This window comes from Eptesicus fuscus, chromosome 25, assembly GCF_027574615.1.
Source record: "Eptesicus fuscus isolate TK198812 chromosome 25, DD_ASM_mEF_20220401, whole genome shotgun sequence".
In the NCBI taxonomy this organism is placed as follows: domain Eukaryota; kingdom Metazoa; phylum Chordata; class Mammalia; order Chiroptera; family Vespertilionidae; genus Eptesicus; species Eptesicus fuscus.
Genome location: NC_072497.1, coordinates 10,704,616 through 10,988,250, shown reverse-complemented (window position 1 = coordinate 10,988,250; position 283,635 = coordinate 10,704,616). Strand labels below are relative to the sequence as shown.

The window sequence follows — 283,635 nt, the reverse complement described above, 5'->3', positions numbered from 1 at the left end:
GGTGACACGGCCCTGCAGCCCGGGGCCGCGCCGGGAGGCAATGTTAGACCGCATTTTTTTTTTTTTTTCAATGAAAAAAGAGATGCGCTGGCCGGGAATCCAACCGCGACCTCCTGGTTCCTAGGGCGATGCTCAACCACGGAGCCACGCGGGCCGGGCGGTGGGCATTTTTGAAAGCGCAACAGGAGAGGGGCAGGGCGTGGCTCTGCTTCCCTCACTTAAAAAAAAAAAAAAAAGAAAAAAAAGAAAGAGGTGCCCCAGCAATGCAGCGATGCACCCCAGCTCCCATCTGAGACAGGAAGCCCGTCTCATACATGTCCTCCCTCCAGTTTTTGGGACAATGGCATGGGGCCTGAACTCGGGGACAAAGCCATGCTCAGCCCCTCAGTCCGGCTCCTTCCGGGAGTAATTGCAAGTGATGGGGTGCTCCTTGCTGTCCGAGGCTCCTCCTGTTTGTTTTGGGGGGCTCAGTGCCCATCTCTGCCCCCCCCCCCATCTCTCCTTTCCCCGCTGCTGGGTGTTCTGGGTAGAGGAGGGAGCTTAAAAGCTTTTGCAAACCCCTCATCAGACCCCCGCCCTCCGGCGGTGACAGGGTCCTGAGCTGCTATGGGTGATAGGTGGGCCCGGCCCGCCCGGCTCAGGGGTTGAGCATTGACCTAGGAACCAGGAGGTCACGGTTCGATTCCTGGTCAGGGCACATGCCTGGGTTGCGGCCTGCATCCCCCTGTAGGGGGCGTGCAGGAGGCAGCCGATCCATGATTCTCTCTCATCATGGATGTTTCTCTCGCTCTCCCTCTCCCTTCCTCTCTGAAATTAATACAAATATATATTTTTAAAAATACCTGAACGTGTGTAGAGGAAGCTGTTTGTGAATTAACTTCCGGATGGATGGAGGGGAGGAGGCAGGCAGGGCTGGGTCTCCAGGAGTCTGTTCGCTCCGAGGGGGTGGACAGCCGCTGGCCACTTGCTCACCAGGAAGGTCAGGGATGCAGGTGGCCTCCCTTCGTCCTCGGACCCCAGAGACCGGCAGCGACCTCTGCTCCCGCCTGGCCCCGCGGAGGGAGGGATGCAAGAGGCGCTTCTGCCCATTTTCCAGGTGAGTAAGCAGAGGCGTGTGGGCACCTGCCCCAGACACCACCCGCGAGGGGAGGAACCGAGGCCAGACAGACGCGTGGGGGTGGGCGGCGCAGGGCGCGGCGGAGGGGCGTCTCTTGCCTTCCTCTGCACCCCTCTTTCACCGCAGGGAGCCCCCTGTCCTGCAGCCCCAGGTCAAGGGGGCAGGGCCGAGCCCAGCGAAGGTGCCGGTACAAAAGGTTAGCAGCGTCCCTCCACGCTGCACCTTAAAAAAATAAAATAAACCCCAGGCGAACTCTCTTTATATTTTTTATTTTTTAAAGTTGCTTTTATTGATTTTAGAGAGAGAGGAAGAGAGAGGGAGAGAGAGATAGAAACCTCAATGATGAGAGAGAATCATGGATGGGCTGCCTCCTGCACGCCCCCTACTGAGGATCGAGCCCGCAACCCTGGGCATGTGCCCTGACCGGGAATCGAACCCGTGACCTCCTGGTTCCTAGGTCGATGCTCAACCCCTGAGCCCCACCGGCAGGGCCAGACTTTCCATTTTGAAGCTCCCTGAATGTAACACGCCCCCCTCCCCCTTCTCCAGACCATCACCGGACTTTCTCAGTGACGGGAGAAGGTGTTGGCAAACCTTCCAAACCTCTTCAAAATCCACGGGTCCTGGGGTTTGAGTTCAATGGACTCGGGACAAAATGCACTTCCTGGTTAGAAGGAAAGTCCTTTTCGGGGCCGAGAAAAGAGTTCCAGAAGATTCTTTTGGACACAAAGTGGCTCTCGCTAAACAGATTGTGCTGAGGGAAGCCGAAGTGAATCAGAAACATACAGATTCCATTTCCCTGGGAATCCACAAGGGTCTCGAGAACGTGTCGGCGGGGAAGGGGGCGTGGCAAGATAGCCACTGCCAAACCCCAAATATTTGAAAGCAAATTTGAGTGTGTTCGTCTGGAGAATCACTTTTGGGCCTGGCCATCCACCCCAGCCCCACAGAGACAGGACCTCCCTCTGCCTCCTAGCCGGACGCCTTGTAAAGGAGTGTCCATTATCGAATAATCTCCGTTGGACGTTTGCCCCGATTCCAAGCCTGGGGTGGACACGGGGTGGGGAGTGGAGAAGCTGTTAAGATCTGTGTTCTCCTGGGACAGCCTGGTGTGTGTGTGTGTGTGTGTGTGTGTGTGTGTGTGTGGCTTTTGTATGTCGTTGTGCCTCTGTGGGGTCAGAGTCACCCAAACAGTCCTCTTGAGAGTCCCCTGGCATCAGAAAGACTCTATACATCACACGTTTTATCATACATGGAGGCATAACAGATGGGACGCCAACTTATGTCCATTTTCATCCAGTTTTAAAAAATATATATTGTTATTGATTTCAGAGAGAAAGGGAGCGGGAGAGAGAGAAACATCCGTGACGAGAGAGAATCATGGATCGGTTGCCTCCCGCACGCCCCCTCCTGGGGATCAAGCCCGCAACCCTGGGCATGAGCCCTGACCGGGAATCGAACCGTGACCTCCTGGTTCCTAGGTCCACGCTCCACTACGGAGCCAGGCCAGCTGGGCTCATATAATTTTTTTTTTTTGATCTGGCATTATGGTGACCTTAAAACAACCACCCACCCACAAGGGAATAGATTAATTAGTTACCTATATAGCATTTTCAAATCTATAGTGCTTTTTATTTTGAGCATGCTTGGAAGCGTTGAGTTTGTAATCTATCCCATATTACTTATATATTATATTATTTATATATTATATTACTTATACATAACATAATATAATATTACATTAGTTATATATTCTATTCTTCTATTCTATTCTATTCTATTCTATTCTATTCTATTCTATTCTATTCTATTATCATCAAACATCGTTTATTAATTTAAAGGCAATGGATTGGTCAAGGTGGGCTTTTCGCCGGTAATTTTAAAGAAGCATCAATATCAGGAACACAACCCAGAATCACAGACTGTGCGTGGTCCCCACGTGCGTCTTATAAATCCCACGGACCCCTCGGATCCTCTGAATTTCAGCCCACCCTCGACCCCTTGCACCTGCTTGCAAAGCCCAGGGATCCATCCCGCTGCACTTCTCCGGTTGGCCACGAGGTGTCGCAAGACCAAATTGAGTAGGAAATGGCCTGGGAAGTTGGTTCCCAGGTGAGAAGCAGGAATTCCCCCAGGACAGTCAGAGGCGTTGCACAAGCTCCTTGGCATCAGAACCCCCCACACTCCCACTGGGTCACAGACACAGAGCCAGCGCTACCTGGTACCCGTGCCCAGGCTAGCCCGCAAAGCCCACTAGCTGCTTCTTCTTCTTCTTTTTTAATTAATATTTTGATTGGTTTCAGAGAGGAAGGGAGAGGGAGAGAGATAGAAACATCTGTGATGAGAGAGAATCATGGATCGGCTGCCTCGGGCACGTCCCCTCCTGGGGATCGAGCCCGCAACCCGGGCATGGGCCCTGACGGGGAATCGAACTTGACCTCCTGGTCTATCGGTCGACGCTCAACCACGGAGCCACGCCGGCCGGGCTGTATTTCCAGCTCGCAGGAAAGGTCTGGGCTGCTGTCCAGTCTCGGGCAATCCGTTGACTGTGTCTCCTTTGCACGGCGAGCTAAAACTCCCTAAACACGCGTCCACGCCGTCGCGATCGCGGTCTGATTCCCGTCTCCGCGGAGGCAGGACACGGCCTTAACAGGCAACAGCCGAACCCCGCATTAAATCACTTTGTAAAGTTTCATCTCGCGGGGCCGGAGCCAAGGGATTCTTGGGCTGCGTTTGCGCGTCCGCCCTTTCCTTCGATCGTTAAGAAGAAACACACGGCGGAATGCCTCGCGGCTGACCTCACCCTTGCCAGCGTCCAAGAGTGAGCTGAGCAAGCGGGCCCTTTGGGTCGCCGGGCCCTTCGGGATGGCTTCATTGTCAAAGTATTTTCCGAGTGCCCACCGTGCACAGCGGGCTGCAAAATGGGGGGGTGGGGAGAGGGGGAGAGGGGGGCGGAGGAGGTGATGGGACGGCTGCAGAGAGACAGGCCAACCCCACCCTGCAAGGTAGCAGGTGCTTCTACCCTTGTTATAAGCAACGCATTGCCTGAGACGTCACCTCGTGTCTACTTCATTTCCCCCCGCAAAACCCTTCCCCCCGCCCGGCCGGGGTGGCTCAGTGATGGAGCATCGACTGGTGGATAACCCTCACCCGAAGATATTTTTCCATTTATCTATTTGTTTATTTCTAATATATTTTTTATTGATTTCACAAGGGAAGGGAGAGGGAGAGAGAGAGAGAGAAACATCCACGATGAGAGAGAATCATGGATCGGCTGCCTCCTGCACGCCCCCTACTGGGGATGGAGCCTGCAACCCGGGCATGTGTCCCTGACCGGGAATCGAACCTGTGACCTCCTGGTTCCTAGGTCGACGCTCAGCCATGGAGCCACGCCGGCCGGGCCATTGATTTTTTTTTTTAGAGAGAGTGGAAGGGAGAGGGAGAGACAGAGAGAAACATCAAAGTGAGAGAGACACATCGATGGGTGGCCTCCTGCACGAACCTCTATCGGGGCTGGGGAGCCTGCAACCAAGGTATGTGCCCTTGACCAGAATCAAACCCAAGACCCTCCCAGTCCGCGGTCCAACGCTCTATCCACTGAGCCACACCGGCCAGGGCGGGTTTCCTCCATTTCTCACCTTGTGCTGGCTCCCCTCCTGCCCCAGGGCCCCCTCTGCCCACCTCCCCACCTCGGGGCTCCCCCGGCCCATTCTCTCCCCACATTGATTCTTCAGGACGCCAAGTAGGGCGCCAGAGATAAGGGGCGAGGTGGGGGGGGGGGGGGGCATCGGATGGGTGTGAAAGGAATTTCCTTCTGGCCTCAGCCATTTCTGGGAAACCGCTCCGCGCCCTCGGGACCGGGCGATGGTTAGGAGGGAGCGGTTGGGTAAGCGGCCCGGCGCCTTGGCAGGGAGCTTGCTTTGGGGGCCCGCTCTCTGTCCTCATCCAGGGTCCCCCGGCCCCCGGAGCCTCTTCCCGGGCTTTCAGCAGCCTGGCTTCTGCCCAGACCCAGGGGTGCCTGTGGCCTCCCCCCTGGAGATGCCCCCGCCGCCAGGGTCCCGTGTCGCAAGCCGGCCTCCTTCCTAAGATGGAAAGACAGTCTCCCCGGGCCGCGTGGCCAGTGTGGGAACAAAGCCTGGGGGAGAGCCTGCTGGGGGGGGGGGGGTTCGGGCACAGCAGCCCGGCTCTGCACAGGGTGGTGGCCGTGCTTGGGGCTGGCGGGCGGAGGGGAGGGCAGAGACAATGGCTGCATTGTGTCTCTCCCAGGAAGCGGGCTCCGGGTCGCTTTCGGGGGAAATTGACTCGCTGGTTCGCTGGTTCGGATGCAACAGCTCGATGCATGGGTGAGGCCCGGCGGGGCCTGGGGCGGCCGCCCCGCCCAGCTCGTTAGCGGCAATGCCCGCAGGGACGGCCATGCCAGGGGAGCTCCGTGCCCTCATTCCTGAGCTTAGGGAGTTGGCACAACAATGCATCTTATTATTGTTATTACTTTTATTTTAAAAAGTATTTTTATTGATTTCAGAGAGGAAGGGAGAGGAGAGAGAGATAGAAACACCAATGATGAGAGAGAATCATTGATCAGCTGCCTCCTGCACGCCCCCTGCTGGGGACCGAGCCCGCAACCCAGGCACGTGCCCTTGACTGGAATCGAACCTGGGACCCTTCAGTCCACAGGCCAACGCTCTATCCACTGAGCCAAACCAGCCAGGGCTATTATTACTTTTTTAAGTGATGGCAGAGAAGAAGGGAGAAGAGGGAGAGAGAGAGAGAGAGAAACATCCACGAGGAGAGAGAATCATGGACCGGCCGCCTCCTGCACGCCTCCGACGGGGGATCGAGCCCACAACCCGGGCCTGTGCCCTGACCGGGAATCGAACCGTGACCTCCTGGTTCCTAGGTCGACGCTCCAGCGCTGAGCCACGGCGGCCGGGCACAGCAGTGCGTCTGAGAGCAGAGGGTGTCTGTGGAGGAGCAGCGCTGGGACGGGGCGCCCTGCCCTCTGAGCGGGGCCCCTGGGCCGGGACGGACGGGGCTGCAGAAAAAGGTGTGGCATAGCCCTGGCCGGTGTGGCTCAGTGGATAGAGCGCCGGCCTGCGGACCGAAGGGTCCCGGGTTCGATTCTGGCCAAGGGCACGTACCTCGGTGGCAGACCCCCTCCCCGGCCCGGGCCCTGGTTGGGGCACGTGCAGGAGGCAGCCCATGGATGTGTCTCTCTCACATCGCTGTGTCTCTCTGTCTTTCCCTCTCTCTCCCACTCTCCCTAAAAAGCAATGGAGAAATATCCTTGGGGGAGGGTTTAAAAAAAAACAAAACAAAACAAAAACGGTGGCCTGAGCCGGGATGGCATCTGGGAGCTGGGCTTTGGGCACCGGGTCCGATGCCGGTGGATCGGGTTGAACACACGCCCACCGACGGTGGCTTTGGTTCTGCGAGGGCACAAGGGCCCAGGGCCCGGGCACCCCTCTCCTCCCCGCCGCCTCTCGTCACGCTCCCTGTTGACCTTGAATTAGGACACGGGCGTCCGCAGGCTCATTACTCACACTTCTTAACGAGGAGGCTGCGGCTCTGCGGGGACTGGGAGGGCGAGGGGGGCGCGGAGGGGCCGGGAGGGGCCGCCACGGGGCGTGCGGACAAGGGCAGGACCGGCGGAGTCGGAAGCGGGAAACCACACGGATCCTGGGGGACGGATGGGGAAGGAAAGGAAAGAGAACGGATCTTAACGGGCCTTTGTGTGCTGGCCGGCCACGCAGGCATTCCCCCCCCCCCGCCCCCCCATCCTCGGAGGTTCCGGAAAAGAAAGCAAAAGGGTCAGTCCGTGTTGACGTGCACCTTGGGAGCTGGGTCCCACCTGCAGCCAGCACCTCCCGCTCCTCTGACTCGGGCGCAAGCTCTCCCCTTCCATCCACCGGGGTGCAAGCCACAGGAGCCGCGGCACAGTGCCCAGCCCGCCATCCTGCTCCGGGAGGAGGCTCGAGGCGACCCACAGGAAGGGTGCGATCCCCCTTCTTGGCTTTCTGGGGCCCCCAAAGTGGGACGAGATGGAGGTGGGGGAATGGGAGATGCCTGCATATCCTGTGTTAGTCAGTATAGGTCTGGTTCTGCTGCAGTAACCAACACCCGAAATGTAGGCGCTTCAAACCCACAGCGATGCCCTGCGGGCGTGGCTCCGTGCTTGAGCATCGACCTGTGAACCAGGAGGTCACGGTTCGACTCCTGGTCAGGGCACATGCCCGGGTTGTGGGCTCCATCCCCAGTGGCGGGGGGCGGGGGGGTGCAGGAGGCAGCCGATCCATGATTCTCTCTCATCATCGATGTTTCTCTCTCTCTCTCTCCCTCTTCCTTCCTCTCTGAAATCAATAAAGAAATATTTTTTAAAAGGAGACTTTAGCCCTAGCTGGTTTTGCTCAGTGGATAGAGCATCAGCCTGCGGACCGAAGGGTCTCGGGTTCGATTCCCGGTCAGGGCACCTACCTGGGTTGTGGGCTGGATCCCCAGGTCGGGGTGCGCAGGAGGCAGCCGATCCATGATTCTCTCTCACTCATCATTGCTGTTTCTCTCTCTCTCTTCCTCTCGGAAATCAGTAAAGAATATAAAGTAAAACAACATGAGCAGGGGTACTATTATTTATTTCCTGCCCAGGGTTCTGCTTCCAGGCAGCTGGTGCGTTCTTTTCAGCCGTCTAAGCCGGTGTCACGAGCAGGACACACCTCGGACGCTTTATCCTGCCTCCAATCACGTTGGCTTCGTCCCTGGGTTAAAAGGATGTCCGCTCTCACGGGACGCCGAGAGGGCCGGGCACAGACGGTCACGAGGCCGCGCCCTTTGAAATCGAACCTGCGGCTCTGCGTTCCCAGCGAGCCCACGTCGGGCGGGCGGGCGGCCTCGCTTGCTCGGTTTCCAGGTCGGATCCGGTGTCACCGAGCTTGGCGGCCGGGCGACGCGGACTCCCTTCGGAGGGGGCCGGGTCCCTGGGCTTGTGGGCGGGACGTGGATGTGACAAGGACGGTGAGAGATCGGCTTCGCGATGCGCGGTCCCCGGGCCCACGGAAGGCGTGTGCTCTGCGCTGGGTGGACGGCTGGGAGGTGGGACCCCCAGACACAAACACAAGCCCCTTTCGTTTCTTGGGGTTTTGTTACTAGAACTCCTACACGAAGTCCCGATGCCTAGACCGGGTCACACAAGCCCCAACCGCCCCCCCTCGCCCCAAGAAAAATGAACCTTAGGGACCGGAACTCCACAAAATGGAGTGTTTGGCCCTGGCCGGTGTGGCTCAGTGGCTAGAGCGCCGGGCCTGCGGACCGAAGGGTCCCGGGTTCGATTCCGGTCAAGGACACGTACCTCGGTTGCCGGCTCCGACCAGGCCCGGGCCCATCGATGTGTTTCTCTCACATCCATGTCTCTCTCTGTCTCTCCCCTCTCTCTTCCACTCTCCCTAAAAATCAATAGGAAAATATCCTCGGGTGAGGATTAATAGCAACACAAACAAACAAACATTTGAGTGTTTTATATTTAATTTTATATTTATATCTCTCGGAGGAAAATATATATGACGTCTGTTATGTTTACCACGCGGTGCAGAAATCCCTTCGGCAAATATGTGATGAGGCGTTTTAAAATATAGGCCCCGTTTATTTAGGGCCCACGCCCACGCGTTGGCTTTTATTTATCCCCAAGATTGATGACTCTCCTGGTCCTTTCTTTGGTTTCCTGTTAAAATATAGAATTAGGAAGATTTTTCATGTACCGCATCGCCCTGAGGAGACGAACCAGGAGGTCACCGGTTCGATTCCTGGTCAGGCCACTTACCCAGGTTGTGGGCCCCATCCCTGGAGGGGGCATGCAGGAGGCAGCCAATGGATGAAGTTTCTTTCTCATTATTGATGTTTCTCTCTCTCTAAAAAAAGAAAAAAAATCAATAAAAAATGTATTTTTATTGACTTCAGAGAGGAAGGGAGATAGACACATCCATGATGAGAGAGGATCATGGATCAGCTGCCTCCTGCACGCCCCCTACTGGGCATGGAGCCTGCAACCCGGGCGTGTGCCCTGACTGACAGGGAATCGAACCGGTGACCTCCTGGTTCCTGGGTCGAAGCTCCACCACTGAGCCACCGCGGCCGGGCCACCCTTCCCGTGTAGATGCACGGTTCCCTCTGCACGTGGCTTCTGCCCTCTGCAAGGTCTGATGAACTTGGGTCCCAGGGAGCCAGAGCCGGGAGGACGACGCTCTGGGCGGGCGGGCCCTCCACAGGCAGGGGTGTGATTGGGTCCGGGGAGCTCCCCCCGGCCCCAACCCCCCTCTTGGATAACGTGTTCCAGGTGCTGATCCTCAAAACAAAGGCCCTTTTCTCCTCGGCCTGAGAAGGAAGAGTCCTCGGCGGCCGCACGCGGCTTTTCCGAGAGGGTCCGATTTGGTTACAGTACGATCTGCTGTTTCTCAGGGAGAGCCGGCAGAGGTGCCCGTAATTTGATTCGAGGAGTAACTGGGAAAACTCAAAGCTGGGAGGGGGGGGGAAGTGGGGGGGAGGGGGGAGGGAGGCCCAGCTCCTTCATGCAGGACTCAGCCCTCTGAGAACCGCAGACAATAGGCTGCCGGCCGCAGCCACCTCCGAGGTCAAGGTCACCAGCAAGTTTTGCTGGCGCTGCTCTAAGGATAACACCCCAGACAGTTTCCATGCCCCACATTATTCCGTCCGAGTTCCTCTTCCTAATGACTGCCAGTGTGTGCGACGCTGACGCCAGAACAAACAGGTCCGCGGGGGAACGAAGGCCATCAGGGAAGGGTGTTGGACATCAATGGCTCCGCATTTCCTGGGGAGGGCCATAGAACTGGGGATGTGGAGAACATGATTGCACCAAGTGCCGACAGGTTTTGCCTAAACATATTGTATTAATCATATCTCTCCAGCGATTTTTGAATTTATAGAACTACTGTATCAACTAAATGAACCTAGACGTTACTACCGATTAATAAGGATTTATATTACAGCACTACTATGTCAATGAAATAAATCTATGTTAATGCGCATTAATAAAGATTTATATGATAGCACTACTATATCAATGAAATAAATCTATGTTAATGCGCATTAATAAAGATTTATATGATAGCACTACTATATCAATGAAATGCATCTATAAGTTACTACACATTAATCAAGATTTATGTTATCGCACTATTATATCAACTAAATAAATCTATAAGTAACTAGGCATTAATAAAGATTTATATGATAGCACTACTATGCCAATGAAATGAATCTATGTTAATGCACATTAATAAGGATTTATATTATAGCACTACTATATCAACTCAATAAATCTATAAGTTACTACACATTAATGAAGATTTATGTTATCGCACTATTATATCAACTAAATAAATCTGTAAGTAACTAGGCATTAACAAAGATTTGTAAGAATGAAATGTATATAATTGGATACTCAGCTGACAATGGGTAGGAATGGCTGTTAATCTAATTTATCAGAAGAAGATTTATTGGAGATCAAGAGCATTAAGAAACGCATACAGCCTGGTCGGCGTGGCTCAGGGGTTGAGTGTCCATCCATGAACCAGGAGGTCACGGTTCCATTCCCGGTCAGGGCACATGCCCGGGTTGCAGGCTCCATCACCAGTAGGGGGCGTGTAGGAGCAACCGATCCATGATTCTCTCTCATCATTGATGTTTCTCTCTCTCTCCCTCTCCTTTCCTCTCTGAAATCAATAAAAATAAAAATAAAAAATATAATATATTAAAAAGAAAAAAAAAAAGAAAAAGCATGCATTTAGCCAGAGAACATCAAACATCAGATGCGGGCGCCTCTGTGAAGAGACCCCAGCGGGGTTCACCGAGGGCCCCGTTTTGGATGGGATACCACGTGTCGGTTGTGTCTACGCAGCACAGGTTCAGCGTGAGATGCCTGGGGACCCGGAGGTCATGGCCAGGGACACACCGCTCTCCGCATCACATACAAACTCCACGCTCCCACGCGTGCTGCTCAGGCGGCGCAGTCACACACGGGACACGATCGTCGTCCCCGAGTTACGTGTCTCCGAGAAGCGCGCAGGCCGCTGTGACCCCGGGAACCTGGTGAATCCGCTGAACTAGGCTTCCTCACCGCCACCCGCCTGCTGCCAGCGGTGCTGCCCAGTTTGGGGAATGGCGTCTCAGGGGGCTTTTAATTTGAAAGGGCAGCCGGGGGAGGATCAGGTTGCTCATTTCCCCAGACACACACACACACGCACACACACACACACACACACACACACACACTGGTGTCAGGACAGAACCCAGTGTTCCTTCAAAGATACGACTTGAAAGCTGTCCTGGGAACCACGTGGCTCTGGCCTCGGTGAGCTCCAGGCCCCAATGAAAGACAGAAGCAGGAGGGAGAGGCAGCGGGAGCTCCGAGTGGGGAGTGGAAGGCCCCCTTTCTCCGTGGAACTCCCTCTTGAGGTGCTCAGGTCGCCAGCAACACAGGGAGGTGCTCGGATTTCGCCCGGCCGACCCAGCGGGGCTCTGTGGTTGGGTGCTGACTAGGAACCAGGAGGTCACGGTTCGATTCCCGGTCAGGGCACAGGCCCGGGTGACGGGCTCCATCCCCGGGGCGGGGGGGGGGCGTGCAGGAGGCATGATTCTCTCTCATCATGGATGTTTCTATCCTCTCTTCCTCTCTGAAATCAATAAAGATATATTTAAAAAAAATAAAAGTAGACAGCTTTTGCCTTACAAATTGGCAACCAGTCAATGTGTGTCTGCCTCTTTCTCTCCCTTCTACATCTCTCTAAAGATCAATGGAAAAAGTATCCTGGGTTAGGGATACACACACACACACACACACACACACACACTGAGTGGCCAGATTATTATGATCTCTGATGCATAATAATCTGGCCACTCAGTGTGTGTGTGTGTGTGTGTGTGTGTGTGTATATATATATATATATATGTATATATATATATATATATATATTAGAGGCCCAGTGCATGAATTTGTGCATGGGTGGGGTCTGGCCAGCCTGGCCACAGGGAGGGGACATGGGCGGTTGGCCGGCCTGCCTGCTGGTCGAACTCCTGGTCGAGGGGACAATATGCATATTAGCCTTTTACTATATAGGCTATACACTGAGTGGCCAGGTTATTATGCATTCCGAGATCATAATAATCTGGCCACTCAGTGTGTGTGTGTGTGTGTGTGTGTGTGTGTGTATGTGTGTGTGTGTATAGCCAAGTACATCATTAGAAGAGGTAAGAGTTGGCCATTATTACAGTGAAGGCATAACCCACACACACAGAGACAAGCGCAGAGAGCAGGTGGGCGGCCTCCCTTTGCTGGGGAAGGCCGGGTGACGGCTCTGTGAATTCCTAGAATAGTCACACCCACACACATTGGGCAACCATGACTCGTCAGGGGAGGAGGGGGAGGACCCGACGGGGAATCCAGGACAGCGGGAGACGCGGTTGATGGTGCAACTGGACTTTCTTCTTCTCCGTGAATGAATTCCCTTTTTAATTTAAAAAATTAAACAAATCTAGCCCGGCTGGCGTGGCTCCATGGCCGAGCTTCAACCTATGAACCAGGAGGTCACGGTTCGATTCCCGGTCGGGGCACATGCCCGGGTTGCAGGCTCGATACCCAGTGTGGGGCGTGCAGGAGGCAGCCGATCCAGGATGCTCTCTCATCATTGATGTTTCTCTCTCTCTCTCTTCTCCCTCTCCCTTCCTCTCTGAAATCGATAAAACGATATCAAAAATAAACGAATAAATCTAGGATGAAGCCAGTCACACGCGGGCCGCTCTCCTGCGTGGCTCTGAGGAATTCCACGTGCCCACCGCGCTCCTGCCCGCGTGCCGAGGCCTGGGCCATCCGTAACGGGGGCGTGCGATGTGGGGCCGGGTCCCGTGCTGCCGAGGGACCCCAGCTCCACAGTCCCTTTCTTCCACCGTGTCCCTTCAGGGAAGCTTGCAAATGGCTCTGATCCCGGCAGACAAAGCCCTCGCTCATTCCCGGGATCTCTGAGCGTCCTACACAGGAGCGTTAAGAATTGGCGAAAATTCCCCGAGATAAAGCGGCCCCCGGAACTTCAAAGTGCCCGGTGCCCCGGCTGTGGGCGGCAGGTATGCGACAGGCCTGGCAGGCCAGATGGATGGCGGAGATAAGACGGGAAGTCACGGTCTCCTCCCGGGACTTGGCGCTGCGTTTGCTGCGAGGTTAGGGTTATCTGGGGAGGTGTGAGCGCCTTTGGTTTTTCCCTTCGAACCCAGGAAATCAAAGGCCTGGATTCCAGAGAGATCCACTGGTGTGGCCCAGTGGGTAGAGCTCCGGCCTGTGGACCAAAGGGTCCCGGGTTCGATTCCGGTCAAGGGCACGGACCTCGGTGGCAGGCTCCTCCCCGGCCCTGGCCCTGGTCGGGGCTCGTGCAGGAGGCAGCCCATCGATGTGTTTCTCTCTCATCGATGTTTCTCTCTGTCTCTGCCTCTCTCTCTAAAAATCAATGGAGCCCTGACAGGTGTGGCTCAGTGGATAGAGCGTCGGCCTGCGGACTGAAGGGTCCCAGGTTCGATTCCGGTCAAGGGCATGTACCCTGGTTGCGGGCACATCCCCGATGGGGGGTGTGCAGGAGGCAGCTGATCGATGTTTCTCTCTCATCGATGTTTCTAACTCTCTATCTCTCTCCCTTCCTCTCTGTAAAAAAATCAATAAAAAAATATATAAACATCAGTGGAAAGATATCCTCGGGTGAGAATTCACAAGAAAAAAAAAAAAAAGCCTTTAAACCCAGGGGAAGCTCAATGCCTCTTTTGAGCCCAGTTTGCTGAATTCTGGGCTTGCGCACGCCTATTTTCTACTTTTGGGCCAAATTCTTTAAAAGATATATTTTTATTGATGTCAGAGAGGAAGGGAGAGGGGGAGAGAGAGAGAGAGAAACATCCATGATGAGAGAGAATCATGGATCGGCTGCCTCCTGCACGCCCCCTACTGGGGATGGAGCCCGCCACCCGGGCCTGTGCCCTGACCGGGAATGGAACCGTGACCTCCTGGTTCCTAGGTGGACGCTCAGCCACTGAGCCACACCGGCCAGGCCCCCCCTTATCTTTTCTACATCCAGAGTCTCTCGGATGATCCTACCCTCCGAGCCGCCTCCCTGCTCTGCTCGGCGTCTCCAGGGGAGGGCGTTGCTTCTGATCGTAAAGAAACGTGACGTCGAAAACCGACGTGGCTTTGCTGGCTGTGCACCCACAACCTGTAAACCCCGAGCGCCCCCTTAGGTAATGGGGTTTGACGGCTCCCCCACACTCCCCCTCGATGACGCAATGGGGGGAGAGATGATGCAGCTCCGGAGGGATTCGCGGGGCTCCACTGCCCGCCGCCCCGGCCCTTTCCACCCTCGACCCTGCGGCGTGGTGGGTCTCCCCGCGGTTTCCCTTGGCCGGTGGCTGGCCCCGCAGCGGCCCCGCCAGCCCCTGGGTGTGCATTCTTTCCGGACACACATCATCGGTCCCGAGCACCCCGGGGAGCTCCCCGCTCCCCCCTCTCCCTCCCCCCGGTGTGCGTTGGGTTAGGTTATAAGGGGACGTGGCCAATGTGTTTTGGATTACATGCGATCACGGCAGCCACCCCAGTTCCGGGGGGCGGAGGGGTGTCCATGAAGGCCCCTAAGATGCCCCGGAGCCGGCTGCAGGGAACGGCTGGGTCCTCCCCGTCCCTCAGCCTCAAGGTCAGGATGGAGCGTCTGACCTGCTGGGTCACCCCTTGTACTTGGCCTTGGGGGGTCTCCTCTCTCTCTCTCTCTCTCTCTCTCTCTTTCTCTCCTTCCTTCCTTCCTTTTTTTCTTTCTCTCTTCCCTCCCTCCCTCCCTCCCTCCCTCCCTCCCTCCCTCTTTCTTTCTTTCTTTCTTTCTTTCTTTCTTTCTTTCTTTCTTTCTTTCTTTCTTTCTTTCCTTTCTCTCTCTCTCCCTCCCTCCCTTCGTTCTTTCCTTTTTTGTTAATCCTCACCCAAGGCTATTTTTTCCCATTGATTTTTAGAGAGAGTGGAAGAGAGAGGGAAAGACAGAGAGAAACATCGATGTGAGAGAGACACATCGATGAATTGTCTCCTGCATGCACCGTGACCAGGGCCCGGGCCTGGTAGGAGCCTGCCACCGAGGTATGTGCCCTTGACCAGAATTGAACCCGGGACCCTTTGGTCCGCAGGCCGATGCTCTATCCACTGAGCCACACTGGCCAGGGCTGTTTCTCTCTATCCACAGCTTCCTCTTAGAGCCGACACAGCTGTGTATAGATCTTAGGGCGGCTTGTTCCATTCAGGATAAGGTCCCCCATGCCTGACTTCAGTGCTATAGAGTAATTATTTATTATTATTATTATTATTATTATTATTATTATTAGTAGTAGTAGTAGTTAATCCTCACCCGAGGATATTTTTCCATTGGTTTTTATTTTATTTTATTTTATTTATTTTCTAATATATATTTTATTGATTTCAGAGGAAGAGAGAGGGAGAGAGATAGAAACATCCATGATGAGAGAGATTCATGAATCGGCTGCCTCCTGCACGCCCCACACTGGTGATGGAGCCCACAACCCGCGCCTGTGCCCTGACCGGGCATCGAACCCTGACCTCCTTCCTGGTTCATAGGTCGACGTCCAATCACGGAGCCACGTCGGTCGGGCACGTGTGTGCATTTTAAACTAATATTTGTTTCCTCATTTTCCCCGTGAGCTACAGGGCAGACACATTCACATGCATCTTCTCATTTTAGGTAAGAAAAAACCATCTTCCGTTTATGGAGAGGACAGTGAATATAAAATGGGGGGAAATTCATGTTCATGTTGGTCAACAGTTAGAACCCTTGGCGTCCCCCGACCTGCATGAAGGCTGTGGGGTCCCCACAAGGCCTGTGGCCGAGGCCCCCGTGGGAGACTGGCCGGCAGCGTCTCTGAGCAGAGGGGCCCTGAGTGTAGACGGGTGAGTGAGCCCGGGAAGCAGACCGATCGCGTTTTGTCCATCGAGTGGCGTGTCCAAGGCCTGGGTTCCAGAGAGAACCACGGGAGACAGGTCCACGCCCCAGGGGCCCTAAGGCGTGGGGGCGGCGTCTCAGGCAGAGGCCGTGAAGGGGGGCAGGGAAGCGGGTTGGGGAAGGAGAGGCCCCTTTCATTTCCTTTCCCAGGGAAAGCGCCGGTGGATAGGGTTACCACCATCACAGAGCTCCGGCTGATGTCATAGCAAGAACAGAGGGCCTGGGGGGCGCTCACCCGGCTCCTGGCCACCTTGGGACTTTGCAGCCCCCCCCCCCCCCGCCTCTGAGAGGACCGTGGCTCTGTGCGACCAGGAGCAGGGCTGCACGGTGAGCTGGTGGGCACAGGAGCCGCTGGGAGTATCAGTTCCCACACCTGTACCTGGGGCGGGGGTGGGGATAGAATAGCGCCTGCCTGGCGTGAAAATCCTATAAACACGTGCACAGTTTATGTGCATGCTAACAGTCGGTGTGCACACTAACAATCTGCATGTATGCCAACAGTCTGTGTGCATGCCAACAGTATGTGTGCATGCCAAGAGCCTGTGTGCACTCTAACAGTCTGTGTGCACTCTAACAGTCTGTGTGCATGCTAACAGCCTGTGTGCACGCTAACAGTCTGTGTGCACTCTAACAGCCTGTGTGCACGCTAACAGTCTGTGTGCATGCTAATAGCCTGTGTGCACGCTAACAGTCTGTGTGCATGCTAATAGCCTGTGTGCACGCTAACAGTCTGTGTGCATGCTAACAGTCTGTGTGCATGCTAATACCCTGTGTGCACTCTAACAGTCTGTGTGCATGCTAATAGCCTGTGTGCACGCTAACAGTCTGTGTGCATGCTAATAGCCTGTGTGCACGCTAACAGTCTGTGTGCATGCTAATAGCCTATGTGCACGCTAACAGTCTGTGTGCATGCTAATAGCCTGTGTGCATCTTAACAGTCTGTGTGTATGCTAATAGCCTGTGTGCATCTTAACAGTCTGTGTGCATGCCAACAGTCTGTGTGCATGCTAATAGCCTGTGTGCACGCTAACAGTCTGTGTGCATGCTAATAGCCTGTGTGCACGCTAACAGTCTGTGTGCATGCTAATAGCCTGTGTGCACGCTAACAGTCTGTGTGCATGCTAATAGCCTGTGTGCAACAAACACGAGACTGACTGCCTGTGCGCTCCCACCCGCTTTGCCGCGGTGGGGAGCATTCTTCGGCTGCTCGGAGCCTTTCCCCTGGAATCCGATGCTCTGAGCCTCCGCTTTGATACTGTTCCCTCTCGAATCCCATCGCTAAGCAGCCGGCACTCAGGGGTTGTCCACGTTCATGCTCCTTCCTGCCGCGTCTCGAACCCTGCACACCGCGCCCCCTGAGCTCCAATGTGCCGTCAAAGCGATCACACCTTTAAAGAGCAAGTTCATGTCTGACATCGGCTTGTGCGCCGGTTTCTAAAACGTGGATCGCCGAGACGAGGCGTTATTTATTCGCCCCGCATTCACGATTTGTGACCCAACTTCGTTCTTTCAAATGGAGGCATGGGGCTTAGGACAGGCTAGAAACATTTCCCGGAAAGTCCTACAATTCTCTTTCTCTCTCTCTCTTTTTTAAAAAAAAAAATATGTTTTTTTTAATTGATGTCAGAGAGGAAGAGAGAGAGAGAGAGAGAGAGAGAAACATCTATGCTGAGAGAGAATCCATCAGCTGCCTCCTGCACGCCCCCTACTGAAGATCGAGCCTGCAACCTGGGCATGTGCCCTGACCAGGAATCGAACCCTGACCTCCTGGTTCATAGGTCGATAGGTCGACGCTCAACTACTGAGCCACGCCGGCCGGGCACACACAGGAGTTGCCACGCATCCCCCCTGCGTGTGCCCCCTGCCAGGTGGGGTCCAGTTCTGCCAGCCCCCTCTGCTGTGGTCCTGGCCAGGATGGGAGAAGGGTTCCCACCCTGACCTGGGCCCCAGGCGGCCAGGGGGCTCGTAGTCTTGCCGCCACGGCCCGAGGGGACCCTGGGAAGACCACAGTCAGGGACCAGGGCCTCTCCCAGGGTCTGGCGGCCCGGGTTGAGCCAGGCCATCTGAGTGCACGTCCTATGTCATTACCCCGTCAAATTATCCCCATGCCGGGCCTGGGGCTGGGGCTCACTTTCCCGCTGCTGGCAGCCCCGCAGTCTCACATGGGTGATTACAAAGGGAGCTCGAGGTTGCCGAGGAGACACGCTGCCCACAAAGTGTGGGAACCACTTATCCCCCCAAAATGAAGGGGGAGGGGGGAGTGGGAATCTCAGGCATCAGTGATGGCACGTGATTGGCCCTGAACCCACTTTCTTCCCTTCTTTTTTCCTTCTTTTTGGAATTTTATCTTGATCTGAACAGGAGCACGTCCATGGGCCACGTTAGTGAGTAGGATTAAGAAGCAATGGGGCCCTGGCTGGCATGGCTCAGTGGTTGAGCATCAACCTATGAACCGGGAGGTCACGGGTCGATTCCCGGTCAGGGCACCTGTGGGAGGCGACCGACGGATGCTGCTCTCTCACATTGATGTTTCTCTCTTTCTTTCTCTCTCTCAAAAAAAAAATTCAATTATACATACATACACATATATATAAATCAATGGGAACATTTTCACCAAAATGAGGGGATTTCCCTTGCAGAGGCAAGAGGGAAAATTCCAGAACTGAAGGAGAGACTGAGGGGATGGCTAGAGATCCTTCTAGACTTTTTCGTTGTTGTTAATCCTCATCGAAAGATATTTTCCCCATTGATTTCTAGAGAGAGTGGGAGGGAGAGAGAGAGGGAGAGAGAGAGAGAGAGAGAGAGAGAGAGAGAGAGAGAGAGAGAGAGAGAAACATGGAATACCACAGGTCACCTATCTCCTTCGAGGTGGCCAGGGACCCCAGAGGGTCCCTCCCTCCCTCCCTCCCTCCCTGTTCCCTTCCCCTCTCCTCTCTCCCCCCCCCCCCCCCGTTCTCCCTCCCTCTGTCTCCAGTTGGGCCTGCTGACGTCAGTGAGAGTTGTCCTGCCTAAGTGGCCTTGGCCTCGGGCCTGGAAAGCGTCCCTGCGGGCGGGCGGCGTGGGCTGGAGGCTGAGGCCCCGATAATTGGACCGTCGGAGCCCAAACGCCCGTTTCCAAAACCAGAGGGATGGATGGCTGCGTGTCTTGAGCTGTCATCTCAGCCCCACGGCAAAGAGATGCCTCGCTCAGCACCGTGAGGGCTCCCCCGCCTCTAATCACACCCAGGGGGGCGGCCGGCAGGGAGGAAGCCGGGCCGGGAAGGAGTGTGGGCCCCACAGACTGTCCTCCTCAGTAAGGGATGTGGAACGAAGCGTTCTGCAATGACTTTTAAAAAAAAATAAATATTTTTATTGATCTCAGAGAGGAAGGGAGAGGGAGAGAGAGATGGAAACATCCATGACGGGAGAGAATCATGGATCGGCTGCCTCCTGCGCGCCCCCCACTGGGGATCGAGCCCACAACCCGGGCCTGTGCCCTTGACCAGAATCGAACCTGGAACCCTTCAGTTCACAGGCCGATGCTCTATCCACTGAGCCACACCAGCTAGGGCTGCAATGACCTTTTAAATTTGTTTTCTTTCTTTAAAAAACGTCTGGCCCATTGGTGAACATTTCGTATTATATAATGGCTTTTAGAGATTTGAAACTTGTATCTATCTATCATCTATCTACCTACCTACCTACCTACCTACCTATCACCTATCATCCATCTATTATCTATCATCTATCTATCGACCAATCATCCATCTATGTACCTACCTGTCTACCACCTGTTTCTTAGACCAGTGGTCGGCAAACTGAGGCTCGCGAGCCACATGTGGCTCTTTGGCCCCTTGAGTGTGGCTCTTCCACAAAATACCACGTGCGGGCGCGCACGTACAGTGCGATTGAAACTTCGTGGCCCATGCGCAGAAGTCGGTTTTCGGCTCTCAAAAGAAATTTCAATCGTTGTACTGTTGATATTTGGCTCTGTTGACTAATGAGTTTGCCGACCACAGTCTTAGACTTTTATGTTATAATATCTAATGACTTGAAATGTGTGTGTGTGTGTGTGTGTGTGTGTGTGTGTGTGTATATATATATATATATATATATTTAATTCTTTAATTTATATACAATAAAATTAACGCTTCTTGGCGATCAGTTCTGTGAGTTTTTACATATGCATAGATTCTATTTTTAAATATATATTTTTATTGATTTCAGAGAGGAAGGGAGGGGGGAGAGAGAGAGAGAGAGAAACATCTATGATGAGAGAGATTCCTGGATCAGCTGCCTCCTGCACGCCCCCTCCTGGGGATGGAGCCAGCAACCAGGGCCTGTGCCCTGACCAGGAATCGAACCGTGACCTCCTGGTTCCTACATGGATGCTCAACCACTGAGCCATGCTGGCCGGGTGGGGGAGGTTCTTTTTTTTACCTTCTTAGCAGGACCCAAGTGCGGGGAGTGGCACCCTCGGGCTCACAAGGCCAAGGTTGGAAGTCGCCATGGTAACGGGGCCTGGCTGAGGGGCCCGCTCCCGCCCAGCCCTGGCCTATCTCTCGGGGATCCTCTGTAGATGCCGGACATCTGGATTTTTAAGGACAATCTCTTGGTTCCTTAATTTTAAAAAATGGATTTTTAGAGAGAGAGGAAGGGAGAGGGAGAGAAACATGGATGTGAGCGTGAAACATGGATCAGCTGCCTCCTACCAGGGATGGAGCCTGCAACCACAGCATGTGCCCTGACCGGGAATCGAACTGGCCACCTTTCTGTGGACGGGACGATGTTCAACCACGGAGCCACACCGGCCGGGCAATAAACATACGTTAAAAAAAAAAAAAGATTGTCCAGTTGAACCCCCATCCAGTGCAGGACCCCCCTCTCCCATAACACTATTGTACCCCCATCCCTCCACCCACTAGGTCAGCCCCTGCTCTCCCCGCTTCCTGGGGCCGGGGGCGGGGGGCTCTCTGTTTTTTCCCAGCCCAGGAATGGAGGCCTGGCTGCCCAAGGTTGCGGGGTTCAGAAGGGGACCCCGAGCACGCTGCAGCCTGGAGAGCAGGGCGCACAGAGGCGCTGCCGGGGCCAGGTGGGCCCCCGCCCCGCAGAGCCGCGTCAGAGGCCATCGCGCAGGCCTGCGGGCTGCCGACGCCGAACATCTGGAGCTCTGGGCAGGCCCCCAGGACGCCAGGGCGCTGTGCTTCCCACCTGGACGTCTGCCCTCGTGGAAGCCCAGCGCTGACCCGGGAGACGGAGCACCTGGCGGGGTGCAGCCCACTTCCTGGAGGGGGAGAGGGGAGGCAGAGGCTATCCGGTCTGTTCCGGGTCTTTCTAAGCTTTGGGGTAACCCTGACAGCCCCGTGGCGGCTGCTGGGCACAGTGTCCGTGCCTTTCTCCTGGGTCATCAGCGACAGGGCAGCTGCTGGTGGACGTGCCTGGGGTCTGAGAGGAGAAAGCAGAGCTCCTTGCTTGTGTGCATGAAGGAGGAAACCCACTTCCCTTTTAAATTATGTATATATATATTTTAAACAAGAGCATTTGCGGGAAGTTTTATTTTATTATAATATATTTTATTGATTTTTTACAGAGAGGAAGGGAGAGGGATAGAGAGCTAGAAACATCGATGGGAGAGAAACATCCATCAGCTGCCTCCTGCTCACCCCCTACTGGGTATGTGCCCGCAACCAAGGTACATGCCCTTGACCGGAATCGAACCTGGGACCTTTCAGTCCTCAGGCCGACACTCTATCCACTGAGCCAAACCGGTGAGGGCTTAAAATTATATTTTTATTGATTTCAGAGAGGAAGGGAGAGGGAGATGGAAACATCAGTGATGAGAGGGAATCATGGATCGGCTGCCTCCTGCATGCCCCACACTGGGGATCGAGCCCGCAACCCTGGGCATGTGCCCTGACCGGGAATCGAACCCGGGACCCTTCAGTCCGCAGGCCGACACTCTAGCCGCTGAACCACACCAGCTGGGACAGAAATCCACGTCTTTCCATTCTGACTCTCTTCCCACTGACAAAAAACTGAGGGTTACTATGGAGGGTCTGACTCCCAGAGATCCGTGTGTGTGTGAGTGTGTGTGTGTGTGTGTAGTTACTGCTTTAAGCAGCAGCAAAACTATGCCAACCCCCCATTTCTTTTAGGCAACAGAGTGTAATTAATTATTAATGATTATTATTTTCTTTAGAAAGAGAAGAAGGGAGCTCGGCCGGTGTGGCTCAGTGGTTGAGCGTTGACCTCTGAACCAGGAGGTCAGGGTTCGATTCCCGGTGAGGGCACAGGCCCGGGTTGCAGGCTCGATCCCCAGTGTGGGGCGTGCAGGAGGCAGCCGATTCATGATTCTCTCTCATCATTGATGTTTCTCTCTCTCCCCCTCTCCCTCTCCCTTCCTCTCTGAAGTCCATAAAAATATATTAAAAAAGGAAATGTTTGGAGTCTCAGGGACTTCACTATAGAGCAAAACCGCCCCCCCTTCTCCGCCTTCCCTCTCAGGTGTGTGCAGACCCCCACTTCCCAGTCTGGGCGGGCCAGACACCCAGGGCAGCGCCCCCCGGGAAGCGAGTCGTTCTCCAAATGGGGTTTTTATGCGCCCCGCGCGGCCCAGCGCGCCGGGGGCTGCGGGAGAGGAAGTGGAGAGGGTTTGCTTCTCGGGGAGACCAGGCATCTCCGAGTTCGTTTTTATGGTTTCCCTCTTTTTTAATTCAATTAGCTGGGGAGCGGGGTTGGGTCGGCAGCTGCACGGTTCGTGAGTCACTTGAATTCCCAGCTCTGCGCTGCCTGACGGAGGCAAGGAATGTTGAACGTTTCAGAGCTGCATGATTATTGTTTATCATCATCATCATTATTATTAATTTTTTTAGATCTGGCCCTGGAACAGATGGCTCTGTACCATCCAGGTTTGAACAGTAGGCCCCGAGGTCTGTCAGTAAGAAGGCAGTTTGAGGTGTCCTAGACTGGGAGGATTTAAAGCAAAATGAAGGGCCCGAGGCCAGTGTGGCTCAGTGGATAGAGCGTCAGCCTGGGAACCGAAGGGTCCCGGGTTCGAGGCCTGGTCAAGGGCACGTACTTCGGTTGCAGGCTCGATCCCCGGCCCTGGTTGGGGCGTGTGCAGGAGGCCACTAATCAATGTGTCTCTCTCACATCCATGTTTCTCTCTCTGTCTCTCACCTCCCTTCCATCCCTACCACTCTCTCTAAAAATCAATGGGAGCCCTGACCGGTTTGGCTCAATGGATAGAGCGTCGGCCTGCAGACTCAAAGGTTCCAGGTTCGATTCCGGTCAAGGGCATGTACCTTGGTTGCAGGCACATCCCCAGTGGGGTGTGTGCAGGAGGCAGCTGACCGATGTTTCTCTCTCATCAGTGTTTCTACCTCTCTCTCCCTCTCCCTTCCTCTCTGTAAAAAGTCAATAAAATATATTAAAAAAAATAAAAATCCATGGGAAACTGTCTTTGCATGAGGATTCACAGAAATAAAAAATAAACCGACCTGGGCCCTCTGTTCTGGCCACAGGGACAAATATTTAAATGGAGACTGTTCTGGAGCGTTCTAAGAGCTGCCGTGAATGCGGACTGCGCTTTTCTGGGTACATACCTCCACACGGCGGATGTGAGCTGCGTATGGAGCGCCTGCCGTATGTGAGGCAGGCAGATGCGTCAGACAGGAACCGACGTGCTGGGGAACTCTATACATGATTCATAACCAGCGCTCCCAGGGGTGCAGAGGGGCGAGCCCCATGCTTTGCAGCGTTTGGCCAATGCCTGTGGTGTAAACACTCCTGCCAACTAGACATCACTGCGCTGGGAATTGGGAGGAGAGGGGCCGCGGCACGTGTTACATGGTGTTTCCACCCCATAAGCCCGGTATAGATGATACATAGACATAAATTCATACAATCATAAAATAGGGTAAATTAATCAGGAAGTGACGAGTCGGAGGAGGGGTGTTTTTAAAAAAAATATATGTTTTGATTTCAGAGAGGGGAAGGGAGAGGGAGAGGGAGAGAGAAACATCCATGATGAGAGAGGATCATGGATCGGCTGCCTCCCGCATGGCCCCTACTGGGGATGGAGCCCGCAGCCCGGGCATGTGCCCTTGACCGGGAATCGAACCGGGACCTCCTGGTTCATAGGTCGACACTCAACCATTGAGCCACACCGACTGGGCAAGTCTGATGAGTCTTTTTTATTTTAATATATTTTATTGATTTTTTTACAGAGAGGAAGGGAGAGGGATAGAGTTAGAAACATCGATGAGAGAGAAACATGGATCAGCTGCCTCCTGCACACCTCCCCACTGGGGATGTGCCCGCAGCCAAGGTACATGCCCTTGACAGGAATCGAACCTGGGACCTTTGAGTCCGCAGGCCGACGCTCTATCCACTGAGCCACACCAGCTAGGGCTTGATGACTCTTGAGTATCCACTTCCTGGTTGCCAAGTCAGCTGGCCTTGGAGCCCGTCGCTGAGCCTCAGACCAGCCTGGCTCCCTCCCGGGGGCACGCCCACCATCGCTCCACCCGGGAGGCTGGCCGTCCACGGGAGAAGGCCGGGAGGCGAGGGGCCGGCAGCAGGGGAGGCCTCCGCACCCCGGACTGGCCTCTGACGGACTGGGCGGGCCCTTCTGGCAGCCCCCGGACGGGCAGGCCGTGTGGGGGCGGCCGTGGGCCGGGCAGCTGCGGGCCCTCCCGGGAGGGCGGTGCTGTCATGGACTTGGCCGGGCGGCCCGGGCCCAGATGCTGACCTCACGCCTGCGTGCTGGACGCGTCCGGACCGAAACAACGAGCAAGACCGACGACAGGGCAGAAGAGATCAGAAAGGGGTTGGATCCCCTCGCACCCCTGCATTCCAGGCGGGGGGGTCCCCTCCTCCCTGAGCCCCCCAATTATCACAGTCCTTTTCTGGGTGTCTAAGAAAATATAAGCCAGCCCGGCCGGCGTGGCTCAGTGGTTGAGCGTCGACCTAGGACCCAGAAGGTCACGGTTCCATTCCCGGTCAGGGCACATGCCCGGGTTGTGGGCTCCATCCCCAGTGAGGGGGCGTGCAGGAGGCAGCCGATCCATGATTCTCTCTCATCATGGATGTTTCTATCCCTCCCTCTCCCTTCCTCTCTGAAATCAATAAAAATGTATATATTTTTTGTTTTTTTTTAAAGAATCTAGGCATATGTAAAAACTCACAAAGATCTCCTGACCTCCTGGCTCACGGGTCGATGCTCAACCACTGAGCCACGCCAGCCGGGCTACTGCACTTTGAAAGGGGGATTTCTCAGGTCTCCAGGGAGGGGTGGCCTGGGCCTCGGGCCCGTGCCCTGGGAGAGGGGAGGCCGGGGCCGGGGGGCCGGTCCGTCCATGTCCACTCTCACGCTCCCGGTCTGCAGGGCGGCCTGTGCGGAGCCTGAGTGGCGAGGCGCTGCCCCGTGCCCAGCCCTGTGCCTGCCTCCGAGAGCACAGGCCGCGTGGTCGGGACGTGGGGGACGTGGGGCGGGAAGGGGCCGTGCTGGTGGGCTCCCTGCCCGGGCACACGGGGCCCCAGGCCGGAGCCAGGCCGCCCGCCGTCTGCCTCCCAGATGGGGAACACCCAGACCGCGGGATCCTCTTCATTCCCGCCTCCTTCTTTTAAATCCTCACCTGAGGGCATTTTCCCGTTGACGTTTAGAGAGAGAGAGAGAAAGACAGAAACATCGATGTGAGAGAGACACATGGATGGGTCGCCTCCTGCACGGGGGCCCCCCCAGACCAGGGCTGGGGATCGAGCCTGCCACCCGGGTACACGCCCTTGACCAGAGTTGAACTTGGGGCCTCTCAGTCTGCAGGCCGATGCACTTTCCACTGAGCCACATCGGCTAGGGCCCAGCCTCCTCTTAATCTGCTAATATCACACGTCCCCCCCCTAAGTGCGCCGGGCTCCCTCTCGCCTGCTCCGGGGCTGTCTCGGGCTGTGTGTCTCTCGCTGTCTCTGTGTCTCTTTTCCTCTCTGCTTCCCTCTGTCACTGTGTCCTCCATGCTTCTCTCTCTCCCCCCTCCCTCCTTTCTCTCTCTCTCTGCCTCTCTCTCATCACCCCGCCCGGTCTCCCCGGGTCAGCTGCGAAGAGTTAGGCTCGGCCGCGGGTGTCCCCAGTGGCACGGAATGACTTGGTGTCCGTGGGAGAGCGGGCCGGGTTTCTTCCTTATTCACCCAACAGCACACGCCCGGGGGCTCCCGGGGGGGGGGGGGGCGCACCCTCCTTTCGGAGTCTCCACTCCCACCTGAGTCGGACGGTGCGTTTTTACTTTTGGGACAGCTCGGCCCCCACCTGCTCCTTCCCCTGATGGTGCTAATGGGAACCCCCGACCCATGCCGCCCCCTCCCCCCCCGGCCCCCAGATAAAGGGGCCGATTGGGAGGCTCAGAGAGGACCCTCCAGCAATGGGCAGGGCCCATGGGTTACGCCCCAGCCCCAGTGACCGCTGGCCTCTGCCCAGCCTTCCGACCGCACCTTCCCATTTATTTGTTTTGGTTTATTTAAAAAAAAATACAATTTTATTGATTTCAGAGAGGGAGGGAGAGGAGAGAGAGAGAGAGAAACATCCATGACGAGAGAGAGTCATGGATCGGCTGCCTCCTGCACGCCCCCTACTGGGGACCGAGCCCACAACCTGGGCATGTGCCCTGACCGGGAATCGATCTGTGACCTCCTGGCTCCTAGGTTGATGCTCAACCACGGAGCCACGCCCCTTTTCCTTTTAACCACCTACTGTGGTATCTCCAAAGAAAGAGCAACTTCTTTAAAAAAAAAAAAAAAATATTTTATTGATTTTTTTACAGAGAGGAAGGAAGAGGGATAGAGAGTTAGAAACATCGATGAGAGAGAAGCATCGATCAGCTGCCTCCTGCACACCCCCTACTCGGGATGTGCCCGCAACCAAGGTACATGCCCTTGACTGGAATTGAACCTGGGACCCTTCAGTCCGCGGGCCGACGCTCTATCCACTGAGCCACACCAGTTAGGCCCTAACGGTTAGGGCAAGAGCAACTTCTTAATGGAAAAAAGCTGGGAGGGAGGGGGGTGCGCTGGGAGCACCTCCAGGCTTACATAAGCCACATTCCTGCCGCGTAAACATCTTGGCAAACCAGAGACGGAGGCCCAGCCATCCCACACTGCTGGCCGGGACCAAACCCGGGATCATATATATATATATATACACACACACACACGTATATATGTATTTTTCCCCCAAAAAAATCCTGTTGATGGTAACATTTTTCTGTCCAGAAACAAGTCATTAGTTTGGACGAAGGGATCCAAATACATCTGCTCAGCTCCCCAAAGCGGTGGTGGAAAATATTACCCAGAGAAAACCGGAGGCGGACGAGTGGAGAGGCGGGATTTCTCAGGAGTGGGACGCGGGGGCATGGCACAGGCGTCTCACAAAGTGCCTCTCGGCGCAACGCTGCAAACCCCGAGCCAAAGTCATATCCCGATAAAAACCAATATTCATAGTTTCTGAACCACACACAATATTAGTATTTTTCCCCCCTTCAAGTTCCTGCAGGTCATCATCCACGAGAAACGGCCCCTTTTCTTCAAAAAGTCTGAACGGACCAATTATGAAGAAGCCATAAAGTTGTTAGAGCCCCCCAGTACCCCCAAAAGGCATGAAACCCAAATGGTTTCCTGGGGGAATGATAGCAGACCTTAAAATCAGACAATACCAGTGTTAGCGACGTAAGCTATTCTGGAACACAGAGAGAGAAAACTTCCCATTATTGATGAAGCCGAGACTTTCACCCCTTTGAAAATTTGACAAACGTTGTACAAAACATTACAACTAGAGACCCACCTCCCTCATTCATACTGATATGAAAATGTTAAAGAAAAATGCTGCCCAATGGAATCCAACAACCGATGAAAGAGAACGCGCTGTGAGCAAACAGCGTTTGTGGCCGGAATGCAGTGTGGTTCCATTCTGAAAACCCAGCAATACGATTCCGCATGTTACCAGAGCAAAGGGTAAACATCACACGATCGTTGGAGAAGTACGGCTCTCGTTTGCGCTAAAAATCCTTTTCCATCGAAACTAGAACCAAGACAAAGATGCCCACCATCACCTAAATGGTATCAAGTTGTGTCGGAAGTATGAGGCAAAGCAACCAAACAAGGAAATCATTGCAAACAGAAGAATTTTTTGGGGAAAGGAAATAGCAAAAAAAGCTACCTCTGTGTAAACAAGATGATCATATATTGGAAAAGCTCCCCAAAATTGACGTGACAAGGAACACACACCATCACAGAATTCAGTACAGTTGCAGGTTATACAAATCAACACGCAAGAGCTAGGGGCCTACAGTTCTACGAGGAAACAAGGAAAAACCTCATCCAAAGGAGGGAGAAAAAGCAAATCGTGGGTGTGAACTTAGTGAGACATAACCCAAGTCTACTCCAGGAAAAAGACGAAACTTCTGTAAAAGACACAGAGGTATACGCGAGAAAGGGAGAGATATACCATGTTCATGGATACCAAGAAATGGGTCCTGGAGCAACTGAGTATATTATTTTAGACCCTCCCCAACGAAACAGTCAGAAAAAAAGGCAAATGACTCCTTAAAATTTGGACAAAAGGCAGGAACAGACCTAAGAGACTATCGGCATGGCAATACGCACCTGAAAATACAGTTTGCACAATCAGCCTTGAGAGAAATGCGGGTGAAAGCCCCATGAAGCTGTCACTGCCCGTGTTCACAGAGTTTCAGATTCTTTGTGTCCGGAGACACAGGGAAGGAGCGCTGGTTACAATCTCCAGTGGTCAGACGGCTTTCCCGTGTGTAAGGCCGCGCTTGCCTGCTGCCCTAAGACAATCCCCCTAAAACTTGGGAGAGCTGGCGGCCTTAGGTTGTATTCCCCCAGGCAACTAACTGCAGGCTGGCGCTGGGGAAACCAACGCCCCCTTCAGGTAGGGAGGCGATCCTGCAAGCGAGGTTCCCAACCAGCAGCATCCCTGGCACCTGGGCACTTGCTAGAACTTTCCTTGTTTTGAGGCAGACCATTCAGAGACCCAATTTCCCACTTCTTCGTACGTTTTGAAGGGCTGCTCAGAAAGTGCGTGTGCCATCGATCAGAACAAGTGGTCATCTGAAGGAGGGAGGTCTGGTGAATGCGGCGGGTGGGTTAATACTTCCCAGGCAAGATCTTTTAACGTGTCTTTAACTGGTGTTGAAGTGTGTGATGGTGCGTCATCATGAAGCAAAATTACTTTGCTGTGTCTTCTGGCCCATTCTGTTCGTGCTTCAAATTGATTCTTTGTTGTCGGTAGCGATCAGTATTATCGGTTTCCCCTGGTTTTAGAAGCTCATAATTCACCACACCTTCCTGATCCCACCAAACGCAGAGCATTGTCTTCTTTCCGAAGCGATTTGGCCTTGCAGTCGATGTTGATGGTTGACCTGGATCAACCCATGATTTTGTGCGTTTGGGATTCTCAAAATAAATCCACTTTTCATCGCCAGTCACAATTCGATGCAAAAAAGACTTTCTTTTGTGCCGTTGAAGCAACATTTTACTGATGACTTTTCGGTTTTCCATTTGTCTTTCATTCAGTTGATGTGGCACCCATTTTCCTTCCTTTAAAATCTTTCCCATTGCTTGTAAACTGTTGGAAATTGTTTGCTGAGCAACGTTTAATCTTTCTGCAAGTTGTTTTTGAGTTTGACAGGCATCTTCATCCAATAATGCTTGTAACTGTTGGTCTTCAAACTTTTTCTGTTGACCTGGACGTTCTTTGTCTTTCACATCGAAATCATCACTTTTAAAGCGTTTAAACCAGCGTTCACAAGTATCTTGAGATGGAGCATGTTCACCATAAGCTTCCCGAAGTATACGATACCTTTCAGCAGCACTTTTCTTCAAAATAAAGTAATGAATTAAAACTTCCCGCAAATGCTCTTTTTTTGGACACGAAATTCGACATTTTTAAGCGTAAAAATATCTATGATGTTAACACCTTCAGAAAATTCGACATAGGAAGTTTAGAAGCTTGTTGCCAATACAACAAAATAGCATACATATCAAATCGCATATATGGCAACATATGTGTAACTCCATCTAGTGAAAAGGATCCGCATTATTAACCGGTACACCTGGTAATCCTCACCTGAGGATATTTTATTTTTTATTTTTTTTCCAATTTTTTTTATTAAGGTATTATATATGTACATTTCTTACCATTGCCCCCCGCCCCCGAGGATATTTTTTCATTGATTTTTAGAGAGAGTGGAAGGGAGAGAGACACAGAGAGAGAGAGAGAGAGAGAGACATCGATGTGAGAGAGACACATTGGTTGGTTGCCTTTGCACATGCCCAACCAGGGCTGGGAATTGAGCCTGCAACCAAGGTACATGCCCTTGACCAGAATCGAACCCCAGACAATTTGGTCTGCAGGCCAACACTCTATCCACTGAGCCACACCGGCTGGGGCAGAAATGCACATTTTTTTTTTTTTTTTTTTACCTAAACCGGCTGCATCAGAAAGGCAGGGGTGCCGCCCCACAGTCTGTGCTTGCACAAGCCCTCCATGCCTGCTGGAGTTTGAGAGCCCCTGAGGGGGACCGAGGCCGCCCCTTGTCCACAGTCCCCACCACGCCCTGATGCCTCTCCCTCATGTAAAGTCAGTGCCAATTCTGTCGGCTCTGAGGGTGACCTCCGGCCTCTCAGCTGGCGGTGGGGGAATTCCCTGGCGGTCAGAGGCCCTCAGCTGGGGCGGCCGGCTGCCAGGTGAGCGTCCCCTTCTCTGCGAGCAGCACGGGGTGGGGGGGTGGGGGGGGGTGGAGGAAGCTAGGGCCTCTGGGCCGGGCTGTAAAGCCGCGGGTGACTGAGCAGCACCAGGCCCCACGCACGCACGCACCCTGACCCGAGAGGCGGCGCAGGGAGGCGTGCGAGGAAGTGGGACGGGGGGGACCCGCAATCAGCAGCGCCTGGATCTAGTCACTTTAATCACCCCGGGCCCCTTCTCCCCGCCGTGGGCCTGGCTCCACAGCTGTGAGCGGTGATGTGTGTGTTTATGTGTTTCCGACGTGTGTCCTGATGCGTGCATTTTTGCTGTTTCAGAAGACACCACCCCTGCGCTGGCCGGTGTGGCTCAGCGCACAGAGCGTCGGCCTGCGGACCGAAGGGTCCCCATTCGATGCGGGTCGAGGGCGCGTACCTCGGTGGCAGGCTCCTCCCCAGCCCGGGGCCGTGGTCAGGGCTCGGGCAGGAGGCCACCCATCATGTGTCTCTCTCACATCGATGTTTCTCTCTGTCTCTCCCTCTCCCTGAAAGTCAATGGGAAAGATCCTTGGGCGAGGATGCACAGCAGCAGCAGAAAAAGCAGTTGCGTAGACACAGCAGCTGTGGCCACAGATGGCTTCCCGGGGCCCATCCATGACCGTCCTTGTGGGCTTGGGCCTCTGCCCAGTGGCCGTGGCCTGAGAGGAGGGGTTGGCTCTGCCTCTGAGAGCCCCCCAGCCTCCCTCCCCGCTCCCCCGCTTTCTGGGTCAGAAGCCCAGGGCCACTTGCCCGCGATCCAGCCCTCTGGGTGCCTCTGAGAGCGGAGGGGGTGGAGGTGGGGGCCCTGAGCCTCCATGTCAGTCCTGGATCCCCACGTGTAAAAGCAAATCGGAGCTGCAGACGCGGGCATGTTTCGCCGACAGAGCCTGAGGACCCCGTGTCCTGCGAGCGAGCCAAAACCCCTCCTCGGGGGAGCTCCCCAACTGCTTGGCTCGCATTCCTTTCCTTCCTCCTGCGTGGGGTTTCCGGTGGGGCCCCGGGCCGCCTGGGCCGGCGGGAGAGCTTGGGAAAGCAGATGTGGATGGGGGCTCCGGGCCCGCCGGCTTCCGGGGATGATTCTGGGAAGCTCGCCCGGATGCCCAGGGAGAGAGCGAGACCCCCAGGAACAAGGGTGGGAGGGGGGGTGTCCCAGGCTGGCGGGCCGCTGCATGGATGCCCTGCACACGAGGGGCCTCACTTTCAGAGCCTTTTAAAGGAGGCACTGGGCCCGGCCGGTGTGGCTCAGGGGTTGAGCGAGGCCCATAAACCAGGAGGTCAGGGTTCGATTCTGGTCCAGGGCACATGCCCAGGTTGTGGGCTCGATTCCCAGTAGGGGGCGTGCAGGAGGCAGCTGATTCATGATTCTCATCCCTGATGTTTCTCTCTCTCTCTCTCTCTCTCTCTCTCTCTCTCTCTCTCTCTCTCTTGCTTCCTCTCAAGAGGACCTGCTCAGATTGGCTCAGTGGCTAGAGCATCGGCCTGCGGACCAAAGGGTCCCGGGTTCGATTCCAGTCAAGGGCACGTACCTGGGTTGCAGGCTCCTCCCGGGCCCGGGCCCTGGTCGGGGCGCATGCAGGAGGCCACCCATCGATGTGTTTCTCTCTCATCGATGTTTCTCTCAGTCTCTCCCTCTCTCTTCCACTCTCCCTAAACATCAATGGGAAAATATCCCCGGGCGAGGATCAAAAAAGAAGAAGAAGGAAGAGAGAGGCTGCCTGGCCTGGAATCAGCCCCGTGTGCGTCTCCTCTCACCCACGGCGCTGCGAGGCTTCCCACATGCCATTCGCACAGCGAAACCGCCTCCACCACGTGTCGATACCCCTCCCGCCCGGATCGCCCGTGACTCAGGCGTCCTGGCATCTCTGTGTGACTGAGACGGGGGCCCCGTTCTCCCCACGGAAGGGTGAGTCACTTACATCAATGAGGGTGCCAGCGGCTCCAGGAAGCAGAGGCCGTGCGTCTCGGAGCCGGAGCCTGAGAACTGAAACGCACCCGGGCCGAAGCACATCGCGCCCCACGGCACCACACACCGTGCCACCCGCCCACCCCCACCGGCAACGTCCACAATGAACAATGAATGGGGAGGAAGGCCTCTTCCCAGCCAACCGGCGTGGCACCCTCACAGCTTCATTCATCGGAGAGTCATCCACTCATTCATTCATTCATTCACTCCCCAACCTGACCCGACTCTCCAGCTCCGCCCCTCCCCAAGCCCTCCCTCTACGTCTTTTCCTTTTAAATCTATTTTTTTATTGATTTCAGAGAGGAAGGGAGAGGGGGGAGAGAGAGAGACATCCATGATGAGAGAGAGTCAGGGATCGGCTGCCTCCTGCACGCCCCACACTGGGGATGGAGCCCGCAACCCGGGCATGGGCCCTGACTGGGAATCGAACCCTGACCTCCTGGTTCAGAGGTCGATGCTCAGCCACAGAGCCACACCATCCGGGCTCTGCATCTATCTTTTCTTTTTAAAAAAAAATATATTTTATTGAGTTTTTTACAGAGAGAAAGGGAGAGGGATAGAGAGTTAGAAACATCGATTAGCTGCCTCCTGCACACCCCCTACTGGGGATGTGCCCGCCAACCAAGGTACATGCCCTTGGCCGGAATCGAACCTGGGACCCTTCAGTCCGCAGGCCGACGCTCTATCCACTGAGCCACACCAGCCGGGCCCTGCATCCATCTTTTAAAGCTACCTTCCCAAAGATGGCGTCTACACTTCAAGGTGAACTTCCAGGGGTGTTTTCTCGAGAATTTCACAACCCGGGGACGGCAGGCCTGTGCCCGCTGGGACGGCGAGGACGGCGGTTTTGTGCCTTCCACGCAGTTTTTTTATCTTATCAGAAAAATGTGGAAGAGAAAACACTAATATTTGTCAGGCGCCTACTCAGCATTTTTTCAGCGATTAGCTTGCTTCATTCTGCCGAGTCCCTGTGCTATAGCCACAGCTAGCCATCGCCAACGTGCCGTAACTCACAGGGCTGGCAACAGCCCTTTCCGGGAACTCACCGCCTCTGTCGGCTTGACAGGACCGGGGCGGGGACTTCAGGGACCCCCCACTTCATGGGGGAGGAAACAGAGGCACAGAGATGTCAGCTGACTCCAGGGGACGCTGGACCTTGGCCTCAGGCCTCAGACTCCGAGTCCAAGCTCTCGCCACGGTGGGCCATCCTTACCAAGTCGCCAGGTGGGGATTTGAACCCAGATCCTTCCGAGGCCACAGACCCCCTTCTCGGTCCTGCCAGGAGGCTGCTCTGATCAAGAAGGAGCCTCCTTGCCCGGCCGGGGGCGCTCCGTGGCTGAGCGTCGACCTAGGAACCAGGAGGTCTCAGTTCCCTTCCAGGTCAGGGCACAGGCCCGGGTTGCAGGCTCGATCCCCAGTGTGGGGCGTGCAGGAGGCGGCCGATCCGTGATTCTCTCTCATCATGGATGTTTCTCTCTCTCTTCTTCTCCCTTCCTCTCTGAAATCAATAAGAATATATTTAATAGAAAGAAAGAAAGAAAGAAATGATCCAGGCCAGGCAGGGGCAAAGACAGCTGCCCTGCATCTTCCCAGACAGGGCATGGTGTTTTCTCGAGAATTTCACAACCCGGGCTTGCCTGCCCTCTCCTTCCCTGGCCCCCCACCCTCTGCCGTCCATGGGGGCTCTTGTCTGGGCGCCTGTCTCCCGACCAGCCGGAGACAGCCTGGGTGTACCCCGCCTCCTGGCGCAGGGCCTCCTGGCCACCCGTACGCAGTTGTTGGGAGAATGAATGAAACGAGAAGCATGTACTGGGCAGAGGCCCTTAACCCCCGGGTCGCGGTCCATCGGTCTGACCTCTGTCTTCCCGTGGCCGGATCCGTCCTTCCGAGGACACCCCGGGGCCTCGGACGCTGACTCTGCGGTTTCGCCCTGGGCCGGGATAGCGCCGGCCTGGCCGGCGGCCACGGACTCTAGACACAGGACGCCAAGCATCCTGGGCATGGCTCTCCCATCCACTGTCTCCACAGCCCTTCCCCCTGCCCTCTGCGCCCCCCCGCGCCCCCCCCCCCCCCCAGACTTCCCATTGGGCTGGTGTCTCCTCTGACCGGCTCCCTGCTTTCACGCTCATTTCTCTCTCTCTCTCTCTTTTTAAATCTTTATTGTTGAAACTATTGCATATGCCCCCCCACCATTAACCCCTCCTGCCCACCCTGCCCCCTCGCCCCAGGCCCTCACCACCCAACTGTCTGTGTCCACGGGTCTGCATAGATGCATACAAGGTCTTGGGTTGGTTAGCTCCCAGCCACACACCCACCCTCCCCGCCTTCCCTCCGAGATCCCGCACTCCGTCCCACGTTCAAGTTCGTTTCTCCATCCATTCGGGCTCCAAGATCAGATGGGGCCGCCGATGTAAGATGAGCTAGAGGCCAGGTGGCTAGACTAGCTGCTCAGAGCCTGGGCCGCTGTGGACTCCTGGTCTGCAAGGCTACACGTGCTGATGTGAGAGGAAGAGTTTAAAAATATATGTTTAGCCCTGACGGGTCTCACTCAGTGGATAGAGCGTCGGCCTGCGGACTGAAGGGTCCCAGGTTCGATTCCGGTCAAGGGCATGTACCTTGGTTGCGGGCACATCCCCAGTGGGGGGTGTGCAGGAGGAAGCTGATCAATGTTTCTCTCTCATCGAAGTTTCTAACTCTCTATCCCTCTCCCTTCCTCTCTGTAAAAAAAAAATCAATAAAATATATGTAAAAAATAAAGATACATGTTTAGCCCAGCCGGTGGGGCTCAATGGTTGAGCGTTGACCTATGAACCAAGAGGTCAGGGTTCCATTCCCAGTCAAGGGCACATGCCCATGTTGCAGGCTCGATCCCCAGTGTGGGGCGTGCAGGAGGCAGCTGATCCATGATTCCCTCTCATCATGGATGTTTCTCTCTCTCTCTCTCGCCCTTTCCCTTCCTCTTTGAGATCAATAAGCATATATTTAAAAACTTAAAAAAAATAAATGCTGACCCAGCTCCTGTCCTGGGCCTCCCATGGGGACTCGGTTTCCCCTCACCTCCTGCCTCTGGGCCCCGGCGTCTGTCCGCCTCTCGAGCTGAGCGGACAGGCCGGGGCCGAAGGCAGCAGCGGGCACCTCGGGGCCGGGCCAGCTGAGGTGAGGCCGGGGCGGCTCAGGCCAGACGCCAGCAGGTGAGGCAGGTAGCGTGTGAGGACGGCTGCCCGGGACAGCCCTGTGGCGGGTGAGTCACCCCTGGGGAATCTTCTGGGTTATAAATAGGCTTGGCTGGCAAGGGATCTGGAAGGAAGACAATGGAGGCCCATTGTCCTTCCCGATAGGTGGTTGCTAAACCTCGAATAATCCTGGTATGTTGTTGCTAAACCGTGAATAAGGCCCTCGAGAGGATTCCAGTGTCCTGACAGCTGATGCCCTCCTGGCCCGGCACCGGGTGCCCAGCAGTGTGGCCTGGCTGCACCTACAGGTTGGCATTGACTGAGTCAGACACCCACCTGCAGAAAAGGGCAGGCACCTACCCCCCTGTTATGTCCTTTTTTCTCTTTGTTCATCCTCACCCGAGGATGTGTGTCCATGGCCTTTCAGAGAGCGGAAGGGAGGGGGAGAGACACCGAGAGAGAAACATCGATGGGAGAGAGACACACCGAGGGGAAAGGTTGCTTCCCGCACGCGCCCTGACCAGGATCAGGACTCGAGTCTGCCGCTGAGGAACGTGCCCTTGGCCGGAGTCAAACCCGGGACCCTGCAGGCTGCGGGCCTGTGCTCTATCCACTGAGCCACACCAGCTAGGGCTACGTTTCCCTGATTTAGATACGAATTGACAGGCTGAGACATTCCCTACCGGGGCGAAATGGCTCTAGTTCAACGGCTGTTTCAATGAAATACCCGTGTAACGTCTGCATACCTGGGGGTTTATTTCCCATGATGCCTCACAACCCATGCAAACCCACAAGCAAGGATCCGCCCCCCCCCCCCAACCACCCCCGCTTTCTCTCCTGATAGGGAAACCCATGGCTACAATGAGGTGTGGGCACTTCATCAAAGTCTAAAGAGGCCAGCCCGGCCGGCGTGGCTCCGTGGCTGAGCGTCGACCTAGGAACCAGGAGGCCACGGTTCGATTCCTGGTCAGGGCACATGCCCGGGTGGCGGGCTCGATCCCCAGTGGGGGGCGTGCAGGAGGCAGCCGATCCATGGTTCTCTCTCATCATGGATGCTTCTCTCTCCCTCTCTCCTTCTCCCTGCCTCTCTGAAACCAATAAAAATTATATTAAAAAATAAAATAAATCTCGACTCTTGTCTTCTGAAGATTCAGCGCTCCGAGCCTGCGCAGGAGAGGAGAAAGCGCAGGGGAGGGTTGGGGGGGCAGATGAGCCGTGAGCCTGAGTCGGGGACCCTGCCACCCCGAGACTCGGGCCCTCTCCTTTGCTTCCCAAGGCCTGGCTGGCTAGACACGTCCTCAGAAACCGCCCACGGCCCCGGCAGGAGCGCGAGGTGATGACTAAGCTGAGGGATGGAGCGAGCGAGGCCCTGTGTATACACCGAAGGGGAGAGTCAGAGAGAACAAAGGGTGTGAGTGAGAAATCCAGGAAACAGCCCGGGGGCCAGGTGCTGGTCCGGGGTCACGGCGCTCTCCCACGCCCCGTCAGCAGCTGCACGGCCCGTCTCCTGTGGCTGAAACGTCTCCGTGAAGGCGCCGGACCACACACGTGTCAGCCTGTGGGCCACACACACGGAGGTGCTGGTGTCGTGGAAAAGAGAGAAAGAAAAAAAAAAAGAGTCGATGATGCTCAACCTACCTAAGGCCCCGGGAACTCGCCTACGTTTCCCCGCCTCCCTTGCTGCTAAGTCAGGCCGCATGACCTATGACCTACTCTGGCCCGTGGGCTCTGAGCCCCGACGTGTGGGACCCGGGACAACATAGAGGGAGCCTGGATCCCTGAGTCACCCGGCGGATCTGCAGAAGGCAAAGACTGGCTCCCAGCTCGCATTGGAATTTACGTGAGCAGGAAATAATCCTGTGTTTATCACAGGGGTTCGTTTATTGCCCCCACATGGCATCTAGCCTCCTCTATCCTTTTTTTAAAAAAAATAATATTTTTTATTGATTTCAGAGAGGAAGGGAGAGGGAGAGAGAGATAGAAACGTCCATGAGGAGAGAGAACCATGGATCGGCTGCCTCCTGCGCGCCCCACTCTGGGGATCAAGCCCACAACCCGGGCATGTGCCCTTGACCGGAATCGAACCAGGGACCCTTCAGTTCGCAGGCTGATGCTCTGTCCACTGGCTCGGGCTAAGAGTGTTTTTTTTGCTTTCATTGGATATTCACCTATTCCATGAACGAGGCAGTTCGGTTTGGACATTTTCAAAGGGGTCGGGTCCATAAGACCAGATTGGAAAACAAAAAAAATCAGAGAGAGATTAACAGTTTTCCTTTGTAGAAAACAAATTGGAAAATGAGATTTCTTTACCACTCCACCAAAAATAATAAACACATACACCCAGAAGAACAAACTTACCCGGAAAAAAAAAGCAGGGTCTGCTGAGAAAATCATGAACGCTATTGAGGGAAATTAGATACGATATTAACAAAATAAACCATGCTAGCCCCTGGCCGGCGTGGCTCCGTGGTTGAGCGCCGACCTAGGAACCAGGAGGTCGAGGTTCGATTCCCGGTCAGGGGCACATGCCCGGGTTGTGGGCTCGATCCCCAGTAGGGGGCGTGCAGGAGGCAGCCGATCCATGATTCTCTCTCATCACGGATGTTTCCCTCTCCCGCTCCTTTCCTTTCTGAAATCGATAAAAAATAAATTTAAAAAATGTATGTAACTGACCAGTCCCTCACACCACGCATCAGGCTGCACGTTCGAGGACACGCCGGGCAGCATTGCTGGAATTGGCGGACGTGGGAGACATTTTGACGCGGGTCAGGAAAAACAGACGATGGTGGATTCCTAGTCTGAAATATCAGGTGGCCCTTTGCAAGGCTGAGGGGGGGGCCTGATACACCGCTGGGGGAAGATCCCCAGAGAGCTCTCCTAAAACGTAAGAGAGACGGCCTCCACCCAATACCTTCCCTGTGACGCGTTTGTGCACGCACCCCCCCCCCAACATGTATTATAAACCAAAGCACGAAAACCATTGTTTTTCTAAAGAGATACGAGAAACACCCATAAATAAAACGATTTCATCACGTTGTTATGGAACCGTCTTTATTAGATTTTCAGGACGATGAAGTAATACATGCCCGTGCTAAGTGAAACAAGACGAGGATGGCAAAGAAAATGTTACCCTTGCTGGACTTACTATTATTGTTGTTATTTTTTGCGTCATTTGTTTCTGATTTATGGGATTATTTTCATGCCAAGCGTGAGAGCAGTTGTAAAGGAAGTGGTAACACCTGGCAAGGCAGACCGTGGCTTTATAAAATGTTCTGGGGCGTTCTCAGATTGTCTTCCTTTCTATGACCCGTCAAATACGTTTGGCTCAGTTCCAAGGCACATCATAGGAATTCCATGTAGAACTGCATTTTATCGTGTTTTTGTGCAATTTTGTGTTCCTACCTAGGCGCATACACTGAGTGGCCAGATGATGATGATCTCTGAGCGCATAATAATCTGGCCACTCCGTGTATATCCTATATAATAAAGGGCTGATATGCAAATTGTCCCCTCGACTAGGAGTTTGACCAGCAAGCAGGCCTGCCAACTGCCCATGTCCCCTCTCCCTGGCCAGGCTGGCCGGACCCCACCCATGCACGAATTCATGCACCGGGCCTCTAATATATATATATATATATATATATATATATACACACACACACACACACACACACACTGAGTGGCCAGATTATTATGCGTTCAGAGATCATCATAATCTGGCCACTCTGTGTATGTCTTCCTAACATGGTTTGATTTCTTTAATGATGAGAGAGAATCATGGATCAGCTGCCTCCTGCATGCCCCCTACTGGGGATCGAGCCCACAACCCGGGCATGTGCCCTGAGTGGGAATCCAACCGTGACCTCCTGGTTCCTAGGGCGGCGCTCAACCCCTGAGCCACGCCGACCAGGCTCCTCCCAATACATGTAGAGTCACCCCATGTTCTATCAGTTCTGTTTCTTTGGGGGAGATCTCTTCCCGGTGGTTTTCTCTCTTCCCTCCCAACACGGGACGGGCTGCTCTGAGCAGCCACGACTGCCTGTCAGCCTGGAATTCCATTCACATCACCCCTTGTCTCTCCGCGGCGTTTCCTGTCCTGTATTTCCCGTCTCTCATTGTCTTTCTCTTTCTTTCCCGCTTTGCTCCCCACGGTGGACGGAAGGGAGAGTCCACGTGTTGGAATCGCTTTCCAGCGATGAGAGAAACACGAGCTGTCAACTAAAAAAATGCAGGAGAGAAAGAGTTCGCGGGGAAAGGGATGGTGGCCGCCGCCGAGATAAGGAGGGAGGATGTGGGGGGAAGGTCGTGGGGCTCACACAGGGCCGAGCTGGCTTTGGAGAGAGAATCGTCTCCCCCCCACCATCGGCGGGGAGAGACGAAAGACAGACTCTGTTGCTGGGAAGCGGGCAGGCTCGATCCTTCGGGCCAATCCCGGGGAACACGATTCAAGATGTGAAATAAAGTAGAAGGAACATTTAAAAAAAAAATGTTTAAAGTCTGCCTAAAGACGAGAGTTTGACAGTCAAAAAAGGCCAACTGATAATAACCTTGTGTGTTTCAACCCAGTGGTCGGCAAACTCATTAGTCAACAGAGCCAAATATCAACAGTACAACGACTGAAATTCCTTTTGAGAGCCACATTTTTTAAACTTAAACTATATAGTGTCATGAGTGATAGTCATCGTTCTGGGAATTTCCTCTGGGACTTGGCATGTTCCCTCATAAACAGAACTACTTATCACTCTGGACGCTGTCTGGTGCCCGGAATGCGAACCCTTGTGGCCCGGCTGGCGTGGCTCCGTGGTGGAGCGTCGACCTAGGAACCAGGAGGTCACGGTTCGATTCCCGGTCAGGGCACATGCCCGGGTTGCAGGCTCGATCCCCAGTGTGGGGCGTGCAGGAGGCAGCCGATCCATGATTCTCGAGCATTATTGATGTGTGTCTATCTCTCTCTCTCTCCCTTTCCTTTCCTCCTTAAAATCAATCAAAATACTTATTAAAAAAGCCCTGGCCAGTTTGGCTCAGTGGATTGAGCGTCAGCCTGAGGACTGAAGGGTCCCGGGTTCGATTCCGGTCAAGGGCACGGACCTCGGTTGCAGGTTCCCTGGCCTTGATCAGGGCTGCATGCAGGGGGAAACCAATCGCTGTGTCTCTCTCACATCGATGTTTCTCTCTCTCTCTGCCTCTCCCTCTCCCTTCCACTCTAAAAATCGATGTAAAAATATCCTCCAGGTGAGAATTAACAACCATTAATAACCACAAGAAAATTAAAAATGTATATATTTATGAGAGAGAGGGAGAGAGAGAGAGAGAGAGAGAGAGGAGAGAGAGAGAGAGAGAGATGCCCAGTGGTCCCAAAGCAAAGCCGGGCGATTGGGTTTCACGTGTCCCCAGTGGCGTTGCCCCCCCCACCGGGACTCGGATGGAGACAGCATCCTCTCAAACCACTCCGGCCTGACCCCAGGCCCTCACACACGAACCTCGGACCGCTTCACCCACGACCTTTCAGAGCCTGACTGTCTCCGCCTGGTCGCGAGCCCTCAAGATCCGGGCTCAAGCACCCGTGGCTGGTACAGCCTGTCCCTTGTCTGTAAGTGGGCTCTGGGACGAAGTTTACACGATAGAGTTTGACGACCTCTTGGGCCTCCAGGGATGTGGGCTCAGAGGGCGGTGCAGTCTACGCCGCGGGCAGAGAGGAAGCTGTCATTCGCACGCCTCCCAGCCCCCTGGGCTCTGGTTTCCTTCCCTCCCTTTCTCCTCGGCTCGATGTTGATAATATCAGGGCGGTGTATCTCTTTATTCCACAGTCTTTCGTCGTCGTTGTAAATCCTCGTCAGGAATATACACTGAGTGGCCAGGTGATGATGATCTCTGAGCGCATAATAATCTGGCCACTCAGTGGATAGCCTATAGAATAAAAGGCTAATATGCAAATTGTCCCCTCGACCAGAAGTTCGACCAGCAGGCAGGCCGGCCAACCACCCAGGTCCCCTCCCCCTGGCCAGGCTGGCCGGACCCCACCCATGCACGAATTCATGCACCGGGCCTCTAATACACACACACACACACACACACACACACACGCACACACACTGAGTGGCCAGATTATTATGCGTTCAGAGATCATCATAATCTGGCCACTCAGTGTATAGTATTGGTTTCAGAGAGGAAGGGAGAGGGGAGAGAGAGAGAGAAACATCCATGATGCGAGAGAATCATGGATCGGCTGGCTGCCTCCTGCACGCCCCCTAGTGGGCATCGAGCCCACAACCCGGGCATGTGCCCCCACTGGGAATCGAACTGTGACCTCCTGGTTGATACCATGATGTGCAACCACTGAGCAACACCGGCCGGGCCTACCTTTCCCTTTTGAATGGCTTCCCCAAGAGTGGAAGGGGTCATGGATCTCGGGCCAGAGCTTCTGATGGGACCCCCCCCCCCCGCCCCCCGTGCTCCCAGTTTCACTCCACATGGGTCTGTGTGACTCCAGGGCCCACGTCCTCCGCATGGTCCCTCCAACCTCTCAGTGACAGATGGAGGTGGCTCTGAGGGGTCAGAGGGAGGGCCTCTGAGCAAGCCAGGTCCTGAAGACGGTTAGAAGGGCGGAGGGGAATTCCGGGTGGGGCGGGCCGGCGGGGAGGAACACACAGAACGGGTTTGCTGGACGGAGCGTGAACGCGTTGGACCAGCATCCACAGCGTTTCTCAACCGGGGCCACGGCCGGCAGCGGGACGGGACGGACGTTCAGCGTGTGGGATGGCCCTGGCCATCGGAGGGCAATCTGCGTGCCTGGCCTCTGCCCACCACATGCCAGTCGCCGCACCCGTCAAAAATGCTCCCAGGACGGAGCGGCCGGCCTGGCTCAGGGGTGGAGCATCGACCTAGGAACCAGGAGGTCCCAGTTCGATTCCCGGTCAGGGCACAGGCCCGGGTTGCAGGCTCGATCCCCAGTGTGGGGCGTGCGGGAGGCAGCCGATCCCTGATGCTCTCTCATCATGGATGTTTCTCGCTCCCTCGCCCTTCCTCTCTCAGAGAGCAATAAAATCATATATATATTTTAAATCCAGAACAGCAATGTGACAGGGAAAGGGTGCGTTGAGATCCACGGCAGTTTCACGGCCCTTGGGGGGCCCGGGAAGCTTGTGTTCCCAGAGCTGTGTGGCATGGGCCGCCCTCCAAAATCTGAGCGGCACCTCCCGGCATTTGTGAGAAAGCACCATTTGGCCGGGAGAGTGGTACCAAGGGAGGCGCCGGGTCCAGGAATTACAGGGGAGGGAACCATAATGCTAATCACGTGCCTGGAGCTGGCTTTGCAGAGGCTGTGTGTGCAGCCACTGGCCAAGAGATTCGCTCTGTTTACTTAAACAGGGGGCCCAAATCCTTCTTCCCTTCTTCTTCTTTTTAAAAAAATATATTTTTATTGATTTCAGAGAGGAAGGGAGAGAGAGAGAGAAAAAACACCAATGATGAGAGAGAATCATGGATCGGCTGCCTCCTGCACGCCCCCTACTGGGGATCGAGCCCACAACCCGGGCATGTGCCCCTGACCAGGAATCGAACCGTGACCTCCCGGTTCCTAGGTCGCCACAGAGCGCGCTGGCCCGCTGGGTCGGCATGAGGAGCAAGCTGGAAGTGTTTGTGGGTAACAGGGCTACCTTTTCCGCTTGCATCAGCATGAAGAGCCGGCACAAGCCACTTCTCCTGGAATGTGCTCTTAGAATCCTGGCGGAGATGTAACGCCTGCCTCCGTGTCCACAGCTTCCGGCAAGGGTTTGTTCTTTGGCAGCCCGAGGTCCGTCAGAAGTGTTCCAGTATGTTCCTTCCATTCCTCCCTTAAAAAAATAAAAATTATATATATATATGTGTGTGTGTGTGTGTGTGTGTGTGTGTGTGTACACTGAGTGGCCAGATTATTATGATCTCTGAACGCATAAAAATCTGGCCACTCAGTGTGTGTGTGTGTGTGTGTGTGTGTGTATTAGAGGCCTGGTGCATGAATTTGTGCATGGGTGGGGTCCGGCCAGCCTGGCCAGGGGGAGGGGACATGGATGGTTGGCCGGCCTGCCTGCTGATCGAGGGGACAATCTGCATATTAGCCTTTTATTATGTAGGATATACACTGAGTGGCCAGAATATTATGCGTTCAGAGATCATCATCATCTGGCCACTCAGTGTGTATGTTATTGATTTTGAAGAGGAAGGGAGCGGGAGGAGAGAGAGAGAGAGAGAAACACCAATGATGGAGAGAATTATTGATCGGCTGCCTCCTGCACGCCCCACACTGGGGATCGAGCCCACCTCCCAGGCATGTGCCCTGACCGGGAATTGAACCGTGACCTCCTGGTTCCTAGGTCGACGCTCACCCACGGAGCCACGCCGGCCGGGCCATTCTTCCCTTCCCATCAGCCCTTTGGTCCATCCTGCGCTTTCTCAGGAAAAGCAGAGCAGCACATTCCTGGTTGTTGGCTCCAGCAGCTCCGATCGCAAACTCCCTGCTCCGCGTTGCGTGTCTCTGAGCAACTCTTACGCATGACGACATTGCTGGGCTCCTGGCAGAACGAGCGTTGGCCCATTTAATTATCGTTATTAACTTTCTCTCCCACTCACGTTTTTTGCCGAGTGTGCGTGGCTGCGGGGAAGGGAGTCTCGCAGGGGTGGGTAAAAGACACCAGGTCCCTCTGGTGACGCTCACGCCAACTTTCCTTTTCCTCCGGAGGAGCAATGCGTTGGGCTAAGCCAATGTTCCATGTTTTAAACCAGTTTTCTTCTGGCTCCCCCAAAAGTCCCTCCCGTGGTTCCTACCTTCCTCAAGTGTCAGTCATGCCTCCATCACCTCCTACGTGGCTTATACTAGTTACCGTGGTCGGCAAACCGCGGCTCGCGAGCCACATGCGGCTCTCTGGCCCCTTGAGTGTGGCTCTTCCACAAAATACCACGGCCTGGGCGAGTCTATGTCGAAGAAGTGGCGTGAGAAGAAGTTTCAGTTTAAAAAATTTGGCTCTCCGAAGAAATTTCAATCGTTGTGCTGTTGATACTTGGCTCTGTGGACTGATGAGTTTGCCGACCACTGTCCTAGTAGATGCTTTATAGTTGTTGTTTCACGGTGAGTCTAAAGTGATGTCTTTTGGCCCGAACCCTGGCCGGTTTTTGCTCAGTGGATCGAGCATCGGCCTGCGGCCTGGGTTCGAGTCCCGGTCAGGGCACATACCCGGTTGCAGGTTCGATCCCCAGTAGGGTGTGCAGGAGGCAGCCGACCCGTGATTCTCTCTCCTCGTTGATGTTTCTCTCTCTCGCCCTCTCCCTTCCTCTCTGAAATCAATAAACATATATTTTTTTAAAAAAAGATGTCTTTTGAATCTCTAAGAAGTCAGCCAGCCAGCTAGCCAGCCAGCCAGCCAGCCAGCCAGGAGAAGGATTAAGTCCAGGCTCTGGAAAATACAAGGTTAGTCATCTGCTTTAGTCACCGGCGAAAAATTCGGAGAGAAAATCCAAATGGCTTTCCCAGGTTCCCAGCGTCTTCGTCATCCCACTGCTTCCCACCATTCAGACCCGGAATCCACGTCGCCTGCTATACCTGCCGCCCTGTCCCTGGTGCATTTATGGGGTGGGGGGCCGTGTCCAAGCCACTGGCCCAGGAGGACGAGGGGAGGGGAGCTATAGATGACCCCCCAGTGAGAGCCCAGGCCCCCTGCATTCCCACCCAGATCCAGGGCTCACATGCCCACGGGCCGAGCTGTCCACAGCGGGGTTCTCTGATGCTATTGGCTGGGGACCTGCCCCCCTGGCTTTAAAGGGCCCCCAAATTTGATTCCCCTGGCATCACTACTCCCCGACATAACATAGGGAAGGAAGTCGCCCGCTGACCAAGGACGCCCGCCTTGGATGGTCACATCGACGGGACACGAAGGTCTATTGGGGGGCCCACTTGTTACAGCAGCTGATGTTACCCTCACTCCTCCAATAGCCATCTCTGCTCCCCTTTCTCTTTTGCTCAGCATCATCCCCCACAAGTCCGTTCCCCAGGATGCAGGTAGGCGCTAGCCTGGTCCATGACCCCCAGGGGCCCACCCTCTCGCTAGCCTGGGTCCACACGTTTGCCCATCTCCCCATGCGTGGGATCTCTCTCTCTCTTTCTTTTAAAAATATTTTTATTGATTTCAGAGAGACAGGGAGAGGGAGAGAGGGAGAGAAACATCCATGAGGAGAGGCTCTGTGAGGCGCTGTTGGGGTCAGCTCCCTGGTTTCAATCTGCCCCCCGACAGCCCCGGGACCTAGCCTGTCGCTACCTCAGGTCTGGCCCCTGCAGAACGGGACAAGGACGCCTGCCCCGCGGCGTCTAGGTCATGCTTTCGAGGCGTAAGCTCCCGGAAGTGGCCGGGCCGTCGCGAGGGCTCAGGACACATCGGCGCCTTCCCGTCTCTACTTTCCGAGGAGGAAACTCAGACACAGAACCTGAGCCGTCTGGCTGAGCGTCACCTGCAGGAGCGGAGAGGGGAACCCCCCGTGAAACCCCAGGACTTGGACTCGCCCTTCCTGGTTGGCAGTGAGCAAGGCTCGCAGCATCCCAGGGAGGTGAGCGACCGGGGCAGGGGTCCACGCGGCCTGGGTCAGGGCCAGGGCCAGGGAGGCTCATCAACCTCCCAGACACACACACACACACACACACACACACACACACACACACACACGTTCCAGGTTCGATTCCGGTCAAGGACACATGCCCAGGTTGCGGCCTTGATCCCCAGTGCGGGGCGGGGCGTGCAGGAGGCGGCCGATCCATGAGTCCGTCTCATCATGGGTGTTTCTCTCTCTCTCTCTCCTTCCTCTCTGAGATCAATACAAAAATATTAGAAACACAAACTCCCACCGGTGCCAGGATTCCCTCTCGGAGGCAGGTCCGGCGCCGGTTTTCTCTCCACCAGCATGCAGTCCAGGGCTTTGCTCTGGGAACCCCGTCAGCTGTCTGGCAGGGAGGGGACACACTGGGTCTCTTCCTTGATGGCTCCAGCTCCTCCATCACCCGGGCCTTGAGCACCTGGGCAGGGCACCTGGGCAGGGCACCTCGCGACCTGAACTCTACAGCGTCCCCCCCGGAACCCAGGCACCTGCTTGTCGTCTGTCATCTTTTCTTTATTTTTTTTTTTTTTATTTTTTAAAATATATTTTATTGATTTTTTACAGAGAGGAAGAGAGAGGGAGAGAGAGTTAGAAACATCGATGAGAGAGAAACATCGATCAGCTGCCTCCTGCACACCCCCCTACTGGGGATGTGCCCGCAACCAAGGTACATGCCCTTGACCGGAATCGAACCTGGGACCTTTCAGCCCACAGGCCGACGCTCTATCCACTGAGCCAAACCGGTTTCGGCTGTCATCTTTTCTTTAAAAACAAAAAACAACCCATGTGTACCTTGAAGGTGATGGTATGTTTCCCCCCACAAAAGCCACCAAATGTATGGTGCATTCTTTTATTAAAAGAAATATTTCTATTGGTTTTTAAGAGGCAGGGAGAGAGAGGGAGATCGAAACATCAATGATGAGCCGTGGCCGGTTTGGCTCAGTGAATAGAGAGCATCAGCCCGCGGACTGAAGGGCCCCGGGTTCCGTTCGGGTCAAGGGCATATGCCCGGGTTGTGGGCTCCATCCCCATTAGGGGGCGTGCAAGGAGACAGCCGATCCATGCTACTCTCTCATCATGGATGTTTCTATCTCTCTCTCCCTCTCCCTTCCTGTCTGACATCAATAAAAATATATTAAAAAAAAAACACAGCAAACCACATCCATGATGCGAGAGAATCATGGATCGGCTGCCTCCTGCACACCCCCTACTGGGAATCGAGCCTGCAACCCGGGCCTGTGCCCTTGACCCGAATGGAACCTGGGACCCTTCAGTGCTCTGTCCACTGAGCCGCACCAGCTCGGGCCATGGTGCATCGTCCATCACGTACAACCCAGAGCCTGCAACTCCAGGATATTCAGAAAAGCCACGCCTCCAACCAATGTGCCTTCAAAAAACAAAACAAAACAAAAGAAGTAGGGCACTTGTGTCTTTTTAAAAAAAAACAACAAACTGCTGTCTCCACTGGTCTCGCTTTTTTGCAGATATGCACAAAAAACCCACTAACAAATTCCAACCCCGATTGGGTAATTCCTCTTTAAAAAAACGGAGGAGGATCCGCTGGTTACCGGAATCGGAGTCACACATTTCACACTCGAGGGAGTGCCTTTTGCACCCACACTCACAGCACAGCATCTGCAGGAGCAGAGAAGCCCACAGCCAGGCCAGGCTGGGCATCCGGCCGCGGGCTGCTAGCTGGCGTCACGTCAGGGTGTCCGCTGACACGCGCCTTAGCTTCCCAGCAGCCCTGTGAGGTGGTGGTGGTGGTGGGGGGGGTGCGTGATCAAAAACCTGATGCTGCCTTTAAAAAAAAAAAAAAAATATAATAATAATATATATTTTTTTTTTTTTTCCATTGATTTCAGAGAGGAAGGGAGAGGGGGAGAGAGACGTGAGAGAGATACATCGATGGGTTGCCGGCTGACCCGGGGGCCGGGGATGGAGCCTGCAACCCAGGTACATGCCCTTGCCCGGGAATCGAACCCGTGACCCTTCAGTCCGAGGGCCTATGCTCTATCCACTGAGCCACACTGGCCAGGGCTTCCTATGTGTTTTCAGTGATCACAGCTTTAAGACCACCAGGGCCCCCACAGAATAGAAAGTTCAGGGCACTCAGCCCCCACCCCCTCCCCCTCCCCGGGTAGCTGGGCCCTCACCCAGAACGGGGCCCCCACACACGTCCTCATGCTTTCCTCTTTATCAATAACTCCCAATGTCAGGAAAGATGGTTTTCCTGAACACACGTGCCTCTCTCTTTTTTTTAAAAAAATATATATTTTAATATAGCTTATTGTTGTTGTTTTTTTACAGAGAGGAAGGGAGAGGGCTAGAGAGTTAGAAACATCGATGAGAGAGAAACATCCATCAGCTGCCTCCTGCACACCTCCTACTGGGGATGGTGCCCGCAACCAAGGTCCATGCCCTTGTCCGGAATCGAATCTGGGACCCTTCAGTCCTCAGGCCGACGCTCCATCCACTGAGCCAAACCGGTTAGGGCCCCCCTTTTTTTTTTTTTAAATTGATTTCAGAGAGAGGAAGGGAGAGGGAAAGAGAGAGAAACATCCATGATGAGAGAGAGTCATGGATCGGCTGCCTCCTGCACGCCCCCGACTGGGGATCGAGCCCGCAACCTGGGCATGTTCCCTGACCGGGAATCGAACCGTGACCTCCTGGTTCCTAGGTTGATGCTCAACCCCTGAGCCATGCTGGTCGGACCATACCAGCCTCTTATTACCGGCAGGAAACACGTGGAAAGCGGCATGTAGCAGCGGCCACTTAGGTGAGGGGGGAACATGGAGACCCGGTGATGCTCAGAGCCCACTTTGCCACCCACGTTTCTGGGAGGTGTTTGGAGGGACACAGGGCGGGTGTGTTTACACACAGACCAGCGTGAGTCACGGAACCGAAAACCCACGGGAGGGAATTTTCAAGTGAGTCTGCTCCGCGCCAGCTCTGTGGGACCGACGGATCTGGGCCGTCTGTTTACGTTGTTATTCAGTTGTTGGCCCGAAAGACAAATATGGGATGGAGGGAGGGGGTGGGGGGGAAGGGGTGTGGGAGGCAGAAAGAAAAAACACCCATAGTGTAAAGAAAGGAGAGACAAAATCCTCCCCTCAAACCTAAACAAACAGGCCTGGCCAGGCGTCCACCCCCTCTGTCCACGGGCCTGTCCCCTCGTGGCACCTCAGCGGGGGTCAACAGACAGGTGAGGACAATGCCACGCTGGCCCGGCCAGTGTGGCTCAGTGGTTGGGCGTGGACCTGTGGACCAGGAGGTCACGGTTCGATTCCCAGTCAGGGCTCATGCCCGGGTTGTGGGCTTGATCCCCAGTAGGGGGCGTGCATGATTCTCTCTCATCATTGATGTCTCTCTCCCTCTCCCTTTCTCTCTGAAATCAATAAAAATATATGAAACACACACACACACCACACAGACACAGACACACACACAGACACACATACACACAGACATGCACACACATGCACACACACAGACACACTGACACACAGAGACACACGCACACAGACATACACACACACACACACCACACAGACTTTAAAAAAAAAAAATATATATTTTTCATTGATTTCAGAGAGGGAGAGGGAGAGACGTGAGAGAGATACATTGACACAGACACACACACACACACAGACACACACACAGACACACACATACACACACATACACATGCAAACGCACACGCACCACACACAGACACACACAGAGACACAGAGACACACACATGCACACACAGACACACACACATGCACACAGACATACACAGACACACACCCCACACACAGACACACAGACACACAGACATACATACACACACACACACACACACACAAACACACACACACAGACCAGGGCTGGCGGTGCCCGCACACGGGCCGGTTCCCGGAAGGACGTTTCCCAGCCCCGGCGAAGCGGCCAGATGTTTCCCTCATCAGGCCCTTCCCTGGGTCGCAGCGCCTCTGGCCGGTTTCACGCCGGGGAGATGGGTCGCCTTTCTGCGGGGCCTGGGAGCTGTCTGCTTCCGGTGGCTCCCCAGATGAAACATGGGAGTTCACGGCACCCTCGACGCCACCCACTTACCAGAACGTTCACCCCGAGTCCGAGGCCAGCCTGGCCGCCGCCGGGCAGACCCCCCGCTTCCAGGAAGTACCGGAGGCGGGTGAGCGGGCCAAGGGACGCCAGGAATAAACAGACAGTCACGCGTACCCCGCGCGGAAGGGCCCTTCTCCCTGGAAAGGCTTCTGGACTCTTCCATGACCTCATTCGATGGAAAAGGAACCGAAGAAGAAATGGATTCGGTGGGGTTACTGCTCTAGACCAAAAGGAACCAAAGAGACTCGCCAAAGGCAACGGGGAACCCTAGATTAGATCTCGATTAAGCGCCCTATCAAAATAGTTATAGCAGAATCCGGCCGGTGTGGCTCAGTGGTTAGCATCAAACTAGGAACCAGGAGGCCATGGTTTGATTCCCAGTCAGGGCACATGCCCGGGTTGCGGGCTCGATCCCCAGTAGGGGGCGTGCAGGAGGCAGCCGATCCATGATTCTCTCTCATCATTGATCTCTCTCTCTCTCTCTCCCTGAAATCAATCAAAAAATATTTTTTAAAAATAATAAAAATAGAGATGGTGACCCCATGAACTCTCAATCCAGGTGAATTGTCACCGGTTTGCCTGCCCCCCACTCTCTCTCCCTCTCTCCCTCCCCCCCCCCCGCCCCCCCAAGACAGACCTCCTGCTTGTTGGGAATAGAAGGACCTGGAATCGAAGGCATCCCATAGAGATTTTTTTTTCTGGAAGGATTAAAACCCCAGCATGGACACGGCACACACACAAAACGGGTGGCTGGCTGGGTGGGATGGGGTTGGAGAGCGTGCAGGGCTGGGGCTCCCTGACCCCAGGGGCCCAGCAGGGGACCACGTGGCCCAGCGTCCTGAAAGACCCTATAATTTGCAACTGATTAATGGGGGTGGTGGTGGAGGGGGAACAGAAGCCAACGTGTGAATCACCTTTCAAGTTTTTAATTTAATTAGACAAGGACAACGAGGCTTCTTTAAAATCCCTCCCGGGTATTCACGTCGGTCGCAAAGCCGCCCCCGAGTAATTGGGAGAAGTGATTACGGAGGCTGAAGCCCATTCCTCACAGCCGCTGCCCTCGGATAAAGTGAGTGTCACGGGGCCAGACCCTGGGCCAGGGCAGGGCAGACCCCGGAGCAGGGACCCCGGGCTTTTCATAAACCACCTCGGATTATAAGCCTCCGTAATAAGGGCTCCTTGGGGAGGGGTTTGGGGGGGGGGTCTGTTAAGCAACAAGCCCAGCGGAGCGAGCGCCCCACTTCTGTTGCCCCAGGACTGTGGTCGGCAAACCGCGGCTCTCGAGCCACATGCGGCTCTTGGGCCCCTGGAGGGTGGCTCTTCCACAAAATACCACGGCCTGGGCGAGTCTGTGTTGAAGAAATGGCGTTAGAAGAAGTTTAAGTTTAAAAAATTTGGCTCTCCAAAGAGATTCCCATCGTTGTCCTATTGGTATTTGGCTCTGTGGACTCATGAGTTTGCCGACCACTGCCCCAGGGGCCTGTTCGTTCCTGTAGCTTTTTAAAAAAAAAAAAAAATATATATATATATATATATATATATTTTTAGCCCTAACCGGTTTGGCTCAGTGGATAGAGCATCAGCCTTCAGACTGAAGGGTCCCAGGTTCGATTCCGGTCAAGGGCATGTACCTTGGTTGCGGGCACATCCCCAGAAGGAGGTGTGGAGCAGGCAGCTGATTGATGTTTCTCTCTCATCGATGTTTAACTCTCTATCCCTCTCCCTTCCTCTCTGTAAAAAACCAATAAAGTATATTAAAAAAAATATATATATATATACACACACACACATATATATATGTATGTGTGTGTGTGTATATGTGTGTGTATATATATATATATATATATATGTATATATTTATTTCAGAGAGGAAAGGAGAGGGAGAGAAACTATTGGACATTCCCTCTTCTTCAAGGTATCGATTTCCCCGCTCTCCAATGGGTCCAGTCTATCAAATTATACACGCTCTGTACGTGCAGTTGTTCGTGTGACAGTTATACCTAAACCAAACTGGGGCGTGCAGGAGGCCGCTGACGGACGGTTCTCTCTCATTGATGTTTCTCTCTCTCTCTCCCTCTCCCTTCTTCTGTCTTGCTTTCAACAGATTCCAAGCAGAGGTGACTCGGTGCTGCTGACAGAGTGACTCCCAGGCCAGCCACAGCGCTGGATGCAAAGCCACCCCCGTCTCCCAGCTGGTTTATCCTTTTCCTTACAGCGGGGAGCACGAGCTTCGCCCCCCGGAAGCCCAGGCTGTATCCAGGGGCTGGGAGAAGATTCGTTGGTGCTGGTTCCCTGGGAAGCTCGGGCTGCCCCCCGGCCCGATCTGGCCCGGTGTCGCCCATCGGCCGCCAGCACGTGGGGCAAACGTGGCTGGTGCCTCTTCCCGTTGTCAGGACGTGGCACGGGCCGTCTCTGTCCCCGGGCAGTGCCACGCGGCACACGTGAGCTGGAGCAGCGAGCATCCTCCTCTCCCCCGCCTCCCCAAGGGCCAGGGCGGTCACGTGAGTTTTGACAGACACACGATGGACCGGCTGTTAAATGAGGCCGAAGAATAGTAATAGCGGGACACAGGCTCCTGGCTTTGTCCCTGCCCAACTGAAAATGCGTCGATGGTGCAAAAGATAATTGGAGACAGAACAGCCCAGACGGGCGTCAGCTGGTCACGTGGCCGAGAGGTCTGCATTCTTTTTAAAAAATATATATTTTATTGATTTTTTACAGAGAGGAAGGGACAGGGATAGAGAGTTAGAAACATCAATGGAAGAGAAACATCCATCAGCTGCCTCCTGCACACCTCCCACTGGGGATGTGCCCGCAACCAAGGTACATGCCCTTGACCGGAATCGAACCTGGACCCTTAAGTCCGCAGGCCGACGCTCTATCCACTGAGCCACACCGGTCAGGGCTAGGTCTGCATTCTTGCTTCACGGAAGGCACCCAGAACTTTTCCAGGCGGGCCCCAAAGATTTGGGGACCGTTTACACATGCCTTCTGCGAATCAGTCTACCTTTTTTTCTTTTTAAAATATATATTACATATATTTATTTCAGCGAGGGAGAGAGAAACATCAATGATGAGAGAGAATCATGGACCGGCTGCCTCCTGCACGTCCCCCTATTGGGGATCAATCCCGCAACCCGGGCATGTGCCCTGACCGGGAATCGAACCGTGACCTCCTGGTTCCTAGGTCGACGCTCAACCACGGAGCCACGCGGGCCGGGCTAAAGCACTTTTTAATTTAAAAAAATCATTCCACGGAGAGGGAATGCTATCAGTTGATCTCAGGTCAGGTTTTTTTTATCACCTCCTCCCTTCCCCCAACTCCCTAATAATTTCCTCAACATCAAGCCTTTCCATGAAGCTCGCCAGCCCCCTAATTACACAGCCTTTGTGAGTAAGCGCTTCTACGGGCCTCTCAAAGGCAAGGCCGGGGCCGAGCCTAATAGAGGGGTTCCGTGTTCCCCGGAGCCCCGTGTTCCAGCCCTTTCATCTCCGTGCAGAGCGGGCCCAGAGGCGGCGGCAAAGGAGGGGGTAGGCAAGTACCTTGGGAGCCAGCCTGGCTCGGGGATGAGGCAACCTGCTGGCGGCTGCGAGTCGAGGGCGTGCTGGCCTTCGGGGCGCGCAGGGCCCACTCTGGGGGTCCTCCCAGCAGGTGAGCGGCCCCTGGGCAGGAACCCTCTGCATTTTTTTTTGTTAATTCTCCCATTGACTTTTAGGGAGGAGCCTGCAATGGAGGTATGTGCCCTTGACTGGAATCGAACCCAGGACCCTCCAGTCCTTGGGCCAACGCTCTATCCACTGAGCTACACCGGCTAGGGCTGGCCCTTCCTTTAGATTCCGTGGTCGGCAAACCGTGGCTCGCGAGCCACATGCGGCTCTTTGGCCCCTGGAGTGTGGCTCTTCCACAAAATACCACGGCCTGGGCGAGTCTGTTTTGAAGAAGTGGCGTGAGAAGAAGTTTCAGTTTAAAAAATTGGGCTCTCCAGAGAAATTTCAATCGTTGTCCTGTTGATACTTGGCTCTGTTGACTAATGAGTTTGCCGACCACTGCTTTAGATGATCTCAGAGGAAAGAGACCTTGTAATGACAGAAGAATGCTAAAGACAAATGAATTACCTTTGTTCTCGTGGGAGTCCACGTGAGCTCCGGCCTACGTGGCAATACCCGGCAGTGGCTACTTAAAATCTCTCTTGGTACTTAAGCTACTCTAAACTCTCACATCAGTATCTGTGTTGTGGACTGAAGGTGCTGGGTTCAATTCCCGGTCAGGGCACATGCCCGGGTTGCGGGCTCCATCCCCAGTGTGGGGCGTGCAGGAGGCAGCTGATCCATGATTCTCTCTCATCATGGATGTTTCTCTCTCTCCCGCTCCCTTCCTTTCTGAAATCAATAAAAATATATTTAAAAAAAAAATCTGTGTTAAGAGCACATAGCTTATTGCCCAGCTGGCGTGGCTCGGTGGTTGAGCGTCGACCTATGAACCAGTCATGGTTTGGCTCCCAGTCAGGGCACATGCCCGCGATCCCCAGTGTGGGGCGTGCAGGAGGCAGCTGATGGATGATTCTCTCTCATCATGGATGTTTCTCTCTCTCCCCCTCTCCCTTCCTCTCTGAAGAAAAAAAGACCAAAAAAAAAAAAAAAATACAGGCAGAGGATACAAATCCATTTCCTTTCGTCTCAGGAGATGTGGACATTTTTTTTTGTTTGTTTATTAATCAAGGAGATAATGTTTTACCAAGAGCGACCCAGCCCTTCATTGCAAACCGCCGTTCAGCTGCAAAAACAGCACCCCACTTACATCATCTTGGAAGAGGAACCACTGCGGGGCTCCCCAGCGACACAGCGATGTTTCACAGCTGGGCTCCCCCACGGCGCAGGAGGAAGCGGTTCGGATGGCCCAGTCCTGGCCTCCGCGCGGGCCAAGCCCTGTACAAGTCTGCAACCAGGTTCCAGTTTCAGAGCATCCAACGGCTCCATGAAGTGCTAAACCTCATCCTCCCTTCCCCCCCCCCCCGACCCCCTCCCCGGCCATCACTCATGTCAGCCCCAGGGCCCTCCGGAATGGAGCCACGCTGATGTGACCCAGAGGAAGTGAGAAAAGGGAGAGTGTTTTTTGTTATTTTTATTTTTTATTTTTTTGCTTTTGTCTCCTGCAGCTTAAGAAACGACCCCAGATGCGTTGTTCTCGCTGCATCATCGCTGTTCTGGGCTGAGAAAGGCCGGGGTCCAAACTCTGTCCTCAGTCGAGGTGTGGCAGACACGAGGCAGAGGGGGAGCCCGGCCCCCCAAAAGGCCCGGGATTGGAGCCACACATGGAAGAATGTGGTAGGCGCTGGTTGGCTGGCCTTGGCAGAGTGCAATGAAAAGATAAAATAAAAAGGGTGGTGGTAAGAACCGCCTCATCGGGGCTAAAGTGATTCTATGTTCTGTATCACATTCTTACACCATTCCCGACGGTCTGGTCTCTAGTCAGTGGGGCTCAGTGGGCTGAAGGATTGCTGGTTTGATTCCCAGTCAGGGCACATGCTCACGTTGCGGGATCGATCCCTGGGAGGGGGCGTGCAGGAGGCGGCTGATGGATGTTTCACTCTCACATGGATGTTTCTCTCTCTCCCTCTCACTAAAAGTCAATTAAAACATCTTTTTCTTTTTAAAATATATTTTTATTGATTTCAGAGAGGAAAGGAGAGGGAGAGAGAGAGAGAAACGTCAGTGATGAGAATCATGGATCGGCTGCCTCCTGCACGCCCCACACTAGGGGATCGAGCCCGCAACCCGGGCATGTGCCCTGACCTGGAATCGAACCGTGATCTCCTGGTTCATGGGTGGATGCTCAACCACGGAGCCACACTGGCTGGGCCAATTAAAAAAATCTTAAAATAATAAAAATAAGTCCTAGCTGATTTGGCTCAGTGGATAGAGCAAGGGCCTACAGACTGAAGGGTCCTTGGTTCGATTCTGGTCAAGGGCACATGCCTGAGTGGCAATACCCCATTCCCAGTGTGGGGCGTGCAGGAGGCAGCCAATCCATGATTCTCTCTCATCACTGATGTCTCTCTCTCTGAAATCAATAAAAAAATATTTAAAGAAAAAATACTGATGAAAGAAGGTTACTTTTGTTTCCTTTCACGAAAGAAAGAGCTGGGGAGTATTAAACCGTTAAGGCCGACTAGAAATAACACACAATTCCAGGAAGTGTTAAACCAGATTGAAGTTTTGTTGTTTTTTTTTTTTTAATTCAAACTGACCCAAAGCAAAACAAACTTACATTACAAAGGAAGAACAAAATACAGTATGAGAGAACACACTAGGAGTTACAGGAAAGCTAAATTTGGGGGCAGAGAGCCTCGTCCCGGTCATATTCTGGGCTACGGAGCACTTGGGCATTCTCGTCGCTTAGCTGACACGTGGCGCTCGCTCCCCCATGTGCCACGTGGACCCTGGCCACGGCCACGGCCACGGGACACTGGATTCTCTCGCGGAAACGCGTCCCGAGCATGACTGATAATAGGACTCAGAGAACAAAAGGGTCACGTCGTCCCGACGCGCAAGCGAGGATTATTTCTGTAGTCAATAGTTTAGAAAGATGGGCATTAAATAATCTAAAAAAAAACCAAAACAAAAATAACCACACACTCTCGCTCTGCTGTACATTTATGAACACAAATATTTACACGGGGAGGGGAGGGGAGGGGAGGGGGGGGAAGTCGGTTTCAAAAACAGAAGAGGTTTGCAGTTCATGGGTGATCACAATCTTTCAGGAGCTGGTTTCTTTGGTGTGCTTGCCAGATACATTTTTATATAAAGGCTTGCTCCGAGGCGTCAGTCATCCATCTCAAAATAAACAGGAAGGATCCGTGACAAATTTAATACTGCTCTGAACACCTCAGTCAAGATTCTGGGAAAAGCAATCGGTTGATTTTTTTTTTTTTTTCTTTCTTTCTGAAAACACTCCTTTCTCTCTACTCATCGTGGGACCCCGGGATGCTTCTAGAACAATCCGATTCAAACGCGGACCTGCGCATTTATCCCCCCGTCCCACGGATGACCGACCGCCGGGCGTTTTAAGTTACTGTGAAAGAACGCTGATGTGACTGGGAGTCTGTTACCAAAAAAATAAAAATAAAATAAAATAAAAATAAAACTTTCTTTTTAAGCGTCTGGAGAAATCAAACCTCGAAACAATAAATAATGGGACTTAGACGCACGTCTTCATTCAGTGGAAATTTCAATCCCACAGGGAGCTCTCATAATTGTCTTCTGAAGCCGAAGCAGCAACACAGGACGAAGAATTCACCTTGGTCTTTATACCGGGGACTGCCTGACTCGAACTCAGGGGCCGGTTTGGGGGAAAGCTTGGGACGGCTGGGGAAAGAATCATGTGAGACTGGACTGATTGAAGTCACACACATGTAGGCGGAGAGAGGGCCCGGGTGCCTCCCCCGTGCTTGCCTCCTGGGGCCTGATTTTCTAGGGAGAAGGTAGGTTCCATTCATTCCTGGCTGTGCCACGTCCCGGATGCGGGTGGCCCTTAGCTCTGGCCTCGGTGTTAAAGGATCACCACGCGGCTCGGGCCCCCGATGGCCCGAGGGAAGTGAGCTTTCCGGGGCTATTTTTACGGGGAAAGGGACAGATCGCCTCGTCCTAGCAGTTACAGGCTCGGGATGGTGACAAAACGGGCCACATGCTCCCGGCTCCCCCGTCGGCGACCCCCCCAGCCACTGCCGACCCCCCAGTTCGCTGTGGGACCTGCTTCCCACTTGGGGCCGCAGAGGCAGCCGCTCAGACGAGGGCAGCCCTTCCCCGAGCCAACTTCTCTGAGAAACGCGTCACGGGTGCGTGGCTGCTTGTGCGCTCCCCGAAGCGCTGGGCACCACCCTGGGAAGTTGGAAAAGGCTTTTCGGAAACGAAACGACCAGTCGGGCACGCCACCCACTGCCAAGGGCCTCGGCCCAGATCCCTGCGGCTTCTGGACGCTTCTGATCACGCCCGTGTTTTCACGCTGCCGGCCCTACCGACCCAGAAAACAAGATCCCCGGGGATGACCCTCTGGCGGGCGGGAAAGGTCTCATGAGCGCATCAGGGGTTTCACCAGATTTACCAACGCGCATCCATTGGGAATGTCACCTTTCCGAGATCTGGCTTAACCGGGGAGCAAAAAACAACCAAAAACCCCCCACACATCACAAACAACACCATGGCACCGCCTGGAAGGAGTTCACCGTCACAGCCGCAGGGTTTCATGCCATTTGGGGCTATTCTGAGGGCGCGCTCTCCCACCCGGATAGGACGTTGTCGGCTCCATCCGAGTGGAGGCGAGGACGAAACGAAGCTCTGAAACAAAACCGCACGGGAACTGCGACCCGGCGGGCCCCGGGGCTGCGATTCACCCGAAACCGGCGGTGCCTGCGCCCACGGGCCCGGCGTGGCCCGGCGGCCGTGGCACGAGGAACGTCGAAAGCGAGATTATGGCTAGAAGACACCCCGAGGAAGTATTGCACTGGAGGCGCTTCCGAAAAACAGGAGACGGTGGCCTTAGAAAGCGATGCTCTCTCTCGTTAGTTTTTTTTTTTTTTTTTAAAGCACTATTCCCACAGGGACCCGCGGAGGCCCCGTCTCCGGGCAGTGCCCTGCGGTGGTTAAAACACAAATAAGTTAAAAACGAGAGCGCGCCCACCGGGGAAAGAGAGGTACTGGGGTTCTCCCCACCCCGGCCCCCCACCCAAAGCAACAGGAAGTAGGAAAGGAACCGTTTCAAACAGCCGATCTGTATTCATTAAAAAAAAACAACGAGAGGACAGGAGTACTTACAAAATTTCATGGGGGAGGGGAAGGGGTGCATTTTCCAGTAGAACCCAGAACCCCCCTCTTGGGTGGGCCGGGGACTCCCACCGTTAACATGTGCCCTGCTGGTTCGTCACACGCACAAAAGCCCGTGAACCCATAACATCGGCAAAGGGGCGGACTCTCCGCACCAAACCGGCCCGCGTCGTTTCGGGAAAACAAGAGCGACGCCGCGCGTTTCTGTGAACGCGGCATCGGAGAGAAGGCTTGGACCTCTCCAACCTGGACCAGGAAACCAAATTAAGACCTTCAAGCATGTGGTGTGTTTATAGATAGATATATATATATATATATAAAAACCAACAACCCCTCCCGTACAACGAAAACCAACCGAACAAACGAACGGAAAAAGAAAACAAACGAACAAACAAACAAAAAAAAACATCTAAAAGTGTACACCTGCTTTCTGACTTCTCGGCGGATCAGAAATTGCATAGGATATACTTTGTGCAAGGCCCACGGCCTCAGGAGAATCCGGAACAGAGCGCCCGACCCCGCGCCCGGGCCCGCGTCTGTCAGATGCCATCGAATTTGTGTTTTAAGTAGTCTTTTATGACCTTGGCAATGGGCAGGTCGTCAAGTAGCTTTAGGTTCTGAAGGCCTATACACTGCCGGATTTTGATTCGGCACAGGTCCTGCAAGTTGCGGGGCTGCCCTGGAAAGACAGAGAAAAAGAAAACACGGTTACACAGCGGAACATGTGAGGCAGGCTTTCCGGTTCTGAAAATCAGTGTGTGTGTGTGTGTGTGCGTGCGCGCGCGTGCACATGTTTTGGTTTGTTGTTTTTTAAAAAAATGTTTTTATTTACTTTTGTTTTTTAAAATATATTTTATTGATTTTTTACAGAGAGGAAGGGAGAGGGATAGAGAGTTAGAAACATCGATGAGAGAGAGACATCGATCAACAGCCACCTGCACACTCCCTACTGGGGATGTGCCCGCAACCAAGGTACATGCCCTTGACCGGAATCAAACCTGGGACCCTTCAGTCTGCAGGCAGATGCTCTATCCACTGAGCCATCGGTTAGGGCTTTTATTTTATTTTTAAAAAAGATATTTTTATTGATTTCGGAGAAGAAGGGTGAGGGGGAGAGAGAGAGAGAGACAGACAAACATCAATGAGAGAATTATGGATCGGCTGCCGCCTGCACGCCCCACACTGGGGATGGAGCCTGCAACCCGGGCATGTGCCCTTGACCGGAATCGAACCCTGGGACCTTTCAGTCCGCAGGCCGGCGCTCTATCCACTGAGCCACACCCGCTAGGACTTTTTACATTCTAGATAAACATCTTTCGTATTGGAAATATGTCCTCTTCACCTGCTTTCATAGTCGATGGTAACGCCGATGAGAGCGAGCACACGTAGAATGCTTACTCCGAGCCGTGGATTCCTACAAACCCGACATACAGGAACTCCTTTAATCCTTTTACGAGGGAAGGACTTTGATCGTCAGCCCATTTCGCAGACTCGGCGTGTCTGAGGGGTTGAGTAACACGCTCCGAGTCTCGCCGGAAGCCCTGGTTCAGCGGTTCCCAAACCTCTCGGTCTCAAAGCCGCTTCCTACTTTCCAAGGGGATCAAGTTCCCAAAGGAACTTCTGTTCTTAGGTTAGGGCTGTATCGGCCGATGAACTCCCCTATCTGAAGCCGAGAGAGAGCTTAGCTTAGAAATACTTCTTCATTCCATTTAGAAGCAACAGCAAGAAGCCCCATGACGTGCGGACATCAACAACTCTGCTGTGAGATGAACAGAGTGAGGCGAGGAGAATGGCACGCGTTCGCGTCTTATCCACACTCGGGAGCGCCTGGCTGGCTCCTCGCCGACGCTGCTGCATCCGATCCGCGGGGATGCAGTCACGTCATCTGGTCTGGAAACGTCCCCGCACACGCAGGAGAGAAGGAATGCGAACCAGGCAGCGCACGCCTCGTGAGATGATGAGAATCATCACTCTGACCTCAGATACCCTGAGAGGGTCTCGGGGAAGCGCAGCGGCCCTGGGGCCACATGGGGGAGAGGATGGGGGGACCATCGCGCTGCTTAGCACCTGAACTTGTGCTCTGTCTGTCTAGCTCAGCGGTCGGCAAACTCATTAGCCAGCAGAGCCAAATATCAACAGTACAACGATGGAAAGTTCTTTGGAGAGGCAAATTTTTTAAACTTAAACTTCTTCTAACGCCACTTCTTCAAAGTAGACTCGCCCAGGCCGTGGTATTCTGTGGAAGAGCCACACTCAAGGGGCCAAAGAGCCGCATGTGGCTCGCGAGCCACAGTTTGCCGACTACTGGTCTAGAGGGATCACCACTGTTTGAAAGTAATTCTTTGTGAGGACAAAAGGCTCCTTAAAATTCAGACCTCTGTTCTGGAAGGCCTATGGAAACACGTGTTTTTCCAAGAGTTACTGAATACATACATGTAAGGGCTCTTAAAAGAATCACAGCAGCCCGGCCGGCGTGGCTCCGTGGTCGAGCGTCCACCCATGAACCAGGATGTCACTGTTCGATTCCCGGTCAGGGCACATGCCTGGGTTGCGGGCTCGATCCCCAAGTGGGGGGAGTGCAGGAGGCAGCCGATCCATGATTCTCTCTCATTATTGCTGTTTCTAGCTCTCTCTCCCCCTCTCCCTTCCCCTCTCTGAAATCAATAAAAACACATTAAAAAAACACACAAATCACAGCAGAAGTTACGGATTCCCTAGAAAGATTTATAAACTAGGAGCAGCTACAGAGGTTTGCACTCAATCTGCGTGCCTGCGAGACACACACACACACACACACACACACACACGCACACGTCTCCCAGCAAGATTCCGCCTTCCCGCCTCCCATCCTTAGGGGTGAGGAGTGAGGTTCCCAGCAGACGCGCTCAGAGCTCTGCTGGCGCTTAACAAGGTTGTCAACGACCCACACCCCATGCTCCACGCGGGCAGGACAGCTCTGGCTGCCCACGCCAGCCCCGCGCCTGACACCACACTCCACACATGCCGGCGGAGTGAGTGCATACTCCGCAGGCGTGTCCCTAAAGGAGAAACCGGCCAGCTCATGGCAAGACACGCCCATGTCAAGAGCACACAGTTTCCTAAGCGGTGCTGGATGGCTAGGCATCGCCACGCACAGGCTGCCGCCAGGAAGAGGATCCACGATCGCTGTCATTTTTCAGTACATGCTTACAACACGTGACCCATGTGTGTAAACCAGCATAGGAATCTTCCTTTAAAAAAAAAATTCATTGACTTCAGAGAGGAAGGGAGAGGGGGAGAGACAGAAACATCAATGATGAGAGAGAATCATGGATCGGCTGCCTCCTGCACGCCCCGCACTGGGGATCGAGCCCGAAATCCTACTGGGCATGTGCCCTGACGGGGAATCTCACTGTGACCTCCTGGTTCATAGGTCAAAGCTCAACCATGGAGCCACGCCGGCCGGGCTAGCTAGCCACTTTCCATCAGGGGACACAGCTACGGAAGCACGGCCACCCTCGGAGGTCAGCTCCGCACGCGCCTTCCCAAGGGGCAAACCACCTCTCTGTGCGTAGCCGTGGGAGAGTTCTACTCCGCTTGTTCCTGACTTTTCTTCTCCATAAGCAGTGTGTTGTGGCGACCTTTTAATATTTTGGGCAATGGGACTTTTTTAAAAAATATATTTTTTCATTGACTTTTTAGAGAGGAAAGGAGAGAGAGAGAGAGAGAGAGAGAGAGAGAGAGAGAGAGAGAGAGAGAAAGAGAGAGAGAAACAGGGATGTGAGAGCAGAGCAGCCATCGGCTGCCCCCTGCACGCCCCCTACTGGGGGATCGAGCCGGATCGCCCTGACCTGGAATCAAACCACCAACCGTTGGGTGCAGGGACGATGACGCCCAACTGCATCACGCTGGCCAGGGGCAGGATGGGAGTTTTTAAAGCCTTCCCGACCCCGTGGGGTCCCGTGCCCGCAGGACGGCCATTCAGGACACGGGCACACACCCCATCGCGCCAAAGCATCAGGTCTCGAGCCAGACTCCCCGGGCCTGACTGCCCGGCTCACCGCTTACAACCCGTGGGTCTCGGGCCAGCCCCCCCCCCCCGCGTCCTCACCTGGCCACGGAGGGCACCGCCCCCCGCGTCCTCACCTGGCCACTGAGGGCACCGCCCCCCGCGTCCTCACCTGGCCACTGAGGGCACCGCCCCCCCGCGTCCTCACCTGGCCACTGAGGGCACCGCCCCCCGCGTCCTCACCTGGCCACTGAGGGCACCGCCCCCCCGCGTCCTCACCTGGCCACTGAGGGCACCGCCCCCCGCGTCCTCACCTGGCCACTGAGGGCACCACCCCCCGCGTCCTCACCTGGCCACTGAGGGCACCGCCCCCCGCGTCCTCACCTGGCCACTGAGGGCACAACCACCTGCACCACAGCCGTGACAGGCCTGAAACGAGTTAACCTGGGCCAAGGGCTGAGAATAGAACCGGGCACACAGGCCGAGCTATATACGCCTTTAAGCACACAGACGCTGAAACAGTCCTATTTAGATCCTCGTAAAAAATAATGTTTGCTTCTCCCGCCCAGAAGGGCAGGGGGCCCCTCCCTGGGAGCGGAAGGCACTGTCCTCCCGGTGCTCAGGGGAACGTGCGTGCCGTAAAGGTGCGAGCGATTGGTAACCGAGGCCCACGGATGGAAATCAGAGTCTAGAAAGCACCCGCAGGGCTTGAGTCAGGTGGGAACACTCACTGTATACAAAGATGTGCAGTCCTAGCCAGTCTGGCCCAGTGGATAGAGCGTCAGCCCATGGACTGAAGGGTCCCGGGTTCGATTCCAGTTAAGGGCAGGTATCTCGGCTGCAGGCTCGATCCCTGGCCTGGGCCTTGGTTGGGGTGCATGTAGGAGGCAACCCATCGATGTGTCTCTCTCACATGGATGCTTCTCTCTCTCTCTCTCCTCTCTCTCTCCCTTCCACTTTCCCTTTAAAAAAAAATCAATGGAAAAATATCCTCGGATGAGGATTCACAAAAAAATTAAAAGTTGTGCAGTGATGAAGGGAGACGTATCGTTACCCCACTGCTCCATCCACACAGGCACAGACGCTAACTCATCTCGTCAGCTACTAGTGCTGGGCGACAAGCAGGAGAAATAATAGAGAGTAATAAGGGATACTCATTTTAATTGTTGTTATTTCTAAGATTAAAGAGCTGCCCTACCCCCCACTCCCCCGCCCCTGCCCGGGGTTATCACTTTGGGAATAGAAAAGTATAATTGAACAAAAAAAGGACTTATTTTCTTCCTTAAAAAAAAAAAATTTTTTTTTAATTGATTTCAGAGAGGAAGAGAGAGGGAGAGAGAGAGAGAAACATCCATGATGAGAAAATCATGGACTGGCTGCCTCCTGCACACCCCACACTGGGGATGGAGCCCGCAACCCGGGCATGTGTCCTGACCTGGCATCGCACCGTGACCTCCTGGTTCATAGGTCGAAGCTCAACCACTGAGCCACGCCGGCCGGGCAAGGACTTATTTTCTTGAAAGTATTAAGGGAGCACCTACTATGCACTCAAAGACGCACTGCCCCAAAGATGAAGGGGAGAGGAGGAGGCAGTGGCCGAGGAAAAGAGAGCTGAGGAAGAGAGGAAAAGGGACGGAAGGAGAAACGCCACACACACACACACACACACACACACACGCACGCACGCACGCACACACGTGCACGCTTTTATGAGGTGTCTCAGAAAGGGATGCCTGCCCTGTTACATAACAGCGGGGGCTGTAACAGCGGACTGACTGTCCCTGGGGGACGGCACACAAAAGAGCCTAATTTAAGGAATCATAGCACTTGGGGGAGGCACAAAGCTACAAGGTGGGGGTGCTCACGAACCACAATGGGGTTACGTAACAGTTCAAAGGGGCCGTGGGCGCCCGTCGGGAGGGAGGCCGTCATTAGCGGTAATGGGGCCGGTGCGGGGCAGGAAGCCGGCTTTTGAAGGCCCGTCTAGCACGGATTACAAAACCCGGGCGGGCGGCCGGCCGCCGCGTCACTTGGGAAATTAAACCTCCCGGGCCCCTCCTGTGGGCGCTGCCGTTCCCGAATTCGAGATGGAACGGAAGCTCCGTATCTGGACAAGATGTACTGGCGGAAGTGGACAGAGCGGGCAAGACATTGGTCCGTAACCCAAAGGGCCGAAATAAAAGCAAAACAGGGTTTTTTTCTTTGGGGAAGAGAGGCGGGGAGAGACGGAGATGGAGAGGAGGGTGTAGAAAACAAACAACATCCCCCCCCCCCCAAAAAAAAAGCCACAAACGAACGAAGAGGAAGGCTCAGCCCCTCCGATGGCTGTGTACAAGCTGACTGTTCCTTCAGGTCCCACTGCATCGCGGGCCGACATCTGGAACCGGCTCCCAACACCTGTGTCTGCGTCTTTGCTTCAGCTCAGCGCCCCACTTTAACATCCTACACCCCAACCCCACCGTGTCTCTATCGCTCCCGCCTCTGCAGTCCCTGCACGGGGACCTGGTCCGCAATTTGTGACACGAGACGTCCTCTGGAAAACCCGGGCGGGCCGGGCTCGGGGAGGCGGCGCCGGCTCAGCCCTCGGCTCGGCGAGACCCCCAAGGCACGGCCTCAGCCCTGGGTGACAATCTTTCCCACGGGGACATGGGATTTGGTCTGTACTGGCGTTTTTGTTTTTTAATCTTCAACCCAGGATATTTTTCCATTGATTTTTTTTTTTTCTTTAGAGAGAGTGGATTGGGAGGAAGACGGGAGAGAAAGAGAGAGAGAGAGAGAGAGAGAGAGAGAGAAACATCGATGTGAGACACACTGATTGGTTGCCTCCCATCTGCGCCCAGACTGGGGCCAGGGACCGAGCCTGCAACCGAGGTCCATGCCCTTGACCAGAATCCAACCAGGACCCTTCGGTCCACAGGCCGACACTCTAACCACTGAGCCACACTGACCAGGGCTGACCTGTATTTCCCATTTGCACTAAGCCAACCAAAACCATACGCTGCTTCCTGGCCAATGACAAGAAATCTCTAGAAGCTCACATTAAAAATAGAAAGTAATACAAATACGATGAAAACAGCCCAGAATAAGGCACTACTTTTACACCAGAGAACCTTAAAATGGGGTGTAACTTGACTTAACACTGTGGACTGCTTGTCTGTTTATTTCTGAAGGTGACGTTAATCACTGAGGCAGAAATGGAGATGCCTGGCAAAATCCCCAACGAGAAAAACAAGTAAATAATCGAAAATAGCCTTATGCAGTTAAAATGAGCTACGCAAACTATTGCTCCGAAGAGTTACACTAGGGAACACTGTTTTGACCAGTCATCCAGCAAGAAAATTCAAAGAAACGGATTCAAGGATCATTTGAAAATTAACAAAGAAAAACAAAACAGCCCTAACCGGTTTGGCTCAGTGGATAGAGGGTCGGCCTGTGGACTCAAGGGTCCTGGGTTCGATTCCGATCAAGGGCATGTACCTTGGTTGCGGGCACATCCCCATTAGGGAGTGTGCGGGAGGCAGCTGATCGATGTTTCTCTCTCATCGATGTTTCTAACTCTCTATCCCTCTCTCTTCCCCTCTGTAAAAATCAATAAAATATATTAAAAAAATAATAAAAAAAAATAATAAAAGGAGTCATGATTTGTATTCCTACTTTTTTTTTTGCGTGTGTGTGTGCCCTTAACGAGAATCAAACCCGGGACCCTCCAGTCTGCAGGCCGATGCTCTATCCACTGAGCCAAACCAGCTAGGGCTATTCCTGCTTTTTAAAAGTCTCATTCCCCCTCACCCCCTAAAGTTTAACTTCTGCAGCGACTGAAATTTGAACAGAAACGTATTTCGGGTTATGCAGTGCTTATAAAACAGGAAGCCCTTGTAAACACCTGTGACGGATGTTCTAGAACAGCTATCGCCAACCTTCGGGACCTCGCGGATGTCCGTGGGCCGCTGGCTGGCGACTGCTGTTCTAGAAAGCAACCAGCGTAAGCACCTGACAGAGGAAGTCTCTGGCAAAACAGCTTACCCAACTCCATTCCCATCCATCTCATCTTTCCATCTTACAGGTATGAGCCATTTCATCCTAAAAACCTATCAATCAAGCCCTGGCCAGTGTGGCTCCGTTGGTTGAGCATCACTCCAGGAACCGAGAGGGGTAGCTGGTTCGATTCCGGGTCAGGGCACATGCTTGGGATGCAGGCTCCATCCCCATCCAGTAGAGGGCGTGCAGGAGGCAGCTGATCCATGATTCTCATCATTGATGTTTCTCTCTCTCTCCCCCTCTCCCTTCCTCTCTAAAATCAATAAATACATGTATTTTTTTTTTTTTAAAGAGTGGATTACGGCTGAGAGCGAGCGAGCTGTGGGGCGCAGACCCACTGAGGAGTGAGGGGAGCCCAGGCCCAGGCCACCAGAGGCGCCTGGAGCCCCCGGCCCCTCCGGCCGCCGCCAGCATGACACACAGGCCAGCTCCGGGCCAGGCCAACATGAAACCTGACATGAACGGCCTATTTACCTCAGAGCCTATTACCTAATACCTCACGTCTGGCTTCAATAAAAAATTACAAGACGTGCTAAAAGGCAAGAAAAAACACAGTCGGATGAGACGGAGCAAGCATCAGACCAGACTCTGATATGACACAGATGTTGGAAGGATCAGACAGGCAATTTAAAAGGACTGTGATTACCCTGTGAAAACCAAGGGAAATATTAGATGGGTGTATGTAACATCTTGGCCCGGCTGGCGTGGCTCCGTGGTTGATGAACCACTATCCATCTATGAACCAGGAGGTCACGGTTCCATTCCCGGTCAAGGGCACATGCCTGGCATGCGGGCTCCATCCCCAGTAGGGGGACGTGCAGGAGGCAGCCGATCCATGATTCTCTCGTCATTGATGTTTCCCTCTCTCTCCCTCTCCCTTCCTCTCTGAGATCAATAAAAATATACTTAAGAAAAAAAAGACAAAAAGACAGATGGGCCTTCATGTCTGAAAAGCCGGCCACACGTCTGCTCGGCTGCCATCTTTCTGAGACCCAATCAGCCAGCTCCCACTCACCCTGGACCAGCTCGGGGCATGCTCCACTCCCGAGCAAGGGAGAACTCCGATGCCAGGAAACATCCCTGTGGATTTTTCTATCTGTCCTGAATTTTAAAGGTCCATGCGAACCTTACTTACTTATTTAATCCTCTCTGGAGGGTATTTTCCACTGATTTTTAGAGAGTGGAAAGAGGGGGGGGGGGTAGGGAAGAGAGTGAGAGACACACCGACTGGTTGCCTCCCGCATGAGCCCCGAGACCAGGGCCAGGGATCGAGCCTGCAACCGAGGGGCGTGCCCTTGACCGGAATCGAACCCGGGACCCTTCAGTCCGTAGGGGGATGCTCTACCCACTGAGCAACACTGGCCGGGGCTTAGGTGAACCTTTCTTTACCTCAACATTCTTGCCCTCCAGCATCATTCTGAGAGCTGGGACACGGGCAGCTCCCATCCCCCGGCTGTGTCTCCGTGTGGAGACCACACAAGTCTGCAGAGCTGACGAGAGGCGGCTGGGGAAGCGAGTCTGGAAGGTTCCTGGTAGCAGGCCCTTGTAGTTCACCCGCCCACATCTAATGCGATGTTTTATGGAAAACACACACACACACACACACACACACACACACACACGGCACCGAGAACGTACCAGACCCTGTTTCCAGTGCATGGTAAACATTAACTCATGTACCCCTCCCAGCGAGCCTGGAGACGGACGTAAACACCCTAATTCTACGACGAGGACAGGCACAGAGCAGCCGGGGCCCGCCTGCCCGAGGCCACGGCTCACGCGTGGGGGAGTCGGCGGCGGGAGCTCACAGGGCCTCGCTCCAGCCTGTGCTGTGAACGCGGAGCCAAGGACTTGGCGACAGGGGCTGAGCCGTCTGCGGGGAGCACGCCTTCCTGACGGCCGCCCCACGAATGCGACCCAGCGCCGCCGGGGCAGTTCAAGCGACGACAGAGAGACACCCCGAGATTCTAAGGAGTCAGACCCGCTCGCCGCTTTGCAAGCTGGGCCAGACACTTCCTGGCTTTTTTTAGGAAAAGCAAAAAAAAAAAAAGCACCCACAGAGAAACAGGTTGGGTACAGTGGAAGCCGGCACCGAATGTCCCACCTCCGGCAAATCTCTTCTCACCAGTTTCCTACCAGCCTTCACGACTTCACCGGGCGACCTACGCCAGTGACACTGTGGTCCCATGTCATGTGGGCTCCCTCTGCGATGAAGCAAATTTGAGCGGCAACTTGGCAATAAAAGAAAGCACAAGCGCGCCCGGCTGGCGTGGCTGAGTGGCTGGGCATCGACCTATGAACCAGGAAGTTACGGTTCAATTCTCAGTTGGAGGACATGCCTGGATTGTGGGCTCGATCCTCAGTAGAGGGTGTGCAGGAGGCAGCCGATCTGTGATTCTCTCTCATCACTGATGTTTCTTTTCCTCCCCTTTTTCTAAATATCCTATATAATAAAAGCCTAATATGCTAAGTGGTCTGGTTGTCCAGTCGTCTGTTCAACCAATCAAAGCATAATATGCTAATGATCTAAGGCCACGCAAATGCTCACTATGACTTGCACTGACCACCAGGGGGTAGACGCTCCAACTGGTAGGTTAGCTTGCTGCTGAGGTCTGGCCGATCGGGACCGAGAGAGATGGGCTGGACACGCCAGGGAGCCCTCCCATGATCCCTCTCTGGCTGGCCAACCTCCCACAACCCTCCCTGGCCCCAATCATGCACCGGTGGGGTCCCTAGGCCTGGCCTGCACCCTCTCACAATCTGGGGATGTCAGAGAGCCCGTTTCGGCCCGATGCCGCAGGCCAAGCCATGGGATACCACTGGTGCACGCATTCGTGCACCGGGCCACTAGTGTGTGTGTGTGTGTATATATATATACATATATATTTTTAATTGATTTCAGAGAGGAAGGGAGAGGGAGAGATAGAAACATCAATGAGAGAGAATCATGGATCCGCTGCCTCCTGCACGCCTCCTGCTGGGGATCAAGCCCACAACCGGGCATGTGCCCTTGACCGGAATAGAACCTGGGACCCTTCAGTCTGCAGGCTGACGCTCTATCCACTGAGCCAAACCGGCTAGGGCTCATCACTGATGTTTCTCTCTCTCTCTCCCTCTCCCTTCCTCTCTGAAATCATTAAGATTAATAATAATAATAATAAAAAGCCAGGAGCCTTGCACAGGTAGGGCACCTAAGACTCAAACTTGCCCTGGCCCTCCACCCGAAGTCCCCGGCAGCCCCGAGAAACGAGCTTCCAACCCCAGGAACTGCCTTGTTCCAGCGGAGATCTTCGTTAAGGGAGAGTCCTCCCGTCCCGTCCACTTCTCCTTCGCTTCTCTCACCCCCACTCCACTTCCTGTTACTTTTCGTGACTCAACTACTGAGCTCTCACGCCATCTTGTGACATCGAGCTTCCTTTTTATTGTGGACGAATGAGGTCTGACCTTACTGAGCAGGGCTAATACGCACCATGAATGTCTGCCTATTGCTACTTGTTGAAAAACACCTTACAGGCCTAGCCGGCGTTTCTCAGTGGATAGAGGGTGGGCCTGCAGACCGAAGGGTCCCGGGTTCGATTCCGGTCAAGGGCACGTACCTCGGTGGCAGGCTCTTCCCCGGCCCGGGCCCTGGTCGGGGCTCGTGCAGGAGGCAACCAAGTGATGTGTCTCTCTCACATCAATGTTTCCATCTTTCCCCTTCTCTTCCACTCTCCCTAAATAAAAAAAATGGGAAACTATCCTCGGGTGAGGATTCACACCACCACCACCACCACCACCACCACCACAGATTCCTCGGAAGATGCGGCACACTTTCCAAAACGCGACGCGAGGGGAAAACCGGGTTACGTACGTGTGACTTCCTGCAAGAAATCCAAACACGGCCGCCCGCTGCCGGAGATGCTGAGCGAAACCGCCAGCGGGGTCTGCCCCTCGTAGTTCCTCGTGTTCGTGTCCGCCCCGTAACTGTACAACATCCGCGCGCACAGCGCGTCGTCGCGGAGGGCGGACAGGTGCAGGGGCGTCTGGCCGTCCTCCAGGCGGCCCAGGTTCGTGTCGGCCCCGCGCTGCAGGAACATGCGGCAGTACGAGTGGTTGCTCTTGATGACGGCGTAGCGCAGCAGGAAGCCGTTCTGGATGTCGATGTTGGCGCTGTGGTCCAGCAGGATCTTCACGCAGCTCGAGCGCTCCCGGATGATGGCCAGCTGCAGTGGCGTGGTGCCCTTGTCGCTGAGCGGGTCCACCTCGGCCTTGAACTCCAGCAGGAGGCGGACGAACGAGTCCCGGCCGTAGTGGGCGGCCACGTGCAGGGGAGTCCAGCCGTCGTTGCTCTTGGCGTTGATGATGTCGCTCCGGTACTCGGACTCCAGCATCAGGCGCGCGATGCGGGCCCGGCCGTGCATGGCGGCGTAGTGCAGCGCCGTGAAGCCGCCGATCAAGTCCTTGACCGTGGGATCAGCTGCGGTGAGAACCAGAACGGACACATCAGCAGGCTCTGGGGCAAAACAACGAGCCCTCGCCACAGCAGAGCACGTGCACGCCAATGCTCACCCAGGATCAGACATCACACCCAACAGCCAGCACGGCTCTCCTCGGTTTAACTGGAGCCGAGGGTTTTTAAAAATATATAGTTTTACTGATTTCAGAGAGGCAGGGAGAGGGAGAGAGAGACAGAGACACCAATGATGAGAGAGAATAACTGGCCGCCTGCCTCTTGCACGCCTCCTATTGGGGATGGAGCCCGTGACCTGGGCATGTGCCCTGACCGGGAATTGAACCGTGACCTCCTGGTTCATAGGTCGACGCTCAATCACTTAGCAGCACCGGCTACGCTGAAGTCAAGTTTTAATGAGAAATGAAGTTTGGTAGAAAGCTTTCAACCCTGGTTAAAAAAGTTTTTGAAAGATATATATATATATATATATATTTTTATATATATATCCTATCTAATAATAGACAAATATGCAAATTGACCATACCTCCGACACACCCACAAGCCATGCCTACCATCCAATCAGAGAGAGTATGCAAATTAACCCAAACCAAGTATGCAAATTAACCCAAACCAAGATGGCTACAGAAACAGAGAGCAAGGTTTCCTAGGTAACAGAGGAAGCCAAGCTTTCTGCAGGCCTAAGCCTCCACTCAAGCTACAAAGTTTCAATTATAGAAGGTAAACAAATTCAAACAAATGGCGGCAGGATGGAGCTTGAGAGAGCAGGCCAGGGTTGCCGCCGGCAACAGGGGAAGCAAAGCTTTCCACACACCCTGGCTGGGCCCACCCGCTTAAGGCAACAAAGTTTCAGTTATAACCCCAACACAAATGGCTGCGGGCCTCGGAGGGAGCCCCAGGCTTGGCTCTGCTCCAGGCTACAAAGTTTAATTGTAGAAGGAAAATAAATTCCAGATACCAGGGCCTCTGCTTGCGTTGCCAGGGGGCGTGGTCCGCCTGCAAACCACCACAGGCCCCTCGCTCAGGCTGCCCCACGCCCCAAGGGAACCCCACCCTGATCAGGGACACCCTTCAGGGCAAACCAGCTGGCCCCCACCCCTGTACCAGGCCTCTATCCTATCTAATAAAAGAGTAATCTGCAGATTGATCATCACTGCAACACACAATCTAGCTGCCCCCATATGGTCAAGGATCCTGTCCCCATGTGGACACAAGATGGCCACCACAAGATGGCCAGCAGGAGAGGGCAGTTGGGAGGCACCCGGCCTGCAAGGGAGGGCAGTTGGAGGTGATCAACCCTGCAGGAGAGGGCAGTTAGGGGTGACCAGGCCGGCAGAGGAGGGAAGTTGGGGGCAAACAGGCTGGCGGCAGAGTGGTTAGGGGGTGATCAGGCTGGCAGGCAGAAGCGGTTAGGGGCAATCAGGAAGGCAGGCAGGCAAGCAGTTGGGAGCCAGCAGTCCTGGATTGTGAGAGGGATGTCCGACTGCCCGTTTAGGCCCGATCTCCTAAACGGGCAGTCGGACATCCCTTGAGGGGTCCCAGATTGGAGAGGGTACAGGCTGGGCTGAGGGACAACCCCCCTCCATGCACGAATTTCGTGCACCGGGCCTCTAGTATATGTGTGTGTGTGTGTGTGTATATATGTATATATATGTATATGTATATATATGTATATGTATATATATATGCCCAGCTGGCGTGGTTCAGTGGTTGAGCACTGACCTATGAACCAGGAGGTCACGGTTTGATTCCCGGTCAGGGCACATGCCCGGGTTGCGGGCTTGATCCCAGTAGGGGGTGTGTAGGAAGCAGCCGATCCATGATTCTCTCTCATCATGGATGTTTCTTCCTTTAAAGATTTTACTTATCTATTTATTTTATTATTACTATTTTTTTTGCTAATCCTCACCTGAGGATATTTTTTCTATTGCTTTTTAGACAGTGTGGAAGGGAGGGGGAAGAGACAGAGAGAGAGAGAAACATCAATGTGAGAGAGACACTGAGACACATCGACTGGCTGCCTCCGGGGATGGAGCCTGCAACCAAGCGGTATGTGCCCTGGATCGGAATCGAACCTGGGACCCACAGGCTGACGCTCTATCCACTGAGCCACAGCGGTCAGGGCTCGTCACTGTCCATTTCTATTTCTCTCTCTGAAATCAATAAAAAACTTAAAAGAAGAGAGAAGATAAACACAAAAAGCACAGAGCTGAGACCACCACGTCCCTTGGCTAACTGAACCCCCTCCTTTTGGCTGCTCCCGCTCCCCCATCTCTGAATTGTTTTCCTGCTTCCCTTCGGCTTTAACTTTTTATTTTCTCTTGTGCTTCTTGGTCTTAAAGAGAAGCATGTGTAGCAACATCTGCGGCTCTAAATTACGGATGTGCTGTGGTCTGGCAGGCGGCGTTGTTTTAAGGGTGTATTAAGAGGGGGGAAAAAAATAAAGTTTTTTTTCTTTCTCCCTGTGGTCTGTAAAAATTCCAAAGCACGTTAGATATATGTTAAGTGATCTGGACAAATCAGGTTTTCCTAAGATAAACGTCAACTCTGGACGCCTGGTTTTACAAGAACTTTGGAGTCTGTAAGAATTAAACAGCACGTCCTGTGAAAAACGGGAAGCCGTGTAAATGTTATTTTCTACGACAGTTCCAAAACCCTCTCCTAGATGGACTGATTTCTGGGGCGGGGTGGAAGAGAGAGAGAAAGAAAAAGAAACGCCGGTGGTTTATCTGCTGTGTCACCACTCAGTCACAGCCTGTGTCACCTGGCCCAGCGGCTCCTTGAGCTAAGGGGGAAGTTCTACGTCGCTCCCATCCCACGGGCATTCCTGGGCACTGTGTCCCGGGGACGTAGGCCACTTCCTGGAGGCCCGCAATTCCTTGTGAAGATAAGGAATTGGTCAGAGCTAACTACCTGGGATTCCAAGGCTTTCTCCTTGCCCTGGCCAGTGCTGCTCCGCGGTTAGAGCGCCGGCCCCAGGACTGAAGGGTCGTGGGTTCAATTCCGGTCAAGGGCACGTACAGGTCCCCCAGCCCCGGTAGGAACAGGTGCAGGAGGCAACCAATCGATGATTCTCCCTCACATCGATGCTTCTCTCTCTCTCTCTTTTTCTCTCCCTCTAGGAATCAATGGAAAAAATACCCGGGGGTGAGGATTTAAAAAACACACACACAAAGGCTTTATTCTCATAAAAGTCACCCTTAATGTTTGGTTTGGCCACGAAAGAGAAAAATTCATGAGTGCTTTTTCAAACAACTAAACAAAAAGCCTCCAAAGTTGTGTGAGTAGACGTTTGTGTACTGTCTACCAAAATGTTATTTCCTGCTAAAACATGGGTCTCTGGGAAAATTCTGTGAAGCAGAAAGCTCCATGGAAAAGAATGACATTACGGAGAATGAAAGTTTCAGTTAAGAAGTAGTTGCTCACAGAACCTGTAAAAAGTTAAGATTCTTATTAAGTAAAGTCCACCAGTCAAATTTCTAAAATTAAATATAAATGAGCAATGAATGCACAATAGCAATGGAGTATCATACCTACGTTGGTCTTCGCTAAAAGAAAAATAGATAGCAACCCTGTACTATTCGACTTAACAAAAACTAGTGGCCCGGTGCATGAAATTCGTGCACGGAGGTGGGGGGTGGAGTCCCCTCAGCCCGGCCTGCACCCTCTCCAATCTGGGACCCCTTAGGGGATGTCTGACTGCTGGTTTAGGCCCAATCCCACAGGGATCGGACATCTCTCTTGCAATCTGGGACCTCTGGCTCCGAACCGCTCGCCTGCCTGCCTGCCTGATCATCCCTAACCACTCTGCCTGCCGGCCTGCTCGACCCCAACTGCCTCCACTGCCGACCTGCTCGCCCCAACTGCCGCCCCTCCCTGCCGACCTGCTCGTCACAACTGCCCCTCCCCCTGCCTGCTCGCCCCCAACTCCCCCCCCCCCCCCCGGCCCCGCCAGCCTTCTTGCCCCTAACTGCCCTCCCCTGCCGACCTGATCGCCCCTAACCTCTGCCTGGGCTCTGCCACCATGGCTTTGTCCAGAAGGTCTCCCAGTCTAATTAGCATGTTACACTTTTATTAGTATAGATTAGTATAGATGAGGGCTAGCATTTTTAACAAAGCGTCTTGCTGCCACCTGCTGGTCATGCCAGGAACATCAGCTACGACCTTCCTACTCTGACAGGATGCTGAGCCCTCCATCCTGTTTCCCACGCCTCCCCTACCTAAAGCAGCTAAGTGGAGACGGGCATGAAGGAGAAAAGAACCCCTTCAATCCAAATGAAACCGTCAATGTGGCCAAGACGCCCGTGTCTAATCTACACCTGACCAAGCAACATCCTCCTACTTGGTTAGCGAAACGTTACGAACACCTTTCACCCACTCTTACGCGCATCCTGGACTGGCTGTATTCAACAGCAAAATGAAAATCACGTTATGGGAGACTGCACTTGGGTCTCTGGTTTTCCACTCTGGGTCTTTTCCAGGTGTTACTTACGTTTTGGTGTTACGCGGAACTGGGAGAAACCATGATTAACACACAGAGCAAGGATCTGCGTAGCCTCAGTAAAAACTGTAAGAATACACTGGCTGCGCACACGTGGAAAACAGCATAGAATACAGAGCTTTAAGTAACAATGCATAAAATTTGCATAGTTACTGCCCTTGAGGAATTAACGAAAGGAAGATCTAAGACAGATGAAGATGCAAAAAAAAACCCACACAAAAACAAACAAAAACCGAGTTTAAGAATTACTGTTAGCCAATGCAACAAGAAAGAGATCTGATTTATAGCAGTAACGGAAACTATAAAAACAACTAGAGCCCTAGCAGGTGTTGCTCAGTGGATAAGAGCATCGGCCTGTGGACTAAAGGGTCTTGGGTTCGATTCCAGTCAAGGGCACATGCCCGGGTTGTGTGCAGGAGGCAGCCAATAGATGATTCTGTCTCATCATTGATGTTTCTATCTCTCTCGCCCTCTCCCTCCTTCTCTGAAATAAATAAAAAAATATTTAAAAACACATACACCTAGATATAGCCTGGCTGGTGCAGCATAGAGGTTGAGCATCGACCTATGAACCAGGAGGTCGTGGTTTGATTCCCGTCAGGGCACATGCCCGTGTTTCAGGCTCCATCCCCAGTAGGGAGCGTGCAGGAGGCAGCTGATCAATGATGTTTCTCTCTATCCCTCTCCCTCTCCCTTCCTCTCTGAAATCAATAAAAAACACAAAAATAAAAAAATAAAAACACCTAGATATAAATCCAGTAAGAAATGTGCAAGGCACATCAAAGACAACATTGACAGAAGTGAAACTCACTTTGTCCCATAGTCTCAAGACTCCTTGAAATCTATTGAAAAATTTGGAAGTACATATACACTAAGTGGCCAGATTATTATGATCTCTGAATGCATAGGAATCTGGCCACTCAATATATATATTAGGGGCCCAGTGCATGAATTCGTGCATGGGTGGGGTCTGGCCAGCCTGGCCAGGGGGAGGGGACATGGGTGGTTGGCCGGCCTGCCTGCTGGTCGAATTCCTGGTCAAGGGGACAATTTGCATATTAGCCTTTTATTATATTGGATATACACTGAGTGGCCAGATTATGATGCGTTCAGAGAGCATCATAATCTGGCCACTCAGTGTACATAAAAGCAGATAAATGTTTCCTATCAATATGGTTTGTTTTTTTTCCCCCAACAACTTCACCGGGGTTGCAATAAAGCTTACCAATCTTAAGTGTATAGGTCGATGAACTTGGACAAATTGTATACAGTTACATAACCACCAACACAATCCAAATATTCCCATCATCTCAAAAAGTTCCTTCCTGCCTCTTTACCGTCAATTCTCTGCCCAGACTCTGGGCCCTAGGCAGGCACGGAGGTTCTGGCCTTCCTTGAATTTCATATAAATGAAACCACAGGGGATGAAGAGTTTGTGTCTGACTTATTTCACTTAGCATGATGCTTCTGAAATTCACCCGTGTTGTTGTTGTGTGTCCAAATGTTCATTCCTTTACATCGTTGAGTAGTTTTCTACAATATGGATCTTCCATTATTTATCTATTAGAGGCCCGGTGCATGAAATACATGTGGGGGGTAGGGTGGGGAGAGAAGGGGGTCCCTCAGCCCAGCCTGTGCCCTCTCACAATTTGGGACCGCTCGCTCCTAACCACTCGCCTGCCTGTTTGCTGGCTCCTAACCGCTCTCCTGCCTGCCTGCTCGCTCCTAACTGCTCGCCTGCCTGCCTGCCCAGTACGTATCATAGCGACCAGTCGTTCCAGTCATTCCATCGTAAAGGTCGCTTAGGCTTTTTTTTATATAGATAGATAGATAGATTATTCACCAGCAGGAGGACAGTGGGCTATTTCCAGTACTGAGGCTATTATGAATATGGCTCCTGTGCACATGCATGCACAAGTCTACATGTGGCTGTTATGTTTCCATCTCACTTGGGTAAATACCTAGAACTGTTGGCTTATATGTTATATGTACATTTAAGAAACTGCCAAACTGGTTTTTAGTGGCTACACAATATTACATTCCCACCAGCAATACAGGGTGGGGCGGAAGTAGGTTTACAGGAGTAGTGAGTTGTGAGTATGAGAAACAGAGTTTATTCCTTTTTTTTTTTTAAAGAATTTGGCTGGGGCTTCCATTATCCTTTCTCTCACACCTAACAGCCTGGGCCAGCCAGCAATCTTTGTTTTATCTTATTTACTTATTTTTATTTTATTGCTTTCAGAGAGGAAGGGAGAGGGTGAGATAGAAACATCAACGATGAGAGAGAATCATTGATCCGCTGCCTCCTGCACGCCCCCTACTGGGGATCAAGCCTGCAACCCAGGGCATGTGCCCTGACCGAGAATTGAACCGTGACCTCCTGGCTCATAGGTCCATGCTCAACCACTGAGCCATGCTGGCCAGTCAGGCCAGAGTTTATTCTTGTATTATTATTTATTAATGTATTTCCATACAAACAACTGTAAACCTACTTTTGCCCTAGCCTGTAGAGGCGTTCAAGTTGTTCTTCACTAATACTTGGCATCTTAGCAATTTTAGTTTCATTCATTCTAGAGAGTATAAAGTCGTACCTTATAGGAACTTAATTTATACATCCCTGGTGGCGTGGTGATATTGAGCTTATGCATGTTGTGAAGTGTCTGTTGAAATCATTCAATATTGCTACGGGGTTGTTTTTCTCACTGCGTTTACAACTCCGTTGTGTATACATTCTGGATACGGGCCCTGTGTTAGATACATTTTGTAAATATTTCTCCTAGTCTGTCAGGCCTTTTCATTTTCTAGACAGTGTCTTTTCAAGAAGAAAAATGTTTAGTTTTGATGAGGTCAAGTATATTTTTTTCCTCTTACGGTTTTCGCTTTTTGTTAAGAAATCTTTGCCCAACACGACGTCATATGGGCTTTCTGTTTTCTTCTAGGAATTTTATGTTGTTAACTCTTATGTTTAGAGCAAGGATCCGTTGCTTGTTGCTTTTTATGTCCTGTGCGAGGTCAGATCAAGGTTCATTATGTCCCACACAGATATCCAGTTGTTCCAGCAAAATCTGCTGAAGAGTCTAGCTTTTCCCCAGTGATTTTGTCAAATCAGTCTACCAGACAAGTGTGGGTCTATTTGTTTTCTTCTTAGATAACCCTCACCCGAGGAGTGAGGATATATTTTCTAAGGAGGTGAGAGTGGGAGAGACAGAAAGAGAGTAGAGAGAAACATCGATGTGAGAGAAGCACATTGATGGATTGCCTCCTGCATGTGCCCCAACCAGGGGTGGGGATCGAACCTACAACCCAGGTAGGTGCCCTTGTCTGGGAATCAAGCCTGCGACCCTTAGGTGGGGAGGCCGATGCTCTAACCACTGACCCACGCCGGCCAGGGCAAGTGTGGGTCTATTTCTGAACTCTATTCTGTTTCATTGATCTGAAAGTTTATCCATATTGTCCTGACCACTGTGGCTTTATAGAACGTTCTGACAGCAGGGAGTGTATGTCCTTAACCTTCTTTGAAACCGTTCGGGCCAACAAATCACCTTGTCAATTTTTTCAAACAAGCTGCTGGAATGTTGACTATCACTCCACCAACTCTGTAGGTTCCTCAGACTAGATGCTCAGTGTTCAATTCCAAGGTCAGCTCAAATCTGCTGTTAACCACTCTAGGAAATTCTTCATTATAGATATTGTGCTTTTCAACTCTAAATTCGTATTTGGGGACATATATATATATATATATATATATATATGTGTATAGGTATATATACACCTATATAATATATAACATCCTATATAATAAAAAGCTAATATGCTAATTAGACCTAACAGAAAAACGAATGTCCGGACGACCTTCTGGATGAAGCCGGGACTGTGAGGGCCAAGCCCCTTGCACAAATTTTATGTATCAGACCTCTAGTGCATGTTATATCTATAATAATAAAAGGGTAATATGCTAATTAGACTGACGTCTTCTGGACGTCATTCCGGACGTCCTTCCTGACGAAGCCAGGGCTGGAGGGAAGCCAGCCGGGGTCCTGGGTGCGGCCCGAGGAAAGCCAACCTAGGTCCTGGGTGCCTGCCGGTGGCTGGAGGAGGGAAGCCCATGTCCCGGGTGCCAGAGGGAAGCCGGTGCCGGCAGCCTGAGGAAGGAAGGCCTACTCTTGCACGCATTTTTGTGCATCGGGCCTCTAGTATACATATAATAAATTCGATCTGTTTTTGATAGTATTTGATGAGTTAGTGCCGCCATATATTTCTTTTATTTTTTGACTGCCATTTCCTCAATTCTTTGAACACATCCATAAATAGCTGCTCTAAAATTTGTTCATCTTCAAGGTGCAGGGTCTTGCCCTAGCGATATCAAAGATCGTTGATTAGCCCAACCAGTGTGGCTCAGTGGTTGAGCCTCGACCTATGAACCAGGGCTGATCAGTGACCTTTAAAAAAAAAATTATACACACACACACACACACATTGATTTCAGAGAGGAAGGGAAAGGGAGAGAAGGATAGAAAAAATCAAAGATGAGCCCAGCTGGCATGGCTCAGTGGTTGAGCATCGACCTATGAACCAGGTGGTCACGATTTGATTCCCAGTCTGGGCACATGCCCAGGTTGTGGGCTCGATCCCCAGTAGGTGGCCGGTCAATGAGTCTCTCTCATCATTGATGATTCTATCTCTCCTTCTCTCAATAAATCAATAAAAATAGAAAATAAAATATTTCACACATATTTAAAAAAACACCCACCAACAATAATAAAAGCATCCAAAAGAAATCTCAAGGAGGTAAATTCAAAACATAGGGCAGCATTGGGACATACTGACAGTCCTCCACTCTACCAACTGGGCTATCGAAGGCCCTGCTATTAGGACATATTTCAAGGGGCCCGAGCGAGGTTGCTCTGCTTGAGCAATGTCGGCAGGGGAAACGTGTGTAATTCTCTGGCTGTAGGTGCACCACAGCCACTTCTGCTTCTGAAACATGAGCAACTGGACAAGGTGATGAAGGGGCTGCTTTTAGTTCAAATCACGGGCACAACCTTGGCTGCGTATACACTAGTTACAAGGGAAATAGCACACTCACCAAACTCATCTTTTCGACAATCTGGTTGCAAACAAAACTCAGCATCTACACTAATAAAAGAGTAAGATGCAAACTGACTGTACCTTTGCGATGCCCACCAGCCAATCAGGAGTGAGTATGCAAATCAACCCAACAAAGATGGCTGGTTAATTTGCATATGCAGGCACCCAGTGGCTGCAGGCGTTTCGCACTGCCCCAGCCACTCCATGCCTCTGGGCAGCGTGGGAAGGCAGAAAGGCGGCTCCGGCTGGTGGGAAGGTGGTGCCGGCAGCCAGGGGAAGGAAGGCCCATGCTTGCATGAATCTTTGTGCATTGGGCCTCTAGTGACTGTAATAAATCTTCACATAGGAGAGGTAATAAGAAGTTGAGCAATGCCCGGCTGGTGTGGCTCAGTGGTTGAGCGTCAACCTATGAACCCGGAGGTCATGGTTCAATTCCCAGTCAGGGCACATGCCCAGGCTGTGGGCTCGATCCCCAGTAGGGGGCGTGCACAAGGCAGCCAATCGATGATTCTCTCTCATCACTGATGTTTCTATCTCTCCCTCCCCTTTACTCTCTGAAATCAATAAAAATATCTTTTAAAAAATGATATACTCATGCACACAGATGTTTCAAATTAAATACAGTTTCATTTTAAACTTCTCCTTGGGGAAGAAAGAGATCTGCTCCTAAGCAGACTCACCTCCGTGTTCTAGAAAGACCCGGACACATCTTTCCTTCCCTCTGGCTGCTGAGAAGTGGAGCAGGGTCCAGCCATTCGCGTCCCGGCCATTCGGAGAATAGCCCTGTTCTAGCATCTTCCGGACGGTGTGGACATCCCCGGCAGCCACCGCAGCCTGGATCTGCAACTCTTCCTGGAGCTCAGGGTTCCTCCGACAGTGGTGGTTCAACATCCTCGCGGAGTCCACTGGTTACAAAGGATGCATTAGGTCACAGGGGTCAGCCTTTAAGGGGAGGCAGAGAACATGGCATTTAGGATTCTGGGCTCCTGACAGGGGGGCCATGAAACGTCACGGAATTTTCCTGGGCTAAATCACGTGCACCTCAGTGATGCCAGTTCATGATGAATCGAATCTGTTACGACCAAAACGTTCAGTCCTTTCCGTAGGATGATGAAAGATTGCGAAAAGAAAGCCGCCCGGCCGGCGTGGTTCAGTGGTTGAGTGTTGACTTGTGAACCAGGAGGTCACGGTTCAATTCCCAGTCAGGGCACGGGCCCAAGTAATGGGCTCCATTCCCAGTAGGGGGCCGTGCAGGAGGCAGCCGATCCATGATTCTCTCTCATCACCAATGTTTCCATCTCTCTCTCTCCCCTCTTCCTCCCTCTCTGAGATCAATAAAAAATGTATTTAAAGACATACAGAAACTTTAACATTCTTTTAGGAAGCCACTCCATCTGGGCTAGTTTTAAGGAAGAGATTAGACTCATCTCCTAGTGGGCTCCCATTTCTAAAAATAAAAAAAATTATGGGATAAAGTTCTTTAAAGACATTTTGGTCTGTTATGTAGATTAGACATCTTGGGATGATCTTGTCACCAATAATAAGTTATCGTGTAAAACATCTTATGATAGCCCTGGCTGGTGTGGCTCAGTTGGTTGAGCGTCAGCCCATGCATCAAAGGGTTGCAGGTTCGATTCCCGGTCAGGGCACCAGAAAAAAAAACAACACACAAAAAACAACTTCTCAAATATCCTATGCTATTTTATACATGGAAAATGGTTATTACAAACTATTTTTTTTAATATATATTTTTATTGATTTCAGAGAGGAAGGGAGAGGGAGAGAGACGGAAACATCAATGATGATGAGAGAATCATTGATCGGCTGCCTCCTGCACGCCCCCTACTGGGGATCAAGCCCACAACACGAGCATGTGCCCTTGACTGGAATTGAACCTCGGACCCTTTTGTCCACAGGCCGACACTCTATCCACTGAGCCAAACCAGCTAGGGCAGTTATTACCAACGCTTACGTATCACTACTAAGTAATGTCATTTAAAAATATCGGGCTACTTCTACAGAGAGCTACTTGCTCAGAAAAATTAGGAAATGAGAAATTTCAAGATGATCTGTTTTCTTAATAAACATGATTTCCTCCCTATCTCTTCACCTAATTATTTTCCAACTGACACTAAAGTCCAGTCTCTCTCGTTTTAGAAATAGTAAAACCAAGAATCCTGTTCGAATAGCTTTTTGCCTACTATTAGCCTTTTTTGTTGTTGATGTTGTTTTTGTTAATCCTCACCCTGGGATATTTCTTCCAATTGATTTTCAGAGAGTAGAAGGGAGGAGGGAAGAGCGGGGGGGGGGGGGGGGGCAGAGAGAGAGAGAGAGAGAGAGAGAGAGAGAGAGAGAGAGAGAGGGAGACACATTGACTGGTTGCCTCCTGCATGCGCACAGACTGGGGCCGGGAATCGAACCCGCAACCCTTTTGGCATGCAGGCCGACGCTCTCACCACTGAGCCAAACCGGCCAGGGCTACTATTACGGTTTTAAGAGAAGACATCGAAGACCGTGAGAAAGAATTAATGGGAGCTACCGATGGGGGCTCAAACCAACCACCTTTAACAGATTCTTGTTTTCATGGGATGATCTACCTTGGCCCTTGAATGAGGGCTACTCTGCAAGAAAAAAAGGTCAAACACAATCAAACGAAGCCGAGTTTTCTTGTAGCGAGTGGTGTGTTGAGTTTTACGTGAGCTGATTGGAGGGAGAAGAGTCCAAGTTAAAGCCCCCCTTCTGCCTCCCCCCCCCCCACACCCGAACAGTACGGGTGACCAGGGACCTCCAGTGGCTTACCTTCCGGAAGAAAGTCCCTTTTCCTGGGAGGGCGCTGCCTAATAAGCATTGTGCACATACAGCATCGTGGGGCGGGGACTCGGAGTGCGTCCAGAGATCGGATCAGCTTCCTTTACCTAAAAACAAATAACAATGGTGGGGAAACAACTAAAGGTGACAGAGAATCGCACCTGCCTGCATCGCCTACCGTTTGATGAACTTACGTTTCAGCACCTTACAGAGCAGAGACGGAGCTTAGGTCAAGTCTTAAGAGAAAATGACCTTGAGACCTCCATTCATCTCCCCGTCGGTACAAAATCACTTATTTTTCAGGAAAAGAAAAAAAATTTTTCCCCCTAAAGAGGCAGGGCATTTTTGGAAAAAGAATAAAGAAAATAATAAATCACACATTTGCTCTATTCAGAATATATTTTCAGACTTGCCTTATTTGAATTAATTAAAAAAAATCCTCAACCAAGGATATGTTTTATTAATTTGAGAGAGAGAGGGAGGGGGGGGAAGGAAGAGAATGAAACATCAATGTGAGAGAGAAATATGGTTCAGCTGCCTCTCATATGGCCCCGACTGGGGATTGAACCCACAACCTAGGTACATGCCATGACCAGATATCAAACCCGTAACCCTTAAATGCACAAGAGAAAGCTCCAGTCAACTGAGCCACCCGGCTGGGCAATTATTTTCGTTGTTGTTAATCCTCACCTGAGGGTATTTTTTCCTCCAGTGATTTTCAGAGAGAGTGGAAGGGAGGGGGAGAGACGAGAGAGAGAGAAATATCGATGCAATAGAGACACACGGATTGGTTGCCTCCCACACCTGCCCCAACTGGGACCAGGGATCGAGCCTGCAACTGAGGTACGTGCCCTTGACCGGAATAGAACGTGGGACCCTTCAGTCCTTGGGCCTACACTCTAACCACTGAGCCCAACTGGCTAGGGCCTGAATTACTTTTTAACGGACACCGTTAAGTCACTTGTTTTTCCCCAAACAGGACCAAGATGAGAAAATGTGTGCATTCAATACAGTAGGTGGTCAGAGCCAAAATGGAATGCATGATGAGTAAAAGGAGATCGTGACTTTAAATGCCGGTTCTTCATACGTCCAAAAGGCGTCACGTGAGTCACTTTCAAACTGTCGTTCCTGTATGCACACACCCAAGTGAGTAAAAGATTAACAACAGTCTTGCCAGCTTCCTTATATGAACTCTGAAAAAATTCCCTCTACAACCAGAAGAAAAGGGATCCTGCCTGGCGGGTGTGGCTCCGTGGCTGAGCCTCGCCCTAGGAACCAGGAGGTCACAGTTCCATTCCCGGTCAGGGCACACGCCCGGGTGGCGGGCTCGATCCCCAGCGTGGGGCGTGCAGGAGGCAGCTGATTCATGATTCTCTCTCATCATTGAGGTTTCCCTCTCTCTCCCTCTCCCTTCCTCTCTGAAATCAATAAAAATGGATGAAAAAAAAAAAAAAAGAGAGAGAGAAAAGCCTTTGTGTTAAAAGATGAAGTACCTAAATGGTTTCTCTCAACAAGAAAGAGGTGTGGACGATAATAACGTGTGATGATCCCGAATGGGCTACTTCTATCAGAGGAGCGAAGGTTTACTGAGAGTGCCTGGCGTGAACCTGGCCACTATCAGGCCCGGCCACTCATGTGACCCCTGGTTAGAACTGGATTAGACAGCTCTGCCTACGTAAAATGAACCAAGTAATTCTAGAAACGGCACATCGTTTTCCCTTTTCTGACAATACCAACCACTATAAATAATAACCATCGGTTTAAACCCCCAAAGCACTCTTTACATGCAGGGATCTTCACTGGAAAAACACATGGACACACGTATACCATGCACACATGGACACACATGCAATGTACACATGGACTCGCATACCATGCACATATGGACACACATACCATGCATACACGGACGCACATACAATGCACACACATACCATGCACACGTGGACACATATACCATGCACACATGACACACATACCGTGCACACATGGACTCACATACCATGCACACGTGGTCCCTGGCAGCTGCAGCCCTTAAATTATGAAGGATGAAATGACTTATTACCAAATGTTCTAACAGTCCAAAGCGTCAAACAATGAACTTGACCTCGGTGCTATTCTGTGGGAGTTTGTACTTACTAGGGCACAGCTACCCACGTGTACATAAAATAAAGAAAACATGACGACGATTGAACTTAAAGGGCAAAGGTGGCCACTGAAAACCACAGAGGAAGTCCAGACGTGAGAATGGAAAAAAAAAAAGAAAGTCTATTTCCTCTCAAGGAGCGCAGGTTCGAAAACCTGACAGCTCATGGAAATCACCCATTGAACAAGAGAACGTGGCCTGGGAGGCAAGTCTCTAAATAAGTAAATGCACAATGCGAATTGTTTTAAATTAATGGTGACTCAGAATGACGAAAACTCTGAAGGTGCAGTCTTTAGAAATTCCACTTCAGGTTTTACAGTTAGAAAAAAAGCACAGAAAGCATACTAACAAGGAAGACTTCAGAATTATATGCCAAATGAGCACTTCCCTGATGTATATATATATTTTTAAAAATAATATTTGTATTGATTTTAGAGAGGAAAGGAGAGGGAGAGAGAGAGAGAGAAACATCAATGGTGAGAGAGAATCGTGGATCAGCTGCCTCCTGCATGCCCCCTCCTGGGGATGGAGCCCGCAACCCAGGGCATGTGCCCTGACCGGGAATCGAGCCATCACCTCCTGGTTTATAGGTCGACACAACCACTGAGCCACACCGGCTGGGCCTGATGTATCTTTTTATATAATATTTTGTTGCCCGATGTTAATACTATGTTTAAATATGATGAATTCATCTTTTCTACTCTACATGGGGTCAAAAGATAACAATATAGGCCTCCAAGCTTTTATGCTGTTGACCTTCTTAGAAACTAAACATTTAGAAATTATATGTTACCATCTAGCCTGGCTGGTGTAGCTCAGTGGTTGAGTGTCCGACCTATGAACCAAGAGGTCACGGTTCAATTCCCGGTCAGGGCACATGCCCGGGTAGCAGGCTGGATCACATCCCAGTGTGGGGCATGCAGGAGGCAGCCAATCAATGATTCTCTCTCACCATTGATGTTTCTATGTCTCTCTCTCTCCCTCTCCACTCCTCTCTGCAATCAATAAAAATATATTAAAAAAGCAAATACAGAAATCAATGTTACCATCTAATTTCCACATGGATGGCCAAGAAAACTTCATTAAGTTAAAATCAAAACTTCTTTCTTCATATAATTAAGAAAAAGTCTATATCCATGCCATGGAGTGAAGGAAATTAAAAAAACACACAACATATTTCAGACCTGTCTAAAATTACATAATTCGCACCAAATTTGCCCACATGTCCCCAGTTTCCTTCGGCGTACACGATTAGTCACTAATGGCTTTTTGCATGTGATTTTTCACTGAAAGTCCACACATTTTCTGATTAAGTGACACAAATTAGCTTTCAGATTTCACACAGGCTGGAAACAAGATAACAGCTTGCTACTCAAAAAAAAAAAAAGAAATAAACCGAGTAAACCGAGATACAGGCTGCTAAAGAAATAAAACCAGCAACTCCCAAGAATATTGTCTCTGAGAAAAAACACACACAAAAAACCGAACCACCAATGGCTCGCAAGTCCTCAAAGAGAAGATGGGTACAGAAATGCTACAAAGTCCGACATGGCTGAGGTGTGTGTTGATGAGTTCTGAGAGAGAGAGAAACATCCATGGTGAGAGAGAATCATGGATCGGCTGCCTCCTGCACGCCCCCTACTGGGGATCGAGCCTGAAACCCGGGCATGTGCCCTGACCGGGGAATCGAACCATCACCTCCTGGTTTATAGGTTGACACAACCACTGAGCCACACCATTCAAAAGACTGGAACCCCCAATCAAGTGGAAGAAGTGTGATATTAGTATATCACTCAGTGTCGCATAATGTTCCAAAACAAGCAAGGTGAGTTCATATTTACTCCCGATTCCTGGGCCTCCATATAACACAGGGATTTACTTATTCATTTTTATTCCTCCCCTGAGAATATTTTTTCCCCCCACTCATTTTTAGAGAGACAGAAAGGGAGGGAGGATGACAGGGGAGAGAAAGAGAGACATCAATGTGAGAGAGAATCATGGATCGGCTGCCTCCTCCAGTAGGGGGGGTCGAGCCTGAAATCCAGGCCATGTGCCCTAACGGGGAATCGAACCCGTGACCTCCTGGCTCATAGCTCAAAACAAAAGAATATGCAAACCCTCAGAGCCCCTTAAAAGTAGCTCTAGCTATGTCTTGGCAACTGGAAAGAATCAAGAAAGACATTCCTTTTTGTGGAAGGCAGGAAGTCCAGATGCTTAACCACTAAGCTACACCAGCCTGGCTAGAATTAAGTCTAAAGCAGGGGGAGGGGAGGGAAGATATTTAACAGAGAAGGCCTGAATAGAAAAGAGACAATTCATTTTTACCTTAAAAACATACTTCCAGTATTTTTAGAAGTCCTAATTATTAGGCATCTCTCTGGTGATTCGGACACTGAAATACGCAAAACTGCCTTGAACTTCACAGACTTCTGCCTAGCTGTTACCGGACCCTAAGTACACCCAGAAAGGCTGTCCCAACTGTTCACCAGGGGGCAGTCGCTGGTAGATACGTACTCGAAATCCCATCCTGTAGCAAGCACTCCCCCGTGGTGTCTGCTTCTAGGTCTCAAGGATATGCAAACCAGGCCAGGCTTGGTTTGGCTCAGTGGCTAGAGTGTCGGCCTAAGGACTGAAGGGTCCCAGGTTCGATTCCGGTCAAGGGCATGTACCTTGGTTGCAGGCTTGATCCCCGCCCGGCCCTGCTCGGGGCAACCAATCCATGTGTCTCTCTCACATAGATGTTTCTCTCTCCCCCTCCCTTCCATTCTCTCTAAAAATCAATGGAAAAATATCCTCGAGTGAGGATTACCAACAACAACAAAAAAGAACGTGGGGAACCTCAGAGCCCCTTAAAGGTGTCTCTCGCTATGTCTTGGCAACGAGGAGACTCAAGACAGACATTCCGTTCTTTTTGTGGAAGGCAGAAAGTCCAGTGGACCGGAGTAAATCAAAGATTTCCTAAGGACTTCTGCTATTTTAGGTACTTCGTGGTACCTACAATTCCCTAAGCAGTCTTGAGATATTAAAATTACTCTGAGATTAACAAGTCACTTTAGAGTCCTGTGACTGGATGTTAGAAAAGTCATTCACTTGGCTAATTTCTGAATTGACGCTTGTATGATTTCCCTGATCGTACCTCCTTCTTTTAGGAACTGCACGAATGTCCTAACCTTACCTTTAGTATATTTAAGAGGCACCAACAAAATCCAGCAGCACAAATGTGACGCCTGAATTAGATGCTTACATTTCTTTCCTTTTTTCCCCTCTTTTTTGTTTGGTTAATCCTCCAAGGATAAATATCCGAGGATATTTTTCTATTGATTTTCAGAGAGTTCGGAAGGGAGGGGGAGACACAGAGAGAGAAACATTGATGTGAGAGAGACACATCCATTGGTTGCCTCCCACATGCACCCCGACCAGGGCCGGGGATGGAGCCCGCAACCCACGTACGTGCCCCTTAACTGGAATCGAACCCGGGACCCTTCAGTCCTTAGGCCGACACGCTATCCACTGAGCCAAACCGGCTAGGGCTAGACGCTTACATTTCAATCTAACAAATTATCTGTGAGGGTTTGGCATGGAGAAATCTCATTTATGAAGAGGGCAAAGAGAAAGCCAAAACATTCCTCTGTTTTAAAATTCTTGAATGTCAAATGATAACGAGCTATTATGGAAAGTTTTATGAGTTCTAGAAAATCGGAGGTGTAACAAGTCATTATTTGACTTTTTTTATAACAGCTTCAGGGCCTATCCACACGTGTCCCACAGAAACACACAAAAGCCTGAAGTTTTCACCATACATAAGACCTTCAGGGGCGAATATTGAGTTCCTGCAATCTACACCATTAGGGTACACCGACTCCCTTTGGACTAGGAAAAAACTCACATCATTTTCCAAAACTCATCCATTTCCAGCCATCACCTTCCTCTCCCAAACCCTGGTGGGTTAGGGAACTCTAACGATTTTTATTCTGGTGGAGGCTGAAGGACAGGGATCGGAAGGAATGGGGGGGGGGGGGGGGGGATCAGAAAGCTGTGGTTTAATTAAAAAAAGTAGAGCCATTCAGGATGAACAAAGCAATTGAGGAAAATTCCTAGGAGAGTGGTGGGTGGGGGAGGACTACAGAAAGGTCTCCAAACCTCAGAGCAAGGAAAATGGTACCATCACCAAAAGATAATGCAAAACACACAGCGAGAAAGGGGGAAGGGGGGGGGGGGGAAGACGATGAGGGAGTAGAAAAGTTATGAAAATGTTCAGGAGCAAAAAGAGCAGCGTTTCTGGTGTATGTGTGCGTGTGTTTTGCGGTGCAAAGGGGGGTCCGGGAACGAGTTGCACCCCTCAGGGAACCATCGTGAAAGGAGAGCTCTTGCCTAATGAGCCAGGGGCCCAGGGGTAAACAATGGGGGAGGGCCGGGGAGGGCCGGCTGGTTACCTGTGAGGAGGAGGATGCTGCTAGAAGCTCTGGGCTCCTTCCCAGGTGGGTGGGCTTTTGCAGACTCCGGTAGCCAAACAGCAAACCTGGAAATCAGAAACCAGGGAGAGGTGAGGTGCAGGGCAGCGCCCCAGGGGCGAGGAGCGGGGGGGGGGGGGGGGCTTGGAGGAAGGGGAGCAAAGAGGGGGAGGGGGGAGGGAGGGAGGGAGAGAGAGAGGGAGAGAGGGGTTGGTTCAGGGCAGGTAGGAAGATGCAGTGATTTTTTTCCCCCTCCCTGCCCTCCCAGCCCTCCCAGCCGCCCCCTTCGCTTCAGGGAAGGTAACTGACTTTACCTGTCTCCTCAGCTGCTGCGGCGCTTCCTCCTCTCAGCCTCCTCCACACTCACCAACTTCTCCATTGAAGAAATGCCTCGGGCAGGGCCGGACACAGGGGGTTCCGGAGCCTCCCGGCCCCAGCCCGGCGAGCATCCACACAGCCGAGCAGACGCTAGGCGGCGGTCCCGGCCGCGGGAGCAGCCTCGGGGCAGGGGTGCAGGGAGGAAGTCCCGGCTCGGGGACGGGCGGGAGGGGGGGGGGGGGTCCCGGTCTGAGGGCTCCGAGCAGAGGGGCTGCCGCGGTCCGGGCCGGAGGCTCCCAGCTCCGAGGCGAGGACACGGGAGCTCTCGGGGCAGCGAGGTCTCGGCTTGGTTAGGGTCCTCAGTGCCAGCCGCGGGGGCGCCAGGCGGGGGGCTTTCAGGATGCACTTTGCACTGGGCCACCCCCGCCCCCTCCCTCCAGCACTTTGGGGTCACTGGGATGGGACCAAGCCTTCAGCAGCCAATCAGCGGCCGCCCTGGAGCCAGAGCCCGGAGCCGTAAACCAAGTCCGGGGTGGGTGGGGCTGGAGGGAGGAGGCGACTTGATTGGCTGCTCGCTTCCTTCTCTCCTCCTTATCCCTAGCGGCACCACCCCTTCGCCTGCCGTAAAGCCGGCTGCGCATTCGCGACAGTTGGAGGAGGCGTGGCCATCGAAGCTGGGAGTCGTCTCCGATTGGCTGCACTCGCTCACCCCCTCTAGGCTTCCCCGCTGTGGCTTCCAAAGCCCACCCCTAGCGGAGGGACTCGAAGCGGTTGCTAGGAGACGCTGTACGCCGAATAGCGCTTCTACGCATGCGGGAGGCGGGGCCACCTCGGACGGTCTGTGAATTACGGTGGCCCGGAGGGGGCCGGCGGTGGCGGGCATGGCGGTGGCGGAGCATCCCTGACAGGTAAACTGAGCTCGGCGGCGGGGGAGCCGTGCGTGCCGGCCGACCGAGCGGCTGGCCCGAGGGTTGAAGGTTGGGGAGGCGGGAGTCCCAGGGGCGCCTTGTCCCACCGCCCCAGTGCCGGGTCCTGGGCTGGTCTCCATCCCTTGGGCCGCGGTAGCTCCAGGCTGAGCAGACCGAGGAAGAGGGGACTGACTGTCTTTGTAATGATGGTGACGCTCCAAGGGCTTTCCCCGACCAGGATGCGGATTCCTGTGAAGGAAGGGGGAAAGGGAGTAGGAAACCCTTGACCCTTGGGGTTTTCATTTCATTTTTGTGCGAATCCTCACCCGAGGATGTTTTTTCCATTGATTTAGAGAGAGTAACATGTATGTGAGAGAGACACATCCAATGGTTACCTCCCTTATGCGCCCCCCACCAGGCCAATAGAGGCCGTAACCCAGGTGCAAACCCTTGACCGGAATCGAACCCGGGACCCTTTGGCCCCGAGGCCGGCCGGCGCTCTATCCATTGAGCCAAACCGGCCAGGCCGAGTTTTTGGGAGGTTTCTGATTACGGGTTCGATCTTCTCTAAGTAGTAATGTGTTCACATTTTCTATTTCTTCATGATTCAGTCTTGGTAGGTTGTGTGTTTCCAGAACTTTATTTCTTCTAGGCTGTCCAGTTTGTTGCATAGAAATGTATATTCGAGCTTCAAACAAAAGGAAAAGTGGGAGAGCTTCCTAGGCAGAGGGAACAGCATTTTATCAGGAGCCGGAGTCAGGAAGGAGCCTTTCACGTGGACTGTTAAATAAAGGAGTACTGGCTTCCTCCGACTTGAGCTGTGCAAATGTTTTCACCATAAAAGCCCTGTAGTTTCTCAAAGCATTGAGCGTGTGGTACTTCGCTGAGGTGGGGTAGGTAACCTCATTTTTTTCAATCATTGACAATCAAACCTTGCCCCACTGGTGTGGCTCCGCGCTTGAGCGTCGAACTATGAACCAGGAGGTCACGGTTCGATTTCCGGTCAAGAGCACATGCCCGGGTTGTGGGCTCCATCCCCAGTAGGGGGCGTGCAGGAGGCAGCCCATCCATGATTCTCTCTCATTATTGATGTTTCTATCTCTCCCGCTCCCTTTCTCTCTGAAATCAATAAAAAATATTTTTAAAAAATTCAAATTTATTTGTATGCACAGAAATTAAAATTCAGTTCAGTAAAATCTAGGTAGTGCTGTTGGCAGGGGTGGGAGGAGGCAGGACAGGGGCGTAGATTGGCGAAGGGGAATGAGGGAGGAGACCTTTCATTCTGCAAGCAGCACTCAAAATGTAGAACCCTATTTTACCATCTAAGGGTAGAAAAGTCTTTTTTCTTTTTTTAAATATTGATACAGTAGACGTTTTCCATGAAAAACAAAACAAAACAGCAGCATTGCCATGATATAACATCAGCCTAATGTGGTCAGATTCCTTATCAGTAAAATCAAGTAGATTGGTCAGTGCTCGAAGTTTAGTGCCCAGTCCAGTTCTTGCCCCTCCCCCCATCACCCCCCACTCACTGAATCAGATCTGCCTTAACCACATCATTTAAGTCTTTTATTTATGACTTAATTTTCAGGCGGAAAAAAAAAAAAAAAAGACCTGTAGCAGAGTTCTACAGATGAGAGTTTAATAAGGGGACAATTTACAAGAGCGTGGCAGGTATTAAATATTCTCAGTGCTTCCATGGGAACCTGGGAACTTGTTAGAAAGAAACATGGGGGGCCCCCAGCCCCAGAACTACTGTGTCTGAAACCCCTGGGGGAAGGCCCTGCCCTCTTCCTAGTGATTCTGAGGCCCATGAAACTTGAGCTCCATTGTTTTAAGAAAATGAGCCCCTGGGGCCAGGAACAGCCAGCACCTGCTCTAGGCCCCCCAAGGTAAATAGAAGGAGCAGTTCCTGAACCTTTCTCCCTCCCTCTACCCCCCCCCCCCCCCCCCAATCTCCTGTTGGAGCCTGTTGGGGCTGGGAGAAAGGTGATGCGTATAACCCCCAGGGCAAAGGGAAGGTACCTAGCACAGCGCATGCTGTTCAGAAGTGATCCCTCCCCCCCCCTCCTTTCAAAATAGGGTGGCAGGTGCTCTGGAGACCATAGTCGACCTGCTGTGATGGCCCTGGTGATCGGCAGGGATGTTGGGAACTTCTGTGCCCCCCTAACCTTGGCCCTGATACCCAGGCCTCCCCCCCTCCTCCCTCAACTTTCTATAGAGTCTAACCAGACCCATTTTATTTATTTTTTTAATAATATTTTTTTTTTGTTGATTTCAGAGAGGAAGGGAGCGTGAGAGAAAGAGAGAGAGAGAAACATCAGTGATGAGAGAGAATCATCAATCGGCTGCCTTCTGCATGCCCCCTACTTGGGGTCAAGCCTGCAACCCGGGCATGTGCCCTGACTGGGAATCTAACCGTGACCTCCTGGCTCCTAGGTCCATGCTCAACCGCTGAGCCACACTGGCCGGGCTGGAACACGTATACTTTTAAAGTGTTTTATTTTTCCCATTGTAGGTTCTATGGGAGAAACACCTTAGAGTTTTGTCGCATTTCCAAGATTCCTATTTACCATTTGGGATCGCCCAACATCCTGTCTAGAAGACATACGTCGGCAGTCAAAATGAAGGATTCCTTTGAGGTTTTAGACCAGTTATATAAGAAGGTACTTGTCGGAGCCACACTGGAAAACGACACGCAGGATTACATCCGCTATCTCCACCCAGCGTTTCCAGATCACGATGGCTCTGGGACCGCCTCCTCCCAGCGCGCCATCGCCCTCGGTGTCGAGGGCAAGTGCCAGCCGCCCCCTGTCCATTCGGCTACCGTTCCTGTCGCGCCTGCGCCTTGGAAGAGCAGTGCCCGAGATTTAACGCTCCTTCGGTTGACGGTGATCCAAGTGATGGTGAGCAGGGTACTGTCCGAGGAGACCGAGTTCCGTGCGAAGGAGAAGTACAGAGAGATCCTTACAATTCTTTTAAAATCATCGGACCTTGATTCCCAATTAGTAAGCCATTTGTTTTCTGTCTGTTTTTAGAGATCAAAGTTTTCAAAACATTCACCAGTCGTAGGTCAATTTATTTATTTTCCTACAGATCTGCACGTTCCAAGACTCTGATAAGTTGCTGTCTCACGTGACTGCAAAATGCCTGGCGTGGCTTCTGTATTTCCAACTGAGAGAAAAGGTAAGACCTCAGCCCCTGTTATGCTTTCCCTTCTAGGTTCTTTAAAGTCGCTCTTGGGCACCCGTTCCCCCCTTCAAGTAGTTGTATCAGTAACATGACTGCTACCCTGATAACCTGACGTGCATTAAGGATTCGAGTCTTCGATATGCTCTAGCTCAGTGGTCGGCAAACTCATCAGTCAACAGAGCCAAGTATCAACAGTACAACGATGGAAATTTCTTTTGAGAGCCGAAAACCGACTTCTGCGCATGGGCCACGAAGTTTCAATCGCACTGTACATGCGCGCCCGCACGTGGTATTTTGTGGAAGAGTCACACTCAAGGGGCCAAAGAGCCGCATGTGGCTCGCGAGCCACAGTTTGCCGACCACTGCTCTAGCTCATTACAAATTAGACTCTTAACTTGAAGGGGGGTTCAAGCCAGTGATTCCATAACTTCAGATTCTCAAAGGAGAAGGTGCGTTTCCTTCTGCCCCTCAAAGAAAGGGTTAGAAACCCCTGCTTGAGATCAACCTGTTGTGTCGCAAGATCAGCGAGCTAGACAAGATGCCTTAATGAGCCATAGTGTTAGAAGTCATCTTTATTGCGCGCAGATTACCTCTGTCAAATTCTGAACAAACACAGGAGGGAGTATTTCCTTTTTATATCCTTCTAGTTCTTCGTGTAAGTTATTTTTGTAGACAGCTTGTAACCTTGAGTACATATCATATCTATACAGATACCTGTAACCTTGAGTACCTATCTATATAGACATCTGTAACCTTGGATACATAATGAACAAACACTTGGCATGAGACTATGGGAATTATTATCAGTATCAGCGTATCAGCCCCTTTAGATGGCTAGCTTGCAAGGTCAGACAGTTACGTTTATCTTTTCTATTATTCAAGCTAAAATACAAAGTTATTTTACAGTCTAAAAATAACAGAGGGACTAGCAAAAAAGTAGAAGAGAATTTCAAAACAGCAGAGAATTTTAAAACAGCTGTTTTTCCAAAGGAGGGATTACTATTATGCTTCAAAGCAAGACCATTTTTCACAGGTTTACTCTAAGTAAATTCTAAGAAGGGTCTCAGCAAAATGAAGAAAAGAAGAAACACATCAGATTTTTCTCTTATCTCTGAATTAGTTACTAAACAAACCTAAGCACCTATTGACTTTCAGCTGTAAATGCTTGTTCCTTTCTGAAAATGACATTTTTTTCCTGAATACAAAAAGGTAGGTATTTGCATTAGAAAATTTTGAGAAATGAGAAAAAGTACAAAGAACAAAATAAAATGTACACCTTTCACCACCTGGAGAGAACCACTGCTGATATTTTCATGTTCCCTTTCGATCCTTTATTTCTATGACATTGAATTTTTTGGCTTAAAAATATTAGGATATTTGTGTCCTATTGTTTTTTCTGTTTTGTGTGTGTGTGTGTGTGTGTGTGTGTCTTATTTTTAACAAATATCATACTTTCTTCAAACAATGTTGTATAGAGTTGTATTGTGTGTAATAGGTGATTCGTAATTGTAAGGACAATATTAATATATATATATAAGAGCCTAATATGCAAATTGTCCCCATGGGAGTTCAACCAGGAGACCAACTGGGAGACTGATCGCTCACTATGACATGTGCTGACCACCAGGGGTCGGCATGAAACAAAGGGAGGCCCTGGCTGGCAGCCGGAAGGCTCTCATCGGTCAGGCCTAGGGACCCTACCTGTGCATGACTTTCATGCACTGGGCCTCTAGTCTATATATATAAAAGCCTAAGCGACCGGCCAGTAGCTATGATGTGCACTGACCACCAGGGGGCATATGCTCAATGTAGGAGCTGCTGAGCTCTGGTCACTTGGCAATGGTGGTTCTTGGCTGACGCACCTGGAACCAGAGAGGAGGGAGCCCCGATTCCAGGGTGCATCACCCAAGAACCTCCCTTTCTTAATCCGGGACCCCTCGGGGGATGTTGGAGAGCCGGTTTCAGTCTGATCCCTGCAGGTCAGGCCTAGAGACCCCACCAGTGCATGAATCCGTGCACCGGGCCTCTAGTTATAACTTACCACTTTTTAAAATTTTGTGTCTTGTAGATAACATTAAGTAATTCCTGGATTGCTTTTTGCCAAAAAAGTCTTTCTGAATACTCTGAAAGTGATAAGGTAGTATACTGCCTCTGGACTCTTACTGCTGTAATAAAAGAAATCTTTAAAGATACATGTTCACAAAAATCAGGTACGAATTATATTCCCCCGTAAACAACTGTCATTAACTTGCTCCCAAGGGGAATTACATTTATAACAAAGAGTAAAACTTATTTTACAACACCTGATCTGTTTTCAAGTATGAAAAATCCAAGAATCTTGCCCCATATTTTTTGATTGAGGATACCTTTATAAAAATATATATATTTTTATTGATTACAGAGAGGAAGGGAGAGGGAGAGAGAGAGAGAAACATCAATGATGAGAGGGAATCATTGACCGGCTGCCTCCTGCATGCCCCCTACTGGGGATCGGGCCTGTAACTTGGGCATGTGTCTTGACTGGGAATTGAACTGTGACCTCCTGGTTCATAGGTCGATGCTCAACCACTGAGCCACACTGGCCGGGGAAGGATACCTTAAAAAAAAAATTAAAAGCTTTTTCATTGTTATTAAGAATTAAAATAGTCTGGTGCTATGGTTACTTGTAAAGCGGACTTTAACCTTAGTTACTAAGGTTAGTCTGTGTATCTTTGTTCACAGTAGAGTTTGTTCATGAGCAAACCCATTTGTTCATCTTGTAAAGTGATAGCATTTCTAGAAATTGAATTGTGAAAGTGTATGTGTAGAAGGCTTTGTTTTCCCTGTTGTTTATAGTTACCTTTTTTATAATTGCAGAACTTTTGAAGCAGTTCCTGACTCCTTTGGACACGCCCTTTGAAGTCTTTTACAACTCCTTCTTTTCTCAGCATCTTGAAAGACCCCCGGGCGCTTGTAACATAGCAAACAGCTTGCTGGGTGTCCTGGAATTGCTGGAACTTCTCATAGCTTCCAGAGCCCACCGGGACCTGCATTTCACCTGCCAGAGGATCGTCTTTTTGAAACCGTCTTGTGTCCTGAACGCCATCACCTGGCCCGTTCAGGCTTTCGTCCAAAGGAAGTTCGTCATATTCCTCAAAAAGTGCCTTCTCTGGAAAGTGGGTGAAGACCTTTGTCGCGGGGCTGTGGCCGCCCTGGTGCCCCCCGATCGGCATTTAGACGGGGACGTGGTGGCTTTAGCTGATGCTGTGTTGCAAGCTGTGGATTCGGGCTTATTGGGGACGTTATCTGTCCACGGAAAACCTTCCTGCTTTGCTGGCGGTGAGGTTCAGCCTGGATGTGAGCGGCCCCCTGGTCCAGATCACGTGATCCTTAGAGCCACGAGCTTGCTTATCATGAAGTCCTTAGAAATCAAGTTTCAAAAGTGTGCTTCTGCCAAGGAAATGAAAGGTAATTCTTCTGACTAGATATAGATAGTCAGGGAGAGGAAGAGAGAGATAGAAACATCAGTGATGAGAGAGAATCATCAATCGGCTGCCTCCTGCACCCACGCCTCCTGCTGGAAATGGAGCCTGCAATCCAGGCATGTGCCCTGATGGGAAATTGAACTGTGACCTCCTGGTTCATAGGTCGACTCTCAACCCCTGAGCCACACCAGCTGGTCTCCAAACTCCTTTTGTATGTGAAGTAAAGGGTAATTACTTACTGAAGTACAATTATAATTATCAAATCTCAGAACTATAAGTCTACTAATTTAAGCTACATGTAATCCTAGTAATAATTTATCAGATATTCTTTAAAAAAAATTAGAATTACCTTCAGGAACATCAACATTTTGTGGGCTAAGCTGAACTCGTATAATTAATGACAAAGTTTTTTAGAAAGTAGGTGTTAAGTCAGTGCAAAGTAGTGATATAAGTCAACTGATATATGGGTATTTGTAGCATTTTCATATTCTTTATAAAATTAATATATCTACTCATGTAGATTATTGATAATTAGGAATTGAATGGAAACTAATCTGTGAAGAGTTATATTGATGAAGAAATTGTGGCATGTAATTTCCAGGATGTAGAGTCCTAAGACAGTCATTTAAAGTATGATATTCAGTTTAGGTGTTGGGAAGACATGTCCTCCTCTTTATTTGAGAAAAATGAAGAGCAAACATCTCTAAACAGGCAGCGTATAGTTCTAGTGAAAGGTTTGGCTTGTAAGCAGTGACTTCCCGAATTACTTTGGACATCTTTTAGCTATACTTGTATATTAGATATAATTGTGTGCAGTTATAATTTACAACACTAGGTGGCATATGTTACATAATTCAGAGTTCTAAGTTGCACTTAAAATTTCCCAAACCTGTTTGAGTTTTGTGCTTACTATTAATAGTAGTACTTGCTTTTAATGCTTTAAATAACCAAAAAGAAGTTTGTTCTTTGTTTCCTTGCATTGTTGCCACTAGTAACAGCTATGGCATTCAGTGATTTCTGTTGTCTGCTGCCCATTCATTAATTTATGTACTTTGAGCAAGAATTGATGACCACTCTGACTGTTCATTTTAATGGTATTCTATTGATTAGTCACTTTTCTTCTCTGAAGCTCAATTCCCTAACTTGCAGACATTTTGAGTGTGATAGAAAGTACTTCAGGTGCTGTCATTATGTATATACCTAGGCAAGATCTGAATGTATTTGTAAACCGTTGCCCACATTTTAAAAATGTTCATGTTTTGCAGTTGATTTGCAGAGGTACATGTCTGAGCTACTGACCTTCTTAAAGCCTCAACTCCAGCCCTCCGTGCAGGCACACAATCCGTGCGAGTGGTTGTCGAGGGTCTTCATAGAACAAGACGATGACATGCTGGAGGCTGCCAAAGCATCAGTGGGCATCTACCTCAAGCTCACCAGGTTGGTATATTGTCAAGTCATTGCCCTCACCACATGCCAGGAAAGCAGAGAACATTTTTAATACTGCGCTGGCCCTATTGTTTACTTTCCATCATTAGGAGGAAAAAAAACATCCCTAACAATCTTGTGGTTTCCTGGTGAGAGCCAGTTCCTTCCTTTAAACTCTGCCCTGCATGAAAACGAGATTACATTTTAGTTCTCGTTAGAAGATGTGGTTGGCGAGGCAACCCAGGTTAGCATAACTAGCCTGGCCTTAGCAGACGGAGGCACCGGTGTAGTCTCCATGTCTGTGCTACCTGTGTCTAAATCCTAATCTCACTGATTTGTGTAGGAGCTCTTGCTTCTAAGACTGACTTTTCTATATGGAGCTTCTATAAGGTGATGTTTGCCGTTGTAAAGGCGAGTAAAAACCTGTAAGTCATCAAAGGAGCTGCTATTCTAAGTTTTCAGGTTCTTTCCTTTTTTAATCTTTATTAATTGGTTGGGAAAGTTTTCATTTTTATACCCAGTTCAACTGGGGCTGATCCCACCTTGAGGCAGTGCTGTGAAATTGATTATGAAGTCATATTACTGATGACATTGTATACTGATCTTATTTCTGCTTTATTAAAACAGCTGGGCTGAGGTAATGCCTTCTTGTGGCACATCTCTGTAATGGGTTAGGAAGCTAATAACTGATGACCTTATCCACAATTTCTGCTTTATTTATTTTTAAATATATATTTTTTTATTGATTTCAGAGAGGAAGAGAGAGAGAGAAACATCAATGGTGAGAGAGAATCATGGATCGGCTGCCTCCTGCACACCTCCTACTGGGGATAGAGCCAACAACCTGGGCATGTGCCCTGACTGGGAATCGAACTGGCGACCCCGTGGTACATGGGTCGACGCTCAACCACTGAGCCACACCGGCGGGTTGATTATTTCTCTTCTCTGTCTCACACCTCTGAATTCATCCTGAGGCAGGGCCACTAGCAATGTCAGACTTACAGCAGCCTTCCAGTTATAAATAATCATGAATAACTCCAGCACAAGTCCCAGGGGAGAGCTGATTGGTCAGTCTGGGTCACATGTCCACCAGGATCAGGAGAGGGTAGAAGGAAGGGAGGAGGGTAGGGTCCAGCTCCACCTTACCACGTGGAATTAGTAGTTACGGGCAGGAATGAAGTGTGATGTAAAGGAATGGGAGACAGTACTTCTCGTTGGGCAGACAAACACTAGAACTACCAAAGTCAGTGGATTTTGTTTATTCTATTGAGTCAGGTTAATATAGAGTTTGTGGAGAAAGAGATTGGCTTGACTTTTTAAAAATATATATTTTATTGATTTTTTTACAGAGAGGAAGGTAGAGAGATAGAGAGTTAGAAACATCGATGAGAGAGAAACATCGATCAGCTGCCTCCTGATGTGCCTGCAACCAAGGTACATGCCCTTGACCGGAATCGAACCTGGGACCCTTCAGTCCATAGGCCGATGCTCTATCCACTGAGCCAAACCAGTTAGGGCTACTTTTTTTCTTTTCAAATAATGCATAGATTACACAGTAATCTGGTAGGTGAATTATTGCATGTGAATTACATCTGCCAACACTTATTTTTGTAAAAGGCCATTAATCTGGGGGTCTCTGTTATCTTTATTTTCAGAGAACATGAAGCTGCTCAAAACTTGGCCCAGGAAAAAGAAACGTGGGACCGTCACACACACGAAAATGGCTACAACCCGCACTGCATTTTTTTATTCCTTTTAAAAAATATAGGATTTGATTCTACAGTTCTTCTTGACTTTTTGATTTCATCCGAAACCTGTTTCCTGGAATATTTTGTCCGATACTTGAAACTACTGCCCAAAGACTGGGATGCATTTCTTACCATCTGCAAGCACTTTGATGTAACTGAACGTACCGATAGCATAAATACTTGTGGTCGGACCTCCTCACTTGTCCAAGGCACAGGCAGCAACCGCACAGAATCCAGGCCGCTGGCTGCCCTGGGCCGTCACAGGAGCGCGCACGCCTGCGTCTCCTGGGCGTCGGAGGCTTCCCCGGACCCACCGAACCAGGTCGTGATGTCCCGGGAGAGCCACGCCTCGCCCCAGCCCGGGAGTCGGGCTCCCCCGCAAGCTGCCCAGAGCCTGGTGGATTACGACACCTCCGATGACTCCGAGGTAGAGTCCCCAGACGTGTGCTCAGCAAATAGTAAGCAGACACCTGTACACCGAGAAGCCACGGAGAAAACGCAGGACACAGTGGGAACAAGGAGGGGTGAGAAAGAACGGAGCTCGGAGCTGCTGTCGGGGCCTGTGGTTCCGAAAGAAGCCGATACTCCTTCCTCTGTGGGCTGTGGCGAACCCCCAAGGGACGCTGTCTGTGAAGTGGGAACATTTTACCGAACACTGAAGTGCTTCCAAGAGCTGCAAGGTGCCATTTCCCGATTGCAGAAGAGAAACCTTTTCCCGTATAACCCGTCGGCCCTTCTGAGGTTGTTAAAACAGATCGAGGCGATCGGTAATAAAAGTACGAGCCCTTTTTGAAACGGTGGCATTTCCTTTCCAGGAACTGTTGGTTTTGCCTGAATGAGGTACTGGTAAAAAAGCAAACCTCCAAAGGGTTCTCTTTTCTTTTTGCCGATTGGAAGCAGCCTGGTGACTTAAAAAGATGTAGCGAGCCCAGCCTGCGCGTGTCGACCTATGAACCAAGAGGTCGCCGTTCCATCGGGGCACATGCCCACGTTGCAGGCTCGATCCCCAGTAGGGGGCGTGCAGGAAGCAGCCGATCAGTGATCCTCTCTCATCGATGTTTCTCTCCCTCCCTCCCTCCCACGGCCATAAAGGTATCTCTATCTTGAATGGAGAGAACGTAGATAAATATTGCCTGGTTTTTATCTTTTCTACAAATGGAACCCTAGCGTATGTGTTCTTTGGTGTCTGGCTTCTTCAGCACTATTTGGAAGCGTGTTCTAAATTATTTTTTTAAATAATGGTCAAGTCGCTGCATTTCCGCCATTAAACCTCTCCGCGTTGTCCCCAGCACTCCCCGTGTGCTGGGATGGTGGCATTGACAAACAGACTGTTTGTCAGACTCAAACAGGTTCTGCAGGGCCTTGTGCAATGGGCCCCAACCTGCTGCTTTCACCCGTGGTTCTCCCCCACCCATGTCTGAGCAGCATCACCTTGATTTTCTCACATATTCCCTCATCACGCCCCAGCTTCCATGTTGGATCTGGGAAGCCTCCCCCATCTATTTTGTTAATTCTCACCCGAGGGTATCTTTCCGTTGATTTTTAGAAAGAATGGAAGAGAGGGGGAGAGGGAGAGAGAAACATCGATGTGAGAGAGAGAGACAGACACATCGATTGGTTGCCTCCTGCACTCGCACTGACTGACCAAGGCCAGCGATTGAGCCTGCATTGAGGTATATGCCCTTGGCTGGGATCGAACCCGGGATCCTTCAGTCCGTGGGCCAATGCTCTATTCACAGAGCCAAACGGACTATGGCCTCCCCCGTCTGTTTTGAACCATTAAATAGTACTCACTGTGTGCTCCTTCCTGTATTGTAGCATTTGACACATTATATTTTAATCATGCGTGAACAGTCTCTGTTTGCCAAGCTCTTTTCCCATTGTCCCTAGTGAATAGCCTCCTGTCAGTCCCATTCTGAGCACATGACAGATGCTGAGTTAATGAGAAGGGCTCCCTCTCTAAGGATTTTTTTTTTTTAATCCTCACCCGAGGATATTTTCCCCACTGATTTTTGACACAGAGTGGAGAGAGAGAGGGAGAAACATCGATGTGAGAGAGATACATGGATTGGTTGCCTCCAGCACACGCCCCGACCAGGGCCCGGGCCGGGGATGGAGCCTGCAACCAAGGCACGTGCCCCCGACCGGAATTAAACCTGGAACCCTTCAGTCCATGGGCCAGTGCTCTATCCACTGAGCCACACCAGCCAGGGCTGAGAGAGCAGTTTTAGTTGGATCCACAGGGGAGGAGGAGAGAAACCACAGAAAGACAGTGGTTTTCAACTTACCTGTTCTCTGAACACTGGGAATTTTTGAGTGACAGAAAGGCTGAAAACCACACCATCACTGAAGGCCACGTCCAGGTTACGGGGCCTCGGGCTCTCCTGTCCGGCTCCTCCCACCTCTTTGGGGAGCACACCCCACGGGGGCTGCAGGCACCAGGCTGGAGCTGCCCAGGTGTTTGGAAACTTGACCTAAATACTGAACTTTTAATTGGTCTCGTCCTTTATATAAAATGATGATGCTTATTTGAATGCCCTCTCGGACACTGTGGTTGACGAAATGCCTTTCTGAGTGTTATCACAGGTCAGACTAGCAAAGCAGTTCTAACTTTTTCTGCTCATTCTGAAGAAGGTAGAGCTGAGCAAAGCCATAGAAGCCTTTATACAGCGTATTCCTTACTCCTAATTACAAAGCTCACTAGTCTATATATATTTTTAAAATATATTTTTATTGATTTCAGAGAGGAAGGGAGAGGGGGAGAGAGAAACATCAATGATGAGAGAGAATCCTAGATCAGCCGCCTTCTGCACGCCTCCTACTAGGGATCGAGCCTGCAACCCAGGCTTGTGCCTTGACCGGGAATCCAACCCTGACTTCCTGGCTCATAAGTCCATGCTTAACCACAGAGCCACACTGGCCAGGCTGTACTTGCATTGCAAAGAAAGCATGAAGAGAGAAAAGCCATTGGAATTCCACCAGGCGCATTGCTTTTAACAGCACTGTAAAAAGCAAATGAACAGCCCAGCTGGTGTTGCTCAGTGGTTAAGCATTGACCTATGAACCAGAAGGTTGTGGTTCGATTCCCAGTCAGGGCACATGTCTGGGTTGTGGGCTCGATCCCCAGTGTGGGGCGTGCAGGAGGCAGCCGATCCATGACAATCTCTCATCATTGATGTTTCTCTCACTCTCCCACTCTGAAGTCAATAAAAATAGATATATTAAAAAAAAAGGAAATGAACAGTAGAGCTTATTTAGTTCTTTAATAATAGTCTGTCGTGGAGGATGGCAGAGGGCCCTGTTGAGGAAGATGTGTCATTCCATTCGTGGCAGGTCAGGTGACATACCTACCGTGGGAGGCTGGGCTCACACACACAGCAGCATGCCATTTGCAATAGTGACATGGCACAGGTGACACGGGGATGCTTCCGCACCTGTACTGTCCATCCTGCCTACTGTGAACGAGCTGTTGCAAAAAGCCACTGCGGTATCTAAAGAAAAGTACATTGGGCCCGGCTGGTGTGGCTCAGTGGTTGAGCATCCACCCATGGACCAGGAGGTCAGGGTTTGATTCCCGCCAAGGGCTCATGCCCAGCTGCGGGCTCGATCCCCAGTGTGGGGCGTGCAGGAGGCAGCCGATCCATGATTCTCATCATGGATGTGTCTCCTCCCTGAAATAGAGATAAATAAATAAATAATAAAAGTAAATAAAAGGCCATGAAAAAGCCCAAGGCTACCCCACCCCTCACCCCCCAAAGTTAGTAACTTGAAGAGTCGGGGTCTGAAACCCAGGGCTGGGCGGGGTCCCCAGACTACACGACCCCTCCTCCTCCATGAAGATTTCCAGGGTTTAGTTCTGTTTTCACCAAGGCGCGGACTCAGTTTACAGCAGCCCGGCTCCAGCACCTGCCACAGACCGGAAGCCGCGGACCGGAAGCCACGGTCCTGGTGCACGCGGGCCGCCACCTGCGCGGGCCTCGAGCGCCGGCCCAGCATGCACCGCGGCCAGAGGCGCCGCTGCCGCGCCTGCGCAGCAGGACCCGCCGGACCGGGCGTCAGGGACGGTGCGGAGCGTGCAGCGCAAGGCCTGGCGGCCCGGGTGTGTGTGGGGCGGTGGGGAGTGGGGGGGGCGGGGGGGCGGCCTACCCCCCAGGTGCAATGCCTGTCCCCACGCAGGTCATGTTTGAGGCCCTGTCCCCGCACAGGCCGTGTCCGGGCCCCTGTCCCCGCACAGGCCGTGTCCAGGCCCCTGTCCCCGCACAGGCCTTGTGTCCGGCCCCTGTCCCCTCACAGGCCATGTGTCTGGGCCCCTGTCCTCGCACAGGCCGTGTCCGGTCCCCTGTCCCCTCACAGGCCATGTGTCCGGTCCCCTGTCCCCCCCTCACAGGCCTTGTGTCCGGTCCCCTGTCCCCGCACAGGCCGTGTCCGGTCCCCTGTCCCCCCCCACAGGCCTTGTGTCCAGGCCCCTGTCCGCCGCACAGGCCGTGTCCGGGCCCCTGTCCCCGCACAGGCCTTATGTCCGGGCCCCTGTCCCCGCACAGGCCTTATGTCCGGGCCCCTGTCCCCGCACAGGCCTTATGTCCGGGCCCCTGTCCCCGCACAGGCCGTGTCCGGGCCCCTGTCCCCGCACAGGCCTTATGTCCGGGCCCCTGTCCCCTCACCGGGCCCCTGTCCCCGCACAGGCCATGTGTCCGGGCCCCTGTCCCCTCACAGGCCTTATGTCCGGGCCCCTGTCCCCGCACAGGCCTTATGTCCGGGCCCCTGTCCCCGCACAGGCCTTATGTCCGGGCCCCTGTCCCCGCACAGGCCTTATGTCTGGGCCCCTGTCCCCTCACCGGGCCCCTGTCCCCGCACAGGCCATGTGTCCGGGCCCCTGTCCCTGCACAGGCCGAGCCCGTGTCCAGGCGCGGTCTCCCTCCTGGGCCGCAGCCCCTGTGCCTTGCACAGCCCACCAGGTGCGGCGGGGGCTACAGAGCCAAGTGGTTCCCTTTGCCTGAGGGGTTTTGTGGATTGCAGGGTTGGCTCCCTCTCCTCTGGATCTGAACCCCCACCCCCTCAGGTGAAGAGAGATGGAGCCCCGGGTTCTGAGGAAAGGGGCTCAGCAGGGAGCCCTGGAGCCTGGCTGGAGTGGAACTAAGGTCTGGACTCAACTCCACGGCCACTGTGGCCGGGCTTTGTTCCGCTCAGTGAAAGTTACTGTCTCTGTGCCAGGGCTTTCAACACTGAAAATGCTCCTTTATTTACCCTAAAAGCCAACAAGATTTATCAGGGACCCATTATGGCTCAGACGGAGCACTGAGGTCGAGGTATTGGGACCTCAAAGGCGAGAATGCCACCTACCCTCTTCCTTGTCATAGTTTTTATGGGCCTAAATCACCCTGATATTGGATGCTTATTCATATACAGGGTGTCCCAAAAAAAATGCATGCACACTTTTATCCTCTGATAGCTCCATTTTGAAAATGAAATGTATTTTAATAAACGCCGCCTTTATAATTGTTCAAAGTGTGTGTATGCATTTTTCTGGGACAACCTGTATTTTTTTAATACCATCATAAAATGTCTTTAAATCCGTTGGATTGAGAAAAGAAAAAAGTAGTAGGTGGAGTTGTCGAAAGGGCAAAAACAATCCAAATAGGTTGGTTTGGGCAGCGTTCACCGTGTCTCATTAAGAAGGTCAGTAAAAACAATTTAGTCGGTCCAGACCAGCATTGTTGAACGCGTCTATATTAGGTTAGAACAGAAAAATCCATCGCCAACAGTATGGGTGAGTGTTGCTTTGGGTTTTTTTGTACGAGGTGTGTTTGTATTGTAGGTGTATTTGTTCTAGGTCACGATGCAGAATATATTTATTGTGGATTCCATTTGAAAAATTATAAGTTACTGGTTGGGAGCAGGGTAAATACGTTACCTAATCACCACATCCCCTTGCAGTTGTCACGATCCATCTCCATACCAACTGGTTACATGATTGAAACCGTGGAAGCGCCAGGTGGCATTTCTGCCCTCATTAGCTCCGTGTTTTCTATCTGCTTTACATGACATTAGCATGGCATCCGTTTGGGTATCTGATCCATCACCGCCAGTGTAGATCGCTGCTGATGGGTAAGGAATGGAATGGCAGAATTGCCGTCACATCTGCCATCAGTGGCGCTGATGGTCGCCGATTACCGAAGCCATAGGCCATCATTGCTACTGTGAAAATATGCATAAATTGTACTCTAAATACAAGGCCTGAGAAATCACGTGGCCTGGCCCTGCCAAGGCATTAGGGGTGAGTTAATGAAATGTTGGACCAAATTCGGCAGGCTGATTTTTAAGTTGATAATTGTGTATGGCCCACGGATGATGTTTTATTTATTTATTATATTTTATATTTAAAATATTTTTATTGATCTCAGAGAGGAAGGGAGGGAGAGATAGAAACATCAATGATGAGAGAGAATCATTGATTGTCTGCCTCCTCTGTGCTCCACACTGGGGATGGAGCCTGCAACCCAGGCATGTGCCCTGACCGGGAATCGAACCATGACCTCCTGGTTCCGAGGTCGATGCTCAACCACTGAGCCATGCCAGCTGAGCAAACGTGATGTCTCAATTTTTAATTCAAAACCAGCCTTTTAAAAAAAGAATATTTTCCCTCATTTGAGATCTCAGTAGAAGCCAGCGAGGAACACTTTATAATCAGCTTGGTACATGGCATTTTGCTCATATCCCTTTAGTGTCTTCTGAGGAGTTAGCCCCCACCCCTTGCTGTGTAGCTCAGGTGACCTGTTGGTAGACTCCCAGGGAGGGAGAGCGAGTGACTGTCGCCATTCAGAGAGTGGGCCTCGCGTTCCAGCCATAGCCCAAACTCGAGAGACTCCCAAGTCGGGAGAAAGCAGGGACCATAGCTGCTTTGTTCACCGGGATCTCCCTATTTTCAGGCGCATGAGCAGTGCTCTGTGAATAACTGCTGAAAGAATGAACACCCCATGGAAGGAGCAAGAGCAGCTGCACAAGGTACGTCTAGCTTCCAACATCCGGGGCAAGAGTGGTATCACATCCTTAACTGATACTTATCCAGGGTCTCCTGTGAACCTGGGAGTGTTTGTGGGGCGAGATCAGAGGGTGTTAACAGCCCCGTGCAGACAAGGCACCTACCTGCGTGTGTGTCTGTGCACAAATACACACAACGATCAAATATTTTTTGTACTTTATTATGAAAGAATGGGGCTGCGCATAAACAGGGGATCCTGGTGTGATTTGGACAATCAGTGTGAAGACTCAAGGAAAAGAAAGATTGACCCAGGCCAGTATGAGAAACAGATTTGGGTGGGGCATAAGCAAAGGTCAGAGGGGACATAGCCACTGGCCCAGCCCAAGGGGAGATATTAATTGGGGTGCAGTTGGAGAGTAAAGTGGGATAAGCTGGGTGGGGATGACATTGTAGAGAGGAGTTTAGGAAATAGTCATAGAAGTTTATAGTTAATGTATCTGGCATAAAGGAGCCATACATTTCAGAGCAAGGAAGGAATTTGATGAGGGCTGTGTTTTAAGACTACCTGGTAACCTGCCCAGCATGGCTCAGTAGTTGAGTGTTGAACTATGAACCAGGAGGTCATGGTTCAATTCCCGATCACGGCACATGCCCAGGTTGCTGGCTTGATCCCCAGTAGGGGGTGTGCATGAGGCAGCCAATACATGGTTCTCTCTCATTGATGTTTTTCTCTCTCTCCCTCTCCCTCTCCCTTCTTCTCTGAAATAAAAAATATATATATATATATATATATATATTTTATTTTTATTATTTTTTTAAAGATTACCTGGTAACTTGACAGGCAGAGGGCACCTTGACCTCAGAGGCCCGAAAGGAAAAGAAAATAGCGCCCCAGGATCGGGGACTGGGCCACTTCTAGTTGCACGGGGATTTTCTGGTCCCCAAGGATGCGTTGGTGGCATCCACCAAAAGCACTGGTGAGGGAGCTGCATTTGGTTTAGAGCTCCCTTTCAGGAGGGTCTGGGAATGAGCAGAGAGTGACCGAGCCAGTCCAGCAGCCACGGTCCCGCACCTGCTCACGCTGCACCGCAAGCCTGGGCTGTGTGTCTAGTGCCCGTGGAGTAGGCCGGTCTCTCGGTACTCAGTGGGCAGAGGGGTGAGTTTCTGGTCCGTGGGAATGAGTCTCAGCTGGCTGACATCATAGAGCTTAGCCCAGCTTGTGTTTTCACAGGGCGCTCCGTCTGCTTTTACAAACATCCTACTTAAGAATTCACAAGCGACCTGGCTGGTGTGGCTCAGGGGTTGAGCGTCGACCTATGAACCAGGAGGTCAGGGTTTGATTCCTAGTCAGGGCACATGCCCACATTGCGGGCTCTATCCCCGGTGTGGGGTGTGTAGGAGGCAGCCAATCATTGGTGTTTCTATCTCTATCTCCTTCCTCTCTGACATCAATAAAAATACATATTAAAAAAAGAAAAAAGAATTCACACGCAGAAGAGAAGTGTCTATTCTTGGGTTAGCCGAGCAGATCTTCCCCCAGTTCTTTGTTGGAAGGTGGCCTGTATGGTATGGGATAGAAGGGCGACCAGGAGAAAGGGGAAAGATAGATAGTAATTTCCACGAGGTCAAAAACATCATCGCCATCTTTGTTTCAGACACTTTACATAAACCATGTGTCGAATGAATGACGACGGGAGGGATACAGGGCATTCTGTTTCCTTATTACTTTGTCACACAGAACACTGTATTGACAACTCACATATTTTTAAAAATACGTTTTTATTGATTTCAGAGAGGAAGGAAGAGGGGAGAGAGAGAAACATCAATGATGAGAGAGAATCATGGATCGGCTGCCTCCTGCACGCCGCACACTGGGGATCGAGCCATAACCCAGGCATTCCGACTGGGAATCGAACCGCGACTTCTTGGTTCATGGGTCGATGCTCAACCACTGAACTGCACCGGCCGGGCGTTAAGATTTTAATAAATGCCTCAACATCTGTGAATGAGGATTCAAAATGTAAAACTAATGCCGAAACCGGTTTGGCTCAGTGGATAGAGCGTCGGCCTGAGGACTCAAGGGTCCCAGGTTCGATTCCGGTCAGAGGCATGTACCTTGGTTGCGGGCACATCCCCAGTGGGGGTTGTGCAGGAGGCGGCTGATCGATGTTTCTCTCTCATCGATGTTTCTGACTCTCTCTTTCCTCTCTCTTCCTCTCTGTAAAAAATCAATAAAATATATTAAAAAATATTTAAAAAAAAACAAAACAAAATGTAAAACTAATAAAAAAATAACTTACTCCTCAAGAGAAAATGAAAGTTAAGTGTTATACCTTGAAGAAATGACCCTCACATATACGACATACTCTATCATGCTTCCCACATGGCATGCTCTGTTAGCAATGGACTGATAAATTTGTCACGAGGCACAAGTGAGAAAGAGAAAGAGGAAGAGGAAGAGAAAGGCATTACCTTAGGACTCCTCAAAAGAACCGCACTTGTGTTACTTACCTTCCTCAGAGGGGCTGTGCGCACACACGCCAGGCTTGGTGGGAGAGACACAGCGCCAACCCCCCCCCCCCCGCCTCAGGCCACACCTAGCAAACCCTCAGAACCCCTTACTTCCACTTTTCTGGCGGTTGCCCCTGTCGCATCGGGCGCGCAGCAGGTTAATTTTACACCTGCCCCTGAGGAATGAGGCGGAACTACACCTTGACAGTGATTCAAGAAATACAGCCGATAGCAATCTGCTTTTTGATGATAGAGGAGATACTGAGCTATGTGCAAATACTTCAGCCTCAATGTGAACATTCCATTTCATCGGGAGATGACATGTATCTAAGTATACAAATGACTAAAGCAAAAATCCCTAAAACCCCTAAAACGTGACTGCAGCACTCTCTGGCTTACTCAGTTCTGAGGCGGGGAATCTGCAGTGGAGTTCGGGGGCCTTCTCTTCCCCAGATTTCCCGGGAGTGGAAGATTTACCTGCCAAACACTGAACCATGGATGGTGTTCGAGTTTGACAGGTACTGCGAGCGAGGCACTGTGTTAAGCTCCAGGGGTAGAAAGATGTCTAGGGGATGTCCCAGAGGGATTCCCAGGGCAGCGGGGAAGCAGACGCAGCCCCAGTTAAGTTATAACAGGGGGACGTGTTGTAAGGTAGGTGTAAACAGAACAGGGCGCGCTGAGAGCGGGGGACCTGGCAGCGGAGGCAGCCTGTGGGTGGGCGCCGGAGCTGTCTGTCTGCTTTGCCTGGAAAATCTCGGGAAGGAGTAAAAGGAGATTCTGGAAAATTGGTTGCAACCAGGCTGTCCCTGTACTAAGGGAGTCTATAGGGAAAAGGAGGCGTAGAGCCCGGTCAGCAGGGGAGAGTCGTGATAAAGAAAAAAAGGTTTGCCCTGGCCGGTGGCCTGAGTGGTTAGAGCATCAGCCTGCACACCGGAAGGTCTCGGGTTCGATTCCTGATATCTTGGTTGTCGGTTCACTCTCTGCCCCTGGTTGGGGCTTGTGCAGAAGGCAACTAATTGATGTGTGTCTCTCTCACTTCGATGTTTCTCTCTCCCTCTCTCTCTCTCCATCTCTCTCTCTCTCTCTCTCTCTCTCTCTCTCTCTCTCTCTCTCTCTCTCTCCTCCTCCTCTTCCTTCCTTCCTTCCCTTCTACTGTCTCTGAAAAGCAATGCAGAAAATATCCTCAGGTGAGGATAAAAAATAAATAAAAGAAAAAAATGTCTATTTAGGAAGGTAAGGGGGTGGCAGTTGGAGGAGGTGAGTGGCCTAGAAATGGACAATCTGGGGGCGGGAAGAGCAGGCAGTTCTGCAGTCTCCGGTGAGAGATGCTGAGGGTCTGACCACCACCCGCCACACGCAGTGACGCAAGTTCAGCCCTCCTGCCAGAGGAGTTTTAAAATGCACACTTAGGGGAAAAAGAAAGCCCGGGAGAGAAGAGACAGACTAGGGAGAATGGAGAGAGCAAGTGTTGAGTGAAGAGGCCTTTCCCGGCCCTCCTCCTTTGAACTAAATTCATTAGCTAAACCGGAGAACTGTGGCGTTCCCCTTCTCCGCCTCCAGTCAGTTCTGACTTTGCTGTCATCTCTTAGCTGACACAGGAAAGCTGTCTTTCCGCAGCGGAGTCAGCCAATGAGAGGAGCCCTGAGTCGGGCTGCGGAGTGGGCGGTGCTGCCTGCACCCCTGGCAGGTGAGGTTTGGCTGGTGAGGGGTGCAGGATCCAACTTGTCCAAGCTCCGTCCCTCTCAGAGCGCCTCTCAATAACCCACGCCTGCAGATGTTTCATCTTCAGGCGAGAGAAAGTGAAAAGGGCCCCAAAAGGCACACACGGTCTCACACAGACTGTAGGAGCCATGCCTTTGACATTGACGTGCCCGGAGCGGCAGCGACAACATGTAGATCCTGCCGCGCTTAGGCGTGTCCTCCGCCGGCTGGGATGGTTTCCGTGAGACTGGCTGAATAGGTGCAGACAGAGTCACATCTGGCTTCTCTAACTAGGACAGGTGGCCCGCTGTTTTATTTTTTGTTGTTACGTGGTTCAGAAAAGCTAAGAAATAGGCACACATGTGGGCTGATGCTCCGAGGTGATGAGCACAAAGCCCCGCCAGTCCTCGCAGGCTTCTAGAGAGTTCCATGGCTGCCCTACCAGCTCGGTGGCAGCGCATTGTTAATGTTTCAGGTTCCTCCCCACCACGCATAACCCCCTCCCTTCCGTGCTAACAAGACCATCCTGTTCAGCAGTTGACTCATAACCGTGCGCCCCGAAAGGCCGGGCGATGAGGCAACCCGCTGTGGTTCCGTGTCTGACTGAATTCCAGTTTTCTCCTCTCCCAGTGGTGAGGCAGGGAAGGACATCCCATCTGGAAGAACCTGCAGGTGCCATCCAGTCGCTCTGCCTCACGTCACGGATCGCCCTCAGTCAGAAATCTTGACTTGCAACTTCGGAGGGTGGGTCCCTGCAGGAATCCCAGCGCCCGCACGCAGCGATGAGGAGCGCTGCCCTCTGGTAGCAGGCGCCCTGCTGGAGGCTGGAACGCGGGCAGTCGGCTGCGGAGCCGGGGCTGGGGGCGCCTTCTGTGGACTGAAGCTCCAGAAAGGTAGGCACCTCTGCACTGATGAGAACTTTCAAACCCAGGAGGCCTTGACTGTGTGTGTTTGATTGTAAGTGTGTGTGTGAGTATGTATGTGTATGTGTGTGTGTGTGTGTGTGTGTGTGTGTTTGATTGTGAGTGTGAGAGAGAGAGAGAGAGTGAGCAAGAAGAGGGGGTCACAATGCTCATTTTGGCCGGATTTTCTGGGAGAGAGACAGAAAAGAGGGGTTTGAATCCTTTGCTTGGTGAGTGGTACTTCAGATGTCTTTGGTGGGGAGAGTAAGTGTGGCCTTGGGACCTGTGACCGGGCTGGCGGAGGAGTTTGCACTGATTCATTGAAGGGACACGGAGAATTGCCCGAGAGTGAGATCCCAGGAGAGTGAGATCCCAGGAGGCCGAGCCCAGCCGCACAGCGTGGTTTGCTGGGAAAGCCTGGATTGTGGAGAAGTGAAAAGCCTGACCGCATGTGCTCAGGCCACCCTGACCGTCCCAGGATGGCTTTAATTGGGGACAAGGCAGGACCCGTTCCCCCCACGGGGGAGAGCTTTTCTGAGCTGCCCTGTCCGGAGGCATAACCGCAGTGTCGCTCTATCCACTGCGCCAAACCGGCTAGGGCTCAGTGTCGCTCTAGAAGGCACCAACTGATTAGCTCTCAAACTGCCTGCCTCGTGGGGAGAAGCAAAACAAAACTGTTTTTTCCTACTCAAGCACGTGTTTAGCAAGGATGTGCTTTCAAGCCATTTTATTTCCTAAAAAGCCTTAGCGCAGGAAAAGAAACCCTGGGACTCACCAGGTGGTGGAGATGAATTCATTCACGAATCCATGCATTCAGGGGTCTTCTGTACCATGAGTGAGGGCTGGGCTTCAGACAACTCCTTCTCATTCCTCCCCCACCCCCAACACCCCCTACAATCCTTTTTTATTTAAAGGGGGATTTCCACTTAAAATTTCATCTGTGGAATTCCTGCCCAAAGGGACACATTCTTTAAGGGGCAAGAGGCATATGTTCATGCAGACAGTAATTGTAGGCTCTTCCTATTAAAAATATTTCTGCCTTTTCTAAAAGCAACCCAATTAATTTATACAAGTTTCAAGAGAATTTTGGGTTAGTAATACTCTCTCTCTCTCTCTCTCTCTCTCTCTCTCTCTCTCTCACACACACACACACACACACACACATACACACATCGCTGTGTATATGTGCATTTCCCTGCTTATTTCAATGAGATAAAGCTTACGTTGGGCAGCTTTCAGATGAGGAAATTTGGGCTGAGTGAGGTTGACAGGCAGAGCAGGGGAGGGAGGGAGCCAGGACGCCGCTGCCTTACGGCACGCAGAGATCTATGCGATTGGAGCCTTCTGCATTCCTGTCCGATGCCATCAGCCCTTCACGGAGCCCTCGTCCTGTGAGCGGCCCTGAACCCACGATAATACGTTCACGTGGCGTCTTACAGCAAAAGGCCAAAAGTCAGTCTGTGATCTGCTTCACTGTTGGGGGGCAGGCATGGTCTGGTGGGCAGAATGTGGGCTAGAGAGGCAGAAAGATCTAGATTTCAGTGCCCCTGCTTGTTAACTCAGTGGCCTGGGCAAGTCAGAGAATTTCTTCAAACCTGTTTCCTTATTGATAAGGCGATGATTATAATGTCCACTGCACGGGGTTGTTGGTTATAAAGAACAGAAAGACGAGCCTGGCTGATGTGGTCAGTGGCTCAGTGTCGACCCAGGAACCAAGAGGTTGCTGGTTCTATTCCCAGTCAGGACACATGCTCGGGTTGCGGGCTCAATCCCCAGTAGGGGGCGTGCAGGAGGCAGCCGATCGAAGCAAAGCACCTCCCACGTGACTGACAAGTGGTGGACTTTCCATCTGTATTCACATCTCTGGTCATTCATTGATGCTTCATTATATCACAGCGAGACTGACTTTCTTAGAAAATCCCATTGCGATTATGGGGGTCCTTCGTGGTGGAGCCGATCCCACTTTGGACCAGGGTCGTGACCATCCTGTGCTCAGAGTCCCTAAAGTAGAGTGAACGTAGGTAGGAAAGCAAGAACATCAGATGCTTCATAAGTCAGTGTCCTGTGTGAATTATTGCAGAGTTGGAGGTCAGTACACACACACACACACACACACACACACCCCACCTGAGTTCTCCTGGGCCCCCAAAGAAGCATTGCCGGTGGGTGTGCGTGAGAGGAGGAACAGAGAGTATACAGTGTGGCGCCCTTTTATTGACCTTAGGCCCCCGGCAGGCCTTCCACACAGCAGCCTTGGGTGTCCAAGGCTCCCCAATGTGACTTCAGGGATCCAGTGCCAAGACTGAGCTAGAGATAACACACCTTCCTAAAGATGGGTTTGAGACCTGCGTGGTTAGCTTATTTACTGGCTGAAAGCCTGAAGTCACGTTTAGCAAGTAGGCGGGTTGGCATCAGGAGCGATGTTTGGACAGCCTATCCCACCGCTGATTCCCGGGGAAGTGCAGATCAGCACAGAGAGGAGGCGGGAGCCCCAGGAAGCTCCTGCCGGGATCCAGCTCAGTCGCACCTCCCTTTCCCGGAAACGCCCGCACTGGCCTTTCTGGCCTTACACAGCCCGGGTTGGTTGTTTCCTGTACTTGGTGGAGCCAGACGATTGAAGGAATCTTTGTGACCACCCTAGACAGACCAAATGTTAGGCACCATGCAAGGCATCCCCAAGTAGCAGGACGTGTCCCCTAAGTCCTATGCAACCGTCAGTGTCATCAGCTTATGGCTCATACTACATGTATTGCCCTAAGATTATGTCTTGTAGCAAGGACTTTAAATTATGAAAACATAAACTAAGCTAAAATCCCAATTAAAATAAATTAGGGCTTAGGTATAAAACTTCCAATGGCAGGTGAGCGAGAGATTAAGAATTTGACCTTGTTCGATGCTCTAACAGCCAGAATTGCCCATGGGCTTTCTGTTGATGGTGGACAGATGCTTGATTGTATATAGACTTCAGCAATCGCTGTGTTTTTAAAACAGCTAAATTATTTCCAAATTTCATTCTTGTCTTACCTTAAAGTCTGAGAAAGCCCCTTAATAAACAGAAGATAGCTTTACTGAGAAAAGAACTTGACTTTGAGACACATGTCATCTTTCCCAAGTATGAGACTTAACGGTTTCTCAGACTGTAAGTGTCTATATGTTGCTCCAATGCAAAGTTAAAAGGTTTGATTCATCTGGATTAGCATTCCTTCTTTATTTCTGCACCCCTGGGTACTGGAGAGTCTGTGGAAGGGGGTCTGTGCTATGTTCTTTTAAAATGTATATATTTATTGATTTTAGAGAGGAAGGGAGAGGGCGAGGGAGTTAGAAACATCCGTGATGAGAATCATTGATCAGCTGCCTCCAGTGCGCACCCTACTGGGGATCGAGCCAGTAACCTGGGTATGTGCCCTGACTGGGAATCAAATTGTGACCTCCTGGTTCGTAGGTTGACGCTCAACCACTGAGCCACGCCAGTCAGGCTGTGCTATGTTCTTTTTTTTTTTTAAACTTGGAAAATTTATTTACTTTCCTACCTCACCAATCACTGATATGAGTAGCTAAATCATATATCTCTTCAGGACAAAATAGACACTATTGAGAGTGTCTATTACATCCTATGGAGAACTTCAATTTTAGGTCACAGCATTAAGAGCTCCTGTGTGCTATGTTCTTAAGGAGAGTAAACGGAACAGACCGGAGGCCTAACGCATAGCTGATGTTTGGTTTACAGAAGTTCCAATTCAATGGAAAGTTTCCTTTTTATTGTTTCCTGAGTTATATCTTCAGGAAATGCCAGGAAACTCAGATATTTCACTACAATTTCCAAAGTGAAGTAGCTTAGCATTGGCATGCGTGTGTACACACACACACACACACACACACCACAAACAGGCACACACACACCACAGACAGACTCACATACACACACATTCATGTGCATGTGCAAAATGTAAAACAAAACCAAAAGACACCTATGTTTGTGTGTGCCCACCAGAGGTTTATTTCTTCCCCCGTCACAGCCTGTGCTGCCTGCTTGCGTCCTGCAGCGGGGACGTCCACGTGCCATGGGGTCACCAGCCTGGCAAAGGGAGAAATGGAAGGAGTGCTCCAGCTTTTTCTTTTAATGGAGATGTAATTGACATAACGTGATATTCGTTCAGATGTTACAGAATGACTCGGTATTTGTCTACATTGTGAAATGGTCACCGAGTACATTTCTCATTAAAGGGAAAATTATAAAATTCACAACTGGAGCCTATGTTTGGGTTATTTGAAGAGATAAAATATTACATTAAAGGGCTTAAAATCATTGTCATTTACTATCTCCATGTTCTAAAATGAAGTACTTAGGGAGAAAAAGTCACATGCGTTAATCCATTTATCCTCTATAGATATCATATGCGAAAACAAGGTCTATTTCTTTTATTTTGATTCCTTTGCCAGACATATGTATTTTAATGGGTAGTCAATAAATACTTGTTGATTAGATTGGCCCTCACTCAGGCTGAACAATAAAGTAATCATGTCAAAATGCAAGCAAAAATTCGGAGAGCATATTCTTCAGTAATGAAGATGACTTGATATCATTTAATAACTAAATTGGCTTCGATTTCTTGCCCTCAAATGTGTTTTCTTGTTTAACATCTGATTAAAACTTTACAAACTTAGAATATGCTGATGCTGAACAAATCCCAGGTTGTGCAGAGTAACCATTTTCTTTTACAGTGTTCACATCGTGGGCTCATTATCATATTCCACTGTGGGTCAAAGGCCAGGGTCCCCTAACGAGCTCCTTCTGGTGCATTAGCCGTCAGCGGCTTTCCCTGACTTGTTTCCAGCAAGAGCTGCTCTCTGGGAATTCTGGTCCACAGCCAGCCGGGGGCGTAAAGCTTCTTTCAGAGCATTTCTAGATGATGACTGTAAAGTAATATGCAAGTTGAGTTTTCCTAAGTAATTGTTTTACTGATTACACTATTACAGTGGATTTAAAAAATTTTTTTTGATTATCATCGATGGCAAGAAAATGCTTTTTAGACCCCTTCAAACACACACACACACACACACACACACACACACACACACACACGCACACACTAACTGAAAAAGTTTCACTAAACAATGCTTGATACATATTGATGTTTTCTCTTCTATTCCGTTCCACTGTAGACAATCTCTGGTCATGGCCTATGAATTACTTTTCTGACCCATTCATAGTGGTTCTCAGTACTGGCTGAAAATAAGACTCAATAGAGAACTTAAAAAAAAAAATACTAAAGCCAGGCCCTGGCCTGGTAGTGCTGTGGTTATAGCGTTGTCCCGATACGCCAAGGTGGCAGGTTCGGTCCCCAGTCAGGGCACATAAGAAAATCAACCAATGACTGAATGCATGAAAAAGTGAAACAACAAATCTCTCTCTCTCTCGTACTGATGTAGGAGCATAAATTGAGGTCACAGCTTTGGAAAGCAGTCCAACAATGTCTGTTGAAACTGTGTATACAAAGGCCTAGCATTTCCATTCCTAGGTACATGCCCTACGGAAACGCGTACATATGTGTACCAAACAACATGTTTAAGAATGTTCATAGACAGCAGCATTATTTGTTATAGCCCCAAACTCAAAACGCCCCAAGTTTCCATCCACAGTAGAATGGGGAAACAGGATGTGATATAGTCATGCTGTGGAATACTAAGCACCGAAGAAAATGACTCATCTGCTGTACATGCACCAGCCTGATGCACCTCAGTCACAAGTGCTGAGAGCAAGAATCCAGGTGCAAAGGGATGCATTTGGTATGATTCCGTTGATATGAAGTTTAAGAACCGCAACATTAGTCCATGGAGCTAGAAGTAAGGGTTCAGTAGTTGGGGAAGGTCAGGTTGTGACTGGGAGGGGCCTAAAGGCAGGGTCTGGGGTCCTGGTAACATCCCTCTTCTCACTCTGGCTGCTGGCTATAACATAGGTGTGTTCACCTTTACGATTTGTCACTTTGCTATTTGTGTGCTGTGCCTCAGTAAATGAGTTTGTCAAGCAGCAATAACAACAGTACCAATGTCAGATCGGCACCTTCAGAGTCCCCGATTTACTTGGTCTGGATGAGGGGAGAGTGTGGCTTATAAATCCCTCCCAAGTAATTCCCATGTAGGGCCAGAGTGGACAGCCAGGGCACTGAAGGGTCACAGCTGGCCCTTTGGAAAACCATCTGCTTTAGTATGACTGTAATCACACCAGGCTATGCTAGGCCATGATTACCTTTCCTCAGGTTACCTGGAAGACGTAATTCACACAGATAAATGAAGGAATTCCAGAGCTAAGTGCCTTAGGAAGCCAGTCCGGTGACTGAGTTGGCAGTGGTCCAGGCTGGTCAGCGGTGGCCTGTAGCTCCCGTAGGTAGAGGCACCTTTTGCTTTATTGCGCTTCAGATCCTGTGTTTTAACTGTGGGCTCGAAGGGTTTTAAATGCTATGACCGTCAAAGAAAACTGATTGGTCGGCCCAATTTGATTGGCACCAAGTTCTACCACTGGTTTGTAACGGTGACTTAAAGTTTTATAGTTAGAAGGAAACCTGTGGGTATAATTGTATAGTCTACTGATTACTTGCCCTTTTCTGCTTCTGCAGGAATGCTGTGAAAGGAAACGTGACACTTTAATATATATACACACACATACATATATATACCGCACCTGAGTTCGTTGGAAGTGAGCTGTCATATACACTCAAGGTAATTATCATTATTTACGTTTCATTTTACCTCTACTGTGTTTTCTTAATGGAAATCGTGGAAAATAACAGCTGTAACTCCAAAGTTTATCACATGGTATTGTTTTTCATATTCCGGGGAGCAGTGGTGTTTGGCCCAGGCAAGTACCATATTATTCTCTGTGAAATACGGTAGCTTCCTAGCTTTTTCTTTTTGAAAGGGGAGCTGTCGCATGAAAGACTTCACCAGGCGGTGACGAGCCTCGATCTCAGGTGGCGTTCACCCTGCGTGCTCTGAGCGCACCCCTACCTTGCTCCTTCCCACCCCCCAAAGCCTGCTGCTCAGTGTGGAAGGAGGGCTGGCTCTGTCCTTTAGGCCTCCCGCTTCCGGTCTCTCCCCGTGAGAGAACTTCCGAAATCGCATTTCTCCGAAAGCGTCACAGATGACACTCAAATGCGACCGTGTGCGTGGTGGAGAGTTACTCGCAGAGCACGCTCCCCAGTACTGATTTGGTGAAAGCAGAATGGAGTCAGGGCCAGAGAAGTAGCCTTCTGCCCTCAATGCCTCCATTTGCGTGCGGCTCTGTGTCAGTCTGAGCAAGTCACTCGACCCCTCCCCACTTTATTCTTTACTGGTAAATTGAGGTATTCCTAGACCCTGTCTTTGTGAGGATTCCATGAGCTCACGCTGTGGAAGAAACTTTGTAAGTTGGGATTAGTTGTTACCGTTTTAATCATCCTTTAATTTGTATTCTGTGGGAAGGTAGTGTAGTTATTCTCGGTTTTCAGCAGCAAAACCGTGTGTCAGTGCGGCCGGTCATCTGAATCACACGCCTTGAACTTTCTCCTGCCCCAGCGGTTCTTGCTGACACGTCGGTGGGCTTGCCCCCGGCCCACACCCTTCCAGCCTAACCAGTTCCTTCTGGGTCAGGGGAGAGCTCCGGAGGGGCTCATGACCAAGCCCATAATTCCCTGCGCCTTCTTACCCAAAGCTCTGCCAACGTAGTTCCCCGTCTACTTTTTGGTCAGGTGAGAGGGCACAGTGAGGAGGAAGGAGGGCTTGGAAGCCTCGGGGAAGCCAGAGTGGAGGAGCGGTTCAGCCGTGCAGTCAGGCGTCCCATGAGGATTTCTGTCCTGGTCATGCGACCAGCCTCTCTTGTGGCTGCACAGCCTGAGCAGATCCCTGGCTCCCAGAATTCCTGGGACCTCTAGGGTTGCAGATCTATTCTGAGGCCCTGTGGACAGGCCCACCCTCACATTGTCAGGGCCCAGGGCCAGAGTACATCCAGAGGCATGTGGCCCTCAGCCTGTCCCTCCTCACAGCCCCCATCCTGTCCTCCTCAGCGAGAACCCAGTGCCCCTCTGTATAGACACTCTGTGTCTGTGTCCAAGCATGGGTCCTCTCTTGCCCTCTCCAGCTGTCTCCTTTGGCCGTCCCTAGACCTACGAGTACGCTGTGCTGTCACTTTTAGGAGGACAGACGTGGGTAGCATCCATGCTGGCCTTGCAAGTGGGCTCAGAGCTGTTTGGGCAGGGAATTTGGGGTTCAGGGTATCCTGAGCAAGTCTAGAAAGGGGGCATGTCCCCGTGGGCCTGTGGACTCCTCCGCCCCCGGGAGAGAGGTGTGGTCAGGCGAGGGCCACAGTAAGGTTTCTGAAAGGAGACCGGGTGGGAAGGGTGGGCTGCTCCTGGGCAAGGTTAGCGCCCCGGGCACACACAGGTGTACTCGGTGGTGTCATGACTGATGGGTGACAGTGACAGAGGCTGAGCCGTTTCAGAATTGCGTGGAACATGTAAATGTGACTCCTCTTCCACCACCACGCCCGCAAACACCCACCTCACCGCATGGCAAAGGTGGATGCTGCTTAGATTTCGTAAGGTGGGAGGTGAGTAACATCCCCACCTCATCCACTAGCAGGAGGAAATGGCCTGAGAACATCTTCATCAGCAGCGAAGAGACGTATTCAGGCTCCCCCTCCCCCTGAACAGAGGACTCGCTGAGGCTCAGAGGGGTCTCCTGGCGTCTAGGAAGAGAATCACGTAGGTTCAGAGTGGTGTTTCTCTCATGTCTATTTCAGACACTTCTTATACCTGGGATAGTTGGAGTTGAAGATCACATGATCCTATTGCTCACTTTCTTTCAGCTCATGCCTTTCTTTCAGATCACCCTGAAGACATTTCTATTCCAATGTCACTCACCTGAATGACAGAGGAACATGAACCCCCTCCCCAGCACATGGAGCTGGTCCCCTTCCCAGTGGGTACGCCGGCCCCAGCCCGCCCCCCCCCCCCCCGCCCCCCCCACTGTCCCCTGCAGGCTCATACACAGTTTGGATTCATTCACACAGCCCAGGCTCGGCATCTGTATAATCCGTAGCAGCACTTCTGCCAACTGCATTTTTTGACAGAAAAAAAATTTGAGGAAACATCCAATAAGTCTTGATATAAAGAAGACGACCTTTCAGAAAAACGACTTAGGCACTTTATAGACCTAAAGTCAGCCAATAGAGGAGGGCGCGGAAAATCCGCTTGGCACTGTGCACCCCCCTCCCCAGGGAGAAGGGAGTTGACAGTGCCAGGTGCCATCTGACCTTGCTGTGTGTGAGCAGTGTTTCCTCAAATTCCCAGCAACTCATCTGCATTGGAAGCAGAAATCAGAGACCCAATGAGAACCTATAGCTGCATATCAGACAGCCATGTAAGGACACCCCTTGGGGAAGAATGGATGTTTGAAAGCCTGGAAACCTGGGAATTATTTTTATGTTACATATTCATGCAGTAGACTCGAGATTTTTTTCTTCCAAACACTTTTGCACACAAAATATCTCTATATTTGAAGCTATAGATTTCATCATTAATCCAAAAAAAGTATCTTGAATAAATGAAACATTTTCTCTATGTTCCAGACTTTGTAGACGCCCTGTATCTCTGTCTCTGTATCTCTCTCCCCCCTATCTGGTAAAGATCTGGTCTTACACTTTTTTGTTTTTTTTCTTCAAAGGGGCTTCTTGCATTAGAGAGAGGCTGGACAGGAATGACTAGTTCTTCTCAGTAGTGAGAGTTTATGGTTATTTTCTTTTGGTGAATAAAAACAGTAAGGGCTGCCCGGCCGGTGAGGCTCAGTGGCTGAGCATCAGCCTATGAACCAGGAGGTCACAGTTCGATTCCTGTTTAAGGGCACATGTTGTGGGCTCGATCCCCAGTGTGGGGCGTGCAGGAGACAACCAATCAGTGATTCCGTCATCACTGATGTTTCTCTTTCTTTCTCCTGCTTCCTTCTTCTCTGAAATCAATACAAATACATTTTAAAGAAATAGTAAGGGCTGGTGTCCGTGGACAGAGGGAGCAGCTGGCTGGCCCAGGGAGAGAGCGGCGACACCCACAGCAGGGCCTGCGCCGGCAGTCCTTGCAGAGGGAAGTCTGGCCGTTTCTTGTTCAGGCTTTGTTTGTGCTTTCAAAGCCAAAGACGAAAGCCACTGAGAACGTGTAATGGAGCTGGTTTCTCTGCCCTCCTTCGCCGCCTCCCTGCCCTGTCCTGTGGGCTCTCAGACCCACTGCACCCCACCCTCGCTGCGGATGAGTGGCATGTTTGTCATCTCCTTCTTTTCCAAGGGGCGCTTCCCTCTGTGGGGGCGGCAGGCGGCACCACAGGAAACCCCGCCTTTCCACATTACGTAAGCGTGCATTTAAAAATATTAAAATGTGGGGCTTGCTTCATCAGTGTGCCTTAGTAACCCCGAGTCCTTCCCGGAGAGTAAGCCCTGCCCCTCCAGCTGTGAGGGAGACGGATGCTCCAGATTCCTTCCTGATCAAGATGTGGCCCCACGCCCTCGCCCTCGTGTGGGTCTCACCCCATAAAATGACTCCCGTGGAGACACTGCCCAAGGCGGGTCCCGACGTGGACGAGATCCTGCTGTCCCTGAGGGGAGCAGGTGGCCCTCGTCCCTCTGAGAAGTGGCCGCCTCACCCTTCCGGGGTCTGGGTCACCCCCACACCGCTCAGGGGCCCACGGGGCCATTGACAGAGGCAAACAGTGACCTCTGCTCTGACACACACAGCTTACTGGGCATTGACTATAGGCCGGGCGTTCCACAAAGCGATGTAGACACACGCCATTGTTTAATCCTGACCAAAACGAAAAACCCTTACCCCTACTTAAATGCCAAGATAGTCAGCGCGTGTAAGTCCCTTCTCCTGTGAGGTCATGTAGCTGGGAAGGGGAGAGGATGGGCATTCAGACTCTAATCCCTTTTCTTACAAATAGGTTTATTGATTTTTAGAGAGAGAGTTGGGGAGAGGGAGAGAGGAGAGATAGAAACAATGATGAGAGAGAATCATAGATCGGCTGCCTCCTGATACCTCCTACTGGGGATCAAGCCCGCAACCTGGGCATGTGCCCTGACTGGGAATCGAACCATGACTTCCTGGTGCATAAATGGATGCTCAACCATTAAGCCACGCTGGTTGGGCCCAAACCCTAATCCCTGATAAGCCAATAGGCCTTGGGTTCCCATAGGTTCTGTCCTGGGAATTCCACCTCAGTATGTTGTGGGGGGAAGCCTGGGTGGTCCCCTCGGGGGAACCTCATGGTTGGGAAGGTGGACTCTAGAGAACATGTGCAGTGTCTCCAGGACATGCCCCTGGGCTTGCTGCTCCGCACTGTTTGTGCCCATCGTGTAGGCTCCCTCACTCCGAGGACATGACCCAGTGTTACCTCTTCCCAGCAGCACGCCGTGGAGATCTGGGTGGGGGCGGGGGGAGGTGGGAGGGAGGCGGCTGTGGAGGGTGCCCTATTGCTCTCTCTTGAGGAGTCTTTTGAAACTCATTGTTTAATCTCATTATTTAAACGAGCCTGACATGGATTCTTTCCCATCCCCAGAAGGTTAGGGTGATAAGATAATATTAGTATGTGACATTGACCCAGCGCTCCATTGCATTCAGATATTTTCACATACCTACAGCGGGTGTTTGCAGTAGGTTGAATCAGCAGCAAGTGAGCAAGGAGCATTCGGAGAGATGGAGTTGCCCAAGACCACTTAGCTATCATGTTCCCAGGAGGCCTGCACCCGGCATTCTGACTCCAGAGCCATAGTTCTTTCTCGAGGGTTTCAGCTGTTTGAAAGGCAGCTAGCTACCCGAGGTGACGTGTGAAGCACTGGATTGGTGGTGTTTTTTTTTCTTCATTTTTCATTTTATTCATCAACTATGGGTTTGCCATTTGCATAGCGGTCTTACGGACCCTTTTCCCCTGGGACTAAGTGACAGGGAAGCTCCTGCAGCTCCCTTCAGCGGTTCGAGGGAGGGCCTTGCAGACAGGAAGCCCATCTCGGAGGCTCAAATGGGAAAACTTGAGTCGGAATCGGGGCCTTGCCTCGGGCCCCTCTGTGAGTCACTGGCAAAGAGGCTCGCAACTCCCTTGCTTTTGCATTCATTACTCACTTGCGACTGGGCCTAATAACAGAGTAATTTGTGAAGCAAGACGTGTGACTCACCAGGCAGGGGAGGAGAGCGTGCATGGGATGATTTGGTGCAGAGGAGCAAACTATTTAATAGCAACTGGAGAGGAAGTGCTGACGTGATCCTAACTGGGTTAGATTTCTGTGCATTGCAGTACCATTGCCTGGTTACCCAGCATCAGTGTACATGTAGACGGCTAAAGTTACCTTAAAAAAACACAGGTGGGGAAGAGAATGCCAGTTTTGAGAGCAGATTATTCGTTATCAACCCCATGTCACTTTCTTGTGGATTTCCGCCCAATGGTCTTGGGCTCCTTTCCTCTGAGCCCTGGGAATTGCACTCTCCTAAGATCTGTCTGTGCTTGGCTTTGCTCCACGTCCTTCTGGTCGCAGTCAGACCTGTTTTTCCGCCAGTTCCTACCCATGTTATCAGCCTGCGGAAACTTCCATAGCCACCTGCCTCTCTCCTGGTCCTCCGCTGGGCCCTGGCCATCTGTCACTGAGCGCCCAGGGCGGAGACGAGCCAGCGTCTCCAAACAGGCAGAGGCACTCAGAGGAGTAACATTTTGGGGACTCCTGCCTCCTTAAACTGCATTTTGCGCCTTACCTTTATTGCCTCTAAGTCTAAAGTCAGCAAGGAAGCATTGTTTTTATTAAACATTTTTAAAGTATATATTTTACTGATTTCAGAGAGGGAGAGGGAGAGAGTGCTAGAAACATCAATGATGAGAGAGAATCAGGAATCATCAATGGGCTGCCTCCAGTAGGGGACGTACACAACCTAGGCATGTGAATCGAACTGTGACCACCTGGTTCATAGGTCGATACTCAACCATTGAGCCACACTGGCTGGGCAGGAAGCATATTTCCTGTTTTCTTTGAACCTGCTAGAATACCAAAGGCTCTCCTGGTTAGCGTATGTGTGTGTAAAGAGGCTGAGATGAGTTTTATGTAGGTAACAGACTTGCCTTACTTCAAACCAGCTATTAGCTTTTGCATATTAAACATTTATTTTAAAAAAACGTATTTGGGAAGCTGCCTCCACACCATTGGAGAGGCGGTGGGGAAGAGCCTTGGCCGCGCCGTCCCCACGTGGCGTTTCTTCCGCACGCAGCCGCAAACCGTGCTGTTCTCCGAGTAACACTGCACTGGCTCCACATGGACATCAGGACGGGCCACTGAAGTGCAGGGCCGCTGAGGGAGGAGCCCGATGAAGGCACACTGTGACGTTTCTCACAGGGCAAAGGAAGCACGGCGCGGAGAGCAGCACCAGGGGTAGCCCTGGCTGGAAAGAGAACTTGACCATGTAGACGCCAAGTGCCTAGTTGGCATGTTAAGGGCTTATTAGTTTTGCTGGGGAAATATGCCTATTATGTTTGCTAGCGATGAAGAAGTACCGCCCAGTGGAAAGCGATGGTTGGCCAGCGGGCCTTTCTAGGCTGTAGGATCAGTGGGAGCAAAGGGCATGCGCACAGCCTCCTGACAGGCCGCGTCCTCCTTTAAGCTGCGAGCGGACTCTGCGTACAGCTGGAAGGGAGCAAGGCCACGGCGCTCCCTCGGAGTGGGCATTTCAGAGGCCTTTCTGACTCGCTCAGGATAACTTGAGCTCTTGGTAATTAGTATTCGAATAAGCACATCAAGATGGTTGGATTTTTCCATTAGGGCAGTCTTGGTCCAATCAGGATCGGAGTAACAAAACGCCGGCTAGGAGGAGCTCTGAAGAGTACAGGAATCACCGCTATAGGAAGCTGCAGGGGCTGGCAGAGTCCCCAAGGAAGACAGCCCCCCCTGCCCCCGCCCCTCCGGCTGATGTGCAGATCCTGATGCAGAGGGTGCAGAGTCTTCGTTGCTATGGTACCCACAGAACTGGCTGGAAGCCAGCCCTCTGGAACTTGCTGGAGATCTGCCCTCTTTGTTCACTGGGAGTGTCAGCTGCCACAAAACTCCTAAGGGAGGTGCTGGTGGCAGCTGCTGGCTGCTGGGGGCGGTGGGAGCCCTCACTGGGAGCCCTCCAGGGCCAGAAGCACCTTTCTTTCTTCCGCAGTGCCTCTCTACCACCCTCTGCTGGCAAAGAGAAATAAGTACAGGGACCAGGCCCATTTCACAGAGCAGGCAAAAAGGGTGAATTGCCCCTAAAACCCATCCGCCACGGGCGCTCCAGACTGGTCCCCTGGCTCAGTCTGAGCAGCTGTCTCTCTGGTTTGTAGATTTTGGTGTGTGTTTATTTCAGAGAAGAAGGGAGAGAGGGAGAGAGAGAGAGAAACATCAATGATGAAAGAATCATTGATGAGCTGCTCTTGCACGCTGGGGATGGAGCCCACAACCCAGGCATGTGCCCTGACCAGGAATCAAACCGTGACCACCTGGTTCATAGGTTGACCCTCAACCACTGAGCTATGCCAGCCGGGCTGAAGTTTATTTCTCTTGCATGTAACAGTCCAGGTATCACCCCCCTTTCCAGCTGCCAGGAAGACAGACAGAAACCAGGACAGGCAGCTTGGTCGTTAGGAAGCTTACCCAGATCAATTCCTCGCCTGTGTCGCTGACCCAGACCCCACACGGCCACATTGGCCACGAGGGAGGTTGGGAAACGCTGACTCACATGACAGGGCAGCCATGAGCCTGGTAAAACTTGGGGGGTGAGGGCCTGTGGCTAAAAGGCAGAATGAATGGATACCTAGGGCATCCTGATACCCCTCGGTGACATCTCTGAGGTGACACCATGCTTTTGTTGCAAATACTCTGAGTTTTTCTGTTTTTTTTTTTTTTTGTCTCTAAGTCTGTTCTGAATTTCTTCAAGGCTTATAGCGATATAATTGGAAAATTTAGTATGAGAGAATTACTTGAAGCTGTTTTGATCTTGCTGTAAGTTAATCACTTCTCTACACAAAGTACAGTTGTTTTTGCTTTTCCTCTGCAGTTTTTGAACATTTCCAGGCCTTTATGCACTAACTGAATCATAACAAATGTGCTCCCGAGTTAAGTTGCTCTGGCGCTTGCACTGGCTCATCCATGCGAAATGGCCCGATTTAAGTTGCTCTTAGAAGTAGGGTTCCATTTGGCTCTGTCCTTGCACCGTGGACAGAACACAAGTAGGGGCTCCTGTTTTCCTTCGTGTTTTATCTTAAAGGCATAGCCAGTATTTTGGGCCAAGTTCATAGAGTTCGTTCCAAAGAAAACACAAACAGACTCAATGTAGATAAGCATGTTTACCTGACCCCTGCTCCAAGTTTCAGAAATCGTTTGGCAACTAAAAAAAATGAAGTTATTTGTAGATAATTAAATTAGATAACATTTATGGCCATAGCATCTCTTCTTGATTTTTCAGCCCCAGTAAGTTTCCCATCCATTCATTCAGCAAACCCTTAGTTAGTGTCTGTGTGTGCAAGCTTTGGGCATGCAGTAGTGGGCAGGCCGGGCCTGGTGCCCGCTCTCCTGGGGCTGACTTTCTCTCTTTTTTAAAAATGTTCAGAGTGGGAGGAGGAGGGAGAAAGAGATAGAAACAACAATGATAAGAGAGAATCATTGATTGGTCACCTCCTGCACACCCCACACTGGGGATCGAGCCTGCAACCAGGGCATTAGCCCCGAGTCGGGAATCAATCCATGACCTCCTGGTTCATAGGTCGATGCTCAACCACTGAGCCACACCAGCCAGGCTTGACTTTCTCTTTACCGAGGACCCTGGCCTCCCTGTAGTCTGGTCACCTGACCTCCAAAGCTCTCACTTCCTCTCCCGCCCTCCAACCATGTCATCCTCAGGTATTGTGAATGTGGGTTGTAGAATGTCTCTTCCCTTCACACACCTTACTTCAATTTGACTTGTCTAACTTCCCAGTTCTCGTCACTGTCCTCTGTCGGAGTGACGTTTTCTGTTCTGTAGAGACATTTTCTTGTCACTCCTCCACTTGAGAGAGATGTTCTGTAGGGTGAGCCATCTTCTGAGCTGGTGGATTTGCAGCAGGCATTATGTGGTAATCACCAGAAACGCCGGAAGCCCCAGCCCAACCAGGAGCTCCTACCTCAGCAAGAGTTCAAGCGCTGTATTTTTATTTGATCTTTTTATTGATTTCAGAGAGGAAGGGAGAGGGAGAGAGAGAGGAACATCAAGGATGAGAGAGAGTCATGGATCGGCTGCCTCCTGCACACCCCCTACTGGGGATCGAGCCCACACCCGGGCATGTGCCCTGATGGGGAATCACACAATGACCTCCTGGTTCTTAGGTCAACACTCAACCAGTGAGCCAAATGGGCTGGGCAGGTGCTGTATTTGTAGTACTTCACAGAAATGTTGCTTCAAACAGTGGTCAACTTGCGGCCCAGATGGGTTTATTTCTTCATTCCCAAGGTCAGCTTTAATGGCGTTCATCCGAGAAAGTGGCTCAGCAGGCTTCCTTCACCTTGTTTGCTTCTGTATCCATGAGGTCAGAAACGAATGAGTCAGAAGAACCTACATTAGTGAGAGTGTCTTCCTGCAAACGCCTGGCAGTTGGCGTTGAAAATAGGGTTTAGACATTTCACAATAATAGCAGGTGGGAAAACACAGCTGGGCTATGATGCCACGTCCATTACCGACACTTCCCTAAATAGAGAGAAATCAGTGCAAGCATTTTTCTTGTAAATATTTTTAAAAATAGCTTGACATTTTTTATATCCATAAAAATTGCAGTCCTTAAGAAAGTACAAGCGATGGGAAAAGGGAAGTTTGAGAAACTGATGAAAAAAGGGAATGAATAAATCTGTCTACTTCCCAGAGAATACCATGCAGAGAGACTGAGGAGTGTTAACTGAGCTGACAGTTTTTCAGGTGCCAGAAAGGCCTAGAGTTCAGCCAAAGAAATGAAGATGAGAGATGGGCTGCAAGTTGCATGTGGGAGTCAAACTGTCCAGAAAGTGACTGAGTCACAGGAAGGCGTCTCCCCCCCCCCCCCCCCACAGTGACAGATTCATTGTTGCCAATGCTCAGATTTTTTTTTTTAGAGCAGTAATGTGTGGGTTTTTGGAAAAATATATGTTTTTATTTATTTTTAGAGAGAGAGGAAAGGAGAGTGATAGAGAGAAACATCAATACGGAGAGAGAATCATGGATGGGCTGCCTCCTGCACGCCCCCTACTGGGGATGAGCCCACAACCTGGGCATGTGCCCTGAGCGGGAATTGAACCTGTGACCTGATTCATGGGTCGATGGTCAACCACTGGGCCACGCCGGCTGGGCTGTGGGCTTTTTAATGCAGGTATCTCCCTATGTCAATCCTTTCTAATTCTTTTTCCATCTGGATATTGTTGAAGTATTGCAATACTTAGACCGGTAACACAGCACAAAGGTCTCATTCCGCTCACCGTGTCAGTCATGGGTTTTGCACCCCACCCAGCATCTTGCTGAGGCTGTATCGGGGAGGCCGCAGCCTCTTTCACACTGAAGGACAAGAACAAAAAGCCTTCAGTTAGCAGTGACTATGAGGGCCACTGTCAGATTTGAAATTTAGAGCCGGGTCAGAAATGGGGGAGGAAGAGAAGAACAGGGACAAATGGGTGCCCAGTGTCAGCGAGATGAGATCAGAGGCTAAACAGAGGGACAGGCTGCCAGCCCCTCCTCAGTTATTCCAGGGCGTTCCTGCTTCTTTAGTATGCTGGGGAAGAAAATCCTAATCCAGGCACTTCTGCTACGCAGCTGAATTGAGCTGTCCATTTCAATCAAGAAGGTCAGGAAATGCTAGGTGTGACTCAGTGGTTAAGCGTCTATCTATGAACCAGGAGGTCACAGTTCAATTCCTGGGCACATGCTCGATTCCCAGTGTGGGGTGTGCAGGAGGCAGCCGATCAATGATTCTCTCTCATTGATATTTCTCTCTCTCCTTCTCCCTTTGTCTCAGAAATCAATATATATATATATATATATATATATATATATATATATATATATATATACACTAGCGTTCCCGTTGCAGGAAAAATCCTGCAATAGGGTTTCCTGCTGCACTCTACCCCACCCCGCCTGCTCTCCTTCCTTCTCCTCCCCCCTAGCTTGCTTGCTTCTCTGCAGCTTTGCTCCCTTCAGCATCTCTTGGCTTCTTTCTAAGCTGTCTTGATATGCAAATTAGCTGCCATCTTTGTTGTGGTAATTTGCATACTCGTCCTGATTGGTTGGTGGGCGTGGCTTGGCTGGTGGGCATGGCTTGGGCATAGCGAAGGTGCGGTCAATTTGCATATTTGTCTATTACTAGTTAGGATATATATATATATATATATATATATATATATATATATAATTTATATATTTAAAAAAGAAGGTGGGGAAACAAACACCAGGGGTGTCAGCCAGTGCTCTTGGTCGTAGGCAACCGTGTCCACCTCTTACCATCAAAGCAACGGACTTGATTGGCAGTGACTCCCAGCGTGGGAGGGCGGTGGCCAGACTTGGATGACTAGAGACAAGGCGGTCAGGAGGGCCAGCAGGCGGAGAGACAGCTGTATTTTTTAGTAGCTGCTGCCGCTGGACAGCGCTGTTGGCTCCAGCCTCAGAGTCCCAAGAACAGCATCCAACTGGCCAAGCCGAGGCCATCCCAGGCCGGCAGCCAGCAGATGGGGAACTGTCCACCTTGGCTCGGATGGTGGGAAAGATGGATTCCCTGCTACCGTGAGGGCCGGGTGCTGGCTTCCTCCACATGGCACTTCCGGTGTGCGGGGGCCAGAAAGGTGACTCGAACGGAGGGCAGAGGCCTGTGGCCGTGCGGCAGGAGAGGCTCATCGCACAGAAGGTTTTCACTTCGATGAAGTCCAACTTAATCTGTTTTATATGTTGTCGCTTTGCTTTTGGTGTCCTACACAAGAAGGCTTTGCCTAACCCAGGGGTGGGGAACCTCTGGCCCGTGGGTCATATCAGCCCGAGAAATCATTTGGTTTGGCCCTGCCAAGGCAACCGCAGGAGGGACTCAAAATTCAATAAATCTAGGAGCTGTTTTCCTAGCAACATAAATGTATAGTAAGTGAATTATATTAAGCAAATGATGTTATAAATATCCAAATGGCCCTTGGCAGAGGAAAGGTTCCCCACCCCTGGCCTAACCCAGGGTCACGGAGATCTACTCCTTTAGAATCTTCTAGTAGTTCTGTAACTTTCGTCCTCATTTTCAGGGCTGTGATGCATTTTGCATTGGCTTTTAACTCTTTTGGAGCAGCAATAATGGATGTTCAGTGGCAGCTCGGGAAGAAAAAGTGAATAATGAAGATTTCCTTATTTTCTCAATTTGAACGGCATTTCCCAGGGGCCCACCCTCAACTTCTGAATTCTTTCCATGTCTGTTTCCCTTTCAATGTGTTTGGCTATTGGGCATTGAAGTTACTATGGCTCTCAACACATCTTGATTCATTGCTCACATGTGGTGCACAGGGCATTATTCAGAGCAGCGACTCCTACATAATCCCCGTAAGCTGTTCATTTAATTATTTAATCAGAACGATAAAGTTTAGCTACTCATTTATTCACTGAATTATAAATGTTATAATAAATATAAATTAACAAGTATTTCTATTTCACTGGACAAATTCACCTGCACTGCCTGGAACCATATTTAGGAGTGACCAAACTTTTATATAGCAATTATTATAACAACATAAAAAAAATCTTGCCCAGCCGGTGTGGCTCAGTGGTTGAGTGTCAACCTATGAACCGGGAGGTCACGGTTCGATTCCCGGTCAGGGCACACGCCCAGGTTGCAGGCTCGATCCCCAATAGGGGGTGTGCAGGAGGCAGCTGATCCATGATTCTCTCTCATCATTGATGTTTCTATCTCTCTCTCCCTCTCCCTTCCTCCCTGAAATCAAGAAAAATATGCTTAAAGAAATACTTGTTGGCATGGACTAATTGGAACAAATTTTAATACGAAGTAAAATGTGCTTGTTCTGTATCTGGCGGAGAAGTTCTTAGGACTCTAGTGAAAATGTATTCATATTTGGAGCTGTCGTGGTGCTGACCTTTGTCATGTTGAAGTTGTAGAGGTTATTTTGCATACCATAGAATCACACAAGAGGAAGGTGCCTACCCATAACAGTAACATGTTGTACAGAAAGTATGAGCAGTGCTGTTGAACTTCAGTTTGCCCACCACGACCAAAATGGTTCTGTCGGTATTGGCAGAGCAATTCTCGTTGACTGCAATGAAGAGATGTGCAACCCATCACATAATACTATTCTGTTGTTACCTTCTCTCCCCACCCCCAACGCAGAACTGTCTGGTTTCGGCATTTTGAGTAAAGATTCTCATTGTTATCTCAGTTTTATTTGTCTTGCAAATCTAATGTGTTCTTTTTCTGTCTCTCTAGAATGTTTCAGACGTTTAAAGACTGGTTTTGGTTGGAAAGATTCTGGCTCCCTCCAGCAATAAAGTGGTCAGACCTCGAAGATCACGATGGACTCGTCTTTGTAAAACCCTCTCATCTGTACATGACCATCCCATATGCCTTTGGCTTGCTGATTATCCGACATTTCTTTGAAAAGTAAGTATTGCTTGTGTGTCTTTCCTTCCCATGCCCCAGCTGTAGAATGAGAGAGTCCTGGTCAGATCCTTGAAGAATCTGCTGTTCAGAGGTTGCTGCTAATGGGGTGCAGATCCTGGGGGGCCGTGCATGAAATCAGTGCACACCAACTGTTACCTAGGAGCCGAACAAATAAAAGGAGAAACAAGTGCTTTAGTTGCACAGTGAGAAAATTGAGGCCGAGAGGTTAAGTATCACGGAGCTTATTAGGGTCAATGACAGCGTGGGAACCCGACTCACGTTCCCTGGGCCAGGTCTGTGACAAAGGACATGCACCCCAGAAAGGCAGCGCTAGAGAGCTGTGATTAGAGGGTGCGTTATCATTTCCAAATGCCTACCAAATAGCAAATATGGCTCCTTAAAGAGCAGACTTCATCTTGCTTTACTCATCGTTTATTTTAAAGGTTTATTGAAAGTTTTAATAGCCGCCTTTCTTTCCAAGGTATAAGGAAATCAAAGAAAAAAGTAGAAATTTGCTTTGTCAGGAAAAGCAAACTTCTTTTTTCTTAATTTAAACAGATATTACTTCCAGCCTTCTTATTAAAACTGCACCAGTGTCATGATAACAGGAGATAAATGTCCATCTGTAATCTCTGTAGCTGTCTCTGTTTCAAAAACCTGTTATTAGCACATTATTTTTTTGGAGCAAAAAGAATATTTGAATGTCAAGAGTTGGAAAAACTTAAGACGAAATCCGATAAAGATCATTTTGTCCAAGACTAACCGTAATGCAGATCATATGTGCATAACCATTTGCAGGGTCCTTATCTCCAGAGTTAGCCTGACCGGCTCTGTTTCACGGGCTGCCCCACAGGTTTCTGTACAAACAGCAGCTTCCCGTGGGCCAGCCACGTGCTTGCTGTTGGGAGGCAGAGGAAGCCCCCGATGCCACGAAACCCGAGCGGAGGACACCTGCCAACGTGCCTCCTTTCTGACAGTGGGTTCTGCTTTTCCCTCAGATGTTTGGGTTCATCGGGGAATGCATAGATAACAAAGTAGGGTTCCCCTGCCTACCGCATTAGCCAGTTCCTCCTCCCTGGCCTGCAGCGTCGCTTTCCTTGCCTCCCTCGCCAGTGCTCTCTGCATCTGGCACCCAGGTCCTCTGCTTATTTGCATTGCAGATCTCCTACCTTTTTGGGTGGACAGCTCCATTTTTCAGGTTTCGATCGGGACAGAGAACTAGGAAATTCTTCTGGTTGCCAAAGCAGCGCAGCTGTGGAGGACCAACTTGTTCGCCTTGGTCTTGGCCTCGCCAGCAACAATTAGGCAGGAATCCAGCCCTCTGTTAATTCCCACGACCATTCCTGATGCCTCTCAAGGGACTGAGTCAAGTCAGCATCACCTTTATAACTTGAACTCCCAGGAACTCACCCGGAGGGAGCTCTTTCCGTTCTGGGACGCTGCAGAGCACTGTATGTTGTTCCACGCGTCTCATCACTCTTCATGCACGAGAAAGGTTAACCTGGGAGAGAAAGCATGCTTTTAAAAACATGTATATTTTTTATCGATTTCAGAGAGGAAGGGAAAGGAGAGAGATAGAAACATCAATGAGAATCTTTGATCAGCTGCCTCCCGCACGTCCCCTACTGCGGATCAAGCCCACAACCTGGGGCGACTGGGAATTGAACCGTGACCTCCCGGTTCATAGGTCGCTGTTCAACCGCTGAGCCACGCCAGCTGGGCGAAAGCATGCTTTTTGAAAAATAAGTTATATTTTTTCCAGGGCTTCTATATCGTTTGTATTAGATTAAACCACTTATATCATAAATAAAATATTACTGACACCTTGCGTTTGCATAGAAACTTATAGTTGAAGAGGTACATAAACTCACAAATGGTATCATCTCAGTGGAGAAAATGAGAGGTAAGTGACCCGGCCAAGGTGAAACAGGAAGTATGTAAGGAGGAGATTTGGGACTTGAACCCGCTTGTTACAACATGAGGTTTAGGGTTGTTGGTTTTCTATTTTCCCCATAACTTCTCGGACTTCCACAATGAACTACCCCTGATGGTCAAAGAGAGTAAATTATTATCTCTTAGGAATACAGAAGACATAGCCTCAAGGGATGATAGCAAATGTGAAATTTTCTGAACTATCTTAAAAATTCATGTAGCCATAGCTGGTTTGGGTCAGTGGTTAGAGCGTCGGCTGGCAGACTGAAGGTCAAGATTCATTTCTGGTCAAGGGCACATACTTCGGTCGCAGGCTTGGTCCCAAGCCCTGGTTGGGGCCTGTGCGGGAGGCAACCAATCGATGTGTCTCTCTCACATTGATGTCTCTCCCTCTCTGTCTCTCCCCCTCCCTTTCACCCTCTCTAAAAAGCAATGGAAAAATATCCTCAGGTGAGGATTGACAACAAAAAGAAATTGATGTAAATTTGACACTGCGTTTCAGCATATCCTACGTTTATCGCGAGAAGGCTTCCTTCTGTTGTCCTAGGAATTGTGACCAGGCCTGGTGGTTTGGCTGCTCACTTTTATCCTGTAGTGCTAGCCAGGAGCCATTTAAAACCAGGAAGCGGCGCCCCTCCCTTTTCGAGCTGTAGAGAGCCAAGTGAAGACAGATCTGGTAAAGGACAAGCAAGTCCCTCATTTGAAAGTAACCGACATTTGCTTTGTATTTTAGGATTTCCTTTCCTTACAAATGTTAGTTTGTGGCTTATGGTTGATTTTGTGTGTGTGTGTGTGTGTGTGTGTCTAGAATTGCAGTTTCTAACCAGTGTATCCAGGCACTCTGCATTTATGTGTCTCAAGTGTGATTTAAAGGGATCTGAGCTACTCAAATTTAAACACTTGTGGAATAAACACATTATCTCAGAGTAAATTATGTTCCCAGAATAGTCCAAGGCAGGGGTGGAGCTGGGAAAACCAGAAGGTCATCACTTTTCTTTCACTTAGTTGTGCAGTGAATAGATTCCCCATCTTTATCACTTCTACTCGGCAGCACAGGGCACAGTAGGACAGCAGGTCCATCATTCCTGAAGGAAGGGTGAGTGCCGCAATCTACAGGAGTTCAGGAAGGCTTGCTAGCCTGCCGGCGTGGCTCAGTGGTTGAGCATCTACCTATGAACCAGGAGGTCAGGGTTTGATTCCTGTCAGGGCACAGGCCCGGGTTGTGGGCTCGATCCCCAGTAGGGGGCGTACAGGAGGCAGCCGATCCATGATTCTCTCTCGTCATTGATGTTTCTATCTCTCTTTCCCTCTCCCTTCCTCTCTGAAATCAATAAAAAAATATATATTGTTTTAAAAAAAGATTACTACTGTCCTCACTGAAACAGTCTCCAAATTTATACCTTAGACTTAAGTGTTATTGCGATTGCATTGCTCCAGGCGTTCTGCTTTCTCACATAAAACCCTCTGACCAAACTCTGGTCAAAGAGCCTTCAAATCCTCAGGAGCAGGGAAGCAGTCCCATGTAGTGGGCTATTGTTCCTGTGTAGGAGACGCATTTAAACCTCATCTGCTTAATATCTGCCTAGGCCTGCTTGCCTTTTGTTCAATAAAATAGTATTGAAAAGAGGGGGGACCTCTGGGATTGCAAGGCTTTTGGCTCACAGGTAACCCAGGCCGTGCCAGGTAGAGAGGGGGCGATTGGGGTGTCCGCATGGGGCCGTCTGAAGGCTCGGTTCTGCAATAGTAGCAAACCTAAGAGACCCTCTCCTGGTAATTAACCTCGCTCTGAACCATTTACATGGGAGCAGAAGTCCATGTGTTGTTTTTTTCTTTTTTTCCTCTTGGACTTTTTTCTACTCCATATCAATAAAATGCAAGTTCAGGCGAGCCTGGACATGTTAAAAAAACAAGGCCGTATTTCTCTTGTTTAAATTAATATAGATATGTTTCTCATATCACCAAGTATGCTATGGATGTGTGTTTATCCACTGTGTATACTTATCCACATACTTACTCTCACATGACCCTTCAGAGGGAATGTTACACTCATCTGGCTTTGAGATTGGCTGTATTCCCTCACCACATAAGTCTTCTTGGCTCAATTCTGCTTTGCTTTTTCATTTCTTTCTGATTTCTTCATTTCTAACATTCGAGGAGATAGCACTGAGTGATTCTGATGGAGAACACTACCGTATTAAACCGTTTTGTATCTGTGTTATTCTAGTAAAAACAATGAGTTTGTTCTCCAGTAACAATTCTCCACTAGTAGGTTGGATAAATGAACCCATTCCACTCTTTATCCAAAACCCTGTCAGATACATTTTTTGAGACTTTGTTAGTTTTAAGAACACATTAGTTGTTGTTTTATTTGGACCTTTTGTGCAAAGGGGGAGATAATTAATCATATTTCCGCAATCATGGCATGCTGTCTTTTGTCTGTGTTAAATAAGACCTCTTTTGATTGATTGATTGGAATGAACTTTTTCACTAATTACCTTTTATCCTCAGTTCCTAGTCCCATTCCCCTCCCTGCTGGGTTCTCATGTTTTTGATGGCTTTTTGTTTGTATGACCCCATGAAACATGTGCATAAACATAAATCGTATGTATTGTTAGCTGACACGTGGTACGCGATGAGACCTTATTCTGTTGCTCCTTCTCCTGAGTATGGCGCTGTGGTTTATGATCTGTCCGCATGGCTCTGTGTGCATCATTAGTTTGTTTTCCTGTGTCTCTGACATGTATGGGCCCTTTCCAGGAGCACTTAGTCCATCTGGAAGTTGGACTGGTTTGTGCATTTTATCAGATTATCCTAGGAAATTTTTATTCAACTCCTATGGTTGTAAAAAAAAAATGACTTGAAGGGCTAAATGGTCATTCAGAACTAAAATTTCCAGCATTTAATCAAACACAGAAACTCCTCAGTAAGGATAAGAATAGATCAACCTGGCTGAAGATGGAGCCTTCGTTAGAACTGAAGGAAGAATTGGGATCTATTATTATTTTTTAAAAATTAGTTTTATTGAGATATGATTTATATAACAAAGTTCATCCAAAATTGGATGCATTTTGACAAATGTATCCAGTCATGTAACCATCACCACAATTATGACGGGAGATTTTTATCAGCCGAAAAACTTCCCAGTGCCCCATTCAGTTAGCCTCTCCCCTAAACACCAGCTCCTGGCAATCACTGACACGCTTCTGTCCATATCATTTTGCTTTTTCTGGATTTCCTATAAATGGAATCCTTTGGATTATAATCTGTTGTGTCTGACTTGTTTTGACTTAGCATAGTGCTTTGAGATGTTTACCCACGTTATTATATGTACGTATAGTGATGCCTTGTCACGGCTGAGTAGTCTCTCAGTGTGTGGCTGTACCACAGTTAATCTGTCCTCTAACTAGTTGTTGGAAATGTGGACCATTTACACTTTTTGGCTGTTACAAATAAAGCTGTTATGAACATGTGAGTACAAGGATTTGTATGGGTATATTCATTCGGTAACTAGCTAAAGTGTTTGCTCTTCAGAAGACGTTATTAATGTTTGTATTTCTGTACAATAGATTATTAGTGAACAAGAAAAAGGAATGAACTCTGAATACATCCAAATAACTGGATGGACCTCAAAACCACTAGGCCAGGTGAAGGAAGCCAGATATGAGCAAGCACATATTGTATGAGTACATTGTATTTAGTACCCAGGAAAGTCAAAGCTCTAAAGACAGATCAGTGATTGCTGGGGGCAGTGGTGAGAGAAAACAGGGATTAGCAGTAAACATGTATGAGGAGTCATATTGGGGTGAAGAAAATACTCTAAAGCTGACTCATGGTGACTAGTGCACAACTTGGTAAATTTTCTTTAAAAAAAAATCACTGAATAGTAGCCTAGCCAGTGTGGCTTAGTTACTGAGCGTCAATCCCTGAACCAGGAGGTCATGGTTTGATTCCTGGTCAGGGCACATGCCCGGGTTGCAGGCTCCATCCCCAGTAGGGGGTGTGCAGGAGGCAGCTGATCAATGATTCTCTTTGATCATTGATATTTCTCTCTCTCTCCCTCTCCCTTCCTCTCTGAAATCAATAAAAATATATTTTAAAAAACAAAAACAAAAACAGGACTGGTAATACCAAGTGTTGGCAGGAATAGGGAGTAACTGGAACTCTGGCATGTTATTGGATGGGATGCAAAATGGTCCAACCACTTTGGCAGACAATGTGCCAGTTTCTCATAAAGTTGAATAACATACTTGATGCCCCACCCAGCAATCCCATTCCTAGACCTTTACCCCAGAGCATGACATTTTCTCAAGTTAGAACTTTAAAAAGGAACATAGTAATTTCTGTAAGATAATATCACCAAATGAAACTTTCAATCTCCAAGTATTTATTTTAATCTCTGGGAATCTTAATAAAGCTCTAAGTGGAATGGCTTATCTGAATTCCTGGATCTTGTGTATAAATATATTTGAATTTACAAAAAATGGACTATAAGGAACTGTGCTAGTATTTTATTTTTCAAGGTATTGCTTGCATAAAAGGTTTCAAAATTTGTTCTCCTTGAACTTAAGGCAGATAGCTGTCGGCCGTGGGTAGTCCAGTGACAACACGAACCAGTGACTGGGCTTTCATTTGGATCCGAAGTCACCACCTGAGTTCTCTGGTGTCATTGTGGCCTCATTATCAGACTTTGAACTGTCCTTCATTTTTTTGTAGATTTATCGCCACACCTCTAGCAAAGGCGTTCGGTATTAAAGAGGAAGTTCGGAAGATTATACCAAACACTGTCTTAGAGACTTTTTACAAACGCTCTACGAGGAAACCATCTGAGGTAAGTTCATATTCTTTTGGAGGGATTTAAACATCTTCTTTCCTAATGTTTCTGTCATCTGGAGCTTCCCTCATCTGTGCAAGAAATCGGTGCCAGTTAACTGGCGAATGATTTGGTCCATTCAGATTTTTTTCTCTATTGATAGGTTTTATAGCATTCCAAGCACAGTATAAAATGGCAAATATCTATATATATATAAAAGACTATTATGCTAAGTGTCTGTCCAGCCGGTCGCTATGACGCGCACTAACCACCAGGGGGCAGATACTCAATGCAGGAGCAGTTGTGATGCACACTGGCCATTTACAGAGAAATGGCACTGAAGACCTGGCACCCACAAAGCAACACTTGGCTTCCCCCAAGTGGGACACAGGCCCTGCCACCACCCGGAGCGACACCCCACTAAATCGCAGCCAACGTTGCTGAGACCCCATGGCGCAAAATGTGGCCCACAGCCCAGCCCAGCCCAGCAACTGTCACTGTGGGCGCCGGGTAATGACATCATGTAGCAACGCCGGGCTTCCTCTCCCTAGCAATAACTAGCCTCCTTGCAGTTTCTTCAGCCCAGGAACACGACTTGCTTTATAGCCAGGTGCAAACATTTCACACTTTAACCAAATGTCTGTGAAGCGTTTTCCCGTGCCTCATCTCATTTGATCCTCACAGAAGTCTTGGAGTAGGTAGATAGGACACTCGGTGGAATCCTATTTTCTTTTCATTAGCTCGAAAACACAGATTTAGAAAACTTAGAAACTTGACCCGACTGAAAAGAAGAAATGGTGGACCTTGAAAATGACTTCAGTTTTGTCACTGCACAGAATAGAGTCAAACACTGCTGCAGTGAAATATTTTACCCTTTGTTCTCCCTGTGTGATCTACAATAATCATCTGCTTCGTGTTGATATTACTGCTGTGTTGCTGACAATTACCTGAAAGAGAAGTTGGAGTGCTTCACTGGGCTGGGAAAAGTTTAGCTAAATCAGAAAGCAGGTCTAATTAAGCACGTTTATCTATGTATATAAAGCTCTCGCTGGCGCCAATCGCATGCGTGGGTTTCAATCTGTCATTGTCGATCATGAATTTGGTTGACACTTGTATTATAGAGAAAGGGCGAATAACGATATTAAAATATTTCTTATAATTAATTTCCTTTCAGTGTGCACGAATTCGTGCACCAGGCCACTAGTTATAATATAAAATAACAAATGTGAATAGGTGGACTATTGTGTACAACTCTAATCTTGAACACTAACAATTAATGCTATAACTTGAGTATAAAGATCAAAATTTCATTTTTAATGGTAGGATATAAACAATATGTACTGCTTAAAAAAAGATCACTTTGAAGGTAAAGTAGACCATAGCTGACAATTGTGATGATGTGGCACCATCAATATTCATTCCTTATGAACCGGTCCATTGTGGTGGCTTTTGTGTGAAGGACATTTTATTTGATCCAAGGCCTCAACACACACAGAATCTGTTGTGCCCCTGCCTGCTCCCTAGAGGTAGAATTTTTAAGAGTCACAATTCTCTTCACGATGCAGGATGTCCTTCTCAAAATGTAGTGTACTACATGTCTATGTACCATAGAAGAAGTTTTTAATCTAATAGTTTAAAAGAAATAGTGTCCAGGCAGGTCTAGATTCTTATATATATGGAAACAGCATTGATGAGAGAGAATCATTGATCGGCTGCCTCCTGCACCCCCCCCCCCCCCCAATTGTTCTGAGCTGAAAGGGTTTTAGGGATTAGGTAATCTTTTCCTTCATGATCCAGGCGAGGAAGCTAAGGCCTCTTAGGAAGAAAGGGGGTGTCCGGGGTCATGCAGCTGAGTGACCTTGGCTAAATCTGTAGCGGGAACCTGGCCCCCGCCCCCTCTCCAGCACTGTTCCTGTTATGCACACGTGTCTTCTTTACCTGGGAATAGAAGATTGAAAATGTGTTTCAGCGGCTGGAACACCTGGAGTAATTGTCCTAACTCAGTTCACACACAGCGTGGACATTTGCATCACCCTCAAACCAAGAAGAAAGATGAAGGAAAATAATGAAGATCTCTAACTTACATTGCTTGTAGATTATGAAATTGAGGCAATATTTGCAAAGCAGATCAAGATTAACAAGTTGTCAAAAAATTTCCCATACATTAAAAGTACTGGCACTTGGGAAGACAGAATATAATAGAGGAAGGCAAAGTACATGACTTCCTAGTGATTTCAGATGTGGAAACAAAATAATCTCATAATACCTCCCATAGTAACTTGGCCGGTGTCATACCAATAGCGTTTTGTCTGTATTTTGTCTTACACATAGCCATAAATTTGGCTGAGGTAAGACAAGTTGCTGGGAGGTATTATTAAAAAAAAAATTGTGCTGCTTCGAGATCTGGGTATTACCTCTAACGACGTATTCCAAAGCTGTAACGGCAGAAACTGCAGCGGTGACACATGTGGGCAGCACATGACTCCCTGACAGAGTTGAGTGCGTGGCGCTGAGGATGCTCCTCCAGCTGTTCTATGCGGCCTCGATAGAAACAGAAGTACTCAGTGTGCACAGCGCCGACTCCGGGCTGGTTAGCACAGGAGGGTATATAACATGGTATTGATGAGGCCCAAACACTGTGCACATCCGCTTCCCAGGAGGGTTCTGAGCTATGACTTCGCACCATTCTTTTGGGCCTGTGTATGTGCAGCTGCGAGGCCATTATTTATACATATGTTTACGTCTCTCTATATATATCTCAATAATAACTTCAAGATGTATTGGGAGTGAGCCCTGGTAACAGCCCAAGGGCCCTGGCCAACAGATCAATTATTCTGCTATTGATACAATGGAGTAACGGCAGCACTTAGGGTTTAGCCCCTTCCCCGGGCGAAGCCGCAGCGAGAGCTGATGCAGAGAAAACAGTGTGTCGCTCCGGAGGAGCTCTGACGAGCACGTGGCCCCGGGAGACGGACAGAAAGCCACTCGCTGAGGTTCATGAAGGCGTTGCAGTTTGCTCGCCTGTCTCAGCCTTAGATTCAGACTTTTCAGAGCAAAGCACTATCTCGTTCCATTGATGTCACAGGCGAGCGTGTGAGAGCCAACGAGGTTGGGCCATCCTCTGCTCTCGCGGAGGGTTGGCTTGTAGGGCGAGGAGCCGGGTCTCCTCACCCTCATGCAGGCCTCTCCTCCGGCCACGCTGCTGCTCCCTGAGGCTCCCCTGGTGTCGGAGCTAAATACACAGGCTGTGAGGACAGACTGCGGTCCAGACTTCGGCTCGGCTGCAGGCGGAGTGGAGCTGGGCAGATGAGCCACTCCGTGCCTCAGTTTCCCCCTCTGTGAATTGAACGTGATAACATTGCTGATCTCACAGGGCTCTCCTGAGGATTGAATTAAGTTATTTTTAATGTTTTTTTTTTTTAAATTGATTTTAGAGAGAGAGGAAGGGAGAGGGAGTGAGAGATAGAAACAGCGATGATGACAGAGAGTCACTGATCAGCTGCCTCCTGCACGCCCCTTACTGGGGATCGAGCCCACAACCCGGGCATGTGCCCTGACAGGGAATCGAACCGCCATCTTTTGGTTCCTGGGTTGATGCTTAACCACTGAGCCGCACCAGCTGGGTAGTATTTCTTGTACTCACATTGGAAAATGAAAGATCAAGAAAGCTAGTGCTTAAAAAAAAAAAAAAAGACAGAGCTTATTTCACTGTGGAAGTGGAGAGTAGTGTGGGTTTACCACACAGCCTGTGTGGAGCGAATGCAGGTCTGAAACAGACCCGTCCGCTCAGTCATTCCTGTTTCCTGCCTGGCCTGTGAGAGCTTCAGGCCTGTGACCTTGGAGCTAATCCATTATCCATACCGTTTCCAATTTTCAGTCATAGCCTACAGCTTCTGCTGCCCAGAAGAGAAGCAGTCAGCATTTTTATATTCTGCAAGCATTACTTTGATGATCGGAATTCTTTCAGATCAGTTTGAATTAGGCTCTCCATCTGATTCAGTGTGAGAGTGACAGCCAGCACCTGTGTGAGCTGCTCCTGTGTTGTCTTCTGGAGCTATTGGACCATGTAAAGTAACAGAATATGCACCAGCCCAAGTTCTAGTCCTCACTTGGCTACTGGCTTTCCATCTTGTGCATTTACTTAAACTCTCAATGTTCCAGTTTTCTCACCGGAAAAACGAAGAGATTGGGTTTGATCGGCATGTTAAGCTACTCCTCTGCCTGGTCCCTAGGACGCCCGACGTAACATTGAGCTGAATGAGCTCGCTCGCTATGCAGCCTGAACATATGTGTTGCTACTAACTTATGGAGAATTGATCTCTCTTTGGAACTTAAGAGTTCTGGGATACTAACATTCTCTATGGTTTTGGGGGGCATGGTGTGTGTGTGTGTGTGTGTGTGTGTGTGTGTGTGTGTGTGTGTGATCCATAAACAAAAGAGGTAAATTCTCTGGCTCCAGTTGGAATGCTGAGTCCCTCTCCTCTCCAGTGCACCAGCTCTCGTAATCCAATCACACTATTTCTTGACTGCCTGCCAGTCTGACTCTGCTCTTCATCACTCATTCACCCGTTTCATCCCTTTTCAGGACGATGTTTATGGCCTGGCAAAGAAGTGTAACCTGACTGAGCGCCAGGTTGAAAGATGGTTTCGGAGTCGGCGGAATCAGGACAGGCCTTGCAGGATGAAGAAATTCCAGGAGGCTTGGTAAGGACAGTCCAGCTTTTGAAGTGCTACAGTTTTTTTAAAAATATATTTTTTTATTGATTTCAAAGAGGAAGGGAAAAAGAGAGAGAAACATCAATGATGAGAGAGAATCATTGATCGGCTGCCTCCTGCACGTCCCCTACTAGGGATCAAGCCCGCAACCCGGGCATGTGCCCTGACTGGGAATCAAACCGCGACTTCCTGGTTCATAGGTCAATGCTCAACCACTGAACTGTGCTGACCAGGCGAACCCTACTTTTTTTCTCTATCAAAACAATCCTGGAAGACAAGCTGTCATTCAGCTTATGTGACCATGTTCAGGAGACACTCCTGGGCTCAGAGTCCAGACCTGTACTCCAGCCTTTTGGTGCTCGGCTGTGTGAACTGGGAAAACCCCGGTGTCCCGTTTCCACAGTGGGAATATGCCCACAGTCCCCTTTTCTTAATGTGTGTGGGCGTGTTGATGAAAGCTCTGTTCCTTACATTATACAAATGTCATTCTTAATATTCCGTTGTTGCTTCAGCAATCATTAACTAAAACAGCAGTAATTAAAAGAATTTACTTGGCAAAGCTATTAACATACACAAATGTAGAAGGACTGGTGTAATGAATGGGGTATGCTATGTCTCCATCACCAACTCTAGTAACTCTCAACCCAGGCCACCCTGTGTCACCTCTGCTCTGCCCACTCCTCCACACCACAGATATTTCTGTGGGTCGATCTTTTCACTTTTCCTGAGATATACTGACATACAGCACTATATACAGTTAAGCACACAGTATAATGACTTGGCTTACATACACTGAGTGGCCAGATTATTATGATCTCTGAATGCATAGTAATCTGGCCACTCAGTGTATATATATGTATATATATTAGAGGCCCGGTGCATGAATTTGTGCATGGGTGGGGTCCAGCCAGCCTGTTCAGGGGGAGGGGACATGGGCGGTTGGCCAGCCTGCCTGCTGGTCAAACTCCTGGTCGAGGGGACAATTTGCATATTAGGCATTCGGAGATCATCATCATCTGGCCACTCAGTGTATATTGTGAAATGACGGCCGCAGGTTTAGGTTATATCCTTCATTTCATAGAAAAAGGAAAAAGAAAAGAAAAGAAAGTATTTTCCTTGTAAGGAGAATTTTTAGGATCTACTCTCAGAAACTTTTAAATATACCATACAGCAGTGTTAAATATGGTCACCATATTATATATCACATTCCTAGTGCTTATTGATCGTATAACTACAAGTTTGTACGTTTTGACTGCTTTCATCCAATTATGACTGAAGATCACTTCTGGAGTAAATATCAGACATTGTATAATTTCATTAGTAGGTATTTTAATATACATCTCTAAAAGATACATACCACAGTAATTTTAAACATAATTGCAATACCAGGATCATACCTTAAACAATTTATTTCATAACAGCAAATATGCATTGTGTTCATTTTTTCCTTACCTGTCTCAAATCTTCTTGACAGTGTAGTTTATTTGAATCAGGGTCTAAATAAGACCCATGCATTACAGTTGGGTTGTGTCTTTTAAGTCTCTTAATTTATAGGTCTTTCTCCATCCATGACAAAAAGATACTCTTTCAAAATATGCTTTTCCAAGGCAAGACTAAAAAGTCAGGCCACATAGAAACCTCGTCACTGGGAACTAAATGGGGATAAAAGAAATGATTTGATAATACATCAAACCAGCATTTATTGTGTGTTAGGAAGTACGCTAAGCAAATAATAATAATAATAATAACTGCCACTTATTGTTGCTTGCTTCCTGCTAGACACTATGATCTGTATTTTTCATAAATTATTTTCAATTGTTTTTACATTTTGAGGCAAGTTTTGTTTCCATTTTACAAGTGAAGAAGGTAGGCTCCCTGCGGTTAAAACTGACCTAAAGTTGCGGCCGTCTAAGTGGCAGTCTCGCGATAACTTGATGGACCTGACTGCAGAATGCTCGGGCTTTCTGCCGCACCAGATGTGTTTCCCCTCCAGTGTCCGCCTCCCTTACCAGACTCTCCTTTCTTTTGGCAGCTGGCGATTTGCATTTTACTTAGTGATCACTGTGGCTGGGATTGCATTTCTTTATGATGTAAGTTGTCTTTGTGATATTTTTGATTGGAGCTTGTCTTTAATCTTTAAAATCCCTGCCCTTGATTCCATGAGGATCTAGTGCTTTCCACGAGATAGCAGCTCGTAGCCCTCTCACCCTCCGAGGCCTGGGGAGTGGCCTTTCCTAGGCTGTCTTCCAGCGCCTCCGTTAAACTGTGCATCTGCAAAGTTCATCCTTAACCCAGTCTCTCCGTTTCCCCTTAGGCAACTCATGCACCCACTAAGCTGGACTCCTGACAGTCCCAGAACATGCCTGGTACCTCCCCACTTGGGGATTTTAGCACATTTTCCCCCGCCGCCAGGAATGTCCTGCCCCTCCCATCTCTCTACCTGTCCAATTCCAACCAGCCTCATAGCAAATGCCACTTGTCCCATGAAGACTTTCCTTACTCATCCATCAAAAACTAAATTTCTCCTTACCATCTACACGAATAAAAGAGAAAGATGCAAATTGACCATACCTTCGCAATGCCCACCAGCCAATCAGGAGTGAGTATGCAAATTAACCCAACAAAGATTGCGGGTTAATTTACATACACAGGCGCCGAGTGGCCGGGGGCGTTCCACACCGCCCCAGCCACTCTGGGCCTCTGGGCAGCATGGGAAGGCGGAAAGGCGGCTCCAGGCCGGAGCAAAGGGGGTGCTGGCAGCCAGGGGAAGGAAGGCCCATTCTTGCATGAATCTTCGTGCATCGGGCCTCTAGTTATGTAAATAATTACTAAATGATTGCCTTACTAAGTGATTATAAACTTAATAGTACATTGTTCATAGAAAATAAAAGACAGCCAGCTTTTAGAGACTGCTCTCAATTTCTCTTAAGATTCTTTATTGCTCCAGATTATCTGATTGCTACAGAAGCAGTCATAGATTTGGTTCGGAAATCAGTTTGTTAGAAGAGGCATTCATTTGAAATTATTTGCTCTGTGAGACAGGACGGGTTTTGGCCCCACATCCACTAGTCCAGGGTGTTGTATAGCGACGTGTGTGGATACCTCCGGAGGGAGAGACGTGCAGCGGGATGCACAAATGCATCTTTCTGCACGTGCCTGCCCCTGTCAGTGCCATCAGGAGGAGCTTGTGTTTTCTGCTGAAGCCAGCCTTTGATTCTGACAAACTTTTTTCCCCCCAGAAACCTTGGGTATATGACCTCGGGGAGGTGTGGAATGGCTATCCCAGACAGGTAAGGACCTCTGATTTAGCCCCCACTGCTTCAGCCCTCAGACCCCCAATACTGTTCCCCCACGATAGGTCTGCACCACTGTCCTGCTCTGTCTACGTCTCTGCAGGCCTTTTTCTCCTTCTCTGTTGGAACGGACTCATCCTCACTTACCCATCACGTTTCTCATTCTATTAGTCTGTGTACAGTCTGTCTATCATTCTGTGTTTGAGTTTAGATTTACCATCTTGCTATTTTATCTTCTATTTGTACCACCTTCTGCATTTCCCCTTTTTTTGTTGTTTTCTCTTCCTACATTTTTATGGGACAGTCAAGTTTTAAAAAATTATTATTCCACTTCTTCCCTTACTTAGCTTTTCAGTTATGCATACTTTATTATTTTAGTAATTATCCTAGAGATTACCATATACATCCTTGAATTATTAGAATTAATACAGATTCGGGTTCCTGGGGAATGTTATATCAATAGGTATAAAATGAGTTACATGGCATTAAAGTGAATACTCTCATTTTTCTCAGCCCTTGCTGCCATCCCAGTACTGGTACTACATCCTGGAAATGAGTTTTTATTGTTCTCTCTTATTTAGCCTGGGCTCTGATGTGAAGAGGAAGGTAAGTGTCTCACTTACAAAGTTACTTTATTCATTATTTTTCCAAAGTTTTATCCCCTGCCCCAAATCTTAATCTTTAAATTGTATTTTATATGTGTTAAGTTCTAGTTCATAGTTTTGTGGGGTTTTTTTTTTTATAGCACAGAATAGTGCAAATTATATTCATACTTTGGTGCCTAGGTAAGTATTTGTAGTGGAACATTATATAAACACTGGAGGCCCGGTGCATGAAATTCATGCACTCGGGAGGAGGTTCCTGTGCCCTCTTGCAGTCCCGGAGCCCTCAGGGGATGTCCGAATGATGGATATCCTTAGCACTGGTGGTCAGTGCGCGTCATAGCAACCAGTCGTTCCACTGTTCGGTTGATTTGCATATTAGCCTTTTATTATATAGGATTAACACTGAAGCTAATCGAGTCATTTTCTCAAGAAATAGAATTGAAAAAAATCATTTTAGGTATATATATATACACACACACACACATACATATACATACACTCAGGTAGGTTGATCCTGTAATGATTCTGTCTTTTTTGATTTCTTGAGGCAATAAAACCTTTGATTTTCTTTTAGTAGTTGATTTTTCTTTATCATGTACAAGGTACATTGAGTCTTTTAAAAAAATTAAGTGTAGATATATGTCATATGTTTATAAACACATATCTTTGGAGACATAAAACGGTTAGAAGTTGGGTAAAGCACAGACTCTGGGGTCAGATTGCTTGGGTTTGAATCCCTCGCTTGACCCTCACTAACATCTTGAGCTAGATGGTTAAACTCCCCAACCTTGATCTCCTTGTCTATAGCATGGAGTGGAACAGAGTTCCTATCTGCTCTGGTTGCTGTGGGGATTAAGCAAGTTAAACCACATGAAGCACTTCCTGGCATACAGTAAGTGCTCAATAAATTAGGTTATTATTATCATCATCTTTAGTCTCTTACTTTGGCCACAAGGAAACTGAAATCTTTTAAGTTTTTTTTAAAAGCACTTTTTTGAAATATTCACATACCATACAATTCACCCATCTAAAGCACATAATTCAGTGGTTTTGAGTCTAGTCACAGAGTTCTGCCCTCGTCACCACAGTCAAATCTGAGAACATTTTCATCACCTCAGAAATAAATGACTCTAGCGGTCAGTTCCCATTTCTTTTAACTCCCATGGCCCCGGGCAACCACTCGTCTGCTTCTTGTCTCTATGGATTTGTCTCTTCTGGACATTTCCTATAAATGGAGTCACACAATATGTGTTCTTTTTGTATCTGGCTTCTTTTACTTAGCATAGTCTTTGCAAAGTTTATTCATGTTGTAGCACGTGTCAGTATTTCATTTCTTTTTTTTTAAATAGTCCTTGTATGGATATGCTGCACTTTGTTCATCCACTTATCAGTTGATGGCTATTTGGGTTGTTTCCACCTTTTTGGCTATTATGAACAAAGCTGCCATGAACATTCAGATACAAAATTTTGCACGGACATATGTTTTTTTCTCTCGGGTACATACCTCAGAGTGGAATTGCTGGGCTCTATGGTAATTCTATGGTTAACCTTTTAGGGAAATGCCCAGCTACTCAACCAAGCAGCCATCACTAACAGCAATTTGCAAGGGTTGCAATTTCTCCACATTCTTGCCAACACTTATTGTTTATCTTTTTTGTTATAGCGACCCTGGTGGGTGTGAGGTAGTATCTCCTGTGGCCTTAATTTGCATTTTCCTGATGGTTAATGAGGTTGAGCATATTTTCATGGACTTATTTTCCATTGGTACATCATCGCTGCAGAAAACCTTTGTGTTTTTATGCTCAATTGTGGTACCTTTTTTAGCCTGGATTTGCTACTGTAGGTTATTCCACTTTTATTTGTTATCTCTTTCAGATGCAACACCTTTTATTTCACTGGTTGTGTAGTGTTTCTTATATGTCTGTTTTCCTTTTTGGAATTAGACGTGGAATAAACAATACATGTAAATGTACACAGGATATGGTGTGTGTGTGTGTGGGGGTGTGTGTGTACAAATACCCAGTGTGGGGTTGTGGGAGAAACAGCAAATGCCAGGACTTAGATGACAGATGACAGGGGATCTCTCAAAGTTAAGTGACTTTATCAGTGAGGGCAATTCTTGTCCTATCTCCCTCACAAGGATTATATTTAGAATTAAAGTGAAAGCATTTTATAAATTTTAAAACATGCAAATGTTATTAGTTTTTAAATCCTCCTCCTCCTCCTCCTCCTTTTCCTCCTCCTCATCATTATTAGTTCTTCCAGTGTTGGGAACTAATTGCACTTTCTTAATGGTTTCCACTTCCCCTCCTCCTGTAGGATTTTCTCGCTCATGTCATCCACCACCTGGCTGCTCTCAGCTTGATGAGCTTCTCCTGGTGCGCTAACTACATTCGCAGTGGGACCCTGGTGATGATTGTGCACGACGTGGCCGACATTTGGCTGGAGGTAAACACTTGCCATTAAAACACTGGTAACAACAGGACGTCCTGGGCTGCAGTGCCCCTCACAGCAAGAAGCGTGTGTGAGGGTCCAGCAGGGCCGTGAGTCCTGAAAACAGCCACAGCCCACAGATGTCTCTGGGTCCCCACATCCTTCAAGCTCAAAGAAACAAAACTTATATTTTTATTTTTTAAATATATTTTTGTTGATTTCAGAGAGGAAGGGAGAGGAGAGAGAGAGAGAGAAACATCAACGATGAGAGAGAATCAAGGATCGGCTGCCTCCTGCACGCCCCCCACTGGGGATCGAGCCCACAACCCGGGCATGTGCCCTGACTGGGAATCAAACCTGTGACCTCCTGGTTCGTAGGTTGACGCTCAGCCACTGAGCCACGCCGGCCAGACTGTTGTAGGATCTTGTTCTTCTAGGTCTGGGTTCAGCAAACTTTTTGGTAAAGGCCAGATAGTAAATCTAGCGTTGTGCACCACATAGAATCTCTTTTCACATATTCTTTTTTCTTTTTGTTTTTCTGTTCTTCTATTCCTTTAAAAATGTGAAAACCATGCTTAACTCAAGAGCTGACCAGCTTTAGCCTGTAGACTGGCCTGGAATTCGCCAAACCCTGTTCCAGACGTAACCAGAAGCCATTTCAAAGCAACTGGCTACTATTAAAATCTGAGCTGCGTAGAGCACTTTGTTTCTTGTATGTGATCACAGTTAGCCATGTAAATCCCAGTCTGAAGGTCAAGGTGATTACATTCCCTTCGGGCAGCGGTGGGCTTGGCCAAAGGCTTGTGCCTGGGTTTCTTCTCCACGTGCTGCCCCTGAATGTGGCCGCCTCGGCTATAATCGCCCCGCTCTCCGATCCTGTCTCAGTGACCACCCGACAGTGTGACTACATTGGCCGGGACCTAAGGATTGTATGCTACTCTGTTGCTTCTAAACCCTCCAGTTCAGCGGGCTTTGCTGTGTGTCCACTAGCAAAAGTTGTGTCATTAGACATTGGAGGTGAACATAAGCCCGAGGTTGTTCCTGCCAGCCCCCCCCCCCCCCCGCCCCCACCCTGTCATTGACACCAGACTCCTTAGGCAACCAGGCTTTCTGTCCTTAGCTGGAACCGGAGCAGCCCTACCTGACCCTTAGGGCATGTGGTCAAGTGGAGCTCATTGCTGTTAGAAGATGTTCTGAGGACCTTCGGTAAAAAACACAGCAGGATTAGCCATAGCTGGTTTGGCTCAGTGGTTAACAGACTGGAAGGTCGCAGGTTCAATTCCAGTCAAGGGCACATACCTCGGTTGTAGGCTCGATCCCCAGCCCTGGTTGGGGCGTGTGTGGGAAGCATCCAATCAGTGTGTCTCGCTCACATCGATGTTTCTTTCTCTCTCTCTCTGTCTCTCCTCCGCCCTTCCACTCTCTCTAAAAAAAAATCAATAGAAAAAATATCCTCGGGTGAGGATTAACAAAAAAACCCACCATAATACCGCAAATCTTGTTTCATCTGTTTCCCCACTCAACCCCCCCCCCCCCCGATTGTTTGGAAGCAAATCCCAGACACTATATCATTTATAAATGTTTAATTTTAGAAACGTGTACTAATATTTTATCTGAACACCATTCTTTTCTTTGTTTTCAGTCTGCGAAGATGTTTTCTTACGCTGGATGGAAGCAAACTTGCAATACCCTGTTCTTCATCTTTTCCGCCATATTTTTCATCAGCCGCCTCATTATCTTCCCCTTCTGGTGAGTAGACGGTGCCCTGCGGTCAGTCCCCGCGCCCAGGTGGCCTGGCACGTTGGTCAAGTCGGAGCATTGTCCTTTCTTTCCTTGATCTCCAGTTCTTTGTGCCAAGTTCAGTGGGAGAAAGAACATGAAGGGGCCCTTTTCACATATAATCAAAGCAATGCCGCATGGCTGGTGTGGCTCAGTGGTTGAGCTTTGATCTATGAACCAGGAGGTCACGGTTCGATTCCCAATCACCAGTGTGGGGTGTGCAGGAGGCAGCTGATCCATGATTCTCTCTCATCATAGATGTTTCTATCTCTCTCCCTCTCTGAAATTACAAAAAAAATAAATAAAATTAAAAATATATATATATCTCACACAAAAGACTTAACACCTGCCACTGTGGAAGAGACTGGTGACAAGGGAGATAGAAACTGCGACCCAGCGCGGAGGCTGCCCCTCCTCCTCTCTGTCCTGTCCATGAAGGTGGATCTTCCCTGTGATGAACAGCTTTTCCAGTTATTCCAGTGAATGTCCTTGGCCAGCTCTTTAAAGGAGAGGCATGTTCTGTGTCAAAATTATAGTGATTATAACCACCATTAATTGCAGGCCAGCCCCTGGGTTAGGCCCTCTGTCTGTCTTGGCACTAGTCTGCACAGCAAACCCGACGGCTGTTATGGCTCCCGGCTCACGGGTGAGGAAAGTGATACTCTTTTCACTCTCCACCATCACTGGTCCCACCGTGCTTTGCGTGTCCTTTCGATGCTGATTGGCTATTGACCCCAGGGCTGGCAGTGGAGAACCTGCGTCTTCCCCGACAGCCGTTCCTTTGGCAAAAAGCTTCATTCTCCATGTGTGGGTTGGCAGAAACCAGGAGAAAAGTGGAAGGCAGCCTCTGATGGTTTGGAAGGAACGTTATCACCAAGCAGAGTTTGGGGCTAGCCTAGGAGTCTCAGATCCTCTCAGCAGAAAACTTAGTGCTACTGAAGTTCCTGAGTTCCAGGGGCAAGAGCCAGAGACCAGGGTAAGGCCAGATTCCTGGTGGATGGACTGCACCCTTGACTAGCATCCAGGGAAGTCTGGGCAGAGAGGACAGGGCGCTGCCCTCCCTAGGGGAGCAGCTGCATTCTTTTTATTTTTCCTTTTTAATTGATTTCAGAGAGGGGAGAGAGAGACAGAGAGAAACATCAATGATGAGAGAGAATCATTGATCGGCTGCCTCCTGCACGCCCCTTACTGGGGATCAAACCCACAACCCGGGCATGTGCCCTGACCAGGAATCAAACTGCGACCTCCTGGTTCATAGGTTGATGCTCTACCACTGAGCCACGCCAGCTGGGCACATCTGCATTCTTTAAACCAGGACTGCATGTCTTGATTAGACATTTTCTGGCCAGGAGAGGCAGAGTGCAGCGGTTAAGTTCATGGATGCAAGTCAGTCCTGAGTTCAAACCCTGGCTCTATACTCACTGCCTGTGTGATCGTGACTAGGTTAGGTCATTTATCTGCACCTCAGTGTTGTCATCTGTGAAATGGAAATAAGGGTCGTCATGAGGCTTAGCTGAAGTAATACATATAAAATAGTTTTGAGCAGTGTCTGACAGTATCAGTAAATGCCAGCTGTTATTACTAAAATGATTAATGGGTCTTGTAGACTTTGGAGTTTAATCTGGAATCAAATCTGAGATCCAGGCTTGTTCTACTCTTCTTGGTTGATGAATCACATTACTGTCACTTTGCTTTGGCTGAGCAAGTGTGCTTGTGAAATCAGAAGATTGCACGATAGTCATTAACGATGGGATGAATATTGTTGCAGATAACAGTTGAGTTGTGGCTTTTCAGTGTGAGTTGCATGGTACTCCATGTCCAGGGTTTGCCCATCACTGAGTCCTGTTATGGTCCATGTGTCCCTGTACCCACATAACAAACCTGCTGAACATGTAGTGGCTTACGACAGCGGTGAGCAAACTTCTGTGAAGGGCCATGAATAACGATTTTAAGCCTCTGAGGGCCACATATGGTCTCTGTTGCATACTTTTCTTTGTATTGTTTTGTTTCTTTTAAAATGTGCCAAACCCAGCTTAGCTCACAGGCTGTAGAAAATGGGTCGCAGGCCAGATTTTGCCCACAGTTCATAGTTTGCAGGCCTCACTCTTAAAAGTACAACGTTTATTGATTATTATTATCGCTATGGTTCTGGGAATTGACTAGCCTCAGCTACGTGGTTTGCATTCATGTGGTTACAGGCAGATGGTGGCTGGGAAGTCAGCTGAGGTTTTCTTGAAGGCTCCCTTACCCACATACAAGCCGTGGTTGGTGCTGATGGTTGGTTAGGGCTACAGCTGGGCCGTCAGATGGAGCAGCTACACATGGCCCCTCCATTGGCCTGACCTCCTCATAGCTCAAGAGAGATTGAGGCAGTCCAGCCGGCGTGGCTCAATGGTTGAGCGTCAACCCATGAACCAAGGAGGTCACGGTTCGATTCCTGGTCAGGCACATGCCCGGATTGCAGGCTCCATCCCCAGTAGGGGGCGTGCAGGAGGCAGCCGATCCATGATTCTCTCTCATCGTTGAAGTTTCTATCTCTCTCCCTTTCTCCCTTCCTCTCTGAAATCAATAAAAACATATTTTTAAAAATAAAGAGAGTGAGGCAGATGCTGTCTCTCTTTTATAACCTCGCTTCAGAAGTCACACCAAGTCACTTCCAGCCTCGCTTTCTGCAGTGGGTCCAGATCAGGGAGTCCAGCTCATATGAAATGGAAGGAAAATTAGGCTCCATTTCTTGATGGGAGCAGTTTCAAAGAATTTGTGGATGTATTTCAAAAGCAAGCCCCAGAGAACACGTCAGTCGGGGAGTTCTTTGAGGGCCTTTAGTATTGTGCTGCGGTTGGCTTTTGATTTAGCAACGGAGGACGCTCTCCTCACACTTTCCCATGATGTCTCAGAATCAACACGCAAGCTGCTTCTTGCCCAGGAAACAGCTGGTCACAGCGCTGGGGTTGCGTGACTGTGGAGGTGGCGTGTGGCTTTCCCACACATCCTTGACTTTAAAAATCCCACGTCTGAGAACTCATTCCCATGCCTGCATTTCTGGATTTCAAGGAGAATTAGTCATGCATTTGGCATGGTCTTGACCTTGACACTTCAGTGAGGTCAGAGAGCAGCCCATAGCACCGTTTTCTGTCTTCAGGGAGTTAGAGATTGCAAGTGAACCAGCCTTAACAGACTTGACTGGGAACATCTCTTTCGCTGGTAAAAATTTTCCTGTGCTGATGTTGACTGATGTGCATTGTCTGGGAGGTGGAAGGAAGCCTATCGGAAGTTTGGGAGGTGGGTTTCCAAGGCTTTCGGAAAGACTCCATTGCAGTGCCTTGCGCTCTAGCTTAAATAGTTTCCCCCAAAATTTAAACCTGTCGCACAATCGATCACCTTGTGACGCCAAAGAGGAAAAGCGAGTCCCTGCTGTTGCCTGTTCCAACAATCTGTCCCGGCCCTGTCCCTGCGCACGCTCCTTTGCAAGGCTGTCTTAGGAGTCCAGATCGGGTTGGATTTCCCGTGGAGCGAACCACATGCAGAGGAGAGACGATTTGAGGGTTCAGACATTTTAGAGCTGCGGTGGGAGGCAGTGTGCAACCCCGCTGCTCCAGTCTTTCCAAACGCCTTTGTTGCGCTCTTGAGGGTGAGATCAAAGATTGATCAGGGAGAAAGCAGACCCGTGTGAAATCTTTCTGGAAGCTTCGCGGGAAAGGACTGGCGCTTGCACATTACACTTGTCTCCCTTTCTTTGGCTTTTCCTGGATTTCCCGTAGCTGAAAGCACATGTGCGTTCCCTGGGGAGTTTCCTTTGGCATTTGCACCCCGCTGTTCCCTCTTCCCCTCTCCTGCTCCTCACAGGGTTTCACTCAGCTGACTCTCAGTCACCGGCAGCCAGAGTGAGTGACATGGGTTTTCTAAACATTGTTACTCTCAACCTCAGGCAGGAATTCCAATTGGCATTGTCCAAATTGCTTTAATCGAATTGCCTGGTTATCCTATTTGTTTGCATGCTTATTCAGAAGTGTTTAAATTTCAGGCTTATGTTTTTTTTAAAAAAATATATATTTTTATTGATTTTAGAGAGAAAAGGAGAGGGAGAGAGACACAGAAACATCAATGATGAGAGAGAATCATGGATCTGCTGCCTCCTGCACGCCCCCTATTGGGATGGAACCTGCAATCTGGGCATGTGCCCTGAGCAGGAATAGAACTGTGACCTCCTGGTTCATGGGCTGATGCTCAACCACTGAGCCACTCCAGCTGGGCTAAAGACTATTAATACTGACCTTTAAAAAAAATTTTTTTTACAAAAACAAAATCATCTCCAACTGTGAATAATACTCAGATCCTTAGCTCCAAGGGTAGATATGCTGTGGAACTTTGTTTTTCACCACTGGTCCCCTGGTCTTCCTTCAGGTGGTCCCCTGGCCTTCATTCAGGTGGTCCCCTGGCTTCCATTCAGGTGGTCCCCTGGCCTTCCTTCAGGTGGTCCCCTGGCCTTCCTTCAGGTGGTCCCCTGGCCTTCCTTCTGGTGGTCCCCTGGCCTCCATTCAGGTGGTCCCCTGGCCTCCATTCAGGTGGTCCCCTGGGACGCTTCCCATGCAAGGGAATTCTGTGGGTGGTGAGAACATGGAAATACTTGGAATGGCGACTGGAGAGAGGACAGTTTTAAGGAAAGAAAAGACCAGACAGCACTGAAGGCACCCAGCAGGGCTCTAGCTGATGTGCTGAGTGAATGACAAGTCAGGGGCAGAGCCGGGTCTCGGCCTGGGGTCGGCTCCCAGGACCCTGCCGGGGCTCAGGGCCTGGCCTGGCCACCAGGGGAAGGAGGGGCTTGTGCAGGGGGAGAAGGCTCCGGGGAAGGCCGCTCCCCAGCTGCCGCTGCAGATGCGTATCTCGGAACCAGACTTTCCAGTCACGCCCCTTGGGGAGCAGACAGTGCGTGGCCTGCGTGTTTGTTCAGTGTCTCACGGCACAGTGTGCCCTCCGCAGTGCTCCCTCCCGACCCCACATGCCGGGCCCCCTGCTGTGTGTGCCTTTAAGAGGGCAGCACAGCCTCTTCTTCGTGTCAGAGCATCTTAGGGGATGGGGCCTCAGCCACAATTTAGCCCGACTCCTTCCTTCCTTTATTGCTTCAGAAATAATGCTAAGCTTCCCTGACAAGTTCCATTTATTCTAGAGAACTCTCACTGTGCCCTTTACCCCGATTTACTGGTTAGTGTTTGTCCCGTTTGCTTTGTCATTCCTTCTCTCTCTTCTCTCTCAACACACACACACACACACACACACACACACACACACACACACATTTTTTCTGAACCATTTGAAAATTACAAACATCATATCCTTTTAGTCTTAAATACTTCTGTATTATTTCTTAGAACAAGGACATTCATTTCTAATTTTTTAAAAATATATTTTTATCCAATTCTGTTCAGCTATTGCATAGGATGGTAGCGGTCGGCAAACTATGGCTCACAGGCCAAGTCTAGCCCACAAACTTTTGGTTAATAAAGTTTTATTGGCACACAGCCACACCCACTGATTGATGCATTTATTGCCGATAGCTGCTTTACCACTGCAGCAGGAGAGTTGAGTGGTTACAACAGAGACCAAATAGCCCAGAGGCCTGAAATACTTACTGTCTGCTCCTTTACCAAGTGCTTTCTGGCCCCTGGTATGTAGGTCATGTTCATGGACATGGCCAATTCTCTGTAACATGTTACTGAGTGATAACATGTTATTGAGTCATGGGGAAGGGGGAAGTGCCTTTATTGTTTATAGGAAAGATGTCTTAAATTAGATTCACCAAAACGTACTAGGTTACCTGTGAGTTGTGAGATTTTAGGTGATTTTTACTTAACCTCTTTATATTTTTCTGTAATTCCTAAGCTTAAAAGAATATTTGCATAAATAAAATGGATAAGTGGCTATTATCTTTGTTATACAGAGTGGGTGAATAGATGAACTGTGGTATGTCCATAAATTGGAAGACCGCTCGGTAATAAAAAGGAACATGTTACTGAGACCCGGGACAACTTGGGTGAATCTCAAAGGCACGGTGCTGGGGAGAGAGGGCAGACTCAAAGCTGACTCACAAAAGATAAACTTCAAGGGACGGAGGGCAGACGAGTGGTTGCCAATGCCAGGCATGGGGAGGGTGTGACTACACGGGCACAGCACAAGGGTAGCGGTGACGGAACTGTCAGTACCCTAATGGTGGTGGTCACACAAACCTGTGATATATTATAATTCCTAGAGCAAACCAAAAAATAGTTAATTTTACTACATGTTAATTTTAAAAAATAAACTAGATATGTATAGGATAAAATTGAGGGCTCATACACAAAAATTACAGTGCTGTTTGTTTAAAATTATGGGCAACTTTCCTGTTTTATTTTCCTACTTCCTAGGGATGTTATTTTTATAATTAGAATATAATACTGACAAGCAAACCTGTGCAAGAACTCTGCGATGTGGTAGTGTGGGAGGCCTGGGGAGGGACTCGCTGGCCCGTCATGCTGCAGTGGCACCTGGACGTGCCGTGTGTTAGGGTCGTCGAGGGCGATTCACACCATGTCCAGGAGTCTGTTTATGAAATCTGGGCAGCACGCAGTTCCCTGTAGAAAGTGGGAGGAGCAATAGAATTGTTGCTTCTTTCAGAGCCTCTTTTATCCGGAAAATTGACTTTTGTAGAATTCCCCATAAATGAGACTATGTCGTAAGGTAATAATAACCCCATATATCCACGCATGATCTTGTTTGTTCTCCAAATCTGGGAGGGGGAGTGGGGGCCGTGCATGCTCTTCTGTTTGCAAAGAGGAAACCGAGGCACCAGAGCATCGGAGCCAGGCTGGGTGGCTGTAAACATTCCACTGGCTTTAACTTCCCTCCCAGGAGGCAGACCGCGCTCTCTGTGGCTTGCCAATAATGATAAAAAAGGTAATGCTATCGTATTGTTGTCTATTGAGCATTTCCTGGACATCATTAGAGATGAAATGAATGCTGTATGCCTTGGGAGGGAAAAAGAAGCCGTTCTCTCGCTGCAAAGTCACAAGTACTCGGACTGGAACGAAGCGCTCTCCTCTGTTTGGCTTTCCAGGATCTTATACTGCACGCTGGTGATCCCGATGCTCTACCTCGAGCCCTTCTTCTCCTACATCTTCCTCAACCTGCAGCTCATGGTCCTGCAAGTCCTCCACCTGTACTGGGCTTACTTCATCCTGAAGATGCTCAAGAGATGCATGTTCACCAAGGTGGGTGCTGGCCGAGGCTCGCTGTTCTTTTACAAATACACGTTTCTATTGACTGCACTTTTTACTATTTTTAAAATGGATTTCAGAGAGGAAGGGAGAGGGAAAGAGAGACATCAACGAGAGAGAGAATCATTGATCAGCTGCCTCCTGCACACCACCCACTGCGGGTTGAGCCTGCAACCCGGGCATGTGCCCTGCCCGGGAATCTAACTGTGGGGACCTCTTGGTTCGTAGGGTGATGCTCAACTACTGAGCCACACCGGCTGGGCATTATTATTCTTAGCAAGCCGACTTCAGTGCCAGATTGAAGGTGAGGCCCAGACAGTGGAACATTCTAGTTAATTTATAGTTAACCAGAATTATTTTTTAAAGTTTTGATCATTATTAAAAAATTTTTTTCTAAATTTAGCTAGACTTTTCATTAAGTAGGTCTCAAAGGTGCTTTTAAGAAATAGCTTTTATTAGAGGACAAGTTAATTTTAAGAGATTTTAATCTAAAAATTGATTGCTGCTTTTTAAAGAAAAAATGTCCTAATGAGTCTAGATTTGCTCCAGGTTGGGACAAGCTTCATGGTGACAGTTGAACAGTATCTTAGAGCATCTGATTTGCACATAATGTTCTCCCCTGAGTTTTCTCCTACTCTCTGAAATACTGTATATCATTTTTTTCTGAAAACATCTGTTTTCCTGAACAACACAATGATAAGACAGTTCAGACAATAGAATATGGTTTTGTTTTGAGCTCGGTCTGGATGTTAACTTCAGAGCAGGGAGGAGCGGGCCTCAGCAGTGAGGAAGCGCAGCACCTGGGGGAATAGTTACCTGCTAGCGACTGTCTGCGTCCTTCAGGGTGTCGGGTGCTAAAGAGAGGCCGGCCTTGCTGTGGAAGCCGAGAGGCATGGACTCAGGGGACTAGGGAGCGCTTCATGGACTAGACGGGACTTGGCTTGGCCTTTGAGGCAAGTTAAAAAAATCAGATCACAGCTCCTCTTTGTGTGAAAATCATACATCTAAGGCTCGAAAGGCTCTTTCCAAGTTGGGCCATCCATGTCTGACACAGCATCGCATCCTCATCAGAAAGAGTGACCTGTAGGCCATGGAGATGCTGGTCATTTGTCTGATGAGCTCATTGCTCACCTCTGATTAACTCGGTTTCCTACCGGAGGGAATACCTGTGCCTCAGTGACCCTTGAGGAGCTGACAATTGCGTGGACATTGCGATAATTGACCTTCTACCATGTCTTACCTTCTCGATCTAGACAGAGGTGTGGGAAATCGGGCTACATCTCTATGACTCCCAAACCAAATTCTGAAAGCTGTGTTTTTAAAAAAATCTAAATTACTGACCTGAGCTTGTTTTCCTGAGAGTAGATTCTCCGTTAAGGTTGGAGTGCCAAGAAAACATTTCATTGACTGGTTCTAGTTTATTAATATTCTAAAGAGTTTTTCTGTTCTCTGCCAAAGCTGTTTTATCTCGAAGTGACTGATAAAGTTGAAGTGACTGAGATAAGGATACGACTGAGCAGCTAGACAGCTGCACGGCCAGGGGTTGGAGGGAAGGAAGGACACCGGACCGAACCGCCTTAGCTTTGGGTCAGGCCTTCCCGGAGCTCCTGTCCCTGGGCAGGGACTGTCTCATTACCTGGCGGGGGACAGTAACCACAGGCCGGGAGGGAGCCGGCAGAACAGAACTCGAAGCCAGGAGAGATTCTTATTTGGTTTCATCGTGATTTTCATCTGTCTCATCTCTGATGCCTTGTACCAGGCCTAAGCGAAAGCCTAGCGGGCCGGGGGCTGTGGACAGGAAGTCCTGGTTTCTCGTGCTGCGCTGTGGAAAAGCTGCTTCCAATTGCGAGTTGACAGCGGCGGTGGAGGCCCCCAGCCCCTCGCTGCGGTTCCGATGACTTCAGCTGGCGAGCATGTGTACTCCGCTCTCCACGCGGTGGCAAAACTGGCTGCGAAACCAGCTTGTTCCTCCAAAGCCCTAGGCCGCCTTTGAAAGAATGCTGTTTCAGGCAGAGTGCATTCATGGCACAGGGGGAGGGGACAGAGCGGTGGTGGGGAGGGACAGAGCCCTGAGGGGGAGGGACAGAGCCCTGAGGGGGAGGGACAGAGGTGGTAGTTGACATTCTTAGAGCAACAACGAGCAAGTCAGTTTTCAGCAATATTTCATAAATATCGAGTATATAACACTCAACTTCATTACTAAAGTGACTAATTCTTGGATATTTAATACATGGGATTGCAGAAGTTTGTAGGCATCCAAAAATTTCTTTTAAATCTCCTAACAGAGAGTGAGAATTCGTCCCTTTAAGTTTCTTCTGCCTGGTAGGCCCTTTGTAAGTACTTTGGAATATGCAAATGAATACATAATTTGGGGAAGCAAACCACGCTGTTTGGGGTGGAAAGTTAGAGAATAATTTATGAATCTTTTTACGGTCTCCATGAGTTTGCATGGTAGACTGCAAAAGACAAAAGTGGTTATACTTCTTAATAGTCATTTTTGAAATAGTCATACTTTGTTTTTCCTAAACAGTAGGGTCATTGCATGCGTACAATGAATGAGGACCTACCATTTGCTTCTGTGGTCACAAGCCTTACAAGAGCAACAGCACTGTAATCTCGGGACCCTGACATACGCCGACCGTGGGGAGCAGGCATCTTGCTGCTCGAGACCAAGACTTGGCTCTGAACCCTCGCAGGGTCCTGTCAGGTGGTGACGTGGTGATGCGCTGCCAGCCCGCACACCGCCGCGGGAAGCATGGCGAGCCCGTGTGCTCCCGTCACTCCCCTGCACACAGGAGAAGTGCTGTCGGGAGAATTAAAGGGGCACAGCCTGCTTTCGTTACCATCCCTAGAACTTGATCGTCCCTCAGCTTTTCTTTTCTTCCTGGTAAACAGCATGCTGGGTGCGGGCCAGCTCAAGCGTGTCTCTGCGACATCTTAGCCTGGTGCGCGGCCAAGACACGAGGGAGGAGCCGTAAAGGCAGGGCGGAGAAGCCAGCCCCTTGGCAGCCTGCCCCCGCCATCTGCTCTCGACAGGCAGCGCACCCCGAGTTCACAGAGTGACACTTGACACAAGCTGCACCGTTGGCGTGAGAGAAAGGAGCCCTCACAACCACGAGGAAAGCGAGGCCTGCAGCAAGGTCACAGTCATTGCATGCGCAGCCGTGCCTGGGGCCCGAGTCCCTTCACTCGTAATACGTCTCCTTTTCTAATTATTCTTTATGCAAACACTTACTCGTTTTTAAAAATTGATTTCAGAGAGGAAGGGAGAAGGAGAGAGAAACATCGATGAGAGAGAAACATCAATCGCTGCCTCCTGTACACCCCCAGCCAGGGATCGAGCCCAAACCCCGGGCATGTGCTCTGACTGGGAATCAAACCAGCGGCCTCTTGGTGCAAGGGTTGCTGCTCAACCACTGAGCCACACCAGCCACGCTCAAACACTTCTTTGTTTGAAATAACTAGAAAATTAATGTAAAATATTTGAATGAAGTGAAAAATAGTGAGTACATAAATGCACTGACTAACCAAGGTCACAAAGTAAAATGCAGTGACAAATCCTTTGACTTATTTTGGGACTTTTTAAAAGCATAAGAAAACGTTTTATAATAATTTTTTTAATCCCAAGTAACTTCCTGCTAAGCAATCAGGGTACTAGCTGAGAGCACAGGCTCCTGTACCTTCAGATCTCCGCTCTCCCACCTCCTGGCTGTGATCTAGTCCTTGCCTCAGTCTCCTCACCTGTGAAGTGGGGCTGATGGTTTTGGGACCTGCCTGCCCTGTAGGCTGAAGCCCTCGAGTCAGTGTCTGGCCCACAGGAAGCACATGGGAGCGTTAGCTGTCAGCTGCAGCAGCACTGCTGACGCCCGTTCTTTGCGCCAAATCACAGAGCGCCAGTGAATTCCACGGAGCCGGGCAGCTGGCTCCCCGTCCAGCTCTCCGCCTCTCGCCCAGGTGCCGCTGCAGCGGATGTCAGGGGTCAGGTGGAGACGGGGGATTTTTAGGGCAGAAAACAAATCCCCTTCAGGGTTTCATACCTGGGGCTGTGATGTTACAGATCGCACATACATGATACATTTGAATATAATGTGGGGTTTTGTTAATATTAAATGCCACACAATTTCCAGTTTATCCAAGTTCCTGTCATGCGCAACCACCTACGTGTCCATCACACAAGCGCTCAGTCGCAGGAAGTCCTTTCTGAACCTGATTCGTCATCTCAGGCGGGGGCCCTCCGTCCTGCTCACCCACACCCCGGCACGAGCCTGAAATGAAATTCCTGGGTCATATGACTCACCTATAGCCGTAATTTCAGAAAGCAGTATAATGCCACAACCATAATGAAAAAGAAATGAGATGAAAGACACTTCTGATAAATATGCATTTCACGTGTAACACGTGTGTGTGGCTTCACTCAGCAACATGCTGAAGTCGGTAGATGCCATCTGCTTATGTGTAGACCGACTGTGACCGGGCAGCTGTGCGCACAGCCGGCACCAGGGCTGCGCTGGGGACTCGGCGGCACTGGGAGTCTTGCCGTTGGTGGCGTGCTTTTCTGAAACTGTGAAGTTCTGAACAAAAAAAAGCAGTCTTCCTTTGATTTATGTGCATCGTTGCATTCCTGGAAAATTGAGAATATATTGAAACCAGGCAGGAATGGCTGTGCTGGAGTGTCAAGTGGAGTTAGGTTCCGGGCTCAGGTAATTGTAACCAGGGCTTCACCTGCATGCCGGCCTGGCGGCCCATCTGGACATCATGCCCACTGGGGGTGGCGGCGTGCCAGCCACTGCCCCCGAAATGTCAGGGGTGCTCCCCAACCTTCGTGACTATGGGATCCACAACTTACCCAAATTCTCGTGTGGTGCAGGGCCTCTTCCTGGAAGTGAGGGTGCTGACGCTGTGGCTCAGGGCGATGGGGCGCCCTCGAGGACCAGCTCACCTCTCGGCTCAGGCAGCTCCGCGAAGCCCGGGCCAGTGGCGGGAGGTGTGCATCTGCTTTTCTTTGTTAAGCCTCACCTGAGGAGATTATCCCATTGGTTTTTAAAAAATACATTTTTATTGATTTCCGAGAGGAAGGGAGAGGGAGAGAGAGAGAAACATCAATGGTGAGAGAGAATCATTGATCAGCTGCCTCCTGCACTACTGGGGGTCAATTTTGAGTTAAGATCAAGGTGTGGCAGAGCTGTGTTCCCGCTAGAGCAAGCATGTCAAACTCAAAGGCTAACTTGGGCCAAACAAACAAGGTTTAAGTGTATGTGGGCCGCAAAAAAACAAAAGCTTCAATTTTCATAGAAACGTAGGTTTATTTCAATAGAGACATGCTGAATACAAAGGGATGAAGTACATAATTGTTAACATAAGATAATAGAACGTTTTAATAAAAGTTAATGTTTTTTCTTGAGCATGAAGTTACCAGACACTGAATAACTGCCCAAATTAATAAGCGTAATGCAAATAAAACTATTTTTCTTGTTTTCTGAAAGCGAAGTATTTCCTGTTGCGCACACCAAACAAGTCAGTCCAAGACTAATGACGTGGCCATCGGCTGCTAAATATTCGCTGCTGGTAGTAGTGGAGAGAAATGGTGCGCCTGCGCCTAAGACGCGTAAGGGAAGTGAATGCAGCGTGGTTATAGTCATCAGTCATTAGCAAACATTGTAGCTTGTTAGTAATAATTATATGTAACTGGATATTGTAAAAATTAAGTCACAAAATTTTTATTAAAATGTTTCTTACATTCTGTTATATTGGCTGGGCCACAAAAATATTCATTGTGGGCTGCATGAGGCCCGAGGGTCGTGACTTTGACATGCTTGTGCTAGAGGCTCTAGGGGAGAATCTGTGCTTTGCCTCTTCCAACTTCTAGTGACTGTCAGCCTTGGCCTGTAGCCACGTCTCTGCCTCTGTCTTTGTATTTCTTCTCTCTGTGTCAGACCTTGCTCTGCCTCTCTTACAAATACACTGTAATGGCACTTAGGACCCATCTGGATAAACCCGACAATCTTCTCATCCCAAGATCCTTTACTTAACCACATCTGCAGGCTTTACCATAGAAGGTAACAGTCAAAGTTCCGGGAACTAGGACCTAATGTTTTTGAGGACATTTTTCAGCATACTACAGTAGTGTTTAGAAATCAAAAGAGTGTGTGTGTGTGTGTGTGTGTGTGTGTGTGTGTGAGAGAGAGAGAGAGAGAGCGAGCGAGAGAGAGAGAGAGAGAGAGAGAGAGAAAATTTGTGTTGCCCTCATATCTTGCAGGCTTAGTGCTAAACTTACTTATTAATTCTCGGAGTGTTTTGAAAGATTCTTTGGGATTTTCTCCATAGATCATCATGTCATCTGCAAGCAGGAGCACTTTCTTCCCAATCTGTTTGGCCTTTGTTTCCTTTTTGCCTTATCACATTGACTAAGATTTCTGATACAGTGTTGAACAGCAGTGGTGAAAGTGGACATCCTTGCCTTGTGCCTAATCTTAGGGGGAAAGCATTCAGTCATTCACCATTAAGTAGGGGTTAGCTTCTATTCCTTGCTGAGCTTTTTGTTTTTATCATGAATGAATGTTGAATTTTATCAAATAATCATCTATTTTTCCTTCTTTAGATTGCTAATATAATAGATTACATGCATTCATTTCCAGATGTTGAACCAGCCTTGCATTACTAGGACAAATCCTACTTCATTGTGTATTATTATTTTTATACTTTCCTGGTTTTGATTTGGAATACTTGGTTGAGGACTTTCATATTTATGTTTGTTAGAGATATTGGTCTCTAGATGTCTTTTCTTATATGGTCTTTGGTTTTGGTATCAGGGTAATTCCGGCCTCATAAAAAGTTGGTAAGTTTCCCCTCTTCTATTTTATGGAAGACATTGTGGAGACTTGGTATTATTTCTTCTGTATATGTTTCATAGAACTTGCCAGTGATACCATCTGGACCTGATGATAATTCTTTTTCAGAAAAATTTAAACTACAAATTTCAGTTCTTTCATAGTCACCTCCATCTCCGGGCTGCCTAGACCAGTTTGGGTGAATTTTGGTGTTTGTAGTTTTGGGGGAATTGGTCTACTAGTACCTACCTAAGTGGTGCGATAGGTATCTGTGGAGCGGTTCATGGCATTCTGTTACTAATCTCGGGGTACCTGCAATGTTGACAGGCATTGCTCCTTCCTGTTTTCTGATAATTTGTGTCTTCTCTTTGCTTTGACAACCTTGCTAGTGATTTATCCGGTTTATGGATATTTTCAAAGAACCAGATTTTGGTTTTATTGCTTTTCTGTATTTTTTTTTATTGTTTCTGCTTTCATTGATTTTTTTACATTATTTTCTTCCTTTTGCTTGCTTTGGACCTATTTTCTTTTTTTCTAGTATTTTAAGGTGGAAGCTCAAAATTATTTAACAATAAGCTTAAATTATTTATTTGTGAATAAATTATTTCTTCTTCTTTTCGAATATAAACATTTAATGCTATGAAATTTCTTGTAAGTACTGCTTTAGTTATATCCCACCAACATTGAAATACTGTGTTTTCACTTTAGTTCAAAATATTTTCTAATGTTTCTTGAAATGTACTCTGTGATTCATTGATTATTTGTGTGTTAATTTCCAAGATTTTGAGATTTTTCCATTATATATTTTTTAAATATATTTTTATTGATTTCAGAGAGGAAGAGAGAGATAGAAACATCAATGATGAGAGGGAATCATTGACTGGCTGCCTCCTGCACGCCCCCTACTGGGGATCGAGCTGCAACCCAGGCATGTGCCCTTGACCAGAATCAAACCCAGGACCCTGAGTCCGCAGACCAGCGCTCTGTACACTGAGCCATACCGGCCAGGGCTTTCCTGTTCTATTTTTGACATTGTCTTCTGTGTAATTCCATCATGACCTAAAGCATCCTTCGCCCGTGTCAGTTCTTTAAGTTTCTTGAGGTTTGCTTTGTGCTCATGCCCTGTTCTGCCCCAGTGAGTGTTTACTTGTTTGGATGGGGGTTTTCTTTGACGGGGGCCATAGCTCTGAACTGGGCCCACTTACCTGCTCATTCATTCATTCAAGACCGGCTGGCCAGCTGTCACTCACAGTCCATTCTCTCCTTTGTCCAGAACATCCAGGATGTGAGGAGTGATGACGAGGAGGAGTACGAAGAGGAGGGAGAGGAAGAGGAAGAGGGGAAGGAAGAAGCCCCCAAAGACAAAGAGAAAGACTGTTTGAAGAACGGACTCGGGCCCGACCGGAGCCTCCTTCCCAATGGTCACCATGGCCGTTAGCGGGAAGCCCACGTGGGTCCGCGGGCCAGTGTGGCCAGGGCCGCAGAAGCCAGGCTGCCCTCCATCACTGCAACCCAGGACTCACAGGGACCCCAGGTCCGCCCTCCCTCTCCCCCACGCCCCCTTCAGATGTATTTAAGAAAAACGTTGTCGGGTTGTGTTAAAATGTTAAATATAAGCGTTCCCATGGGTTTACTGCAGGTAGGACCAGACCGGTCAGAGACTCACAGATCTCTCCAGGGAGCCGTGTCGGTTCTCCTTGTCGTTCCTTGGAGATGGTGGCACTTCAGGAGCTCCCTTTGCTGCGGGCGTTGCACCGCCCGCCTTGCCCATCCCTAGCGAGTGCAGCAGCGCTGTTAACCCGCTTCCTCCGATGGGCTCGGCCACAGAGAGAGCTCCTTGCCCCAGAGCGACTGAGAGGTAGCGATGGGACAGGGGCTTGTTTTAAACCTCCCAAGCCTGTTGCTCTGTCTGTCCAAGGGGAAGAATACCTGACCCGCCTACCTCACAGGCTCGGAGGAAGGATCCAATGACAGAAGGCAACTCTGGGGTTATTGTCACTCAACCTCGTCCCCTGCAATTCCAGCTCCCTTTGGGAGAGAGAACCTGGCTAAGCTGGGCATTGCATGGGCCTGAAGGAGAGACACTGTCTTAAAACATCCCCATTCAGCCTGCCTGGAGACATCTGGAAATGCAAATGCCCAGAAGGCCCTTTCCATTTTACCCTGAAACTATTTATTTGTTAGCTTCCCAAGGGTAGTTTCCGAATTCCCTGGGAATTCTCCTCCCTCAGGCCCAATGGCCACAGGGAGGGAGTTGGGTCCCATCCCATCGTCTTGCGTTGTGCTGGTCTGTCCTCCTTTTCTTCTCTGAAAGGCCAGCAGAGCTACCCAGCAGGCCCGGGGGTCCACCTGGGGGCCTTGGGGGAGTGGGACTGGTCAGGTTGCTCCCTGAGCCACTATCACCGGGAAACCGGAGCCTCTGGGCATGATATGCGTGTGAGCTCCTGACCCAGAGGAAACCTTAGACCCGGGAGGAGGGTGCTGCCCATTCATCTCCCCTGTCACCAGCCAGACTGCCAAGTAGCAACACAGAGCCAGAGGCAGCCTGGCCGACACCCCAGACGGCCAAGCGCAGGTGCTCGCGTCAGCCACAGCTCCCGGGCCACCTGCGTGTCTGGGAGGACGGAGGGCCGGGGCTCCGGGGCTGCGCTCGGGCCCACGGGGACATGTCTCCTGAGCCCAGCATGCAGGGCAGGCCCGGGGCGTTAGGTGTCTGCTGGCTGAGGAGAGGCCACTCCCAGCAGAAGGAAAACCAGGCACCATGTGCACCCCTCCCACCCCCGTCTCTCGGACGCTTTGGTCACTCTGTGCACCTTCGTCTCATTTCACTCAGGGCCCGTATTTAAGCCAAGGGACAGCTAGGACCGTGGGCACCGGTCACGCGTCCACACAGGCCCCGCCGACTGGGCTGCGGCCCCGGAGCAGGACGGCTCTGTGCGCAGGACAGGTACCTGAACGTGCGTTTTACTTAAAAGATGTTTTTTTGTTGTTGTCTTTTTTTTTTTTTTTTAATTTAGTTCTTTTTAACTAAAAAGATGTTTTTAAAACCTTCAGGTTAAACCGAAACCAAAACCGTTCAGAATTCTTCCCCCAATGGAATCTCCTTTTGAGAACTCCCTAGGACAGTAGAACAGCATGTGGCACGTGTTCTCTGCACAGCCACGTTGGCCACTGCGAGTCCAGTGCGTTGTCCCCATAATGTTACGTTATAACCCGAAGTGCCCGCACCCTCCCAAGGGCACCGCTGTGGAACTATTATTACTATTACATTATTGTTGTTTTGGTGGAAGAAGAGCACGCTGAGATAGAGTTTTTTAATGTTTTTCGTTGGCAGAGTATTTGTTCTTTGATTTATTTTGGCGTTGTCTCTGTACCAAGTATCTTCTCGCTTACGGTAAAGAATTGTTTATTGGCTGCTCTCCCCTCCAGTTCTCCTGTTCTTGTTGGAATGGTGAAGGTAGAATCCATGTGCCAGTTTCTGCCATCTCTGACAGCTGGGGCCCTAACCTGCCTCTCGGGTAGATACGCTGTGGGCGTGTGTGGGGCTGGTTTTAGAGCAACCGCTCTACCTACAGGAAACAAGGGCTCGGGCTGTGCCAGGTGACGTCATAAAAATGCAGCCACCGTGCCCCAAGGTGACTGTCATGGAAATGACAACAGCGCAACCAAGACAGGGTCCGGCACACCCTGCTCGGCTTCTCAGAGCTGGTGACTGGTCTCACCTGGTGTGGAACCATCTAGGTCCTCTGGACTCTAGAGACGCCCTGGCAGGAAGCAGAGGCCACAGAGCCACGTTAGGACAGTGGGGCTGCTGGCCGTGGGGTACCGACACCGGACAAGAGGTGGCAGGTTGGTCTTGACCGGGGTGAGCCTCGGCTCTGCACAGTGTAGACAGACAGACACCTACAGGCTGGGGCCTCACGAGGTCCTGGCAGCAGGGCCCTGGGGCAGAGGCACTCTGGGGGCTCAGGGAGGGCTCGGGGCCTGGAGGTGTTTTCTCAGCACCTTTTCTCACCGCCTCTCAGGGGCGGAGGGGAAATCGGGTCCATCAGCATTCCCTGTGACCTACGCACGCCTTGCCTGGTGCCCGCTGCACATTTCCATCCAATGCTTTGGGGTGAGAAACAGAAATCTGCATGTCAGCCGCGTCTGGGTGCTTCTGAAGAGCAGTGAGGTTCTGGGGGGGCCCCCACCCCCCACCCACTTCGTTCCTACCAGCAGTTTCACATGCTGCTAGATGGGGACATGCCCTGACACGGGCTAGTCAACCCCAAATCCGTCACACAGATAAAGCAGACGTTGGGCGGATAGCAGGAGAATAAAAGCTAGCGCCTTTGACGTCCTCGCCTTTCTCAGATTGTTGGTGCTGTTTGACCACAGCCTTTCCCTTTTCCTAAAAACTTTTAATACCAAAAATACCTTTAAAAGAGCCCATACCCTCATTGTGTCAATATATTGGAAGGTGTAAGTAAAATGTATACGTTCCTAGCAAAATGCAACTTGTCAAATGGGCACACGAGGAAATAGCTACCTAAATAGTCGTCTGTATAAGACAAAATTAAATCTGAAATTATAAAATTCACACACAACCCCACAAAGCAGTCCTTAGGCCCAGATGGGAATTCTTCCAATATTTCAGAAAGAATTTACACAAGCGTTACGCCAACTTTTCCAGAGACCAAAGGAAGGATCACATCCACACTTGTTTTATAAGACCAGCACAATCTGGACACTAAAATCTGACAAGAATATTAGAAAAAAACAAAAAACGAACAATTACAGGCTGTCACTCATGAACATAGGCACAAAATCCCTAAACCAAAGCTGATCAGTGATTCTCTCTCATCACGGATGTTTCTATCTCTCCGCCTCCCTTCCTCTCTGAACGCAATAAAAAATATAGTAAAAAACAAAAATAAATACATGAAGAGGCCCTTTGCCCAGTTGCCAAACTCTTGGTCCTTGCAAATAAAACCTTCCACCAGGGGGCCCTCAAGCTCTGGTGAAGGAGAAGAGGGGGCAAGGACAAAATCCACTAGTGGTTAAAGGGGGAGAGGGTCCTGGCCAGTGTGGCTCAGAGGTCGAGCATCTGCCTATGAACCAGGAGGTCACGGTTTGATTCCCTGTCAGGGCACATGTCTGGGTTTTGGGCTGGATCTCTAGTAGGGGGCGTGCAAGAGGCAGCCAATCCATGATTCTCTCCCATCATTAATGTTTCTATCTCTCTCTCTCTCTCCCTCTCCCTTCCTCTCTGAAAACAATAAAAATATAGAAGAAAAAAGAGAAAAATAAAATAAAAAAGCTCAAAACCTTGGAACAATTGAATAAGCCAAGTCAAATTATGGGCTTTGGGTCCAGGAGGCACGTCCAAGAACACAGCGGTCAGTGTGGTCACTCTGATTGGAGCTTCTCAGGAACACATCTGGCCTGTGGCCACTGTGGGGGCGTCTGTGGGCTCCTGCAGGGGCCGGCTCAGCCTCCCAGCACCCAAGGCGGCCCCTAACCGCAGGGCACACAGCCCAGGCCTGGGAGTCAGAGAGTGTGTGTGACAGAGAGGGACTGCAAGCACGCTTGGGACCGGGAGGGAGGGAGAGCAGCATAGAGAGAGAGGGAGAGAGAGAGAGAGAGAGAGAGAGAGAGAGAGAGGTGGGCTAGGGTGTGAAGGAGCCAACAGAAGGCGGAGAGCCCTTGAGAGCCAGCAGGTGTCCGAGCAGGGTGGGCAGAGGTCCCCTCTCCCTTCTCTTCCCCAGGCTCCTCCTAACTCTCCCCCACCCCGCCCTCTGCACGGCCCCTCCATCCCTACCAGCCTCCACCTCTCCTCTTGCCCCCACTTCCTTGACCCCCCCCCCCCCCACTTCTTCTCAGGGCGGAACTTGACCTCAGCTGGCTGTGCTGGTGGCTCCTCCCACCTGCCCATCTGAAGAACCCCATGTGCCTCTGGCCGCCGGCCCGCCCGCCCGCCCGCCCGTTTGACCTCTGCTTTGGTTCCCGGGACCTTGTTTTATCATCACAAAGTGTTTCCAGGCTGAAAAGGGTGGGACCTGCCCATGCCTCAGAGCAAGCGCCAGCACCAGCCAAGTTCACGGCCTGCCCCCTCTTGCCTCCCTCACCCCCCCTTCTCGCTCCCCAGCACCCCGCAGGCAACCCCAATAGCCGCGGCCTTGGCTCTCAGTGGAGAGGCTGCTTCAGGTGGTCCTGGGAGGTGAGCTTCCTGTGCTCAGGACCTGGAGAAGCCAACAGGGCGAGCCAGGCAGGAGGGTGGCAGAGAGATGAGCAAACGGAGGGGGTGCAGGCAGAGCCCCCCTCCCCTCCCCGCGCCCCAGCGTGTGGGTGGGACCCCCGGGGAAGGGTGCAGGGCCGCCCAGCCTCCTCTCCGGCCTGCCTCAGGACAGGGAGGAAGAGGAAGGCGAGGGTAAGGGACACCACACCTGGCTGGAAGGCCGCGGCTCTGAGCAGGGGCTTGGCATCCGTCTCGCCTTCAGGCTCACGTGCAGTCTTGTGAAACCCTAGCGCTTGACCCAAATCCCACGACCCACCCCACCTGCAGCAGGGGCCGGAGGGTCCCCGGGGAGAAATAAAGCGAGGAAACCGTGAAATCAGGTCCAACGGAAAAAAAAGAGAGAGAGAGGGCTGGATTCCCCCCTTCTGTTCTTGGCAACCACTTCCAGAAGGCTCCGGGGAAGGGGAATTTGATAACCAGGCAACTACACCCTTAGATAGCCCGGCGTCTGGCCCTTAGCCAGGGGCACGTCTGCAGCGGAACGGGAGAGTCATTTCTACAAAATGCATTTGTCTTTCAGCTCTAAGTGTCTGTCTGTCCCCACACCCCTCTCCCTCAGACCCTTTCTCTCCTTCCTCCCTCCAGCTTTCTCTTGCACTCCTTCCCCGCCCTCCCCCAAGGATGGGTCTTTAGTGGGACTTAGACCCGATCACACTGCCTGGTACCCTCACGGGCCACCCAGAACCCTCTTTTCTTCTCTTCCATTATTTTCCTCTTAATCCCTCGCCTTCCACTCCCGGAGAGGGGAAGGCAGTCTATATGTTCAACGTATGTCTTCCTTGTCCACGTTCTGCTTCGAAATACAGTGTCGTTTTGCGCTTTCATTACATAAACATAGTGTCAAGTGATTCACATTTTCAATTCAACACCGCCTTCGCCACAGCTTCAGGGAGAGCTAGCTGACACGCACTGGGTGACACGGGCCCGTGTCTGAAGAGCACTGCTGGGGAAGTTCTGACACGGGCGCACTCACTAAGCGATCGCAGCGATCAACACATTCATCAGCCCCCGGCGTCGCCTCCTGTCCCTTGGCCATCCCTTCAGCTTGTTAATACTGTGAGCTGCAATGACTGAGTTTTTTTAAAAAAATACATATTTATTGATTTCAGAGAGAGGAAGGGAGAGGGAGAGAGAGAAACATCAATCACTCAACCAGTTTGAGCCATCACCATCGGCATTTCCTAAAATCAAATATAGATCTGGGTCAGTTCCCTTCTTCTGCCCGTCCTCATGTTAAATCCGAGCCTCGTTCATCAGACCAGCTGCTTTCCTGGAGCAAAGAGAAGAACAGGGAGAGAAGGAGGGACTGTGGGAACCGGCGAGGGGAGGAATCTGGCTGAGCAGGGCCAGGTGTGCCGCTGAGTGACAGAACATATATTGCTTTGCTCCGTCGTCTGTGAGGGAGGGGAGTTGGCTGTTGGGATGCCGCTCTGTGCTCATGCCTCCCACTCTCGCCCTTGTCGCGCTAATTTAGAAAAAAGGGAGCGCAAGGCTCTCCCACAGCTGCTCTCCCACAGCTGCCGATCCCCGCAGGCCATGCCCCCCACCAGTGCACGAATCCGTGCACTGGGCCTCTGGTCTATTATAAATATTAAAATTATTTTAAAATCAATGTTTTAAGGAGCAGGGCTAGTAACTTGGACTTGTTCCGCAATATCGCTACCAGGGCCTGGTTGGGTGAGCCGAAATTTCCAGACAGTGGCGATTCCCAGAGTCAGGCAGGAATGGCCTGGGTGGCTAGGGCACCCCTTCACCGTGAGGCAGACCCAGGAAGTGGGGAGGTGCGTGCAGACCCCACAGGGAGAGGTGGGCAGGAGGCACCCTGGGGATGAGGATACTGGCCAAGCAGTTGCATTTTGGGCCGGGCTCCAGGCTCTACAGGGAAAGAGTGAAATATAAATCAGGGGGAAAAATTTAAAAGCTACCCCCCCCCCAAAAAAAAATTGAAAAAGAACCCAGGCCTTTGGAGCTGAGAGCAAGCCTGTGCTTGCATTTCCCACCCATCTGGCTGTAGATGGAAGGTGGGACTGATGCCAGACGCCCCCTGCTGGAGGGTATGGGGCATCTCATGGGCTCCTAGGAGGAGGGGTGGGCCATGGCTCAAGGACCAAGTGAATTTAGACTCAAAGAGGTTGTCACGGGATTCCCCTCTGACACCCTCTCTCCTCACCTCCCGCCCTGGCCAATGGCTGGGCAGCGGGTTCTGGAAGGCAATGGTTTCCTTTTCACGAGGGACTCTGCCCACATAGGCTTCGCCACTGGGTTGCCATGGCTACTGGTTTCCACCAAAGTAGATGCTGGTGCTGCTGAGGGAGGGATGGGTGGCTCAAGGACCAAGTGAATTTAGTCTCAAAGAGTTTGTCACGGGAATCCCCTCTTGCACCCTCTTCCCCTCACCCCCCTCCCTGGCCAATGTCTAGTCAGTTGGTTCTGGAAGGATCATGGGTCTTCTCCCACCCACACATGGATGGAGCATGCACAAGGGTCTAGGCGCCTGCCCCCAGCTCACCAGCTCAAGAAAGGCCCAAGTCAGGGGGGACTAACGAGGGTCAAGTTTGGGCTGAGAGCCCATAGTCCTCTTAATACTGCCCAGGGGTCATCTGCTTTCAGTAGCCATAGTAACAGGCATGGTGATGGCTGCCGGCACCCAAACATGACTGTCGGGCATGAAGTGTCCAAGAGAGGCACGTGACCGACCTGCTGGTGTCTGTTCCAGCAGCGTGATGGGAAAGCTCTCCGCCCACCAGAAGAGAGTTGTTCACAAAACGCAGGTGGATACTCCACAGTGTGGAGGAGCTGTTTTGACCCAGAGCCAACCAAGGCCAGCTGCCCGCATGTCACACTCAGGCCTCTGCTGCCACCTGTAGGGCTTCGGTGGGCTTGCGTGCCTTGTGTTCATCTCCCCCTGACCCCTGACTCTTCCATCTGTGAAATGGGTTTAAGCCCTGCCCTTCCAAAAAATTAAGACAAGGCTATTTGTGTGTGTAAACATGAAATGAGATTATGGCAAATAGTGATTTTTTTAGAAAATATGCTTTTACTAGAGGCCCGGTGCACGAATTCGTGCACAGGTGGGGTCCAGCTGGTCCGCCCCAATTGGGGCCAATTGGGCCAGGCCGGCTGGCGGGAGGGGCCTTGGGTGGTTGGCCAGCCAGCCCCACCCCCTGGTCGAACTCCTGGTTGAACTCCTGGTCAAGGGGACAATTTGCATATTAGCCTTTTATTATATAGGATTGACTTTAGAGAGGAAGGGAGAGGGAGAGAGAGAAACACCAATGATGAGAGAGCATCATCCATCGGCTACCTCCTGCACGCCCCCTACTGGGGATCGAGCCTGCAACCGGGGGCATGTGCCCTGACTGGGAATGGAACTGTGACCTCATCGGTCGATGCTCCACCACTGAGCCACGGTGGCTGGGTGCAACTTGATTTAAAAAAAAAAAAAGTTTTGTCAACTAGTCTTGGATGTCTCTCCATGTGATTATAAACACCAAATTACTACATTTTCGTTTATTGATGCCTGGTGTTCTGTTAGCCATGTATCTGATGATGGACATACAGGTTTTTGCAGGGTTTTTTTTTTTTGCTCTGAATAGTGTGCTGTGGTGACCATTCTTGTCCTTGTGCCATTGTTTCTCCATGGTAGGTAACCAGATGGGAATTACAGAGTTGCTGGGTGCATGCATTTTAAATTTTACTACCGGTTGCCCAGTTATTCTTTATAGTGGCTGCGCCAGTTTTCACTCCCAGCCATGGGCACAAGAGTGTCCTCTCCAGTGTCTGATATTTCCCAGCTCTCTAGTTTCGCACAGTCTAGTTGCTCTCTAGTTGCTGCTTTAGTCTGCCTGCGTCTGTTAGGTTGACAGTGACTCCTTCAGGCTGACTTCAGCGGCGTAAGTCATGGTTCCCCTGGCTGCTCCACCAGGCCTTTGAGCTGGCTCTTTGGCCAACAAAAGCTGCACCAAAAAGGTCATCATGACACTTCTCCATCTGTATGAGGGTGTGACCATACCTGTTCCGCTGGCTTCTGTGAGGATAAAGACAGCAGGTTGTGTGAAGGGTCTGGATAAATTCTGCTATGTTGGATGTAGCCGGCAGTCAGGTGCAAACAGAGGTGTGCAAGCAAGTGCCCAGCGGCAAACATCCAGATGCAGCGAGAATGCGCTTTTAGGGATGGCACAGTTGGCCAGGACGATTTCCAGCCTGTCTTCTTGTGCAGCTGGGGCGGCAGGATCAGGGATTTTAAACATGAGGAGAAACTCTCAAGATTAGAGACTTGCCCATGGTGGTCCCTCAAGGTGTCCCCTCCTGGGTCCTCCGGGGTCGCGCGCCACCTGGCGTCCGGTCTCCGCCACTGCCCAGAAACCACGTGTAAGAAAGTGCTTACAACCTAACAACACACCCTGGTTTTCACCCGTCCTAGCCAATAGGCGAGGGGGAGGCGGGGCAGGGGAAAGCAAGCGCCCAATCACCTCCTGCTCTCCGAGGAGAGGGCGGGGCTTGGGGTTTACCACGTTGGGTTTGTCCGCAGCGCTAATTACTTTTTCCAGAGGCAGGAGGAGGGTTTCACTCCGGCTGGCGCCGCCGCCTCGCGCGCTCCTGCTCTGCCGCGACCATCCGGGGGGCTGCTCCTCCCCAGTACCATGTGTGACGGCGCCCTGCTGCCTCCCCTCGCCCTGCCCTTGCTGCTGCTGCTGGTTTGGGGACTGGACCCGGGCACAGGTAGCGCCCCCTCTCCCGCCGCCCTTCTTCGCCGGTGCCTCTCGCGACCCCCTTGCTTCTGCCCTCCCGAGGCAGCCAGGCGGCCCGCGCCCGCCCGTGCAGCGCTGCTCGGGCGCCGATCGGCTGACAGCGCCCTGGCCGACGAGGCGCAGGCCGCAGCCGCAGCCGCAGGATGGGGTTCCGAGCCGGGCGGCCGCACGGGGGACCTTCGGCGGGTGGTCGGGCCCGGGCGGAGGCGCTGGCGGGCACGGAGGCGCCGAGGCGAGGGCCGGGCAGAGCGCGCCCGCTCGGGGTCGCGCTGTCCGGGTGCTGTCTGGACCCTTGCGCGACGGGCGGCCGGCGGGAGGGCCGGCGGGAGGGCGGGAGGGCCGGCAGGAGGGCGGGTGGGCCCCGCCGCGCTGACACGTCTCCTCTCTCCCCTTCAGCTGTCGGCGACGGGGCGGCCGACGTGGAAGTGGTGCTTCCGAGGCGGGTGCGCCCGGACGACGTGCACCTGCCGCCGCTGCTGCCCGGGGTCCCCGGGCCCCGACGGCGGCGGCGCCCCCGCGCACCCCCAGCCGTCCCCCGCCCCCCGCCCGGCGAGCGCGCGCTGCTGCTGCACCTGCCGGCCTTCGGGCGCGACCTGTACCTGCAGCTGCGCCGCGACCTGCGCTTCCTGTCCGGCGGCTTCGAGGTGGAGGAGGCCGGCGAGGCCTGGCGCCGGGGACGCCCCGCCGAGCTGTGCTTCTACTCCGGCCGCGTGCTGGGCCACCCCGGCTCCCTGGTCTCCATCAGCACCTGCGGCGCCGCAGGCGGCCTGGTACTGCCCGCGCCCCCTCCTCCGGGTCTGCCCCTCAGTCTGTCGCGGCGCAGGGGGTGGTCCCCCAGGAGGGCTGGGCTTCGGCTGGGGTGCCTTGGTGGGAGCTTAAGCCTCCAGGGGCTGCTCTACCGCAGACAGAGGGGGATATGTCTCAGCCCGTCAGGCCCCCCAGACAGAGAGGCGCACTCTCTCTCTCCCCCCTCTCTTGGCCCAGGTGTAGAGCGTGTGCACTTCATGGGGAACACCTGTTGGCGTTCGTCTCCCCTCTTCTTGGCTGTGGGGATGGGGTGGTGGGCATTCATTCCCCTCCCTTCTGTCCTTTGAGACCTCTGTCCATGGAAAAGGGAGTTTGGGGGGCTCCCCCTCCCAGGCCACTAACCCACTCTGATTAGTTGTGAACCAGGAGGGAGAGGACAAGTAGGCGATTGTGGGGCACCCACCCTGAGCCAGGCCCGAGGAGTGCTGACCTTGGATAGAAGGTTCTCCCTGTCTCCAAAAGTCCCCAGCTGTGGCCATAGCTCTTCCTCTGTCCTAAGACCCTGCCCCCTGCCATGCAGGCACCCGTGGTCCGTGCACCTGCCTGGACCCCCAGTGGTCACTCCGCCCGGCCAGGTGCTTCCCAGCTCCTCCTCGGGCCCGAGGAGCGCAGGCTGCCCCCAGCAAGCCTGGCAGAGGCGCAGGGCCTGAGCCACACAGCTGCTTCTCTGTCTACTGCCATGCCTGGCTGTCTGCGAAGCAGTTTCTTGTTTTTATCTACTTATTTTTTTAAATATATTTTTATGGAGTTCAGAGAGGAAGGGAGAGGGGGAAGAGAGAGAGAGAGAAACATCAATGATGAGAGAGAATCATCCATCGCCTGCCTCCTGCACGCCCCCTGCTGGGGATCGAGCCCATAAAGCCGGGCCTGAGCCCTGACCGGGAATCGAACAGTTCACAGGGTGATGCTCAACCACCTCCGGGCGGGGAACCAGTTTCTGACATCGCTGTGTGTCTGCCCTTCCCAGGCACAAGGAACTGCTTGCCCCACCTCGAGCTTATCTGGCTGCAGCTTCTAGAATTCCTTCGCCCTTCCTCACGCCGCAACAAAGCCAGACGGCCTGGGGTCCAGGTTCCTAGGAAAATTCTGTTTTCTTCTGAGCGATGGAGGGGACCCCCGGGGAAATGTCCTAGGCCTGGCACTCGCCAGCGCCCCAGTCCGGACGTTTCTGTGTCCTGCTCGGAATGTGATCTCCTTTCACTCAGCCAGGAGAAATCGATTTCTTTGGTGAAACCAGGAAAACGGGCCATAGGCGGCGGGGGCAGAGAACGTGGGCTGTGGGCGAGGAGGGTTAAGTCGGAGCGAGAAAGGCCCCGATCGCGGTAGGACCGGGGTCAAGGCCGGATCACGTTCTGGGAGGGACTGGAAGGCCCACATCATTTTGGCTGTTGTTGCCAAAGTGTTTAAAGTCTAGGTCACATCCCTGTACTGTACATGGAAACATCTGAATCCCATTTGCTGCGGTTTAGTGAGTTTCTGTAGAGGTCAGAGTTTAGACTTCTCGGTGTAAAGTTTCCAGCGAGTAGCTAGCTCTCTGCGGAGGAGCCGGGGGTGGAAATCTGGATCGCATCGGTTTAAATCCCCACCGAGCGAGCGAGCGAGCGAGCGAGCGAGCGCTGGGCCCTCTGCAGATGGCATCTGAGCCATGAGAGTTCATGTCAGTCCTCCAGGCTTTCGGGGCTGCCCTTCCCTCCGGCGCCATGTGAGGGCGCTGTGCTTTAGATAAAGGAACAGGGCCAACAGGCTGAGCTGGGCCCTGCCAGCGGCGGGTGGACCTCGTAGACTAGAGATTCTAAATTCCTGCCCAAGCCGTCGCTTCTGTTGTTTAGTCTGCCCTGTTCCTCCCGGCCCTGGGAGCTGGATGCTGGGCCCTCCTTCCTTAAGTGCACTCTGGCCGGAGGCAGGCAGGACAGACGGCCTGGGGACTTGGAGGGGACAGACAGCCTGAGGACTTGGTTTACAAGGTGGTCGGGAACGCGCGGAGAAGAGAAAGAAGCGGGGAGTAGGCTGACCAGGTTTGCATGGCGCTCCGTGCTTGAGACAGTTCAGGGGGGAGGGCACCTGAGAGTCCCCCTTGACCGCGGTGGAAGCACTGGGAGGTGGAGAGCTGGCGTGTGCGCGTGTGTGCGTGGCATGTGTGAGGACAGGCGTGGCTCCAAGGCGTGGGGGACCGGCAATGCCACGGAGATAAATTCTGGTGGCCGTAGAACTGGAGGTAGGGCAGGGGTGGCCCACTCAACCTGTAAAAGGCTGAACAGGAACTATTTTAGGGATTGGGGGGACCCTTTTAGCAAGAAAGCAGCCACAGAGGGTAAATAAACAAATGGACATTCAATAAAACTTTATTGAACCATGTTGCGTATCAAGGAAATCCTGCCACACCTAACGTCCCCACAGTGGCTCAGGGAGCAGGGGCGGAGACACAGCCCTGCTCCTGCTGTGTGGACTCCATGCTGTCTGTCTCCTGGGACGGTTTGTTGTTGTTTTGTTAATCCTCCCCCCCAAGGATATTTTTCCATTGATTCTTAGAGAGAGTGGAAGGGAGGGGAGAGACCGAGAGAGAGAGAGAGAGAGAGAGAGCGCGAGAGAGAAACATCGATGTGAGAGAGACACATTGACCGGTTGCCTCCTGCATGTGCCCCGACCAGGCCTGGGGATCGAGCCTGCAACTGAGGTACCTGCCCTTGACCGGAATCGAGCCCGGGACCCTTCAGTCCATGGCCCGACGCTCTACCCATTGAGCAAACTGGCTAGGGCTCCAGAGACATTGGAAGGAGGGGTACAGTGAGAATAGATCCTCCCTTCATTGTGTAGGGGCCTGAAGAGTAAACCTGCCCCCCTGTCCCCGTGCTCCCAGTGGGCACAGGTGTGGCCTGCGGCGTCTCCTCTCCCTGAGCCTCACGTCGGAAGGCTGGGCAGGCTGTGTGCGCTGCCTGGAGCTGCAGAGCCCACGGGCTCCAGCATTCGCTGTGTTCTGTTTATGCGGCTCCGCTGTATTTACATTTCCCAGAGTCCTCGGAGGTGGCGTCAGGCTTTGGAAGCGTGTCCGTAGCCGTGTCATTTCAAAGCCATGACGTCCGCGCCGGGGAGGAAGGTATATCCTGCCCCACATAGCTGACGTCAGTTTGGCCCCGCCGCCGCCGCCCGTGAAGAGGACCGGATCGCGGGATGCCAACGCGGCGGGGACCCGGTTCAGCTTCCCCGGGATTGGCAGTGGAGACGGAACTCCAAGGTTGGAATGAGCGTCCGTGCCGCTGGTGGAAAGGGGGGGTGACTGCCACCCCTGCCTGTGAGGACACGCAGCCGGAGGACGGGAGGCCCTGCCTGCGGGGTCGGGCAGCCGAGCAGTGACCCGCGGCTTCGGGTGAACGCTGACAAACGGGGGAGTCCAGGCGTCGGGCTCCGGCCACCCCTTCCTGGCCGAGGCTGGGCTGCCCGGGCCGGGCTGTGCGTGAGATGTTGGGACCAGCCCGGACCCTCAGGAGCTCTGGGCTGCGGGAGGGTAAGAAGCTGGGCCCGTGCCCTAGCGCCGTGGTCGGCAAACCGCGGCTCGCGAGCCACATGCGGCTCTTGGGCCCCTTGAGTGTGGCTCTTCCACAAAACACCATGGCCTGGGCGAGTCTATGTTGAAGAAATGGCGTTAGAAGAAGTTTAAGTTTAAAAAATGTGGCTCTCAAAAGAAATTTCAATCGTTGTACTGTTGATATTTGGCTCTGTTGACTAATGAGTTTGCCGACCACTGCCCTAGCGGGTGTGGCTCAGTGGATAGAGCGTCGGCCTGCAGACTGAAGGGTCCCGGGTTCGATTCCGGTCAAGGGCACGTACCTTGGTTGCAGGCTCGATCCCTGGCTCTGGTCGGGACACGCGCGGGAGGCAACCAATCGACGTGTCTCTCTCACGTCGATGTTTCTCTCTCTCCCCATCTCGCCCCCTCCCTTCCAGTCTCTCTCTCTCTAAAAAAAAAAAAATCAGTGGGAAAATATCCTTGGGTGAGGATTAATAACAACAAACAAAGAGTTACCCGACTCCTGATTGCTTATAAAATTGCCTGCTTTTTCACGCAACACCACGTGGCCACATAGAGCAGCAGCAGGAATTCGTCTTGGCAAAAATTCTATGGTGTGGGGACCACTTGGAAGGGAGCGAGTAGACCAAACTGCACGGTCGCACGCCGTTACATTGGTACAGGTGTCGGGAAGGTGCCTCGTCCTGAGTGACTCACCGATGAATATTATTATCCGGGGGCAGCGGAAACATTCTTGGAAAACGCAAAGCTCTGTGAAAAGAAATAGCTGAGAGGCGGTTAAGGAACGTAAGAAGACGGCAGAGGACAGTTGGAATTTGGAAGGACGGAGGGACACAAAGGCAAGAACTTGGACCAGAGAATGCTAAGCTGTCTCTGCAGAGACGTCCCCATGGCCTTGAAGTGACCTTGTACACCCGCCACCGCTCCGGGGCGTCAGGCTGCCCGTGACCGTCACCCAGGTCACGGGATGAGATTCCCTCGTTTGAACTTTCGCTTCGCTGGCAACGTCGTGAAAAAGAAAGCGGAGCTGGAGACGGGACGATGAACTGGAGGCATCTCAGACGGATCGCATTCTTGGAGTTCATTTCCTGAACGCTGAGCTGCTGCAGCTGGCCGGCCTCGGATGTGTCCAGCGGGAGAGGTTTTTGCAGCCAGAACCTCAGAGGGAGCCACGCAGAGCCACCGTGAACCTCTCCCTGCGCTCGCTTCTGCGCACGGATGCGCAGTCATGTTCTTATTGTTTTTCTTCTTCTTCTTTTTTTTTTATTGATTTCAGAGAGGAAGGGAGAGGGAGAGGAGAGAGATAGAAACATCCATGATGAGAGAGAATCATGGATCGGCTGCCTCCTGCACGCCCCCTATTGGGGATCGAGCCCGCAACCCGGGCATGTGCCCTGACCGGGAATCGAACCGTGACCTCCCGGTTCCTGGGTCGACGCTCACCCACGGAGCCACGCCGGCCAAGGCACGTTCTTGTTCTTCAGGAAATGGGACTGCACGGCCGGCCGTCGGGGCTGTGATCTTGGAGCCAGTCCCTTAGCTGCTCACGGAGAGAAGGCAGTGGGCGAAGCCTGAGCAGTCATTGAGGGAGAGCTGGCCACCAGGGCCTGGGAGACACGTCTCTCCTCGTGCCCCACAGGCCATCCCAGGCCGTCCCAGTTATCAATCAACCAGCCAGCCAGCATGTGACAGCGACCGGCTCGCTGTCACCCACCTGCCAAGCGCAGGCCGCTCTGGTCGGCTCCCATCCAGCCTCGGAGAGAGGGAGATGCCGGCCGTTCCTCGGAGGGCGGTCCGGGTTCGCCCAGGACAAAGCTGAGTGTCTCCTCCAAGGAGTGCAGCGCTCCTCGGGGCGGGACCCATCCCATGGCCCGGGCCGTACCTGCCAACTTGACTTCCACTTGGAGTTTTTACCTGTGGTCATCGAGGCCTTCTGTACACCAGCGGCAGCGGGCCCTGTGGGTCCCCCGCGGCCCACCTCTGCCTCCGTCGGCCTCTTTGGTCTCCCCAAAGTACCTCCCGCTCGAGTGGTAACTTCAGGGGAGAGGCTCGCAGGCCGTGCTCCCCTGCGGGTCACGCACCGCCACTCTAAGAGTTTTATTTGGGCCGTAAAATCCCCGAGTTGTTCTTGGCAGACGTTCTAATGAATTAGAGACCTTGACATCTGCTTCGAGCCGTCCCCTACGGTCTCCCCTGTGTGTTGAGGACGGAAGGTTGTAGGCGATCATATGGGGCGATCCGATTTACTTTCGAAGAGGCGTGGCGTCCACGCGTCCTTGGGGAAGGTGGAGGGGTCTGCTTCGTGAGGCAGAGTGTCTCAGAGTGCAGTCCCGGGTGGCAGTGGCCGTGGCCGTGGCCGTATCGCGTGGGGCCTGTCCGATGGGCACGTTCTGGGTTCCACCCAGACGTCCAGGGGCTTTGGGGTTTGAGAAGCGCTGGTTTAGGGTGTCATCGCTTTTAGACAAAGGGATGGGGCAGAGAGAAGGAAGGATCCTGGAGAAGGAGCATGTCCCAAGTTCAGGAACAGTTCTGCACATCGTGTGTATGTGTGTGTGTGTATGTGTGTGTGAATTAATATTCATCCTATTAAAGCGACTAATGAAAAATCCTAGTTCTTACATTTTTCATTCAATTTACAAAGTCTGTTTCATTGATCATCCAGCAACCCTTGGCATTTAGGGGGCTTTGAATAATATTGGGCCCCATTTACAAATTTGGTGATTAACAACTTTTTGACCTTTCACACGGTGCTTAGAAGTCTAACCTATTCAGTTTCATTTTTAGGTTCTTTGTTTGGTTAAAAAACAAACCCTCGGCCCTGGCTGGCATGGCTCAGTGGCTAGGGCATCGGCCTGTAGACAGAAGGGTCGCAGGTTCGATTCTGGTGAAGGGTACATGCCTGACCCATTCCATCCTCTCTATTGAATTCTAAATATCCCCAGAGGGAGATCCATTTCCTCATTGAGGACAGAATTGTCATTCATTCCCAACACTTTTGGGGTCTCCTCCTCAGGTGGGCTTTTGGGGATGGTTTTAAAAATTATTTTAAAAATCAATTTTGGCCTGGCTGGTGTGGCTCAATTGGTTGTTCGTCATCCCGTGCACTGGAAGGTTGCCGGTTCGATTCCCACTCAGGGCACATGCGGGCTCGATCCCTAGTAGGGAGCATGTAGGAGGCAGCCAATCAATGTTTGCTCTCACCTCTCTCTCTCTCTCTCTCTCTCTCTCTCTCTCCCCCCTCCCCTCCCCTTGTCCCCCCTCCCCCTTTCCCTTCCTTTTTCTCTAAAACTCTTTTAAAAAGTTATATGTGTTTTTGTTTTTTTCCACATTTGCTTTGATTAATAAATACATCTTTGAAAGCAAACCTGGACAGTGGGTGCTGCCGCATATATCACTGGACCCCGCCCCCCACACACCTTGTGACCCCCTCCCCAACACAACTGCGGGTGGGATGCCTCAAGGCACACACAGGCTCCTCCTCGGGCTCCGTACGCTGGGCCTCCTGCTCGGAGAAAGCCCAGGTGTGGGAACCAGGCCACAGTCAGGTGGCCTTGCTGTCCCCCGGCTGCTGGGGTCCCGGCGAGCGTGAACGAAGGTGACCGACATCCCGTGTGTTGTGTTTTTCCCGGGCAGGTCGGCCTCATCCAGCTGGGGCAGGAACAGGTGCTCCTGCAGCCCCTCAACAGTTCCCGGGGCCCGCTCGGCGGCCGAGAGCACCTGGTCAGGCGCAAATGGTCCCTGGCACCCAGCCCCTCCACCGAGGCCCAGGCCCCCGGCCCGCTCTGCCAGGTTCTCACAGGTGAGTCTGGAAGACTGAATGGCTGATTCCCATGTGGCGCCGTCGCACATCCCCTGACCCACCCCCACTGGTGTGTCACCCCATGCAGCCAAGTCACGTGACCTGTGACTCTCTTTTAGGGCGACTTGGTTATTTAGAAACTAGAGGCCTGGTGCACGAATTCGTGCACCTGTGGGGTCCCTCAGTCTGGCCTGTTGGGATCGGCTGAAACCAACTCTCTGATAGCCCCTCAGGGGTCCCGGATTGCGAGAAGGCGGTTCTCAGGTGATGCACCGTGGAATCGGGCTCCCTCCTCTCTGGTTCTGGGTGCATCACCCGAGAACCACCGCTGCCAAGAGACCACAGCTCGGCAGCTCCTGCGTTGAGCATCTGCCCGTTGGTGGTCAGTGCACATCATAGCTACTGGCTGGTCGGCCGGTTGCTTAGGCTTTTATATATATAGATGGGCCTTGCAGCTCTGCTCAGCTATTTCGAGCCATCCTGACCCTGCCCGGTGGTGACCCTCCCTTAGCCTAGGAGGCACGGGAGGTGACCACGCTGGGTCAAGGTCAGCCCTGCCATGCTGGGGAGCTCCGAGTGGTGGATGAAGAGAGGACGCCAGCAAGCATTAGGGTTTTGCTCTGTTCCTTCCCACACCCTCACAAAAGCAGGGAGGCTGGACTCGGGGTAAAGTCACTGGGAACTACCAAGTACCACGAAGTCCTAGGCTAGGGCAAGCGTATGGAAACCTCCCTCCTCCTCGCGTCAAACCCGCACCGTCTGCGGCTGGTCTAGGTGCGCGTGGGCCATGTCGCAGAATGCCCGGCCCGTGGCCCGCCGCCCTCCTCTGCAGGGGCGTGACCTCAAGGATCGCTGACGAGACGATAAACGATAAACAGCGCTTGTGTTTGCATTTCTGTCCCTGGGGTTAGAGTGGAGGCATCCTTTGGAAGGACTGTTTAGCCTCCAACAAAGGAAATGAAACTATTCACAAAAGCAGGGCGGGGAGGATGTGCTGGAAACCAAGTCAAAACAAGAGCAGTCATGCAAAAGTGCAGGCAGCAATTACTGAGGCGGCTTAGGAACTAACCTCCCCCACATCGCACCTCCCGGGGCTCCCCTGTGTGCGGGAGAGGCGGGCATATTTGAGGCCCTTCCCCGGCGGGGGAGGGGGGGGGGGTGCCGGGGGTGGGGGTGGGGGGACACAGACCAGGGAGAAAGGTGTATGTTTTGCTCTGGGGTCCTTCCTTTGCATGAGGGTCTCCGTGAACTTGGCTGCTCCGTTGAGAAGGACAATGGCCGCTATTAATAGGCTTATAATCAGCACCGCACGTTGTGAGTTCAGCAACAGGGAACATTGATTGATTACTGAGACGCCCGAGACTGGCATTGTTGGAGTTTCCGGGAAAGGTGAATCGGAGGGACCCAGCTTTTCCCACGGGAATGGGGTCTTCGTGGCTGAACGTGGTGGCCAGGGAGGTCCCTGGGCCTCGTCCTTAAGGTTGTGTTGCCCCAGCCGGGGACATGGCTTAGGGGTGGCCAGCTGGCTCATGCAGGTGAGGGGGTCAGAAGTCTTCCTGCTCCAGGAAACACTGGGGTGAGCTGTGAGTAGGGGTAGGTAAGCCGCCATGCTCTCCAGGGGCACAGAGGGACTAACGCAGTCAAGGCCAGCTAGAGGGAACCACTGAGCTTGCATTTCTTAGTTTATTTATTTTTTAAAGATATTTTTACTAATTTCAGAGAGGGAGAGGGAGAGGGAGAGAGAAACATTAACGATGAGAGAGAATCATGGATCGGCTGCCTCCTGCACGCCCCCTACTGGGGATCGAGCCCACAACCTGGGCCTGTGCCCTGACCGGGAATTGAACCCTGACCTCCTGGTTCCTAGGTCGACACTCAGCCACTGAGCCACGACGGCCGGGCTGAGCTTGCATTTTCTCAGTCTTTGGGGCTCCCAGAGAGGAGACGGGCTGATCCTATTTCGGTTATAGCTCCTTGTTTTTAGGGCCTTATAAACCGATTCATAAAATATCACTCCAGTTTGGAAGGGACTTGGCATGAGACTGTGGAATCTGTGTGAGCCCTTTCCCCGCCTTTGGGTGAGAGTGTGCGTTTCTGAAGGTTTTTTGGCCATTCTCAACAACTAAAATGGGACTTGGGATCTTTTGAAATGTTTTTCAGTGTTTTTTTTTTTTTTTTTTTTTTTTACGTGGTTATTTTTAGTTTAAAATTTTTTGTCTGTCTTCTGCGGTTATTTTCCTGTCTCCTTTCAGATCTGGTGTAGAGTCTTCACCTCTCATAGTCTCTAGCGAGCATCTGAATTTCGTCTCTTCTTGCTCCACCCTGGTAGATGGGACATGTCATGGTAGAGCCAGAGACTCAACTAATAAAACGACTTTTTGCCACGAGGCACTGTCACCATAGGACTCCTGCCCTGGCCAGTGTGTCTCAGCGATCAGAGCGTCGGCCTGCGCACCAAAGGGTCGCAGGTTCGATTCCCGGTTAAGGGCACATACCTGGGTTTCAGGTTTAATCCAAGTGTGGGAGGTAACCAGTCGATGTCTCTCTCTCACATCGATGTTTCTCTCGCACATCAATGTTTCCCCCTCTCTCTGTCTCTTCCCCTTCCCTTCCACTCTTTCTAAAAATCAATGGGAAAAATATCCTCTGGCAAGGATTAATTCTTTCTTTCTTTCTCTCTCTCTCTTCTCTCTCTCTCTCTCTCTCTCTCCAGGACTCCTACATGTTTAGAACACGTCTGACAAAGGTAACCTCAAAGGAAGGCATCATGGTTCTTTGCCATCTAAGTTCTGTTCTGATTGTTTTTTTAAAAAAACATATTATATTGATTTTTTTACAGAGAGGAAGGGAGAGGGATAGAGAGTTAGAAACATCGATGAGAGAGAAACATCGATCAGCTGCCTCTTGCACACCTCCTACTGGGGATGTGCCCACAACCAAGGTACATGCCCTTGACCGGAATCGAACCTGGGACCCTTCAGTCCAAAGGCTGACGCTCTATCCACTGAGCCAAACCAGTTAGGGCCTTATTGTTCTTTTTAAGTAATTGCAGTTATTTTGTAATATTGTCTGGTCCATTTATAGCATTAACAAGTTATTGTAGTCAGTGTTTAGAAAATACTGTGACTACTCAGAGATTGTATATTGCCAATTTATGCAAGAATTTGCATGTGTGAGTGAGTGTGTGCGTGCGTGTGTGTGTGTGTGTGTGTGTGTGTGTATGCTCTGTAGTAAATGATCGGTTGGGGCTTGTGCTTTGTATCCATTAAGATTCATTTGGTTGGAAATGAGAGAGATCAAACTGGCTTCAACACTGATGACATCGCTGCCACGGGCTCACGGAACTGAGGCTGGAGCTCAGGGAAGGCTTGGCCAGACCGGGCTTCTTGGCAGTTGTTGTTTTGTTTTTTTTTAAAAAAGTGTTTTTATTGATTTCAGAGAGGAAGGGAGAGGGAGAGAGAGAGAGAAAAACATCAATGATGAGAGAGAATCATGGATCGGCTGCCTCCTGCACACCGCCCCCTGAGGATGGAGCCCACAACCCGGGCATGTGCCCTGGCCGGGAATCGAACCGTGGCCTCCTGGTTCCTAGGTTGATGCTCAACCCCTGAGCCACGCCGGCCGGGCTCCTATGGCACATATTTTATAATGATGTTTCCTCCATAAGCCTGAGTGATCGCAGCCTCTCTGTCGTAATTCTGTGTCTTTCCCCTTTCCGTTGTCTTTTGGACGTATTCTCCGTGAGAACACAGAAAAGTCAGTCTAGGGCAAGCACCCTGGCCCTCTTCCGGAATATTCCCATGACTTGATTGAGAAAGAAAATTGAAAACTCAAGCGTGGAGACGGAAAGGAAAAAGCACACCCAGCCGCTGTGTGTGTGTGTGTGTGTGTGTGTGTGTGTGTGTGTGTGTGTGACTGCCTTTCCCACTGCCGTTCCCCCAAGCAGAGGAATTGGACGCTAAGCGTGTTATCTTTTCCCAGTCCTCTCCTGGGCTGTTATGCAACAGTCCCCCCCCCCCCCCCCCCCCCCCCCGCCCCACTTGAATAACTCGAAGCAGAGCCAGCCTCCAGCTTCCATAGGAAAATCTGTCTCGGAGCTGCGGGCAGACCGGTCCAGAATGCAGTTGATTATTTAAAGTGCATGCTGGCCGGGACCAGCCAGGTGGCTGGAGGAAGCTCCTGGCAGCCGGGCCCGCCCTGAGGCGGGAGGAGGAAGAGGAATCGTGGTCCCCAGAAGGCACGGGCCAGGCCCCAGGCCGCCGGGTGGCCGAGGCGCTGACTTCGTGTTCCAGGGCCGGTGGGGGTGGAGTGCGCGGCCCCTGCCAACTCCCGCAGAAGTGTCTGATTTTTGAATCAGCAGCGTCCCCCTTCCCGCTCCCTCCGAGGGGGAGAGCTGGAGGGAATGTGGGCCTGGGCTCGGGAGCCTGCCCGGCCTCCCTCCCAGCAGGAGGACTCGGGCCAGAGTGTCCGACACGCGGAGGAGGGGAAGGGAGCAGACACCCCGTTTGCAGCGACTGTTTGCTCTTTCTAAGCAATGCCTTTCGGGTTTCCTTTTTTTTTTTTTCTCCACCGCAAACGGTCTGGCTTTCTCAGTCCACTCATTTCTCATGGAAAAGCCCAGAAAAAAAAAAAGGCTCGTCAGGACATCTGCTGCCCAGTGTTCTTGGGCGTCCTCCAGCCACGAAGGCAGGGCTCTGCTCCGCAGGGCCCCCCTCCAGGGCGGCGGGCGATGTCTCCTGCAGGACCAGACGGGGAATTCGCTCGCCACCACGGGGATAGGGTTGCACCCTCTGCCTGCAGCCCAGACCTTTCTCAGGCCATTAGCAAGTCACGGATCCTGCACCGTGTCTCGGGGTTGGGACAGAGCTGGACGGTGCACCGTAGGGGCAAAGCCCCATAAAGCCCGCCCAAGGGGGCAGAAAATATCAGGCGTGGCTGGTGGTCGGCAGGGATTGGAGCTGCCTTCGTGGTGGGAACCTGCCGGGAAGGGCCATAGCCCCCCAGGTGGGGACACAGGGAGACCCCATGTGTACCTGCCGTGGGCATCGATGCCACACCCATGCTCAGGGACACTCAGGGGTGGGGGAGGCGAAATGGGGCTTGGCTTCTCTCCAAGGAGACGGCGTTATTTATTTATTTATTATTATTATTTTAAAAGATATTTTTATCGATGTCAGAGAGCAAGGGAGAGAAAGAGAGAGAAACATCCATGATGAGAGAGAATCATCGATCAGCTGCCTCCTGCACGCCCCACGTTGGAGATCGAGCCCATAACCCGGGCATGTGCCCTGACCGGGAATCAAACCCTGACCTCCTGGTTCATAGGTCGACGCTCAACCATTGAGCGACATTGGCCGGGCGAGACAGGCATTATTTAGAGACAGAACTCAGAGGCCAGAGCTCAGGACCCCTATGGAGCCTGGACTTGGCCTCCTGGCCCTCACGGCCATCACAAGGGTTCTTGGTGTCGATATTTGAAGAAGTACCACTTTCTCCCGGATGATAAACCCTAGGGCACCCCCGCCCAAGCCGGCTGCTGCTTTTCCACGTCCTCTGTGGAGTCTTCTGACTCCCCGCGCCTGTCGGGGACCTCCTGGCTTTGACTCGGGGGCACCTTGCCCTGCGCGGGGCTGACCGTGGGCAGGGGCCGGCCGAGCGTCTGGGCGTCACGTTTGGGCGTCACGCCTGGTCTGTCCTGGGGGCAGGGGGTCCTCTGAGTCACATCTGGACGGCTGGTTGGTTCCCTTTGGGGCAGCAGTTAATCACGTTTTCAGTGTTGAGTGTTTCGGGCCGCATGGGGGCCGAGGCCCTCAATTAATTTCTGTCAGGGGCCTGGTCGGCTTGGCTCTGAGTTTGAAAAACTGCCCTTTTCTGTATTGATGGACTTTTCTCAGTGGTCTTGGCTGTTCTAGTGATGTGAGCGTCCGCCTTTCATACCCGCCAGGGAGTGCCTGCCCCCAAACCTCCCTCCATTCCCCTCCTTGGTGCCCTTCCCATAATGAAGACGGAGGTTTGGCACTTGAACGTCCGCAGAGAAATAGCACAGGTGTTCTTTTTTAAATATTTATTTTTTAAAAAATATATTTTTATTGATCTCAGAGAGAAAGGGAGAGGGAGAGAGAGAGAAACATCAATGATGAGAGAGAATCGTTGATCGGCTGCGTCCTGCATGCCCCCTACTGGGGATGGAGCCCACAACCTGGGCATGTGCCCTGACCAGCAATGGAACTGTGACCTCCTGGTTCATAGGTTGCCGCTCAACCACTGAGCCATGGCGGCTGGGCTCCTTGCAGTATTTTATATACATACTAGAGGCCCAGTGCACGAAATTTGTGCACGGGGGAGGGGAGTCCCCTCAGCCCAGCCTGCACCCTCTCCAATCCGGGACCCCTCAGAGGATGTCCAACTGCTGGTTTCGGCCCGATCACAGGGATCAGGCTGAAACCGGCAGTTGGACATCCCTCTCACAATCCGGGACCGCTGGCTCCTAACTGCTCACTTGCCTGCCTGCCTGATCGCCCCTAACTGCCCTCCTGCCAGCCTGATCACCCCTAACCACCTCTGCATGTGAGCCTGATCGCCCCTAACTTCCTCCCTGCTGGCCTGGTCATCCCCACCTGCATGCCCCCCCCCCCCCCCCCTCCCTCCGCTGGCCTGCTGTTCAGTTGTTACTGTGAGGGCGTCATGACCAATTTGCATATTACCCTTTTATTAGTATAGAACAGTGGCACACCGCAGCTCGCAAGCCACATGCGGCTCTTTGGCCCCTTGAGTGTGGCTCTTCCACAAAATACCACAGCCTGGGCGAGTCTATTTTGAAGAAGTGGCGTTAGAAGAAGTTTAAGTTTAAAAAATTTGGCTCTCAAAAGAAATTTCAATTGTTGTACTGTTGATATTTGGCTCTGTGGACTAATGAGTTTGCTGACCACTGGTATAGAAGTTATCTATCGCTTAAACATTCACATATTGCCTTCTACTTTCAGTTCCAAAACGGGAACATTATTTGTCACAGAACAAACTTAAACTCCTCTCCTCCTAAAGACTTATTCTAACTTAAGTAAAACTGCATTATCTATTTGAAAACAAATGCTGCACATTTATAGCTAAAGGATTCTCGGGGGAAGATTTCCATCCGCGCAGAGCAACTTGCCAAATCTTTTGTGACTCCCCGTTGGTCAAAGCCACGAAGAACATGAGAGTCAGCAAGACCGGCCGATCTCCGCTAAAGAGAAGCCGAATGCCTCTGTGACTTGCTATAAACTGCGAACTCCCACGAGAGAAGGTTCTGGTAACAAGCAACATGTAACCGGGAGTCAAAAACCATGTTGCTTGCGTCTGGCAGATCCATCAGCCTGTTTTTCCGAAATGCTTTTATCCCTGGAACGTTGTTGTGCGCACCAAAAAAGGAAGGGTTTTGAGCCCCGATGGAACACGCAGACGCAGCCTACCTTGTGCTTGAACGGACAGAGGCGTGCAAACCACGGAACAGCGGGCTGCCTATAACTAGCTCGACTTGTTCCTAAAACTTGGGCTTCACGTGCGGTTAAGTTTAGGGGGTGTTTTTTTCCCCCCTGAAAATTTATTTTCCCTTCAGCCGAGTCTCTCTTGCTTTACTGAAATGAAATTGAGGATCTCTCCTTCGATCTGCCCTGTTGCCACCTCAGTTGCTCAGAAATCTCTCCCATGGGTCTGAGGTGGAGGTGGGAGGAGCAGATCAGCCACCTGCCGACCTAGGACATGGGCGGAACCAGAGCCTGCTCACAGTGGGGCAGGGGTGGGTTACTTCCAGCCTGCAGGCCATATAAGGCCCCGAGAAATGACTTGGTCAGGCCCTGCCAAGGCCTTCGGGGTGACTTCATTAAATGTTGGACTATATAGAGCAGGCTAATTTTTTTAAAATATATTTTTTAATTGATTTCAGAGAGGAAGGAAGACGGAGAGATAGAAACATCAACGATGAGAGAGAATCATGGATCGGCTGCCTCCTGCACGCCCCCTACTGGGGATCGAGCCTCTGCAACCCGGGCAGGTGCCCTGACCGGGATTCGAACCGTGACCTCCTGGTTCACAGGTCGACGCCCAGCCATTGAGCCACACCGGCTAGGCTAGCAGGCTCATTTTTCAGGGGATCGTTTTGTATGGCCCACAAATGACGTTATAAGCATTCAAAAGGCTCTTGGCAGAACAAAGGTTCCCAGCCCTGTTCCAGATGTCCCCTGCGCTGTGGCAGTGCCTCCCACACGGTGGTTCTCAGTCAGTATTTGCTGGCTGAATGGCTACCTCGCCCCCTCCCCCCAGGCAGCAGGGCCTGGCTGCTTGGTGCCTCTGTGGCCATGACCATGGGTGGGAAGGTCAGGAGGGGCCAGCTCGGCTTTTCTGCCCCTGGTCCTGCTAGTCCCAAGAGCGGGGTAGGGGTCATACCTCCTGCCTAGTGCAAGTGCTGATTTTTTAAAAATATTTTCATTGATTTCAGAGAGGAAGGGAGAAAGAGAGTGAGATAGAAACATCAATGCTGAGAGAGAATCATTGGTTGCAAGCACTGATTTTGGACTTCAGGATTGATCAGTTCTTTATTTGGGATCTTAACTAGACAAAAAAAGAAAAAAGAAAAAGAAAAGAAAAAAGAAAAACACCCCAAAAAACAACAACACACACACAAAAAATCCAATCACAAAACTCTTATTTTTCACCTTTTTTTTGTGTAAGGAATTTACATGCAAAAGATGCCTTTTATGAAAACGACTTGGCCTTGGGCAAAGTTATTTAAAGCATTCATCCTTGGAGAGCAACACTTATTTTTTTTTTTTTTTCCTTTTTGAAAAAAAGAAAAAGAAAAGAGAGGGCCATTCTCTTTCAAGGATGCTGGGTTTCTGCAGCTGCCGGAAAGTTCCCCCGGCTGGGAGCGCTTCCCAACACGCGGAGCCACCGTTTCCAGGCACAAAAAAAAAAGGGTGTTTTTCTACAAACCGACCCTTTGCTTTGGCTAAAGAAGAAAAAATGATCAGAAAAGAATTTGGGAGGGCCTGAGCGTGTTATGTAAGTCTGTGTGTGTGCGCAAACTCTCACCCATCACCTGGAGCCCGGCCGGTGTGGCTCAGCTTCGACTAATCCAGGCCGTGTAGCTGATGACCTAGCCAAGTCCGTCTCTGCTGTTGAGCGAAGGCAGGCGACCTGGACGTGACACAGGAACACACTGTTTCCGGGCAGGGGACAGCTGTCAAATGATCTCAGGCCTGGCCTGCATGGCTCAGTGGTTGAGCATCCACCTAGGAACCAGGAGGTTACCAGTTCGATTCCTGGTCAGGGCACGTGACTGGGTTGTGAGCTCGATCCCCAGAAGGGGGCGTGCAGGAGGCAGCCCATCGATGATTCTCTCTCATCACTGCTGTTTCTCTCTCTCTTCCTCTCTGAAATCAATAAAAATCAATAAAAACATATTTAGTGAAAAGAAAGCCTGGCTAGATCCGCATCACTGATCTCGCTTCGGCCCCATCCCACCCCTGTGCGCGGGCTCCGGCTCCCCGGGGACTGTGCGGACCCCTCCACTGGCCGGTGGAGACTGTCCCTTCTCGCAGGGAGGCTCCGTGGAGGCCTGCTCTGTGCACGGGGTTGGGAATCGCGCCGCTGCCGAGGACTGCACTCACGCCTTCCTTGTTTTCTAGAAAAGAAGAAGCCAAGTAAGGGCGGGCCGTCGCCGGACTGGCGGGAGCGGAGGAGCGCCATCCGACTCACCAATGAGCACACGGTGGAGACCCTGGTGGTGGCCGACGCGGACATGGTGCAGTACCACGGGGCCGAGGCCGCACAGAGGTTCATCCTCACCGTCATGAACATGGTGAGTCCTGGCGGTCCCGACCCAGGCAGGCAGCATCCTCATCTCCTCCTCCGTTCAGGGGGAGGCAGGCCCACACACCTGTGGTCCCCGGGGGGCTGGCGGGTGTGCCCACGGTGGATGGCGCTGTTTGACTGCCTGGGTCTGCATGGTGAGTGGGCCCAGCCCACCACTCCTTTTGGGAGCCATCCAAGACCCCTGCTGTGTGGGGGACCCCTCTCCTGGGATTAAGAGCCCAGTGAGTCCCATCCCTGCTCTCCCTGCTCAGAGGAGTCCAGTCTAGTAGGAGGAATCAAGATCCAAATTTAATGCAAAACAGATCCTGCCCAGCCGGTGTGGCTCAGGGGTTGAGCATCGACCTAGGAACCAGGAGGTCACGGTTCAATTCCTGGTCAGGGCACATGCCCAGGTGTGGGTTCGATCTCCAGTAGGAGGCGTGCAGGAGGCAGCCGATCCATGATTCTCTCTCATCACTGATGTTTCTATTTCTCTCCCCCTCTTCCTTCCTCTCTGAAATCAATAAAAATATATTAAACAACAGCAAAAACTATAAAAACAACAACAACAAAAAACAACAACAATAAAACAGGTCCTGCGGTGCGCAGCGAGGCCTGGCGGGAAGTGGGGACCTCCGATGCGTGGAGTCTTGCTGTATCTGTTTCCTTCTGTGACCGGCTTCTTTCACTGAGCACAGTGTCCTCCAGGTTCCTCCGTGTGGTGCCGTGTGCCGGACTCCCCTTCCTCTCTCAGACCCCATGGTACTCCCTTGTGCACATGGACCTCGTTTTGTTCGCTCACTCGCCCGTGCATGGCCCCGGGTCGCTCCCACCTGCGGGCCGTTGTGAAGGAGGCTGTGGTGAACGTGGGTGTGCAGATGACCCGTCGGAGCCCCTGCCTGGGTTTCCTTTTAGGGATCTACCCAGAGGTGGGATTGCTTTTGCTAACTCCTCGTGCTGCGTGGCCCTGGTTCCTGAGCAGGATTTCTGTCTTTCCCGGTGGCTGGGTAATGACAGGTTGCGGCCTCTAGTCCACCCAGAGGAAGCCCAGACGGTGGGCTGGGGGCCTGGCCCCGCTCCCGACTCCTCCATCTGCGGATAATTTCATCTCATTTATTTTTTTTTTAAATTGTCCGGGGCACGAGTGCAAGGAATAAACCTTCATTACAACAACTGAAGTAGTCATAAGACAAAGCTCCTATTTTTATATTTCTTTTATAATTTCTCTTTTTTTAAATATATGTTTTTGTTGATTTCAGAGAGGAAGGGACAGGGAGAGAAATAGAAACATCAATGATGAGAGAGAATCATGGATCAGCTGCCTCCTGCACGCCCCCTACTGGGGATCAAGCCTGCAAACCAGGCATGTGCCCCGACCAGGAATCAAACCTCGACCTCCTGGTTCCTAGGTCAATGCTCAGCCACTGAGCCACGCTGCCGGGCCTGCTTTGTGTTTTAAAAGATCCCTATGCCTAGCTCTTATCCAGGGACGTGGAGGCCTGCTCCGAGCTCTGTGGCCCCCACAAACCACTCACCTGCCCAGGTCCATGCAGAGGGAGAAGCCTCTTGCCAGCTATCTCTGGGGTCCCCCAGCGGGCAGCGCAGAGAGAGGGGGTGCTGTGTCCCCAGCTTTCGGCTTCCCACGGTTTTCCAAATGTTGCATAGTGTCTTTTTCCATACGTAACTTGATTTTCCTTCGGTTGGGGGCGGGGCGTGGTGACACAGGAGCTGGGATATTTTAAAGAGCAAATCGCAGCCGGGCCCGGAGAGCTGACACCAGCAGACCTGGGTCTGGGCAGCCCCGCTGGAAAACGGGCCCCTGGACAGAGCTTCAGTTGTTCTCAGCTTCCTTAACAACCACCGGCAGAGCGAGACGCTGACGCGTTCCAGGCAGGTTCCGCGCGGGGGGAAAATGACATCAATTTTACTCAATGACCAGGCAGAACGGATAAGCGGCCTCTCTCTGGCGACCAGAGAGGACAGCGCGGTGTGTGAGCACACCCTGGTCCTCAGACCCGGCGGCCTCGGGGGGTGAGGGGATGGGGCTTGTTAAATGCAGCCGTCGGGGCCCACCCCAGGGTCTCCAAGCTGTAGGGCCTGGCTCGGGCTGCAGCGTGTGCCCTTCCAAGTCCCCAGGTGATGTTGGGGCTGCTGCTCCGGGGACCCCACAAGGTGCTGTGGGAGGGAAACACCCCTCCTGTGTGGGGTCCGAATGGCGCCCTAATTGCAGAGTCACTCACAGTCCCCAGGTGCCCCTGGGGAGGCCCTGACTCACACGGGTAGGGAGTGCTGTTGTGAAAACCCTCTTGGGCCCGGCTGGCGTGGCTCAGTGCTTGAGCGTCGACCTAGGAACCAGGAGGTCACGGTTCGATTCCCGGTCAGGGCACATGCCCTGGTTGCAGGCTCGATCCCCAGTAGGGGGCCTGCAGGAGGCAGCCGATCCATGAATCTCTCTCATCACTGGTGTTTCTATCTCTCTCTCTCTGCCTCTCCCTTTCTCTGACATCAATAAAAAGTGTATGTTTAAAAATAAGGTCTGTAGGCAGGCATTTCCCCTCCGTGTGCCCCGTCCAGGGGAGCAGGTGTGGGAGCCGGGCCGCCGCTAAAGTGCTTGCGCCCTGGCGGGAGCTGTCCCACGTTGGGCTGCCTCCCACACGGCCCAGCAGAGTGCAGGGCCGACGCACAGGACCGTGCTGGCAGCCGGTCCGCCAGACGAAAATCGGACAACAGCCACCACACACACAGCAGCAGGCCGCGGAGACATGTAACCGAGCCTCCCGACTGTTTTTTCCCATGGAAATTCCTGCTCAGGACAAGTCTGGAGGCAGCGTCCATGCGATGTTTGGAGAGACACCTGGCCGGGCAGGGAACAGCGCGGCGCGTCGTCTGGAAATTCTGTCTCGGGCGTCCAGCGCTGGCTGCGCCCTGGCGAGTGGTCAGAGCCCCGGCTGCAGCTGTCACATTTCCTTGGCAGCCTGGGGGGCCCAGCTGGGCGGGCCCTCTGCCGCTGTCCTGGCTGGGTGACGTGGGGACACGGCCAGGGAGGGGCGGATGGGGACCCCTGGGGAGGAGCTGTGCACAGGCCAAGAGGGTTTTTGTGTTTTTTTAAAAATATGTTTTTATTGATTTCAGCGAAGAAGGGAGAGAGAGAGAGAGAGAGAGAGAGAGAGAGAGAGAGAGAGAGAGAGAGAGAGAGAGAGAGAGAGAGAGAGAGAAACGTCAATGATAAGAGAGAACCATGGATCGGCTGCCTCCTGCACGCCCCCTTCTGGGGATTGAGCCTGAAACACGGACATGTGCCCTTGACCGGGAATCGAACCCTGACCTCCTGGTTCATAGGTCGCAGGTCAATCACTGAGCAACACCAGCCAGACTAACCATTAATTTTTAAGTAATATATTTTTTAATTAATAGAACTTATATTTTATGATGTATAAATTCATGAATTTATGGTTTATATCTTTATATTTTATGTCTTAGATTTATAGAAAAGTTGAACGCATAGAGGTTTCCCATAACGTTTCACGGGTTACTAACATCTTACATTAGTACGTTGGTTATAACTAACGGATCAGTATTGGTCCATTATTCACTGGAGTCCACCACTGGCTCCGACTTCCTTCGTTTTTACCTAATATCTCTTCTCTGTTCCGGGATGCCATGATATATTTTTAAATGTTTGGATTTACCTCTTTCCTTCCTTTCCTCTCTCGGTAGGTTTACAATATGTTCCAGCACCAGACCCTGGGGATTAAGGTGAACATCCAGGTCACCAAGCTCGTGCTGCTGCGACAGCGCCCTGTGAGTCCCGTCAGCGCCGCGCGCAGGGACCGTCCCGGGTCTGGAAGCTCCGAAGGAGCCCGGGGAGGGGGGAGGGGTGTCGGACTTACCACGCTCCCAGGCTCTGCAGGTGGCATCAGTGTGCCCGGGGCCAGGGACCGGGCATGTCCGGGGGGAGGAGGGCCGGTGCTGTTACTGGAAGCTCAGGGTGCAGCCGTCCGTCCGACCGCTTAGAATCTCGAGGGAACCCTGAGCAGGGGCCTGAGCTCCTCCCTCCCCCGCCCGGCACTCTCAGCGGTGCAGAGCGTGGTGGTGGCGAGGTCTCTGGAACCACGGCCGCCCTTCTGTCGCTCTCCCTGAGTGTCAGCCCACATTTGGAGTCCCCGTAGCATCGCTCTCTGGTCTTCTGGTCGAGTGCTCCCCGGGGGACACTCCCCGGTCAGGCAGGAGGGTGACGGGGAAGGGCCGGTGCTTGGTGGGCGCATGCTGTTCAGGCCACCCAAAAGGACACTTGCCCTTTTTTTAAAAAATATATTTTTATTGATCTCAGAGATTACTGATTTTGAGAGAGAGAGGAAGGGAGAAGGAGAGAGAGAGATAGAAACATCAGTGAGTCCAGCTGGTGTGGCTCAGTGGTTGAGCATTGACCTATGAACCAAGAGGTCACCGGTTCGATTCCCGGTCAGGACACATGCCCAGGTTGCGGGCTCGATCCCCAGTGTGGGGTGTGCAGGAGGCAACTGATCGATGATTCTCTCTCATCATTAATGTTTCTCTCTTTCCCTCTTCCCTTCCTCTCTGAAATCAATAAAAATATATTAAAAACCAACAACAATAGACAAAAAGAGAATTAGGTAGCGGAAAAGGGTGTAAATATGTCCCAGTTAAATTCTAAATTTGAAAAACAAGTTGCAAAATAGTATCTCCTGTGGCATTATCCTATATTTAAAAAAAAAAAGAAAAAGAAAGAAACATCAATGAGAGAGGAACATCGCGGATCGGCTGCCTCCTGCACGCCCCTTACTGTGGATTGAGCCCCCAACTGGGGCATGTGCCCTGACCAGGAATCGAACCGGCAACCTCTTGGTTCCTGGGCTGATGCTCTACCGCTGAGCCACGCCAGTCGGACAAAGAACACTTTTCTTTAATAACATAGTCTTGCCCTGGCTGGTTGGGCTTGGTGGACAGAGCGTCGGCCTGCAGACTGAAGGGTCCCGGGTCCCATTCCGGTCAAGAGCACGTACCTCGTGTCTCTCTAAAAATCAGTGGAAAAATATCCTCGGGGGAGGATTAACCAAAAATAAATGATCAGCATGGTCTTCATTTGAACGTCCAAGTAGACCCACAGTGGCTTCTGTCTGCATCCCTGCGGCCACCCACCAGCGTTAGGTTTGTATTCGGGGAAGCGTGTCTGGCACGGCGCCCCCGCGGGCAGCTGTGTCCACCTCACACTGTAGCCTGAGCACCAACGCCCACTTCCCGGGGCCTTGGCTTCTCTCAATGCCCCCTCCTTCCGCCCTCCGCCCCCCCAATTTCTTTCAGGCCAAGCTGTCCATTGGGCACCACGGAGAGCGGTCCCTGGAGAGCTTCTGCCACTGGCAGAACGAGGAATACGGAGGCGCCCGGTACCTGGGCAACAACCAGGTGCCCGGAGGCAAGGACGACACGCCCCCCGTGGATGCGGCCGTGTTCGTGACCAGGTAACGTGGGAGGCGGCCTGCACCCCCACACGTGCTTGGAGAAAGCCGTTTGCCGGGGAAGAGGGAAGAGGGCCGTTTGCTAGGAATTCAGGCCTGGTCATCGGACCGTTGGCCACCTGTGCGAGCCTCAGTTTCCTCATCCGTGCAGTGGGGATAACAGCAGAAATGTGGAAGCAACTCCCGTGTCCATCGGTGGATGCGTGGGTGCACAAAAGGCATCTCTCTCACATCGATGTCTCTCTCTCTCTTTCTCTCCCCCTCCCTTCCACTCTCTCCAAAAATCAATGGAAAATATCCTTGGGTTGAAGAGTGACAAAACAAGAAAAAGAAAAAGAAAAAAATGGTACAGATGCTAAATTTTGTGTTCGGTGTGTTCTACCGCAATCAAACATGTTTAAGGATGTCCTTTTCCACCGGAGCACATTCCGGGGTGCTGATTGCACGCGGGTGGTTCTGAGTGGGGGTGCTGGGGAGCGGGGAGACTGGAGGTCAGAAAAGCAAGATTTCCTTTTCTTTTTTGTAATCCTTACCTGAGGGCATTTTTTCCATTGATTTTTAGAGGGAGGGGAAGGGCGGAAGTGGGGGAGGAGGGCAGAGACAGAGAGAAACATTGACGTGAGAGAGACACATTGATTGGTTGCCTCCCGCACACACCCTGACTGGGGCTGGGGATCAAACCTGCAACCCAGGTACGTGCCCTTGACCGGGAATCGAACCCGATATACGCTTCGGTGCGCAGGCTGACACTCTAACCACTGAGCCACACAGGCCAGGGCAAGATTTCTTCAGCTGCAGGCAGGGCCTATGCCAAGGCCTGCCGAGGACTCTGAGCCCAGCAGCCCGCCCAGGGCCGGCGCTCTCTGTCTCCCTTTGGTGCCGGCACCTCCTGAGATCCCTGAGCCATCCCAACGGCGCCCAGTTCTGCGGGGCTGCTGGGCCTGCGGGATTGGTGTCTGCCCGCCCCGTCAAGTCCTCCACGCCCTCCAGATGTTCAATTAAAGACCTCCCGGCAGCCGGGGAGGCGGTGTGAGAGTGGGGGGCGGCCGCCAACTTGGCCGCGAGGCATTGTTTAATAATTAGAGGCTGAGAGCTGCAGTTCCCCGGTCCGGATAATAACGGGCTGATGTTTTCCCACGGAAATTGGGTGTGAGGCCGCTGCTGCGCGGGGGAAGCTGCTCCTTCCTCCCAGCGGGATCCGGCCCAGGGCCGCGCAGGCCCCGTCCTCGTCCCGCACCGATGCCGGCCCAGGCGAGGTTTCTTCTCGTTGTGTCCCCCCTCCCTGCCCCTCCATGGGCTGAGCCCGAGCCCAAGAGTGTGTCCCCCCGGACGGCCACCAAGCCTGCAGGCGGCCAGCGCGGGGAGGGGAGCGCGCATGACATCATGGCAGCGGGAGCTGCCGCTGCGGCCACGGCTGGGGCGCCAGAGCACCCCTGAGTGGACCAGGTCGGGGGCCCCGGGGCCCGCACAGAGGACTGGGACCTGGCGTCCACACCTCGCTCGTTGTTAGCTGTGACTCTGTCACCCCCCAGGCCCCGAGCCCTTTGTCCCCAAGAGCAGCCAGAGGCCAGGATGAGTCTGTTGTACCTGCAGGATGGGGGTGGGGTCAGGTTTTGAGCAGCTTCACTCTCTCCCTTGTCCACCGCCACATACCTGGGGGGACCAGGGGGGCTTTAAAGAACTATGTTCAGGAATGACTTTGGCCCGTCCAGCGTGGCTCAGGGGTTGAGCGTCATCCTATGAACCAGGAGGTCACGGTTCGATTCCCGGTCAGGGGCACACGCCCGGGTTTCGGGCTCGATCCCCAGTGGGGGGCGTGCAGGAGGCAGCCGATCCGTGATTCTCTCCCATCATTGAGGTTTCTATCCCTCTCTCCCTCTCCCTTCCTCTCTGAAATAAAAAAATAGATACATTTAAGAAAAGAAACGACTTTTGAGTTGCCTTCTGGTTCCAGCATCTAAACCCCGAGGCTGCCCGAGCAGAGTGGCTTGGGGACGTCACCGTCGGTTGAGGGTATTGACCAGTAGTTGTTTCTGATCCGTGACGTGGCCCACGTTTCTCCCCAGATGCTCTCAGCTGTTGGAAGGAGGTCCTCCAGCCACCGAGTGTTCGGTGTGGAAGGTTTAGCTGGAAAAGGGGGGTCCAGTGTGGCTAGGGGGGGGGGGGGGCGGGTTGCACTCGGAAATGCAGATGAGCTGCCATGGGCAAGCCCTGCCGGTCATGACTCTTCGTCGTCTCCCGTGACAAGTGGAGCGATGACGTTGCGATGGGCGGGACGACTCTCAGCGGGGACAGTGTGTCCCCCCACCCCGCCCCGTGCTGCATGCACCTGACTGCTGTCCTGTGTTCTTTGCAGGACAGACTTCTGCGTGCACAAGGACGAGCCCTGCGACACCGTCGGTGAGTTCCGAGTTAAAACAATAATCGAAGGGCCCGCTGCATCCCTGTCGATACTTCCCGCCTTTCCCGCCGCCTCTTTTCTTGTAGAAATGGACCTGTTGACTTCGTTCTGCTTATTTTCCCAGAAAAGTGTTGCCCGTTCTTACGGCAGGAGGCATCCAGACAGAGGGTTCATAAGGAAGATTGGAAATGATAAGCCCGGGGAGGGACCACGGGGTGGCCCCGAGGTGACTGTATTTGGGGCGCACTTGTTTTTGAGCCTCTAGGCCACCGGAGCCGGGGAGGGGGAACCCCCCTGAGTTATCGCGATGGTCATGAGGCAGAGCTTTCGCTGGTTTGCTCGCGTGCCCACGGATGGTTTTCTCCACGCGTCCTGGCTGAGGGGGGCGCGGGGTGAGCCCTGGCCGCAGCAGGCTTTGCTTTCCGGTCACATAGCAACGCTACCACCAGCACATTTTCCTTCTTCCCCTCCCTCCCTCCCTCCTCTTCCTTCTCCTTCTCTCCCCCCCCCCCCCCCCCACTTCCTCCCTCCCCTCCCCAGGTGTACTGGCTTCTCATAGGCTTCCCATTGGCCCATTCTTTGGGCATCGGAATAGACTGCGAGGTTCCCAGGGGCCCCCTAGAGGGGTGAGGTCAGCGACTGCCCAAACCCCTCTTCCCGAGGTCACCATCCGGCGCCGCCGAGTGCGAACTTCTGCTCCCGATGTGCTCAGCGTCGTAGGAGCACAGGCTAGGACGGGCGGTGCACCCCCTGTGGAATTCACGTGTTCAAAGCCCGGCCTTGCCCTGGAGGCCGGTCGCGTCTCATCTCCATCCTTCTCTCTGGCTTTGCCACGTACAAGCCTGAGGTTTTGGTTAAACCTTCATCATCCTTGCCCTGGCCGGTTTGGCTCAGTGGGTAGAGCGTCGGCCTGCGGACTGAAAGGTCCCAAGTTCGATTCCGGCCAAGGGCACATATCTGGATTGCAGGCTCGGTCCCCGGCCCTGGTTGGGGCTCATGTGGGAGACAACCAATGGAAGTGTCTCTCACATCGATGTTTCTCTCTCTCTGACTCTCCCCCGCCTTTCCACTCTCTAAAAAAAAAATAAAAAATCTTCATAATCCTTAAAAGGATCACTTCAAAGGGGACTTCAAGGCCCTTTGAAATCTGGCTGGCGACGACAGCTGCCATTGATGTCACCTGTCAGTCTTTCTAGGTTGTACTTCGCCCGTCCTCTGAACAGATCTGCGAGCTAGGTGTCGGGCATGCTTCCCCTTTGGGGCCGTGTCCGTAACGGAGTGACTAGACGTATCAGTGTGACTTAGGCCTTGGTAGAGGGACCGCTGACCCCCGTCTCAGTCTGGCTGGGGCTGTCGGTGACCAGTTCATGCTGACCTGTCCACTGCCAGGGCTGCCCGGCGGGGGCTGTCCTCCCCGTGCCCATGACTCAGCTCGGACGGCCACCACGCTTCCGTCTCGGCTGCACCCTCCGGCTCCCTGAGCTTGTCCCCAGGGAGGCACCGGTGCCTCCTGTGCCTCCGAGGACTCTGCGCTACACAGACATGGGCTTTCCCGTGTGCCGTGTCCCTCAGCGCCTGGCCCAGGGCTGGGAAGACTTAGTCCCCACTGTTGGTGAATGACTGATGACTGGATGAGTGATTGAATGGACGAATGATTGAATGGATGAGTGACTCAATGAATAGGAATGAATGATTGATGGAATGGACGAATGATTCAATGACTAGAAATGAATGAATGATTGAATTGTTGAATGAATGAGTGAATCAGTGAATGAATATGAATAAATGAATGAGAGTGAATGAGTGAGTGAATGAATGAATGAATATGCAGAAACTCCAGTGTGTCCAACCAATGTGCATCTGATTACAGGCAGTCCTTGGGTTACGTCAGACTCGACGTATGTTGTTTCGTGGTTACGTCACCATCTCCCATTTATTTATAAAACAAAAAAAAAAAGTTCCGTCATTTCGACATACGTACATAGGTGCTTTATGTTTTTTATTATTTACCACAAGTGAAGATCAGGAATTGTTCTTTCTTTTAATTTTTTTTACTGTGTCACCACATTACTGCTGTGTCTGTGCTCCATGTGAGCGACGTAGGTGCTGATGTAGGTGGGTTCCGACTTACGGCGAAAATCGCGTTCCGTGGCGCCGTAGGAACGGATCTCCGACGTCACCCCAGGACCTGCTGTGAGTGGTTTCCTCTCATATGACTTGGCGCTGGCGTTTGTTTATTCCCCTCTGAGTACGTAACCCTCATCTCTGCCCTGAGCCGTGAGGATGTGCTGTCTGCCAGTTGACGGGAGAACCTCCCTGAGTTCCACGCCCCCCCGCCCATCCGCCCGAGAGGCTTCTCTCGTCCTCTCTCCTGCGGGGCTGTCGGACCGTCCTGTCCTCAGAAGGGCGCAGTCTGTCCCACCCGCGGCCTTTCCCGTTCCCCACGGTATCCCACGGTTCGACTCCATGAAAACGATGAGTGTCTTTGGTGTGGTTTTTCGTTTCTTTCTTTCTTTTCTTGAAACGCCAATTCCACTTAATACTTCCTCCTCCAAGTTCCCACGGCTTTTCTCTTGCTTGGTTTCAAACTCTTCCAATATTTTCTATTGTCTCCTGTCTCCTGGACCCCATGGTTACAAAATCAAACAGGACCCAGCAGCTGGGCCTGGGCCGTGCCTGGGGGGCGCCCCGGCCTCTCCTCTCCACCTTGGCCGAGCCACTGATTCAGTGGAAGGGTTCCCGGAGCCACAGGGCGAGGGGACGGGGGAGCCCCTGGGGCCGGCCTCACGGGCTGGTTGCGGCGTTGCTTCTGCCATGGAGCTCCAGCTGCCAAGATAAACATGCGTTTGGAGATCAAGTGGGAACCCCCAGAGGTTTCGCCTTGGAAAAATAAATCTGCAAGTGTTGGGCCAAGAGGCCCTCTGCGTCCACACCCAGGTCTGCTCAGCCTGCATGCGAGCGTCGGAGGGAGCGCAGGAGGCAAGGATGCTGGCGAGGGCGCCGGGGAGGCCCGGCTCGGAGCGGAAGAGGGGGCTCCGGGCGGAAGCCCCCGGCGCTGCTGCTCCCCAGTGTGTGCCCTTGAGCTTGTCCCCTTCACCTGCCGTCTGCGGCAGGCATGGTGGCGGGACCCCTGCGTGCCTGCGGTGAGGTCAGAATGAAGTGCGCACACAAGCACATGCACAGCGTGTGGCACAGCGCCCACCGCCGTGGGAAGTGGTGGCTGTGATTTTTATTAGCTATTTCTCGAAGCTGACCGGCTGTTGCAGGGTCTTAGTTTCAGAAGGTACCTGGTACTTCCAGTCAATCAGCCATTCTTGCCCACTCTGCCTTCAGAATACAGTTGACCTCTTTAAAAAAAAAAAAAAAAAAATATATATATGTATATATATTTTTTTATTGACCTCAGAGAGGAAGGGAGAGAGAGAGAGAAACATCAATGATGAGAAAGACTCATGGATCGGCTGCCTCCTGCACGCCCCACACTGGGGATCGAGCCTGCAACCCGGGCATGTGTCCTGACCGGGGATCGAACCGTGATCTTCGGGTTCATAGGTCGATGCTCAACCACTGAGCCAAGCTGGCCGGGCCAGTGGACCCTTTTTAAAATATATATATATTACTGATTTATCATCATTGATGTTTCTATCTCTCTCCCCCTCCCCCTTCCTCTCTCTCTGAAATCAATAAAAACTTATTTAAAAATAAAAAGGAAAGTGAGCAAGGAAGGCAGCCAGTGCGGACAAAGAGCTTTGTGTCCTGTGGCGCTCCGGAGCATGGGAGGCTAGGAGAAGGGTAAGGCAGATCAGAGGGGACCCCGGAACACAGTGCCCTTTCCCGCCTTGGCACTTGGGGTGAGGAGCGGGGAGCGGGGAGGAAGGACGTTTTTGCCTCTGCACAATGGCGAGCGTTGTCTCTCTCAGATCACACCCCTCGGAGTCCCCCCTGGAATGTGTGATGACGGAGGAATCTGTGGCCGAGTAACCACGTCTGCTTCATCCCGTTCTTTTTTTTTAAGTTTATTTTATCTTTTTAGAGAAGGGAGAGGCAGAGAGAGAGAGAGAGAAACACCAGTGACGAGAGAGAATCATGGATCGGCTGCCTCCTGCACTCCCCACACTGGGGATGGAGCCCGCCACCCGGGCCTGTGCCCTGACCGGGAATCAAACCCTGACCCCCTAGTTCATAGGTCAACGCTTAACCTCTGAGCCACACCGGCCCGGCCAGAATCGATTTTCCTTGTGCAGGGGTGTCTGCCGTCCGTCAGAGCAGTTGTCCCCTCTGACCTCTGCCCGGAGGTGAGCCCTCCGTCCCGGTCACTAATGATATGTCCACACATTCCTTTGGGTGGGCGAACACTGCCCCCCTGGAAGGGGCAGGACATGGGTGGTCTTGCTCTGGGATGGCCGCGGGCACGAGTGCTCGGACCCCAGCCCTCCCGCTCGGCGTGGGGAGGCTCAGAGGCCGCCCAGGTGCGCACATCGCCCCCACCCCGCGCTCCCCTGGCTCCGCGCCCACGCCCGTCGGGGCGCCAGGCTTTGCAGAAGATCCGGCAGAACAAAGCCCCCTTGTTGCTGTCACACCTCCCTGTTCCAACGTGCCAGGCCCCCCTCATCCCGGTGAGCCGTCTGCCAGCGAGGTATCCAGAGCGAGCCAAAGCCGGCCGGACGCCCAGACTCAAAGCGGAGAGCCATCTGCACACCAGGGCACCTCCTGGTGCGTACCTGGCCGCCTGCTTCCTCCCGGCTGCTGTGTTGGTGTTTAGGCCACAGTCGGCGTTGTTCCAGGTGGATGCGTCCACAGTGGCTGCGGGGCAAAGGGCAAAGGGCAAAGGGCAAACTGTTGGGCGATCGCCGTGGTGCCGTCAATGCCGCCCAAACCCTCTGGGGGCCAAGGCGCGATGCGGTTGACTAGGACGGTTTGGGGCACAAACCCACTTGGCTGACGAGGTCACGGCATAGGGTCTGGACTGGGCCCCTGTGTGGGGGCCAAGAGCTTCTCCAAGGCTCTCCGATGGCGCCAGCCCTGGCTGGGGTCCCCGAGCCACCGGCAAAGGTGCCAGCTGGGGTGAAGGTACCTCTCGGCCAGGCCAGCCCTGAGCTCGGGAGGAAGCAATGGGGCTTATTCCCGCTGCCGGGAGCTGAGCGCCTTAGACGTCGCGGAATTGTGGTCAGTTTCACCCCAGCTCTCTGACTTCCCACAGGCCTGCGCAGAGCAGGCTCCCACCCCGTTTGTGATTTCTTAAAATATATTTGTACTGCTGTCAGAGAGGAGGGGAGAGGGAGAGACGGATAGAAACATCCGTGATGAGAGGGCATCATGGATCGGCTGCCTCCTGCACGCCCCCCACACTGAGGGTTGAGTCTGCAACCTGGGCAAGTGCCCTGATTGGGAATCAAAACGTGACCTCCTGGTTCATAGGTCGATGCTCAACCACTGAGCCACACCGGCCGGGCTCCACATCTTTTAAAGCAAATTCCAGAAGGACTTGGATGTCCCGAGAGCAGCGTGGAGGCTTGAACACGTACAGGGTCTTCAGCATATAGTTCTGACTGAGCCAGTATATGACTGGTTTCAGAATGAGTGAAAAGTGATATATTACATTAAAGGGGGAGATGTAAGTGTGTTGGGATGTCTGTTATCTGAGGGCAAGATTTCTCTCATCTCAAAAGGACCATAAGGCCCGGCGGTGTGGCTCCGTGGTTGAGCATCGACCTATGAACTAGGAGGTCACGGCTCGATTCCTGGTCAGGGCACAGGCCCGGGTTGCGGGCTCCATCCCCAGTGGGGGGGCGTGCAGGAGGCAGCCAGTCATGATTCTCTCTCACCATTGAAGTTTCTCTCTCTCCCTCTCCCTTACTCTCCAAAAAAAAATAAAAACACATTTAAAAAAAGGGAAGAAACGTAGGAGAGGCCCTCAGTTACTTGCCCTTCTGTCTTCAGCTTCCCGGATGTCACGTTCATAAAAGCACCGGGAGACTCCGCAGCGACCACTGCCCTCCGTGTGAGACCCTCGCGTGCTTGGCAGAGTGTTTGCTTGACAAATACTTTCTGTTCAGCTCTCTCTCTCTCTCTGTCTCTCTCTCTCTCTCTCTCTCTCTCGATAGATAAGATCTGTCCGGGGCTCACTACCTGAGACGTGCTTTCCTGGCATGCCTCATTGAACCCTCCACCCCGGGAGGTGGCTGTCAGTCTCATCTTACCAATGTGGGGGGGGCGGGGCTTAGAGAGGTGGCACGGACGCCATCATCACCCAGGTGCTAGACAGCAGAGTGGGGGGCACACCCCCCCCCCCGAGACCAGAGCCTGCCCACCTCAGCCCCTGCTGGCCCAGGAGGTGCGCTGTGGCTTATGTCCCCAAGAATGGCGCCACGGCTGCGTGGCAAACTGGCTGCTGAGTCGGGTCCGATTAAATAAGCAACATTCTGGTTCTCTTGGAGCAGGGCATTCAGCATCCTTTTTAAAATATATATATTTTATTGATATCGGAGAGGGAGGGAGAGGGAGAGAGAAACATCCATGATGAGAGAGAATCAGGGATCGGCTGCCTCCTGCACACCCCACATTGGGGATGGAGCCCATAACCCTGGGCATGTGCCCTGACCGGGAATCGAACCTCAACCTCCTGGTTCATAGGTTGATGTTCAACCACTGAGCCACACGGCCAGGTGCAATGTCCTTATTTTCGCATCCTGTCAGCAGCAGGAGCCCCGCCCAGGCCCCCTCAGGCCACGGGAGGGAGGGCTTCTCGTGGCAGGTTGACTGGAGCTCAGGATGCTGAGTCAGCATCCACATGGCAGCCAGCTTCCTGAGTTGGGTGTGGGGACTTCTTTACTGAGGGGCTCTCGTGTCCTTGCCAGGGGAGTGTTTATGGACTTTTGCTCAGGACCTGGTGCCCAGAGCTGCCCTCGGGCCTGGCCTGACCTCCCCCCACCCTTGCCCCACTCCCACACGCGGCCCAAGAGCCAGGGCCACCCTCGAGGGGCCTAGATCAAAAGTCCCCTCGGTACTGCCCTCGACCCTCGGCCTGGGTCTTTGAAATCCCGCCTTTCATCCCCAAGAGGGTGGCTTCGCTGGGCCAAGAATTCGCAAGAAGTGTGGTTTCTTCATCATTCTGAGAACGCGGTTCTTTTTTCTCTGCTGACTTGGCACGCGTTTCTGCGCACGGCCTTGCATTTTATGCTTCCTGTGGAAATAGAGCTGCTAGCGTGAGAGGGAGTGAAGCCGTATGTCAAGGTCGTCCCAGGCAACTTTCTAGAGCATTCCATTGCACGGGTCCTTGGAATAGAGTCAAGGCAAATTGTAGACACAGCTCACGTGGTCCATAGGCGTCCTGACTGGGGATGAGCCCGCAACCCAGGTATGTGCCCCGACCGGGAATCGAACCGGCGACCTTTCGGTGCACGGGGTGACGCTCAACCAGCTGAGCCACACTGGCCAGGGCACGCTATTTCCTTTTAACTGTGGTTCACAAATTTATTATTTTTATATTTTTAACTTTTTTATTTTTGAGAGGAAAGGAGAGGGAGAAGGAGAGAGAAAAATCCATGATGAGAGAGAATCACGGATCGGCTGCCTCCTGCACACCCCCTACTGGGGATCGAACCCAGGCATGTGCCCTGACTGGGTATCGAACCATGACCTCCTGGTTCCTAGGTCGAGGCTCAACCACTGAGCCACGCCCTCCAGGCCGGTTCACAAATTTAAATCACACCTCCATCCACTTAGGGCACGGGGACTTGGGAATGAGCCTGAACTCAGGACTTGATCTCAACCACCGTGGTTGCCAGTGAATAGCCGTCAATTTCTTTCTTGTCGTTGGCACATGGCATCCCGGTGACAACCAGGACGGTGCCGGTGCCGTGAGCGGTTGGTGGGAGCCCAGGATGGTCCGAGGCGTGGGCAGCCGGGCCAGCAGCTGGGACTGTTTACCCGGGACTGTTTGCCGGATGAACCAGAGTTTACACTGTCCTGTGTTGACTTCTGGAATCTGCAATCCCCTGGCAAGTCTGTAAGAATTATGTGCTGACGCCACGCAGTTTTCTCCCGACAAAGAAAACAAGGAAACCTCCTTGCCCCCAGTTTCCGCACCAAAAAGGCGCTCCTCCCAAGAAGCGGAAGCGGGCGGCGGAGGCACAGTGTCTGCCCTGAGATGACACGGCGGGGGACGGGCCGGGCGGCTCCCGGGGACGCGGTCCCCGATCAGGAAAAACTCGCCGCAGCCCTTCTTGCCTGTCCTCAGCATCTCGATTTAAAAAATGTGTTTTGCCAGGGGTGTGGGAGAGAGGGAGTTGGGATAGAAGCACACAATTGTGTGTTGACCGTGAACTTCCTTCATATCAGAATCAAAATCTAGGGGACTTTAAAAATATATACACACTTTTTTTTTTAATTGATTTCAGAGAGGAAGGGAGAGCGGGGGAGAAAGAATCATGGATCAGCTGCCTCCTGCATGCCCCTAATTGGTGGTGGAGCCCACAACCTGGGCATGTGCCCTGACTGGGAATCGAACCGTGACCTCCTGGTTCAGAGGTCGATGCTCAGCCACGGAGCCACGCCGGCCGGGCCTGGAGGACTCTTGTGTGTGTGTGTGTGCACCTCCTCTGCCTCTGTCCCATGTCTCCTGGGATAAGTGAAATATAACCAATGACTTCAGTCTTCATAGCAAGTACATATTCGTTCTATTCTGTTTAAGCCACACACAGGAAGAAGGAGACAATTAAAAAGAGCTGTAATGACTTCACCATTTCTTGGAGGTAACTGCTGTTAATATCACTGCCTCTATCCCTTGAGTCTTTTTATCTTTAGGATTAAGAGCATTTGGACCTGGCCACGTGGAACCTCCCCTCCATCCCACCCACGTCTCTGTATAAACACATTAAGGTTTAGGGAAATCTTCTGAGTCTGAAAAGATTATTCACTGTCGTTGGTTTATCAGAACTTTGGTGAGGGAGGCCCGGGGTTTGCCTGGAGGAGCGCGAGTGTCGGAGAAAGAGAGCCCTGCTTCTGTCTGAGGCTGGTGGCCCAGCCTCCATTTCTCCGTCTGTGAAATGGGGCCATGACCCTTGCCAAGTCAGGAAGGGCCAAGCATTCGAGCAACACCTGCCCGTGGACAGGACCCTAATAAATGCTATTGCCTTCCGGCTTCCCTTGTGTTCCAAGAAGCTCTGCCAGCATGTGCAATTGATGCTTTTATTTTTTTGAATATATTTTTATTGATTTCAGAGAGGGAGGGAGAGGGGGAGAGAAACATCAATGATGCGAGAATCATTGATGGGCTGCCTCCTGCGCGCCTGAGCCCACGACTCGGGCATGTGCCCTGACCGGGAATCGAACCGTGACCTCCTGGCTCATAGGTTGACGCTCAACCACCACTGAGCCACGCCGGCCGGGCTGAGTTTTCCTCTTTTGTGGACGAGCTCCGATGTGGGGATTAGGTGGGTGTTTGCCGGTTGGTGCCTTTGCAGCCGGAGTGATGGGGTCTCTGCCAGCCGGCAGCTCACCCTCCCTCTGGACGGCTGTTTCCCCCGGGGAACGGGGAAGAGCGTGGCCTTTGCTTCCCGCTGAAGCTCATGGTTTCGTGCCCCTTTCACCCTGCAGCCCTTACTTTACAGCAGCCTGGGGTCCCCCCGACGTGGTTGTGGGATTCCGCGCGCTTGCGCACCGTCGCCCGTAAATGCACTCGGGTGTGTCCGGGCCCTTTCTTTCTCTTTCCCTCGCTCGGCTCCAGGACCAGGGTGCTCACAATCGCAGTGAATCGTAAAAAGCACTGGACCGCCCTCGCTGGTTTAGCTCAGTGGATAGAGAGTTGGCCTGCGGACTGAAGGGTCTCAGGTTCTATTCCCGTCAAGGGCACATGCCCGGGTTGCGGGCTCGATCCCCAGTGTGGGGTGTTCAGGGGGCAGCCGATCCATGATTCTCTCTCATCATGGATGTTTCTCTCTATATCTTCTCCCTTCCTCTCTGAAATCAATACAAATAAAAAAGTAAATAAAAAGCACTGGACCTTGCCCGGCCTGTGTGGCTTAGTGGATTGAACCTTGTCCTGTGAACCAGGAGGTCACGATTCAATTCATGGTCAGAGCACATGCCCCGGTTGCGGGCTCCATCCCCCAGTAGGGGGCGTGCAGGAGGCAGCCGGTCCGTGATTCTCTCTCATCATGGATGTTTCTCTCTCTCCCCCTCCCTCTCTATTTAAAAGTCAATTGAGCCCTGGCTGGTTTGGCTCAGTGGATGGAGCGTTGGCCTGCGGACCAGAGGGTCCCGGGTTCAATTCCGGTCAGGGGCGCATACCTGGGGTTGCGGGCTCGATCCCCAGTGGGGGGCATGCGGGAGGCAGCCAATCGGTGATTCTCATCATTGATATTTCTATCTCTCTCTCCCTTCCTCTTTGAAATCAATAAAAATATATATTTTTAAAAAGTCAATTGGAAAAAAATAGCCCTGGACCTTCACCCACCCTCGTGTGAGAACATTTTTTTTTTTTTAAACTAAACCGAGCCTTTGTTTCTAGCTTTCCAGAACTCCTCTGCGCCTTGGGCAAATTAAAAGGCAATTACTGGAAGGCTCTGTGCTGAGCGGCTCCCCAGCCTGTGCGTTACCTCAGCAGAGAGGGGAGTGGGGACTGGGACCGCCTGCTCCGGCCCGGGTGCGGCGGAGGCTGGGGTCGTGTCCATGTGGCGGTGAGTGTGCTGGGTCAGCAGACGCCCCGGGGACGGCAGGCTCGGCACAGCTGGCCTTGGCTGTCGCCCTTACCCCCTCGCCAGACGGCTTCTCCCGGGCGTGCTCATCGGATTGTTTGTAATTAATTTATTGGCCCCGGAGGCCTGGCCTGGGCCTGGGATGGTGCTGCTGGGTGTGGCTTTAAGCGCACGTGCGTGTGTGTGTGTGTGTGTGTGTGTGTGTGTGTGTGTGTATGTGTGTGTGTGTGTGTGTACCCATGTGTGCATGCAAGTGTGTGCATGCATGTGCATGCATGTGCGTGTGTGTGTGTGTGTGTGTGTGCACTGCACATGCATACCAGCAGGGCTGCGTGGGAGTGTGCGTCTGGCTCACTGCTGGCCACTTCACAACAAGCCACAAAGAATGTTTTGGGTGTTTTTTTTTTAAATAAAACCAGAGAGATGCCCTGGAAGGCCCTGAGGAGCCAGACGGCGTCCTTGCTGGAGGTCACGGTCACCTGCACGGCTGGGTTGGGATGTCCATGAGCAAGCCAGCGTCGCGCGGCCCAAAGCCATTCTCTGTCCCTTTCATCCGCACGCTCTCCCCCGGGCCCCGCGTGCTGCTGGTTTCTAGTGGAAGTGGACACACGGAGTGGTGCCCGGCTCGGTGGACCCCGGGTCCCAGCGCGTCTCCCTGCCGCGGGGAGGCTAGCAAGCGGGCCGGGGGCTGCTGGAGGGACCAGGCAGGAGGGAGTGGCTCAGATCCACCCCAGGGTGAAACGATATCCACAAGGAGGATGTTACCCGGCCGGTGTGGCTCAGGGGTTGAACATCGACCTAGGAACCAGGAGGTCACGGTTCGATTCCGGGTCAGGGCACATGCCCGGGGTGCGGGCTCCATCCCCAGGGTGGGACGTGCAGGAAGCAGCCGATCCATGATTCTCTCTCATTGTGGATGTTTCTCTCTCTCCCTCCTCCTCCCTTCCTCTCTCTCTCTGAAATCAATAAAAATATACTTAAAATTTTTTTAGAAAAACACTTGATAGGCATCTGTTTTGTTACTGTTATTACTAGGCTGAGGCAAGAGCGTCGCGTGCCCACCGATCCCGCTGTGAGCTCCGGAAGGCAGGCCCAGCCCGTGCCCCGCGTCACCCCGTCTGCCCTCTCTTCGCCGTGCGTGACGTGCGGGTCTGGGCCTTCCTGGCGGGGCGGACCCGGACTCTGAAGGCTGTGTCTGTGTCTCCGCTGCAGGCATCGCTTACTTAGGAGGCGTGTGCAGCGCCAAGAGGAAGTGTGTGCTCGCCGAGGACAACGGCCTCAACCTCGCCTTCACCATCGCCCACGAGCTGGGCCACAAGTAAGTGTGGGACCCTCGGCCTGTCTAATGCCTCTCCGCGGACGTGTCTCTGCACTCCAGTTCCCGCGGGCGGGGTCCGTGCTGCCCCGTGCCTCTGCTTCTTCCACGGCGTGGACCCCAAGCTCCCCCAACCGCAGGCTCGGAGGGTTGGAATCTTTCTTTTTTAAAAATATATTTTTTATTGATTTCAGAGAGGAAGGGAGAGGGAGAGAGAGAGAGAGAGAAACATCAGTGATGAGAGAGAATCATGGATCGGCTGCCTCCTGCACGCCCCACACTGGGGATCGAGCCCACAACCTGGGCACGTGCCCTGACCTGAAATGGAACCGTGACCTCCTGGTTCATAGCTCGACACTCAACCACTGAGCCACGCGGCCGGGCTGTGGGTCCTTGTTGGAATTAGGGCTGTTGTATCACCGACGGTCGGGGTCGGTCTTTCTTGCAGACCTAAAAGGGTCTGCGGGCAGGCAGGGCGCCGGGGTCTGCTTTGCCATCAGGCCGTCCAGGCTCGGTTTCCAGATGCGCTCCTGCCTGGCCCCCCGGGTCCTGCCGTCCTTTGCTACTCAGCTCCCGGGGCCGTCAGCGCCGGACTGAGGGGCAGTCGGGCACGCGAGCAGGGTGCTCCGGTCTCACGCCAAGGTGCGTGGCCCCGGACCAAAGTGTGCGTGTGAGCGTCCTCCCAGCCCCGTCTGTCTGATCCAGCTTCCAGAACCGGACAAAACGCTGGGGCTCCTGTCCTCTTGTGATGATACTTTCTCCACGTGCTGCTGAGCGTGGCCGGGTCTGGCCATGCTTTCATGGGCAAGCCCGCTCCCGTGCTCCCTGCCATCTGCCTCGGCCACGTCCCTCCTCCTCCTCCGGTGTCTGCCCTGAGCGGCAGGACTGGCTTCCCAGGGCCCCCTCCTTTCCCCGCCCCCGCCTCCCTCTCCCACACCAGCCAAAGCAGGCTCTCCTTCTGCCCCTCTCTGGGGTGGTTGTGAACGGGAGGGACGGGGCAGCTTCCGGAGCCGCAGGAGCTTCTGGCTGGTGGCCCCATTCAAGTGGCCTTTGTGCCCTAAGCGGGGATTTCCCGCTGCCCAGCAGTGCCAGGAATCGCATGGAAATCACCAAGATTTCCTTTGGCGTCTGACCCTGGATGCAGAGTCCAAGGCGAGGCAAGGACACTGCTTGAAGCCCGGCCCCATGGCTCCGTGCTTGAGCGTCGACCTATGAACCAGGAGGTCACAGTTGTTCGATTCCCAGTCAGGGCACATGCCCGGGTCGCAGGCGCCATCCCCAGTGTGGGGCGTGCAGGAGGCAGCCGATCCATGAATCTCTCTCTCTCTCATCATTTCTATCTCTCTCTCTCCCTCTTTTTCTCTCTCTCGCCAATCAATGAAAACATATTTAAAATAATTGAAGTATTTTCCATGGGGGCGGTTACTAGAACAGCTTCCGCACCCTGATTTTGAAATCTCTCCCGCCCTCCCTGGTCGTCCTCACCTGTGCTTGGAGACACCCACACTGGGGGGCTCCGTGTCTCTGGGGGAACCACACACTGAGAGGCTCTGTGCCCGGAACCCCTTTGCCTTCTACATCCCGGATGGGATTCTGGAGGGAGGACCTCCTTCCCTGTCTTAATAACCCGCTCTCTGCTACAAAGTGGCCGCTCCTTCCCTGTCTTAATAACCTCCTCTCCGCTACAAAGTTGCCGCTCGAATAACCCCTCATCGGCTACAAAGTTGCCGCTAGTGAAAATACCAATTACCGCTTGGGCGCCGCTCCTGGCGTTGCCGGAGACGGCATCCCACCCTCTTCCCAGGACGGCTGCTCCGAGCCGGAATCCGGAGGGGCTTTGGGGACGAGCTGAGAGCTGCGTACTCCATCATTAAGGCGGCCAGGAGAAGCTATTTTTATCCTGCACCTTGAATGCCAGTTGAAGCAGGCGTGATTAACTGTAAGGAGCCTATAATTTGCACTAGGGGAAGTGAAGATTTTTTTTTTTTAAAGATAAAAAGGATTGCTTCAGAAGAGCCTCTAAATAAATAAATAAACGGAAAAGAAAGAGCAGTAACAAAGCCGCCAGGGTTTCAATGGTGTGGAAATTTCAGAAACAAATCTTTGGCGTCTAGAGAGACAGCACTTCACGGAAAGCCCCTCAGAGTAGCGTTTCATAATTGAGCAGGAGGAGGTTTCCGAGTCTGAAATCCCTCCGTTCCTGAGACTCTCCACCCTCAGGGTCTAGTCCGTAGGTGAAACGTGTGGGCCTTGAACTTGGGGCAGGGCCAGACTCCACCAACCGCAGTGCGCTCCCTGGACGCGCCGAAGCTGTGCGCCTGGATTTCCCGGGGAGCTGTAAAGGGTCCAGATGTTTCTCCCATGCACTTCATTTGCCGGGGTGGCATCTAAATATTTTGATTATTTCTTTCTTTTACGTTGAAAGGAAGCGAGCTACAGAATAATATTTTTTGCTTAATATATTTTTATTGATTTCAGGAATGAAGAGGGAGAGAGAGAGAAACATCAAGGATGAGAGAGAATCATCCATCGGCTGCCTCCTGCACAGGGATGGAGCCCGCAACCTGGGCACGTGCCCTGACCGGGAATCGAACCGTGACCTCCTGGTTCAGATGTTGATGCTCAACCACTGAGCCACACCGGCTGGGCAAGACTTTTATTCCCCGAGTGCAGGAAGCCCTGGGCTAGAATGAGAAGCTCTCCGTCGAGTATTGGGTCATATCTAGCTTTGCCATTAGCATAGTCCCTGTGTCCCTATGGAGAGTGTATTGGTCTTTGCCTCTACGGTGAATTCAGGCCCGACTGTGGTGGCTCAGTGGTTGAGCCTCATGCTGTGCACCAAGAGGTTGCTGGTTCGATTCCCAGTCAGGGCACATGGCCAGGCTGTGCACTCCATCCCCACTAGGGGGCGTGCAGGAGGGCAGCCGATCCATGGTTCTCATCATGCATGTTTCTCTCTCTTCCTCGCTGAAAATCAATAAAAACTTTTTTTTTTTTTAAATCCCAAACCTGAGAGAGGGAAGGCAGGCTGAGAGCCTCCTAAAACTGCCGCTTCCGGGTTTGGGGAGAGGCAGTGTGCTCCTTGTCTCCAGATCCAATCAGACCCCGGCCCTGAGTTACTGTGTGGGATGCGTCCGGGCCCCATGTGACAGGAGGCCAGTCTGTGTCCCGAATCCCACAGCCCCTTGACGTTAAAATTACAGTGTGCGCTTCACACGCCTCGTTTTTGTGAACTATGGCGCTGCCAGAGGAATGGACGCCCCGGGACGCAAACCCACAATAACACGAGCCTCTCAGTCAAGTAGTCCTTCATTTAAAGGCAAATGTCACGCCTCCCAGCCCCAGGGCTAGTCCATCAAATTGGAGCTTCACCAGGCGCTTACTTAGCGGTTGACCATTTTGAGCCGCCAAGTAGCAAGCATGACTGACACAAGTAGGTTTGGAAGGAACATCAGTGGGCCCTGGCCGGTGTGGCTCAGTGGTTGAGCATCGACCTATGAACCAGGAGGTCACGGTCAAGGGCACATGCCCGAGTTGCAGGCTTGATCTCCAGTAGGGGGCGTGCAGGAGGATCTCCCTCATCGTTGATGTTTCTCTCTCTCTCCCTCTCCCTTCCTCTCTGAAATCAATTAAAAAAAAGGAGGGTGGGGATGGGATGCTGGACCCTGGAAGCAGAGGTGAGAAGCCCGTAGGGTAAGTGTCCCTGTCCCCTCTTCCTCCTTCGGCAGCTTGGGCATGAACCACGACGACGACCACTCGTCCTGCGCCGGCAGGTCCCACATCATGTCGGGGGAGTGGGTGAAAGGCCGGAACCCCAGCGACCTCTCCTGGTCCTCCTGCAGTCGCGATGACCTTGAGAACTTCCTCAAGTAAGTCCTGGAGTCCCTCCGTGCCTTCCATGCGATGGGAAGTGCTTCCAGGAGACGCACCACGGGGCCTCCGCACGTGTGGGAAGGGGCAATGGATCTCAGAATGCTCAGCTGCCCTAAAGCATGGTCAGGGCCGGGACTCCCGTATCGGCCAAGCTTTCTCCCTCGTGTGCACCGGGTGTGACGTGTGCACCGGGTGTGCCGTGTGCGCCTGGTGTGATGTGCGCATCCTGCGAGGCGCAGGCATCTGATGTGACGTTGGGCACCCAGCTCATATTCAAAAATGCTTGTTGGTTGATTGAAATATCAGCACCGTGACCGCGCCTTGGAGCTGCTTCCTTTCTCTGCCGTGTGTGACCGTGAGTGGACAGAACCAATGCGCTCCACACCCAGGCTCCTGTGATAGCGACGCGCCTGCACCAGGGACAAGGGCTCGCTCAGTATTTCTTACTGATTGGAGAGAGGAAGGGAGAGGGAGAGAGAGAGACATCCATGATGAGAGAGAATCATGGATCGGCTGCCTCCTGCACGCCCACACTGGGGATGGAGCCCGCAACCTGGGCGTGTGCCCTGACTGTGACCTCCTGGTTCCTAGGTCGACGCTCAACCACCGCCACACCGGCGGGCGTCCCATAAGTAATGTGGAGGCGCAGCCTTCTCGGTGACTCAAAATCAAAACAAAGACCCGGGCATCTGCATGTCGACTTACCTCTTGTCTGTTTCAGGTCGAAAGTCAGCACCTGCTTGCTGTTCACGGACCCCCGGAGCCAGCACGCCGTGCGCCTCCCTCACAAGCTGCCTGGCATGCACTACAGCGCCAATGAGCAGTGCCAGATCCTGTTTGGCACCAACGCCACCTTCTGCAGAAACATGGAGGTAAGCGGCCCGGGTGGGGGGTGGGGCGGCCCAGGCAGGAGCGCATGGAGGACACAGGTATTCACACTCCACGCACCTGAGCACGCACACACGTGTATATGCATCCACACACATGTATATGCACATACACAATCAGGCATGCATATACGTCTACTGTCATGGGCATTGGCACAGTGCATGCCTAGAGAGCCGAGTGCACACATGGGTGCACGTATACACACGCTCGTACACTCAGAGTCAGATTTTGTTATGTAACGTGTTCACTAAGAAACCCACGTTGCTATAGTATGCCACTGTAGTTATTTTGTATTTGGAGTTATATTTGCATTGAATTGTTTCCTTGGTAACCTTCTGTCCTTCATCATTATGCATGGACAGGTAGTACTCTGAGGAGGGGCTCAGAGTCCCCACCCGGTGCCTCCTCGTGGGAGGCCAGGTGCTGGGCGCCCGGGAGTAGCGGTGCAGCATTTGTCCCCCAAGGCATGTGCCGGCCTGCGGGAGTTATATTTTTATTGATTTCAGAGAGGCAGGGAGAGGGAGAGGGAGGTAGAAACAGCAATGATGAGAGAGTATCACTGATGGGCTGCCTCCTGCACGCCCCACACTGAAGATCGACCTCACAACTCAGGCCTGTGCCCTGAGCGGGAATCGGCCCTGACCTCCTGGTTCATAGGTCGACGCTCAACCACTGAGCCACACCGGCCGGGCTGTTCTTTAGGTGAAATTTGAACCCAGAACCTCCTTCCACTGGACTCCATGTGCATTCTTTTGGCATTCACCATTTGGAGCCTAAAAAAGCCATTTCCTCGCCCTAAGGTTTGGGGTGAAGAACTCTGGGGAAACGCTGCTTCCGGTGGCGTGGGAGCACCTGGCTTCCATTGTGCGCCAGGCCCTGCTTCCTGGAACACCTGCATGGCAGAGAACCAAGGCAGTTAGGGCCCTGGAGACACCCCCCCCGCCAACCCCCCGCCACCACCACCAGCATCGCGTCTCCCTTGTGTGCAGAGGCTGGTGCTGTGCGCTCAGAGCTGCCCATGGAAATAAGTGCAAAAAAACACACCAAACAAACTCATTGGCATCGCCTCATTGGCACTTGTTCCAAGTCCTTGGCAAATAGAGCCGTCTCCTCTTTTAGCCAATGGTAATGTGATGTTTTTAATTCAGGAAAGCGTTTCAAGAGAGTCCAAACCTGCACGTTATAAACAGCGGGTAGTAAATATTTATTAGAAAGGGGAGACGAACTTGACCGATGAGCCAGTCCGGTCTTTTTTTTTTTTTTTTTCTTATGCCGACAAGTCACTCCTGTCCTTGTCAGCAGTCCCTGCAGAGCAGGGTCTCCCTCAAGGTGAGACTGCGGGTGGTGACAGCTGGAAGGAACAGCGTGGCATTGCCCCCTCCTGGCCCCCATTGTTTTTAAGTGATTTTTTTACAAATATATTTGTATTGATGTCAGAGAGGAAGGAAGAGGGGAGAGAGAGAGAGAAACATCAATGAGGAGAGAGAATCATGGATCGGCTGCCTCCTGCACGCCACCTACTGGGGATCAAGCCCGCAACCTGGGAATCGAACCTTGACCTCCTGGTGCATAGGTCGATGCTCAACCACTGAGCCACACCAGCCGGGCCCCATGCATAATAATTACAATGTTACTGACTATATTCCCTCTGCTGTACTTTACATCCCAGGGACTATCTGCAATTACTGCTCTGTACTTCTTAACCTCGGCATGCCCGTGGGTATCGTTTTGTGTGTTTTTTAAAATATATTTTTATTGATTTCAGAGAGGAAGGGAGTGGGGGTGGAGAGAGAGAATCATCAATGATGAGATCTCCTACTGGGGATCAAGCCCACAACCTGGGCATATGCCCTGACCGGGAATCCAACCGTGACCTTTTGGTTCATGGGTCAGTGCTCAACCACTGAGCCACACCGGCCCGTCCAGGTATTTCTTTTGATACGTCTTTCCTGGGGTTGTCACGCTCAGCTCGTTAAAGGAACTACCGATCTAAACGAAGCCTGCCCCTTTAACACCCACAGTCACACCTGGCCAAAGAGGGCGGCTGCCGGACAGACGGGCCAGGCCGTGCGGTAGGAAGCTGGGTCGGATGCCAGGGTGAATGCCACCGTGCCTGCCTCAGTCCCAGCTTCCTGCCCGGCAGCTGCAGCTCCTCTCAGAACTGTGGGGCTTTGGCAGCAGATGGCCCCAATTTTCCAGAAGCGTTTGAGCGTTTACAGTAGACATCCTCCTCGGAGCGCTCTCCCGCTCTGCGCTCTCCGCACGCCCGTTCCCCTGGCCGGCTGCACGCCTGGGTGCCCTGGCCCTGCCCTCCCCCAAGCCGTCCCCCTTCCCCCTGCACCAGGTGGCCCCAGCCAGCCCCAGCCAGGTGATGGTGGTCTCTGCCACAGCCTTTAGGAACATGCAAGGAGTGACCAAACCCGGGACTCACGGAACCTTCCAGAAGCAGGCCTGGCATGCCGGCGCGGGGAAGGGCTTCAAACTGCAGGCGTCTGTGTGGAAAATGTGGATTAGTCACTTGCAGTGCCAGCGCTTAGCGTTTTACTTTATCTCCCTCTTGGCTGGTGTTATCAGCAGCATATTTCGGAGGGTTTTTACATAACCCTTCCCGTCAGCACTGCGTTGAGTCAGAGCGTCTCTCCAGGCACTCAGCGGTGCCGCGTGAGGAAGGGGATCGAGACCACCTGGAGGGGACTTCACAGGGGCACAGGCGGCTAAGAGAGACACGGTCAAGCCTCGAATGAACGAGCAGGATGTCTTTCTTCCGAGGGACCCACACCTCCCCGCAGTGCCACAGCGTCCCGGGGGAGGCAGCTGCCCCGGGCGTGTTTGTTACACAGCATCTCGAGGGCCTTTGCAGCACAATGCACCTGACATGACGTCCACGCGGCAAACATGAAAGGCAGCCAGTGAGGGAACAGAACCAGGGAGCAGTTTCATTTCCCTGACACTTGGCGCGGGGTCAGTGGCATTCCACTGCTACTTAAGGACTGCTCCTGGGGCGGGGAGTTGGGGGACCCTGGGCACCCCCACCCCTGATTGAGCTTGGGTCACTGCACCTTTATCTGCAGAAACTCTTTTAATGTGCGTTTACATATATTTTTTTTTCATTGATTTTTAGAGAGGAAGGAAGAGAGAGAGATAGAAACATCAATGATGAGAGAATCATGGATCCGCTGCCTCCTGCATGCCCCCTACTGGGGATGGAGCCTGCAACCCAGGCCTGTGCCCTGACCGGGAATCGAACCGTGACCTCCTGGTTCATAGGTTGACGCTCAACCACTGAGTCACGCCAGCCGGGCAGAAGTTCCTCATTTTAATATAATATAATTCATTAGTGTTTCTCGTTATAGTTCAGACGTTTTGTGTTCTGTTGAAGACATCTTTGCCTGACCTCATTCTCCTTTTTTTTTTTTTTTTGATGATTAGGAAAGTTTTATGGGAAAGCGCTGTCTATAAAATGCGTAATAAACAGTTCACGCCGCCTTCTGCCTCCCTCTCCTGCAGGGCCCGTTATGTGTCCTAACCCCCAGCCCCCGCCCCATACATTCCTCCTGCCTCAGCCGTGTCCCCAGAGCTCTCGGGTCAGAGGGCGCGGAATCAGCCGTTTAATGAGGTGCCGCCGGTCGCTCTCTACGGGACCGGCTGGTGCTGTGCCCCGGGCTCTCATCTCTTTCCCGCTCACGTGGGGCGCGGGGGCTTTCCTGAACCCAAGTGCGCAGTATTCCGCTTGAATCATCACCTTCTCTCGGGCCCAGGGCAGCTCCCACATCCTTGGAAACAGGCGCTGGGGCTGATCTTAGCTCTCGGTCCACACCCCTCGGCTGCTGCTTTCCTGCCTTTTCCCCTTTGTCTCTGTCCCTTCACATCTCTCTCTTCTCGTTACTCCTCACCTGAGGGGATTTTCCCGTTGGTTCTTTTTTGTTGTTTTATTTATTTTTTTAAAATATATTTTTATTGATTTCAGAGAGGAAGGGAGAGAGGGAGAGAGAGCTAGAAACATCCAGGATGAGAGAGAATCGTGGATCAGCTGCCTCCTGTAAGGCCCCTACTGGGGATCCAGCCTGCATCCCGGGCCTGTGCCCTGATGGGGAATCAAACCCTGACCTCCTGGTTCATAGGTCAACCCTCAACCACTGAGGCACGCCAGCCGGGCAATTTTCCATTGATTCTTAGAGAGAGTGGAAGGGAGGAGAAGAGATAGAGAGAGAAACATCCATGTGAGAGAGACACATTGATTGGTTGCCTCCTGCACGTGCCCCGACCACGGCCGGGGATCGAGCCTGCTATCCAGTTGCGTGCCCTTGACCGTGAATCGAACTCGGGACCCTTCAGTCCTCAGGCCGATGCTCTCTCCACTGAGCCACACCGGCTAGGGCTGTCCCCGCCCCTTCTGGACGCGTTCTGCCTTTAGCGGCGTGGACAGCGCCTGTTCCATGCAGATGTTTGAGATTCCTGGGAACTGAGCTCGGCACACCCTTGGCGAGCCCCGCGGTGACTGCCCCGAGCTGTGCACAGGGACCCCGAGCTCACGCTGCCCAAAGCGCACCTCCAGGCCCCCGGCCCTCCCTGGAGGGGCACGTGTCCCCACTCCCGCTCAGGGGTGTTTTTGTCATTGATTGGGTTTGGCCTCCTGCAAACACTGTCTCTTAAAAGAGCCCCAAGGACATCTGGTCTCAATTTTTCGACCACGAGACGGGGGTTTGGGTGCAAGTAGTGAATCTGGGAGGTGATCCCAGGAAGCACGGTGAGGGGACAGGGCAGTGGGAGGAGAGAGGAGTCAGAAGAGGTGCACCGCCCGGCCAGCGTGGCTCAGGGGTTGAGAACCTACCAGGGAACCTGGAGGTCACGGTTCAATTCCGGTCAAGGGCACATGCCCAGGTTGCGGGCTCGATCCCCAGTGTGGGGCGTGCAGGAGGCAGCCGATCCATGACTCTCTCCTCAGTGATGTTTCCATCTCTCTGTCCCTCTCCCTTCCTCTCTGACATCAATATCTAGATACCGACACAGATTTTTTTAAAAAAAGAATACAGTGTTTAAAATATATATTTTTATTGGTACATGAGACGATGCTCACCCTCTGAGCCGCACCGGCCAGGCACCTTTTAAATTTTTTTTCTGACCTCCAGGTTCATGACCTTCCTCCTCCCCTCCTATTTCAAATCCCAAGTCCAAACCCATCGCTGGGCCCCCGGCGACCCCGCTGTGGCCCGCACGCGGTGTTCTCGGCAGTCACGTGTCTCCTCTTTGTCAGCAGCATCTGATGTGCGCGGGGCTGTGGTGCCTGGTGGAAGGAGACGCCTCCTGCAAGACCAAGCTGGACCCTCCCCTGGACGGCACCGAGTGTGGGGCAGACAAGGTAACCGCCTCCCGCCATCCCAGTGGGCAGCCCCGTCCCCTGGGCATTGGGCACGTCTCCCAAGAAGCCGTCTGCAGTGTTCCCTGGGGAATCCCCTGGGCCTCCCCAGGAATGCCCACGGAGCCCACTCGGGGCTGAGGGCCACTTCCATTATCCCTTTTGTTTCCTTATAAGATACAAGAAACATTTGCTTATTATTATTTTTAATATATTTTTTAATTGATCTCAGAGAGGAAGAGAGAGGGGGAGTGAGAGAAACATCAGTGATGAGAGAGTCATGGATTGGCTGCCTCCTGCACGCCCCCTAGTGGAGATCGAGCCTGCAACCCGGGCATGTGCCCTGACCGGGAATGGAACCGTGACCTCCTGGTTCATAGATTGACGCTCAACCACTGAGCCACGTCGGCCGGGCTGCTTATTATTTTTGTTAAATTAACACTGTTTGTCATACAAGTGGATTTACTTGCACACTTTTACATCAATGGATCATAAATGGAAAAGCAGGAGAGCTTGCCTTACAGGAAAGACTGGGGTGAAATAGATTTAATGAGAGCAGCTGTTCCGTGCTAGCTCAAGGTTAAGAGAGCGAGCCTGCCGCCTGGTCTTCCTTAGCAGGGGGATGGATGAGAGTTAGAGAAGAGAGGTGTCGCCCGGCCAGTGTGGCTCAGTGGTTGAGCACCGACCTAGGAACCAGGAGGTCACGGTTTGATTCCCGGTCAGGGCACACGCCCGGGTTGCAGGCTCCATCCCCAGTAGGGGGCGTGCAGGAGGCAGCCGATCCATGATTCTCATCATTGATGTTTCTATCTCTCTCCCTCTCCCTTCCTCTCTGAAATTAATAAACTATGTGTTTTTTTAAAAGTAGAGAAGAGAGGTGTCCAGGGCCAGCCTAGTGGCATGGCGAGACCGAAGGAGAGGCTGTGATTGGCAACCAGCACCTCAGCTCTCCCCCTCCAGGCTTCGTGCCACACACGTTGGGAAGTCCTATTTTAGAGCCGGCTTCCTCCTGTCCTCAGGGAAGCCAGCGTCGCCCACGTGGGGCCCGCTCGTCCTCTCCAAGCAGCAAACTCCACCCTGACGTTCAAAGCCCCAGAGCTGGGCACGCTGCCCTCCGGGGTCAGATTCCCTCCCACGCAGCCACGTTCGCAGAAGCCCAGGTCTCTCCATGCGCCACGGGCATTCCCCCCTCTGCTGGGCACGTAGCACACCCGCGTGGAGCACATCCAAGTGGAAGTTTAGGGCGAGACCCCAGCCCCGAGGGACGTGGGTGTCAGGCCGCGCTGCGTGGGGAGGTCGCAGAGGTAGCAAGCTCGCCCACCCCAACCCAGGCTGTGGGACGTCAGGGAGGCCGGGCGATGGGACCGCGGGGCGGGGGGGGGCACCTCGTCACGGGGAGGCCTGCTGTGTTGCAGTGGTGCCGCGCGGGCGAGTGCGTGAGCAAGACGCCCATCCCGGAGCACGTGGACGGCGACTGGAGCCCCTGGGGCGCCTGGAGCATGTGCAGCCGCACGTGCGGGACCGGAGCCCGCTTCCGGCAGAGGAAATGCGACAACCCCCCGTGAGTGCCCCACCCCACCCGGCCTCCCCGGCACCTCCAGGGGGCTCGCGGCCTGCGGGTGTCACTGCCCCTGACAGGGTTTGTCTCACAAGGAGGCGCAAGGAAACGGAACTACGCATGTCAGGGGGCATCCTCGGCCTGGCTCTTTCTGGGGAACAGACGCACCTGCATCCAAAGGCTTCCAGAGCCCAGCCGGTATTGCCCAGTGGTTAGCGTCCCCCTAGGAGCCAGGAGGTCACGATTCCATTCCCGGTCAGGGCACGTGCCCGGGTTGTGGGCTCCGTCCCAGTAGGGGGCGTGCAGGAGGCAGCCGATCCATGATAGATTCTCTCTCATCACTGATGTTTCTATCTCTCCTTCTCCCTTCCTCTCTCTCTCTCAAATCAATCATTTCTGGCTGGTGTGGTTCAGTGGATAAAGTGTTGGCCTGCAGACTGAAAGGTCGCAGGTTGGATTCCGGTCAAGGGCATGCACCTCGATTTCAGGCTCCATCCCCGGCCCGTCGGGTGCATGCAGGAGGCAGCCAATCCGTGTGTCTCTCTCACATCGATGTTTCTCTCTGTCTCTCCCTCTCCCTTCCACTCTCTCAAAATCAGCCCAGAAAATACCCTGGGGGAAGGATGAACAGCAACAACAACAAAATCAATAGAAATGAAAGACTTTTTTAAAACAGTGTTCCAGAGACAGCTGGAGGACAGACCTCCGGCCGGCGGCGTGTGGCTCCTCAGTGGAGGTCATTCCAGGGGAGCCGCAGGCGGGGAAGGCGGCCAGCTCGGGCTGCTGGCTGCTGTGGGAGCTGCCGGCCGCGGCGTCAGGGGAGCGCCCGGGTGGCCTAGGAGCTCATCTGCTATCTCAGTGGTCGGCAAACTGCGGCTCGCGAGCCACATGCCCCTTGAGTGTGGCTCTTCCACAAAATACCACGGCCTGGGCGAGTCTATGTTGAAGAAGTGGCGTTAGAAGTTTAAGTTTAAAAAATGTGGCTCTCCAAAGAAATGTCCATCGTCGTGCTGTTGGTATTTGGCTCTGTGGACTGATGAGTTTGCCGACCACTGGGCTATCTGAAGCCGTCCTCCTGACACTGGGACCAGAAGCGGTGCTGTCATTCTTCCTCCTCGTAGGCCGTCTTCTCTGACGGTGGGGACACGGCCCTCTGGCCCATCTTCGCGCGTCGCTTTGGAACGCGTGGGGCGAGGTGTGCGCCCGGTCACGCTTCCCTCGCCACGTGGGTTTCCTCTTCCCTCGAAACTCCCCCTTTTCACTCTTCCTGAAAATGGCCCGCTCCCCGTCTCCTGGGCCCTCAGCTGCATCCCATTAATGCCGTAAACGAGCGCGGTATAAATTATGACTCACCCGAAAGGCTTTTTATCCACAATTAAGTCATGTTGATGAATAATTAGCAACCCCCCCTGTGTGCAAACCCCGCTGCCCTGGCGGGAGCCCAGCCCGTAAATCACACGCTCTGGGGGCGGGCGGGCGGGGGGCAGCGGCGCTAAATCTCTCGGGGCCGCTCCCCTGGCCAGCGTGGAGGGCCCGGGTTACAGTGAAATTGATGCTCACGTTGAGTCCATGCCAGGAACACCTTGCCCTCCTGGTGGTGCTAAGGGAGTCGGTGCTGCATAGTTGGTCCTATTAAAGCCTTTTCCTCTGGCCCCCAACAGAGCGCCCGACTCACGGGGGTGCTCAGTGCTTTAGGAATGACTGTTCCCTTAAGAGCACTGATGGTGCATTAAGGTTCCCCAGAGAAAGAGAACCAACAGGAGATAGATGATAGATAGGTGATAGATAATAGATAGCTAGATGATAGGTAGGTAGGTAGATAGATAGATAGATAGATAGATAGATAGATAGATAGATAGATAACAGATAGGTGATAGAAGATAGGTGGATAAAATAGATGATAATTAGATAGATGATAGATGCTGAATAGATGGTAGATAATAGGTAGATAGATAGATAACAGATATATAGGTGATAGAAGATAGATAGATAGATAGATGATACATAATAGATACATGATAGATGGATAGATAAATAGAAGATAGATGATAGATAATAGATAGATGATGGATGATAGATAATAGATAGATGATAGATAGGTAGATAGATAACAGATAGATAGGTGATAGAAGGTAGATAGATAGATACTAGTAGATAGATAGATGGTAGATAGGTAGACAGATGGATAGATGGTAGATGGATGGTAGATGGATGGTAGATGATGGATAGATGGTAGATGGATGGTAGATGATGGATAGATGGTAGATAGGTAGACAGATGGATAGATGGTAGATGGATGGTAGATGATGGATAGATGGTAGATAGGTAGTCAGATGGATAGATGGTAGATGGATGGTAGATGATGGATAGATGGTAGATGGATGGTAGATGATGGATAGATGGTAGATGGATGGTAGATGATGGATAGATGGTAGATGGATGGTAGATGATGGATAGATGGTAGATGGATGGTAGATGATGGATAGATGGTAGATGATGGATAGATGATAGACCCACCCCTGTTGGCACCACTCAGTGCAGCCCTCCAACATCTGCCCGCCCCCCGCCCGGGTGCCCGCTCCCTGAGAGTCAGTGACCCTCTGCGTTTCCAGTGCCCCCCGGACACTCACCTCGGGGTGTTTCCCCTGACGCACGGAGCTCATTGCAAAGGATTGTGCCTGAGAGGTGGGTCAGGCGGGCCTGGGACCATCTGCTCACTGAGGCCCCCCGAATGCTGTGGACAGCCAGGGAGCCGGGCCAGTCCCCTGCACACGAGGGCCGTCTTCGCCTGTGCCCCCCTCTCCCCTCCACACACCCCCCCGCCCCCCGTGCCCGCGAGACTGCCGCCCACGGATAGGGTGCTCCCTGGCCTCGTAGGACCAGCTCTAAGCTCTGACCCAGTCGGGTTTGTTCCGAGGGAGCCCAGCAGTCTGGTACTATTTACACCTTGGTGCTCTGTCTGAGCTTCCTGCCCAGCCCGTGTGGCTCAGTGGTTGAGCATCGACTTATAATCCAGGAGGTCACGGTTCGATTCCCCGTCAGGGCACAGGCCCGGGTTGTGGGCTCGATCCCCAGTGTAGGGTGTGCAGGAGGCAGCTGATCCATGATTCTCTCTCATCGAGGATGTTTCTCTCTATTCTCCCCCTCCCTTCTTCTCTGAAATCAATACAAATATATATTTTTAAAAAACACCAGACTTCCTGTTCTAAAGGGCAATGGCTGGCTCTTTTCCTCTCCTTCAGGGACCCTCCGCAGGTGAATGGGAAGCGAAGGGGCCGGCCTGGGGGGCTGTTCCAGCCGCAGCGGGGTGCCTCCCTCTGGGGAGCTGTGTGAGGGCCAGGCGGCCGCGCCAGCTGCTTTTGCAGGCGGACCTGGTGTGGTGACGGTTACAGAACACAGCTGATGGCGGCCCAGAGCCAAGCTGACCCAACAGCGTTCCCTCCCGGCTCCGTCCTCCCCTCACCAGGCCGGCTGCCTTGCCAGGTCCCAGGATGTGCAAGCCTCCCTGCTGTGCGCATCCCGGCCTGGCCTCGGAGCGTCCCCACCCCCCCGCCCCCGCCCCCCTTCCCTTCAGTGCTGGCCCCTTTCCCGTCTCCTCCAGCTGGTTTATTCACTGTCCAAACACACTGGCAAGAGAGTCCCTCCCTTCACCCCCTTTTTCTCTCTGTCTTGGTCTTTCCAGCTATTGGAATGTGCGCTTCTTGCCAGCTGACATCCAGGCTTGGGGGTCATCCGTGTCTTGGATCCAGCCTCCTCGGCACGTGTTTCCCCGCCCTGATCTGTGTCCCTCTCGGTGGGAGTTTCCGCCCCAAGTCTGCAGGGTGGAAGGTCGCCTGTAACTCGGATGCTGGAGCCCCATGCATCGGAGGGCGCGTGTTTGGGGGAGGAGGGCTGGAAAGGCGCGGGCGCTCTCGGGTGGAGAGCCAGCTCTGTGGGAGCCCCAGGAGGAAGGGCGTGGAAGCAGCTGGAACCAGGAAGGCGGCAGGTCACGGGGCGGAGTCCCCCCCGGAGCATCAGGAGCGGAAGCCACCTGCTTGCTAAGGCCCCTGTCCCGGCTTTGGCTCCCACAGGGAAATCCCGTATGTGCCCTTGCCACTCGCCAGCGACCTGGTGTCCACGTGGATGGTTTTTATTTTTATTTTTTAAAATAGATTTGTATTGATTTCAGAGAGGAAGGGAGAGGGAGAGAGAGAGAGAAACATCAGTGATGAGAGCATCATCCATCGGCTGCCTCCTGCACGCCCCCTCCTGGGGATCGAGCCCACAACCCGGGCATGTGCCCTGACCGGGAATCGAACCGTGACCTCCTGGTTCTTAGGTCGATGTTCAACCACTGAGCCGCGCCGGCCGGCCGGATGGCTAAGTTTGAAGTTCGGATGAAAGACAGTGGGTGGATCTGGCTAACCGATACTCACCGCATTCGTGTCCAGATGGCCCTGACTGACGGCCTCGGCTGCACTTCCCTGAGGGCTCACTGACACACCGAGATGGGAGGGGAGGGAGCAGAGGGGGTGCCCTGGAGACCTTGCCCGGCCCCTCCCCTCCTGGCAAGGAGGCAGGGACAGAGCACCCGCGGGCGGGGCCGGTTAACTCAGTGGGCCGCTCTCTCCCCTCCAGCCCCGGGCCGGGAGGCGCGCACTGCCTGGGCGCCAGCGTGGAGCACGCGGCCTGCGAGAACCCGCCCTGCCCCAAGGGCCTGCCCAGCTTCCGGGACCAGCAGTGCCAGACGCACGACCGGCTGAGCAGCAAGAAGAAGGGGCTGCTGACGGCAGTGGTGGTGGACGGTAAGGAATAGGGCGTGTCCTTTCCCTCCGGTCCTTTCCCAGGAACCTAAACACCTCCTGGGAGAACCCGGAGGGCACCCCACCCGCCATCCGCCCCGAGGATGCCCAGTCCTCCTGCCCAGGTCAGCCTTGGAGGGACCCACGGCTAGGGCCTGGCATTGACCTTGGACGACATAGCTCTGTGCCATTTCCCAAGAGCACCTGCGAGGCAGGCAGCAGCCCAGATGCCTCTCGCACCCCCATTTGCAGCAAGTAGTGGGGAGGGTGGTTCCAGCAGCCTGCTGCCTGCTTCTAGGGCCCGGGGCCAACTGTGTGGAGGGGGAGGCTGTGCAGGGCCGGGACAGGGGGCGTCGGCTGCCTCCCTTTCCATTGTTGGTGCTCCTTGCAATTTCCAGGATCATTTTGGGTTGGTTTTCACTCTTTTTGTAATTTTTTTATTGTTTTGATTTCAGAGAGGAAGGGAGAGGGAGTGAGAGAGAAATATCAATGATGAGAGAATCATTGATCGGCAGCCTCCTGCACGCCCCCTCCTAGGGTTTGAGCCTGCACCCCGGGCCTGGAATCGAACCCAGGACCCTTCAGTCCGCAGGCTGACGCTCAATCCACTGAGCCAGACCAGCCAGGGCCACCCCGAGGAGCCTTTGTACCTCGGCTTCCCGGGAGGGGTGCAGGCAGCTGCATGCAGACTCTCGCCGCCCTCGGCCTGGCCGTGCCTGGGCCGCAGGAAACCGCGGGAGGCTCCCAGCAGCCTCGGGTGCACATGGATCCCTCGGCGGGAGGGAGACAGCAAGCCTTCAGCCATGCCCACACGGAGAGGCAAGGACTCCGAGCCCTGGGCCGGGCCTCCCACTCCCGGAGCAAGAGGAGGTCACGTCCAGGGCTCGCCCCGCCCTCCGCTCCGCTCCGCTGTGTGCACGGGTCTGTGTTTTCCTTTCCTGCGCCTCCTGCTTCGGTTTTCACTTCTCCGGCCTCGTTTCTGCAAACACAGAAATCCCACGGAAATGTCTGTTTTTCCACCCGTTTCTCCAAGTCCCGAGACGCTGCCTTTCACGTCTAACCGCGGCGGGAGGGCTGACCTCCGGAGCCTCGCCGGGGGCTCCTTGGGGAGGCTCACTGCCTTCGGACGGTGTCACCACTCGCTTTTCGGTGTATTCCTCCCCCTCCCCCCACAGAGCAAGGAATCCTGATGAGCACCACCACCTTTATCTGAAAAGGGCCACCATACCTATTTATTTTTAATATATTTCTATTGATTTCAGAGAGGAAGGGAGAGGGAGAGAGAGAATCATGGATCGGCTGCCTCCTGCACACCCTCTCCGGGGACAGGGCCTGCAACCTGGGCATGTGCCCTGACCAGGATTCGAGCCGTGACCTCCTGGTTCCTAGGTCAATGCTCAACCACTGAGCCATGCCGGCCGGGTGCTGAAAAGGCCACCGTCTTGGATAAGGAAGCCGGGGTACAGTCAGCATTTCGCCTTTGACAGAGAGACCTGGAGTTCAGGGCTTTGCCGGGGCCACCTCCCCTCTGGGGTGCACTCTCCGGCCCCGCAGATGTGGTTTCATTTCCTTCTCAAACATGAACAGGGGCCAGCCCTTTGTTGAGGAGCGTTTCAGGGGAGAAAGACCAAATCCTCAATGGCCGACCCAGAGCAGGGAGGCGAGGGCAGCGTGGCCGCGTCCCTGTCCAGCGCCGCTTCCTGAAAGGTCTGGGCCCGCTCGGCAGCGGCAGGCGCGACCCCGCGGTCGGCCCGGCTCTTGGGGAGCCCCCGGTGACTGCCCTATTCATAGCGCTGCTATCGCTGCGGAATTCTTTGGCCGGTGACGCACAGTTCAGGGAGGGAGACGCTGTATTTTTTCCTATTTTCTCTTCTCCAAAGAGGGGGAAAAAAAAAAAAGAAAACAAGGAAATTCTTGCAGAGGTAGATTTTCCAAGGGAGGACTCGGGACCACAAACCCTGGCCGCCTCCCGCAGGCGACAGAGACGCTCCTTAGAAACGACTGCTCCGTGGAAAAGCCTCCGACAGAACCCGTGGACGTGGCCGTGGCCGTGGCCCAGGGCCAACCCACCCGCTCCTGCCTTCCCCGTGGAACCTCATCGCAGCCGAGACCTTGAAGAGCTCAGGCCTCCCGGGCCGGGCCAGCAGGCCACGCGCCCGCCCATGCGTCGGAGGGCTTGGCAACGCCCGAGAGGCACATTCCAGTTGTCTCCCCAGGAAGGCGGAACCCCTCCGGGTCGGAGCCCCCGGGGGGACCGGGCGGTGTGGTGGTGAAGGCTCTCGCTCTCCAGCTCAGTCAGGCCGGCTGGAGCCGCTTAACACACAGAGGGAAGGTGCCCGCCCGGCTGGCGTGGCTCAGTGGCTGAGCGGCGACCTAGGAACCAGGAGGTCACGGTTCGATTCCCGGTCAGGGCACAGGCCCGGGTTGCAGGCTTGATCCCCAGTAGCAGGCGTGCAGGAGGCAGCCGATCCATGAGTCTCTCCCATCATTGATGTTTCTCTCACTCTCCCTCTCCCTTCCTCTCTCTGAAATCAATAAAAATTTAAAAAACATTTTTTTAAAAATGCACTGTTTTGAAACTGCTTTAGCCAGGGGACGCTTCCTTATAACCTTAGGACACTCCCCTCTAGCCTTCTAGGACACGCCTTCCCACCGACGGCGTGGGTCAGGGTGCCACGGGACACCAGCCACGGAGAGCAGCGAGCGCAAGTGGCCCTTCAGTGACGGCACTCGTTCACGAAGGCCCGGGTGCTGGGGGAGAGCGGATCCGCTGTAGCAGGAGCCCTCCAGCTCCGTGTCCGGTCCTCTGAGGCCCTGCAAGCCCCACAAGGCTTTCTGCCCACCCCCCTCGCTCCCCAGGCGCCCCCCTCTCCCTGGGAGGACCCTAGGGAGACGCTGGTAGAGAGCGCACGCAGGCGTCCGTGGTCCATCGAGGTTCCTTTGCAGAGCAGTCACCCGCGCCCTGCATGGCCCTCCTCACGCCGACGCTCACCCCCTTTCCCTCCCCAGATAAGCCGTGTGAGCTGTACTGCTCGCCCCTGGGGAAGGAGTCCCCGCTGCTGGTGGCCGACAGGGTCCTGGACGGCACGCCCTGCGGGCCCTACGAGACCGACCTCTGCGTGCACGGCAGGTGCCAGGTGACGTGTGTTCTCCGTGCTCGGCGGGGCTCGCTCTCCTCAGGGGCTCGGCGGGGGTGGGGGGCCGGGGAGCCCTGGGGGAGTGGGTTTTCTTTTTAAAAAAAAAATATTTTTATTGCCCTGGCCGGTGGTGCTCAGTGGATAGAGCGTTGGCCTTCGGACCGAAGGGTCCTGGGTTCGATTCCGGTCAAGGGCAAGTACTTGGGTTGCAGGTTCCTCCCTGGCCCAGGCCCTGGTCAGGGTGCGTGCAGGAGGCAACCCATCGATGTGTTTCTCTCACATCGATATTTCTCTCTGTCTTTCTCTCTTTCTTTCACTCTCTCTAAAATCAATGGGAAAATATCCTTGGGTGAGGATTAAAATTATAATAATATATATATATATATATATATATTATTTTTTTTTAATTGATTTTAGAGAAAGTGAGAGAGACATCAATGAGAGAGAAACATCTGTTGATGGATCGCTGCCTCCTGCACGCCCCACGCTGGCCATGGAGCCCGCCACCCGGCTGTGTGCCCTGACCGGGAATCGCACCGTGACCTCCTGGTTCACGGGCCGACCGCTGCGCAACCACCAAGCCAGGCCGGCTGGGCAGGGGACTGGGTTATCTTAAGAAGGTGCCAGGGGGCTGCCTCCCACCACCTGGCACCCCTCCTGCGGGCTCACCTGGCGACCACCCAGGAGTCACGGTGGCTGAAAGAGGAGGGTCTCGTGGTGTCAAATGTTCACAAATGTCTGAGCAACTTGAGACGTGATGACAAAGGGAAGAGCGGGTGTGACCGAGGCGAGACTCGGGGGTGCGGATGAGCGTATGTTTTTGGAGCACAGGGTTGGGTCAGGACCAGCTCTGCTCTGGTTCGAGACAAAAGATACAGAACGAAGCAGATGCCTTTGCAAATGGTACCCCAAGGGGCGCAGATGCCTGACTTTTGGGAACTTGCCCCACCCACTGGGATATGGTCCCCAAACCCATCCCGATGTTGCCCATCTGTGACTCATTGGAACGATGATAAATGCCACGGAAGGGGACAAAGAGGAACAGGAAGGAGGGGGCCCCCTCGCAGCACCCCCACCCTCAAGTCTCGCTCCCCGGGTTGGTCTTCCTGTGAGCCTCCTCCTCACATGTGAGCGGTCACCCAGAGATGACCTGCTATTTGAAGGAAACCAGCAGCCGGCCCGAGAAAGACCAAGAAAAACACACAGGAAAACGCACCCTGGCAGAAGAAATGGAGATAATTATAGACTCCTGCAGAATTCTAGAATTCTGCTGCCAAGTCAGCAACCAAGCATGGGAGCAAAATAAAGTGAGATACACGGGAGAACTCAGCAATGTTCTTTTCCAGGCGCCGTGCTCAGAGAAATGGAGTGCCCTTTAACCAAACAAGGGGAGAGTCGAGAAGGGGGAGGCAAGCCCGGCCGGCGTGGCTCAGTGGTTGAGCGTCCACCTAGGAACCAGGAGGTCACGGTTCGATTCCCAGTCAGGGCACAGGCCTGGGTTGCGGGCTCCATCCCCAGGAGGGGGCGTGCAGGGGGCAGCCGATCCATGATTCTCTCTCATCATTGATGTTTCTCTCTCCCTCTCCCTTCTCTGAAATCAACAAAAATATACATTAAAAAAAAATAGGCGAGGGCTGCGAATTGGTAGGACTAACCGGGAGCCCAGGAAATGCCGGGTGGAGGGCTGGTGCCCCCCAATGGAATAAGGGGTCGGTGGTGTCCCTCCGACGGAAGAGAGAGAATGCGCTGTCACTGCAAGATGGCTGTTTAGTTACAGAAAGCGCGCGCTCGCCCTCCCAGCCAGAAAAACAAGCCACTGAGCCAGCCGGCCGGGCTGGGGGCACTGCCGCCTTCCGGGGCCCCCTTCTCTCTGTCAGACACTAAAGAATACATTTGGCCACGAGGTTGGTGCAGATGGCCCCTTCCGTGGCATCTATCATGGTTCCAATGAGTCCCAGATCCGTAATGCAAGCCGGGTCCCATTCACGCTTTGCTCTTCTGACTTGAAAATAAGTTAGCTACTTGCTCGGGCCTCTGGGAGTATCGGGGCCCCCAGCCCCGTCTGCTGGGCCTCACGGAGGAGTCGCCTCGTGCCCGGCCTCCCTGAGACTGTGACCCAGGCTCACGCGGCTCTCTGGTCCCCCAGAAAATCGGCTGCGACGGCATCATCGGCTCGGCGGCCAAGGAGGACCGGTGCGGGGTGTGCAGCGGGGACGGCAAGACCTGCCGCGTGGTCAAGGGCGACTTCAGCCACTCCCGGGGGACAGGTGAGCGGGGCGCAAGCCTGTGTTCTGCGGGTGTCTTCCTCCCTTCGCCCCCGAGCCGGCGATCGTGTGCCCGCCCTGCATTGGGTGTTGAAGGGCTGGTGGGTCATGGGGAGGTGACCTGGGACTTCAGGGGCACAGTTTCTGAAAGGCCGAGGAAGGCGTTTTATCCACAATGACGCGGGGGTCCCGTCTGTAAGATGGGGGCTTGTGTGACAATCCGTGCCTGCCCCCCAGCTCCTGAGGGGGACTGAGGGGAGCCGGGTGGCTCCGTCTAATCTCGTAGCCACTGGCCACTGAGCCGCTTCAAACGTTTCTGTTCTCAATCCTCGGGACCCAAGGATATTTTTTCCATTGATTTTTTTTTTCCAAAAATATGTTTTTATTGATTTCAGAGAGAGGGAAGGAGAGGGGGAGGGAGAGAAACATCAATGAAGACAGAGAATCATTGCTTGGCTGCCTCCTGCACGCCCCCTACGGGGGATCGAGGCCGCAGCCCCGGGCATGTGTCCTGACTGGGAATTGAACTGCGACCTCCTGGTTCATAGGCCCACGCTCAACCACTGAGCCACGGTGGCCCACGAGCCTTTCATCCAATGCACATTTACTCAGCATGACGACGATGTTAGAGGCAGGAGGTATGCAGAAGGAAAATGTAACAGACACCAAGTCCCGGGAGGGGTCCCCCAGCAAACAGCCTGAGTCCATGTGAGAGGGGGAGGCAGCTCGGCGGGGGTGCTGCAGGGCACCTCCCTCAGGGCTGCAGGTAGATGAGGGCACCCCTACGACCTAAAGAACCAGTAGAGATGGCCCAGGCAGCGTGCTCAGTGGTTGAGCATCGACCCATGAACCAGGAGGTCACGGTTTGATTCCCTGTCAGGGCACATGCCCTGGGTTGTGGGCTCCATCCCCACTAGGGGGCGTGCAGGAGGCAGCCGATCCATGATTGTCTCTCATCATTGATGTTTCTGTCTCTCTCCCCCTCTCCTTTCTTCTCTGAAATCAATATATAATAAATAAATATATATATATATTTTTTTTTTTTTTAAAGAACAAGTAGAGATTAACTGTCAGTGGCGGTGGAACTGGGCATTTCAGGTTGAAGGAGGAACCCAGCTTCGAGCTAGTAGGATTCCCCCAGGTCATGTGACATCTCCTTGGCGCCAAGTGTGGCTGACGGATGGCCGATTCTGTCAGCTCAGATAGGGAGGTCCCTTTCATCTCCGCCCAGCGCCCGGGAGGGATGTCTCATCACCTGGAGGGTGACTATCAAAGAGAAATACCCTCCCAGAGAGATAAAGGCTGTCGGACGCAGGCTTTCTGCCGGCTCCATGGCATCCTGACCCTCGTCTGAACTCCTCTGGGCCCTTTTACCTTCCGTACTTAGCGGGGGATTCCGAGCAGCCCCCCACGGGGACAGCGCCCACGCCCTCCGGGACGCCCTCCTCTGTGTCCTGGAGAGGCTGATGGAGGTTATTGATGACCCTCCGGCCTGTTGCCTCCCAGCCTGAGCCGATCGAGGCCCCGGCTGCTCGCCTGCGGAAGGCGTGGGCTCGAAGGGGCCTTCACGCCGCCTTCCTCAGGGACGGCTCAGCCTTCATTGCGTTGACACAGCGACGTGTTTGAGTGGGGTGTTTTGAAAGTTCTCGGTACGAGGCTTTCACTTCATTCATTAGGTCGCCATTTGACGTTATGGCCTTTAGTCCACTCAGGCCTTGGCGCCAGCGACTGTGTCCACGGGAACCCCCCACGGTGACCCAGGAGCTCCGCACCCCTTCGTGTTTTGTTCTTAAAGAGAAACCTTCTTCAACAGTCTGTTCTGTTTTTAACAACATATCAAAGACCTCGTCTTAACTAATTGCATCTTCAATGACGCTAATCCAAATAAGGTCGCATTCTGAGTACCCGGGGTTAGGACTTCAGCAAATGAATGAGGGGGGGGGGGGGATACGGTTCAACCCATCCCTCATGCAGATAGGTAAGGGGTGCTCTCTGGCATTCCGGCAGCCCAGGGTTCTGGCCATAGAAGGACATCTGTGATGGACACTTGTCATAGCTGCACCGGCCCACCAGCTCTGAAATCTCTATTGGCGGAGGGAGGGGGGGGGTAGAGGGGACTTGGGTGGGCGATGGGGCAGGGGTGGTTCACCCATGTGATTTGTCACCGCAGGTTATATCGAAGCCGCTGTCATCCCCGCCGGAGCCCGGAGGATCCGCGTGGTGGAGGACAAGCCCGCCCACAGTTTCCTAGGTAACGCCGCGGCCGCTCCGTGTCTGTTCCGAGGGCCGAGGTGGAGGGCCGGCCGCTCACCGGGGTCAGCAGCCTTCCCCCAGGCCTGTGGTCGGCAAACCGCGGCTCGCGAGCCACATGTGGCTCTTTGGCCCCTTGAGTGTGGCTCTTCCACAGAATACCACGGCCTGGGCGAGTCTATGTTGAAGAAGTGGCGTTAGAAGAAGTTTAAGTGTAAAAAATGTGGCTCTCCAAAGAAATTTCAATCGTTGTCCTGTTGGTATTTGGCTCTGTTGGCTAATGAGTTTGCCGACCACTGTCCCAGGCCATCGGCGTTAAACTCCTATGCTAGGTGTCATGGTAGAAGGACTCACGGTTCTGGCTGCGGAGACTTCCCAGCACCATCGCTCACCTGACCCGAGCCCCGGGTAGCGAGCAGAATTGGGAACATTATCTCTGCTTTTCCGTGGAAATGTGGAAAGGGCAGAAGGGTGTCAGGGTCCATTAGATCGCTCAACTTCTATTTCTAATTCCCACCTGAAATGGACTTTTAAAAAATATATATTCTTATTGATGTCAGAGAGGAAGGGAGAAGGAGAGAGAGATAGAAACATCAATGATGAGAGAATCATGGACCGGCTGCCTCCTGCACACCCCACACGGGACGGAGCCCGCACCCCGGGCACGTGCCCAAACCGGGAATCGAACCGTGACCTCCTGGTTCATAGGTCGAAACTCAACCCCTGAGCCACGCCGGCCCGGCCTGCCTTGGTCCCCTTATCTCCTCTGCCAGTCAGAACCCCAGGATTCCAGGGCCCGGGGCAGGCACTAGGGCAAGCCCGGAGGTGGCCCCCGCTCCTTACGTTTCTGAAGTTCAGTTCAAACCAGCCAGGTTGGCACCGGGCTGGGCGCTCTGGAAGTCAAGCCCGTGGAGCTCTGAGCTCCCCTCGTATTTGCTGGGAGCGATTCCCGAGGAATTCACCCCGCCCACCTCCAGCCCACGCCGCCTGGCCCTCGGCTCGAAACCACCTGGAACAGGAAATGCCTCTGCAGTTCGCATCCACGGCTCAGAACAGCGCTGGCGGGCCTCCGGGTGGAAATAAAAGGCGCTGACGCGGCGCCAGGATTAGAAGTGGGTTGACTGCGGGTCAAGTCTTCCAGTGCGATCCAGGAGGAGAGACGCAAGGAGCCCGCTCCTGCGCAGCCCCACGCGGGGAGGGGGTGGGGGAGGCCTGGGGACGGGGGTCAGACCCCCGCATGGGCCTGCAGCCAGCTAACGAGGAGCCCTGCCCCCCGGCCAGGGGTGCCCCCTCCACGCTCCCCAGCGTGGCCCACAATCTTTCCCTCCAGAGCCCGTGTCCACGGACAACGTGTAAATATCTGCCCGGAGAAAGAAGGGCCGGGTTGGAAACAGACACGCATCACGTGACCTCGGGTTCTGGGCCCTGGAGGAGGTTGTCTGCCCTGCCCTGGGGGTGAGGAGAGCAGGGACCCACCCTCCCTTCTGTGGGGAGTTCCTCTCCCGTTAAGAGGCTCCTAATGGCTCCTCAGCAAAATACACAAAGGCAGGCCCTGCTGTGTTGCAGACAGCGATTCAAAACGTCCGACCTGCCACGTCTGATTTGCTCAGTGGATAGAGCGTAGGCCTGGGGACTGAAGGGTCCCAGGTTCAATTCCTGGTCAAGGGCACATGCCCGGGTTGCGGGCTCGATCCCCAGTAGGGGGCGTGCAGGAGGCAGCCGATCAATGATTCTCATCGTTGCTGTTTCAATCTCTCTCCCTCTCCCTTCCTCTCTGAAATCAATAAAATATATTTAAAAATAAGTAAATAAAAATAAAACGTCTGACCTCTGACCCCGGCGGATCCCAAAAATGAAATTGTTCTTCCCGGCCGATCAGAGCCCCAGACATACATCACAGACAGAACCAGGTCCCTCCAGAATTCCCTGTGCTCTTTTTTTTTTTCTTTTAATGTTTTTATTGATTTTTGAGTTTTTGAGTTTTTTGGGAGGTCTGTACCCAGGAGAGGGATGGCTGGGTTGTAGGTCGCTCTGTACAGACGTTCTGCGTGGCCTCCGTTCCATGCTGTCCGTTCTCTTCCCAGCCCTCAAAGACTCCAGTCGGAGGTCCATCAACAGCGACTGGAAGATCGAGCTCCCCGGAGAGTTCCAGATCGCGGGCACCACGGTCCGCTACGTCCGCAGGGGCCTGTGGGAGAAAATCTCCGCCAAGGGGCCGACCAAAATCCCCCTGCACTTGATGGTGAGGCTTGGCGCGGACTCCCCGTGGACTTCTTCCTGGGGGTTCCGGGGGCGGGCAGGTGCGCCCGGTTCCTGGTGGCTTACCTGGCCACCCGCAGCTCAAGGCTCTCTCTTGATCTTCTCTTTTCTTTTTAAATATATTTGTATTGATTTCAGAGAGGGAGGGAGAGGGAGAGAGAGAAACATCAATGAGGAGAGAGAATCAGGGATCAGCTGCCTCCTGCGCGCCCCCTGCTGGGGATGGAGCCCACAACACGGGCATGAGCCCTGACTGGGAATCAAACCGCGACCTCCTGGTTCCTAGGTCGACGCTCAACCACAGAGCCACGCCTGCCGGCCGGCCTCCATCTTTCCTTATCTCGTCCCCTTGGGCATGCTTCAGCTTTCTCCCCTCTCAGAGCGTTGCCCCAGCTCCTCGCCGGCAGGGCTCCAACCTCTTCTTAAACAGAACAGCCTCCGGGAAGGAGCCGCGCAGCCATGCGGCCGCCAGGGAGACTTGGCCCCGTGAAGCAGACGGCCCGCGCGAAGTCTGTGTTTTTATATCAGATGGCACCGGTCCGCCCCACGGTGTGTGTATCCACACTGGAAATTACCTTTTGGAAAGGAGCTGTTGACTCCGTTTCCTTCCAAACCAACAGCGCTCAGATTTTCCAAGCTCGGCTTGCAACAGGCATCCGGGAGCTGGGGGCGGAGGCCCAGGTTCTACGGGAATGCCGACTCCCCGGGTGGTCTCAGAAACCTGTGGGGTCCTGTCTTACCTGTCGGGGAGGACGCCCCCCAACCCACGGACCACCTGCTGATGCGTCCTTTTTATTTTTTATTTTGGTTAGTCCTCACCTGCGGGTTTTTTCCATTGATTTCTTTGGAGAGAGTGGAAGGGACGGGGAGAGACAGAGAGAGAGAAACATCGATGTGAGAGAGACACTTTGATTGGTTCCCTCCCGCACATGCCCCAACCAGGACTGGGCATGGAGCCTGCAACTGAGATACATGCCCTTGACCGGAGCCAAACCTGCAACCCTTCAGTCTGTGCTTAACGCTCTACCCACTGAGCCAGACCAGCTAGGCTGATGCATCCTTTTTAAGAATATCAAAGCACTCCCGGGACAGCTGTGCCTGTGAGCCCTGAACGCAGTAAAAATGTATAAAATAAAATAAAATGAAATAAAAGCAGCCCTGGCCGGTTTGGTCAGTGGTTAGAACATCCACCTGCAGACCAAAGGGTCGCAGGTTCGATTCCTGCTCAAGGGCACGTACCTGAATTGCAGGTGTCCTAGCCCTGGGAGGGGCACGTGCAGGAGGCAGCCAATCGATGTGTCTCTCTCAGGTTGATGTTTCTCTCTCTCTCCCTTCCTCCTCCCTCCCTTCCACTCTCTCTAGAAATCAATGGAAAAACGATTCTCGGGTGAGGATGAGAAATCATGATGATAATAATAAAATAAAAGCAGTTATGCGGAGGGCCTAAGAGGAAGCCAAGGGCAAGATGAGACCCTCACGGTCACCTCCCCGGTCGCCCGGGCACTTGCCCTCTGTAGCCGGCGCCAGGATGGGTTTATTTCCGTCTCTTCTCAAAGCGTCCACGGCCCGAGGGCATCGCCAGCCCGCTCAGGCCCAGGCCCAGCCGGGATCCATTCTGACCACGAGAAACAAAACTCAGAGAGAGGGAGCCGAGGGAGCCGCCGCAGCCCCAGGCCCAGCCTCAGCCCCGTTACTATTAACTGCTTCTCTCTCGAACGATGACGGTTCCTTCCAGTTTGCAAATCTAGAAACGAGAGGCGCCCCTCTGGCTGTCCATAGAAGCCATTGTGCCCCAAACCAGGACGCACGCGCTGGGGAACCACGGGGACCTGCCTCGGAAACCAGTTGTGCACACGCACACAGATTCCATGTGGCTGCGAAACTGCACGAAATTGGTTTCAGATGGATCCCCCATTCACCAGTCTTGTATTCCCAGACTGAGATAATAAAGATCTCTTTTAAAGAGGCTTTTTTTTTTTTTTTTTAACTTTCTTTTCCACCGGAGGCAGGTTTCCAAGTGCGTTCCTGCAAGTCTGTTCCTTGGAGAAGTAGATGTTTATGCTGCCGCGGCGCCCCACCCCCACCCACCGCGCACTCAAGCGCTTGGGGGAGGGGGAGACCGGGGAGGGAGGAGGCCCCGGTCTCAGGCACTTGCCACCTGGCCCTCCCCGCGTCTAGTCAGGTGGGCCCTGCAGCTCCCGCTGGCCCCTCTCCTGCACCTCCCGGCCTGGAAGTGAACTTGCTAGTGGCTTTGACCTGGGGGGACCCACTGGTTTTAGGCCTACCCTGAGGACACCCCCCCACAGCCAGGCCACTTGAAAGTCCTACACGAGGCCTTGTTTTGCAACGTTAATTTGAATATGGTTTTTTTGTTTGATTTTTAGAGAGAGAGGAGAGGGAGAGGGAGAGGGAGAGAGAAACATCAATGAGGAGAGAGAATCATGGATCGGCTGCCACCTGCACGCCCCCACACTGGGGATGGAGCCGCAACGTGGACATGCATGCGCCCTGACAGGGAATCGAACCCTGACCTCCTGGTTCTTGGGTCGACACTCAACCAGTGAGCCATACCGGCTGGGCAGGTCCAACCTGTTTTAAAACCCCGTGCCCACCGGGAGGGAGACCCCACAGGGAGGCTCCCCGCACAGTCAGCCGCCCCGGGGCTATTGCGCGATTTCAAAGCGGCCTTTTCTTTTGCCGCCCGTCCAGGTGCTGTTATTTCATGACCAGAATTACGGAATTCACTACGAGTACACCATCCCCGTGAACGCCACGGCTGAGAATCAGAGCGAACCCGAAAAGCCCCAGGACTCCTTGTTCCTCTGGACCCACAGCGGCTGGGAAGGGTGCAGCGTGCAGTGTGGAGGAGGTGAGCGCGGGGCCCGGGCCCATGCCTGCGGCTTTTGTTAAAGGAAGGAGACGTGGACTCCGGGCGCTCTGAGGTCAGGGCACCGAGAGGGACAGGCTGGGCACATAACCAGTGTTTGTTCATTTCAGAGAGGAAGGGAGCGAGAGAAACATCGATGGGAGAGAGAATCATGGATCGGCTGCCCCCTGCACGCCCCCTACTGGGGATCGAGCTCATAACGCAGGCATGTGCCCTGACCCGTAATCAAACCGTGACCTCCTGGTTCATGGGTCCATGGCTCAACCACTGAGCCTCACCGGCCAGGGAGCGGTTGCCTCTTTCTGGTCCTAGTCTAGAATTTTCTCCTGCCCTGCACTGCCCTGCCCATGTCTTGCACACCCTCCTGGCTGAGGTTATAGTTCTCCAGCCCTGACCATACTGAGTTAAACGACTCTCTGATCAGAAGATGCCCCGGAGGCCCCTCCATACGGGGACCTAATGCCCCTCCCAGGCGGCAGCCACAGCCTCTCAGCTCCCTGTGCGCTGGTTTCCAGGGGAACGCCGGACCATCGTGTCCTGCACGCGCATCGTGAACAAGACCACGACGCTGGTGAATGACAGCGACTGCCCCCCGGCGAGCCGCCCGGAGCCCCAGGTCCGAAGGTGCAACTCACACCCATGCCAGGCACGGTAAGGAGCCGGGGTCTCCGGCGCCGAGCCTCTGGGGCGGGGCAGCAGCGCCCGTGCGTGGGGCGGAGTGAGACAGTGGGTACAGGCCACTCTCTGCCGCCTTCCCTGGCTGCTGAGGGATCTGTGTGTGCTGGAAATACTGGATCTCTGGCTGCTAAGCCGGAACTGGGACGGACATGTACAATCCGTCAGGCGGGCGTGGCTCAGTGGTTGAGCATCGACCTAGGAACCAGGAGGTCACGGTTCGATTCCCATCAAGGGCACATGCCTGGGTTGTGGGCTCCATCCCCAGTGTGGGGCGTGCAGGAGGCAGCCAATCCATGATTCTCTCTCATCATTGATGTTTCTCTCTCTCTTTCCCTCTCCCTTCCTCTTTCTCTAAAAATCAAATTAAAAAGCGGGGAATGGTTTTCTTTATCCCATATGTTTTCCTCGATTTCCCCGACCCCCATTCCATTTTCTTCGGCCCTCTTTTCCCATCCAGATCCCAGCAAGCTGCCTTTCTCTCCCCAATTGCACCCGTTAGCACCTCCTTATTCTAATCCCGCCCCCCACCACCCTGTGGGTACCGCTCCCAAGCCCCGCCCTAACCATCTGGAATCTGGAATCCGACACACACAGCACATGGCCTCCCGCCAGCCTCCCGCACCAACACAAACACATGGCGAACCCGGCCCCGACGCTGGCAGGCGAGGCAGAAATCGCAGGTCCGCTCAGCTGCCGTGGCTGCGGCTCGCGGCCTTCCCCGTGCTGACCGCCGTCCGCCGGACAGAGGCCCAGAGGCCCTGCCGTCATCTGGCAGCGAAGGGGCGAGCCTGTCCCTTAAGGCCCGGTCCCACGGCGTCCTGGAGCGAGGAGGGTATGACAGGGACCGGGGCCTGCTGGGACCCCAGCTCAGCATCACTGAGTTCGTCTCAGAGCTTATGGGCCACTTGGAAAGCTAATGCCGAGCTGTGAGCTGTGCCCCCAGAGTGGTTAGGACTGGGCCCTCTTCCAGGCGGAGCACACTGCATGTGCATTGAATTCGGGGGATTCAGAGAAGAATACGAAATATCTGCCTGGCAAGCGCCCCAAATAGTCATCTGTGAGGAAGTGAACTTGGAGTTGAAATATGTTGTCTTTGCTCCGATATCTTAACCAGGTTTGCCTGGTTTGGGCTTAAGATTGAGTGGAATCCCTTCTGTTTTTATGGAAGCATATTCCCCATGCATGTGTGCATATATGCATGAGTGTGTGTCCGTGTGTGCCTTGTGCGTGCATGTGTGTGCACGTGTGTGTGTGCGTGCGCATGCATGTGATCATGACTTAAGAATGAAGCGTACAACATGTGGATCCTTAGGCACAGCCAAAATCTGAAAAGATGCCATGATCGCATCCATTTCTAGGTGGTCTGACACATGAAGCTTCTCTGTCCCGCTTCCCGCTAAAATAAAAGCGGCGTGTTTATTTGTTCCTCTGCCTTTGGCTCCGCCCCGCCCCCGCCCAGTAGCTGTCCTCTTGCCACGCTCTCAGCATCCGCTCCTGCCGGACTCTCTCCCTTCCTTCCCCTCGTCACGCTTGACTGTGGCCTTGATGCCAACAGATTCGTCTCCCAGTTGGGAAGGAAAGCTCCTCACATCCCTATGTGGGAAGGCAGAAGGCACGCGACCCGTCAGGTTTGGTAGCTAACCAGGCAAGGGGTGGAATGCTGCCAGTTACCCAGGGCTGGCCGAGCCAGGGGTCATTGATCACGGACCCGGGTCCAGGAAATCCTGGGTCAGGTCACAGCGCCACCACGAGCTAAAGGCGCACTCACGGGCACGTGACCTGACCTCGCCGTCTGTAAACTGGGGAGTGAGAGCCTCTCTCACCGGAGCCTTGAGAAGATTTGGTGAAGTCATGCCCGTAAAATCCTCCGTGCCCCGTGAGCCCCTGAGCGCGAGCCAGAACCATCCTCACTGCTCAGCTGCAGCACCCCATTCATGACCCTCGTCGGCCAGCTGTTGGGCCCCAGCGTTGGCTGAGTTCTCCATTTCTTTTTTTAATTTTTTAAAAAATGTTTTTTAACATATTTTTATTGATTTCAGAGAGGAAGGGTTAGGGTTAGGGTTAAGGAAAGATAGAAACATCAGTGATGAGAGAGCCTCATTGATCAACTGCCTCCTGCACACCCCACACCGGGGGTGGAGCCCACAACCCGGGCATGTGCTCTGACCGGGAATGGAACCCTGACCTCCTGGTTCATGGGTCGACACTCAACCACTGAGCCATGCCGGCCGGGCTGTTCATCATTTCTTAAGACACCACACACAGACACACACACACATTTTTAACCCAGTATATAACTACATGATTTAAATAACCTTTGCTGATAAAAGGTCCTCCTATATGCTAACATTCCCTTTCTTGTCAGAACAAGTTTGTATAATTTTTTTTGTTGTTAATCCTCACCAAGGATATTTTTCCATTGGTTTTTAGAGAAAGTGGAAGGGTAGGAGAGAGACAGAGAGAGAAACATTGATGTGAGAGAGACACATCGATTGGTTGCCTCCTGCACACATCCCAACCAGGGCCAGGGATCGAGCCTGCAACCGAGGTACATGCCCTTGACTGGACTCGAACCTAGGACCCTTCAGTCTGCAGACCGATGCTCTATCCACTGAGCCAAACCTGCCAGGGCACGTTTACATAATGTATATGTGTTTTGGGGTGAACTGAAACAGCAGAGCAGTTGCGAGTGGTTCATTTCGCACCTCGTGAATGTTTCCGAGCTCTACATCTGTGAACTTCAGATAATATTATCAGCAGGATGGGGGCTGGGCGTGGGGAGGGAAAGAGGATATGAAAGGGGTTCAGTGTCGTTCAGACCCCGAGATTGGGTTACGGGCTGGGGTGCGAATAGAAGGTTCCAGACGTGCGTTGCCCAGGTGGCTCATTACAGAGCGGCTGGGAGGGTGCTGGGAAGTTGGAGTAACGAGCTTAGGTTGGATGGGGATGGGGTTGGGGATGAACGCTGGGTCCTGCCCGCACTTCTGCCTGCTAACCTGTGTTTGGGTTTAAATACCACTGAAGGCCCTGGCCGGTGTGGCTCAGTGGATAGGGCGTCGGCCTGCGGACTGAAGGGTCCCGGGTTCGATTCCTGTCCAGGGCACATGCCCAGGTCGCAGGGGACACGGCTAGCACGCCCCTCCGAAGGCCACCGTGAGAACCATCTGAGTTAACAGGAACGCGTTGCTCGGGACAGTCCTGGCACACGGAAGTGCTCCGTCTGTCATCTGTCATCGTGCGTTGTTAGAAGTGTCCGAGGCCCCATTCCGGGAGGAAGTCCAACCCGGATGTCACCGAACTCCGCGGCTGTCACCTCCCGGCTCTGCTGGTGGCTCGGTGACATTGTGGCCCGGCAGAGAAGAGCCAGAAGCCTGGGGTGGGCTCCAGGTCCCCGGAACGCCGCCTGCTGTCAGCCCCTCGGAGGGCGAGCCAGTGGTTCAGACAGGTGGCGCGGGTGCGCATTTCTTGGAAAGCAGGCTGCGTGCGTGCCCCCGGTGAGGGGCGCTGCTGGGCACACTGCGTGCCCGACAGACAGGGTGACGAGGTGGTACTCGGGTCAGTGGCACTTAGCAAGTCTCGGTGGCATTTCTACTGATCGAGCTGGAAAACAATCCAATGGGCCCGGCGGCGTGGCTCAGTGGTGGAGCGCCGACCTGTGAACCAGGAGGTCAGGGTTCGATTCCTGGTCAGGGCAGGTGCCCGGGTGTGGGCTCCACCGCTTGGAGGGGGCGTGCAGGAGGCAGCCGATCCATGATTCTCTGTCATCATGGATGTTTCTCTCTCTCTCTCTCTCTCTCTCTCTCCCTCTCTCTCTCTCCCTCTCCCTTCCTCTCTGAAATCAATAAAAACAGGTTTGTTGTTTTTTTAAAATAAAAACAGTCCCATGGCCCATCACCACGGAGTGACAGCGAGACCCAGGTCGCCTCTGTTCCCGTCCAGGGAGGCCTCTGGGGGTCTGACCGCAGCTCTGTCCGCGGAATTTGTCACCCTCCGGGCGTGACTGCTCCGGGCGGGCGGGCAGGGCCCCGTGGTGGGGCGGCCACGGAATCAGCGAGCTCCACGGAAACCCGTGGCTGGGAAGGGGTCGGAGTCCCTGGAGAACGGGGCGCCCACTCTGCGCTTCCTCCCTTCCGGTCCCCGCGCGCCTGGTGGTTTCTGGGGGTGCCCGCCGACTCCCAGGTCCCCGTCGTCACGTGGGTGTGAGTGGCGTCCTTACACAACAGCAGAGACCAGGAAGGAGACTGTGAAACGGGGGGTTTATATCTAGCAAAACTGTCCTTCAAGTATGGAGGCTTTAGAGAAATTCTTGTAAACATGTAAGAGTTTTTGCCCAGTTGGCATGACTTAGCGGTTGAGCGTCGACCTATGAACCAGGAGGGTGTGGTTCCATTCCCGCCTGGGTTTCCAGGTCGACCCCCACTAGGGGGCGTGCAGGAGGCAGCCAATCGATGTTTCTCTCCCTCTCCCTCTCCCTTCGTCTCTCTCAAAATCAATAAAACATATTTTAAGGGAAGAAAGCCAGAAATAAAATGGATCTCTTTCCCTTCTGCTCGGAGGACTCCTGGACATGGTTTCTGTAGCTCATTAGCTATTAAAATTATTAACAAATTATTATTTCCAATTGCAAGTGGTTATGGGACTCATTATTTCCTCTCATGCCAAGACTTGTATGCAATTTACTCTGACCGTGAACTAGCCAAAGCCATCCCAAGTTTCTAAACAGGCTTGGACCAGGTTCACTGCCTTGGGCCCAGCAAGCCACTCAGGGCTGAGCCGCCAAAGGCCCCCGCTCCATAATTCATTGGGAACTTAATTGAGACTAATTATTGCCTCTCGTTCCCTGCTGTTCCCAGAGGAGCATCTGCCCAGCATCTGCTGTGACACCATGTGCTTGGGATGCCTGAATCACTCCGGGACGGGAACGGAAGGGCATGGATGCTTTATGGTGGACGTGTCCCGCTGTAACGTTTTATAGGGAACTCCCAGGGGTTTCATTAGCCTGCGGTGTTAATGCGCAGTGTCTCTCCAACGTGCCGGAGCCGAGTCTGCAATGTCCTCAGAACACGCCGCCTCGGTGAGACCCAGCCCCGAGGAGGAGGAGGGCGGCCTTGGGAAGAGGCGGCTACGCCCGGCTGGTGCGGCTCTGCGGATTGAGCATTGTCCCAGGTACCGAGAGGTCCTGGGTTCGATTCCCGGTCAGGGCACATGCTCTGGTGGCGGGCTCCATCCCCAGTAGGGGAGGCATGCAGGAGGCAGCTGTTCCATGATTCTCTCTCGTCATTGATGTTCCTATCTCTCTCTCCCTCTCCATTCTTCTCTGCAATCAATAAAAAAAATTTTTTTAAAGAAAGAAGCAGCTAAGTTGACGGATTGGGGGTGCAGAACCCGGACTGTTCTGTGACGGGCTAAGGCCTCGGCTGACCCGGAAGGGGATACTTAGATGGTAACAGGCTGGCCGTCTATGACCGAGCGTTGGCACGTAACGGTGAGAAACAAAAGAGTAGGAGCCATTCATCCCATTTGGCAGATGGACAGATAGAACCTGGGCGGGGATTCGTGAGCGAGGTCACCGAAGACTCAGCTGTGAGCCCAAACGAGACTCTTGCCTCCTAAGAGGTTCTCAGCCAGAGCAAGGTGAGGGCAGCTTGGGAACCAGAACCACCCAGAAGATCGGCCCGTCCTTGGCAGGCGGGGTTCAGGGGGCCAATGTGAGGCTTGCCGCTAAAGGTAGTCGTGACCTGGCCGGTGTGGCTCAGTGGTTGAGCATCGACCTGTGAACCAGGAGGTCACGGTTCGATTCCTGGTCAGGCACATGCCCGGGTTGCAGGCTCGGTCCCCAGTAGGGGCTGTGCAGGAGGCAGCCGATCCATGATTCTCTCTCTCCCCCTCTCCCTTCCTCTCTGAAATCAGTAAAAAAAAAAATAAACATATAAAAAAAAGATAGTCTTGGGCGGGAGCAGGCAGAACTGCAAACTGCCTCCTCGTAAAGCGGCGGGCCAGAGCCTTGGAGGGCGGGCGAGCTCGGGGCGCAGGCAGCCAGCTCCCCGGCTGGTCCCTCTGGGAGCCCTGTGTCTGCGCCTCCCAGCACTTGGGCCTGTCCGGCCCGGCCCCTCCACACACTTCCCCGGAGAGGCCGGGCTGGCTCGCTCTGGTTCTGGGGAACCCCCCTGGGAACCTTTCCGCAGGCAGAGCGCTGAGAAATTCTGAGCATTTTCATCGCCACAGCGGGGCAGCCGGGCGGCGTGGCGGGGAGGTCTGCTGGCGCGGTTTCACCTCCGTCGCCGTGTGGGGCTGGGCCGCGGGGGCGCGGGGGGGGGGGGGGGGGGGGCGCCTGCTGGTGTTCATTAGGCCCCTGTGTTCTCCGCAGCAGCGGCTTGGGTGTGGGCTGCGGGGTGCCTTTCGGGCTGGTCCCACTCACGCGGGCGTCTTGGGAGAACCACGCCACGTGAGTCACCGGGGCAGCCTCTCTTTCTAATTGTTTGAAGACAAGATGCTTGGGACTCATCTGTTAAGGCAACCAAAAGACGAGCTAGCATGTGTACATGTGTACATGTGTGTGGGTCTGTGCGATGTGTGTGTGTGTGTGTGTGTGTGTGTGTGTGTGCGCACACACGAGTGAGTGCAGCTGGGGTGTGGGGACCAAAGCGAAGGAGAAGGCGATGCCTGAGGTGCCCTGTGACCAGCGCCGGTGCCCAGTCACGGCTTCTGTGGGCGAGAGCGGAGGAAAGTACACACACGGCCGCTTGGACGCCGGCTCCGCTCTGGCACCGCTGCCCCCGGCTGTGGAAGCGCGGAGCCCCCGACGGGAGGCGTGGGGCCGAATCCCACCGCGGACCCGGCGGGCCCACAGAGGTGCCGTAAGGTTTGGAGTTCAGGTCCAAAATTTTAAAATCAGGAGGCTGCCCGGCCGGTGTGGCTCAGTGGATAGAGTGTTGGCCTGTGGACTGAAGGGTTTCAGGTTCGATGCTGGTCCAGGGCGCGTCCCTCAGCTGCAGGCTTAGGCTCGAGGTGTGGGGGAGGCAGCCAATCGATGTGTCTCTCTCACATCGATGTTTCTTCTCTCTCTCTCTCCCGCTCTCTTCCACTCTCTCTAAAAATCGATGGAAAAGTGTCCTCGGGAGAGGATGAACAAGGGCAAAGACAGAGTCCGTGCAGAGCTCTCTGCTCTGCCGCCTCCTGCGTCCTGCGGGCCCCAGGTCCCAGGATCCGGGGGAGGCCCCTCTGCCCAGGTCTCCTCTCACTGTCTCTCCTCCCGGGCAGGTGGGTGGCCGGCCCGTGGAGCCCCTGCTCAGCGACCTGTGAGAAGGGCACCCAGCAGCGGGAGGTGACCTGCGTGTACCAGCTGCAGAACGGCTCCCACGTCACCACGCGGCCCCTGTCCTGCCCGGGCGCCCGGCCCGCCCCCGTGCAGAGCTGCGAGGGCCAGGACTGCCTGTCCATCTGGGAAGCGTCCGAGTGGTCACAGGTGGGTGCCCGGCCGCCGCCGGGGCCGCTGGCCCTTGTCCGCAGGGACCTCCTCACGGTCCCTTTTCCTGCGTCGTGTTCGTGACACCGCTTCACACGTCGCGGTCCCCGCCAGCCCCCAAATCAACGCAGAGCTGCACTGGCGCTCACGTGCTCTCTGAGTCCCTCCGCGATAACAGCGCGGCCAAAACATGGAAAATGTGTTACTGATAACGGGTAGGCGTTTTCTGATAATATACCACAGTGCTTTTAGGTCCCACTTCCTATGGACATTCTCATGTAGATATAGATGGATGGACAGATGAATGGAGATAGATAAATAGATAAGTAAATAGATACATAGAAAGACACATAGATAGATAGATACATAGATGGGTATATAAATACATAGATACACGGATACATAGTCAATACATAAACACATAGATAGATACATATGTACATAGATACATAAATACATAGATACAGGTATATAGTTACATAAATACATAGATAATTACATAGGTATATACGTAGATACATAGACACATAAATACATACATAGATAGATACATAGACATATAGATAGATGCATAGCTACATGGGTAGACACGTAGATAGATACAAAGACACACCCGTAGATGGTACACAGATGTGCAGGCCTGCCTTTCATGCCCAGGGGGCATGTTTGAACTTGGTGTCGGATTGGGAAGGAGGGTTCCCAGACTTTCCCTCACCCTGAGGCCAGCTGGGCGTCCCCGCGGCAGGCGGATGCCGGGAGGGCCCGCTTTCGCTGAGCCTGTCCAAGTCCCGAATCTCATGCCATCGCCGCTGTGGAGAGCGGTCCCTGCGGCCCGCGGTGTTTACTGTGAAGGCTGCTCGTGCACATGTCGTTCTCTCTCCGGTAACAGCATTCTTCGAGGCTTCACGTCGCCCCTGCAGTCACGATGTTGATTGTTTGGCTGTAAAACGGCAAAATCGCTGGATAAAGGGCCAGCTTCCCCCGGGTCCCCCTCGAGAGGTGTTCTAGGAAAGTCAGAGGGCTCAGTCCAAGACACTGTTCAGTGTGGAAAATATTTTTAAAGTTCCTTTTTGTTGCCAAACAGTTGGGATTATTTTGAATAAGGAAGCATTCAGCCCGTTCTTAATGAATGAAAAGTCTGCCTGCGCCGTTCTAAAGCGCAGCTTGCTTTTCAGACAGACCCTGGCGTGTGCCCATTGAGAGACCTGCGTGTTGGACCCACCCTTTGTGATATCTTAAGAAAAGAAGACAATTTAAATTGTCTTAAAATATATTTGTATTGATTTCAGAGCGGCAGGGAGAGGAAGAGAGAGAAAGAGAAACATCCATGATGAGAGAGAATCATGGATCGGCTGCCTCCTGCACGCCCCCTACTGGGGATTCAGCCCTCAACCCGGGCATGTGCCCTGACTGGGGGTCAAACCGTGACCTCCTGGTTCTTAGGTCGACACTCAACCACTGAGCCACGCCGACCAGGCCAAGAGTTTAAAAATTTTGCTTGGTTTTTATTTTATTTATATGGACTTAGGTTTGTAAGTTTGACATCCCAGGGACCTTTTTCGGGGAGCGGGCACTCGTTGCAGGGGTAGGGGCAGGTAGTGGTCTCTCTCCCCTCCCCCGCCTCCCAGGAGCCGTAGGGCCTTAATCACCTGGGTCTTGATCCAAACAAGATTTATATTTTAATCGGATCAAAACCATAAATTTTCCATTTGGATTCTTTCTTATATGGAAGAAACATAAATGCCGCTTTCCCAAAATACCCTAGCCCGACATTATCAGCTGTCAGCATCGGATTCAAGAGCACCCTCTCGGGAAGCGTGAGGCAGCGGAGACGAGATTTATAGAGGCGTCTCCGTCTCCGTCTCCGTCTGTCTATGTGCCCCATCACGCCCGGGCCTCCCCCTGAAACCCCATCCGCACCCACCCGGCTCCCGCGGGCTCAGCCCAGGCTTGAGCCGAGTGCTTCTTTCTTTCTTATTTCTTTTTAAATATATTCTTATTGATGTCAGAGAGGAAGGGAGAGGGAGAGAGAGAGAAACATCAGTGATGAGAGAGAATCATCCACCGGCTGCCTCCTGCACGCCCCCTACTGGGGATCGAGCCCACAACTCAGGCATGTGCCCTGACCGGGAATGGAACCGTGACCTCCTGGTTCATAGGTCGATGCTCAGCCCCTGAGCCACGCCGGCCGGGCCCAAACGTATTTCTACCACGTTGCCCCGTGCCGAAGCCCCTCTGACATTTCTCCCCCCGGAAACACGGGTTTAGGTTTCTCCGGGGGAGATTGTTGATTGACGGGGTTGCCTGGTTCAGCCAGCCCTGCCGGTCTTTCACTCGCTGCTCTCCAACACTGTTAGAACGAGGCACAGATGTCGAGAAGGAAGGAAAGGGGGCTGGCCGTCTCCTGCCCTCGGCTTCCAGGCCCCATCCCTGGGTCCGAGGCCAAGAGCGAAACTGGACATTGTCCCCCAGGCCCCTTCCTCCCGAGGCAGCCCGGCCTGCAGGGGCCCAGGCGCCCAGCCAACGGGCTGCCGCTCACAGGGCCACGACAGGGGCTGGCCAAGAGACAGCTGGACCGTCCGCGTTTGCAATCACGGGCAAGGGACGAGGAACGAGGAAGAGGGTCCGACAAAGCAGAGTCGGGCAGAGTGGGGAGGAGGCTCTTGGTTGAAGAAGGAGCCAGGGGGGTGGATGCGGGCGCCACAGAGGAGCCAGGACTCAAATGGTGAAAACAGAGTTGATGAAATGATGGGGGACCGTGGCCACTCGGAAGAACAGGGGACCACCCCTCAGCACAGTCACCCGGGGCTCCCTGCAGCCGCCCGCCTACCCGGGCCGCCCTGTGGGCATAGCCCGCCTTAGCCTGACCCCTGGTGTCCCCGCTCACCCCACAGGCAGGGCCACAAACACACGTGCTCCCCCGAGTGATGCCACGGCCAGTGGATTTCTGCTGAAACAAGCGGGTCTACCTCAGTCTCCAAAAGCAAAAGAAAACCCACTGGGACCTCAGACAGAGCCAAACCGTGTGCCTCGGGAAAATAAAGCTAGCCAGCGTTTGGGGTCAATGTTAAGGGCAGAAATGCAAAGAAGGCCATGTGTCCTTCCTGTGCATTCTTGCAGAAGTCAGCTTTGGTGTAGCTGCAGACCATCCCTGTTATCGTCCCCTTGTTTTAGGTAAATCAAGCAAATATGGAAAAGGAAGTTAGGGCCCGGCCGGTGTGGCTCAGTGGTTGTGCGTTGACCTATGAACCAGGAAGTCCCGGTTCGATTCCCAGTCAGGGCACTTGCCCGGGTTGCAGGCTCGGTTCCCAGTGTGGGGCGTGCAGGAGGCAGCCGATCCATGATTCTCTGTCCGCTGTCATCATGGATGTTTCTCTTTCCCTCTCTCTTCCTCTCTGAAATCAATAAAATATATTTATTAAAAAAAAAAAAAAGAAGAAGCCTGGCCCCCGGCCTCTACATCCTCAGCGCCGGGCCTGGGCCTGGCGGGGACTCCCTGGGCGTTGGGGGGCCGGCAGGGCGCCGGCCCGGCTTCAGGCTGCCGTGTTTTGCAGTGCTCCGCCAGCTGCGGCCCAGGCACGCGGAAGCGCACCGTGACCTGCACCAACTCCCAGGGGAAGTGCGACGCGTCCACCCGGCCGCGAGCCGAGGAGGCGTGCGAGGACTACTCCGGCTGCTACGCGTGGAGGACCGGGGACTGGTCCACGGTGAGCCCGGCGCCCGCTCCCCTCCGCCCGGTGGTCCCTGCGTGACCAGGCAAACCCGCTTCCTTCCCAAACGCTGCGCCCGCCGGGGACCCCACGCGTGTGCCCTGTCCCACCTCGAGCTGGTGGCTTTCGACAGTCCTGCCACAGAACTCTCACCAATGCTTTTATTTATTTACTTACGTATGTATGTATTTATTTCTTATTGATTTCAGAGAGGAGGGAGAGGGAGAGAGAAACATCCATGATGAGAGAGAATCATGGATCAGCTGCCTCCTGCACGCCCCCCACTGGGGATCCAGCCTGCAACCTGGGCACGTGCCCTGACCGGGAAACGAACCGTGACCTCCTGGTTCATAGGTCCACGCTCAACCCCTGAGCCACGCCGGCCGGGCCCTGATTGTTTCCTGATCAGAACTCAAACTGGTGGCCGCCGTCTCCCTGGGAGGGCCCGAGGTGCCCGACGGGTCGCTGAGGACGGGTCACTGAGGACGTAGCGGGGCCGTGCCCTGTCTGACAGGCAGACGGACATCGGTGCAGGTGTGGGTGGGAAGGAAGTGGCAGAGGCCACACGCAGCCCGGAGAGCGGCTCCCAGGGCCACAGGGCCGGCAGGAAGCAGAGTGAGGTGTGGGCAGCTCCGGCCGGGCGGCGCCGGGCTCTGCTCCTCGCTGCTGTGTGCCCTGCACCTCCCTCCCCAGGCCGCCCTGTCCCTGGGGTAGAAGCTCAAGGAGGCTCTAACGCGGGTGCAGGGGGTTGGAACTGTCCTGGCGGCGAGGTCAGGTACCAGACTGGAGAGACGGGAGAGTGCCCCCTGCGAGCCCCATGCTCCCGGCTCCCTGCTCGCCAGCCGGAATCCAGGGCTCTGAGAAGACCAGCCTGCCATCTGGGGGCGCCCCAGCTCTCTGCTTCCCCAGCTGCCATGTCCCAGCCAGAGTCTGCCAGTCAGAGAGACCGGGGTTGGGGAGGATGGATGGCTGTGGTGGGGAGTGTAGGTGGGTTTGTGTGTGTGTGTGTGTGTGTTGGGGGTGTGGGGGGCTGTGTGTGTATGTGTATAGGTGTGTGAGTTGCACTGTGTGTGTGTGTGTGTGTGTGTGTGTAGGTGTGTGTGTTGGGTTGTGTGTGTAGGTGTGTGTGTAGGTATGTGTTGCTGGTATGTTGGGTGTGTGTGTAGGTGTGTGTAGGTGTGTGTGTTGGGTGTGTGTGTGTGTGTGTGTAGGTGTGTGGGGGTGTAGGGGGCTGTGTGGGTGTGTGTGGGGGGCTGTGTGTGTAGGTGTGTGTGTGTGTTGGTAGTGTGTTGGGTGTGTGTGTGTGTAGGTGTGCGGGGGGGTAGGGGGCTGTGTGTGTGTGTGTAGGTGTGTGTTGGGTGTGTAGGTGTGTTTGTATGTAGGTGTGTGTTGGGTGTGTGTGGGGGGGTGTGTGTGTGTGTGTGTTGGTAGTGTATGGGTGTGTGTGTAGGTGTGCGGGGGGGTAGGGGGCTGTGTGTGTGGGTGTAGGTGTGTGTTGGGTGTGTAGGTGTATGTGTGTGTGTGTAGGTCTGTGTTGGGTGTGTGTGTGTGTAGGTGTGCGGGGGGATGGGGGGCTGTGTGTGTGTGTGTGTGTGTAGGTGTGTGTTGGGTGTGTAGGTGTGTTTGTATGTAGGTGTGTGTTGGGTGTGTGTGGGGGGGAGGTGTGTGGGGAATGTGGGGGGCTGTGTGTGTATGTGTAGATGTGTGTTGGGTGTGTAGGTGTATGTGTGTGTGTGTAGGTCTGTGTTGGGTGTGTGTGTGTGTGTGTGTGTGTGTGTGTTGGAGGTGTGTGTGGGGGATGTGGGGGGCTGTGTGTGTGTGTGTGGGGGCGGATGTCTAAGATAGCATCTGCTGCCTCGAGCCTGGAGCCAGGACGGGGATTTTCATTATTGCTTAACCTGCTGGCTCAGGTTCCAACAGCTTCCGAGGCCTGTGGCGCTCATGCCAAGTTGGGGGGCGATCTGTCACACATGCTTTGACATTTTCCCAGGCAAGTGCCCTTCAGGCACAAACAGAAGGAGTTACTGTAGGGGTACTCTCTCCCCCCATCTCTCCCTATTTCTCTCTCTCTCTCTCTCTCCGTTCCCCCTCCCTTCCCTCTCCCCACCTCCCTCCTTCTCTCCCCCTCCCTCCTTCCCTCTCCCCCACCTCCCTCCTTCCCTCCCCCTCCCTCCTTCCCTCTCCCCACCTCCCTCCTTCTCTCCCCCTCCCTCCTTCCCTCTCCCCCACCTCCCTTCCTTTCTCTTTCTCTCATTCTTTGTTACCCAAACCTGCCCCAGGCAGACTTGCCCCTCTGAGAATGGCCCAGTGACCACATCAGGGTGATGCTGGGCAGTGAGGGTCCACCTCGCATCCCGTCACCCTCACCTAGTCCCCTGCTCCCACAGAGCCCGGAACCCGGCTCACGCACACACAGCTGTGACATTCCTGCAGCGAGTCCCTCTTCCGAGACTTTTACAGCCTCCTTTCACCAATTCTCAAAGCATCCCCCTGGGACCTGGGGTTCTATGTAGTCGTGACTTTACCTGCAGGAGAGACGGGAGGAGCAGCGACGTCTCGCCCTAGTGGAGCCTGTCGTTAGGGTCTGGCCTCCCGTGATGACAGAGACCTGGTCCCTCCCAGCTGGGGGTGTGGCTGGGAGGAGTGGGGGCCTCAGGGCGGGCAGGCCCGGGTGGGAGACCCCGTCACGCAGGCCCTGAGGCTCACATTCCGCCCCCGGAGACACCATTCATGCATTTGGTGCATGTTTATAGATCTGTGCTCAGCCACTAAGCCACGCTGGCTGGGCAACAGTTATTTTATTTCAATACTAGAGGCCTGGTGCACGAAATTCATGCACGGGTAGGGTCCCTAGGCCTGGCCAGCGATCAGGGCCGATCGGAGCCTTCCTTCCGGCTGCCGGCCAGGGCCTTCCTTCGTTCCACGCCGCCCCCTGGTAGTCAGCACATGTCATAGCGAGCGGTTGAACTCCCAGTCGAACTCCTGAGGAGACACTGCGTATCAGCCTTTTATATCTATAGATTTCTATATAGAGATTGCTTTTCCTGAGAGCTCACACCCCAAGTGTCTTTGGCGCCCCCTCCTGGCTGGGGCAGGGCCCTGGGCGGGGTGGCAGGTCAGCAGGCCTTGTGGCTGGGGAGGGAGCGTGAGGGGCTGGCACCGCCTTCAAGCCCCAGGCAAGGAGCTGTTGGGGCGGATGTAGGGCCTCTCCCTTGCCGCTCAGTTGCCTGTGTCTGGGGAGCCCCGTGAAATGTCCGTGTAACGAGCGACTGGAGAAAACCGCCCAGCAGGGAAGGAGGGCTTCAGACAAGACCAGATCCGTTCCTGTCTTTTATAGATCTGTGTGCCTGCGTTTTAAAGCTCGGGGCTAAGCCGATGCTATCGGGCCGCACGGTGGGCGGCCTCCTCGCTGTTCAATTGAAGCCGAGGCCGGTGGGGTGGGGGGCGGGGGGGACGGTCCTTGCCTGCGCCTGTCGTCCTTACTGTGGGGAGCTCAGGTGACAGGAGGAGGCCGTGCACAAGCCGGCCGCACACCTGTCAGGAACCGTGTCTGTCGTCAGGGCCACCTCGGCCTCTGTGCCCCGCAGGCCACCTGGCTGAGCTGCGGGGTCAGTAGGTCAGTACCGGCCACACCTGCCTGCAGAGGCCGGCCCGGCCACCTGGGAGCGCTCAGCTATAGGCCAGGGGACACCCGGCAGCCCTGGCCTCCGCTCTTGGCCCTGTGCCTGCTTTTGTTCATAACAGTAGCGCTGCTCGCCCTCGCTGGTCTGGCTCAGTGGATAGAGCGTCAGCCTGCGGGGTGAAGGTCCCGGATTTGATTCCGGTCAAGGGCACATGCCCGGGTTGCAGGCTCCATCCCCAGTAGGGGGCGTGCAGGAGGCAGCCAGTCCCCTCTTGTACGCCCCACACTGGGGATCGAGTCTGCAACCCGGGCATGTGCCCTGACCAGGAATCGAACCCGGTTGGTAGGTGGAAGCTGAGTTATACGACGGCCCTGGATCATTTCTGGGCAGAGACCTTGTCAATTTTGCACTTGGTTTTAACAGCCCCGCAGGACTGAGGCCTCGCCTGGTTTCTCACAGGCCCCGTGACCACACCTGCAAAAGACACTGGAACCCTTGCTGGCACTCCTGGCCCGGAGTGACTCAGCCAGGCCCACTGCCCGGCTGCCAGGGCCCGGCTCCCTGGTGGCAGGGGGCGCTGTGGGGGTGAGGCAGGCATACTGCGGGCGACTTCTTCGTGAGCCAGTGCAGTCTCCTCGGGACTTGGAAACCAGCTGCCACCTGTCCCCTGTCCCTCCAAGAAGGGCCTGGACAGATACCTCGCTCTTGCCCGACGGCGTGGCTCAGTGATTGAGCATCAACCTATGAACCAGCAGGTCCCGCTCCGATTCCAGGTGAGGGCTCCATCCCCAGTAGGGGGCGTGTGGGAGGCAGCTGATCCATGATTCTCAACATGGATGTTTTTATCTCTCCTTTCCCTTTCTCTCTGAAGTCAATAAACATTTTTTTTTTTTAAGCCCTAGCTGGTTTGGCTCAGTGGATAGAGCTTCGGCCTGCAGACTGAAGGGTCCCAGGTTCGATTCCGGTCCAGGGCACGTGTCTGGATCGCAGGCTCCATCCCTGGCCCTGGTCTGGGCACATGCGGGAGGCAACCAGTCGATGTGTCTCTCTCACTTTGACATTTCTCTCTCTCTGCCCCCTTCCCTCCCTCCCTTCCACTCTCTCTAAAAGTCACGGGAAAAGTATCCCTGGGTGAGGATGAACGACACAAAAAGAGGACCTGGCTCTCCCTCGGGGCGTGTCTCCGGCAGCAGGTGGTGCCAGGCCCCGGGTCCGAGTCCAGACCTGAGGAGGAAAGGATGGTGTTGGTACTGCCGGGTCCCTCTCTCTCCTCACGGGTCTGGTTTGTGCCAAATGGTCACAGAAACAAGGCCCCGAGCACATGGAAACCCCGTTTTCTCAGGCAGCAGGGTTTTAATTTTATTTTATGACCAATTTAGACATAAACGTCTTTAATAGCATAGGCGGGCTCGTCAAACGCCTGCTGAAAGCCCGTAACTCATTCATGTCGTTCCGTGTTCACAATTAAAGCCATAGGTTCATACCAGACATAATGCTGTGTCCGGTCTCGCGTGCACGGTAACGTTGGGCCGCTCGTGCGGGGTCAGAGGTCAGAACCGGTGGGAGAGCAGCGCTTCTGTAAGGGGCAGCCTGACCATGGGTGTCTGCCTGTGCCCTCATCACCCCCTCCTGTGCCGCCTGTTCCGTTCGCCAGGCTGGGCCCGGGCACTGCCAGCTGAGCCCACGGAGTGCCGCCTGTTTTTGAATGTGTTTGTGCTGCTGTCTTCGGCGATTCACTCATAGCCATGGCATCGCCTTGCACTGCGTCGGCATCAGGTGGTCCACGTTGGCATAGGATTGTACCTGTTGGCATCAGGTGGTCCACGTTGGCATAGGATTGTACCTGTTGGCATCAGGTGGTCCACGTTGGCATAGGATTGTACCTGTTGGCATCAGGTGGTCCACGTTGGCATAGGATTGTACCTGTTGGCATCAGGTGGTCCACGTTGGCATAGGATTGCACCCATTGGCATCAGGTGGTCCACGTCGGCATCACCTTGCACTGCGTTGGCATCAGGTGGTCCACGTTGGCATAGGATTGTACCTCTTGGCATCAGGTGGTCCATGTTGGCATCACCTTGCACTGCATTGGCATCAGGTGGTCCACGTTGGCATAGGATTGTACCTGTTGGCATCAGGTGGTCCACGTTGGCATAGGATTGTACCTGTTGGCATCAGGTGGTCCACGTTGGCATAGGATTGTACCTGTTGGCATCAGGTGGTCCACGTTGGCATAGGATTGTACCTGTTGGCATCAGGTGGTCCACGTTGGCATCAGGTGGTCCACGTTGGCATAGGATTGCACCTGTTGGCATCAGGTGGTCCACGTTGGCACAGGATTGTACCTGTTGGCATCAGGTGGTCCACGTTGGCATAGGATTGTACCTGTTGGCATCAGGTGGTCCACGTTGGCATAGGATTGTACCTGTTGGCATCAGGTGGTCCACGTTGGCATCAGGTGGTCCACGGTGGCATAGGATTGTACCTGTTGGCATCAGGTGGTCCACGTTGGCACAGGATTGTACCTGTTGGCATCAGGTGGTCCACGTTGGCATCAGGTGGTCCACGGTGGCATAGGATTGTACCTGTTGGCATCAGGTGGTCCACGTTGGCACAGGATTGTACCTGTTGGCATCAGGTGGTCCACGGTGGCATAGGATTGTACCTGTTGGCATCAGGTGGTCCACGTTGGCATAGGATTGTACCTGTTGGCATCAGGTGGTCCACGTTGGCATAGGATTGCACCCATTGGCATCACCTTGCACTGCGTTGGCATCAGGTGGTCCACGTTGGCATCGCCTTGCACTGCGTCGGCATCAGGTGGTCCATGGTGGCATAGGATTGTACCTGTTGCATCGCCTTGCACTGCGTCGGCATCAGGTGGTCCACGTTGGCACAGGATGCACCTGTTGCATCGCCTTGCACTGCGTTGGCATGGCTTTGCTCTGTTGTCATGACTTCGCCCCGTGTTGGCGTGACTCTGCTCCGTGTTGCTCTGGCTGGACGTTGGCATGACTGTGTTCTGTGTTCACAGGACTTCGCTTGGCACCAGGGCCCTGGGCCAGGAGGTGGGGTGTGGAACAGGGCGCACCGTGGGGCCGGGGCTCCCGGAGACAGCCCCCTGGTGTGAGCAGGCCGGGCCCACAGAGGGGTCGCTGGGGGTTTCTGCTTCTCTGTGACTCAGAAAGACTGGGCCCTCCACCGCACCATGGTCTGTGCCCCGTTATCCCTCTACAGTGGAAAACAACAACAACAACAAGCCTGGCCGTGTGGTTCAGTGATTGAGCCTCCGCCTATGAACCAGGAGGTCACGGTTCGATTCCCGGTCAGGGCACACACCCGGGTTGCAGGCTCCATCCCCAGGAGGGGGCGTGCAGGAGGCGGCCGAGCCATGATTCTCTCTCATCATGGATGTTTCTCTCTCTCTCCCTCTCCCTTCCTCTCCGAAATCAATACAAATATTTATTAAAAACCCAAACAAAAGCCCCATGATCCCGCTTGTCCATCAGAAAGGAGAGGAATCCACCTGGCGGCGCACACAGCCCTTGGGCACAGAGGGCGCCCACTGGGTCTCCCGGGTGCTTGCTCCTGGTGACGCCTGGGGCAGGCCTGCCGGGAAGAGATGAGGCGGGAGGCAGGGGGTTCAGGCGCTCAGGCTGCCCTGTCCCCCCAGTGCTCCTCCACCTGCGGGAAGGGCCTGCAGTCCCGCGTGGTGCAGTGCATGCACAAGGTCACCGGGCGCCATGGCAACGAGTGCCCCGCCCTCTCGAAGCCCGCCGCCTACAGGCAGTGCCACCTGGAGGTCTGCAACGACAAGATCAACGTGAACACCATCACCTCCCCACGCCTGGGTGAGTGCCCTGTCCCCCCCCGCCTCCCCCGCCAACGCGTCCCACTGGTCGGGGGGCGGGGGGGGGTGGTGTCCATGAGCCAGGAAGCGCCTTCCTCGGTCTTATCTGAGCCCCGGGGAGGCCGACATGGGTCACCGCTGTAGCAGATCGGAGGTGGAATTTCAGTCCTTGTCATGAGAAAGCCATTTGCTAACGTCTGTCTCAAACCCAGTGTCCCGCTGACCCCCTGCCAACCCCTGGGGAGCGCGAGGGAATTCCTCCCAATGTTTTAGGGTTCCTGTGTGGGGCGGGGCAAAGGGAGGCGCTTTCTTCTGCAAACGAAGGCCATGGGGGTGTCATTCGTGAATCGCTGGGGACGCCCATCCACACGGGCTGTTCCTCAAGCCGCGCTCGAGAAGACGGGAGTTAGCGGGTTTGGTCTTTCGTTCTACGGGGACCTTCTGTGTGAGAGCTCGGCCCCGCGGGCTCCCAGCTCGGCCGTTAGCGGGCATGGCCCGGGCCAGCAGGGGCGCAGGGCGAGACACACTGAACACTGCTCCAGTGGCGCCTGCACAGAGTTCCTGCTCGTCCAAATAGAAGTCCCCAGGGCGTATTTCCCACCCACAGCTTTCCTACCGCTTGGCATGGCACCGGAACGAAGGGCGTTGCTATGTGGCTGCACTGGGTGGGGGCGAGGGGGCGCGAGCGCGTAGAGGTGCACCCCAGGCTGTTGCATGCACAAGCTCCTCGGGGTCCCCCAGGGAGGTCCCTCAGGCAGGACCTCCTCTCTGCAGAACTATGACCCTGAAGGCGACTCGGGCCCCTTGCTTGTGCTGTGACCTTGCGCTGTGACCTTGTGCTGTGACCTTGCGCTGTGACCTTGTGCTGTGTGGGCCCTTTGATCTTCAGCGCCCCGTGTCCTTGTGTTTCACAAATGCCCATAGCAACGAGGTCTCCTGCCACAAAATAACAGTAAGCGCCACTTAGCTCAGAGGCAGGGTGGGCAGTGCCCCCATCCCAAGGAGGCAGCCAGACCACCAGACTCGGCCACGTGGTCACGTTGGGCACAGGGGTGTGTCCCCCGTAGAAGAAAGCAGCAGCCACAGTGTCCCCAGCAGGGGACATACCTCCTCAGTCTCCGCCGGGCTCCACGGGGCAACGGTAAGGGCGGCCCAGCGTGGGTCGGGCCACAGGCCACCTCCGGGCCTGCGCCACGATGACCCCATGCCATCTGTAACCCCCAGGCTTTCTCTCTCCACTGTCCCCGTAGCTGCCCTGACCTATAAATGCACGCGGGACCAGTGGACCGTGTACTGTCGGGTCATCCGGGAAAAGAACCTTTGCCAGGACATGCGGTGGTACCAGCGTTGCTGCCAGACGTGCAGGGACTTCTACGCCAACAAGATGCGCCGGCCACTGCCCCCGCCCTCACCAAGCTCATGACACCTGCTCCCGCGGTCCCGCCACTCTCCGGTGTGAGGTCTTGAGTTCCTGACTCCAGGGCCAGCTAAACACCCACCCACCTGAGGGCACAGCAGTCCTGCAGCCAGGATCCTCCAAAGCACAGCGCCCCTCCCCCACAGGCCGTCCCAAGAATCCAATCCCCGTAGAACTCAAGGGTGGACTTGACCTTTGCCCTTAGTGCTTTTATACTTAATATATTGTTCAGAGCCACTGGATGGCTTTCTACAGTAAGGGAGAAATAGGCCTGAACCACAGAATCGGCACAGTCTCGAAGGTCCCCTGGACCTCAACGGGGGCACCTCTGACAACCGACAACAGAGCAAGACGTCATGGCCGCCTCTGCCTCGGCTCTCTTCTGTCGTCCGAATTCCCGGTGCTTCGCGTGTCACAGGGCGGGATAGCCAAAATGAGGCCGCGGACATTAAATCGGGCTTTATTCTGAAAGCCAGCGGCACCCTGGGTGGAAGGACAGATGCCGGCGGCCTCTCCGGAGGGGCCTGGCAACAACACAGGAACTTTGCCGTCTGCCCAGCGCTGAGAGCAGGTTCTCTGGACCCTGGGCCTGGCCTGGAGGACTTCCCTCTGCGAGGCTGGATCTGCGTGAACCAGTGGGAGACCGGGGCCACGTCGAATTGCATCAGCTGTGTCGGGGAGAAGATTCTAGTAGGGTTTAGGTGTGGGGAGGTGTTTCATTGTCAGATCTCTGCTGTCCACCCAGGGAAATGGAAGACCCTCTCTTCCAGGTGCTGTGAGCAGCTCTGGGATCGCTTCCTGGCAGACGGGGAGCTCAGGACAGCTTCGTCAGGGTTGTGGGGGCTTCCCTCTGCCTTCCGGAGCCCTCTACTTTACTTCGTTTGGAGGTGGGGCCCTCCATTCTAGCCAGGACTTCATAAACTGGGCGCCTTTGTGGATGGCTTCCCAGTGACCTTGGCCATCTGTCTGAAGTTGATTATCTCCAGAACCTCAGAAGATTCAAGCTCAGGCCTGGCCGCTTCGTCCATCACAGGCGGGTTTCCTCCTGGGGGCGCTCCGCCTAGTGGGCCAGGATCCGTGGAGGAGAGCCGCCTGGCCGGGACCAGGGACCACTGCCCGGCCATCCAGCCTTCCTGTAGCGCAGACCTTGTCATGCTGTCCCTGTTGACCATCTTCCCAGTGGGGCAAGAAGGACACTCAGAAAAGCATGAAGAGGGTCTTTCTCACCTTCAGTCCCTTCGCCCCTCAAAACAGAGCTGTGCCCTCTCTGGAGCCCGGGGAGGTGACCCCTCTGAGGGCACAGACGAGTCCTGACAACAGGGCGCAACAGTCGTGCAGCCAGGATCCTCCAACCCACAGCACTGCTCGCGCACAAGCCGCTCACTTCCTGGGAGCTGGGAGGAAGGGACCCCAGCCTGGGAACTGGGGCCCTGGATGCCAGGAAGTCCGTTTCCCTGAGCAGCATGGTGGCAGTTGGATGGGTGCTCATGTTCAAGGACTTTGCCATGAGGACCCCACCATCTCCTCCGTCACCCCAGAGGGTGTCCATGGGGTCTTCTCCGGTGCTTCTTCACGTATTGGTGCTGTGTCTGTGACCTGTGTTTGTGTTGTGGATGTCACCACGTTCAGGTCAGCTTCAATCACAATGACAAACAACAAATCCCTCTGCTCTCTCAAGCCTGCTCCGGGGATGGGGGAAGTGGAGGGGCGTGGCCGGGACTTGACGCAGCCCCTCGGCCCCCGCCCCCACCCCCAACCCCTGGAATCAAAGATGAGTGTGGAGGAACCTCCTTCGGTGCTCAGTGCCCGGTTCTCTGCGGAGAGAAAGGACAGAATGCCAGGATGGAGCTGCCCACCTTCTCATGTCACCCCCCGCCCCAGCTCTTGTACCCACAAAGTTCTTAAATCTTGTGGCACTAGGATTTTGTTTTTCCTTAGCCCCAAATGTTCTGTAGTTCATCACAGATGGACAGAGCTGGGGGGCAAGAGGGTGTGGGGGGGTGGTTGCCAGCTAAGGAAGCCGGGGCAGCTTAGCTTGCACGCCTGCGTGGGCCGTGGCCTGGGCTCCCAGCTGAGCCCTTTCCCTGTCGCCTCTGAATCAAGTGCACGCCCCTGGCAAGGGCCTCACCCACTCCGAGTGCAAGCGCTGACTCGGTTGTTATCAAACACCCATTGCTTCCCAAGGTGCCTTTCACTCACGCGGGCGCTGGCGATCGGGAATTCACCGGCAAGGACTGACCTCGGTGCAGCCCTCGCCCCACTTGGTTCAGAGGACACGGACACCCTGTGATGGCCACAGCGCAGCGATGTGTCTTTATGGTCAGCAACGCCCTGTACTGTCTGTCAGTCGAGTGCTGTCCCTGTGCGGCCGCACACATGCGTGGCTAACTACCGTCTTAGGATCTCATGGTGCTATTCTTTTTAAAATATATTTTTATTGATTTCAGAGAGGGAGGGAGGGAGAGGGGGAGAGAGATAGAAGCATCAATGATGAGAGAGAATCATTGATCGGCCTCCTGCGCGCCCCTTACTGGGGATCGAGCCTGACCGGGAATCGAACCGTGACCTCCTGGTTCATAGGTTGACGCTCAACCACCGGGCCACACCGGCCGGGCTCATGGTGCTATTTTCATTGGTGCAGATGCAACCCTCTCGGCTGACCATGGCTTGGCCATCTCTGCACACGGGGGACGAGCTCAGTGGCAGTAAGAGCGTGTCTCTGTTCTCTCCGGAGTCCGATGTATATAGTCCCCATTAGCTAACTCACATTGCGTACTGTACCCGGGGTGTTTGACTTTTCTGGTGCTGGTTTTCGAAAGAAGAAGAAGGGGCGAGGGGGAGGAATACAACAGAAGACACACATTGGACACACTGTACATGAAAGATCTGTCATTTCGTTGGAAGCGAGCTGAGTCTGTTCAATAAAACGTTTTTCCTCTAACAGTCGTAAGCTGTCTGTGCAGCAAGAGACAAAAGCGAGTCGTCGCAGGCTGAGAGAGAGCGGCCGTTGCCCCTTCCTCTGGGGAAGTCGGGGGGCTTGTCTGCAGGGAGCTGGGGGCTGCCGGCCAGCTGTGGACAGTGTCAGGGGGCGCTGGCCCATGCGCTTCTGGCTGTGTCTCCCCCAGCGAGCAAGTGCTAACCAACCACTCCGTCCTGGGCCTCCTCCCTGTGTGGTTGCAAAACCCTGGGTGGGGCCCGGCTGGCGTGGCTCAGTGGTTGAGCGTCAACCTATGAACCAGGAGGTCACGGTTCGATTCCCGGTCAGGGCACATGCCCGGGTCGCAGGCTCGATCCCCAGTGTGGGCATGCAGGAGGCAGCCAATCGGTGATTCTCTCTCATCATTGATGTTTCTTTTCTTTTTAATATTTATTTTATTGACTTCAGAGATGAAGAAAGAGAGGGGCGGGGGGAGGAAGACATCAATGATGAGAGAGATCCATCAATGGGCTGCCTCCCGCATGCCCCCTACTGGGGATCAGGCCTGCAGCCCGGGCATGTGCCCTGACCGGGAATTGAACCATGACCTCCTGGTTCCTAGGTCCACACTCAACCACTGAGCCACACCGGCCGGGCTATCCTTTATATCATGACTCCTGTTAAATGGCCATTTTACAGTGTGAGTTCGTAAACATTTGTTGTTGTCAGTCCTCACCCGAGGATCTTTTTCCATTGGCTTATTTTTTAAATCAGTGGTCGGCAAACTCATTAGTCCACAGAGCCAAATATCAACAGGACAACAATTGAAATTTCTTTTGAGAGCCAAATTTTTTAAACTTAAACTTCTTCTAACGCCACTCCTTCAAAATAGACTCGCCCAGGCCGTGGTATTTTGTGGAAGAGCCACACTCAAGGGGCCAAAGAACCGCATGTGGCTTGCGAGCCGCGGTTTGCCGACCACTGTTTTAGAGAAAGTGGAAGGGAGGGGGAGAGACAGAAACATCGATGTGAGAGAGACACATCGATTGGTTGCCTCCCGCACGCGCCCCAACCAGGGCCCAGGATTGAGTCTCCAACCAAGGTACATGCCCTTGACCAGAGTCAAATCCAGGACCCTTCAGTCTGCGGGCCGATGCTCTATCCACTGAGCCGAAGCAGCCAGGGCAGTAAGCATTTACTGAGCCGCGTGGTGGCTGGAGGGAGGCTGGAGGATAAGTGAGGCACAGTCCCCGTCCTCAGAGAATCATGGCAATATGTGGCCATGCCCTTCTCTTGGCAAACCGTGGCTCTGCCCAAATGTGGAAAAATATTTAAGTCAGCTCAAAACTAACAGGGCTGTTGGCTCTGGAGTCAGGATAAACACATTTCTGCCCGGGGCGGGGCGGGGGGGTGGGGGTGGGGAGATAGGATCTGCTGGCTTTGGGATGGCTGGGACTCAGCAAAGCCAAGTTCTCAACGTTTGAGTACCACCCCCCGCGCCTCCCCTCCTCCCCCCCCCCACACACAGCAGCCTCCAGTGAACCCTGAGCCTCCCACATCGCCTTGATCGCCAGTGTCACATCATAATGACATCACTGTGCTTTCCAAATGGTCCTGCATTCAGGCCGAGCTGCCTGGCCACGCGGATGGACGTGTGTCCGTCCGCACACAGCCGTTCGCAGATATAGGCCGGATTCTCACACACATCTGTTTTGGGACGCCAGAAGACAAATCTAGGAGGAGCAAATATTTGTAAACGAACAGGAGGTCTTGACACAAAATCGAGTAAATAGGAAAAAGAGCCAGCAAGGCAACTCAGAATTGACCAAGTCACTGAGATGAAAACAAAACCCTGGGTAGCCCGGCCGGCGTGGCTCGGGGGTTGGGCATCAACCCACACGTTAACCAGAAGGCCACAGTTCGATTCCCGGGCAGGGCACATGCCCAGGTTGCGAGCTTGAGCCCCAGTAGGAGGCAGCCGATCCATGGTTCTCACATTTTTTTCCTGCTGGGGTCAAGGGCCAGGGTTGATCTACCAAACCATGGACTGAGGCCCTGTCTGCATCTGGGCCCAGGCCATGGCTCCTCTCCTCCAGCAACTGAGATGTGGTAGTGGCTCCTCCGATGTCTGCCTCCTGCTCGTAGCAATGTGGTTGTGGTTCTGTCCTTGGGTGAGTATCTCCTTTGGGGACCAGGTGGGATGACAGGAAAGCAGATGTCTCAGGTATGTCTGGAACAAAACAGGGAGAGATGGCAGCTGGACCCCCATGCACATGGCCCTGGGAATTTCCTGGCTGTACCCCATGGAGGCTCCCTTCATCCAGCAGACCTCCTCAACCCCTCCAAGAGACCCCCAAAACTTTGTGACATTCCCAACCCCTCATTCTGGTGCTGGAAAGCTGGTGTCCCAGAGAGAGCAAACTCTGGTATCTTGTCTTACAAGGACACTAATCCTCTTGGATCAGGGCCCCACCCCTATGACCTCATTTAACCTTCTTTACCTCCTTACAGACCCTGTCTCCAAATACAGTAACATTGTGGCTTAGCACTGCAACATTGACCAGAAGGGCTCAGTTCAGCCCCTAGCAGGCTGCCTGGGTGCTTTGTTGGCAGTACAAAGGGGAGGTGAGTGCCCCAGGACGCCCTGTGTTCCAATATGTGGGCTCTCTGAGAGGGAGCCAGTAGAGGGGGCCTGGGTCGCCATCCGAGAAGACTGTGTTCAGAGGGGACCACAGCCAGGGTCCAGCCGTGATCAGCCAGGATCCCAGGAGCTGCAGGAGCCTCGGCCACTGTGGAGGGAAGCGTGTCACCCACATCAGCCTTCCAGGTGAGAGCTCCCAGCACATGACGGGGTGGGTGGGGGGTGTCTCCAAACAGCCTATGGAAGGGCTGGAGGGATGCCTGTACCCGATAGCAGCTGGCAGGTCAGAACGTCCGTGCTCCCCTTTCCTGTCCACCCTGCCCAAGAGCAAGAAGAAGGGATCCCTTCTCCGAGCAGGGTTCCCCCTTAAGCCAAAGAAGGAGCAGTGGTCTCAAATTTAAATAAGTTCAGAGTTTGACCCGACCAGTGTGGCTCAGTGGTTGAGCATTGACCTTTGAACCAGGAGGTCACGGGTCAGGGCACATGCCCGGGTTGTGTGCTGGATCCCCAGTTGGGGGCATGCAGGAGGCAGCCGATCCATGATTCTCTCTCATCATTGATGTTTCCATCTCTCTTTCCCTTCTGCTCCGAAACCAATATATATAGAATATATGTAAGTATATTTTTATATGATATATAAAATATATATGTATATATACTGGTAAATTTTTAAAATAAGTTCAGAGTTTAGATCATTAAATGGAACTAGTTATTACTGGAGAGAGATCATAGATTGCAACTGAAATTGACCTGAGGAAGTGATCAGTGAATTGCTTTTCTTGCCCAGCAGAGACCAGGAAATTCACGGGCCGCGGTTTTCATCCCCGGATAGGGGAGACCCGGCCCCGCAGAGTGGATTTACAGGAAAAGCGAGCGGAGCAAGAAGGTGGTTCCTGAGCCTCCGCACCCCGGGATTGTGTGTGCTCGACGTCGCAGGTACGCAGCCTTCTTGTCTTCAGTGTACAGCCATGCATGCTCATGTCCACCAGGCACCCAAGGCAGAGCTGGTCACCGTTGGTGCGAGAGATGGTAGCTGGCATTCTTCTTGCTCATGACAATAATAGTAGCTGGACCAGTAGCATTAGGAAGCATCTTAATTGAGTGTCGGCCCATGAACCAGGAGGTCACTGTTAGATTCCTGGTCAGGGCACCGTGTTGTGGCTCGATCCCCAGTGTGGGGCGTGCAGGAGGCAGCCAATCAGTGATTCTCTCTCATCATCGGTGTTTCTCTCTCTCTCTCCCTCTCCCTTCCTCTCTCTAAAATCAATAAAAATAGCTTGGCTGGTGTGGCTCAGTGGTTGAGCATTGACTTATGAACCAGGAGGTCACGGTTTGATTCTGGTCAGGGCACATGACTGGGTTGCAGGCTCGATCCCCAGTGGGGGACGTGCAGGAGGCAGCCAATCAGTGATTCTCTCTCACCATTGATGTATCTATCTCTCTCTTCCTCTCTGAAACCAATAAAAATATTTTTTTAAACATTGAGGGGATGTGCTTGACAGAGGACACAAGCATCTTATCCATGATTAAAGAGGAATAATAATAAAATCAATAATATATATATTTATATATATATATTTTTATATATATATTTAATATATATATATATAATAAATATATATATATATTTAATATATATATATTAAAAGCACCTTAGCAGTATGCAACTCCAAGCTTGCTTTGCGTCTTGCTCCACTAAAGCTGACACTCAGGTTGAGGTCGGTTTCCAGTCCTATGGGGCTCTGAGGACCCACGTCCCCAACTGCAGGGAAATCTGGCCCCTGGCCCCCGCCTCATACAACATTTGAATTTTATGTGGAAATCTTAAACCTCTCCTTTCTCGTTTGCTCTCCACGTGGAGCTCTGAAAACACACGATGGGCTGGATACGGTTTCTCCCCAGACACAGGCTGCATACGAATCCCTCTGTTCCGGAACGCTCCGCAGCTGGCCAGCCCCGCAGCCCCTGGGATCCCTAATGGAGCTGGACGAATCCCAAGGACTGGTTAGCACAGTACGTCATCCGCTCATGAATATCACTGAATGAGCTTTGTTTCAGGAAACCCTACACCCTCACCTCCTCGCACATTCCGCTCTTCACGGTGACACCGCGCCGCAAATTAATCATGCGCAGCTCAAGCTCCAATTCGTGATTGATTGGTTCTTGAACAATGGCCCTGACTAACGTGGTGCTAGTGGGCAGGCCTGGTGGTCTCCTCCGACCAGAAACCATTACTGAGTCCACCCTGTGTTACGGCATCCCTCCTGGGGCCCAGGCCCTGCCCAAGGGGACAACTGCTTTCCTTTTTATTCTTTTTAGTATTGATTTCAGAGAGGGAAGGGAGAGGGAGAGAAACACCAATGATGAGAGAGAATCAAGGATCGACTGCCTCCTGCACACCCCCTACTGGGATCGAGCCTGCAACCTGGGCAAGTGCCCTGACCGGGAATCAAATCGTGACCTCCTGGTTCCTAGGTCGATGCTCAACCACTGAGCCACACAGGCTGGCACAACTGCTTTCTTGAATGATGGTGACCTCTTTGCAGTAGAGGGAGTAAGGGATGGGGTGACCTCCTCAGTAGAGGGAGTAAGGGATGGGGTGACCTCCTCAGTAGAGGGAGTAAGGAACGGGGTGACCTCCATGCAGTAGAGGGAGTAAGGGATGGGGTGACCTCTGCAGTAGAGGGAGTAAGGGATGGGGTGACCTCCATGCAGTAGAGGGAGTAAGGGATGGGGTGACCTCCATGCAGTAGAGGGAGTAAGGGATGGGGTGACCTCCATGCAGTAGAGGGAGTAAGGAATGGGGTGACCTCTGCAGTAGAGGGAGTAAGGGATGGGGTGACCTCTGCAGTAGAGGGAGTAAGGGATGGGGTGACCTCCTCAGTAGAGGGAGTAAGGAATGGGTGACCTCCTCAGTAGAGGGAGTAAGGGATGGGGTGACCTCCTCAGTAGAAGGAGTAAGGAATGGGTGACCTCCTCAGTAGAGGGAGTAAGGGATGGGGTGACCTCCTCAGTAGAGGGAGTAAGGGATGAGGTGACCTCTGCAGTAGAGGGAGTAAGGGATGGGGTGACCTCCATGCAGTAGAGGGAGTAAGGGATGGGGTGACCTCTGCAGTAGAGGGAGTAAGGGATGGGGTGACCTCTGCAGTGGAAGGTGGAAGGACAAGGCAGAGGCTGTGCCCCGCCTCCTGGAGACAAGTACAACAGCGGGTGTGTTTGGAAAGTCACTTTCCCGAGTGGAGGGTGTTTCTGTAGCTCAGGAAAGAGGTGCCTTCCGGGTGCTCTTGGGCTTAGGGCCGGGCGAGAAGGTGGCCTGTGCCCGGGGCTGGGGAGGCGGCAGAGGTCCCTGGTGGCACGGACAGGGAGTGACACTCTCCCAGCCCGCAGGGTGAAGTAAGGACGCCTGCGCTGCGGGGAAGGAGACGCGTGAGCGAAGAGGAATGAACGGAAAGCAGAGAGGAGGGCGGCAGGTGACGGGAACACACACGAAGCAGCAGAGCGCGGGGAAGGCACCACACGGTGAGTCACCATCGGAGACGTCTGCTCTGGCATGCAAGGTGGCGTCTCTATAGAATTGGTATGCTGAAGCCCTAACCCCCGATAGGGCTATTGGAGGTAATTGGGGGAGGGGGGTCCTCATGGTGAGGTGTGTGTGTGTGTGTTATATGCACACCCAGAAATATACATATACATACTTACATATATATATGCACATGTGCATATGTACATATATACATAATATCTATATTATCCTTCTACCAGGTGAGGATGCAGAGGGAAGGTAGTCATTCACACCCAGAAAGAGGGCCCCCTCCCCTCCCCTCATCCCTGCACTCACACATCCCTCCGGGCACCCTGATCTTGGATGATTGACAGTAGGAAAACCATGAGCTTTGGCATTAAAGAGACAGGACTTGAAATCCAAGCCCTGCCCCTCCCCAGCTGCGTGATCATCTTGAGGGAAAGCCCAAGGCAAGGAGCCAGCGCTCAGCCAGGCCGCATCCACGGTGACATCACAGTGCCCCCTGCTGGCCGGCACCCTCACCGGTGCCTCTGGTCTCGCTGCCTGCAGAAAAATGCAGGTGCAGTCATTCAGAGCCTCAAATGACCTCTTCCGTTTTCTAGGTGGTGGTGGTATTTTTATCCACAATGTGGTGCATTCAACCCCAAAAGCCAGCCGTGATATTAAACATCTTTACATGTGCTTAAAGATTGCGGCTCATTTTTATGTCTTTTTGGAGCAATGTCTACTCCAACTCTCTGTCCATTTTTAAGTGGGTTGTCTGTCCGTTGTTGAGTTGTATGAATTCTTATCTAGTCTGGATGTTAGACACTTGTCAGAGCTATGATTTTTGAAGATTTTCCTCGACCACGTGGGTGGGCTGTCCTTTCGCTTCCCTGATCATGATGTTTCACGTGCAGTGTTTTTACTTGCGATGAAATCCGCTTTGTCGGTTTCCTGTGATTGCTAGTGCTTTCCATGTCATATCCAAGAAAACTCTGCCTCATCCAAGGTCACGCATTTTCAGGCCCACGTTTGCGTCTAAGGATTTTTTAGTTTTAGCTCTTAGATTTATTTATTCATTTTCAGTTAATGTTTTTTAAAAAAATATATTTTTATCGATTTCAGAGAAGAAGGGAGAGGGAGGGGGAGATAGAAACATCAATGATGAGAGAGAATCATTGCACACCCCACACTGGGGATCGAGCCTGCAACCCAGGCATGTGCCCTGACCAGGAATCGAACCTGTGACTTCCTGGTTCATAGGCCAACACTCCACCACTGAGCCACGCAGGCCGGGCCTTAGTTAATGTTTTAATAAGACATGCAATAGTGATGCAAATTTATTTTATAATGTGAATATTCAGTTGTCCTGTGGGATTTGGGGAAAGACTGTTTTTATGTCCACTGAATGGTCTTGACACCCTTGTCCGAAACCATTGCCTTTTAATGTGTGGGTTTTTCTGCACGGTCAGTTCTATATGTTCCTCTGTATGTCTCTTCTTATGGCAATTGTGATGATTGTTGCTTTGTAGGAAGGTGTGAAATTGGAACTTTTGAGTCCTCCAATCTTGTCCTTGCTTTTCAAAATTGTTTTGGCTCCTCCGGGTCCTTCGAATTTCTGTACGAATGATAAGATCAGCTTGTCGATATCTGTAATAAAAAGATAGCTGGAATCTTGAGAGGTACTAAACTGAGTCTGTAAATCAATCTGGGGAGGATGGCCATCATAATATCAAATTATTATGAATGTGAGATGTCTTTCCATTGATTGGGGTCCTTTTAAATTCCTTAGATTTCAGTATACAAGTTCGCCACTTCTTTTGTTAAATGCCCTCCTAAGTCTGTTCTTCTCTTTTGCTACTATTGTAAGTATAATTATTTCACAGTCTTATTTTCAGACTGTTCATTGCTATCTGTGGAATATTTCTTTTATGACTCTACCATTCATCAAAGATTTCTTTCAGATATAGAAGTGTGTTCTATGCGGCCTAGCTTAACTCATCTGTTATCTCTAATCGTTTCTTATGGACTTGGCAGGGGTTTTCTGCATATATTACGTCATCTGCAAAAGAGATGGTTTTACTTCTCTATTTCCCATCTAAATGGTTTTTATTTTATTTCCCTGCCTAACTGCCCCGGTCAGATCCTCCACTACAATGTTGAATAGAAGTGACAAGAGCAGATATCCTTGTCTTGTTCCAGATTTTAAGGGGGACGCTTTTAGTCTTTCTTCGTTAAGTATGCTGTTAGCTTGGGGGTTTCCATTCATGTCATACCTATATCAGGTTGAGAAAGTTCCCTTCTATTCCTAGTTTGTTGGATGTGTTTATCATGAAAGGATGTTGGATTTGTATTGATTTCAGAAAGAGAGGAAGGGAAAAGGATAGAGAGAAATATCGATGAGAGAGAAACATTGATCAGATGCCCCCTACTGGGGATCAAGCCTGCAATCCAGGCACGAGTCCTGACTCAATGTACGCGAACAGAAATATTACGTGTAATGTCCAAGAAGTCTCCCTAAAGGGGGGCGGTGTGCTCCCCTGGGTGCCTGCCACTCCCCTGCGGCTTGGAATGAGGATGTGATGCCTGGCGCTGTGGCAGCCGTCTTGGCACATGAGGGCTGAGGACAACAAAAATGGTCTCTGCCAGTTGGGGTGTTCTGCTGTATACAGCTAAACCCAGTCCAGTTAACACAGCCGTTCACAGAGGAGCAAATCGAAGTGATCGACACAAAAAAGGTCCTTAAACTTGTTAGAAGTTAGAAAAATGCAAATTTAAGAAACAGCCTATCACTTTCTACCTAGCGGACTGATAAAAATAAGTGCCAGTATGGGGTTCTCTGAAAATTGTTGCTGAAATGTGAATTGTTGTGGCATTTGTTTGAAAGCAACCTGGCAACAGCCAGTGAAATTGAACTAACATCCTTTCCAAGCCAGCAGGCCCATGCCTGGGACATGCCTCTACTCACAGCGCTAAGAGGATCCATATGTGAAATTGATTTTCTTAATATTTTCTGTAACCTAATATATCTAAAATAGTTCCATGTTAGCATGTAACTCATAGAAAAATTATAAATGAGGTCTGTCCCCACCTGATCTCAGGGGAGTGGGGAGTGGGGGGAGTGTGGAGGTGTTGAGCGGGGCCCTGGGAACCTGGCAGAATCCCCAGGCATGCCCAGGAGAGCCAGAGCTGGGCTTAAAGGTCTGCATGGGAGAGCCTGGCTGGTGTGGCTCAGTGGTTGAGCATCGATCGACCTAGGAGCCAAGAGGTTATTGATTCAATTCCCGGTCAGGGCACATGCCCAGGTTGTGGGCTCCATCCCCAGGGGGGCGTGCAGGAGGCACCCGATCAAGGATTCTCTCTCATCATAGATGTTTCTATTCCTCTCTCCCTCTCCCATCCTCTCTGAAATCAATAAAAAAATATTTTTTTAAAAACAGAGTCCTGTTCAGAAGCTTTCAGTGGCCACTGCCTGGAGGTATATATCCTGCCTCTTGGACTTACCAGCTGTGACATTTTGGACAAGTAACTCCTCCCACCTTTCTGCTTTGCCATCCTTAACACATGGATTCCACCTCCTCTGTTGCTGCCTCTTGGTCCAAGATGACTGCAGGTGCTCCAGGCATCACATCTTTGGGCCAGAAGCACAGCCATGGCGGACAGAGGGTCTTGGGAGTGAGACACTTTAGGATTTGGATTTAGGTCCTGCTACTTTGCTCCTGTGGCCCCCAGATCACATCACTTCATGTCTGTCCTGTTGAACCACTGCTTAATGAGCATCCACTAAGTGTAGGTTCTGAGGTGGGCACTGGGAGTGGTGAGCAAAACAGACTAGATATGAGAACCTCCAGGTAAAGTAACTGGGAGATGTTACAGAGGCCAGTGTGGCTGGGAGGAATGAGCAGAACCATCCTGGACTTGTCTGCCAAGATAAAGAACGTGTCTTTTATTCTAAGTGGGATGGAAAGTTTTAATCCTTTTGTTTAGTTTGACTGCTAGTGAGGTTTGGTTTTTCTTCCCTGGGTACCATTTGGATTCCTTGGTGAATTGTCTGCGCCCATCCATCCATGGTGGTCTTAGCGTCTTTCTTTACTCATTTGATGAGGTCTCTCTCAAATAAGGGTTTTAATCAGTTGTGGTGTTTGCTGCATTTATTTTCCTCCAGTCAGTTTTGCTTTTTGATTCTGGCTTTCTTTTTTGGATGGCAGTTTTAGACATTTGTGATTTCGTGTGTGAGTCCATCACCTTTAAGGTGAAGGAGTCCTCTGCCCTCCTGCATTCGATAAATTAAATTGTTTAGGTCCGAGTTGTGGGGGTTCAATGTTTACACTGGTGGACTGTTGTTTTCCTCGCGGGCGGGGCGGAGCAAACGCCACCCGCGGACCCCGCGCCCCTCTGAGCAAAGGTGCCCTTCTCTGCCGGGCCCCCGCCCGTGGAGTGAGGCACCCGGGGGATCACAGCCCGTGACAGGCGGGAGGGCGGGGCGGGGCTCAGGTCGGAGAGCCGGGGCCCCGCCCCCGACACAGGCCCCGCCCCCAGACCCGGCCTCAGCCCCGCCCCCGAGCCCGGCCCCGCCCCTAGGCCCGAGCCTCGCTCCTTGCAGGTCTGGTGCTGACCAGTCAGGATAGCAGGACTCGCTCTAGTGCCCGCCCCCCGCCGATTTCATTGGCTGCCTCGCCCCTCGTTCCTGCTGATATTCGCAGCCAATGGGCAAGCGCAGCGGGTCGGCGGCGCGGGCGACGGTCGCAGCGAACCTGGGAGCTGAGGTATCGGGGTTTGCTGGGGTGGCTGTGGTCCGGGTCCGGGGCGCCAAGCTTCGCCCGGCTGGGAGGCTGGGGGGCCGGCCACCCTCCTGCTGCTGGAGGGGCGGCGACCGCGGCCGACGGGGTCTGGCCCGAGGTGGTTGGGGTTGGAGGTCAGAGGTCGTGCCTTGTGTCAAGTTGGGGCCCCGCCTGTCCAAGCGCAGAGGCGGGCCACTCCCCGTTTTGAGTGCCAGCTCCTGTTTGGGGACCCCCCTTCCTTTCACGGAAGAGACATTGCGGGAAACTGAGGCCTGGGGGGTCCTGTCGGCCCTGAATTCGGGTGACCTCGGGGCGGGGGCGGGGGGGGGGGTCCCGCTGGGGTTCCCAAAGGCACTGAACTGTCCAGCTGAACAACTGTGTCCAGTTGTCTGGAACCGCGGTTCCGAGTCAAGACGCCCAGTGCCGGGGTCCCGGCCACTTCTTTACTCCTCTCGGCCGCAAGGAGTTTTGTCCTCCACGTTTCTGGTTTTGGGGAGTCACAGGTGCGGATGAAGACTAAGGGGCGAAGAAGAACAACAGCAGCAGCAGCAAAAAAAAAATTTTTTTTTGGAAAAAAAAGTATGTTTTTATTGCTGTCCCTCTCGCCCTCTGTTTCCGCATAAACACACGGCTGGTGCCGGGTACGTTTTGACTTTGCTCTAAGGAGCCGCTCACCGTGAGCGCGGAGGGAGGGGGGCCGCTGGCGTGGAGTTGCCGCCGGTTTGGTTTGCACCAAGACCTCCCGGGGCCCCGCCGTGGTCTGTGCGACTCCGACCCGCCAAGTGTATGTGTTTGGCCGTGGCGGTGGGGACGCGGGGCTCCTGGGAGGAAGAGTCCCCCCAGGTGGCTCTGCGGACGCGGGGTCCCCAGAAGGCTGCCCACCGCCCTGAGCAGCCGGAGCGGGGAGCATCGTGCTGCTGCCGCGGGAGCTGGCCCTGCAGTCCGGCTGCCAGGTAAGGCCCCCAGGGGAGGCCTGGCAACCCCTTACCCCCCTCCTCCCCCCGGCAGAGGGGCTGGGAGAGGCCTCTGGGAACATTCGAGGCCGCCGGGCTCACAGGTGCAAGCACTTTCCCCCAGGCCTGGGCTCACAGCCTGGGGCTAGGAGTCCCAGCTGGTGGGCTGAGCCCTCTGCAAACCCCCCCTCCTCCTCCCTGCCCCGCCCCCAAACAGATTCTGGGCTCATGGTGTGTAAGACCTCTTGGGGCCAGAGGCGCCAGGCAGAACTTGGCAAGATTTCTTTAGTGTGCTTGCTTTATTTTTATTTTCATTTATTTGTTTGTTTGTTTTTGGCTGCGTCTCTCTCTGACCCTTTCTTGCCGGTGGTCCCTTACTGATTGGTCACGTTGCCCATCTCTCTCTGGAGCTGCCTGAGCGAGCCCCTCTGCGCTGTGCCCGGTGTCACCCCGTTCTCTCTCCCTCTGTGTCTTCAGCGCTCAGTGGTGACAGTGGCCGAGCTCGTAGGAAAGGTCTCGGGCCGGCTGCGTTTCCTCCGGGGAAGGTGGTGGTTCTGCGTGGCTGACGCTCTGCGCCCATGGCTTTCCGGGGATCTTTCCCTCCTTCAGGTGACCCCGCTCTCTGACGAGGCCCCGTGGTAACACCTGTGGGGTGTGGCGGCGTTTCCCGGGGAGACAGACAGGCCGGTCCCCGGTACACGTGAGGGCGCCGAATTGTGCTGAAATGTGCACATCTGACTCGTAAGACGCTGCTGTGGGGGGCCGAGTGGGCCCCGGGAGAGCGCACAGTGCCCCCACCCAACGCCCGTCTCCCGTCGAGGGGAAAGACGTTCGCCGTCGGTTTGTTGGGGCACAGACAGACAGACAGACAGACGGTCTCACACACCTTCTGCTGGATTCCAGGGCGTCGATGAAACCCCCTCAGCCCAGTGTGATCCGTCAGGGGATGAGAACCAGCTGCCGACTAAGAGGGGGGGGTCGGCGAGAATGCGCCTCTGTCCGCAGGGCGCGGGCTTTTCCACTCGCCACGGGGCCCTGCTCCGTGCAAACCGGGGAGCCCGGCCGGAGGCTCACACAGCAGCCGGAGGGGCTCGCCCTGCCCGCACCCCCTCCTCCTCACCTCGCTCGGTGTCATTGCGGGAGGTGCTGGCCAGCTGGTTTCCGAAGGGCAGTCACCCCTTTCTCCTCGAGTCCCACTGCTGGACCGGGAGGTTTCCGCCCTGGTTTCCCCACTTGTGTGTGATTCTCCGCACGCTGCTGAGGAGCATGAGGGGTGCTGTGCGCGGGGGGGGGGGGGGGGGGGGGGGGAGAGAATGGGGGTGCTGTGCCAAAGAAGGTGCGGCCGAACCCCAGGGCACAGCTCTGAGAGCCCAGAGCTGGGTTCTGAGCGGGCGCTGGCTGAAGGCTCACGTCCATCGCAGCTGCCACTGGGTTCTGATGTGGGGGGGCAGCCAGACGGG

At 52.7% G+C, this 283,635-nt stretch overlaps 4 protein-coding genes across 9 annotated transcripts; 3 read left to right on the top strand and 1 right to left on the bottom strand.

The window, feature by feature from the left end:
- Window positions 1–58,813: 58,813 nt before the first annotated feature.
- Window positions 58,814–91,856, bottom strand: ASB7 (ankyrin repeat and SOCS box containing 7). Of its 2 annotated transcripts, XM_054713377.1 has the most exons (6): window positions 91,377–91,856; window positions 91,045–91,130; window positions 84,457–84,572; window positions 82,338–82,562; window positions 71,469–72,074; window positions 58,814–60,271 (listed from the first exon to the last, which is right to left on the bottom strand). In XM_054713377.1, exons 3-6 carry the CDS (start codon window positions 84,512–84,514, stop codon window positions 60,132–60,134), a joined length of 1,029 nt encoding a protein of 342 aa, XP_054569352.1. In that variant the 5' UTR covers window positions 84,515–84,572; window positions 91,045–91,130; window positions 91,377–91,856; the 3' UTR covers window positions 58,814–60,131. The 2 variants fall into 2 exon arrangements, with proteins under 2 accessions (XP_054569352.1, XP_054569354.1); XM_054713379.1 differs by lacking the exons at window positions 91,045–91,130; window positions 91,377–91,856 and having other exon boundaries at window positions 82,338–82,599; window positions 84,457–84,519.
- A 261-nt stretch (window positions 91,857–92,117) lies between these two features.
- Window positions 92,118–103,810, top strand: LINS1 (lines homolog 1). Of its 4 annotated transcripts, none has more exons than XM_008158954.3 (7): window positions 92,118–92,288; window positions 94,807–95,296; window positions 95,385–95,474; window positions 97,549–97,690; window positions 98,337–98,927; window positions 100,210–100,381; window positions 102,025–103,810. In XM_008158954.3, exons 1-7 carry the CDS (start codon window positions 92,191–92,193, stop codon window positions 102,908–102,910), a joined length of 2,469 nt encoding a protein of 822 aa, XP_008157176.3. In that variant the 5' UTR covers window positions 92,118–92,190; the 3' UTR covers window positions 102,911–103,810. The 4 variants fall into 4 exon arrangements, with proteins under 4 accessions (XP_008157176.3, XP_054569379.1, XP_027991542.2 ...); XM_054713404.1 differs by lacking the exon at window positions 92,118–92,288 and adding an exon at window positions 93,154–93,181; XM_028135741.2 differs by lacking the exons at window positions 92,118–92,288; window positions 97,549–97,690 and having other exon boundaries at window positions 95,241–95,296; window positions 102,025–103,805.
- Window positions 103,811–109,052: 5,242 nt separating this feature from the next.
- On the top strand, window positions 109,053–171,915 carry CERS3 (ceramide synthase 3). 2 transcript variants are annotated; one of them, XM_028135751.2, is made up of 13 exons: window positions 109,075–109,119; window positions 113,939–114,201; window positions 120,825–120,927; window positions 134,683–134,856; window positions 141,502–141,616; window positions 146,184–146,302; window positions 148,347–148,404; window positions 149,554–149,604; window positions 150,121–150,213; window positions 152,532–152,660; window positions 154,288–154,394; window positions 161,515–161,668; window positions 169,775–171,915. In XM_028135751.2, the coding sequence occupies exons 4-13, from the start codon at window positions 134,684–134,686 to the stop codon at window positions 169,937–169,939; spliced, it is 1,164 nt and encodes a 387-aa protein (XP_027991552.1). In that variant the 5' UTR covers window positions 109,075–109,119; window positions 113,939–114,201; window positions 120,825–120,927; window position 134,683; the 3' UTR covers window positions 169,940–171,915. The 2 variants fall into 2 exon arrangements, with proteins under 2 accessions (XP_054569341.1, XP_027991552.1); XM_054713366.1 differs by lacking the exon at window positions 113,939–114,201 and having other exon boundaries at window positions 109,053–109,119.
- Window positions 171,916–179,424: 7,509 nt separating this feature from the next.
- ADAMTS17 (ADAM metallopeptidase with thrombospondin type 1 motif 17) lies at window positions 179,425–267,384 on the top strand. Its single transcript, XM_054713343.1, has 23 exons — window positions 179,425–179,503; window positions 179,929–180,302; window positions 187,499–187,664; window positions 197,327–197,499; window positions 201,210–201,293; window positions 202,815–202,972; window positions 205,326–205,369; window positions 217,280–217,385; window positions 221,111–221,251; window positions 221,977–222,127; window positions 227,401–227,502; window positions 228,915–229,060; window positions 233,675–233,841; window positions 236,848–236,975; window positions 239,122–239,242; window positions 241,410–241,490; window positions 243,574–243,731; window positions 246,458–246,617; window positions 247,151–247,286; window positions 254,574–254,778; window positions 258,333–258,485; window positions 265,785–265,962; window positions 267,212–267,384. Exons 1-23 carry the CDS (start codon window positions 179,425–179,427, stop codon window positions 267,382–267,384), a joined length of 3,384 nt encoding a protein of 1,127 aa, XP_054569318.1.
- Window positions 267,385–283,635: the final 16,251 nt, after the last annotated feature.

Bases quoted from the DNA above. Each gene is read 5' to 3' on its own strand.
- CERS3 (XM_054713366.1), top strand. From the start codon at position 134,684: ATGTTTCAGACGTTTAAAGACTGGTTTTGGTTGGAAAGATTCTGGCTC. The intron at 149,605-150,120 runs GTAAGGACCTCT...CATTTTTCTCAG, and splicing joins GGAATGGCTATCCCAGACAG to CCCTTGCTGCCATCCCAGTA. The intron at 154,395-161,514 runs GTGAGTAGACGG...TTGGCTTTCCAG, and splicing joins CTCATTATCTTCCCCTTCTG to GATCTTATACTGCACGCTGG.
- LINS1 (XM_008158954.3), top strand. From the start codon at position 92,191: ATGCGGGAGGCGGGGCCACCTCGGACGGTCTGTGAATTACGGTGGCCC. The intron at 95,475-97,548 runs GTAAGACCTCAG...TGTGTCTTGTAG, and splicing joins ATTTCCAACTGAGAGAAAAG to ATAACATTAAGTAATTCCTG. The intron at 98,928-100,209 runs GTAATTCTTCTG...CATGTTTTGCAG, and splicing joins TTCTGCCAAGGAAATGAAAG to TTGATTTGCAGAGGTACATG.
- ADAMTS17 (XM_054713343.1), top strand. From the start codon at position 179,425: ATGTGTGACGGCGCCCTGCTGCCTCCCCTCGCCCTGCCCTTGCTGCTG. The intron at 247,287-254,573 runs GTAAGGAGCCGG...CCTCCCGGGCAG, and splicing joins TCACACCCATGCCAGGCACG to GTGGGTGGCCGGCCCGTGGA. The intron at 265,963-267,211 runs GTGAGTGCCCTG...CTGTCCCCGTAG, and splicing joins CATCACCTCCCCACGCCTGG to CTGCCCTGACCTATAAATGC.
- ASB7 (XM_054713377.1), bottom strand. From the start codon at position 84,514: ATGTGCACAATGCTTATTAGGCAGCGCCCTCCCAGGAAAAGGGACTTT. The intron at 72,075-82,337 runs GTGAGTCTGCTT...TTCTCACCGCAG, and splicing joins GGTCTTTCTAGAACACGGAG to CTGATCCCACGGTCAAGGAC. The intron at 60,272-71,468 runs GTACGTAACCCG...CTGTCTTTCCAG, and splicing joins TTTCTTGCAGGAAGTCACAC to GGCAGCCCCGCAACTTGCAG.